General features: G+C 53.9%; 16 protein-coding genes and 4 non-coding genes across 30 annotated transcripts; 11 read left to right on the top strand and 9 right to left on the bottom strand.

Moving 5' to 3' along the window:
- Positions 1–23,312: 23,312 nt before the first annotated feature.
- Positions 23,313–69,432, top strand: EVI5L (ecotropic viral integration site 5 like). Of its 4 annotated transcripts, XM_038740460.1 has the most exons (21): positions 23,313–23,478; positions 25,608–25,870; positions 30,484–30,673; positions 31,374–31,598; positions 32,230–32,304; positions 33,017–33,142; positions 36,346–36,489; positions 37,147–37,236; positions 40,059–40,156; positions 40,371–40,431; positions 50,281–50,334; positions 52,695–52,727; positions 54,409–54,549; positions 57,069–57,197; positions 62,745–62,885; positions 63,233–63,388; positions 63,488–63,634; positions 64,621–64,716; positions 64,819–64,914; positions 66,511–66,589; positions 67,007–67,129. In XM_038740460.1, the coding sequence occupies exons 1-21, from the start codon at positions 23,455–23,457 to the stop codon at positions 67,036–67,038; spliced, it is 2,400 nt and encodes a 799-aa protein (XP_038596388.1). In that variant the 5' UTR covers positions 23,313–23,454; the 3' UTR covers positions 67,039–67,129. The 4 variants fall into 4 exon arrangements, with proteins under 4 accessions (XP_038596388.1, XP_038596386.1, XP_038596387.1 ...); XM_038740458.1 differs by lacking the exon at positions 66,511–66,589 and having other exon boundaries at positions 67,007–69,432; XM_038740459.1 differs by lacking the exons at positions 52,695–52,727; positions 66,511–66,589 and having other exon boundaries at positions 67,007–69,432.
- A 10,565-nt stretch (positions 69,433–79,997) lies between these two features.
- PRR36 (proline rich 36) lies at positions 79,998–82,536 on the bottom strand. The gene is made up of 2 exons (XM_038740474.1): positions 80,920–82,536; positions 79,998–80,597 (listed from the first exon to the last, which is right to left on the bottom strand). Exons 1-2 carry the CDS (start codon positions 81,857–81,859, stop codon positions 80,158–80,160), a joined length of 1,380 nt encoding a protein of 459 aa, XP_038596402.1. The 5' UTR covers positions 81,860–82,536; the 3' UTR covers positions 79,998–80,157.
- Positions 82,282–85,222, bottom strand: LOC119949930 (translation initiation factor IF-2-like). Its single transcript, XM_038771786.1, has 5 exons — positions 85,191–85,222; positions 84,811–84,962; positions 84,346–84,621; positions 84,020–84,154; positions 82,282–82,304 (listed from the first exon to the last, which is right to left on the bottom strand). The coding sequence occupies exons 1-5, from the start codon at positions 85,220–85,222 to the stop codon at positions 82,282–82,284; spliced, it is 618 nt and encodes a 205-aa protein (XP_038627714.1).
- A 24,892-nt stretch (positions 85,223–110,114) lies between these two features.
- TRNAV-CAC lies at positions 110,115–110,187 on the bottom strand. The gene has a single exon. It is a non-coding gene; the product is annotated as a tRNA-Val (tRNA).
- Positions 110,188–117,666: 7,479 nt separating this feature from the next.
- LRRC8E (leucine rich repeat containing 8 VRAC subunit E) lies at positions 117,667–121,432 on the top strand. The gene is made up of 3 exons (XM_038740464.1): positions 117,667–117,819; positions 118,042–118,184; positions 119,179–121,432. The coding sequence occupies exons 2-3, from the start codon at positions 118,047–118,049 to the stop codon at positions 121,408–121,410; spliced, it is 2,370 nt and encodes a 789-aa protein (XP_038596392.1). The 5' UTR covers positions 117,667–117,819; positions 118,042–118,046; the 3' UTR covers positions 121,411–121,432.
- Positions 121,433–134,874: 13,442 nt separating this feature from the next.
- Positions 134,875–146,461, top strand: MAP2K7 (mitogen-activated protein kinase kinase 7). 3 transcript variants are annotated; one of them, XM_038740477.1, is made up of 12 exons: positions 134,875–134,998; positions 137,529–137,576; positions 141,235–141,373; positions 141,615–141,681; positions 142,675–142,788; positions 142,865–142,984; positions 143,096–143,203; positions 143,362–143,541; positions 144,603–144,683; positions 145,047–145,189; positions 145,708–145,753; positions 146,100–146,461. In XM_038740477.1, exons 1-12 carry the CDS (start codon positions 134,875–134,877, stop codon positions 146,232–146,234), a joined length of 1,305 nt encoding a protein of 434 aa, XP_038596405.1. In that variant the 3' UTR covers positions 146,235–146,461. The 3 variants fall into 3 exon arrangements, with proteins under 3 accessions (XP_038596405.1, XP_038596406.1, XP_038596407.1); XM_038740478.1 differs by lacking the exon at positions 137,529–137,576; XM_038740479.1 differs by lacking the exons at positions 137,529–137,576; positions 143,362–143,541.
- Positions 146,462–151,334: 4,873 nt separating this feature from the next.
- TGFBR3L (transforming growth factor beta receptor 3 like) lies at positions 151,335–158,932 on the top strand. The gene is made up of 9 exons (XM_038740480.1): positions 151,335–151,366; positions 151,753–151,931; positions 152,405–152,548; positions 152,769–152,843; positions 153,121–153,270; positions 153,429–153,713; positions 154,042–154,195; positions 154,403–154,552; positions 158,761–158,932. The coding sequence occupies exons 1-9, from the start codon at positions 151,351–151,353 to the stop codon at positions 158,829–158,831; spliced, it is 1,224 nt and encodes a 407-aa protein (XP_038596408.1). The 5' UTR covers positions 151,335–151,350; the 3' UTR covers positions 158,832–158,932.
- Positions 158,933–165,891: 6,959 nt separating this feature from the next.
- On the top strand, positions 165,892–170,825 carry LOC119919790 (caseinolytic mitochondrial matrix peptidase proteolytic subunit). Of its 2 annotated transcripts, XM_038740488.1 has the most exons (8): positions 165,892–165,931; positions 166,097–166,186; positions 168,313–168,384; positions 168,522–168,618; positions 169,561–169,748; positions 169,957–170,062; positions 170,286–170,472; positions 170,602–170,825. In XM_038740488.1, exons 1-7 carry the CDS (start codon positions 165,914–165,916, stop codon positions 170,465–170,467), a joined length of 753 nt encoding a protein of 250 aa, XP_038596416.1. In that variant the 5' UTR covers positions 165,892–165,913; the 3' UTR covers positions 170,468–170,472; positions 170,602–170,825. The 2 variants fall into 2 exon arrangements, with proteins under 2 accessions (XP_038596416.1, XP_038596415.1); XM_038740487.1 differs by having other exon boundaries at positions 170,286–170,825.
- A 1,683-nt stretch (positions 170,826–172,508) lies between these two features.
- Positions 172,509–182,430, top strand: LOC119919781 (afadin- and alpha-actinin-binding protein B-like). The gene is made up of 13 exons (XM_038740473.1): positions 172,509–172,670; positions 173,223–173,335; positions 173,466–173,612; positions 174,318–174,428; positions 174,684–174,819; positions 175,094–175,169; positions 175,284–175,434; positions 175,700–175,790; positions 175,973–176,100; positions 178,357–178,521; positions 178,729–178,852; positions 179,241–179,400; positions 182,243–182,430. Exons 1-13 carry the CDS (start codon positions 172,637–172,639, stop codon positions 182,319–182,321), a joined length of 1,515 nt encoding a protein of 504 aa, XP_038596401.1. The 5' UTR covers positions 172,509–172,636; the 3' UTR covers positions 182,322–182,430.
- Positions 182,431–182,546: 116 nt separating this feature from the next.
- ALKBH7 (alkB homolog 7) lies at positions 182,547–186,413 on the top strand. Its single transcript, XM_038771785.1, has 4 exons — positions 182,547–182,741; positions 185,508–185,681; positions 185,790–185,914; positions 186,160–186,413. Exons 1-4 carry the CDS (start codon positions 182,547–182,549, stop codon positions 186,326–186,328), a joined length of 663 nt encoding a protein of 220 aa, XP_038627713.1. The 3' UTR covers positions 186,329–186,413.
- Positions 186,414–186,609: 196 nt separating this feature from the next.
- Positions 186,610–188,595, bottom strand: PSPN (persephin). Its single transcript, XM_038740494.1, has 2 exons — positions 187,414–188,595; positions 186,610–187,309 (listed from the first exon to the last, which is right to left on the bottom strand). Exons 1-2 carry the CDS (start codon positions 187,514–187,516, stop codon positions 186,966–186,968), a joined length of 447 nt encoding a protein of 148 aa, XP_038596422.1. The 5' UTR covers positions 187,517–188,595; the 3' UTR covers positions 186,610–186,965.
- A 92-nt stretch (positions 188,596–188,687) lies between these two features.
- GTF2F1 (general transcription factor IIF subunit 1) lies at positions 188,688–195,114 on the bottom strand. 2 transcript variants are annotated; one of them, XM_038740471.1, is made up of 13 exons: positions 194,918–195,114; positions 194,659–194,705; positions 193,157–193,229; positions 192,820–193,013; positions 192,520–192,690; positions 192,209–192,396; positions 191,970–192,120; positions 191,718–191,782; positions 191,494–191,613; positions 191,324–191,397; positions 191,004–191,142; positions 189,047–189,167; positions 188,688–188,929 (listed from the first exon to the last, which is right to left on the bottom strand). In XM_038740471.1, exons 1-13 carry the CDS (start codon positions 194,927–194,929, stop codon positions 188,725–188,727), a joined length of 1,560 nt encoding a protein of 519 aa, XP_038596399.1. In that variant the 5' UTR covers positions 194,930–195,114; the 3' UTR covers positions 188,688–188,724. The 2 variants fall into 2 exon arrangements, with proteins under 2 accessions (XP_038596399.1, XP_038596400.1); XM_038740472.1 differs by having other exon boundaries at positions 193,157–193,291; positions 194,918–194,959.
- Positions 195,115–197,901: 2,787 nt separating this feature from the next.
- LOC119919791 (adenylate kinase isoenzyme 1) lies at positions 197,902–206,264 on the top strand. 2 transcript variants are annotated; one of them, XM_038740489.1, is made up of 6 exons: positions 197,902–198,033; positions 203,257–203,521; positions 204,128–204,327; positions 204,903–205,016; positions 205,265–205,459; positions 206,129–206,264. In XM_038740489.1, the coding sequence occupies exons 2-6, from the start codon at positions 203,461–203,463 to the stop codon at positions 206,192–206,194; spliced, it is 636 nt and encodes a 211-aa protein (XP_038596417.1). In that variant the 5' UTR covers positions 197,902–198,033; positions 203,257–203,460; the 3' UTR covers positions 206,195–206,264. The 2 variants fall into 2 exon arrangements, with proteins under 2 accessions (XP_038596417.1, XP_038596418.1); XM_038740490.1 differs by lacking the exon at positions 203,257–203,521.
- Positions 206,265–209,786: 3,522 nt separating this feature from the next.
- Positions 209,787–223,238, bottom strand: LOC119919775 (KH-type splicing regulatory protein). 2 transcript variants are annotated; one of them, XM_038740465.1, is made up of 19 exons: positions 222,879–223,238; positions 218,778–218,874; positions 217,629–217,667; positions 217,372–217,411; positions 216,287–216,339; positions 215,749–215,820; positions 215,365–215,422; positions 214,804–214,978; positions 214,399–214,497; positions 213,560–213,658; positions 213,371–213,473; positions 212,930–213,030; positions 212,449–212,593; positions 212,189–212,349; positions 211,983–212,092; positions 211,691–211,779; positions 210,722–210,922; positions 210,548–210,625; positions 209,787–210,422 (listed from the first exon to the last, which is right to left on the bottom strand). In XM_038740465.1, exons 1-19 carry the CDS (start codon positions 223,092–223,094, stop codon positions 210,148–210,150), a joined length of 2,211 nt encoding a protein of 736 aa, XP_038596393.1. In that variant the 5' UTR covers positions 223,095–223,238; the 3' UTR covers positions 209,787–210,147. The 2 variants fall into 2 exon arrangements, with proteins under 2 accessions (XP_038596393.1, XP_038596394.1); XM_038740466.1 differs by having other exon boundaries at positions 216,287–216,336.
- Positions 223,239–234,712: 11,474 nt separating this feature from the next.
- Positions 234,713–234,850, bottom strand: LOC119920063. Its single transcript, XR_005447832.1, has one exon. It is a non-coding gene; the product is annotated as a small nucleolar RNA SNORA7 (small nucleolar RNA).
- A 7,630-nt stretch (positions 234,851–242,480) lies between these two features.
- LOC119920184 lies at positions 242,481–242,618 on the top strand. The gene has a single exon (XR_005447947.1). It is a non-coding gene; the product is annotated as a small nucleolar RNA SNORA7 (small nucleolar RNA).
- A 3,556-nt stretch (positions 242,619–246,174) lies between these two features.
- On the bottom strand, positions 246,175–254,568 carry LOC119919783 (calcium-binding mitochondrial carrier protein SCaMC-3). Its single transcript, XM_038740476.1, has 10 exons — positions 254,225–254,568; positions 251,637–251,763; positions 250,619–250,706; positions 250,330–250,441; positions 249,643–249,801; positions 249,019–249,171; positions 248,546–248,653; positions 248,065–248,232; positions 247,652–247,802; positions 246,175–246,909 (listed from the first exon to the last, which is right to left on the bottom strand). Exons 1-10 carry the CDS (start codon positions 254,387–254,389, stop codon positions 246,725–246,727), a joined length of 1,416 nt encoding a protein of 471 aa, XP_038596404.1. The 5' UTR covers positions 254,390–254,568; the 3' UTR covers positions 246,175–246,724.
- A 1,786-nt stretch (positions 254,569–256,354) lies between these two features.
- On the top strand, positions 256,355–256,461 carry LOC119920474. The gene has a single exon (XR_005448217.1). It is a non-coding gene; the product is annotated as a U6 spliceosomal RNA (small nuclear RNA).
- A 3,679-nt stretch (positions 256,462–260,140) lies between these two features.
- CRB3 (crumbs cell polarity complex component 3) lies at positions 260,141–263,201 on the top strand. Of its 2 annotated transcripts, XM_038740496.1 has the most exons (5): positions 260,141–260,310; positions 260,993–261,172; positions 261,851–261,909; positions 262,238–262,381; positions 263,065–263,201. In XM_038740496.1, the coding sequence occupies exons 2-5, from the start codon at positions 261,097–261,099 to the stop codon at positions 263,131–263,133; spliced, it is 348 nt and encodes a 115-aa protein (XP_038596424.1). In that variant the 5' UTR covers positions 260,141–260,310; positions 260,993–261,096; the 3' UTR covers positions 263,134–263,201. The 2 variants fall into 2 exon arrangements, with proteins under 2 accessions (XP_038596424.1, XP_038596425.1); XM_038740497.1 differs by lacking the exon at positions 260,141–260,310 and having other exon boundaries at positions 260,952–261,172.
- Positions 263,202–264,215: 1,014 nt separating this feature from the next.
- DENND1C (DENN domain containing 1C) lies at positions 264,216–271,211 on the bottom strand. Its single transcript, XM_038740462.1, has 23 exons — positions 271,136–271,211; positions 270,058–270,122; positions 269,917–269,960; positions 269,672–269,721; positions 269,332–269,451; positions 269,148–269,217; positions 268,871–268,951; positions 268,627–268,701; positions 268,447–268,500; positions 268,223–268,333; positions 268,018–268,118; positions 267,787–267,832; positions 267,585–267,686; positions 267,262–267,387; positions 266,985–267,086; positions 266,800–266,890; positions 266,617–266,657; positions 266,368–266,439; positions 266,120–266,164; positions 265,919–266,038; positions 265,360–265,430; positions 265,054–265,264; positions 264,216–264,769 (listed from the first exon to the last, which is right to left on the bottom strand). The coding sequence occupies exons 1-23, from the start codon at positions 271,150–271,152 to the stop codon at positions 264,305–264,307; spliced, it is 2,280 nt and encodes a 759-aa protein (XP_038596390.1). The 5' UTR covers positions 271,153–271,211; the 3' UTR covers positions 264,216–264,304.
- Between the last annotated feature and the right edge of the window lie 3,082 nt (positions 271,212–274,293).

Raw genomic sequence — 274,293 nt, 5'->3', positions numbered from 1 at the left:
ATTTATACACAAGTCCTGTGGGGCGGGGAGGAGGGGTAGAGCAAAGCGGGGGAGTCGGAGCGATGGGGGGGAAGGGGGAGCTGAGGAAAAAGGGGACTTAATCCGGGAAGGCCTCTTGGAGGAGGTGAGCCTTCAGTAGGGCTTTGAAGTGGGGGAAGTGTGCCAGTTTGGAGGATTTGAGGAGGGAGGGCATTCCAGGCCAGAGGTAGGATGTGGGACAGGCGAGACGAGGCCCAGTGAGGAGGTTAGCGGCAGAGGAGCGGAGTGTGCGGGCTGGGCTGGAGAAGGAGAGAAGTGCTTAGTACAGTGCTCTGCACACAGTAAGTGCTCAACAGAAAGGATTGAACGAGTGAACGGGAGGTGAGGTAGGAGGGGGCAAGGTGATGGAGAGCTCTGAAACCAATCGTGAGGAGTCTTTGCTTGACATGGAGGTTGATAGGCAACCACTGGAGATTTTTGAGGAGGGAGCGGTGACATACCCAGAGCGTTTCTGTAGAAAGATAATCCAGGCAGCAGAGTGAAGTATAGTTCTAATCCAGACTTCGCCGCATCTCTGCTGTGTGACCTTGGGCAAGTCACTTAACTTCTCTGGGCCTCAGTTATCTGTAAAACTAGGATCAAGAGTGTGAGCCCCATGTTGGGCAGGGACAGTGTCCAACCTGATTAACTCGTATCTACCCAGTGCTTACTTGACCCATAGAAAGTGCTTAATAAGTACTATTGTTATTAATAATAATAATAATTGTGGCATTTGTTCAGCGCTTACTATGTGCAAAGCACTGTTCTAAGCGCTGGGGAGGTTACAAGGTGATCAGGTTGTCCCACAGGGGGGCTCACGTTATTATTATTATTACTCTCCCAAACAGTAAGCACTCAATGAATACAATTGATTGCTTGCTTCTACTCCAGGCTCTGCCCCCTTGTTATGGTATTTAAGCGCTTTCTCTGTACCAGGAACTGTACTAAGCGTAGGGGTAGATACAAGCTAATCAGGTTGGACACGGTCCATGTCCCACATGGGGCTCACAGTATTTATCCCTTGCCTGCTGTGTGACCTTGGGCAAGTTACTTCAGTTCTCTGTGCCTCGGTTTCCTTATGTGTGAAATGGGGATTCGATCCCTGTTCGCCCTCCCCCTTAGACCGTGAGCTCCAAGAAGGACAGGGACTGTGCAATCCAACCTGATTAGCTTGTACCTACCCCGGGGCTTAGGGCAGTGCTTGGCTCAGAGTAAGTGCTTAGCAAATACCGCAGTTGTTATCGAAAGCAGGGATCATAAATTCTACCTCTTTCGTCCCCTCCCAAGTGCTTAGTACAGCTCCCTGCACATGATAGCCTCTCAATAAATACGAGCGATCGATTGCTGAATAGCCTCATGACACAAAGAGCCAAAAACAGTGCGGCAAACCACACAATGAAAGAGCTTCATCCGTGCAGTGTCGTACGAGCTTCTGGATCCTGCATTGGCCAATTTTAGCCTCACCCGCTTCCAGAGGGGAGGACGGTTATGTTGCCAACTTGTACTTCCCAAGCGCTTAGTACAGTGCTCTGCATACAGTAAGCGCTCAATAAATACGATTGATTGATTGATTGATTGATTGACGGTGGTATGTTCTTCAAGTATATTGGTATTTATGAGGGTATATTTCTATCAGTTCTAAGATCTCCTGTGAAGAAGCACTTAGTACAGTAATCAGTACAAGGTAGGTGCTCGATAAATACCACTGATTGTCTCTTTATTTTTCCCTCCCAAAGTCTGACGTAAATTCCTCCTACTGTCCTGAGTAGTTCCATCGTCTTTTTTTCCCCCCAGCCACACCAAGTACTTTTCAGTCAGACTTTCATTCCCCCTAGCTGATCACCTGGGGGCAAAGATGGGAATCCTGAGAGTCAGGGAGGGGAATTGCGATTTAGAGAGGGTTTGGGGGTCAGTACAGTAAGTCAGTAACAGAACTGAGAAACTAACTAATCAAGTGCCTTGATTCCCAACCAAGCGCTCTCTCTTCTAGCCTTGATTTCCCCTACTCCCTCTCGTTTCTGCATTGTCCTCACAGCGTTTACGGTGTGTCAAACACTGTCCTAATCCCTGCGGAAGGTACGTACTAAGTAGGTCAGACACAGTCCCCGTCCCACATGGGGCTCCCGGTCTAATCAATCTGTCAGTCAATCTTCATTCGGTCATATTTATGGAGCGCTTACTGTGTGCAGAGTACTGTATTGAACACTTGGGAGAGAGCAATATAACAATGAGCAGACACATTCCCTGCCCACAACGAGCTTACGGTCTAGAGGGAGAGACAGACATTAATAGAAATAAATTACAGATCGAGAAGGAGCGTGGCTCAGTGGAAAGAGGCCGGGCTTGGGAGTCAGAGGTCATGAGTTCTAATCCCCGCTCTGCCACTTATTGGTTGTGTGATTTGGGGCAAGTCACTTAACTTCTCTGCCCCTCAGTCACCTCATCTGTAAAATGGGAATTAAGACTATGAGCCCCACGTGAGACAACCTGATTACCTCATACCCCTCGCAGCGCTTAGAAAAGTGCTTGACACATAGTAAGTGCTTAACAAATACCATCATCATCATCATTATTATTATTATTACAAGTGCTGTGGGGCTGGGAAGGGGATGGATAAAGGGAGCGAGTCAGGACGACAGAGAGGGAGTGGTAGAAGAGGAAAGGAGGGCTTAGTCGGGGGAGGCCTCTTGGAGGAGGTGTGCCTTCAATAAGGCTTTAAATAATAATGGTATGTTAAGCGTTTGCTATGTGCCAAACACTATTCTAAGCACTGGGGTAGATACGAGGCAAATCAGGTTGTCCCACGTAGGGCTCACAGTCTTAATCCCCATTTTACAGATCAGGTAACTGAGGCACAGAGAAGTTAAATGACTGGCCCAAAGTCACACAGCTGATAAGTGGTGGAGTCGGGATTAGAACCCACAACCTCTGACTCCCAAGTCGTGCTCGGGGAGAGAGTAATTGTCTGTTGGATTTGAGGAGGGAGGGCGTTCCAGGCCAGAGGCAGGACGTGGGCGAGCGGTCGGCAGCGAGAGAGACGCGATCGAGGCACAGTGAGAAGGTTGTCGTTAGAGGAGCGAAGTATGTGAGCTGTGTTGTAGTAGGAGAGTAGCAAGGTGAGGTAGGAGGGCGCGAAGTGATGGAGTGCTTTGAAGCCAATGGTGAGGAGCTTCTTCTTGATGCAGAGATGGATGGGCAACCATTGCAGTTTCCTGGGGAGTAGGGAAACATGTCCTGAACGTTTTTGCCTAAAAATGATTCGGGCAGCAGAGTGAAGTAGGGACTGGAGTGAGGAGAGACAGGAGGCTGGGAGGTCAGCAAGGAGGCTGATACAGTAATCAATCAAGGCAGGATAGAATAAATGATGGGATTAACATGGTAGCAGTTTGGATGGAGAGGAAAGGACAGATTTTAGCGATGTAGTGAAAGTGGAACCGACAGGATTTAGTGATGGATTGAATATGTGGGTTGAATGAGAGAGAGGAGCCAAGGGTAACGCCAAGGTTATGGGCTTGGGAGACAGGAAGGATGGTGGTGCTATCTACAATGATGGGAAAGCAAGGGGGAGGACAGGGTTTGAGTGGGAAGATAAGGAGTTTTTTGTTTTGAACCTGTTAAGCTTGAGGTGATGGAAGGACACCCAAGTAGAGATAACTTGAAGGCAGGAGGAAATGCGAGGCTGCGGAGAGGAGGAGACACCAGAACTGGAGATGTAGATTTGGGTATCATCCGCATGGTAGTTGAAGCCGTGGGAGTGAATAAATTCTTCAAAAGAGTGGATGTAGATGGAGAATAGAAGGGGGTGCAGAACTGAACCTTGAGGGACACCCATAGTTAGGGGGGTGATCACAACTCTATACGAAAGCTATTACATTCCCTAGGTCTCATGAAAGTTATTGTATCCCCAAGGTCCCATCAAACGACTGGGCGGGCTCCTACACGGTGTCATCACCTTATTAGTTTCTAGACCGTGAGCCTGTTTCTAGACTGTGAGCCCGTAGTTGGGTAGGGACCGTCTCTGTATGTTGCCAATTTGTACTTCCCAAGCGCTTAGTACAGTGCTCTGCACACAGTCAGCGCCCAATAAATACGATTGAATGAATGAATTAGGAAAAGGGCTCTGTCTGTGGCGCGTGACATTGAGCTTCTGCTGCAGGGGCCCCAATCCATATTTGAAATCAACATTTCGTGGGAAAGGCAAGTGGGGAAGGTTTCGGGGAATTGGGCAAACATCCAAATGGCGGCTGTCCCTCAAAATGGAGTCGGTTTGGTTGGCTCTGATAGGGTGACCGTGGACATATCTGGGGCCGGTCTCACACTCTACCCCCGGCCACAGGCGTCTGACAGATCAGCTCCAATGTCGCTCTAGGATGAGCACATTCATGCAGATTTTCTGGGTATAGCAACGGGAGATTAAGCCCAGCAGGAGTTTAAAAACCATATAACAAACGACAATTACGCTGACTGCCTAGGTGAAGATGGTTAGTATATTCCTTATCCAGCCTCCCACACTGGGGAACCATGAGGAAAGGAACGCCCCGATACCTCCCACCCCTCAGAGTCTATCCGGGCTCTCGAGTCCCATGCCACTTGGGACAAGGGCTCTCGTACCTCCATCAGGTTACCGGTGTTGTCGGGAAAAGCTATGGCAGATGTCCCTCCCAGGATTAGGTGTCATTTGTGAGTTCTTACGACCTTAAGTAGTGGTCCTAGGATTTGCACAGGATAAACTGTTCTGTTTTCACGCACAGCAATAGAGGGAGAAGGCTCGGGGCACATTGTCGTCTTGGGAAGTGTCGTCCCGACCAAGTCCAGCATTTTCCCACAGTCCAGACTTTGTGTCTGTCCTTGCTCTATGAGATAAGGACGACATTCCTGGAGTTGGGCCGTTCTGCACCTGGTGCAGGGATGCGGTTATTCTATATCAGGAGCCTTCCTCCCAGGAATGCGAATCAAGGGGCCCACGGCTCTCGAATTGACATCGGGAGATAGGTGGTGTGTTCGCTCAGACCTCCCGCACTAGATTGGTTAAGTGCCGCTAAAAGCCCTCCTCGTTATTCGTCCGTGGTATTCCCCTTACAGTCTCCTACCTCTTAACTGTGGGAGTCCCCCAGGGCCCAGTTCTGGATCCCTTTCTATTCTCAACCTACACCCACTCCAGATCTACATCTCCAGTCTGGATCTCTCTCCTTCTCCAGTCTCATATTTCCTCCTGCCTTCAGAACATCTCTACTTGGATGTCCAGCTGACACCTCAAACCTAGCATGTCCAAAACAGAACTCATCTTCCCACCCAAACCCTGTCCGCCCCCTGATTTTCCCATGACTGTAGACAAAACCACCACCCTCCCTGCTTATAAGCTTAAAACCTCGGCATTATCCTCAATTTATCTCTCTCCTCTAAGCCACATATTTAACCAGTCACCCCATTCTCTTGTTTCTACCTTCACAACACCGCTAAAATCCACCCTTTCGTCTCCATCCAAATCGCTACTACACTGATCCAAGCACTTATCCTAACCCTCCCGGACAGCTGCATCTGCCTCTTCACTACCTTCTGTCTCTCCCCACTCCAAACCATACTTTACTCCACCACCTGGATCATTTCTCTGAAACATGACAAAGCAGCGTGGCCTAGCGGAAAGAGCACGGGCCTGGGAATCAGAGGGCTGGGCTTCTAATCCTGACTCCGCCACTTGTCTGCTGTGTGACCTCGGGCAAGTCATTTAAGTTCTCTTTGCCTCAGTTTCCTCATCTGTAAAATGGGGATTCCATCCTGCTCCCTCCTACTTAGACTGTGAGCCCTGTGTGGAACGGGGACTGTTTCTAACCTGCTTATCTTATACTTACCCCAGTACTTAGTACGGTGTTTGGCACATAGTAAGCACTTAAGTAGTATTGGAAACAAAAAAGTTAAGTTGTCTCCCCTCTCTTCAAGAACTTCCAGTGACTTTTTTTTTTCTTTTATGGCATTTGTTAAGTGCTTACTATGTGCCAGGCACTATTCTAAGCACTGGGATAGATACAAAATAGTCACGCTGGACACAGTTCCTGTCCCACATGAGGCTCGCAGTCTCCATTTTACAGATGAGGTAACTGAGGCACAAAGAAGTCAAGTGACTAGCCCAAGGTCACACAGCAGACAAGTGGTAGAGCTGGGATTAGAACCAAGGTCCATCTGACTCACAGGCCTGGGCTCTATCCTCTAGGCCATCTACCTCTGCATCAAATAGAAATTCCTTACCAAAGGTTTTAAAGAACTCAATCTGTTTGCCCCCTCCTACCTTACCTCTCTGGTGTCATTCATTCATTCATTTATTCATTCATTCATTCATCCGATTGTATTTATTGAGCGCTTACTGTGTGCAGAGCACTGTACTAAGCGCTTGGGAAGTACAAGTCGGCAACATATAGAGACGGTCCCTACCCAACAACGGGCTCACAGTCTAGAAGGGGGAGACAGACAACAAAACAAAACATGTGGACAGGTGTCAAAATCGTCAGAACAAATAGAACGAAAGCTATATTCATTGTCGCATTTATTGAGCGCTTACTGTGCGCAGAGCACCGTACTAAGCGCTTGGGAAGTACAAGTTGGCAACATATAGAGACGGTCCCTACCCAACAGTCGGGCTCACAGTCTAGAAGGGGGAGACAGACAACAAAACAAAACATATTAACAAAATGAAATAGAATAAATATGTACAAATAATGCACATCATTAACAAAATAAATAGAATAGTAAATATGTACAAGTAAAATGAATAGAGTAATAAATCTGTACAAATAGATATACAAGTGCTGTGGGGAGGGGAAGGAGGTAGGGTGGGGGGGATGGGGAGCAGGAGAGGAAAAAGGGGGCTCGGTCTGGGAAGGCCTCCTGGAAGAGGTGAGCTCTCACTAGGGCTTTGAAGGGAGAAAGAGAGCTAGCTTGGCGGATGTGCGGAGGGAGGGCATTCCAGGCCAGGGGAAGGACGTGGGCCAGGGGTCGACGGCGGGACAGGCGAGAATGAGGTACAGTGAGGAGGTTAGCGGCAGAGGAGCGGAGGATGCGGGCTGGGCTGGAGAAGGAGAGAAAGGAGGTGAGGTAGGAGGGGGCGAGGGGATGGACAGCCTTGAAGCCGAGGGTGAGGAGTTTTTGCTTGATTTGTAGGTTGACAGGTAGCCACTGGAGATTTTTGAGGAGGGGGGTAACATGCCCAGAGCATTTCTGCACAAAGATGATCCGGGCAGCAGAGTGAAGTATAGACTGAAGTGGGGAGAGACAGGAGGGTGGGAGATCAGAGAGGAGGCTGATGCAGTAATCCAGTCGGGATAGGATGAGAGATGGAACCAGCAAGGTAGCGGTTTGGAGGGAGAGGAAAGGGCGGATCTTGGCGATGTTGCGCAGGTGAGACCAGCGGGTTTTGGTGACGGATTGGATGTGAGGGGTGAACGAGAGAGCGGAGTCAAGGATGACACCAAGGTTGCGGGCTTGTGAGACGGGAAGGATGGTAGTGCCGTCTACGGTGACGGGAAAGTCAGGGAGAGGGCAGGGTTTGGGAGGAAAGATAAGAAGTTCAGTCTTGGACATATTGAGTCCTACTATACACATATTGTGTCCTACTATAACCCAGCCCACACGCTCTGCTCCTCTAACTCCAACCTACATACTGTTCCTTGAACACGTCTACCTCGCTGCGATCCCTTGCCCGCATCCTCCCTCTGTCCTGGAACCTCCTCCCCCTTCACTTACCACTCTCTCCCCAATCAATCAATCGTATTTATTGAGCACTTACTGTGTGCAGAGCACTGTACTAAGCGCTTGAGCACTGTGCTAAGAGCTTGACAGCCACATGAAAAGCACCTCTCCTCCCAGAGAGGACTAAGCCCTCATTTCCCCTACTCCCTCTCCCTTCTGCATCGCCTATGAGCTTGGATCTGTACCGTTTAATCATTTGATATCCACCCCACCTTCAACCCCACAGCAGTTATGTACATATCCGTAACTTATTTTAATGTCCCTCTCCCACTCTAGGCTCCAATCTCCTTATGGGAAGGGAACGTATCTACCAACTCTCTTGTATTGTACTGTCCCAAGTGCTTAGTAAAGTGCTCTGCACACAGTAAACACTCAATAAATACCATTGATTGATCGGTCATCAGTTTATGCTGGGTGCCCGGCGTACCATGTTTGATGTCATGTACATCTCCCTGTCCAGCATTCAAGAGGGCTGTCAGTGGCCACACTCAGCCCAGGACTCCCAAGTTCTTCCATCTAATCTAACCCTTCTAGACTATGAGCCCACTGTTGGGTAGGGACCGTCTCTATATGTTGCCAACTTGTACTTCCCAAGCGTTTAGTACAGTGCTCTGCACACAGTAAGCGCTCAATAAATACGATCGAATGAATGAATGACTCTAATCACGGGTATTTCTTGAACACCTACTGAGAGCAGAGCACTGTAGTAAGCATTCGGGTGAGTCTATTGTGAGTAAAAGAGGAGTCTGCCCTCAAGCAGCTCCCACTCTACAAGCCACATATTTAATCTGTCACAAATCCTTTCGGTTCTACCTTCACAACATTGCTAACATTCACCCTTTCCTCTCCGTTCAAACTCCTACCACGCAGATCCAGGCACTTATTCATTCAGTCGTATTTATTGAGCGCTTACTGTGTGCAGAGCACTGTACTAACCACTTATCCTTTCCCACCTTGACTACTGCATCAGCCTCCTCGGTGACCTCCCTGCCTCCTGTCTCTCTCTCTCCACTACAGTCCTTACTTCACTCTGCCACCCGGATCATTTTTCTAAAATATCATCATCATCAATCGTATTTATTGAGCGCTTACTATGTGCAGAGCACTGTACTAAGTGCTTGGGAAGTACAAATTGGCAACATATAGAGACAGTCCCTACCCAACAGTGGGCTCACAGTCTAAAAGGGGGAGACAGAGAACAAAACCAAACATACTAACAAAATAAAATAAATAGAATAGATATGTACAAGTAAAATAAATAAATAAATAAATAAATAGAGTAATAAATATGCACAAACATATATACATATATACAGGTGCTGTGGGGAAGGGAAGGAGGTAAGATGGGGGGGATGGAGAGGGGGACGAGGGGGAGAGGAAGGAAGGGGCTCAGTCTGGGAAGGCCTCCTGGAGAAGGTGAGCTCTCAGCAGGGCCTTGAAGGGAGGAAGAGAGCTAGCTTGGCGGATGGGCAGAGGGAGGGCATTCCAGGCCCGGGGGATGACGTGGGCCGGGGGTCGATGGCGGGACAGGCGAGAACGAGGTACGGTGAGGAGATTAGCGGCGGAGGAGCGGAGGGTGCGGGCTGGGCTGGAGAAGGAGAGAAGGGAGGTGAGGTAGGAAGGGACGAGGTGATGGACAGCCTTGAAGCCCAAGGTGAGGAGTTTCTGCCTGATGTGCAGATTGATTGGTAGCCACTGGAGATTTTTGAGGAGGGGAGTAATATGCCCAGAGCGTTTCTGGACAAAGATAATCTGGGCAGCAGCATGAAGTATGGATTGAAGTGGAGAGAGACACGAGGATGGGAGATCAGAGAGAAGGCAGATGCAGTAGTCCAGACGGGATAGGATGAGAGCTTGAATGAGCAGGGTAGCGGTATGGATGGAGAGGAAAGGGCGGATCTTGGCAATGTTGTCGATTTATTGTTATACTGTACTCTCCCGAGCACTTAGTACAGTGCTCTGCACACAGTAAGTGCTCCTGAATGAATGAATGAATGAATCTTCACTGATTTTCTACTACAGCCCAGCCCCCATACTCTACTCCTCTAACACCAACTGTACCTCAAGCTCGACTGTCTCGCGGGCGACTTCTCGCCCAAGTCCTCCCTTCGGCCTGGACCTCCCTCCCCCTTCATCTACGACAGACCACCACCCTCTCCACTTTCTTAAAGTCACACCTCCTCCTATCAATCAGTCAATCAATCAATCAATCGGATTTATTGAGCGCTTACTGTGTGCAGAGCACTGTACAAAGCGCTTGGGCCGAGAGGCCTTCCCCAACCAAGCCCTCATTTCCCCTACTCCCCTTTCCCTTCTGCATTGCCCACGCACTTGGATTGCACCTTTGATTCATCCCACCCCAGGCCCACCGCTCTTATGTCCATTCAGCCTATACTTCACTCTGCTGCCTGGATTTATCCTTCTACAGAAACGCTCTGGGCGTGTCACTGCCCTCCTCAAAGATCTCCAGTGGTTGCCTATCAACCTCCGTATCAAGCCAAATCTCCTCACTATGGGCTTCAAAGCTCTCCATCACCTTGCCCTTTCCTACCTCACCTCCCTTCTCCAGCCCAGCCCGCACCCTCCGCTCCTCTGCCGCTAACCTCCTCACCGTGCCTCGTTCTCGCCTGTCCCGCCGTCGACCCCCGTCCTCCCCCTGGCCCGGAATGCCCTCCCTCCTCAAATCCGCCAAACTAGCACACTCCCCCCCTTCAAAGCCCTACTGAGAGCTCACCTCCTCCAGGAGGCCTTCCCAGACTGAGTCCCCCTTTTCCTCGGCTCCCCCTCCCCTCCTCATCGCCCCGACTCGCTCCCTTTCCTCTATCCCCCTCCCCGCCCCTCAGCACTTGTGTATATAAGTACATGGTTATCATTCTATTAATTTTTTTCTTAATGAGGTGCATAGCTCTATAATTCTATTTATTTATAATGACGCTGCTGACTCCTGTCCACTTGTTTTGCTGTCTATCTGTGGGCGGGGATTGTCTCTGTTGCCGAATTGTACTTCCCGAGCGCCCTGCACACGGTGAGCGCTCAATAACCACTGTGCCACGCTGGAGAAGCAGCATGGCACAGTGGAAAGAGCACGGGCTTTGGAGTCAGAGGACATGGGTTCGAATCCCAACTCCGCCACATGTCTGCTGTGTGACTTTGGGCAGGTCATTTAACTTCTCGGACCCTCAGTTCCCTCATCTGTAAAATGGGGGCAAAGACCGTGAGTCCCACGTGGGACAACTTGATCACCTTGTAGCCCCCCCTAGTGCTTAGAACAGTGCTTTGCACATAGTAAGCGCTTAATAAATGCCATTATTATCATTATTATTCTCTGAGCCTCAGTTACCTCATCTGTAAAATGGGGACTAAGACTGTGAGCCCCACGTGGGACAACTTGATCACCTTGTATCCCCCCAGTGCTTAGAACAGTGCTTTGCACATAGTAAGCGCTTAATAAATGCCATTATTATCATTATTATTATTATTCTCTGAGCCTCAGTTACCTCATCTGTAAAATGGAGACTAAGACTGTGAGCCCCCCGTGGGACAACCTGATCACCTTGTAACCTCACCAGTGCTTAGAACAGTGCTCTGCACATAGTAAGAAGCACTATGGAGCACTTTGGCCGCAGAAGCAGCGTGGCTTAGTGGAAAGAACCCGGGCTTTGGAGTCAGAGGTCGTGGGTTCAAATCCCAGCTCTGCCACTTGTCAGCTGTGTGACTTTGGGCAAGTCACTTCACTTCTCTGGGCCTCAGTTCCCTCATCTGGAAAATGGGGATAGGGTCTGTGAGCCCCATGTAGGCCAACTTGATTACCTTGTTTCTACCCCAGCGCTTAGAACAGTGCTTTGCACAGAGTAAGCACTTAATAAATGCCATCATTATTATTATTATTATTATTCTCTGAACCTCAGTTCCCTCATCTGTAAAATGGGGACTAAGACTGTGAGCCCCATGTGGGACAACTTGATCACCTTGTATCCCCCCCCAGTGCTTAGAACAGTGCTCTGCACATAGTAAGCACTTAAAAAATGCCATTATTATTATTATTATTATTATTATTATTATTATTATTCTCTGAGCTTCAGTTCCCTCATCTGTAAAATGGGGACTAAGCCTGTGAGCCCCCTGTGGGACAACCTGATCACCTTGTAACTTCCCCAGCGCTTTGAACAGTGCTTTGCACATGGTAAGTGCTTAATAAATGCCATCATTATTATTATTATAATAAATACGATGGAATGAATGAATATGGGGGGTTGATTTTAATGGCTGTCTCCCACTGTAAACTGTAAGTTCCTGGGGTCCAAGGACGGCGACTACCACCTCTATTTGACCGCACTTTCCCATGTGCTTAGTACAGTGCTCCCTCAATCAATCAATCAATCATCATCATCAGTCATATTTATTGAGCGCTTACTGTGTGCAGAGCACTGTACTAAGCGTTTGGGAAGTACAAATTGGCAACATATAGAGACAGTCCCTACCCAACAGTGGGCTCACAGTCTAAAAGGGGGAGACAAAACCAAACATACTAACAAAATAAAAGAAATCATCATCATCGTCATCATCATCAATTGTATTTATTGAGCGCTTACTATGTGCAGAGCACTGTACTAAGCGCTTGGGAAGTACAAATTAGCAACATATAGAGACAGTCCCTACCCAACAGTGGGCTCACAGTCTAAAAGGGGGAGACAAAACCAAACATACTAACAAAATAAAAGAAATCATCATCATCGTCATCATCATCAATTGTATTTATTGAGCGCTTACTATGTGCAGAGCACTGTACTAAGCGCTTGGGAAGTACAAATTGGCAACATATAGAGACAGTCCCTACCCAACAGTGGGCTCACAGTCTAAAAGGGGGAGACAAAACCAAACATACTAACAAAATAAAAGAAATCATCATCATCGTCATCATCATCAATCGTATTTATTGAGCGCTTACTATGTGCAGAGCACTGTACTAAGCGCTTGGGAAGTACAAATTGGCAACATATAGAGACAGTCCCTACCCAACAGTGGGCTCACAGTCTAAAAGGGGGAGACAAAACCAAACATACTAACAAAATAAAAGAAATCATCATCATCGTCATCATCATCAATTGTATTTATTGAGCGCTTACTATGTGCAGAGCACTGTACTAAGCGCTTGGGAAGTACAAATTGGCAATATATAGAGACAGTCCCTACCCAACAGTGGGCTCACAGTCTAAAAGGGGAGACAGAGAACAAAACCAACCACACTAACAAAATAAAATAAATAGAATAGACATGTACAAGTAAATAAATAAATAGAGTAATAAATATGTACAAACATATATACAGGTGCTGTGGGGAAGGGAAGGAGGTAAGGTGGGGGGATGGAGAGGGGGACGAGGGGGAGAGGAAGGAAGGAGTCTGGGAGTCTGGGAGTCAACCATATTTATTGAGCGTTTACTGTGTGCAGGGCACTGTACTAAGCGCTTGCGAAGTCCAAGTTGGCAACATATAGAGACAGTCCCTACCCAGCAGTGGGCTCCCAGTCTAAAATCCCCATCCTCAATCCCATCGACCGAGAAGCCCGGGGTGATGGCGTCTACCACCTCTCTTTGACCGCACTTTCCCAAGCGCTCAGTACAGTCCCCCAATCCCGCCGGCGGCCACCACAGGGGTCGGGGGGCCTCGTCTCCTCCCCCGTGAGGCCTCCCAGGCGCCCGCCCTGCTCGTTGGGGGGCGCGCCCTCCCTCCTTATTGGCCGCCCTGCCCGTCGATCACCCGCTTCGCGGCTCCCGATAGGCCCGAATCCCCCGCCCCTCGTCCCGCCCCCCGCTTTCCATTGGCGCGCCTCCGGAGGGGGCGGGGCTTGGGTCCGGCCAGCCCCGCCCCCCTCGCCCGGGCCGTCTCCCTATTGGCGGCGGGGCCCGTCGCTCCCGGGGGCCCGAGGCCTCCTCGCCGTGCGAACGGGTGACTGGCGGCGGGGGGGGGCGGCCGCGGCGGCCGCTCCGGCGCCTGTCAGCGGGGGAAATGGCAGCGGCGGAGCCGGGCCCGGCGGGGGCAGGGGGCGGGGGACGGCAAGGCGCGGCGGGGAGCGGCGGCAGGCGCAGGACGCGGGCCGGGGAGCGGCGGGGGCAGTAGCAGCCCGGCTCAGGTACATGGCCCGCGGCCCCCCCCCCCCATCTCCCCTCAATTTCGGGGGCCTCCCTCCTGCCCGTCTCCTCCCCATCCCTTCGCTAATCCGGACCCCTCCTCCCCATCCGCAATCCCGTCCCTCCCTCCCTGCAGCTCCCTGAGTAGAGAGGGATGGGGTGGAAGGAGCGAGGGAGGCTCCTCTTCTTCCATTGACAGGTCCCGCTCCTCCCAAGACGCGCACACACGTCCCCCTCCCCCGCCCCCAATCAATCAATCAATCACTCAATCAATCAATCAATCATTCAATCAATCAAGCGTTATTTAGCGAGCGCCTACTGGGTGCAGAGCGCTTGGGAAGTCCCGAGCTGGCAGCATCCAGAGACGGGCCCTCCCCAACAGCACTCGAGAAGGGGGAGACGGAGAACAAAACATAGGAATAAAATAAATGGAATAGATAGGTACAAGGGAAATACATCAAGAAATAGAGGGATAAATGCGTGCGTGCAGATATACAGGTGCTGTGGGGAAGGGAAGGAGGTAAGGCGGAGGGGGGAGATGGAAGGGGGCAGAGTCATTGAGGGCCAAGGCAGGTTATTACCAAACCCGGCCAAGGAGCCGGGATCTTCGCCACTGGCAGGAGGGAGAGGTCACCTGCTTCCAACCCTGGAATTTCCAGCTCCACCCAGCCTTCCAAACTGCTCCTGGCCCTGGGGCCCAGCGAGGTGGTAGTCGCCACGCACCTCCCACGAGGCTCCACTGACTGCAGGTTGACGTCCCGGGACCGTGGGCCTCAGTCCTTCACTCTGTTCCCGCCAGCTTCGATTCGGTCCAAGGTGACCGACTTTTCCCAGAAGGGAATGCCATCAGTCCAGCGCTTCGGCCAAGACTCCGGAGGAGCAGGCGCCCCTAGCCTTGAGGTCTGCCCGGTCGGTTGGTTCCATCTGGAGAGGCCAGGCTTCTGACGTTGCCAACTTGTACTTCCCAAGCGCTCAGTCCGGCGCTCTGCACCCAGTAAGCGCTCAATAAATACGATTGAGTGAATGAATGATGGCATCTGCCCGCCTGACCATTCTCAATTTGGGAGTCGGGTCAGCCCTCCAGTCAGTGGCATCTTGTGAGCACCGACTGAGCGCATAGCCGTCGATCAATGGTATTATTATAATAATAATAATGATGATGATAATGTGCTTTGTGTGTGCAAAGCACTTTTCTAAGCGCCGGGGAGGTTACGAGGTGATCAGGTTGTCTTAGCGTGCCGAGCACCGTACTGAGCGCTTGGAAGAGTACAGCAGAGTTGGTAGACACATTTCCTGTCCACAACGAGGTTACAGTCTAGAGGGCGAGACAGACATTAACCGGACTAAGCACTTGGGGAGCGTGTGCCAGAAGCCAAAAATGCAGTTCCTGCCCCAGAGGGGCTCACCGTCGAATCGGGGGAGCCGAGCGGACGTTGATATATAAATTGGGGGAGCGGGAGGAAGAACAGGATGCAAGAGTCAAAAGTAGGGCTGTGTCGGGATGAGCTAGTTGAAAAAATAACCAACTGTGCAATTGAATCTACATAAACAAGAGCCCGGTTTGTCACCCTTGGGTGATTTTTGTCAAAACAATAGCGCTTCCTTTGATCCCAGCACCTCTGATCCAAACAGGCCTGATTCGCCGGGCGGGGACGTTTTTGGCGGCCCAACTCCTTTGTGAAGAATTATTTTCCAGGAGGAAAGATGTGCTGAAAGGGCAAGGAGTAGAAAATCAGTGACTGGGTCACTTGGTTTTTCCCCCCGGCCTCGGTGTTGAGCTGGAATCTGGTTAGGAGCGAGCATGCGGAACGGTGTGTGTGGAGCCACCTGCTTCCATCTTTCTGGGGTGTGTTACCTCAGCCATCTCGTCTCACCCTTGTCTCTTGCGCTCTGGCAGAAGAACGCTGCCGAAGCCTTGAACGTTTTGACCGGTGGGCTCCCCCGGCCCCAGTTTCCGTGGCTGGCCGCGGGGCGGTTTGGAAAGAATTCCGTGTGGGTTGGCAGCTGGCAGAGAGGGGAGATGACCGCGGAGAAGCAGGGAGGTGATGGAGTCACATGGACTGGGGTATTGGATGACAGGAGATGTTTGGATTGTAAAGTGAGGTCCCTCCCCCGTACCCCAGAGCCTCAACCCCTCACGCTATTCCCCTGCTCCAGGGGTCCGTGGTGGGAATGGAGACAAAGAGTCCTGGATGTATTGTTATTAAGTCACTGGCATACCAGGAAATGGTTTGCATTCTCAGGGACCCGGAGATCCCCAAACTCACCGCGCCCCCACCTCCCTTTTCATCCTTGAAGCCGGGCACGTACCGTCTAGAGCCTGCCTGGGAGTGTGCTGTGTGGGGTTCTTCTGGGGGCTGTGACCTCTCTGGGGGTCTTTTTTTCCTCCAAAAAATGGTATTTAAATGCTTACTGGGTGCCAGGTCCTGGGGTAGATACAAGCTAAATACAAGAGTCCCTGCTGTAGCCGGCGGGAATGCTGGATCCGGTATTTTGGGCACCAAGAAAATCAGAGAAAACAGAGATTGGAACGTCTCTATCCTGGGCAAGCTACGGATCAATGGTCCAGGCCAGAGGAAGAATAGCGAATTCTACTCCCGGAGCTACTGCCCACTCAGGGCACGAACTGGCAGCGGAAAAGGAGCGAAACCGGCTAAGCGTTTTGCATTCCCTTATGCTTAAAGAGGTTACGGCCGGTGTCCCGAGACCTCTGTCTCATCGAGGCCTAGTTGAGAGCATCTCGAGGAGCTAGTGGGAGGAAGAGGTAATCGTGGTGGTTGGTGAGTGAGTCCGCTGTGACCTCTCAGTGGTGCGGGGATATGCTAAGGTCATTCCCTTCCGAGAAGGGACCAGTAAGTATTCAAAAGACGGCGCTCTTTTTTATCCGCGTTTAGGAGCCTCACGTGTGTAGAGGGGAGAGGAGGCATCCGGGTGGAATGGGCGAGAGTCACCCTGCACGGATTGTCGCCTTTGGGAGTTAGGATGAAAGTTCTCCCCCTTTCCGCCCACCCCTTACACAAACACACACACACACACACCCTAATTCTGAGAGAAGTTGACGATGATGGTGTTTGTTAAGGGCTTACTGTGGACTGAGCTCTGTAGTAAGCACTGGGACGAGTAACATCATTAGATTGGACCCGATCCCTGTCCCACGTGGGGCCCACGGTCTAAGTGGGATGGAGAACAGGTTTTGAATCCCCATTTTGCAGAAGAGGAAACCGAGGCGAAGTGAAGTGACTTGCCCAGGGTCACCCAGCGAGCAAATGACAGACCCGGGAATAAATACGATTGAGTGGCTCCCGGACCAGGGCTCTTTCCGCTAGGCCACGCTGCTTCCCCTTTTAGACTGTGAGCCCAATGTTGGGTAGGGACTGTATATGTTGCCAATTTGTACTTCCCAAGCGCTTAATACAGTGCTCTGCACATAGTAAGCACTCAATAAATATGATTGATTGATTGATTCCCCTTGCAGTTGTCCTGAAGCAGAAAGAATATTGGAAGGAGCAGAGGGAATGCTCTCCCTTGGAAAGGTTCACTCGCTTCTCTCCGAGAACTCCAATCTAATAATAATGATAATAATAATGGCATCTATTAAGCGCTTACTATGTGCAAAGCACTGTTCTAAGCTCTGGGGAGGTTACAAGGTGATCAGGTTGTCCCACGGCGGGGGCTCACAGTCTTAATCCCCGTTTTACAGATGAGGTAACTGAGGCACAGAGAAATTAAGTGACTTGCCCAGAGTCACACAGTCGATAGATCTCCTCCAGCCTGGCTTACTGAGAGGATTTTTTCTCAGGAAAGCCAGGATCCAGCTCCCTACGCTGTTCCGCTTCCAGTGGCCGGTGGGGAAGAACGAGGATTTTGCCGGTTGCTCCGGCCCTCTAGCCTTTGGGGCGGAAAAAGTGCTTTCTGGGTCCCATCTCTTTCTTCACGCAGGAGCTGTCCATTCCCCTCTTTCTCAGTGAGACACTAGCAAGCGGATGGGAGAAGCAACATGGCCTAATGGAAAGAACACGGGCCTGGGAATCAGAGGACCTAGGTTCTAATCCCGGCTCTGCCAACTGCTTGCTGCGGGACCTTGGGCCAATCACTTAACTTCTCTGTGCCTCAATGACCTCATCTGTAAAATGGGGATTAAGACGGTGAGCCCAAAAGTAGGACAGGGACTGTGTCCAACCCGATTATCTTGTATCTACCCCGGTGCTTAGGACAGTGCCTGGCACATGGACATACCTGTATATATGTTTGTACATATTTATGACTCTGTTTTACTTGTACTTATTTATTCTATTTATTTTATTTTGTTAATACGTTTTGTTCTGTTGTCTGTCTCCCCCTTCTAGACTGTGAGCCCGCTGTTGGGTAGGGACCATCTCTATATGTTGCCAACTTGTACTTCCCAAGCGCTTAGTACAGTGCTCTGCACACAGTAAGCACGCAATAAATATGATTGAATGAATGAATAAATACGATTGAAAGCGCTGAACAAATACCATAAAACAAACCAAGCACATAGAGGCCGAGACTTGCCTGGGCTCACAAAGCCAAGCAGTCACAAAGGCAGTAAGAAAACCGGAATGCGTCTCTTCTTTCTGTTTAACTCTCCCAAGCGTCTTAGTGCCCAGTGGGTGTCCAATAAATGCTATTACTACTGCTGCTGCTACTACTACTGCTGCGGAAGGACTTCTTCACAGTCAGAGGCTACTGGATATTATTGTTGTGACCAGTCTGCATTTCCTGTGGGCTCGAATCTCAAATTAAACAAGGCCCCTGCTTGCCCATGAGCCGAACTGGGGGAGACCCAGAGAGGGGAATGGTTGGAGAAGGAGGATGGGATAAAATGTCCATAACCGCTTGGCCCAGTGGATAGAGCACGGACCTGCTGGGAGTCCGGATCCTCCATCTGTCTGCTATGCAACTTTGGACAAGTCGCTTAACTTCTCTGTGCTTCAGTTATCTCATCTGTAAAATGGGGATCAAGACTGTGAGCCCCATGTGGAACCTGGACCGTGTCCAACTGGATTAACCTCAGCCCCTACTACGGTGCCTCCCGTTATGATTATTTTTATTAAATACAAAACAAATAAACAAAAAAACCCTCACTGTTCCAAGCTCAGGGAAGGTTGAGGAGGCACTGCAGGGAGATGGAAGGTGCTTCCTTTCTTAGGGTCAGGTGGTCGTCGTCGTAGTCGTAGTAGCAGTATTTATTAAGCGCTTACTGTTGCAAATCACTGAACTAAGCGCTGGTAGAGCATACACAGGTGGGAATTAGATACATGGAAGGAAACACTGAGATGGGAATAGACTTTTCCTTTCCAAATTCACCAGGCTTCCACAGAGACAAGAAAACTGCCTTGTCTTCTGAGGTGAAAGCTTTTCACGCCAAAGGAAAACCTCCCATCTGAAGGCCGGCCACGGCAACCAGAAACCTTTATTTTCCGAAGTCAAGACGACCAGAGCTCTCACACACACATTTTTTTTTTTAATATTTAAGCACTTACTATGTCTCAAGAACTGTTCTAAAGGCTGGGGTCGATACAAGTTAATCAGGCCGGATACAGTCCCTGCCCGATATGGGGCTCACAGTCAAGTAGGAGGGAGAACAGGTACTGAATCCCCATTTTATGATTGATGAAACTGAGGCCTGGAGAAATGAAGTGACCGGCCCAAGGTCACCCGGCAGGCAGGTGGTGGAGCCGGGAGTAGAGCCCAGGTCCTCCGCACTGATGGTCCGTCCCTTGGCCAGGTTAGAAGATTGATCGTCTGGCCTCTTCTCTCCAGCAAGGCCCAGACCAAGTGGGACATTCCAGGAGCCTGCGTTGAGCTGAGCGAATTGGCCAGTGTGGCGACTGGCTTGGCCTCGAGGCTGGCCACAGGGCCTGCAGGCCCGGTGGATTGGACTCACGTTGCGTGAAGGGTCAAGTGAGGGATTGAGAGGGTTGGCAAGAGACCCGGAAACAGCTTAGGAGGTTTGAGCTCCTCATTCGATCAGGGCTATTTATTGAACACTTAATGGGAGCAGAGCACTGGACTAAGCGCTTGGGAATGTACCATATAACAGAGTGGGGAGACACATTCCCTGCCCACAGTGAGCTTACAGTAGAGGAGGGAGACTGACATTAAAATAAATTATGACTCCGTACATAAATACTGCGGGGCTGAGGGTGGGTTGAATATCAAGAATAATAATAATTGTGGCATTTAAGTGCTTACTATGTGCCAAACGCTCTACTGAGCGCTGGGGTAGATATAAGATAATCAGGTCCCACGTGGGTGTCTCAGTCTAAGTAGGAGGGCGAACAGAAATCCCAATTTTGGCGATGAGGGAGAAGCTGTGACTTGCCCAAGGGCACACAGCAGGTAGGTGGTGGAGTGGGATTAGAACCCAGGTCTTCTGACTCCCAAGCCTGTGCTCTTTCCACACTAGGCCGTGCTGCTTTCCTAGTTTTTAAAGGGTACAGATCCAAGGGCGAGGGAGATGCAGAAGGGTGGGGGAATAGGGGAGATGAGGGCTCAGTTGGGGAAGGCCTCTTGGAGAAGATATGGTTTTAGTAGGGCTTCGAAAGTCCAGAGAGTGGTGGTCTGTCGTATGGGGCAGGCCAGAGGCCGGACTTGGGCTAGGGGTCGGCGACGAGGTAGATGGGTTTGAGGTACAGTGAGCGGATTGGCATTAAAGTTTGCTGGTTTGTAGTTGGAAATCAGCGGGGTAAGACAGGAGGAGGAAAGGCAATTGCCTGCTTCAAAGCCGACGGCGGGGAGTTTTGTTAATATGTTTTGTTTTGTTGTCTGTCTCCCCCTTCTAGACTGTGAGCCCACTGTTGGGTAGGAACCGTCACTAGATGTTGCCAACTTGGACTTCCCAAGCACTTAATACAGTGCTCTGCACACAGTAAGCGCTCAATAAATACGATTGATGATGAATGAATGAATGGTGCGGAGGTGGATGGGCAACCACTGGAGGTTAGTGAGGAATGGAGAAATGTGGACTGAACTTCTTTTTTAGAAAAATGATCTGGGCAGCAGAGTCTGGAGTGGGGAGAGACAGGAAACAGGGCGGTCATTCATTCATTCAGCCGTATTTACTGAGCGCTTACCGTGAGCAGAGCCCTGTACTAAGCACTTGGGAAAGGACAGTACAACAATAAACAGACGCATTCCCTGCCCACAGTGAGCTTACAGCCTAGAGCTTATGGTCTAGGTCAGCAAGGACGCCGATCCAGTAGCCAAGGAGGGATAGGATAAGTGTTGCCAATATATGTTGCCAATTTGTACTTCCCAAGCGCTTAGTACAGTGCTCTGCACATAGTAAGCGCTCAATAAATATGATTGATTGATTGATAAGTGCTTGCTAGCAGTTTGGATGGAGAGGAAAGGACAAATTTTAGTGATGTTGTGAAGGTCGAACCGATAGGATTTGGTGACAGATTCAGCACGTGGGTTGAATGAGAGAGATGAGTCGAGAGTAACGCCGAGGTTATGGGCCTGTGAGACAGGGCGGATCGTGGTGCTGTCTACAGTGATGGGAAATTCAGGGGAAGGACAGGGTTTGGGTGGGAAGACGAGGAGGTCTGTTTTGGGCATGTTCAGTTTGAGGTGCCAGTGGGACATCCAAGCAGAAGTGTCTTGAAGGCAGGAGGAAATGCGAGACTGAAGAGAAGGAGAAAGCCCAGGGCCGGAGGTGAAGATTTGGGGATCGTTGGCTCAGTGGAAAGAGCACGGGCTTTGGAGTCAGAGGTCATGGGTTCAAAATCCTGGCCCCGCCAACTGTCAGCTGTGTGACTTTGGGCAAGTCACTTCACTTCTCTGTGCCTCAGTTACCTCATCTGTAAAATAGGGATTAAAACTGTGAGTCCCCCGTGGGACAACCTGATCACCTTGTAACCTCCCCAGCGCTTAGAACAGTGCTTTGCCCTTAGTAAGCGCTTAACGAATACCATCATGATTATCTGCATAGAGGCCACGTGGAGGCCTTCTGTGGGCCCGGGACCCCATCCCGACTGCTTGCCTCCCTTTCCCATCCCCCCGAGGTGGCTTTCCCAGCACCTCCCCAGTTCACCTGAGCAGCAGGGCCATTTGCCTGGTGGTGGGGTCGGGGGCTGACTGTGATGGTGCCCGGCACTCCCTGCCCTCTGGATGTGCCCACATTCCTCCAGTCATCTCCGCTCACACCTCCTCAAGAGGCCTTTGGCAACCTGTGTCACGCTGTCTGCACCCTCTGTTAGGCAGGACTGCGCTCTGTTTCCAATGGGATCTAGGCACAAAGGCAGAGGAAGACTTCCCACCAGGGAAGAGAAGGAAGGAAGATGGCTGGCCTAGCCCCCAGCCCAGTGGGTCAGCACCGGGGAGGAGATCTGGAGGGGGGAAAAGGGAGTGTTTGGGAGGGATGGAGGCAGCTGGAGGCTGCTCCCAGAGGTCAGGGGCAAGAGAGAGGAGCCGCCGGAGAGGAACAGCCCGGGTGGGGCAGAAGGAACGAGCACTTTGTTGGCCTAGGGAGGCGGCAGGAAGGGAATTGCGTACGCGGCTGGCTAACGTCTCTTTCGTCCGACCACAACTGTTCAGTCTGCCGGGTTGATTTCATCACTTGGCCCTGCTGCAGAAGCTCCAGATCAGGGCTCCTCCCCAGCTTGGTTTGGGAAACCCAGGTCCATGGTGTTTCCGCAGACTTTCTGGGGGAGAGAGAGCCACGTTAGGAATCAGGCTCCGGGATCCGACGCCGAGCACCCGTGGGCAAACTCTTTCCCCAGTGCTGGGCCTGGGCATGATCTGTCCCGCCCTGTCCACTCTCTCAAGGGCCTCGAGGATCCCCCTCCCCCAGAGAGAGGTGCTAAGAAATGCAGACCCTGATTATAACCTCACCTTGCCAAGAACGCCCATATCCCACTGGTTGCCCTCGTGCGCCGCATCTTTCCAACTCAGCATTTTCTGTTGAGAAGTGGCCTCCCCCTGGGCCCCAAATCCAGACTTTGACTCCGCCGGATGCACCAGATCCTTTAAGAATGATTAACCCCAGCCGGGCCGAAGTCATCTCCGCCAAGTTCAGGACACCCTCCTCGGGTTCCCCGGTCGTCGGCGGCTGACTCTGGGGGCTGGGGATCCTGGCCGAGAAGTGGGCAAGGAGAGTCTGCCCTCACCTCTTAAGAGTTGTGAGCCGGAGACCAGCTGCTGGAAACGCTCAGGGGAGCAGCCGTCTGACCTGAAGACCTGTGGCTCCTAAAGGCTGCAGGAGTCCCGGGAGAAAGTTCCCTAAGCTTCCCACCAGGGAATCAGGCTTCCCGTTTCTTTCCTCTGTCTCGCAGGGACGGGGCTGACTCAGTCCTCCTTTACCGGCCCACAGATCTCCTTCATCCCTCCCCTTGGGAAGGGTGAGGTCACCACCGCTGCCGAATCACTGTGACCGGGAGCAGTGGAAGTTCACGGGCAATAGCCCGGACCCTGTGAGGGGGAGTGAAGAGATCGCAAGGCAGGCAGTCGGGACACCTGGAGATCCTTCTGTCCGGCTCCAGACCGTCCTGGGGAGAGTCGCTCTGTTTTTCCAGGCCTCACCTAATGCAGCCGGACAGATGGGATGAGTCACCAAGAGACAGAGCCGGTGAGCTGATCGGCAGCTGGCTCGGTGTTTTCCCTTTAGGGGATTCCGGGCTCGGTCTGGTTCCACCCAAACTCTGTGGGTTGGAGTTGGAACTAAAGAAAACCCAAACTGTCCTTGGGGCATCTGCGCCCTGGCTGGAGTCCAGACTGACCCCCGAGAGGCCTCAGGACCCAAACATTCTAGGGGAACCGAGTTGGCTCTACAGTCCTTCAGACCCGCATACCCTAAAGCCTCCCCTCCTAATAATTAATAATAGCATTATTTGTTAAACACTTGCTATGTGCCAAGCACTGCACAAAGCGCTGGGTAGATGCAAGATAATCAAGTCCCCCGCTGGGACTCAGAGTCTAAGCAGGAGGGAGAACAGGTATTGAATCCCCGTTTTGCAGATGAGGGATCTGAGTCACAGAGGCATGAAGTGACTTGTCCCAGGTCCCACGGCGGGCCAGTGGCAGAGCCGGGATTAGAACCCAGATCCTCTGACCCCCAGGCCCGGGGTTCTTTCCGCTAGGCCCTGGAAAGCGGGGGAAAAGCCGTTATCTTTGAGTATCTCTTTTGAGGCAGGGCTGATGATAATGAGAATCGTGGTCGTTGTTCAGGGCTTACTATGGGCCAAGCACTGGGGCAGATTCAAGAGAATCAGGTTAGATGCAGTCTCTGTTCCACACGGGGCTCACCTTCTTCTAAGTAGGAGGAAAAGCGGGTGTCAAATCCCCATTTTACAGAGGCGACCACGGAGGCCCGGAGCGGTGAGGTGACTTGCACAAGGCCACACAGCAAGTGAGTTGCGGAGCTGGCATCGGAACTCAGGTCCGGGCTCTCTCTCCACTAAGCCACGCTGCTTATACTGACCTACAGCAGTCTTCCTTTCCCCAGAGGGGAACGTGACACAGAAAGAAGGGAACGATCGGCCGAGAGGCACCAGAGACCACAGTGGAACCCAGCATCCATTCATTCATTCATTCAATCGTATTTATTGAGCGCTTACTGTGTGCAGAGCACTGTCCTAAGCGCTTGGGAAGTACAACTTGGCAACATACAGAGACGGTCCCTACCCAACAGCGGGCTCACAGTCTAGAAGGGGGAGAAGGGGGAGTGCAGCAGCCCTGTGTTTGGGTCGCAGATTCGGGTCTGGGTTGAAAGCGAGAGCGTCCTCCGGCCCGGTGGGCCGCCAGCCCCCACGGGCCCGGCAGCAGATGCGGGCAGGGCGCGATCGAGGCGTGGGGTGGGGACGGTCCGACGCCACCCAGTAAGGAAGGAGGTGCCGGAGTCTGGCCTTGGGGAGCCATCATGGGATTGGGAGCCATCTGACTTTGGCCCGGAGAGCCAAGAGGACAAGTCCCCGGCGCTTGGATTCACCGGTTCCCTGCCGAAGAGGAGCCGAGTTTTTGGCTCATTAACAAGTGGCCAGATAATTAACAGCGAGCGGTAATTGCCCCCCGTCCGTGCCAGCGGCGCACTCCGGTAAATGAGAGCGGACTGGTCGGCCGGCCGGCTCGGAGGGTCAGGGGCTCCCGAGAGGGGGCCGCAAGAGAAGGAATGGGGCTTTCCCCAGCATTCGGGCATGCCGAGGAGTGGGGCCGGGCCCGGGGGCGGCGGGGGCTGGTGTACTGGAGGGAATTCTCATTCTCCAGGTTGGGGAGGCCTAGTTGGGTGGGAAGTAGTCTGGAATCCTTGGAAGCTGCTGAGTTGACATCGCTCTCGCGGAATAGGGGGACGGTAGCGGCCGTTCCGACTCCCCCCAGGGATGAGCCCTGGAACCGATGGATCCGCGGGGGCAGAAATCCGGGCTCTCTACCCCCGTCGGCCAGCCACTTCGCAGGAAGCCAGAGCCCTAGCCTTCTCTCCCCCTCCAACTGCCGCTCAGCTGCCTTTTCCGGAAGGCGATGGTCTGAGGGCGGACGGGGCCGAGGGGCTTGTCGGCCCAGCAGCCGGCAGCACCTTTGGGTGGTTCGGGACGACCTTGACGGGGACGGGGGTGGCGGGCGGGATCTGGGGAGGACGGGTAGACGTGATTGAGGGTAACTGGACGACATGAATGAGCTCTGGCTGGAGTTGAGGGAGAGACGGGGCGGCGGCCACGACTGAGGACGGTGCCGTAACCGAGCTGTTTGTTCCCCATCCTCTAGGGGGAGCTGACGAGCCCCTTCCTGCGGCTCCCTTCCCGCCTCTTCCCCCTTCACCCACCTCGCCGCCATTTTGGATGCCCACCCCCATTTTGGATGCTCGCCCCCGTGAAGCTGAGCCTCCCCGGCATGGCGAGCCCGGCCCTGAGCCCGGACTCGTCTTCCCACGAGGCCCTCTCGGGCCCTGCCTGCTCTCCCACTTCGGACTCGGAGAACCTCAGCCCCGACGAGCTGGAGCTGTTGGCCAAGCTGGAGGAACAGAACCGGTGAGGGAGGGGATGAGGGGCCGCTCGGGTGTCTGAGGGGGCGGGTGGGGAAAGGTGGGCGGGGCAGGGTGGTCGAGGGCCGAAGGGTCGGAGAAGCGGAGACTGGGGTCAATCAATCAGTCAGTCGTATTTATTGAGCGCTTACTGTGTGCAGAGCACTGGACTAAGCGCTTGGGAAGTACAAGTCGGCAACATCTAGAGACAGTCCCTACCCAACAGTGGGCTCACAGTCTAAAAGGGGGAGACAGACAACAAAACCAAACATACTAACAAAATAAAATAAATAGAATAGATATGTACAAGTAAAATAAATAGAGTAATAAATATGTACAAACATATATACATATATGCAGGTGCTGTGGGGAAGGGAAGGAGGTAAGATGGCGGGGGGGGGAGAGGGGGATGAGGGGGAGAGGAAGGAAGGGGCTCAGGCTGGGAAGGCCTCCTGGAGGAGGTGAGCTCTCAGTAGGGCCTTGAAGGGAGGAAGAGAGCTAGCTTGGCGGATGGGCGGAGGGAGGGTATTCCAGGCCCAGGGGATGATGTGGGCCGGGGGTCGATGGCGGGACAGGCGAGAACGAGGCATGGTGAGGAGATTAGCGGCGGAGGAGCGGAGGGTGTGGGGTGGGCTGGAGAAGGAGAGAAGGGAGGTGAGGTAGGCGGGGGCGAGGTGATGGACAGCCTTGAAGCCCAGAGGGTCGTCGTAGTAATGGTGATGATGACGATAACTGCGGTATTTGTTAAGCCTTTACTCTGTGCCAAGCCCTGGAGTGAAGCAGTGTGACTCAGTGGAAAGGGCATGGGCTTGGGAGTTAGAGGTCATACTAATGATAATAATAATAATGATGGCATTTATTAAGTGCTTACTATGTGCAAAGCACTGTTCTAAGCGCTGGGGAGGTTACAAGGTGATCAGATGGTCCCATGGGGGGATCACAGTCTTCATCCCCATTTTCCAGATGAGGGAACTGAGGCCCAGAGAAGTGAAGTGACTGGCCCAAAGTCACACAGCTGACAGCTGGCGGAGCCGGGATGTGACCCCATGACCTCTGACTCCAAAGCCCGCGCTCTTTCCACTGAGCCACGCTGCTTCTCAAGTGCTCTCGTGAGCACTTAGGAATAACAATAATAATAATAATAATGATGGCATGTATTAAGCGCTTACTATGTGCAAATCAATCAATCGTATTTATTGAGCGCTTACTGTGTGCAGAGCACTGTACTAAGCGCTTGGGAAGTACAAGTTGGCAGCATATACAGTCCCTACCCAACAGTGAGCTCACAGTCTAGAAGGGGGCACTGTTCTAGTAAGCGCTCAATAAATACGATTGAATCAATCAATCAATCAATCGTATTTATTGAGTGCTTACTGTGTGCAGAACACTGTACTGAGCGCTTGGGAAGTACAAGTTGGCAACATATAGAGACAGTCCCTACCCAGCAGTGGGCTCACAGTCTAAAAGGGGGAGACAGAGAACAAAACCAAACATACTAACAAAATAAAATAAATAGAATAGATATGTACAAGTAAAATAAATAAATAAATAAATAAATAGAGTAATAAATATGTACAAATAATTGAATGAATGAATGGCTCTGGGCAAGTCTCTGGGCCTCAGTTCCCTCATCTGTAAAATGGGGACGAAGACTGTGAGCTCCACGTGGGACAACCTGATCACCTTGTAAATTCCCCAGCGCTTAGAACAGTGCTCTGCACATAGTAAGCGCTTAATAAATGCCATTTAAAAAAAGTCACTTCACTTCTCTGGGCCTCAGTTATCTCATCTGTAAAATGGGCTTTAAGACCATGAGCCCCACATGGGACAACCAGATTACCTTGTACCCCCCCCCCCGCAGTGCTTAGAACAATGCTTGGCATGTAGTAAGCGCTTAACAAATACCATCATTCATTCATTCAATCGTGTTTCTTGAGTGCCTACTGTGTGCAGAGCACTGTACTAAGCACTTGGGAAGTATAATTACTATTATTAGTAGTAGTAAGTACTGGAGTAGATACAAGGTAATCAGGTTGTGCCCAGGTCCTGCCCCGCATGGGGCTCACAGCCTAAGGGGGAGGGAGAATAGGTATTAACAAAATAAAATAAATAGAATAGTAAAATAAGTAAATATAAGTAAATAAGTAAATAAACTTACTTAAATAAGTAAATAGATAAGTAAAATAAGTAAATAATAAGTAAAATAAATAAATAGAATAATAAATATATACAAACATATATACATATATATAGGTGCTGTGGGGAGAATAGGTATTTTAATCACCCATTTTACAGATGAGGAAACTGAGGTCTAGAGAAGTGAAGTGACTTGCCTGAGGTCACCCAGCAGGCAAGTGGCAGAACCTGGATGAGAACCCAGGTCCTCTGGTTCCCAGGCCCGGGCTCTCTCCACTAGACCCCGCGTTTCCAGGCAGAAGAAAAATGCCTAGCCCAAGGAGAGAGAGAGAGGGAGGTTGGTGGCCTTGATGGTTTTTGCCTCTTACCTTCTCCCTTCCACGAGGATGATGCTGATGGTATTTGTTAAGCCCTTACTACGTGCCAAGCATTGTTCTAAGTGCTGGGAGAGATACAAGGTCATCAGGTTGTCCCACATGGGACTCACAGTCTTAACCCCCATTTTACAGATGAGGGGACTGAGGCACAGAGGTGAGGTGACTGGCCCAGAGTCACACAGTTGACCCGTGGCGGAGCCGGGATTAGAACCCACGGCCTCTGACTCCCAAGCATGTTCTCTTTCCGCTGTGGCCTTTGGAAAAGAGCCCCGGGCCTTGGAGTTAGGGGACCTGGGTTCTAATCCCTGCTCCGCTGGTTGCCTTCGGTGTGACCTTGGCCAAGTCACTTCACTTCTGTCCTCCCCACTCCTTAGACTGAGCCCCAAGCGGGAAAGGGGCTGTGTCTGACCTAATTAATTTGCAGCTACCTCAGTGTTTCGTTTTTAAAAATTATTATTCTAACTATCATTAATGATGTTAATAATAATTATGGTTTGTGTTAAGCACTTACTGTGTGCCAGGCACTGTACTTAGCACTAGGGTGGATACAAGCAAACCGGGTTGGACGCAGTCCCCGTCCCACATGGGGCTCACAATCTCAATCCCCAATTTACAGATGAGGGAACAGAGGCACAGAGAAGTGAAGCCATTTGCCCAAGGTCACACAGCAGACAAGTGGCAGAGCCGGGGTTAGAACCCAGTTCCTTCCGACCCACAGGCCTGGACTCTTCCCACTAAGCCATGCTGCTTCTCATTATCATTGTTAGTGTCTAATAATAATAATAATAATAATAATAATTATGGCATGTGTTAAGCACTTACTGTGTGCCAGGCACTGTACTGAGCACTAGGGTGGATACAAGCAAACCGGGTTGGACGCAGTCCCCGTCCCACATGGGGCTCACAATCTCAATCCCCAATTTACAGATGAGGGAACAGAGGCACAGAGAAGTGAAGCCACTTGCCCAAGGTCACACAGCAGACAAGTGGCAGAGCCGGGGTTCGAACCCAGTTCCTTCTGACCCACAGGCCTGGATTCTTCCCACTAAGCCATGCTGCTTCTCATTATCATTGTTAGTGTCTAATAATAATAATGATATTTGCTAAGCACTTACTATGTGCAAAGCGCTGTTCTAAGCGCTGGGGAGGATACCAGGTGATCAGGTTGTGGGGCTCACAGTCTTAATCCCCATTGTACAGATGAGGTAACGGAGGTACAGAGAAGTGAAGTGACTTGCCCAAAGTCACACAGCTGCCAAGCGGCAGAGCCGGGATTAGAACCCATGACCCCTGACTCCCAAGCCCGGGCTCTTTTCACGGAGCCACGCTGCTCCGTGCTCTACTCCGTTAGAGTGTAAGCTCCTTGTGGGCAGGGAATGGACCCCTCGGTTATTCTTCTGAACTTCCCAAGTGTCTAGCACAGTGCCCCCCACCAAACGGGAGTTCAGTAAATGTTACGACAACTACTGTCAACACCGCCATCAGGCTGCTGTCGCCCCAAGCGAGAGGCAGATCAAAAGTTGGCGAACCCTCCTCCAGGAGACCAGCAACCCCCCACCCCGGCACAGCAGATAGGCGCAAATTGGAGAAATCCCGCCGTGTCCGAGCCACAGAGCAGGATGGCATTCCCAGGCTCGGGACACGGTTTGCGCCTCAGCTGTTGGGAGGCCCGAGACAGCGTTTGTAAAGATACACGCCTTTTACAGGTTCGGTTTCTCCCTTCCTTGTGAGCATTCCGAGTTATAAAGCAGAAATCCCTTGCAGGCGCCACCCTGGCCATTTTCGGTCCTCATATTACTACGATCGGATCCCGGACTTTGCAGCGGCACACAGTGAACGCCCGCGACAACTCGCTGTCTGGCCCGATTCATCTGTATCTACCCCAGCGCTTAGTATTTGATGATGATTATTATTATTATCGGTCGGTCGATGGTATCGATTGAGCGCTTCCTGGGGGAAGAGCGCCGTGATAAGCGTACAGTGCAAGAGTTAGTAGACGCGATCCCCGCCCAGAAGGGGTTTGTGGTCTACAGGTTGGGGGTGAGGGGGAAGAATTGTGAAAAGGAAAGAAAAATGATTCCCCACTCCCCCCCCGTGGCCCCGGCAGACTCCTGGAGGCCGACTCCAAGTCTATGCGCTCTATGAACGGTTCCCGGCGCAACAGTGGCTCCTCGCTGGTGTCCAGCTCCTCGGCCTCCTCCAATCTGAGCCACCTGGAGGAGGACACCTGGATCCTCTGGGGCCGCATTGTGAACGAGTGGGATGAGTGGCGACGCAAGAAGGAGAAGCTGCTGAAGGTGAGGGGGTTCGGGGCGCGGGGGTGGGGGCGGCGGCCGGGCGCGCACGTGGGGTCACCTTCCTCTCCTCCCCGTAGACGCCCCCTCTCCTCCGGCCAAGCTAAGGCGCCGTCACTTCCCTGCATCTCCCAGCTGCAGCAGCCCCCGAGGAAGGGGGAACGGGGAACCCCCGCCGTAGGGCTTGAGCCGTCGGCCTCCCGCTCCCCTCCGAGAGGCCCAGAGGTCAGGGTCAGGAAAGTCCAGGTCGTAGGGACCTTGGGACCGTCGGCTAGGCCACCTCCCCACCGTGGCACGGGGCCGCCCGGGCTCTTCCCGGAACCCCAGCGCCCAACCCGGGGTTTTCGAAGGAGGTGCCGAGAGAGGTTTGCTCCTGGGGCTCCCGGACTCGCCGGGCCGGGTGGCTCCGAACTGGGGTCTGCTCTCATTGTCTCGCGGGGCCGCTGAAGCCCAGACCATTCGGCCTCCCCTCTGGGCCAACAGGCGGCCACGATCCCATCCAGGGGACCACCGCTTGCCCACCGGGACTTGCTGTCTTGCCCCCCGCCCCGGCTCCTCCTTGGTTCCCCACCCCCGCCCGACAGCTCCGCTTCCTCCACCTGCAACCTCCCCTCCCCGGGAGCTTCCGGCCAGTCTAGCGAAGGCCAGGGCTGGAGGGCCCAAAGGTGACCCGCGTCACTGCCCCCCCCACCCCACTCCCCAGGAGCTGATCCGGAAAGGCATTCCCCACCACTTCCGGGCCATCGTGTGGCAGCTCCTCTGCAGTGCCACCGACATGCCCGTCAAGAACCAATACTCGGAGCTGCTTAAGATGTCATCCCCCTGCGAGAAGCTGATCCGCAGGGACATTGCCCGCACCTACCCCGAGCATGAGTTCTTCAAAGGGCAAGACAGCCTGGGTCAGGAGGTCCTCTTCAATGTCATGAAGGTAACCAGTGCCAGACCCGATCTCCTGGGGAGCTCGGGGTCCTCCCCAGCTCCGCAGAGATTTCAGGGGTTTTGACAGAAGGGCGGGGTGGCTCCTGGGCTACTGCTCCAGGGATGCAGCCCCCGGTTCCTTCGGCAAGACCCTGGGTCTGCCCCCTCCCCCGCCGCCCCCACCTAGATTTCCCCGGGGAACGGCCCCACCCGTGCAGAGAGGGCCCACAGCCCTCCCCGTTCCCCCCTTTGAGGGAAGTGCCGGCAAGCAGGCACTCGCTGCAGCAGCTGGGCAGACTAGTGGCAGTATGCAGGGCCGCTTGAACCGTCGGGCCGGAGGGGCAGCCGCCCCGGACCCCTCGCCCTGAGGGGAAAGCCCCCCGCCTCCTGCAGCCACCACCCCGCGTCCCCCCCCGACTTCCCTGGCCTCTGCAGAAGCCCCAACTGGGCTGAAAATAGTTCTGGCCGGGTCAGGAAGGGGAGCCCACACCTGGAAGCTAGGGTGGGTGAGCACGCGCTCCTGGGTGGACGGGGGAGTCGGGGAGCGGCAAGCTTGGGCCCAGGGAGCCCACCGGGCTTCCTCGACCCTGGGCCCACCGGAGCCTTAACCTGTCTCGGGGCCAATTCTGTTTCTCTTCCAGGCATACTCTCTGGTGGACAGGGAGGTGGGCTACTGCCAGGGCAGCGCCTTCATCGTGGGTCTGCTGCTCATGCAGGTGGGTGGGCGGCCACCTGCCCAGCCCGTGGTCAGAGGGGGTGCCGGGGGGCGGGGCTCCCTCCCCAGGGCCCCCGTGGCCACTTCCTTGGGCCAGACACGGGGCGTCCTCCTCTCCGGCGGAATGCCCTGGCTACTCCCCTGGAGCCGACCGAGGTCCGCTCGTAGTCCCGGCCTCCGTTCCGTGATTGAACCCTGACCGAGGGCCCGGGAACCCTAGGCCCCAGCAAGGGTCTGAGCTAGGCCTTGTCCTAGCCCCCTCGGGCAAAGTCAGGCCACCTGAAGGAAGGTCAGGGTTGAGGGGGCGGCAGCCTCCAGTCCCCCCGGGGTGGGGGGGGTCTGACGGGGGACTTCGGTCCTTTCCGGAAGAGGTGGTGAGGCGGAGTCCGGCCAAGCTGACGATGGGGAAAGTCGAGCTGGGAAAGACCTTGGTGTGGTGGAAGAAGGGAACCGAGGGGCAGAGAGGGAGAGAGAGAAGTGTCTGTGGGGGATTTGTGCTGGGGTAAGGGAGTTCCCTCCTGCATCTTCATCACCCTCCGGTCCCAAGGAGCTCCCGCGGCCGCCACGGCTCGATTCGGCCCGGTGGCCGCGTGTCGAGCCAGGGAGCTGAGCGTGGACCAGGGGGCTGGGGAGGCCCAGCTGGACACCAGCCTGATGCCATGTCCGTCTCTTGCTCCTCCCCCAACCCCTGCCTCCCCCCCCCGCCCCACCAGATGCCGGAGGAGGAGGCGTTCTGCGTATTTGTGCGGCTTATGCAGGAGTATCGTCTGCGAGAGCTTTTCAAGCCCAGTATGGCTGAGCTGGGACTCTGTATTTACCAGTTTGAGTACATGTTACAGGTAAGGCCTTGATGGGCAGGGCAGCCCCCAGACACGATCCTGCTCTCACGGACGACTCACCCCCTTGCAACTCTAGCAGATTCAGCCTAGCCAGGTTACCCTCTTCCCCGTGAGAGTAGGCCTCCCTCTCCCACCCGAGCTATTGCTAACACGGAGAAACAGTGTGGCCTAGCGGAAAGAGCCCAGGCCCCGGTGTCAGAAGATCTGGACTCTGATTCCGGCCCTGCCACTTGTCTGCCGTGTGACCTTGAGTGAGTCACTTCACTTCTCTGGGCCTCAGTTTCCTTATCGCTAAAAGGGGAATTAAATCTCACTCCCTCCTACTTAGATTGTGAGCTCAGTGTGGGACTGGAGCTGTACAACCTGATGATCTTGTAGCTACCCCAGTGCGTAGTACTGGGTTTGGCACATAATAAGTGCTTTAAAAGTACAGTAATAATAATAATGAAAGCAGCGTGGCCTAGTGGAAAGCACACGGGCTTGGGAATCAGAGGACCTGGGTTCTAATCCCAGCTCTGCCAATTGCTCGCTGTGGGATCTTGGGCAAGTCATTTACCTTTTCTGTGCCTCAGTCTTCCTGTTCTCCCTCCTGCTTAGACTTTGAGCCCCATGGGAGACAGGGACTGTGTCCAACTAATTAATTTGCATCTACCCCAGCACTTAGAACTGTGTTTAACACACAGTAAACGCTTAAGTACCATTAAAAAATTTAAGAATAATACTAACAATCCCCAGCTCTGCCAATTGCTTGCTGTGTGACCTTGGGCAAGTCACTTAACTGCTCTGTGCCTCAGTTCTCCTATTCTCCCTCCTACTTAAACTGTTACCCCCCACCCCATGTGGGGCAGAGACTGTGTCCAATCTGATTAACTTGCATCTACCCAGCGCCTAGAACAGTTTTTGACACATAGTAAACACTTAAGTACCATAAAAACATTTTTTTTTAAAAAAAGAACTGGAGAGTAAAGGGTCTTCGGACCAGAGCAGATGGCAAGGAGGGCGAAGGACCTGAGAGAGGTGGGCTTTCAAAGAGCCATTAGGGGCGGTCAGTTCCCTAGAGAAGCAGCGTGGCTTAATGGAGAAAGAGCAAGGGCTTTTTGGGAGTCAGAAGTCATGGGTTCTAATCCCAGCTCTGCCACTTGTCAGCTGTGTGACTTTGGGCAAGACACTTAACTTCTCTGTGCCTCAGTTACCTCATCTGTAAAATGGGGATTAAGACGGTAAGCCCCACGTGGGACAACCCAATTACCTTGTATCTCCCCTAGCGCTTAGAACAGTGCTTGGCACGTAGTAAGTGCTTAACAGATACCATCATCATCATTATTATTATTATTATTTTTATTACCTGTCATCCACCCTCTCGGGCCTACTCCCTGGCCTGCCTGGCCCAGTTGATTCCAGTTCCCTCCCTGGAGCTGGGCCCTGGGCTTCTCTTTAAAGAGTTGGAGGGCTGGAACTTTGTGGGGTGGAAAGCCCTGAACCCCTTCATTCATTCATTCATTCAATCGTATTTATTGAGCGCTTACTGTGTGCAGAGCACTGTACTTAAGCCCTTGGGAAGTCCAAGTCGGCAACATCTACAGACGGTCCCTACCCAACGGCGGGCTCACAGTCTAGAAGGGGGAGGCGGACAACAAAACAAGACATATTAACAAAATAAAAGAAAGAGAATAAATATGTACAAATAAAATAGAGTAATAAATCCATACAAACATATATACCTATATACAGGTGCTGTGGGGAGGGGAAGGAGGTAAGGCGGGGGCTCAGTCTGGGAAGGCTAATCCGGCTCAGTGTTTCGAGGACCAACTTCGAACGGCGGAACCATCTCACCCATCCCTTTCCTGAGCGCTGGTCTAGACGCAAGATGGTTGGCTCAGACGCATGGGACTCCAAACCACGGCTTCCAGACTTCTCGCCCCTTGGGGCAATGGGGCTGATCTGGGAATGGGCTTCCACTGTCCTGAGAGAAGGTGGGGTGGAAGAGTGGTTAGCCGGGAGGGGCGGGGGGACGCATGGGAAGATGCACTGGAGCGACTTTTCGACCCAGGGTCTCTTTAGTCAGTCAGTCGTATTTGCTGAGCGCTTACTGTGTGCAGAGAGCACTGTGCTAAGTGCTTTAGGAAACGAGGTTGGAAATGGATAAGGAGAGAGACCTTCCACTCTGGGGGGGGGGGGGGGGGGCGGTGTGTGTGTGTGTGTGTGTGTATAACAGAGACAAAGCAGTCTGCCTGCCTTTGCTTATTAAAGGGGAGGCAGCAGACATCTCTGTTTATAAATAGCAGCCCCTACATGGCTCCTGGCTGCCAGACAGAACTGTACACATTGGTCTCTTCGGGAAGTCTGATCCAGGTGGAGCTGCCCGGCTCGCGACGGGGAGGGAAGGGGACCTTTGGGCTGTCCCCACGTTCAGCCTGTCACTTCCCTGGGGACCGTCACTAGAGCCAACCCTAGGCTGGAGATATTATTTCTCCTCAGCCAGAAGGAACGGGAGACTTCTGGAGGCTCGGCTCCCCTCGGTTAGGCCAGGGAATAGGGTTTGGGTCGCCTGGGGAATGCAGGCGGTATTTCTACCCTGAATTAAAAAGGTTTCCTCCCCTTCTCCACCCCCGCCATCCTCAAGGCGACGTCCGCATTGCCGCATTGGTCAGCTGGGAGCCGTTTTAAGCTAGGGAGGAAGCCGGCTTCGGTGACCCCAGTGTCAACCTGGAGGCAGAAAGGTCTAGGATTGAGCAGGGGATTTGGGGATTGTAGTGAGAGGCCCAATCTGAGAGCGAACTTCTAGGTTCCTCACAAACCCTTTTCTGCTGCATCTGGCCTCTGATCTTCATCCCTTCCCAGTAACTGGCAAGTTTGAAACAAGGTCTCCAACTGCTAGTTGGGAGGCAAGAGGGAACTTCCCGGAGTTCAAAGGGGTGCGAAAAAGTTCCTGTATAGAGAGAGTTTGGGATGAGGAAAGCAGGAGTGATCTAGGCTCAGAATTGAGAAATCTAGGCCGCCCGAGGGCTGGGGGGTGGTGGTGGGGTGCTGGCGGGGAATGGGGAGTAGTCTAAAATCTAGACACACAGGTGGGGCACTGTGGGTGTGTTCCAGGGGTGAGGACTGTATTAGGTTCCTGTTTTCAGTGGGACATGGGGAACCTCTCGGAATTGAGGGTCTTGGCTCTTCTTTTTTTTTTTACCCGCCCCCTTCTCCCCTGGCAGGAGCAGCTTCCAGACTTAAACATCCACTTCCGCTCGCAGAGTTTCCACACCTCCATGTATGCCTCGTCTTGGTTCCTCACCCTCTTCCTCACCACCTTTCCCCTGCCCATCGCCACCCGGGTCTTTGACATCTTTATGTATGAGGTGAGTGCAGGGAGGCCTCGGGGGAGGGGAAAGTGCAAACCTAGGGGATGTCTGGTGTTACATAATGGCATTTATTAAGCGCTTACTATGTGCAAAGCACCGTTCCAAGCGCTGGGGAGGTTACAAGGTGATCAGGTTGTCCCTTGGGGGGCTCACAGTCTTAATCTCCATTGTACAGATGAGGCAACTGAGGCCCAGAGAAGTTAAGTGACCTGCCCAAAGTCACACAGCTGACAGTTGGCGGAGCTGGGGTTTGAACCCATGACCTCTGACTCCGAAGCCCGTGCTCTTTCCACTGAGCCACGCTGCTTCTCTACATGTTAGATTTGACCTCCCTCCCCACCCCATTTTCCTCCCCCCGCCAATCCCTGTCCCGGGGTTGGTTTCTCTCTACTCCCCTCTGCCCGCACCCCCACCCAGCTCCCACTATCGACACGTTTCCAGTTTTCTCCCGTCATCTCCCCACCCAGGATTGTCCCTTTCCTCGCTCCCTTCTTTCACCAAGTTGCAGCTGGACTAAAGGGCTGGGGAGCGGGGCAGCGTGTGGTGGGGGGAGAGAGGAACCGTGGAACCTGGAGACCCCCCCCCACCACCACCACCACCACCGCCCCACTTCTGGGACAGGCCCGGGCCAAAGCCAATTCCCTCCCTTTGTAGGGTCTGGAGATTGTGTTCCGTGTGGGCCTGGCCCTCCTCCAGGTGAACCAGATGGAACTAATGCAGCTGGACATGGAGGGAATGTCCCAGGTGAGTGAAGACCTCTGGCCTCCCCACCCAGCAGATCCACAACCTCTGCTGCACTCTCTGTGCCCTCTGCTTTCCGCTCCGCTGTCCGCTCTGCTCTCGACCTGGCTGCTTAAATGGAGATTGGGCTCGTCCGGTTGGGGAGTGGGGAAGGGGACCCCCGTCCAGGGAGCTGTAAGGGGGCACGCTGCACTTCATTGAATTGGCGCTTGCCGGTTCTGACGGCTCGGAGGGGTCAGAGGGATTGCTGGGGACAGTGAGGGCAGAGAAAGACTCCAGAGGAAGGAAGGGAGGAGAAGGATCTGAGATCTGACAGGCCCTCGGGCTGGAGGGTGGGTAGGGGTAAAATATGGCCTGATTTCTTACTCTCTGTCTTGACTTGTTGATCAGGTGCCCAAGGCCTGGTATCACTGAGTGCAACTAGCGGTAAAAGCAGACAAACAAATCATGAAGGCAACCAGGGGGGCGGAGGGGTGTCCCAGGACAGGCTAGGCCCAAGGCAGACAGGAATGAACTGGGACAGAGTCCTGCTGGGTGGAGGGGCCAATCACACTTATTGAGCGCTTACTGTGTGGAGAGCACTGGACTACGTGCTTGGGAGAGTAATAATAATAATGGTATTTGTTAAGCGCTTACTATGTGCCGAGCACTATTCTAAGCACAGGTGTGGATACAAGGTAATCAGCTTGTCCCACGTGGGGCTCACAGTCCTACCCCCCATTTTACAGATGAGGTAAGTGAGGCACTGAGAAGTGAAGTTACTTGCCCAAAATCACACAACTGACAAATGGCAGAGCCGGGATTAGAACCCATGACTCCCAACCCCACGCTCTTTCCACTAAGCCATGCTGCTTCTCACAATATACAATATAGCATAGTTGGTGGACACATTCCCTGCCCGCAGTGAGCTTACAGTCTGGAAGGGGAGACAGACAATATATATGTATATATAAATTATGGATATTCATTCAGTTGTATTTATTGAGTGCTTACCCTGTGGCGCACTGTAGTAAGCGCTTGGGAGAGTACAGTACAGCAATAAACAGATACATTCCCTGCTCACAATGAGCTTACAGTCTAGAAGACGAGCTTACAGTCTACATGTACGTAAGTGCTATGGCACTGAAGGAGGGGTGAATAAAGGGTGTATACCAAGTGCAAGGATGACGCAGAAAGGGGTGGGATAAGAGGAATGAGGGCTTAGTTGGCTGAATCCCCTTTCCCCTCTTCCTCCCCCTCTTCCCCAGCTGGTGCGCTGAGAGAGAATGCACAAAGCCCACAGTTGTGTCCAGAGATAGGGGGGCCCATTGTCCTCAGCCCTAGAGAAAGACCAGTTTGGAGCAAAGAGCCAAATCTCTTTCTTCCTGCCCTCCTCCGCCTGGTCTGGGCATCTAACACGAACTGTACTGTGCTATGCTGCCCCGGCTTCTGGTCGAACACTTTGCCGGGGTCTGGGTGCCGAGCAGACACGGCAGCCCCTGCTTCCAAGGGCCTTGCTGTCTCGAGTCAGAGGAGTGGACTTTCGTTTTTCCCCTCCCTGCTGTTCAAATCCATCTACTGGCTCTCCATCACCTTCTACCTCAAATGAAATCTTCTTCCTCCTCCTTTCGCCTTCCCCTCCCTCCTCTTCTCCCTCCCTTCTCCCTCCTCTTCTCCCTCCCTTCTCCCTCCTTTTCTCCCTCCTTTCTTTCTCCTCCCCCTCCTTTCTTCATCCTTTTCTCCCTCCAGAGGAGTGGACTTTCGTTTTTCCCCTCCCTGCTGTTCAAATCCATCTACTGGCTCTCCATCACCTTCTACCTCAAATGAAATCTTCTTCCTCCTCCTTTCACCTTCCCCTCCCTCCTCTTCTCCCTCCCTTCTCCCTCCTCTTCTCCCTCCTTTCTTCATCCTTTTCTCCCTCCTTTCTTTCTCCTCCCCCTCCTTTCTTCATCCTTTTCTCCCTCCTTTCTTTCTCCTCCCCCTCCTTTCCTCCTCCTCCCCCTCCTTTCCTCCTCCTCCCCCTCCTTTCCTCCTCTTCCCCCTCCTTTCCTCCTCCTCCACCTCCTTTCCTCCTCCTCCCCCCTTTCCTCCTCCTCCCCCTCCTTCCTTCCTCTTCTTTCTTCCTCCTCCACCTCCTTCCTTCCTCCTCTCCTTCCTTCCTCCTCTCCTTCCTTCCTCTTCTCCTTCCTTCCTCCACTCCCTCCTTCCTTCCTCCTCTCCCTCCTTCCTTCCTCCTCGTTCCTCTCCCTTCTTCCTTCTCCGCCTTCCTCCCTCTCCTTCCATCATCCTCCCCTCCCTCCTCCTCCTCCCCCCCCATTCTTCTCCTCATCCTCCTCCCTTCTTCCTCTTCCTCCCTCCATTTTAACGTTTTCCTTCTCTCCTTCCTGTCTCTCCATGTCACCATCTGCTTGGGGCAGCTGCCTCAGTCTTCCCATCCTGTCCTTTGCTTTTCCCTCCTTCAGAAATCTCCATAGCCCCCACCCCTTCAGGGAACTCTAAAACTCCGAAGGCAGCTCAGGACAACTTGGAGGGGTGGCAGGAAGGGCCAGTGGTCTGATTATGGTCCCTTCCCCTGTCCCAGAGTAGGCTGCTTCTCTCACTAATCCGTACCTTCCCAACTCCCCCGTCCTGACTGGACCTCTCTGGCCTGTGATGGAGTAGGAGGGAAGGAGGAGTGATGGTCTCAGAGGCCAGAGAGGTCCAGTGCAGGGAAGATATGGATTCCAGGGATGTCTGCCACCCCCACTCCCGGCCCCTCCCGGGGCCCGGGAGCTAGCTGCGGCTGCTGCTTGGTTGGTGGGTGGCAGCCCCTGGCCAGGTGGTGATGTCTCGGGCTTTGTCCACAGTACTTCCAGAAGGTGATCCCACATCAGTTTGACAGTTCTCCCGACAAGCTGATCCTCAAGGCCTATCAAGTCAAATACAACTCCAAGAAGATGAAACGGTAAGTGGGTCAATCGATCCGAGGTATTGGTCGGGCCCCTACTGAGGGTCATGGCGCGGTGCTAAGCGCTCGGGTGGGGTCTTCTGGGAAAGCGGCCGGGATGGACGGGGAGCTCCCAGTTTGGGGTTCCTTGGAGAGAGGGAGGGGATGGGAGGGAGAGATGAGAAAGGGAGGCGTCTGTGTGACTGACTCCACGGGTCCTGTGGCTGTGCAGGTTGGAGAAGGAGTATGCGGCCATCAAAAACAAAGAGATGGAGGAGCAGATTGAGATCAAAGTAAGTCCCAGGCCCCCAAGGGTTGTCTTGTCCGGTCCAGGGAACTCGCCTCTTGTCCTGAGTGAGTGATTGGCCATCCAGGGAACTGGCCTTGGATCCAGAACTGTCCCCATCAGTCCAGTCGTGCAGGCTGGGAACAGAGGGCTGTTCAAAGGGCAGGGTCTCTCGGGCTGAGACCCCCCGCATCCCCATCCCCAGTCCGAGCGGTACGTGCCGTGCAGCTGCTAAAGCCCTCTCCTTCTGAGGCAGTTGCTGGCCTTTCTGAGTGTTTTTGGAAGATTTCAAAAGTGCTGTGAGAGCCTTAATGATGATGATGGTAATTGTGGCATTTGTGAAGGGCTTACTATGTGCCGGGCACTGTATCAGCACTTAGAACGGTGCTTGGCACATAGTAAGCGCTTCACAAATGCCATCGTTATGATTATTAAGCACTAGGGGAGAATGCAAGCAAGTCAGGTTGAACACAGGCCCTGTCCCACATCGGGCTCACAGTCTTAATCCCCATTTTACAGATGAGGGAACTGAGGCCCAGAGAAGTTCTGTCATACATTCATTCAATCGTATTTATTGAGCGCTTACCCTGTGCCGAGCACTGTACTAAGAGCTTGGGAAGTACAAGTTGGCGACATATGGAGGCGGTCCCTACCCAACAACGGGCTCCCAGTCTAGAAGGGGGAGGCAGACAACAAAACAAAGCATGTAGACAGGTGTCAAAGCTATATGCACAGTATTAACAAAATAAATAGGATTCATTGTCGTATGTATTGAGCGCTTACTGTGTGCAGAGCACTGTACTAAGCACTTGGGCAGTACAAGTCGGCGACATATAGAGACGGTCCCTACCCAACAACGGGCTCACAGTCTAGAAGAGGGAGACAGACAACAAAACAAAGCACGTAGACAGGTGTCAAAGCTATATTCATTCATTCAATCGTATTTATTGAGCGCTTACTGTGTGCAGAGCACTGTAGTAAGCTCTTGGGAAGTACAAGTTGGCAACATACAGAGATGGTATATGCACGTTATTAACAAAATAAATAGGATAGTAAGTGACTTGCCCAAGGCCACACAGCATTCATTCATTCAATTGTATTTATTGAGCGCTTACTGTGTGCAGAGCACTGTAGTAAGCGCTTGGGAAGTCCAAGTTGGCAACATCTAGAGACGGTCCCTACCCAACAGCAGGCTCACAGTCTAGAAGGGGGAGACAGAGAACAAAACAAAAAATATTAACCAAATAAAATAGGAGCAGACACATGGTGGAACCGGAATTAGAACCCATGACCTTCTGACTCCCGGGGCCATGCTCTATCCACTAGGCCATGCTGCTTTGCTTTGGTTCCCTAAGCTTCTGGGTGCCTGAAATTCCCAGACTGAGTCCCCCTTTTCCTCTGCTCCCCCTCCTTTCCTCTATCCCCCTCCCTGCCCCTCAGCACTTGTGTATATAGGTACATATTTATCATTCAGTTAATTTTTTTTCTTAATGAGGTGTGGCTCAGTGGAAAGAGCCCGGGCTTTGGAGTCAGAGGCCACGGGCTCAAATCCCGGCCCCGCCGCTTGTCAGCTGTGTGACTTTGGGCAAGTCACTTCACTTCTCTGGGCCTCAGTTCCCTCATCTGGAAAATGGGGATGGAGGCTGTGAGCCCCCCCTGTGGGCCAGCCTGATCTCCTTGTAACCTCCCCAGCGCTTAGAACAGTGCTTTGCACATAGTAAGCGCTTAATAAATACCATCATCATTATTATTATTATTACCTTGTATCTACCCCAGCGCTTAGAACAGTGCTTTGCACGTAGTAAGCGCTTAACAAATGCTATTATTATTATTATTATTAAAATGGGAATTAAAACTGTGAGCCCCACATGGGACAATCTCATCCCCTTGTATCCCCCAGCGCTTAGAACAGTGCTTTGCACATAGTAAGCGCTTAACAAATACCATCATTATTATTATTATTATTATCTATAATTCTGTTTATTTGTAATGATGCTACTGACGCCTGGATCCTTGGGTTCCGCCTCAGATTGGGAAGAAAGAAAGAAGCCGAGAGCATCCCCGCTGTTGGGTAGGGACCGGCTCTAGATGTTGCCAACTTGTACTTCCCAAGCGCTTAGTACAGTGCTCTGCACACAGTAGGCGCTCAATAAATACGATTGAATGAATCCCCCACCCCGTCGCTGGACAGGCTGCCACTAGGGGGCAGAATAGGCCCATCTGGATCGGGAACACCGGGAACACTGGGAACATCCAATCAATCAATTAATCAATCAATCGTATTTATTGAGCGCTTAATGTGTGCCGAGCACTGTACTAAGCGCTTGGGAAGTACAAGTTGGCAACATCTAGAGACAGTCCCTACCCAACAGTGGGCTCACAGTCTAAAAGGGGGAGACAGAACAAAACCAAACATACAACAAAATAAAATCAATAGAATAGATATGTACAGGTAAAATAAATAAATAAATAAGTCATCCAGGTTTCCGTTAGTCAAGATCAATCAGTGGTATTTACTGAGCGCCCACTGGGTGCAGAGCCCTGTACTAAGCGCTTGGGAGAGTACAGTACAACAGAGTTGGCAGGCACGCTCCCTGCCCACAAGGAGCTTCCGGTCTAGAGTACGGAGTGCTCCACCAAGGTGCTTGGGAAAGAGACGACCAACTTGTACTTCCCAGGCGCTTAGTACAGTGCTCTGCACACAGTAAGCGCTCAATAAATACGATTGAATGAATGAATGAAAGACCCAGACCCTGCCTTGGCGGCAAGGAAACAAGACAGACAAATAGCCACTAAATCTGAATCGACTCTCATAGGGAATGAATTGCCCGGGGAAGACGGCTCAGTGGGAGGAGCGTGGCTCAGTGGAAAGAGCCCGGGCTTTGGAGGCAGAAGCCATGGGTTCAAATCCCAGCTCCGCCACTTGTCAGCTGTGTGACTTTGGGCCAGTCACTTAACTTGTCTGGGCCTCAGTTCCCTCATCTTTAAAATGGGGGTTAAGACTGTGAGCCCCCCGTGGGACAAGTTGATCACCTTGTAACCTCCCCAGTGCTTAGAACAGTGCTTTGCACATAGTAAGCGCTTAATAAAGGCCATCATTATTATTATTATTATTATTATTATGGGGGACGGCCTTGGAAAGTGGGGGTGGTTCATTGGGAGCCTTAAACCGCTCACAGAGGGGAAGAGAGAGATAGAGATCAGTGAATCAGTGGTGTTTATTGAGCGCTTACTATGTGCAGAGCATTTCACTCATTCATTCATTCAGTCGTATTTCTTGAGCGCTTACTGTGTGCAGAGCACTGTACTAAGCGCTTGGGAAGTACAAGTTGGCAACATATAGAGATGGTGCCTACCCAACAACGGGCTCACAGTCTAGAAACAACAGGCTCACACTGTACTAAGCTCTTGCAAGAGTACAATACAACAGAATTAGCAGGCAGGTTCCCTTGCCCATAACGAGCTCACAGACGAACTTACAGTCTAGAGGGGGAGACGTACATTAATAATAATGATGGCATTTGTTAAGCGCTTACTATGTGCCAAGCACTGTTCTAAGCACTGGGGGGAATACAAGGGAGAGTTCAGGTTTAGTGGCTATTTGTCTGTCTTGTTTCCTTGCCACCAAGGCAGGGTCTGGGTCTTTCATTCATTCATTCAATCGTATTTATTGAGCGCTTACTGTGTGCAGAGCACTGTACTAAGCGCTTGGGAAGTACAAGTTGGTCTTCTCTTTCCCAAGCACCCTGGTGGAGCACTCCACACTCTAGACCAGAAGCTCCTTGTGGGCAGGGAGTGTGCCTGCCAACTCTGTTGTACTGTACTCTCCCAATTGGGGCTCACAGTCTTAATCCCCATTTTACAGATGAGGTAACTGAGGCCCAGAGAAGTTAAGTGACTTGCCCAAAGTCACACACACATTAATAGAAATAAATATATAATTTGTAATGTGTAATTTTAATGTCCCCAGTGGGACAACTTGATCACCTTGTAACCTCCCCAGTACTTAGAACAGTGCTTTGCACATAGTACGCGCTTAATAAATGCCATCATCATCATTATTATTATTATTATAGGGGACGGCCTTGGAAAGTGGGGGTGGTTCATTGGGAGCCTTAAACCACTCACAGAGGGGAAGAGAGAGGTGGAGATCAGTGAATCAGTGGTGTTTATTGAGCGCTTACTATGTGCAGAGCATTTCATTCATTCATTTAGTCAATTGTATTTATTGAGTGCTTACTGCGTACAGAGCACTGTACTAAGCGCTTGGGAAGTACAAGTTGGCAACATATAGAGACGGTGCCTACCCAACAACGGACTCACAGTCTAGAAACAATGGGCTCACACTGTACTAAGCTCTTGTGAGAGTACAACAGAATTAGCAGGCAGGTTCCCTTGCCCATATCGAGCTCACAGACGAACTTACAGTCTAGAGGGGGAGACGTACATTAATAATAATGATGGCATTTGTTAAGCGCTTACTATGTGCCAAGCACTGTTCTAAGCACTGAGGGGAATACAAAGTAATCAGGTTGTCCCACGTGGGGCTCACAGTCTTAATCCCCATTTTACAGATGGGGGAACTGAGGCCCAGAGAAGTTAAGTGACTTGCCCAAAGTCACACACACATATTAATAGAAGTAAATAAATAATTTGTAATGTAGAATTTAAAGATATATACACAAGTATTTATTTATTTTACTTGTACATATTTATTCTACTTATTTTATTTTGTTAATATGTTTTGTTTTGTTCTCTGTCTCCCCCTTCTAGACTGTGAGCCCACTGTTGGGTAGGGACCGTCTCTACATGTTGCCAACTTGGACTTCCCAAGCGCTTAGTCCAGTGCTCTGCACACAGTAAGCGCTCAATCATCATCATCATCATCATCAATTGTATTTATTGAGCGCTTACTATGTGCAGAGCACTGTACTAAGCGCTTGGGAAGTACAAATTGGCAACATATCAATACGATTGAATGAACGAAGTGCAAGATGATTAGAGGAGCTTTATTCTCCTTGTCCACGAAATGCCTTCTCCTTTAGACCGCTCTCTAAGCTTTCAGTTCAGTCCTTCCACTTCTCCAACACCGAGTGAGTTGGGCCGGGGGAGAGGGAGGAATATGTCGCTCCCTGAGGGGAGGTGTCTTAGTCCACTGACCTAGTTGGAGAGGGTCCCCCCAACCTGGACTTCCACTCCTGGACAACTTGCTTCCCCGGGAGGCTCCCTTCTCTCCCTCCTCACTCTGACTCCAGTCCCACCCTGACAGAAAGACCAGGCGTCCAGGCCCATTCCCCAAATCCCTGGGAGTCAGTCAGTCGTATTTATTGAGTTTCTAGACTTTTAGACTGTGAGCCCACTGTTGGGTAGGGACTGTCTCTATATGTTGCCACCTTGTACTTCCCAAGCGCTTAGTACAGTGCTCTGCACACAGTAAGCGCTCAATAAATACGATTGATGATGATGATTGAGCACTTTATGCAGAGCACTGTACCAGGCGTTTGGGAGAGAACAATCGAACAGCCATATTCCGTGCCCACAACGAGCTTACAGTCTAGGTGGGCAGGGCTGGGGTGAGGGTGTACGCCCCTCTCGCTTTCCCAGAATGGAACTGGGATGAGTCCAGAGGAGGGAAGGGTGCAGTGTGTACCCCTGGGTTTGGGGGGGGGGAGCACCGAGGCTGGGCAGGCCGTCATCCCAAGTGACCCAGGGGACCGCCTGGCCGAAAAAGAGCCTGCTGACTTCTCCTGAATCGGTTCAGAAAGAGAGTTGGCCGGTTCCGTGATCACCGGCGTGGGTGAGCCGGGGAAGTTTAACTACCCTTGCAGACCAGAAGGTATTCCTGAAGCCCGTTGATCTTGTTCTGGGATCAGGGGAGCTGGAAAGTCAAGGGTCACCGAGATGTAGATGAAATTAACTTTCTTATACTTGAAAACAGTTGTCCCCCTCTCCATCCCCCCATCTTACCTCCTTCCCTTCCCCACAGCACCTGTATATATGTATATATGGTTGTACATATTTATTACTCTATTTATTTATTTATTTATCTTACTTGTACATTTCTATCCTATTTATTTTATTTTGTTGGTATGTTTGGTTCTGTTCTCTGTCTCCCCCTTTTAGACTGTGAGCCCACTGTTGGGTAGGGACTGTCTCTATGTGTTGCCAATTTGTACTTCCCAAGCGCTTAGTACAGTGCTCTGCACATAGTAAGCGCTCAATAAATATGATTGATTGATTGATTGATTGATTCCCTGCCCCTAGCCCACCCACCCGCCACTGCTCTTTTAGCTTTCTTCCTCCAGGATCAGCCTTGTAATCCCAGTTTGATTTTTGTTTCTCCTCCTAGACTCTTGCTATTTTCATAGTCTCCTCCCTCAGTTCCCTTCTGCAAGTTATGTTAGGGCGGAGGATGGCGATGGCCCGGGAGTAGCAGGGAGAAGCAGCAGGGCCTAGTGGAAAGAATACAGTCGGGAGACCTGGGTTCCAATCTTGCCTCCACCACTGGACTGCCGTGTGACCATGGGCAAGTCATTTAATCTCTCAGGGCCTCAGTTTCCTCATCTACAGGATGGGGATTCCACACCGATTCTCCCTTCTCTTTAGACTGTGAACCCCAGGTGGGAAAGGGACTGTGTCTGATCTAAATGTCTTGTATCTTGTCACTCAACTTTTCTGTGCCTCAGTTACCTCATCTGTAAAGCGGGGATTAAGACTGTGAGCCCCATGTGGGACAGGGACTGGGTCCAAACTGCTGATCTTGAATCTACCCCAGCTCTTAGAACGGTGCCTGACATTCATTCAGTCGTATTTATTGAGCGCTTACTGTGTGCAGAGCACTGTACTAAGCACTTGGGAAGTACAAGTTGGCAACATATAGAGACGGTCCCTACCCAACAGTTTGCTGACACATAGTAAGCACTTAACAAATGCCACAAAAAAACCGAAACCTCTCTCCCCAGCTCTGTTGATTGAGTTGATTTTATTACTCTATTTATTTATTTATTTTATTTGTGCATATCTATTCTATTTATTTTGTTAGTATGTTTGGTTTTGTTCTCTGTCTCCCCCTTTTAGACTGTGAGCCCACTGTTGGGTAGGGACTGTCTCTATATGTTGCCAACTTGTACTTCCCAAGCGCTTAGTGCAGTGCTCGGCACACAGTAAGCACTCAATAAATACAATTGATGATGATGATGTTGCCAACTTGTACTTCCCAAGCGCTTAGTACAGTGCTCTGCACACAGTAAGCGCTCAATAAATACAATTGATTGATTGAGTGGAAGATCGCCCTGGGAGGTTTCAGTTTTTCCTTTGGCCTTCCAGTATACCTAGACTGTCCTAGAATCAATCAATCAATGGTATTGATTGAGCACTATGTGCAGAGCACTGTACTAAGCGCTTGGGAGAGTCTGCAGACATGTTCCCTGCCCACAAGGAGAAGCTCCCCAGGAGAGGGCAAGAGGCCAACTCTGTGCTGGAAGAAATTGGTGATGTGCTAATGAAGGACCCAAGAAGACCTCAGGGAGTAATCAGTAGTAAGCGCTTAGTCGAGTATTCTGGAAAGACCTTCGGCCTGGGAGCCAGAGGACCTGGCTTCTCACCCCGGCTCTGCCACTTGTCTGCTGTGTGGCCTTGGTTGAGTCACTTCACTTCTCTGGGCCTGTTACCTCATCAGTAAAATGGAGAGATTGACTAGGAGTGACGTGTAATAATAATAATGATGGCATTTGTTAAACATGTGCAAAGCACTGTTCTAAGCGCTGGGGAGGTTACAAGGTGATCAGGTTGTCCCACGGGGGAGCTCACAGTCTTCATCCCCATTTTACAGATGAGGTAACTGAGGCACAGAGAAGTTAAGCGGCTTGCCCCTAGGTCGCACGGCAGACAAGTGGCGGAGCCGGGATTCGAACCCGTGACCTTTGACTCCCAAGCCCGTGCTCTTTCCACTGAGCCGTGCTGCTTCTCAGCCATGCTGCCTCTCAGCATTGTACTTCCCAAGCCCAACTTGTACTTCCCAAGCGCTTAGTACAGTGCTCTGCACACAGTAAGCACTCAATAAATGCGATTGATTGATTGATTGACAGGGACTGTCTCCAACCCGATTACTTTGTATCTACCCCAGCGCTTAGAACAGCACTTGACACAGAGTAAGCGCTTAACAAATATAATAATAACAATAATAATAAATACCCCTGATGGATTGATAGTCGGTATCAAGCCCCACTGCACAGAGCTCTGAGCAAAGACTCAATCAATCAGTCGTATTTATTGAGCGCTTACTGTGTGCAGAGCACTGTACTAAGCGCTTGGGAAGTACAAGTTGGCAACATATAGAGACGGTCCCTACCCAACGGTGGGCTCAATTGTAAGTGCTCTGAGGGCAGGGTAGGATCCATGTTTAGGTCCCAGCTCCTTTTGGCTCATCCAGCAAGACTGAGGCAGGGACCGTGTCCTTCCTGATGATCCTGTGTCTACCGCAGTGCTTTGTACAGTGCTTGGCACCCACACTTCTTTACTTCATTTTGTGGCATTTCACAAATAGGAGCCCTCAGGCTTGGTTTGGCCTTCCTCTGGTCTGAGGTCTGGTTTCCTGGCTGCCGATGTACGTAGCTGTAAATTATTGATATTAATGTCTGTCTCCCCCCACTAGACTGTAAGCTCCTTGTGGGCAGGGAACGTCTGTTGTCGCGTCCCCTCCCGAGCGCTTAGTACAGTGCTCTGCTCACAGCCAGTGCTCAATAAATACCGCTGATTGATTGGTGATGATGAGAATAATGAGGGTCTTTCTCAAGTGCTTACTGCGCGCTGAGCAGTGGGGTGGATAGACTATTTAAGAACAGGTCCCTAGCCTTTTTTAATGATATCTGCTCTTCCCAATTTTGCAATCACTTATTAAGACTTTTAGTCTTATTAAGTCTTTTAGACTGTGAGCCCACCGTTGGGTAGGGACTGTCTCTATATGTTGCCAATTTGTACTTCCCAAGCGCTTAGTACAGTGCTCTGCACACACTAAGCGCTCAATAAATACGATTGATGATGAAGTCTCAAAGTAGATCTGAGTTTCTAATTGTTTCCGAAAGCCCGACCTGCCCCCGCAGCCCACCCTCCCCCAGGCAGGCGGTGCGCGGTCAGAAGAACGTTTCCTTGATTCTGCCGGCACGTTCTGGCCAAAACGCGTAGTGGAAACACGTGTTCTGGCAGAACTGACTGTCCTCCAGCACACGGTTCGACACAGTGGAAGTGCTGGGGGTAACGAACCTCAGGTACAAGGAGCATGAACAAAAACACGGACACCTAATTTACAGAAAATGAGTGGAAGTGCTAGAGGGAGCTGGAGTAATTAGCGTGACCAGAGGCCAGTGGCGTTTTTGGAGTTGGGGAGGGAATATTCCAGGAGAAGGAAGAGTGGGAGGGGTGGGAAGAAGAGGGGGGCGGGTTGTCATTGAGGTGGATAAACAGATTGGCTTGACCAGAAGATGCCCTTGCACTTGGATTTGCTCCCTTTTATCACCCCTCCCTCAGCCCCACAGCACTGATGTCCATGTTCATAATTTTATTTATTTATATTAATGTCTGTCTCCCTACCTAGACTGTAAACTCACTGTGGGCGGGGAACGTTTCTACCAACTCTGTTATACTCTCCTAAGCGTTTAGCACGGTGCGTTCAATAAATGCAGTTGATTGGTGCCCGCAGCTGGGGGGCTTTGAGAACTTAGCGTCAGGGGTAATAATAATAATGGCATTTATAAAGCGCTTACTATGTGCAAAGCACTGTTCTAAGCGCTGAGTTCTAAGTCCTCTCGCTGACAGGATCTCTCTCTCTGTCTCTCTCGTTCCTCCCCGACGCGCGCAGCGACTCCGAACAGAAAACCGGCTCCTGAAACAACGGATTGAGACGCTGGAGAAGGTGAGGGGGAAGCCCCACCCGCCCACCTCCTTCTGGAAAAATCCTCTAAATCTGGCTGGGCTCAACACCACACCCTCCCTCGAGGGGTGGAAGTACCTGACACCCACCCCACCCAAGCCCACCTATATTCCTTCCTGAAGGGCTGTCCCCCCGCCAACCCAAGCGACAAAAACCGCTTGCCCCCCTTGACGTCAGGGTGGGATTCCGGTGGGGCTCCCAAGTTGAGCGTCATTCGCTCTGAGGCTGGAGTCGCAGCTTGGCGGGTGGTGCACTGTGATCCGGCTTGCGGTGAAGTCTCTGCCGTCTTTTGGGTTACGGTGGAAATACTGGCGGGATTCGGGTTGCAGCGTAATTTGGGGTTGTGGTGTAATTGGAGCTGCCACTTGTTCTGTCACGCTGTAATCTGGGTTACCCCGTAATTAGCACCGGGATTGGGGTTATACGCTAATTGCCCGGATGGAAATAATCATAATTTGGCTGTGGGTAATGCTACCCCTGGTCGACGACGCTGTCTCTCCTGCCCTAATTAAACCGGGGTGCAATCGACACTGGAATTGGGTTACGGCGGAATTGGGAATGTAATTTGAGTGGCCGACGGACGCCGACTTCAGGTGCGGTGTCAAAAGCTGGGGACGTGTCTACCGGTGCTGGGCCGTTTTTAGGTAGCGGCATGGCTAGCGCCGTCGGTGTTGCAGCAGTAAGGGGCGGGTGGGTGGTCTTGGGGGCGACCTGGGCTCCGGCCCTGGGTCCCCTCCTTCTCGGAAAGCAGGCTCAGCCTGAGCCCAGGCAGGACCCTTTTCCCCTGAGAAGCTGCAGACAGGGCCCCGCTCAGAGCCCAGAGACCTGAGCAGCTGGCCCTTCCACTCCCCGCCCCGCGCCGGTGGCTGATTCTATTCATGGGGGCCGAGGCCCCGCTTGGCTTTCTTCCTCTTACTTCCTGTCTCAGCCCGGAGTTTTGCCACCTTAATCCTGTTTTCTTTTTGCGTTTGAAAATAAAAGCAGCAGTGACTTCCAGCTCAAGCTGCTGCAGCTGCATTTGACTCTGACACTTGACTTTCTTCCCTAAATCCTCCACCAGAGACACACGCGCGCACGCGCCCACGAGTAATGAAGTTGAAAACCTTAAACGAAATACTGGCTGGTAGCTTCCCCGCGATTTTCACTGCTCTTCCTGGCAGAAGAGTTAAGAATTGTAATTACGGTAGTATTTGTCGAGCGCTTACACTGCGCCAGACACTGTGCCGAGCATTGAGGTGGTCCGGGATAACCAGGTCGGACACAGTCCCTGTCCCACATGGGGCTCGCGGTCAGAGGGGGAGGGAGAACGGGTATGGAATCTCCATTTTCCAGAGGAGGGAACTGAGAGGTCCAGAGAAACGAAGTGACTGACCCAAGGTCACGCAGCAGACAAGCGACAGAGCTGGGATCAGAACCCCGGTCCGCTGTCTCCCAGGCGTATGCTTTTTCCCCTAGGCCATACTGCTGCTTGGCTATAATAATAGTAATAAGAAGCAGCGTGGCTCAGTGGAAAGAGCCCGGGCTTTGGAGTCGGAGGTCATGGGTTCAAATCCCGGCTCCGCCAATTGTCAGCTGTGTGACTTTGGGCAAGTCACTTCACTTCTCTGGGCCTCACTTCCCTCATCTGTAAAATGGGGGTGAAGACTGTGAGCCCCCCGTGGGACAACCTGATCACCTTGTAACCTCCCCGGCACTTAGAACAGTGCTTTGCACATAGTAAGCGCGTAATAAATGCCATCATTATTTTTATTAACTGTGGTATTTGTTAAGTGCTTACTATGTGGCCAACCAGCGTATTAAGCGCTGGGGTAGATTCAAGGTGATCAGGTCCCATATGGGGCTCGTGGTCCAGGCAGAAGGGAGCACAGGTATTGAATCCCCATTTTGCGGATGAGGGATCTGAGGCCCAGAGTAGCTAAGTGACTTGCCCGACGTCACACAGCGGGTCAGCGGCAGAGCCGGAACTGGAACGGAGGCCCGGGCTCTTTCCGTTAGGCCCCGCAGCTGCTTTGAGATGAGCTGAGGGGACGGAAGTCTGGCTTTACCTCTATGGGAACCCGGTGTCCATGCCCCGTGGCAGCCGCCGAGGTCCCCTCCTCCCTTCTTCCGACCTCACGTCTCCGGGGTAGAGTGGTGTTGGCTTGGAATCCTTCTCCCGCCTGTGGTTTCTGGCCCTCGCAGGCTCTCTCTTTCTGTCTCTCTCTCTCTCACTCCTCTGCTTTTAGCTATTATTTCCACTGCTGTAGTGACGTGCTGGTTATTGTCCTGTTTCTCTCCCTCTCCCTGTCCTTCTCTGTGCTCCGTCCATCATTTCCCCTTCCCTCCCCATGGCCTCCGGGTAGGAGAGTGCTGCTCTAGCTGATAGATTAATCCAGGTACCGTACCTTTAATTTTTTTTCTCCTTCCTTTCTGTTCATTCTCCATCTCCGGCCCTGTTCCTGCCCCCTGCCCCACCTTTCCCCCCCCCTGCCTCTCCACCCCCTCTTCCCTCCCCGGATGCCATCTGTGGGGTGGGGGTGGGGGGTTTCTGACTGCATGGGGGGTAGGAGGCTTGGACAGCAAGGGCACAGAGCAGGTGTGCATCTGTGACTGGATCGAGCCCCTTGACGGGGAGGCGACTGCAACCGTAAAAATGTGCGTTTGTCCTGCTAGGGCACTGGCACGTATGTCTTTCGATCGATTGATCAGCGGTATTTATTGAGCACTTTCTGGGTGCAGAGCACTGTGTCAAGCACTTGGGAGAGGAGTCGAATAAGTGATTGCCATCCCTCCTCTCCAATAATGATAATAATAATGATAGCATTTATTAAGCGCTTACTATGTGCAAAGCACTGTTCTAAGCCACTGGGGAGGTTACAAGGTGATCAGGTTGTCCCACCCCATTTTCCAGATGAGGTAACTGAGGCCCAGAGAAGTGAAGTGACTTGTCCAAAGTCACACAGCTGGCAACTGGCGGAGTCGGGATGTGAACCTCTGACCTCTGAGTCCAAAGCCCGGGCTCCTTCCACTGAGCCACGCTGCTTCTCTAAGAGTTAAGAGCTTAGCTGGGCAGGGGGGGTGACACGTTCCAAGGCCCTGGAGAGCTCTGAACTTCAATACTCACCCCACCCCAAAGCAGCTTGCTGGGAGAATTTCCGGGGAGAACCTAGTGCTCTCTCTAGTTCTCTAACGGTTTTCCCCCCCTCCTCGTTACCGAGGATCTCCAGAGCCCTGCGGGACGCCTCTCAGCCCCACGGGCTGCGGACGATAGAGGAAGCTGAGGCCCAGATAGAGACGGGGCCTGGCCCTGGGTTCCGCGACCCCGTATCGGAACCAGATAGACACACGAGACCTTTGGGCCACGGGGATGGAGGTCCTGAAATTGCGGGGGGCGGAGGGAGCCGCTGTTGCGGTGTCCCCCCGCCCACCGCCACACCCCGCTGGTCCCCGGGCTCCGAGCAACGGCAACCAGAGCTGCCGCTGTGGGGGCTGCTGGAGCATTTAAGGGGGATGTTTCCCCGGGGCGCCTGCAGACCAGAGGTGGTGGAAAGACCCAAATCCACATGCCCTCAGCTTCTGTCCTAATCGTCATCACCAATGGTGACTGAGCGCTTACTCTGTGCAGAGCACCACATTAAGCGCTTGGGAGAGTACGCTACAACAGAGCCGGTAGACACCTTCCCTGCCCACAACGAGTTTACAGTCTAGAGGGATTGTCCTGCCCCTCAGGAGTATCTAGAGATCAGGTTGCCTAGGCTCCATGAAACCAGCAAGCTCCTCCTGTCCCCTCCTGCCCTTGAATGTCTTGATCACTCATAAGTCTCCTGTGGAACCCAAGGGTCATTCATTCGATCGTATTTATTGAGGGCTTACTGTGTGCAGAGCACTGTATTAAGCGCTTGGGAGAGTACAATGTAACAATAAGAGTACAAGTCCTTCCCCCCTAATCTCCAGACGTAACAGTGATTTGACCGGAGACTTCAGCTGATGGGGGCGGGGTGGTTGGAGTGGGGAGCAGGGGAGAGACCCTTAGCCGGTGGAGAGGGGCTTCGCCGTAACTCTCTCTCCCATCTCCAGGGCCAGGTCACCCGGGCCCAGGAAGCCGAAGAGAACTATGTCATCAAGAGGGAGCTGGCTGTGGTGAAGCAGCAGTGCAGCTCGGCTACGGAGAACCTCCAGAAGGCTCAGAGCACCATCCGGCAGCTGCAGGAGCAGCAGGTACCTCCCAGCAAGGCCCCGGGCACGGGGGGGTTCAACCGAGGGCGTGTGTGCGATTGGGGAAGCACAGTCACAGTGCCACCCCCAACCCACGCCACTAATGCAGGCTGGTACTGGGGAGAGAGGTGTGGGTGAAGAGTTACCCCCACTTCCTCCCACATCTTCTCTCCCGCTGCTCAGCTGGGAAACCGACGAACACCAAGTGAGGGAACAGAAGGGGAAGGGAGAGGCGGCCTGCCTGGGACGGGTCTGACCGGGCCGCGGGCGGCGTGTGTGTGTGGGAATTGCCGGGGCTTGCTGGAGTTTTCCAACGCGTGCCCTGATCCGCCCGCACCCGGGAGGCCGCTTGTGCGTTCCCAACTCACCCGGTATCATTAGGGTGTTTCCCCGTCCAGCGCCTACACCTGGTCAGGCTTCTTCCCAGAATCCTATGCTCATGGCGAGAGGATGAGTGTGGGGAATGGAATCTGACTGGAAGGGCGAGGTGAGGGTCCCAAGAGGAAAGTCCGGTCAGAGATGAGGCTCGCCTCCCCTGACCCCGATGGGTACCGAAGGTTGGAACAGAGGCGGAGGTATGCATCACCAAGCTCTGGTTAGCGGCAGGGAGCTTGGCTTCCCAGCCAAGAGGGAAGAGGGAGTCTCTTTGATGGCAGCTGGGCCCAGTGTCATCAGTTGGTGGTAAGCTCAGGGGGCGACAGCAGAATCCCTTCTTGGCAGCCTCTGGACCCATTTTTTTATCTGATGAACCGTCAGCACCTGCAGGGACAAAAGCCCAACGGTTTCCCCCACCCTCCAAGAAAGGGGAGGCTCCAGGCTAGGAGCAGGGGCTGCCTATCGAGGCGGGACCGTGAGACGGGGTGGGAGAGGCGGAACCCCCTGGGCTCTGTCCTCTCCTCAGCCCGCCGGTAGTGTCTCTCCCGTGGGAGGAAGACGGCAGAGCCAGGTTGGGAGATGGGATCGGAGAAAACGGAGCACAGCTCCTTCCGTTATTCTCTGCCCTGACTGGCCCTCTTTGGTCGGGGGTCTCTGTGCCCGGGCATCCCTGTTTTTCGTCTCCCCCCTCGGTTTGTCCAGGTCATCACCACCCAGCTGGCAACAGCAGTCCCTGGAGTGAAGGAGAGGAAGCAGGGGGTTGCCAGGAGTACCCCATCACTTCCCCCGAGCCCCCTCCCATCTCTCTGCCTCCTTCTTTTGGCTCATCTCTCTTGCTAACCATTAGTGAAGCCAGGTGCAGAAAGAGTGCCGACAACAGTAGCCTTCCCAGTCATTTCCCCTCCGCCCCCACCCCCGGCCCAGCCACAGGATTGGGGGCCGTGACCTCATCCCCCAGATTCGGCCACTTAGCCTGGGCTCAGAGGAGGCCAGGAAAGGACCCGAGGCAGGGAGGTCCCGGGGAGACCCGTATGGCTTGGAACTGTCGCAACCAGCCGTTGGCCATTTCCGTGGAGGGTGGGATCCAGGACATGGATGCTGATTGCAGCAGGAGGGATTTAGGTTGGACACGTTCAACACCTGAGCAGCTGGTCCAAGGAGCCACGGGTTCACCCCATCCCTGGGGGCTTTAAGAATAGGTCGGACCCCCCCAACGCATCTGACTGGCGGGGGTTCAGTACCGCGGCAGACAGGGCCGGCGAGGGGGTGGACCGCACGGTCACCGTCCGTGTTCCCGCCACGTCGCCGCCTGAGACTACGCAGCTGCAGCCCAAAAGCAGCAAGCACAAAGGCAGCCAGCTGCCACGACAAGGAACTCCTCTTTGGTACAGCTGCCCATTCCCCCCCGCCCCAAGAGTTTCTGGGAGGTGTAGTTCTAGAAATGCGATTTTCGGCCCAGATGGTGTTATTGGGACTGTCTGTCCCAGAAACACCTGGGATACAAGCCTCCCTGCTGCTCTCCTTTTTTTTTTTCTGGTATTTGGTAAGCGCTTACTATGTGCCAGGCACAGGACTAATCACAGGAGTAGCTACGAGCTAATCAGGTCAGACACAGGCCCTGTCCCACGTGGGGCATCACAGTCTTAATCCCCATTTTTTACATTTTTTTAGGCACAGAGAAGTGCAGTGATTTGCCCAAGGTCACGCAGCAGATGAGTGGCGGAGCTGGGATGAGAACCCAGTTCCTTCTGACCCCGTGGCCCGTGCTCTATCCACTAGACCATGCTGCTTCTCTGAGGTCTTGCCCTCCTGGAAACGACTCTGGAGTAGAAGCAGGGGGTTGGTCTAGACAATCTTTCCAGGTCCCTTTTCCAGCCTGAGGAATCTAGCCCGAGGAACGGCAGCAGGGCGATAGTGGGAGAGGAGCTGGGGATGCCGTTGCGGGAGCTTTTAGCCAAAATGCTGAACCCTGGTGCCATTTTCCGGTGATCCTACCTGAAATCCCTCTGGTCTTGGCATTGCCACCATCTCCTCCTCCTCTGAATGGGAAGCATAAAAGAGGGCAGAGGCTGGCGGGGACGGGGGACCGGGGTGCCCCCTCAGCCCTGGCCGCAGACTGACCCGCGGCTTCTCTCCGTCGCTCCCAGGATAATCCCCGCCTCACGGAGGAGTTTGTGGCCCATCTGGAGACGGAGCTGGAGCAGTCGCGCATGCGGGAGACGGAGACCCTGAGCGCACTCCGCGAGATGCAGGACAAGGTCCTGGACATGGAGAAGGTGGGGCTCCGAGGGGCAGGGCGCCGCCACCCCCTCCCACCCACCCCCACCACCTCATATGGGGTCTGGAGAGGCGGGACCTGGATCCCCAGAGGGAACAGGGAAGGCCGAGGAGCAGACTGCCCGGGAGCCGAGCTTTCCCCTGCCTCTCCGGAATGCCGCCCTGTCGCCCACCGAACTCCCCACCCGTTTTCACTTTCCCGTCAATCAGTGGTATTGATTGAGCGCGTACTGTGGGCAAAGCACTGGACTAAGCACTTGGGAGCGTACAGTATAGCAGAGTTGGGAGTCACGTTCCCTGCCCGCAAGGAGCTGACAGTCTAGCTTGAGAGCTACCCGGAGTCGGGCTCAGCTCCGGGACAGAAGAGCTGAGGCCCAAGAACCAGTGTTGCAGAGGTGCCATTTTTTTCCCTCAGCCTTCTCCTCCCCGTCATCCACACCCAGCAACTCCTCTTCCCAGAGCAGGGGAAAGCGGGTGGGTGGAAGGGAGGGTATACCCACCCCTCCTCTGCTTTTGTGATTTCAAAGCCGCTCTGGGTTTCCCCATCTTCCTGCCTCTGCTCGCCTCTCTGATTTCCCTCTCCTCTGCGGTCAGCCCAACTCTGCGGACCTCAGTGGATGTGTTATCTGTGGTAGATTCAGAGAACTTCTCCCCGCTAAGCGTGTGCGCGCACCCCCACCCACCCCGGATTCCTTCCTGCCCCCGAGGGTTAGGAGAGGGAGCCGACTGACAGAGGTCCTGAATAGCTGGGTTCCTACTCTGGGCCAGGGTAAGGTCTGAGGCAGGAATCCCAGCGACAAATTCCAGGGATAGAGAAGGGGCCGGGGTGGTCATTTAACCCAGCTGTCTGACAGAGCTGAGTGCCGAACCCTGAATCTTGCCCCCCCCCCAAACAACCCCTAACTTCTCTGAGCCTCAGTTCCCTCATCTGTAAAATGAGGATTACGACAGTGAGCCCCACGTGGGACAACCTGATCACCTTGTATCCCTCCCAGCGCTTAGAACAGTGCTTTGCACATACTAAGCGCTTAACAAATACCGTAATAGTTATTATTATCGATGTTTCTTGAGCGCTTCCTGTGCGCAAGCTCGGTTTTTTTGTTTGTTTGTGTCTTTTATGGTATTAAGCACTTACTATGTGCCAGGCTGATCAGGTTGTGGGCAGAGAACATGGGTACCCACCTGTCCATCAATTCTGTTGTATTGTGCTCTCTGAAGCGCTTAGTACGGTGCTATGGCCAATACCATTCATTCATTCATTCAATCGTATTTATTGAGCGCTTACTGTGTGCGGAGCACTCTACTAAGTGCTTGGGAAGTACAAGTTGGCGACATATAGAGACGGTCCCTACCCAACAGTGGGCTCACGGTCTAGAAGATACCAGTGATTGATTGATCACTTTGTCCAGTCATGACTGGACTAAGCATTTGCCCCGCTTGCTGCCCAGAGCTGAGACCAGAAACTTCAGCTCTCCACCCTTCGCCCACTGTCCTGGGGCAGTGTTTGGTCTGTATCGCCCACCCCTCCCCACACTGCCCACCAGCCCTCGGATAGCCCAGGGGACCTGGGTCATGGGGGGAGGGAAGAGAGGGGCAGGAGCTACTGACCGTGAATGGGCAGAGCAGAAACCAGGATGCCACCACAGCTCTAGCCGGGAGCTGGTTTCACATTGACTCAGGTCTCTCTCTTTCACTCTCAAGCCCGGCCAGGGCCAAGAGCCGATTCATCTCGACACAACCCTGACCTCAAAGCTATTCCACTGGGCCCCGTTCTCTCCCAGACCCGGCCCAGCCCCCCAAATTGGGGAATCACTGCTCCTGCCCGTGGGTGCTTGGTTCGAGGGAGCGGATCGGAATGCCCCCCCGAGGGCTTCAGAACCGATGGGCCTGGCCTGGAGCAGGAGGAGGGAGGTGAGGAAAGAGGTAGTTGACTGGGGCGAGCTATGTTTAGAACCGTTTTTCTAATCTCTGACCACAGCTCCTCTGCCGGGTGCTAGAGCTGGGTCTTCTGTCTTTCTCGGTCTCGCTCTCAATCAGAGGGCTGTCTTGACTGGGAGTTTGGTTCCTCTCACCAGAGCTCCAGGACTTTGTGAGCCATGTGGGCTGGGAAGGTGAGGGCATTTGAGGGCCCTGGACTGAGGCATTTCTCTTGGTCTCGCTTACGGGGAATTACTCGCTAGACAGTGGGGATCGGCTGTTCTCCAACTCTGCTGAGCTTAGAGCAGCAGGAGGGATTTGGGTTCGACCTACCTGTGAGAGTTCATTCATTCAATCGTATTTATTGAGCACTTACTGTGTGCGGAGCACTGTACAAAGTGCTTGGGAAGTACAGATCGGCAACATATAGAGACGGTCCCTACCCAACAACGGGCTCCCAGTCTAGAAGGGGGAGACAGACAACAACACAAAACAAGTAGATAGGTGGCAATACCATGGCTGTGCCTGGCCTCTCTTCGGTCCATGATGCTACTCCTCCCTCCCAGGCTTTCTCCTCTTTGCCTGCCTCCTTGCCTCCCCCCGTTATCTTGGAATTGAGTGGTAGGTGGGGATAACTAGCCCCGGGTTTTCACCCCCCTCCAGCCCCCAGGATCTGCTGTTCCTCCCCTGGAGCATTGGAGCAATGGTCTCAGTTACCTCCTCCTCCTCCTCCCTTCCCCATCCGCCATCCCCCAGCCTTGGTAATGAGTCAGTGGATCAACTGACTGAGGGAGACGGTAGAATCTCCAGTGCCTCCAGCCTCATTTTCCTCCCCTACACTCCCACCAAAGCAATATGGGGCAGTCCCTCTAGACTGGAAGCTCTTTGTGGGCAGGAAATATGTCTACCAACTCTGGGGGCTCAGTCCAGTGCTCCACACTCGATGAATACTGTCGATCGATCAGCTGAATCCCCCTCACCTCCAGGTGCAGGTCAACTTTCTCCCCCTCCCACAGACAAGAGGCAGGATTGGATGAAACTGAGGCACAGAGAAGCTGCTCATTTCTTCCCACAGGGTAAAGCTGAAACGGGAACCCAGGTGTCCTGTGTCTGGTTCCTATGAGAATCTATACCCCCTGGAACAGATCTCGTAGTAGTAGTGGTCTTTACTGAGCGCCCGCTTGGGAGGTACAGAATAATAAAGCGACCCGCTCTCGGCCCACAGGGAGCTTCCACTCTGACGGAGGAAGACAGACGTAAAATACTTGCACCGAGACTAGGCAAAATCAATAATCAAATATACAGTTGGATCAACGCGCTGGAGTAGGCCGATGGGTTTATACGGTTTAGCCGATATGGCTCAGGGTGTTGGGAGATTAATTGGGCAAGATCTGTTGGAGGAGGTGGAATTTTAGGAGGGCTTTGGGGAGAACCCGTGCATGGCTACCAGCTTCTGGGGAAATCCGGGACTTGGGGATTGGCTCTTCCCCTGTTTAGCCGAGCTCCTTAAGGGAGAAGAAGGGAAAGGAGGGCACTGTACTTCCCAAGCGCTTAGTACAGTGCTCTGCACACAGTAAGCGCTCAGTAAATATGATTGAATGAATGAATGGGAGGGCTTGTATCATCCCAGTATACATACTGGTGAGCTGGGGGTGGGGTGAGGGCGGAGGGCTGTACAGGGGGCGGGGGGGGGGGGTTTAATCCAGTGCTCTGCACACAGTAAGTGCTCAATAAATAGCACTGATCGATTCCTCGCAGCTATGGCCAGAGAGGGGAGCCTGATAGCCCTCTCTGTGTGTCATCCTTCCCTCCCTCCCCCACCCGCTGCAACTGAAGGCCGGGCACCTTGGCTGGAGTCGGGGCCGTGGAGTTGAGTTCCCATCTCAGCTTTACCCTGTGGGAAGAAATGAGCTGCTTCTCTGTACCTCAGTTTCATCCGTTCCTGCCTCCCGTCTGTGGGAGGGGGAGAAAGTTGGCCTTCACCTGGAGGTGAGGGGGATTCAGGCAATCCATCAGTGGTACTCGTCGAGCGCTTACTGTGTGCGGAACACCGGACTGAGCGCTTGGGAGAGGACAGTAGACTGGAAGGTTGTTGTGGGCAGGGAATGTGTCTGTTATGTTGTAGTCTCCCAAGCATTTAGTACAGTGCTCTGCACACAGTAAGCGCTCAATAAATGCGAAGGGATGCCCAGAGAGCAAAATCGAGAAATGACGAGCCCAAGGGGAGCAAGCCCGGCATTTCAACTTGCAGGCCGCCTGAGAAGAGGCAGCACCCAATACGTGGAAGCGTGTGCCGATATTCACGTGCCGATAATGCTCTTGTGGCTGGGCTAGTGATTTTTTTTCACCCACCTGGTTGTGGGGAAACCCCAGAGGGGCCCTCCCGCTCGGATTTTGATGGTCTTATGATGGAATCCCCCAGAACATCTGCTGGGTGCGTGCGTGTTTGTGAGAGAGAGAGAGAGAGTCCGTTGTGCTACATTCATCTGAGTGCCGTGTGCTGTGGTAGACCACGCAGGTGTGTGTGTGTGTATATACACACATGCGTGCGTGCACTTTCCTTCAGGGCTGAGAGGGTGACCCAGATGCCACCGTCCTGGACGTAGAGCCTGAAAGTGACAGAAAACCTGGCCCTTGATTTCCCCCTCCTCCTTTTCCCCCCTCCTCAATCAATCGTTCAGTCAGTCAGCCGTATTTATTGAGCGCTTACTGTGTGCAGAGCACTGTACTAAGCGCTTGGAAAGTACAATTCAGCAACAAGTAGAGACAGTCCCTGCCCACAGTGAGCTCACAATCTAGAAGGGGGGAGACCGACATCAAAACAAGTAAACAGGCGTCAGTAGAAATAAATAGAATTATAGATATATATATACATCATTAATATAAAAAAATAGAATTATAAACGTACATATATACACAGTCAACGGCATTTATTGGGCACTTACCGCGTGCAGAGCACTGGACTAAGTGCTTGGGAGAGTACAATATAACAGAATTGGTAGGCACGTTCCCTGCCCACAACAAGCTTCCAGTCTAGAGTCTTTCCTCCTCCTCCCAAAAGAAACGTCATCCTCCCTGTCCGATAGACGAGGCCAAAAAGGGGAAGACTAATCTAGGTATCCACCTCCCATTCATTCATTCATATTTATTGAGCGCTTACGGTGTGCAGAGCACTGTACTAAGCGCTTGGGAAGTACAAGTCGGCAACATATAGAGACGGTTCCTACCTAACAACGGGCTCAGGGTAGAAGAGAAGCAGCGTGGCTCAGTGGAAAGAGCCCAGGCTTTGGAGTCAGAGGTCATGGTTTCAAATCCCGGCTCCGCCAATTGTCAGCTGTGTGATTTTGGGCAAGTCACTTCACTTCTCTGGGCCTCAGTTACCTCATCTGGAAAATGGGGATTAAGACCGTGAGCCCCCCTGGGGACAACTTGATCACCTTGTAACCTCCCCAGCGCTCAGAACAGTGCTTTGCACATAGTAAGCACTTAATAAATGCCATCATTATTATTATTAGACGGGGAAGACAGACAACAAAACAAAACATCTAGACAGGTGTCAAAATCGTCAGAACCCTACCACCGGTCCCCTGTCCCCCAAGTGCTAACACTCCTCTCCTGGCCCTGCCCAGAGGAATAACTCACTGCCAGATGAGAACAACGTGGCCCATCTGCAAGAGGAGGTGAAGGCTCTGAAATTGCGGGAGAGCGAGGCCGTAACCTCCCTGCGGGAGCTGAAGTTACAAGTGCAGGAGCTCACCGACAATTGGCAGGTAACGGGGTTACTTTCTGCTCTCCAGAGCCCCCCAAACGCCTCTTCCCTGGCACCAGCTTGCCCCCGTCACGGTCATCTCAGGCCTCTGCCGCTTTCCGGGCTGCCGCGCCTTGTGGCTCAGCTGGCGAGAATGATGATGGGTGGTGATGGGGGCTGCTAGTGTGGGGGAGGGAGTCCCCCTCCCCCTCGCTCCTATTAGAGGGGTTGAGAGAGTCAAGACAACTCCCCCCCGCCCCGCACCAGGAGGCCCCTTGTCTTTAAGTCCTCGCCCCCCTCCGAGAGGCACGGAGAGATTCTGTGGCGAGGGGCAGGCCTTGGCACTGACCCTTCTTCCCCTCCGGATAGGCCCACCTCTCCCGAGGAGGGCGTTGGAAGGAGTCCCCGCGGAAGCTGGCCCTGGGAGACCTGCAGGAAGAGCTGATGACCATTCGGCTGCGGGAGGTGCAGGCCCTGGCCGAGGGGCGGGAGCTGCGACAGCACGTGGTGGAGCTGGAGACCCAGGTGGGGAAGGAGTCCGTGGGCCGGGAGGTGGCCGGGGGGCCCGTTGGGCGGAGGCTTTGTGCTTACCCCTTCGCTCCCCTCCCCGCCCGGCCTCTGCAGGACCAGATCCACCGGAACCTCCTGAACCGGGTGGAGGTGGAGAACACGGGGCTTCAAGAGAAGGTTCAGTATCTGGTGGCCCAGAACAAGGGGCTGCAGACCCAGCTGAGCGAGAGCAAGCGCAAGCACGCCGAGGCTGAGTGCAAGGTGGGAAGGGCTCCTTCCACTGGCCCGCTGCCCCTTCCATGCTCACCAACTTTCTCCAGTGTCTCTCTTTCCCCTCTTCTCTTTTATCAGGATCAGCCCCTGACCCTCCCCTCCCCCTGCACCGCCCTTCCTCTTCCCCCCCCCCGAGCCCTTCCCCTCTTCCCCCCTGCCCTTCTTTCCCCCCTGCCCTTCCTCTTTCCTCACCACCGTTCCTCTCTTCCCCTTGCCCTTCCTCTCTTCCCCTTGCCCTTCCTCTCTTCCCCCCCGCCCTTCCTCTCTTCCCCCCCGCCGTTCCTCTCTTCCCCTCCACCGTTCCTCTCTTCTCCCGCCTTTCCTCTCTTCCCCCCGCTCTTCCTCTCTTCCCCTCCACCGTTCCTCTCTTCCCCTCCGCCGTTCCTCTCTTTTCCCGCCTTTCCTCTCTTCCCCCCTGCTCTTCCTTTCCTTTTCCCCCACCCTTCTTCTCTTCCCCCACCCTTCTTCTCTTCCCCCCGCCCTTCTTCTCTTCCCCCCTGCCCTTCTCCTTCCCCCGCCCTTCTTCTCTTCCCCCCGCCCTTCTTCTCTTCCCCCCACCCTTCTTCTCTTCCCCCCACCCTTCCTCTCCTTCCCCCGCCCTTCCTCTCTTTTCCCCCCACCCTGCCTCTCTTTCCCCCCACCCTGCCTCTCTTTCCCCCCACCCTACCTCTTTCCCCCCCACCCTGCCTCTCTTTCCCCCTGCCTTTTCTCTTTCCCCCACCTTTCCTCTTTCCCCCGCCTTTCCTCTCTTCCCCCCATCAGCCCTTCCTCTCTTCCCCCCGACCCTTCCTCTCTTCCTCCCCTACCCTTCCTCTCTTTCCCCCCATCAGCCCTTCCTCCCTTCCTCCTCTTGCCCTCATACTGCCTTCCACGAGGCCCATTTCTCATCACCTCCTTCTCAGTCCACATCTCTCCCTCCATCAGCCAGCGCCTCCACTTTCTGCTGACCCTCATGTTGTGCCCTCTCCCTTCAGAGTAAGGAGGAGGTGATGGCGGTGCGACTGAGGGAAGCGGACAGCATGGCGGCCGTGGCGGAGATGCGACAGCGCATTGCCGAACTGGAGATCCAGGTGAGGTCCCCGGAGCCCAGAGAGTGGAATGATCTGAGAGGGGAGATGCCAGCCCCGTGTTTTTTCCCTGCCCCGTGACCCATTTCCCCTGCCCCCGGATAGAGAGAAGAGGGGATGATCCAGGGGCAGCTCAACCATTCAGATTCCTCCCAATACATCCGTGAGCTCAAGGACCAGATTGATGAACTGAAGGCAGAGGTGAGTGGCCCCCGCCCTCCATGGGATCCGTTCCCTCAGCCCCTGCCTCCACCCATATCATCCTGAGCTGTTGCTGCCACTGCTGCCTTTCCTACCCCGTCTCAGAGCCAGCCACCGCCACCGCTTCCTTCTCCTCCCCCTCATCCCCGTCCTCCTCCTCCTCCTCCTCTTCCTCCTCAGGGCTATAATCACAATCCTCTGGGAACAGGCTGGAAAGCCTCCGGTATTTGTGCCGTGGGTCCCGGGGCGTTCCTGAGGAAGTCTCTGACGAGCCCAAGGTTCCTGGCGTTCCCACTGACAGTCTCGGCATTTTTTGAAGCTTCTCCAGATAGGGTGTCGAAATGAATATCCTAGCCCTGGAAGGGGCCTCCAGGTGCCTGCCTCAACTATCCAGAACAGAGGCCAATCTTCCCTTTTAACAGGTTCTCATAGAGGATTCTGGGAATTCCCAGGAGTTTGGGGCATTCCTTGGAAAGTTTCCACCATTGCCAGGGAGGCCGCTGATGTCCTTGTGAGGGACGAGGACCCCTCTGGAACATTTTAGACCTGCCCAGGGAAGCTCCTGGTCCTAATCCTGGCTCTGCCACATGCCTGCTGTGTGACATTGGGAAAGTCACATAACGGCTCCGTGCCTCAGTTTCCTCATCTGGAAAATGGGTATTTGATCCTCTTGTCTCTCCCCCTTAGACTGTGAGCCCCGGGTGGGACAGGGACTGTGTCTGTTCTGATCATTTTGTATCTACCCCAGTGCTTAGTACGGTGCTTGGCACGTAGTAAGTGCTTAAAAAATATTGTCATTGTCATCATTAACAATGTTATTTTCTGCCAAGAAAGGAACATAGGCTTTGGGGGTGAGCTGACCCCTCTTCCTCCGGAGGACATTCTGCATCCTCAGTCAGGCTTCTGGTTGGGGCACAGACCAAGGGTTGCCTATTGTCTTAGCAACAGAGGTAAACTGGCCCCAAGGCAGGATTGATTTTACAAATTCCACCCGCCTAGGGTGTTTTCCCCAGCTCCAAGGCCCCAGAAAAGTGGACAGAGCAGGGAGCTAGAACTCCTTGGTGGGGGGGGGGGGGGGGGGGGGAGAGAAAAAAGTAGGAAGAGAAGGAATAAGGGGCGGGGGAGAGAGGAGAGAGGAGAGGAGTGGGGAAAGAGAGGAGGAGGAGGGAGAGAGAGGAAAGGGAGAGGGGAGAAAGGAGATGGAAAGAAAGTGGGGAGGGGAAGGGGGAAGAAAGAGAAAGAGTGGGGAGGGAAAGAGAGCAAGAATATGAATCTGAGTGAACAGAACAAACATGAAAACAAAGATGGTGCCTTAAAGTGTTTCCACGTAATGACCCCACAGACCAGTTGAAGTCCAGAAAACCTGAGTTCTGGGCTTGATTCAAGGGGTTGACAGACAGAGGAATGAAAAACCGCCAGGCTTCTACTCCCAGCCCTCAGAGCAGAGCAGGTCAAGAAGAGCCAAGGGGCTAAGAGGTCAACTCCCAGTTCATCACTCTTCAGTTAGCCTATGAGCACTGCTCCCCCACCCCATTCTGGCCCCGTATCTCCCATAAGTGTTGCCTTAATCTGAGTAGAGTCTTTCACCTTGGGCAGGCTGGCAGCTGGACCGAAGCGACGCACTGCATGCTGGGGATTGTCTCCCACAGGCCATCCCTTCATATCAGAGCCCAGGGTAACGCCACTTCCCTCCTGGGGTTTCCCCCTTGGGTCCTGGTGTTCTGGAGGATCAGGTCTCTCTCTGTCTATAGAGGGCTTTCCCTCGGCCCCCACATCTCTCCACTGTTCCCTGACCTTTTATTCCGCAATCCCAAATCTCTACGTGTGTTCCCTCTCGCTCTCAGCCCTCTTTCCTCTCTCGCCTCCCTCCTCCCCCAACCTCTCCCTCCCTTCCGCTGCCCCACCCCCCAAAGTCTTCTTCTGTTTCTCTTCAAGTCTTGGGTCCGGGTTTCCTCCCTCCTCCCCTCTTCCCTTGAGTCAGTCCCTAGCCTCCCCTTCGGGAAATTACCCAATCACAGGGCAACCCCCAGCCCCTTTCCTTGGCATTGCTCCCTTTCCTGATGCTCTCTCGCCCTCACCCCCCACCTCCCAGGTACGGTTGTTGAAGGGGCCACCCCAATTTGAGGAGCCTCTGGCATTCGACAGTCTCCACTTGGGACGGCATCTGGATGAGGACTCTCTGCCCTCCTCGGACGAGGAGGAGCTCCTGGGTGTGGGGGTCGGGGCAGCTTTGCAAGATGCCCTGTACCCCCTCTCCCCCCGTGATGCCCGCTTCTTCCGCCGCCTGGACCGCCCTGCCAAAGACAGCGAAGGCAGCACGGACAGCGAGGCGGAGGAACTGGTCCCGCCCTTTGAGCAGAACCTGGGCAACTGACGCCATCCCCGAGAGCAGCCCCTGCCTCCGCCGGTGCCCCCGGAGCCGATTTGGACTTCTCACGTGGCCCGACTCTCCCAGGCCCCCGTTTCTGGGTCTTCCTGGAGGGGCCGGGCCAACGGGCCGGGGGAGGGAATGATTCTAGGGGCCCCCAACCCCTTCCCTGCCTACACCCGAGAGCGTCGACTTTGAGTGTTGTCTACATGGCCTACTGTTGAGGCCCGTTGTGGTTACTCCATATTTAAACTTGACTCCATTGTGTGGCTTCCCTCCCCTTCCCCCCAACCCATGGCCTCTCCTCCTATCAAGCTCCCCCCGGCCCCCTAGGGGCTTCTCTCCCTCTTTTTCCGGACCAGATTTGCTCCAGCTGAGTGCCCCCAAAGCCTTCAGGCTTTCCTTGGGGTGCTAGAGCCAGGCTCTCCCCAACAGCAGCAATCCTGGGCTCTCCCTCCCCATCCCCATCAATCTATTTTATTTTTCCAAATTTTTATTTATCTAGTAGGGGGCTCTTTGGGTCCCCTTTCTGTCTCCTCCCCCCTCCCAGGGCCCAGAAAGTAACACTGCCGTTCCCATCCCCGAAGGCGGGGTGGGGTGGGGGAGGAGATCAGAGCTCCCAGCTGCCTCGTGGCTTTTTTGGTGCAGCTGCAGCAGAAGGTGGCTCCGGGGCAGCAGAAGGTCTGCTCTTCTCCCAGACCCACTGCCACCAAGCTGATTCCTCCTCCTCCCCCTCCTCCTCCTCCTCCTCCTCCTCCTCCACAGGGCCTTCCCTCCAGCATGGTGAGAAGGTCCCCAAGCGCACTTGTGTACACACACAGGCCCTGGGGGGATGGGGTGGAGGAGCTGAGGGCTTCCTCCGACACCACTGTTACCTCCTGCTCTTCCCCCCAACCTCTATCTCACCTAGTCCGGGGTCCTGTGACTTTCTCTTCCCTCCCACCCCATTGCAGCTCCTGCCTCTGCTGGAGCCCCTGGGCACCTCGAGGAGCAACAGGACTGTCCAGGCTCCCTCTCCCTGGCCAATTTGGGCACCGGCCTGCCATTAGCAGCGTCCCAAGAGCTGCCCCCTCTCTCTCTGTCCATGGGTTTCTTCCCACCAAGCTTCACTGTGCCATATTGCCAGCAGAAAAGGGCCAGAGGGTCCTGAGCCCTCCAAATTGACTGTTCGACCAGCAGTCTGGGCCGCGCGCCACCGCCCCCCGTCCCCCCGGCTCCCGGGTCTACTCGGCTCAGCCAACCCAGACCCTTCACTTAGGGCCTTGCCCATCTCCTGCATAGATTAGCGGGTGAAGAGCAGGGAGAAGAAGGGCAGCCCTGAAAGAGAAACTGGGAGCATGCTGCAGGCTTACCGGCTCCTCCCCGGTTCCCTGGAGGGATGTGTTTACAAAACGGTGCCCGTAGGCACACAATGAAGATGGTAACCACTGCTCACGCAGTGAGTAACCAAATACTTTAGCTTTTTCATCACCCCTCCCTCGACCCAGAGGCTAGAGGTCAAGGCCAGCTTCACCCCCACCCCCACCACCACGGCGCTTGATTCTTGGCATCCGGCCTCTCCCCCTGACCCAGCTAGGAGGGTCCTGGCCAGAAAGCCATCCTCACTCCCCCCAGTTCTTCTTCCTTCCCCCAGCCACATCAGTTCTGAGTTGTCACCGGTTGTTTGTATTTATTTGCCAAGTTGAGAGATATTTATCAAGGTGCCAAATTCTCTGTGCACATTTTCCCCCAGTTTTCTCCACCTTGTTCTCTCTCCTCCCACCACCTCAGCTGCTGCTCAGCCCAAGGCCAGGCCTGCCACGTTGGTGCTCCCAGAGTTACCGCATTCCCCACCAGTGACACCCCAAGCTGGCGGTCTGTTCCGGGCGCCATTAGGGCACGCCCTGGGTTGGGCTTCTCTTTCCCCCGCCCTCACCCTACCTCCCGTGTCGGAGCCAGAAAAGAGCAAGAGGGTTGGATCTGTTCCAGCCCAGGCTGGGGTTTCTCCTGTCCACTCTCCCTCCCCAGCCTCTGCTCTGTAACGTCATTGTAACTGTGCGACCCCACACTCCCCGCCCCTCCGCCTCCCTGCCACCATGTTTTCAGACTGTATAAATCCATCTGTTTCCCCAACAAGGTTGGAAAGAATAATAAAACTTATTTACACAGTCTCACATGGAAAGGTCTCAGGAGGGAGCGGGCCAGCTTTAGTTGGGGCGGCGGGGGAACGTGGACGCGGGACTGCTGGCATCTCCTTGGATTTAAGCAGGAAAGTGTCTACCAACTGTTGTGCTCTCCCCTACGTTCCATACACTGCACACAGAAAGCGCTCAATAAATACCGTTGATTGATTGGCTGAGTAAAACAGGGCTAGGGCTGCCCTCGGGTGGGAGAATAATAATAATATTATATACGCAATAATATTGTGAGCCCCCCGTGGGAAAACCTGATCACCTTGTAACCTCCCCAGCACTTAGAACAGTGCTTTGCACATAGTGCTTAATAAATGCCATTAAAATAATAATAATAAGGGTGCTTGGCACATAGTGCTTAACAAATAGCATCCTTATTATTATTATTCTCCCACCCGAGGGCAGCCCTAGCCCTGTTTTACTCAGCGTGCCCAGCACTGTTGTAAGCACTGGGGTGGATACAAGGCAATCAGGTTGTCCCACGCGGGGCTCACACTCTCAATCCCCGTTTTACAGATGAGGTAACTGAGGCACGGAGAAGTTAAGTGACTTGCCCCAAGTCACACAACTGATTAGTGGCGGAGTCACGACTAGAACCCACGACCTCTGATTCCCAATCCCGGGCTCTTACCACTAAGCCACGCTGCTTCTCGAGAACTGATGGAGGTCCCTGCATTTATCCGTTTTAGCTGGATAATATCCTTTGAGCACCGACTGTGGGCTGAGCCTCGTCCCGAGGACTGAGGGAAGTACATTAGAGCAAGGAAATGATGCGGTCCCTGCCCTCTAGGAGCTTGTGAGCTATGCTGTATTGTTTAATCAATCAATCAATCAATCAATCAATCGTATTTATTGAGCGCTTACTGTGTGCAGAGCACTGGACTAAGCGCTTGGGAGGTACAAGTTGGCAACATATAGAGACAGTCACTACCCAACAGTGGGCTCACAGTCTAAAAGGGGGTTTAGGAGACTCCATGCTCAGCCTTCCCTCCTCCAGTCCCTGCCCTCGGGTGGCTTACTCTAGGAGGGAAATGGGGTGGTCGAAGGTTGGGAGAAACAGGACTGACAGATCGACTCTCTTTGGGAACGTATGTCTCCCAGGCCTCTTAAAGAGCAGTGAAAGTATAGTTAGGGGAGTTCATTCATTCAATCATATTTATTGAGCGCTTACTGTGTGCAGAGCACTGTACTGAGCGCTTGGGAAGTATAAGTTGGCAACATATAGAGACAGTCCCTACCCAACAGTGGGCTCACAGTCTAGAAGAGGAGTCTAGAAGGGAGTTGGTTTGGGCCAATCAGGAAAAGTTTCTGCTAAGGGGTTTGTTTCAAAGACTCACCAATCAATGATATTTATTGAGCCCTTGTTTGCAGAAAAATAATAATAATAACGTTGGTACTGGTTAAGCGCTTGCTATGTGCCAAGCACTCTTCTAAGCGCTGGGCTTTGCACATAGTAAGCAGTTAATAAATGACATTATTATTATTGTTATTACTAGAAGGTAATCAGGTTGTCCCACGTGGGGCTCACAGTCTTCATCCCCATTTTACAGATGAGGTAACTGAGGCGCAGAGAAGTGAAGACTTGTCCAAAGTCACACAGCTGACAAGTGGCAGAGTCGGGATTAGAACCCATGACCTCTGGCTTCCAAGCCCGGGCTCTTTCCACTGAGCCACATTGCTTCTGTGTTAAGTGCTTGGAAAGGTACAATATAATAGAGTTGGTAGGTGCAATCCCGGCCCAAAAGAAGTTTACAGTCCACAGGGGGAGCAGATATTAAAATAAGTTACAGATAGTGGAGAGTATCTATCGATCAGTGGTATTTATTGAGCACTTACGGTGTACTAAACGTTTGGGAGCGTACAATATAACCGAGTTGGTAGACATCTCCCTGCCCACAAAGAGCTTACAGTCTAGAAGGGGAGACAGGCATTAAAATAAATTACAAATATGGGCATAAGTCCTGTGGGGCTGAGAGCAGGGTGAATAAAGGGTACAAATCCACATGTGAAGAGTAGATAGAGAAGCAGTGTGGCTCAGTGGAAAGAGCCCGGGCTTTGGAGTCAGAGGTCATGGGCTCAAACCCCGGCTCCACCACTTGTCAGCTGTGTGACTTTGGGCAAGTCACTTAACTTCTCTGTGCCTCAGTTCCCTCATCTGTAAAATGGGGATTAAGACCGTAAGCCCCCCGTGGGAGAACCTGATCTCCTTGTAACCTCCCCAGTGCTTAGAACAGTGCTTACATAGTAAGCGCTTAACAAATACCATCATTATTATTATTATTATTATTCTCTGTGCCTCAGTTCCCTCATCTGTAAAATGGGGATTAAGACTGTAAGCCCCCCGTGGGAGAACCTGATCTCCTTGTAACCTCCCTAGTGCTTAGAACCATGCTTTGCACATAGTAAGCGCTTAACAAATGCCATCATTATTATTATTATTATTCTCTGTGCCTCAGTTCCCTCATCTGTAAAATGGGGATTAAGACCGTAAGCCCCCCGTGGGACAACCTGATCTCCTTGTAACCTCCCCAGTGCTTAGAACCGTGCTTTGCACATAGTAAGCGCTTAACAAACACCATCATTATTATTATTCTCTGTGCCTCAGTTCCCTCATCTGTAAAAGGGGGATTAAGGCCGTAAGCCCCCCGTGGGAGAACCTGATCTCCTTGTAACCTCCCCAGTGCTTAGAACAGTGCTTTGCACATAGTAAGCGCTTAACACCATCATTATTATTATTCTCTGGGCCTCAGTTCCCTCATCTGTAAAATGGGGATTAAGACCGTAAGCCCCCCATGGGAGAACCTGATCTCCTTGTAACCTCCCCAGTGCTTAGAACAGTGCTTACATAGTAAGCGCTTAACAAATACCATCATTATTATTATTATTATTCTCTGTGCCTCAGTTCCCTCATCTGTAAAATGGGGATTAAGACTGTAAGCCCCCCGTGGGAGAACCTGATCTCCTTGTAACCTCCCCAGTGCTTAGAACAGTGTTTACATAGTAAGCGCTTAACAAATACCATCATTATTATTATTATTATTATTCTCTGTGCCTCAGTTCCCTCATCTGTAAAATGGGGATTAAGACCGTAAGCCCCCCGTGGGAGAACCTGATCTCCTTGTAACCTCCCCAGTGCTTAGAACAGTGCTTACATCATCATCATCATCAATCGTATTTATTGAGCGCTTACTATGTGCAGAGCACTGTACTAAGAGCTTGGGAAGTACAGATTGGCAACATATAGAGACAGTCCCTACCCAACAGTGGGCTCACAGTCTAAAAGGGGGAGACAGAGAACAAAACCAAACATACTAACAAAATAAAATAAATAGAATAGATATGTACAAATAAAATAAATAAATAAATAGAGTAATAAATATGTACAAACATATATACATATATACAGGTGCTGTGGGGAAGGGAAGGAGGTAAGATGGGGGGGTGGAGAGGGGGATGAGGGGGAGAGGAAGGAAGGGGCTCAGTCTGCTTAACAAATACCATCATCATTATTATTATTATTCTCTGTGCCTCAGTTCCCTCATCTGTAAAATGAGGATTAAGACCGTAAACCCCCCGTGGGAGAACCTGATCTCCTTGTAACCTTCCCAGTGCTTAGAACCATGCTTTGCACATAGTAAGCGCTTAACAAATACCATCATTATGATTATTATTCTCTGTGCCTCAGTTCCCTCATCTGTAAAATGGGGATTAAGACCGTAAGCCCCCCGTGGGAGAACCTGATCTCCTTGTAACCTCCCCAGTGCTTAGAACAGTGCTTTGCACATAGTAAGCGCTTAATAAATACCATTATTATTATTATTATCATCACCAGGCTAGGACCAGCAGTTGCATTGTTTCCTTAGGAAGTCACAGAGCAAGTGGGAGGTTTCTTAGGCCCCGACCTGGGCTGAGGGGAGAACTGGGCCCAGAATCCTCCGAGCAACGAGGCATGGCAGTGGGAGGAGGGTCCACAAGAGATTGTCAGGACACAGAAGATGGGTGTGGCGGAGACCGGGGGCCTGGGATCCCCATGCGCCCAAATCTCAGGAAATCGAGAGGCCTGGCCTCTTTGGGGACACCTGGGTCTTGCTGGGGCCCATCTGGGGAGGAAATCTTTGTGGTTTGTAACGGGAACTCAACCTGGGGGGGGGTGGAGGGGAGGCAAAGAGGGTCCTGATTGGTCCTGGGGGGGCCGCGGGGTGTGGCCTGGGGGGCCGAGAATCTCAGCCCCCGGGGCGGGGAACAGACTTCTCTGCAGCAGGATCCAAGGTGAGTGTTTGCAGTGCCCTGGGCCTTCTGGAGGAGGGATGACTGGGATGGCAGCATGGGACACGGAGGCCTTGGGGCACGCAAAGAGCTCCCAGGCAGCAGGGGATGATTTGTGGAGGGGAGGGGGCCGCGTGCCCCCCGCCCTTAGCACCAAACTACCACTCCCCTCAGAACACCAAGCCCACATCCATCCCTCATCTGCCCAAGGCACCCAAATGTTTGGGATGATGAGCCCCCGAGGGCTCTGGTGCCCAGTTCCCCCAACCCCGAGCCCAGGGACCCCTTGGGACTTCCTCTTTCCCCTCCCCGCCTGGTTCCCGGCTCTCCAATAGTACATACCTTCAGGACCCAACACAACTGCCCCTGGGTTACGAGAGAGTCAGAGGGTGGGGGTGCGGGGGAAAGGGCCAGGGGCATCCTCCTGCCCCAACCAGCCCCAACCCCACCCTTCGCAGCCTCCACTATGCCCCGCTCCTTCTTGGTGAGAAGCAGGAGGCCCCCGGGGAGGCGGGAGCCGAGGGCGCCGGCAGACTCCGGGGGTAAGTGATGCCGGGCATCTTGGTGTTCCGCAAGGAAGACCAGACGGCCCCTTCCCGCGCCCACCGCCAGCCTCCCGCTGAAGGAGATGATGGTGTACCAGTTCCCTACCCACCCACCCACCCTGCCCTGCCCCCAGGACACCAGTAGGTCTTCAAAACTCCCCATTCCCAGGCCTTTGCCGCAGCCCCTCCACGCTGTCCCTCTGGAGTGGGGCCTCTAGGACTGAGCTCTCTGGTGCCGAGTTTTTTCCTCAGGGAGCGTTCGCTCTTCCTCTTCAGTATTCATCCAGGGAGAGATGCCCCAGCCCGTGAGGAGCCAGACCTGGGATGGGGGAGAGCGATCCCCTTCCCCGAGGCACTCGGGCCCTTCAGCCTCAGCCTTCCCCACTCCTGCGCCCCTTGATCTCCAGCTGGCTTGGCCCTCACCTGTTCCACGTAAGACCCTCCCTGGACCCTGGAGAAAGCCGGGGAGGGGGTGGGGGGCGGGTAAACTGGACGCTGAGTGGCAGGCGACTGCTTGGGTGGGCCCTGAAGGCCGGGATTATCCCCGCCAGGCCCTCTGCCTCTGAACTGAGGCGGACCTCCCCCGGGGGCTCGGCCCCAAGGGACCGGGGTGGCCTCCCCCGGCTGGGGCTGATTCTGCAGCATCCCCATCCCTTCTGCCAGCCTGCATCCCCTGGGACACCCCCCGTGGCCTGGAGCCCCCTGGTCGTGCCCGAGGAGGGCCCCCGCCTCCGCCGCCGGAGTTCCCAGAAAGGCCCAACCGGACTCTCAAGGTAAGGAGGAAGCAGGGAGGAAGGATCCTGCCGAAGTCCTCTCTTCTGGCAAAGCTCTCCACACCTGGAATGGGGGTGGCTTCGGAGGGGCCAAGGGTCCTGCCTCCCACCTCCTGCCCTGCCCCTGCTTTTCCCAGGAGTCACTCCTCCCCTGCCGCCCCGTCTCCTGTCCCACCCTCTCCCCTCACCCCCTCAGGAGAAGCTGTTCCCGTGCAGGGTCTGTGGGAAGACTTTCCGCCGTTCCTCCACCCTCGCCACCCACCTGCTCATCCACTCGGGCACCCGCCCCCACCCTTGCCCCTTCTGTGCCAAGCGCTTCCACCAGAAATCTGACATGAAGAAGCACACGTTCATCCACACGGGTACGGTCGGGGCGGGCCGGGCTGCCCACGGGGAAAGGGGGCCCGGGGGCAGCGGCCGGGCAAGAGAACACAGTGCCCCCCTGTAGCCGCTCTCCCCACTGCTCCCATCTCACGGGGTGCCCGGCGCCCTCTGAGTAGAAAGGGCAGACCCTCTCGCCAGGGCCGGGAGGAAGAAGAAGGAAGAGGCCCCTGAGCTCACCTCCTCTTGTCCCTGCAGGAGAAAAGCCTCACCGCTGCGGGGTCTGCGGGAAGGCCTTCAGCCAGAGCTCCAATCTGCTCACGCACGGTCGCCAGCATGGGTTGCCCCGACCCCTGCCCCGCCGCCCACCCACTGCTGCACCCCTCTCCCCGCAGCGGCAGCTCTCCCACCCTTCCCGCATCTGAGGCCCCTTCACCCCCTGAATGGGGAGTCTCCCCCGGGTCTGAGCCGGGCCGCCGTGGCGGACTGGGATTTAAGACCAGATGTCTCGCCCCTGCCAACTCCTGGCTATCCCCCGCCACCTCCCCGCTCGAAAATCGCAGCACCTCTTCCTTCCGGAGCCCAAAGTGAGGTTTGCGTTGGGGTGGGGGGAGCCGGCGGCTAGTCCAGCCTGGAACTCCCTCCTCCTGCACATTCTAGACTGTGAGCCCACTGTTGGGTAGGGACCGTCTCTATATGTTGCCAACTTGTACTTCCCAAGCGCTTAGTCCAGTGCTCTGCACACAGTAAACGCTCAATAAATACGATTGAATTAATGAATCCAACAGACCAGCGCCCTCCCCATCTCCAAAGCCCTCCTAAAGTCACATCTCCTCCAGGAAGCCTTCCCTGACTAACGGCTCATCTCCCCACCCCATTCTCCCTCCTGCATCGCCTTATGAACTTTGCTATTCACCCCAGCCCAGCCCCCCAGGACTTATGCGCCTATCTGCTGCTTCCCCTAGCTGTTGTTTATTTTGCTGTCCCTCTCCCTCACTGAAGCATGTTTCTTAATAATAATAATAATAATAATAATGGCATTTATTAAGCGCTTCCTATGTGCAAAGCACGGTTCTAAGTTCTGGGGAGGTTACAAGGTGATCAGGTTGTCCCATGGGGGCTCACAGTCTTAATCCCCAATCAATCAATCAATCAATCAATCGTATTTATTGAGCACTTACTATGTGCAGAGCACTGTACTAAGCGCTTGGGAAGTACAAATTGGCAACACATAGAGACAGTCCCTACCCAACAGTGGGCTCACAGTCTAAAAGGGGGAGACAGAGAACAGAACCAAACATACCAACAAAATAAAATAAATAGGATAGAAATGTACAAGTAAAATAAATAAATAAATAAATAAACAGAGTAATAAATATGTACAACCATATATACATATATACAGGTGCTGTGGGGAAGGGAAGGAGGTAAGATGGGGGGATGGAGGGGGAACATCTGTAAAATGTTCCCCATTTTACAGATGGGGGAACTGAGGCCCAGAGAAGTGAAGTGACTTGCTCAAAGTCACGCAGCTGACAATTGGCGGAGCCGGGATCCAAACCCGTGAACTCCGACTCCAAAGCCCGGGCTCTTTCCACTGAGCCACGCTGCTTCTCGAGGGCAGGGATCACACCTACCTAATCTACTGTATTCTCCCAAGCACTCAGTACAGTGCTGTGCACACAGTAAGTGCTCAATCAATGCCATTGGTGGATTGATTGATTGAATGAATGATTGACCCGAAAGGGAGCAGGACCGAGACAGGTGCCCTCTGGCACACCTGTGTGTCTGCAGACGGAGTGGAAGAGAGAACTACCCTTCGCCTTTGGGGATGACACTTCCCTCCAGGTGACTGCGTTCAGAAGTAGGGGACAGAAAAGCCTGATCTCTCTGCGGTGTTTGTTAAGCGCTTACTACGTGCCAGGCACTGGGGTAGGTACAAGATAATCAGGTTGGGCACGGTCCCAGGCCCACGTAGGGCTCGCAGTCTTAATCCCCATTTTACAGGTGGGGTCACTGAGGCCCAGAGGAGTGAAGTGATTTGCCCAAGGTCACGCAGCCGACAAGTGACGGAGCCGGGATAGAACCCGGCTCCGTGCTCTTTCCACTAGGTCACGCTGCTTCCCATTTTGCTGAGTTCTCCCTTGGCGGCACCTGTTGCTATTTTCCAAACTGCCTCTTGCTCTCCAGCTCTTCCTGAAGCCACGACTCAGGGAAAGCTAGCCCTCTCCTCCTCTCCTGCCCCTGACTGCCACAGCCAGGCCAACCGGGTGTGCAGGATTCTCCCAGGAGCCTGCTGGACACTGGGCTGGTCCGTGACTTTAACGTGCTTGTTGAGCCCTCCCTCTTGCTTGCGCCGCTTCTCATCCCTGGACACAGCAGCTGCTTGGTCCTAATCGATCAATCAACAGTATTTACTGAGCGTTGACCCTGTGCAGAGTACAGTATAACAGACACGGTCCCTGCCCTCATTCAGCTTCCAAAGAGGCAGAGGAGACAGAGAGAAAGAAACTAGAGGGAGGAGGAAGCAAAGAGGGCAGATGGGGGTGGGGGAAAAGAGCATGAGTCCCCAGATGCTTGGGCGAGGAAGCTGTGCTAAAACGGCAGTAGCCGAGGGAAAATAAGGTGGGGAGACGAGAGGTTAATCAGGGAAGGCCTCCTGAAAGAATAGTGTGATCTCAGGAGGACTTTGAAGGTGGGGAGAGCAGTGGTCTGCTGGGCGTGAAGAGAGAGGGAGTTCCAGGAATGATGATAGTGGTACTTGTTAGGTGCTTACTATGCATCACGCACTGTACTAAGCACTGGTAGATACAAGATCATCAGGTCGAACATGGGGTTCACAGTCGGAGCAGGAAGGAGGGAGGGCGGGAGCAAGAGGATGGCAGCAAGAGAGACGAGATCGAAGTACAGTGAATAGGTTAACTTTAGTGCGAGGGCTGGGTTGGGCAAGATGAGGTAGGAGGGGCCCAGGGGATTGAGTGCTTTAAAGCCCATGGTGAGGAGTTTCTGTTTGATACGGAGGTGGATAGCTGACCACTGGCAGTTCTTGAGGAGCCTTGAAACACAGATTGAACGGTTCTACAGAGAAACAACCTGCAGCAGAGTGAAGTAGAGACCGAAGAGGGGAGAGACGGGAGGCAGGGAGGTCAGCGAGGGGGCTTAGGCAGCTGTCGAATCAGGATATGACAAGAGCTCGGGCCAGCGTGGTGGCCGTTTTTTGTGGAGAGGAAGGTCCATTCTCCTCATCTGTCCTACCCAGTGAAGCAGAATAGCGATGAACGTCGCCTCATTGCTGGTGTCCTGACTGCCACCTTATGGGACTGAGGTGATACCGATGGTACCGCTGGCTTCTCGGCCGCTTTCCTCCATGTTTGGTCCAGTGTCCCAGCAATAAAGAAGGTTGGGGGACTTAACACTTCATAGATGAAACCCGTTGCCTTATTGTCACTAAACGGTCAGTCTCCCAAAGGTCACGCTGGCCTTCTTGATTCTTTGTGTCTCGGCGACCAGACCCACCAACGCTTACCCAGACAGATATGCTCGATCCTGCTGTCGTCATCATCCCCAGAATCCCTGGCCCAGAGCCCCCAGGCAGGAACAAACTCTGGGACTACCACCTTCTGCTGTCGCGGCCTCCCCACCACCTAAATTGAAACTCTTTTGGTGGTCTTCCTCGTGGCAGGACTGGGGGACCAACATTTTAGACGGTGCTCCTCCCCCCGTGGGGTCCATTCCAGTGAGCGGGGCCTGGCCGGGGCTAACGTGAGGCTAGCATTTTCCTTTGGTCTGCGTCTCTGGACCCGGGCCCTCTCTTCTCCAGGCCTGGGGCTGCAGGGGCCCAGATTGGCTCTCTCTCCAGCCTCCGCCTCAATTTTAGAACTCCAGAGATCACCTTTCCAGGCTCCCTCTGCATCCATCCACTCACCTGCCTGCCTCCATCCCACCTCACCTCTTCCCCTTGTCCTCTTCCCTCTTCCCCGACTCCATTTTCCTTTCTTTTCTGGGTAGGCCAGCACCGGGCTGTAGTGATGGCTTTGGGGCAGAGAGGCTGTGACCCCCCCCACAACCTCCACCCCCACCCAGCCTTCCCCTTCCCCTACAACCCTGACCAGTGACAGGGTCTGGGGCAGCTGAAGATGTGGCAGCTCCTTGAGTCCCCCAAAATGGGAAATTGTCATGTCCCCCGAACAACGGACATCTCCTGAAAGCAGGTGTTGTGGTCCCTCTAACCTTGGGTTTCCTCTCCTCAGGCTGGCTCCTCCCCTATAAAAGGTTGGCTTCCTCCTCCTCCTGCTTGCCCCCACCCTACCCTTCCCTACCCCCAAGAGTCCCCCCCACAGCCAACTCTCCTCCCTCCCTCTGGCCCCCACACACAGCAGTTCTGGGTCCACGTTTCCATCTTTATTACAAACTAAAGGGTTTTTTCTTTTTAGAAAACTTACACATGGGTGTTAGCCCAGCATAGCCACGGGCAACGGCTCCTCCTCCAAGGGCCTTCTGGGTTCGGAGGAAGGGAGGGGGTAAGAGGTGGAAGGAAGCAGGGCTGGGAGGTGCCCGAGAGGATGGGGTGGGGAGGGGGCACAGACCCTGGAGAGAAGCAGAGAGCAGCAGCAGCTCCGGGAGCCCCGATGACCTCCCTCAGCCCCCTGGCTCAATGCAGCAGGAGGGAAAGAGGGTAGACAGGAGTCAGGGGCTAGGGGCTGGGGACTCAGAGGGTCAAAGTAAGGGACCACCTGGTGGGGGTGGGGGGGAGTGGGAGGGGTCCCCCAAGAGGGGCAGGGGTTGTGGTGGGGGAGGGATCAGTGGAATGTCTCCACCTCCACCACAGTCCAGTCACCCTGTGGGGAGGAGACGTCGTCGGGGGAGAAGCTGGTGACGGAGGTGATGCTGGCGCGGGACTCGTCCAGGGGCGAGAGCAGCTCGGCCCAGCGGCCCAGGTCCACGTCACTGAGGGCGGGGCGGGCCCCCGGGCTCTCGGCCGCCAGCAGCAGCGTCCGGCTCAGCAGCTGCTGGACCACGCTGGCCTGAAGGGCTCCCAGCTGCAGCTCCCCGGCCCGAGTCGGCTTAGGGGGCTGTGGAGCCGGGGGTGACTTCCGCTCCCCTTCTTGGTCCTCCGTCTTCTCCTCCTCCTCCTCTTCCTCCTCCCCAGAGGGCTCGGTTGGTGGCTCGTAGATGGTCGACAGGACGTCAGGGGGCCCGGGCCCAGGGGCCCAGGCCAGAGATGGGCCTAGTGGCTCCCCTGAGAGAAAGGAGAGGGATGGGGGACTGAGGCTCCTAAAATGCCCCAAGCATCCTGCCCCTTAGTCCCCGTTTCCTTCGCAGAGGGGGCACTTCCCTGCTTGCCCCCCTCACTATTGCCAGAACCCCTGCTCCCACCCCCTTCCTCCTTCCCCTGCAGGACCAGGCCTTCCCACCCCAGCCCTTAGCCCTTCTCCCCTCTCAGAAGTCTCTTACTGCAGCCCTCGACTGGCCACAAGCCATCCAACCCCCAACGGGCCCTGGGGCACTGGGCCGCACCGTCCCCCACCTGCTCCCTCGATGAAGCTCCCATTCCCCGGTACCTGGGATTCCACGCTGAGCTCTGGAAGAAGCCAGACTGCCCGGAGCGCAGGCCCCGCTGCCAGCGCTGCCCAGCCAGCTCCAGCCGGCCGGGTGGCAGGCAGCAAGTTCAGGGTCAGGGAGTGGGGAGGGGAGACTGGGCAGCTTGGGGTCGGCCCCAGAACCTCCCTCCCTCGCCTCCCCATCCCTGGGATCCGAGTCGCTGTCGTAGGCACGGAGCTCCTCTGGGGTGCTGGTGGCACTGCTGCTCTGGCCAGCCAACTCGGGCCCGCTCAGTGTGCTGGACAGGCTTCGGGATGGGCTTCGGGACGGGCCTGGCCCTGGAGAGGGGGCTAGGGCCAGGGACTGCGGGGTCTTGGGGAGGGGTGTGAGAGCCTGGGCCTCGGAGGGAGCGGGGCCAGGCGGGGCCTGGGGAGCCAGGGGGGGCTGCAGCCCGGCCGGGGGCAGAGCAGAGGGCAAGGTCTGTGGAGAGGAGAGGACCAGAGCTGGGGGTGGGGTCTGCCCAGAAGATGGGGTGGCAGCAAGGGCTGGGCTCAGAATGGAGGGCGAGGCCTGTGGAGGGGCCGATACCTGAAGAGGGGGTGGGACCTGAAGAAAGGGAGAGGCCAGTGTCAAGGGTGGGGCTGGGGTGGAGGGCAGAGGCTGCGGAGAGGGCGGAGCTCGCAGAGAAGGGGGACCTTGTGGAGAGGGCAGCACGGGACCTGAGAAGGAAGCTAGGACAGACGGAGAGGGTGAGGCAGGGGCAGAGGCTAGGGCCCCGGAAAGAGAGGGTGGTGCCAGTGGACAGGGTGGGGCTTGCAGAAGGGGCAGGCCTGAAGATGGAGTCGGAGCAGAGGATGGGGGCTGTGGCGAGTGCAAGACCCAAGGGAAAGCTTCAGGGGTAGTATGTGGCAGGGGAAGGGCCTGAGACTTCAGGGGGGTGTTAGGAAGAGGGGCTGGCATCGCAGGATAATCTGGGGATGGGGGCTGTGGAGAGAGTAGAGGTGGGTCCTGAAGTGGAGGGAGATTTGCGGGAGAGATGAGAGGAGGGGCCTGGGCTGGGCCTGAAACAGGGTGGGAGACTGTGCTGGTGAGTGTCGGTGGAAGGGATGGAGTCTTCAGAGAGAGCAGGGTCAGAGGAGAGGGAGGATGAGAAGGTGGAGCCTTGACAGGTGAGACTGTAGGGGAGAAGGAGGATGGGGACTGGAAAAGGGGTGGAGCAGGAGAGGTCTGGTCCTGGAGCAGGGGTGGGGTCAGAGGGAAAGAAGTGGGGGGAGCCTGAAGAGTGGGAGAAGTAGGAGGGGTCTGGGTTTGTGGAGGGGTTGAGCCTGGAGGGTATGGGGAGGGTAGATCATAAAGAGAGGATTGGGCAGGGGTCTGGTCCTCTAGAGGGGGTGGAGCCGGAAGGCTGAGGGAGGCACAAGAGGTATGAGCTTGCAGAAGGGGTGAGGCAGGTGGAGGGGACGGGGCCAGAGGGGAGGAAGTGGGGGGAGCCTGCAAAGTGGAAGAGATAGGAGGGGTCTGGGCTTCTGGAAAGGGCGGGGCCAGAGGGGAGGAAGTGGCCAAAGGCTGAAGAATGGGAGAGGCAGGAGGAGTCTGGGCCTGTGGAGAGGGCAAGGCCAGGGGGGAGGAAGTGGAGGGAACCTGAAGAGGGGGAGAGGCAGGAGGGGTCTGGGCCTGGGCAGAGGGCGGGGCTAGAGAGAAGGAACTGGGGGAGGCCCGAAGAAGGGGAGAGGCAGGGGGAGTCTGGTCCTGTGGCGGGGGCAACGCAAGAGTGGAGGAAGTGGGTGGAAGCTGAAGAAGAGGAGAGGCGGGAGGAGTTTGGTCCTGTAGAGAGGGTGGGGCCAGAGGAGAGGAAGAGGGGGGAGCCTTCAGAGTGGGAGAGGCAGGAGGAGTCTGGTCCTGGGGAGGAGGTAGGGCCAGAGGGAAAGAAGTGGGCAGAGTCTGCAGAGTGGAGCCGGCAAGAGAAGCCTGGTCCTCTGGAAGGGATGGGACCAGAGGGGAAGAAGTGGGTGGAGTCCTCAGTGTGGGAGAGGCAGGAGGAGTCTGGTCCTGTGCTGGGGGCGGGGCCAGGGGGGAGGAAGTGGGGGGAGCCTGAAGAAGGGGAGAGGCAGGAGGGGTCTGGTCCTGTGCAAGGGATGGGGCCAGAAGGGAGGAAGTCGGGGGAGCCTGAAGAAGGGGAGAGGCAGGAGGGGTCTGGTCCTGTGCAAGGGATGGGGCCAGAGGGGAGGAAGTGGGGGGAGCCTGAAGAAGGGGAGAGGCAGGAGGAGTCAGGTCCTGATGAGGGAATGGGGCCAGAGGGGAGGTAGGAGGGGCCTGGTCTTTTGAAGGAGGCGTGCCCAGGGGGGAGAAAGTGGGTAGAGTCTGCAGAGTAGGAGAGGCAGGAGGGGTCTCGTCCCGTGGAAGGGGCGGGGCCACTGGGAAGGAATTGGGTGAAGGCTGAAGAAGTGGAGAAGCAGGAGGAGTCTGGTCCTGTAGAGCAGACAGCATCAGGGGCAAGGAAGAGGGGGAAGCCTGAAGAGTGGGAGAGGCAGGAAGGGTCTGGTCCTGTAGAGGGGGTGGGACTAAAGAGAAAGAAAAGGGTGGAGCCTGACGAGTAGGGGAGGCAGAAGGAGGCTCCTCCTGCAGAGGGGGTGGAGCCTGAGGAAGAGGAGAGGCCGGAGGGGTCTGGTCCTGTACAGAGGACAGGGCCAGAAGGGAGGAAGTGGGTGGAGCTTGAAGAAGAGGAGAGACGGGAGGAGGCTGGTCCTGTGGAGGGGAGGGAGTGGGGGGAGCCTGAAGAATAGGAGAGCCAGGAGGAGTCAGGGGTTGCGGAGGGGATGGGGCAGGAGGGGTCTGGTCCTGTAGAGGGGACAGGGCCAGAAGGGAGGAAGTGCGTGGAGCTTGAAGAAGAGGAGAGACGGGAGGAGGCTGGTCCTGTGGAGGGGAGGGAGTCGGGGGAGCCTGAAGAATAGGAGAGCCAGGAGGAGTCAGGGGTTGCGGAGGGGATGAGGCTGAAGGGAAGGGAGAGGATGGAGCAGGAGGGGGCTGGTCCTGTAGAGGGGGTGGGACCAGAGGGAAGGAAGTGGCTGGAGTCTGGAGGATGGAGGAGGCAGCAGGGGTCTGGGCCTGTAAATGGGATACGGCTGGAGGAGTCTGGCCCTTTAGATAGAGTGCGGCGGGAAGGGAGGGGAAAGATGCATTCTGTAGAGGGGGTGTAGCAGGAGGAGTCCGAGCTGGAAGAGAGGGCATGGCTGAAGGGGAGGGGGCGAATGGAGCCTGTGGGGGAAGTACTGTCAGGGGAGCCGGAGGGGCCGGAGACTGTAGAAGGGGTGCGGCAGGAGGAGTCGGGGCCTCTAGAAAGGGTGGGGCCAGAGTAGTGGCAGCAGGAACAGCTGGAGGCCCAGCCAGTCGTGAAGCAGGAGAAGCACCCCCCCGTGGGGCTGGAGCTGAGGGGCGGGAGCAAGTGCCCGAAGCCCCTCTTCCCAAGGTGCCTCCGCTTAATTTCTTCCTGGCCGGAGGGGTGGGATCTCCAGGGGCTTGGACCACTCTCCTCCCAGGCACTGCCTTAGGAGGTGGGCCGGCAGCCTGCTGGGGAGTGGCAGTGGGGAGAGAGGGCCGGGCCCTGGTGGCTAGCGGCAGGCGGGGGGCCCTGGGTTCAGGGGCTGAGGTTCGGGCCGGCCGGGGGCTGGGGACCACACGGGTGCCAGGGGTAGCCTGGGCCCGAGAGGTCGGTCGGGCAGGATCTGGAACAGAGACAAGAGACCAAGACTGTGGAGATTCAGTAGGACCCAGCCCAAGCCCCTTTCCCTCTCCCTCTGTTGGCAGCAATTACCATCCGTCTCACTGGCTTCCATTTTGGAAGGGCCCACCCAAACCCCAAAACTAATCTGAGCCCAAGACTCAACCCACCCCTCCCCTCTCAGTCCCTGTACCTTTCCGGCCCAGGACCGGGGCACTTCTTCCCTGGGCAGCTGCGGCTGCTGCTGATGCCCCCCCAGGGTGGGTGGGCGTCTTGGTCTTGGTAGCAGGCTCCACGACGGAGGATCGGGTTTGTGGGAAGGCTTTGGGGGCTGGACCCCCCGATCTGGGTTGTGAAAAGAAAGTTCGGGGTAAGACCCCACACACACACACACCACTTCCCCCTCAGGGGTCTGGTCCCCCAGCACGCCCTCCCCGAGAGGCCCTGAGAAGGCTGGAAATCTCAGATCCCTGGGCGGGGTTCCAGCAATTCCCTGAGTCCTCTGGGGAATGGTGTTTACAGAACCCTGTAGGTATTGCGTACGGATTTCTTGGTTGGAGTCAGAGACCTAACTTGAAGGAAATGAAGGGAAATGAATTGATCATTCTTGCCCCTGCCTCCCATTCATAATTTAAGGCCCTACAGAAGGTGGCCGGCGGGACCAGACCCCACCCAAAGGGCTCTTCTGGGGATGGACAGCCTTCCCCTCCCTCCCGCAGGGTGGAAGCTCTGGGAAACCGGAGCCACAAATTACCAGAAGTTGGGGTCCCAGCTGAGGGGCAGGAGAGGCCAGGGGGGAACCGTACCTGGTAGCCCGGGGAGCTGCAGCTCGGTCTGTCTTCCCCACCAGAGGCTTGGAGGCTAAAGGGAGAAGACAGACAGCTCATTCATTCATTCATTCATTCATTCATTCATTCAATCGTATTTATTGAGTGCTTACTGTGTGCAGAGCACTGTACTAAGCGCTTGGGAAGTCCAAGTTGGCAACATATAGAGACGGTCCCTACCCAACAGCGGGCTCACAGTCTAGAAGGGGAAGCTAGAAGCTCACAGTCTAGAAGCTCGCGTCCCATCCCACCCTCAGAATCCACCCCAGATCCATTCATTGCCTAGGGAGAAGCTGGAGGGCGGGGAGAGATGGCAGCATCGGGGGAAGAGGAGGAAGCCGGGGGAAGGGGCAGGGGGGAGAGAAGAACGAAGGGCAGAGCTAGCCAGGGGAGCAACGGGGTTGATACCTGGAGCATCGCTTCCTGTGACCGGCCGCTTTGCCTGGCCCATCCCGCCCTGGTTCCCAGGTTCCAGGCTCTGAACTGTGCTTCCCACTCGCTCTCCGGGAGGTCTCTTCACCCCAACCCGGGGCTGACCGGCTCCAGGAGTTCGAGGGGGGCCTGTTCCCACTTTCTTGGGGCCTCCAGGGGACTTGGGGGCGGAGGGGCCAAGGGGGCGAGTGGCCGGAGGCCGAGCCCCCCCCTGCCTTGGGCTTAGCTCCATTCTCCATCCTGGAAAAGGAAACAGAGACAGTGAGGCCGGTCGCCCGGGTTCAGGGGACGGGAGAGCCTGAGAGCCAAGTGCAGGAAGAAGAAAAAGGGCATCTCGGTCCTCAGGAGATGCTGCCCCACCCCCTGCTCTCCTCTGAGAACCCAGGCTTCCTATCCCCTAGCTTTGGCCCTCCCTCTCTACCCCCACCCCAGCTTCAGTCTCTGTTCTGTCCTCAGGGACCCGGGTATCCAGGCTCTGGCTTTCCCCCCGTTCCCCAGGCTGGTCCCCTGTCCCCTCCGTTGCCCTGGGCCCTAAGGCCCGAGGCGGCAGCTGGCCGAGGAGAGGAAACCAGCAGCTGAGAAAGCGGGCAGCTCCCCCAAACTGCCCCGCCCCCACTGCCACCCCCTGACAGCTGCTCCATCCCGGTTCTGGCCTCAGCTCCCTGGCTGTCTCACCCTCCCGGCACCGAGGACAGATCCTACGCCGTCAGCTGCTGGAGAAGACGGGGAGTAGGGCCCTGCCGCCCAATCGGCCTCCTCTCCCGCCCCGGGGACCAAAGCCAGCTGGATCTCTGGGCGACTGACTGGGTTTCCACCTCGGAGAGCGGGGTGGAAAAGGGGATCCCGGGCCCAGCACCGGCAGGTGGAGAGCGACGGGCTCTTAGATCCCCTCCCTAGCCCCCCACCCCCATTTTGGAGCCGCCTCCAGAATGGGGAGCTCCCCCCACTCCCCCACAACAGCAGACACCTGCCGGGCCCGGGGGAAAAAGCGGGCCAATGAAGAAGGAGTTAATGAAGACAAAGGGACAGGCCGGGCTCCCCCCAACACCCAGTCCCGGGTCCCCTTCCCCAGCTCCTCCACCTGTCTGCTCCCTCCAAACCCCCCCTACTTCTCTGCTCTCTGCTCCCCGCTACCTGGAGGCTCCGGGCCGCCGGACACCTGGGTTCCTCCGGGCCTGGGCGTGCTGCGGGGCCGAGGAGGGGGAAGGGAAAGGAGCGGCCGAGAGGAGGGGGCCGGGGGACAGCCCCGCCCACGGCTCCACCCCCTTGCCTTGGCCCCCGGCTGGGGAAAAAGAGGAGGTGGGGGGGAAGAGAAAGGACCGGAGGTTGGCAGGGGGCTGCAGCTGGGCGGCTGAAGGGCTAACGGGGATGAGAGGGAAGAGAGGGAAACAAGGGAAGGAGAGATGGAGGGCAAGGGGTGACGGAGGAAAGGAGAGGGGTGATGGAAGGAGGAAGAACCCGGGGTCGAAAGATGCGAAGGACCGAAAGGCCGAGGGGAGAGGAGCAAGGGAGAGAGGCGGCAGAGGGAGATGGAGATGGCGAGAGAGAGAGAGAGAGAGAGAGAGAGAGAGAGAGAGAGAGAATGGAAAAGAGGAGAGGAGGGGCCGGGAGAAAGGAGGGGAGAAGGAGAGGATATGGGAGAGAAGAGGAGGAGAAAGAGGCAGGGGTGATGGGGAAAGAAAGAGGAGGAGTTGAGGGGGACCCCTCGGGAGACACTGGGTTGGGGGAGGAAGGAGAGGAGAGGGCTTTTAAAGGCTAAACTGTTTCCATAGCAACTGCCCGGGAGGGAAATGCAGGAGGAGGGGCTTAGTGGGGCAGGACCTGGAGACACGGAAGGGGAGGGGGGACAAACGAGGAGAGGGGATCTGACCGAAAGGCTAACATGGAGCGGGTTTCCCGGGCCCCAGAGTGTCCCCACCAGATCCCCTTCAGATTCCCACATCTAATTCCACTTGTCGCCCCTCCCTCCCATTTTGCCGAGGATCCATCTGGCCTTCCCCATCCCTCTCCCACCTCCTCCAGGATGCTGATAGGCTGGACCCTGGGAGAGATGGGAATGGGACAGCCCTCCAATCGGTCCATTTTCAACCCAAGCAGCCAATCAAGCTACCAGAGCCCTAGAGTCCCGGTTCTCCCCCCTCCCACATACTTGCCCCCATCCTCCTAGTTCTCTCTAGCTACAACTCAACTGGTATTAGTATTTATTAAGCACTACTGTATGCCAAGCACTGTACAAAGCCCTAGGAGAAAACACCCAGAGTGAGAAGTAGACAGGGTCCCCAGGGGCTTACCATGTAAGAGACTAAATCAGGTAGTTTAAAGCGGGTAGTTGAAGACAGAAATCTAGGGAAGCTAAGGGTATTGAGGAGAGAAGTTCTCAGTTCTCCTTCCATTACCACGAGAGACCTCTCTAAATCCAAACCCTTCCTTCCAGGGACGCTTGAGTTGTTCTGAAGAAAAAAAAACTGCCCTCTGGTGCTCTCTTCAAGCTGAAAGGAAGAGAAAGAATGTGTGTTATCCATCAGTCAGTGAATCGTATTTATTGATTATTTACTGTGTGCACAGCAGAGGACTAGGTGCTTGGGAGAGTACATCATAGTAGAGCTGGTAGACACGCTCCTTACACACAAGGAGCTTACAGTCTAGAAGGGGAGGCGGATATAAAAATAAATCACAGATATGGACTTAACTGCTGTGGGGCTGAGGATGGGGTGAGTAAAGGGTACAGAACCAAGTGCAAAGGTGACACAGGAGGGAGAGGGAATAGGGGAAATAAGGCCTTAGTAGGGGAAGTACTCTTGGAGAAGATGTGATTTTAATAAGGCTTTGAAGTTGGAGAGGCTGATGATCTGTCGGATATGAAGGAGGAAGGAATTCCAGGCCAGAGGTAGGATATGGATGAGGGGTTGGTTGTGAGAAAGATAAGATTGAGGCATTAGAGTAGTGAAATGAGTGTGCTGGGCTGTAGAAGGAAATGAGTGAGGTATGAAAGGAGGGGTCAAAGTGATTGAGTGCTTTAAAGTCTATTATAAGGAGTTTCTTTCCTCTCAGGATCACACCTGAAGAGTTTCCGGTACACTACCAGTCTAGGCTCTGGGAGGGAGAGTCGAGCAGAGGTATGCCCATTCCATTCCCAGCTTGGACGAGTGGCTAGTGAGTGGAGGGCAATCTGCTACAAGTCAAAACTCACCTGTGCTGGGCAGCAGCAGCATGGGAGAGAGTCGAGGGCAGACTCAAGTTTACTGTGCAGAAGAAGGCAGTGATGAATCACTTCCGTATTTTTACCAAGAAAGCTCTACGGATACACTACCAGAACGATTGCAGATGGAGGTGGGGTGTTCTGGGAGAGATGTATCCATGGAGTCACTATGGGTCGGGGATGACTTGACAACATATGACAAGGAGTTTCTGGTTGGTGTGGAGGTGGATGAGCAACCACTGGAGGTTCTTAAGGAGTAGGGAAATATGGACTGAACTTTTATAAGATAGATTATCCAGGCAATAAAGTGAAGTATGGACTGGAGTGGAGATAGGCAGGAGGCAGGAGGTCAGCAAGGAGGCTGATGCGGGAGTCAAGGTGGGGATAAGATAAGCCCTTGGATCAACGTAGTAGCAGTTTGGATGGAGAGGAAAGGGTGTACTTTAGCAATGTTGCGAAGGTAGAACTGACCAGGTTTGGTGACAGATTAAATGTGTGGGTTGAATGAAAGAGGTGAGTCGAGGATAACGCCAAGGTTACGGGGTTGTGAGACGGGGAGGATGGTGGTGCTGTCTACAGTGATGGGAAAGTCAAGGGAGGACGGGGTTTGGGTCGGAAGATGAGGCGTTCTGTTTTGGATATGTTAAGTCTCAGATGTCATCTGAAGGCAGGAGGAAATGCGGGACTGCCGACAAGGAAAAAGATCAGGATCAGATCAGGAAAAAGATCACTCTCCACTGGTTCTTTCCCCTCTGCCTTCAAACATGCCCATGTCTCCCCCATCTTAATAAAACCCTCTCTTGACCCCACTGCCCCTTCTAGTTATCGCCCTATCTCCCTCCTACCCTTCCTTTCCAAACTCCTAGAATGAATCATCTACACTCGCTGCCTCGAATCCCTCAACTCCACCTCTCTCCTAGACCCCCTCCAATCTGCCTTCCGTCCCCTCCACTCCACCAAAACTGCCTCTGAAAGGTCAACAGTGACCTCTTTCTTGCCAAATCTAATGGCTCCTACTCTATCCTGATCCTTGACCTCTCAGCTGCCTTTGACACTGTGGACCATCCCCTTCTTCTCAAAACGTAAGCCAACCTTGGCTTCACGGACTCCGTCCTCTCCTGGTTCTCCTCTTATCTCTCTGATGGTACATTAGCAGTCTCCTTCGCAGGCTCCTCCTCCCCCTCCCATCCCCTTACTATAGGGGTTCCTCAAGGGTCAGTTCTTGGTCCCCTCCTGTTCTCAATTTATACTCACTCCCTTGGTGACCTCATTCGCTCCCTTGGCTTCAACTATCATCTCTACGCTGATGACACCCAAATCTACATCTCTGCCCCTGCTCTCTCCCCCTCCCTCCAGGCTCGCATCTCCTCCTGCCTTCAGGACATCTCCATCTGGATGTCTGCCCACCACCTCAAACTCAACATGTCCAAGTCTGAACTCCATGTCTTCCCTCCCAAACCCTGCCCTCTCCCTGACTTTCCCATCACTGTGGACGGCACTTCCATCCTTCCCGTCTCACAGGCCCACAACCTGGGTGTCATCCTCGACTCCGCTCTCTCGTTCACCCAACACATCCAAGCCGTCACCAAAACCTGCCGGTCTCAGCTCCGCAACATTGTCAAGATCCGCCCTTTCCTCTCCATCCAAACCGCTACCCTGCTCGTTCAAGCTCTCATCCTATCCCATCTGGACTACTGTATCAGCCTCCTCTCCAATCTCCCATCTTCGTGTCTCTCCCCACTTCAATCCATACTTCACACTGCTGCCCGGATTGTCTTTGTCCAGAAACGCTCTGGGCATGTTACTCCCCTCCTCAAAAATCTCCAGTGGCTACCAATCAACCTGCGTATCAGGCAGAAACTCCTCACCCTCGGCTTCAAGGCTCTCCATCCCCTCGCCCCCTCTTACCTCACCTCCCTTCTTTCCTTCTCCAGCCCAGCCCGCACCCTCCACTCCTCTGTCACTAATCTCCTCACTGTGCCTCGTTCTCGCCTGTCCCGCCATCGACCCCTGGCCCCCGTCCTCCCCCTGGCCCGGAATGCCCTCCCTCCCAACATCTGCCAAGCTAGCTCTCTTCCTCCCTTCAAGACCCTACTGAGAGCTCACCTCCTCCAGGAGGCCTTCCCAGACTGAGCCCCCTCCTTCCTCTCCCCCTCCTCCCCCTCTCCATTCCCCCCCACCTTACCTCCTTCCCTTCCCCACAGCACCTGTATATATGTATATATGTTTGTACGTATTTATTACTCTATTTATTTATTTATTTATTTTGCTTGTACATATCTGTTCTATTTATTTTATTTTGTTAATACGTTTGGTTTTGTTCTCTGTCTCCCCCTTCTAGACTGTGAGCCCACTGTTGGGTAGGGACCGTCTCTATATGTTACCAACTTGTACTTCCCAAGCGCTTAGTACAGTGCTCTGCACACAGTAAATGTTCAATAAATATGATTGATTGATTGATTGATTGGCCTGGAATGCCCTCCCTCCACACATCCGCCAAACTAGCTCTCTTCCTCCCTTCAAAGCTCTACTGAGAGCTCACCTCCTCCAGGAGGCCTTCCCAGACTAAGTCCCCCTTTTTCCTCTCCACCTCCTCCCCTCCCCATCTCCCCCTCCCTCTGTCCTACCCCCTTTCCCTCCCCACAACACTTGTGTATATTTGTACATATTTATTACTCTATTTTATTAATGATTTGTATGCAGCTATAATTCTATTTTATTTATTCTGATAGTAGTCTCCTGTCTACTTGGTTTTTTTTGTCTGTCTCCCCCTTCTAATAATAATAATAATGATGATGGCATTTATTAAGCACTTACTATGTGCAAAGCACTGTTCTAAGCACTATGGAGGTTACAAGGTGATCAGGTTGTCCCACGGGGGGACTCACAGTCTTAATCCCCATTTTACAGATGAGGTTAACTGAGGCATAGAGAAGTTAAGTGAGTTGCCCAAAGTCACACAGCTGACAAGTGGCGGAGCTGGGATTTGAACCCATGACCTCCGACTCCAAAGCCCGTGCTCTTTCCACTGAGCCACGCTGCTTCTAGACTGTGAGCCCATTATTGGGTAGGGACCGTCTCTATCTGTTGCCGATTTGTACTTCCCGAGCGCTTAGTACAGTGCTCTGCACACAGTAAGCGCTCAATAAATACGACTGAATGAATGAATGACTCAGGACTGGAGATGGAGATTTGAGAATCATCCACATAATGATGGCATTTATTAAGCGCTTACTATCATCATCATCAATTGTATTTATTGAGCGCTTACTATGTGCAGAGCACTGTACTAAGCGCTTGGGAAGTACAAATTGGCAACATATAGAGACAGTCCCTACCCAACAGTGGGCTCACAGTCTAAAAGAATGTGCAAAGCGCTGTTCAGGTTACAAGGTGATCAGGTTGTCCCACGGGAGGCTCACAGTCCTCATCCCCATTTTCCAGATGAGGTAACTGAGGCCCAGAGAAGTTAAGTGACTGGCCCAAAGTCACACAGCTGACAATTGGCAGAGCCGGGATTTGAACCCATGACCTCTGACTCCAAAGCCCGGGCTCTTTTCCACTGAGCCACGCTGCTTCTCAGACAAGGTAGTTGAAGCCATGGGAGTAAGTGAGTTCTCCAAGGGAGTGGGTGTAGTTGGCGAATAGAAGGAGATCCAGAACTGAGTCTTGAGGGACCCCCCACAGATAGCGGGTGGAAGGTAGAGGAGGAGCCAGTGAAAGAGACTGAGAATGAGCAGCCAGAGAGATAGGAGGAGAACCAGGAAAGGGCAGTGTCAGTGAAGCAAAAATTAGATAATGTTTCCAGGAGAAGGGGGTGTTCCACACTGTCCAAGACAGCTGAAAGGTCAAGGGGGATTAGGATGGAGTAGAGGCTGTTGGATTTGGCAGGGAGATCTAGACTGCAAGCTGGTTATAGGCAGGGAATGTGTCTGCTAATTCTGTTATAATAATAATAAAGATAGTATTTGTTAAGCGCTTACTATAATAATAATAGTAATGGCATTTATTAAGCGCTTACTATGTGCAAAGCATTATTCTAAGCACTGGGGGGATACAAGATGAGCATGTTGTCCCACGTGGGGCTCACAGTCTTAATCCCCATTTTACAGATGAGGGAACTGAGGCACAGAGAAGTTAAGTGACTTACCCAAAGTCACACAGCTGACAATTGGCGGAGCCGGGATTTGAACCCATAACCTCTGACTCCAAAGCCCGTGCTCTTTCCACTGAGCCATGCTGCTTCTCTAGTGTAGTGTACTTTCCCAAGTGCTTAGTACAATGCTCTGCACATAGTAAGCAAGCGCTTAGTACAGTGCTCTGCACACAGTAAGCGCTCAATAAATACGATTGAATGAATAAATACCATTGATTGATATTAATATGGCTAAAACTGAACTTATCCTCCCACCCAAACCCTGTCCTCCCACTCATTTTCCCATCACTGTAGACAGCACCACCATCCTTCCTGTCTCACAAGCCCCTTACCTTGGCGTTATCCTTGACTCCTCTCTCTCATTCAACCCACGTAGTCAACCTATCATTAAATCGTGTCGATTCCACCTTAATAACATCGCTAAAATCCACCCCTCCAAGCTGCTACTACGTTAATACGGTCACTTATCCTATCCCACCTTGATTATTGTATCAGCCTCCTTGCTGACCTCCCTGCCTCCTGTCTCTCCCCACTCTAGTCCATACTTCACTCTGCTGCCTGGATCATTTTTCTACAAGACGTTCAGACCACGTTTCCCCATTGCTCAAGTAACTCCAGTGGTTGTCCATCCACCTCCGCATCAAACAAAAACTCCTCCCCATTAGCTTTAAAACACTCAATCACCTTGCCCCCTCTTACCTCACCTCGCTACTCTCCTACTAACAACCCAGCCCACAAATTTCGTTCCTCTAACGCTAACCTTCTCACTGTACCTCGATCGTGACTCTCTCGCCGCGGGCCTCTTGCCCACATCCTGCCTCTGGCCAGGAATGCCCTGCCTCCTCATATCGGACAGACAATTGCTCTCCCCCCTTTCAAAGCCTTATCGAAGGCACGTCTCCTCCAAGAATCCTTGACTAAGCCCTCCTCGCCTCTTCTCCCACTCCCTTCGGCATCACCCTGGCTTGCTCCCTTCATTCAGCCCCACAGCATTTTGTATATCTGTGCTCTATAGATTGATTTATATTAATGGCTGTCTCCCTCTCTAGCTTGTTATGGGCAGGGAAGGTATCTGTTTATTGTTGTATTGTACTCTCTCAAGCTCTTAGTACAGTACTTTGCACACAGTAGGTGCTCAATAAATACGATGGAATGAGTGAATGGTTGTCTGTGAACTTTGAGGGCAGTTTCTGTGGAGCGAATGGGGTCAAAATGAGAAAAGGAGGAGAGGAATGGAAGGAGGGAAATGGGGAAATAACTGGAGGGAGCCATGGGATCAAGGGAGGGTTTCTTCTTAGGATGGGGGGATACATGAGCATGTTTGAAAGCAATGGAGAAGAAGCTGTTGGAGAGCGAGCAGTTGAAGATGGTGATCAGCGAAGGAAGAAGGGAAGGGACAAGTGTTTTGATAAGGTGTGAAAGGGTGGGGTTGGAGGACAGGTGGAGGGAGTAGATTTCAAGACTAGGTGGATGTCTCCTCTTGAGATACTCCTGGGAAAGGTGGAAAAATCGAAGGAGGGGCAGGAGGATGAAGGGACTTGAGAAGAGCGAGGGAGAATTTTAGGGAGATCATCATGCCCGATGATTTCAATTTTATCAATAAAATACAAGGCCAGGTCATTAGGGGTAAGAGATGGGGGAGACGGGGAGACAGGGGGTTTAAGGAGGGCGTTCATTCATTCAATCGTATTTATTGAGCGCTTACTGTGTGCAGAACACTGTACTAGGTTCTTGGGAAGTACAAGTTGGCAGCACCCAACAATGGGCTCACAGTCTAGAAGTCGTTAGGCGTTTCCCTTCCCCAGCTGTTCTTTGAGAGTTGGAACTCAGAAGATCTCACAGAACTCACTAGGCCTTCTCTGATGAGGGAGAGCTGAGGGAAGAGCTGACCTTGTGCTTGGGGAAGTAGCATGACCCAGTGGAAAGAGCCCAGGCCTGGGGGTCAGAGGACCTGGTTTGGTTTTTTTATGGTATTTATTAAGCACTTACTATGTGCCAGGCACTGTTTTAAGCGCTGGGGTAGAGACAAGCTAATCAGGTTGGACACAGTCCCTGTCCCACATGGGGCTCACAGTCTTCATCCCCATTTTACAGATGAGGTCACTGAGGCGCAGAAAAGTGAAGTGACTTGCCCAAGGCCACACAGCGGAGAAGTGGCGGAGCTGGGATGAGAACCCACGCCTTTCTGATTCCCAGGCCCGTGCTCTACCCACTAGGCCACGCTGCTTCTACTGCTCTGGCTCCGCCACTAGCCTGCTTCATAACCTTGGGCAAGTCGCTTTAGTTTTCTGGGCCTTGGTTTCTTCATCTGTGCAACTCTGTGTATTGTACTCTCCCAAGCACTTAGTACAGTGTTCTGCGCAAGGGAAGTGCTCAATAAATACTATTAATTAAGTGTCAAATGGGGATACAATCCCTGTTCTCCCTCCTATTTAGACATTGAGCCCAATGTGGGACAGGGCCTGAGCCCAATTTGTATATATATTGGACGTAGTAAGCGTGTAACAAGTACCCCAATAATTATTATTATTGGCCCAGGTTCCAGCATTGGGGCTTGCATTCATTTATTCATTTAATCGTATTTATTGAGTGCTTACTGTGTGCAGAGCACTCTACGAAGTGCTTGGTCCTTCTCCAGCCCAGCCCGCACCCTTCGCTCCTCTGCCGCTAACCTCCTCACTGTGCCTCGTTCTCACCTGTCCCGCCGTCAACCCTGGCCCACGTCCTACCTCCGGCCTGGAATGCCCTCCCTCCTCACATCTGCCAAATTAGCTCTCTTCCCCCCTTCAAAGCCCTACTGAAAGCTCACCTCCTCCAGGAGGCCTTCCCAGACTGAGCCCCCCTTTTCCTCTGCCCCTCTTCCCCTCCCCATTGCCCCCACTCCCTTCTTCTGTTCTACCCCCTTCCCCAACCCGCAGCACTTGTGTATATTTGTACATATTTATTCTTCTATTTATTTTATTAATGATGTGTATATATCTATAATTCTATTTATTTTAATGCTATTGAGACCTGTCTACTTGTTTTGTTTTGTTGTCTGTCTCCCCCTTCTAGACTGTGAGACCGTTGTTGGGTAGGGATTGTCTCTATCTGTTGCTAAATTGTACTTTCCAAGAGCTTAACACACAGTAAGCACTCAATAAATATGATTGAATGAATGAATAATTCAGCAATAAAGAGAGACAAAACGTGCCCACAATGGGCTTATAGTCTAGAGGGGAGAAACATTCATCAAAACAAGTAAACAGGCATCAATCTAAATAAATAGAGTTATAGATATATACATATGTACGTAAGTGCTGTGGGGCAGGGGGGGGGGAAGAGCAAAGGGGGCAAGTTGAGGTGATGCGGAAGGGAGGGGGGCTGAGGAAAAGGGGGCTTAGTCTGGGAAGGCCTCTTGGAGGAGGTGCACCTTCAGTGGGGCTTTGAAGGGGGGAAGAGTGATTGTTTGGCGGATTTGAGGAGGGAGGGCGTTCCAGGCCAGAGGTAGGACACGGGCCAGGGATCGGGGCGAGACAGGCGAGATCGAGGCATAATGAGAAGGTTAGCACCAGAGGAGCGGAGTGTGCGGGCTGGGATGTAGAAGGAGAGAAGGGAGGTGAGGTAAGAAGGGGTAAGGGGATGGAGAGCTTTGGAGCCAATAGTGAGGAGTTTTTGTTTGATACCGAGGTTGATAGGCATCCACTGGAGATTTTTGAGGAAGGGGATGACATGCCCTGAATGTTTCTGTAAAAAGATAATCCAGGCAGCAGAGTGAAGTATGGACTGAAGTGGAGAGAGGCAGGAGGTTGGGAGGTCAGAAAGGAGGCTGATGCAGTAATCCAGTCGGGATAGGATAAGTGATTGCGCTAACATGGTAGCGGTTTGGATGGAGAGGAAAGAGCGCATTTTGGCAATGTTGTGAAGGTGAGACCGGCAGGATTTGGTGACAGACTGGATATGTGGGGTGAATGAGAAAGCGGAGTCAAGGATGACACCAAGGTCGCGGGCTTGTGAGACGGGAAGGATGGTTGTGCCGTCCACAGTGACGGGAAAGTGCAGGAGCGGACAGGGTTTGGGAGGGAAAGTAAGGAGCACTGTCTTGGATATGTTGAGTTTTAGGTGGTGGGAGGACAACCAAGCAGAGATGTACTGAAGGCAGGAGGAGATACGAGCCTGGAGGGAGGGAGAGAGAACAATCAATCAATTAATCGTATTTATTGAGCGCTTACTGTGTGCAGAGCACTGTACTAAGTGCTTGGAAAGTACAAGTTAGCAACATATGGAGATGGTCCCTACCCAACAGTGGGCTCACAGTCTAGAAGGGGGAGACAGAGAACAGAGCAAAACATATTAACAAAATAAAATAAATAGAATAGATATGTACAAGTAAAATAAATAAATAGAGTAATAAATATGTACAAACATATATACATATATACAGGTGCTGTGGGGAAGGGAAGGAGGTAAGGCGGAGGGGTGGAGAGGTGGAGGAGGGGGAGAGGAAGGAGGGGGCTCAGTCTAGGAAGGCCTCCTGGAGGAGGTGAGCTCTCAGTAGGGCCTTGAAGGGAGGAAGAGAGCTAGCTTGGCAGATGTTGGGAGGGAGGGCATTCCAGGCCAGGGGGAAGACGTGGGCCGGGGGTCGACGGTGGGACGGGGAGAATGAGGCCTAACGGTGAGGAGATTAGCGGCAGAGGAGTGGAGGGTGTGGGTTGGGCTGGAGAAGGAGAGAAGGCAGGTGAGGTAGGAGGGGGCGAGGTGATGGACAGCCTTAGAAGCCGAGGGTGAGGAGTTTCTGCCTGATGTGCAGATTGATTGGTAGCCACTGGAGATTTTTGAGGAGGGGAGTAACATGCCCAGAGCGTTTCTGGACAAAGACAATCCGGGCAGCGGCGTGAAGTGTGGATTGAAGTGGGGAGAGACACGAGGATGGGAGATCGGAGAGGAGGCTGATACAATAGTCCAGACGGGATAGGATGAGAGCTTGAACGAGCAGGGTAGCGGTTTGGATGGAGAGGAAAGGGTGGATCTTGGCAATGTTGCGGAGCTGAGACCGGCAGGTTTTGGTGACGGGTTGGATGTGAGGCGTGAACGAGAGAGCGGAGTCGAGGATGACACCAAGGTTGCGGGCTTGTGAGACGGGAAGGATGGTAGTGCCGTCAACAGTGATGGGAAAGTCAGGGAGAGGGCAGGGTTTGGGAGGGAAGACAAGGAGTTCAGTCTTGGACATGTTGATTTTGAGGTGGCGGGCAGACATCCAGATGGAGATGTCCTGAAGGCAGGAGGAGATGTGAGCCTGGAGGGAGGGGGAGAGAGCAGGGGCAGAGATGTAGATCTGGGTGTCATCAGCGTAGAGATGATAGTTGAAGCCGTGGGAGCGAATGAGGTCACCAAGGGAGTGAGTGTAGATCCAGAACAGAAGGGGATCAAGAACTGAACCTTGAGGAACCCCCACAGTAAGGGGATGGGATGGGGAGGAGGAGCCTGCAAAAGAGACTGGGAATGAACGACCGGAGAGATAAGAGGAGAACCAGGAGAGGACGGAGTCTGTGAAGCCAAGATTGGATAGCGTTTTGAGGAGAATGGGGTGGTCCACAGTGTCGAAGGCAGCTGAGAGGTCGAGAAGGATTAGGATAGAGTATGAGCCGTTGGATTTGGCAAGCAGCAGGTCATTGGTGACATTTGAGAGGGCAGTTTCAGAACAGAGGAGGAGGTATAGATTTGGGTGTCATCCACATAGAGATGGTACCTGAAGCCATGGGAGCAAATGAGTTCTCCAAAGGAGTATGTATAGCTGGAGAATAGAAGGGGACCAAGATCACAGTATCATCTGCCAAGCGCTTATGACAGTGCTCTGCACACAGTAAGAGCTCAATAAATACCACTGATGATGGTATCCTGGGCTGGCTGGCTCCTGAAGAGGGAGCTGGGGGATGTGCGTGAGTGGGAAAATCCCTATTCTGCTACTCCCCTTCCTGATTCTCAGACACATCCATCCTGGGGGAATGACTGGGGGTGGAGGGGAGGGAAAGGAGCCTGGAAGGACCTGGGTGAAAGGAAAAGGAGAGTTGGGGTTGGGCCCCTGGGCAGGGTTAAAAGTGCTTGGGAAACAAGGTGGCCTAGTGGAAAGAGCCTGGGGCTGGGAACTCCTCACTCTCGGCTTCGAGGCTGTCCATCACCTCACCCCCTCCTACCTCACCTCTCTTCTCTCCTTCTCCAGCCCAGCCCGCACCCTCCGCTCCTCTGCCGCTAATCTCCTCACCGTGCCTTGTTCTCGCCTGTCCCGCTATCGACCCCCGGCCCACGTCCTCCCCCTGTCCTGGAATGCCCTCCCTCCACACATCTGCCAGGCTAGCTCTCTTCCTCCCTTCAAAGCCCTACTGAGAGCTCACCTCCTCCAGGAGGCCTTCCCAGGCCCCCTTTTTCCTCTTCTCCTCCCCATCCCCTCCACCCTACCTACCTCCTTCCCCTCCCCACAGCACTCGTATATATATTTGTACAGATTTATTACTCTATTGATTTTACTTGTACATATTCACTATTCTATTTATTTTGTTAATGATGTACATATAGCTTTAATTCTATTTGTTCTGACGACTTTGACACTGGTCTACATGTTTTGTTTTGTTGTCTGTCTCCCCCTTCTAGACTGTGAGCCTGTTGCTGGGTAGGGACCGTCTCTATATGTTGCCAACTTGTACTTCCCAGGTGCTTAGTACAGTGCTCTGCACACAGTAAGCGCTCAATAAATACAATTAAATGAATGAATGAATGACTCGGAAGACCTGGGTTCTAATTCTGTTGTCACCTTTTTACTATGTGGCTTTAGGCGAGTCACTCCATTTCTCTGTGCCTCAGCTGTTACATGTGTGTTACATTGTACTCTCTCAAGCGCTTAGTACAGTGCTCTGCACACAGTAAGCGCTCAATAAATACAATTAAATGAATGAATGAATGACTCGGAAGACCTGGGTTCTAATTCTGTTGTCACCTTTTTACTGTGTGGCTTTAGGCAAGTCACTTCACTTCTCTGTGCCTCAGCTGTTACATGTGTGTTACATTGTACTCTCTCAAGCGCTTAGTACAGTGCTCTGCACACAGTAAGCACTCAATAAATACAATTGATCAACTGACTGATTACCTCATCTGTGAAATGGGGACTAAGACCATGAGCCCCAAGTGGGACATAGACTGTGTCCAACCTGATTAGCTGGTATCTACTCCAGTGTTTAGTACAGTGCCCGGCACATAGTGAACACTTAACAAATACCATTTTCTTAAAAAAGGAGCTAGGAACTTAACTAAGTGAGGACTGGGGCTGGGTAAGTAAAAGATTTGTGGGTCTCTTTATTCTATTTATTTCTTTTTTTGGCTATTTCTTTTACCAGCTGTTTTTCAAGTGCTTAGTACAGTTTGGTTGTTTTATACTAATAATGGCATTTATTAAGCATTTACTATGTGCAAAGCACTGTTCTAAGCACTGGGGAGGTTACAAGGTGATCAGATTGTCCCACGGAGGGCTCACAGTCAATCCCCATTTTACTGATGAGGTAACTGAGGCACAGAGAAGTTAAGTGATGTGCCCAAGGTCACACAGCTGACAATTGGCAGAGCCGGGATTTGAACCCATGACCTCTGACTCCAAAGCCCGTGCTCTTTCCATTGAGCCACGCTGCTTCTTTTATGACATTTATTAAGCACTTACTCTGTGCAAAGCACTGTTCTAAGCACTGGGGAGGTTACTGGGTGATCAGGTTGTCCCACGAGGGGCTCACCGTCTTAATCCCCATTTTACGGATGAGGGAACTGAGGCACAGAGAAAAATATGATGGTATTTGTTAAGCGCTTACTATGTGCAAAGCACTGTTCTAAGCGCTGGGGGGATACAAGGTGATCAGGTTGGCCCACGTGGGGCTCACAGTCTTAATCCCCATTTTTACAGATGAGGTAACTGAGGCACAGAGAAGTGAAGTGGTTTGCCCAAGGTCACACAGCTGACAAGTGGCAGAGCAAGGAATCAAACCCATGACCTCTGACTACCAAGCCTGTGCTAAATTCTCAATAAATACAACTGACTGAATGAATATTATTATTATTATTGTACTAGTTAAGTGCTTACTGTGTGCCAAACACTGTTCTAAGCGCTGGGGTCCATATAAGTTAATCAGGTTGGACACAGTCCCTGTCCCACGTGGGGCTTGAAGTCGAAGTAGGACACAGTAGGATTTAATCCCCATTTTACAGGTGAGGCAACTGAGGAGCAGAGGAGTTAAGTGACTTGCCCAGGGCCACACAGTGGACACGTGGCAGAGCCAGGATTTGAAACCAGGTCCTCCAACTCCCTGGCCTGTGTTCTTTTCACAGAAAAGCAGCGTGGCTCAGTGGAAAGAGCGTGGGCTTTGGAGTCAGAGGTCATGGGTTCAAATCCCGGCTCCGCCAATTGTCAGCTTTGTGACTTTGGGCAAGTCACTTAACTTCTCTGTGCCTCAGTTGCCTCATCTGTAAAATGGGGATTAAGACTGTGAGCCCCCGGTGGGACATCCTGATCACTTTGTAAGCTCCCCAGCGCTTAGAACAGTGCTTTGCACATAGTAAGCGCTTAATAAATGCTATCATTATTTATTGTTTTCACAAGGCCATGCTGCCTCTCCCGTTGTATGTATATTTTTGCTCTTGTTCCTATTGTGTGCTACTAATTTGTGGCAGCCTGTCTCATTAAACTTTAAGCGCCTCAAAGGCAAGGGCCATTTCTTCTACTTTTATTGTATACTTTATTGTACCCTTTTCCTGTTTTACAGTCTCATATTTCCTCTTGTCTCCAGCACCTCGACATATCTAAAACTGTTACACTTATGTCTGTCTCCGCTACTAGATTGCAAGCTCCTCAAGGACAGAGATCATGCCTGCTAGCTCGATGGTACTCTCTTTTTTATGGTTAAGGACTTACTGTGTGCCAGGCACTGTACTAAACATTGGAGTAGATACAAGCTAATCAGACTGGACACGATCCATGTCCCACGTGGGGCTCACAGTCTTAATCCTCATTTTACAGATGAGGTCTATAAGGCACAGAGGAAGTGAAGTGACTTGCCCAAGGTCACACAGCAGACAAGTGACAGAGCCGGGATTAGAGCCCAGGTCCTTCTGATTCCCAAGCCCGGGCTTTATTCATTCATTCATTCATTCAATCGTATTTATTGAGCACTTACTGTGTGCAGAGCACTGTACTAAGCGCTTGGGAAGTACAAGTTGGTAACATATAGAGACGGTCCCTACCCAATAGCGGGCTCACAGTCCACTAGACCACACTGCTTCTCTCCCAAGTGCTTAGCACGGTGTGATGCTCAGCACACAGTAGACAATCAATGCTATCGGGGTTTTTTTTACAGTATTTGTTAAGCGCTTACTATGTGCCAAGCACTGTTCTAAGCACTGGGGGACATACAAGGTAATCAGGTTGTCCTACGTGGGGGTCACAGTTTTAATCCCCATTTTACAGGTGAGGCAACTGAGGTACAGAGAAGTTAAATGACTCACCCAAAGTCACACAGCTGACAATCGTTTGATTGAATGACTCAGTCCGTCAATCAATCATATTTATTGAGCGCTCACTGCGTACGGGGCACTGTACTAAGTGCTTGGGGGAGTACAACACAATGTACAGACACCTTCCCTGCCCACAAAGAGCTTACAGTCTAGAGGAGAAGACAGACATTAATATAAAAAAAATAAATTACAGATATATACATAAGTCCTGCAGGGCTGGGATGGGGGCGATGACTAAAGAGACCAACTCAGGGTGACACGGAAGGGAGTGAGAGAAGAGAAAGGGAGGACTTAGTCGGCGAAGGCCTCTTGGAGGAGAAGTGCCTTCAATAAGGCTTCGAAGGTGGCGGATATGAAGAGGGAGGGCACTTCAGGCCAGAGGCAGGACATGGCCGAGAGGTCGGCGGCAAGATAGATGAGATCAAGGTAAGGCTCCCCATCAGCTTTCCCCATCTTACATGTTGGTGCTCTTTTTTTCCTCCCAATCTCACCTTCTAACTGCCCCTTACTCTCAACCAATCAATCAGTCCTACTGATTGTTTCCTGTGTACAGAGCCCTTAGGAGAGTACAATACAATAGAGTTGGTAGACACAATCCCTGCTCTCAAGGAGGTGACAGTCTAGTGGGGGAGACACATACTAAAATAAATTAGGGCTAGGAAAAGCAGAAGAGTATAAAGATATGGACATCAGTGGCCTGAGGCTGGGAGGGGGGTGAGTACCGAAGTGCTTAGGAGGTTTCAGACTCAAATCCTTGGTGAGGGAGACTAGGGTGGGGAGATGAGAGATTACTCGGGGAAGACATCCTGGAGGAGATGTGATTTTAAGGAGGGCTTTGAAGACGGGGAGAGCGGTGGTCTATCGGCTATGAAGGGAGAGGAAGTTCCAAGCTCAACTCTCCCACCTCCAATGCTTTGCACACCCAGTTCTCCCTGCCTGAAATTCCCTCTCCCTTCAAATTCACTGACCGCAGCTCTGCCCATCTTCAACGTCCTCCCAAAATTCCACCTCCTTCAGGAAGCGTTCTCCTATCAATTCCCACGACCCCAAGTCACATCAACCCAACAGCCCCTTGGCCCTTATTCATTCAATCGTATTTATTGAGCGCTTACTGTGTGCAGAGCACTGTACTAAGCGCTTGGGAAGTACAAGCTGGCAACATATAGAGACGGTCCCTACCCAACAGTGGGCTCACAGTCTAGAAGGGGGAGACAGACAACAAGACAAAACGTATTAACAAAATGAAATAAATAGAATAAATATGTACAAATAAAACATCCTCCACACTTAATGTGTATATGTCAATACGATGGACGGAGCCTTGCGTTGAGAACGACAGACCAGCCTTGGCCCTGAGACTTCAGGACTGAGAACCTGCATGAAGGAATTGATTAGATGAGAGACAGTGTGGGCTAATGGAAAGAGCCTGGATCTGGGAGCCAGAAGATCCGGATTCTAGCCCCAGTTCTGCCACTGGCCTGTTGTGTGACCTTGGACCTTGGACAAGTCACTTAACCTCTTTTTGCCTCAGTTCCCTCATCTGTTAAATGGGGATAAATGCCTCAGATTGTGATCCCTGTGTGGGACAGAAACTGAATCTGTTCTGATTATCAATCAACGAATCAATCAGTGGTATCTCTCCTCCCCCTCCCATCCTCTTACTGTGGGGGTTCCCCAAGGTTCAGTGCTTGGTCCCCTTCTGTTCTCGATCTACACGCACTCCCTTGGTGACCTCATTCGCTCCCACGGCTTCAACTATCATCTCTACGCTGATGACACCCAGATCTACATCTCTGCCCCTGCTCTCTCCCCCTCTCTCCAGGCTCGCATCTCCTCCTGCCTTCAGGACATCTCCATCTGGATGTCTGCCCGCCACCTAAAGCTCAACATGTCGAAGACTGAACTCCTTGTCTTCCCTCCCAAACCTTGCCCTCTCCCTGACTTTCCCATCTCTGTTGACGGCACTACCATCCTTCCCGTCTCACAAGCCCGCAACCTTGGTGTCATCCTTGACTCCGCTCTCTCATTTACCCCTCACATCCATGCCGTGACCAAAACCTGCCGGTCTCAGCTCCACAACATTGCCAAGATCCGCCCTTTCCTCTCCATCCCAACCACTACCCTGCTCATTCAAGCTCTCATCCTATCCCGTCTGGACTACTGCATCAGCCTTCTCTCTGATCTCCCATCCTCGTGTCTCTCTCCACTTCAATCCATACTTCATGCTGCTGCCCGGATTATCTTTGTCCAGAAACGCTCTGGGCATGTTACTCCCCTCCTCAAAAATCTCCAGTGGCTACTAATCAATCTGCGCATCAGGCAGAAACTCCTCACCCTGGGCTTCAAGGCTGTCCATCACCTCGCCCCCTCCTACCTCACCTCCCTTCTCTCCTTCTACAGCCCAGCCCGCACCCTCCGCTCCTCCACTGCTAATCTCCTCACCGTACCTCGCTCTCGCCTGTCCCGCCATCGACCCCCGGCCCATGTCATCCCCCGGGCCTGGAATGCCCTCCCTCTGCCCATCCGCCAAGCTAGCTCTCTTCCTCCCTTCAAGGCCCTACTGAGAGCTCACTTCCTCCAGGAGGCCTTCCCAGACTGAGCCCCTTCCTTCCTCTCCCCCTCGTCCCCCTCTCCACCCCCCCATCTTACCTCCTTCCCTTCCCCACAGCACCTGTATATCTGTATATATGTTTGTACATATTTATTACTCTATTTATTTATTTATTTTATTTGTACATATCTATTCTATTTATTTTATTTTGTTAGTGTGTTTGGTTTTGTTCTCTGTCTCCCCCTTTTAGACTGTGAGCCCACTGTTGGGTAGGGACTGTCTCTATATGTTGCCAATTTGTACTTCCCAAGCGCTTAGTACAGTGCTCTGCACACAGTAAGCACTCAATAAATGCGATTGATGATGATGATGATGATGGTATTTATTGAGCATCTCTTATCAATCCTTGATCAATCCTTGAATAATCCTTAATCTGCAGAGCAGTGTACGAAACACTTGGGGGAGTACAACACAACAGAATTAGTGGACAGGTTCCCTGCCCATAACAAGTTTACAGCCTAGAGGGACTATCTCTTATCTACCCCAGTACTTAGCACATAGTAATAAATGACATAATCCCCGTCCTCCCCCTGACTTTCCCCCCACTTTAGACAGCAGGACCATTCTCCCTGGCTCACAGGCCCATAACCTTGGTGTTGTCCTCAACTCATCTCTCTTATTCAATCGATCGCCAAATCCTGTCAGTTCAACCTTCACAACATCGCTAAAATCTGCCCTTTCCTCTCCACCCAAGCTGCTACCGCATTGATTCAAGCATTTATTCTGTCCTGCCTTGATTATGGCATCAGCTTCCTTGCTGACTTCTCCGCCTCCTGTCTCTCCCCTTTTCTACAAAAATGTTCAGTCCATGTTTCCCCACTCCTCAAGAGCCTCCAGTGGTTGCCCATCCACCTCTGCATCAAACAGAAACTCCTTACCGTTGGCTTTAAAGCAGTCAATCACCTTGCCCCCTCCTACCTCACCTCACTGCTTTCCTTCTACAACCCAGCCCGCACATTTCATTCCTCTAACGCCAACCTACTCACTGTACCTTGATCTCATCTATCTCACCGCTGATCTCTCGCCCACATCCTGCCTCTGGCCTGGAACGTCCTCCCTCTTCATAGCCGACAGACGATCACACTTATTGAAGGCACATCTCTTCCAAAAGGCCTTTTTATTCATTCAATCGTATTTATTGAGCACTTACTGTGTGCAGAGCACTGTACTAAGCTCTTGGGAAGCACAAATCGGCCACATACAGAGACGGTCCCTACCCAACAACGGGCTCACAGTCTAGAAGGGACTGGATATTTTGCTTCCATTGTACTCTCCCAACCCCTTGCCCACAGTAGGCACTCAATAAATAATAATAATTGTATTTGTTAAGCAGTGCCTAGCACTGAACTAAGCACCGGGGTTAATAGAAGATAAGCAGGTCTCATGAGTAGGAAGGAGAACGGGTATTGAATCCCCATTTTGTAGATAAGGGAACTGAGGCTCAGAGAAGTTAAGTGATTTGCCCAAGGTCACACAACCTTGGAGCTGGGATTAGAACCCAAATCTTTTGATTCCCAGACTCAGGCTCTTTCCATTAAGGCCATGCAGCTTTCCTGCCATCCATTGACTGCTGTTCCCAAGTTCCTAGTACAGAGTTCTGCACACAGTTGTCAGTGGATAAATACTGAAGCTGATGAGAAGCAGCGTGGCTTAATGGAAAGACCACGGGCTTGGGAGTCAGGGATCATGGGTTCTAATCCCGACTCCGCCACTTGTCAGCTGTGTGACTTTGGGCAAGTCATCTATTTATTTATTTTACTTGTACATATTTATTCTTTTTATTTTGTTAATATGTTATGTTTCGTTCTCTGTCTCCCCCTTCTAGACTGTGAGCCCACTGTTGGGTAGGGACTGTCCCTAGATGTTGCCAACTTGGACTTCCCAAGCGCTTAGTCCAGTGCTCTGCACACAGTAAGCGCTCAATAAATACAATTGAATGAATGAATGAATGAAGTCACTTCACTTCTCTGTGCCTCAGTTACCTCATCTGTAAAATGGGGATTAAGACTGGGAGCCCCACGGGGGACAACCTGATCGCCTTGTTTCTATCTCCGTGCTTAGAACAGTGCTCTTTTAGACTGTGAGCCCACTGTTGGGTAGGGACTGTCTCTATATGTTGCCAACTTGTACTCCCCAAGCGCTTAGTACAGTGCTTTGCACACAGTAAGCGCTCAATAAATACGATTGATTGATTGATTGGCACATAGTAAGCGCTTAACAAAATACCATCATTATTATCAGCGCTTAGAACAGTGCTTGGCACATAGTAAGCACTTAACAAAATACCGTCATTATTATCAGCACTTAGAACAGTGCTTGGCACATAGTAAGCGCTTAACAAATGCCGTTATTATTATTATTATGATATGGGACAGGGCATTAGAGGACAGAAATGCCTTCCCTCCTGTCCCCCCATGAGACATGTGCCCCTGCTTAGGAACTCCAGGCCTAGAGATTCTCTCCTCACCCCCCAATGCACACACACTGGACCCCCCCATCCCCCTGCCACCAGCTCGTGAAGGGACCAACTCTCAGCAGGGAAGAGAAAGAGCTGGAATCGTTGAGGGCAAGGAATGTCACTGTTTATTTATCTTCCCCAGCGCTTAGTACAGTGCTCGGCACACAGTAAGCGCTCAATAAATACCATTGAATGAATGAATTTGTATGGACTGGACTCCAGGGTGAGGGGCTTTCTTCAGTGTGAACTGGAGTGGACTCTAAACAGAGACTCGGGGTAATAATAATAATAATAATAATAATGGCATTTGTTAAGCACTTACTATGTGCAAAGCACTGTTCTAAGTGCTGGGGGGGATACAAGGTGATCAGGTTGTCCCACGCGGGGCTCACAGTCTTAATCCCCATTTTACAGACGAGGGAACTGAGGCTCAGAGAAGTGAAGTGACTTGCCCAAGGTCACACAGTAGGCAGGTGGCGGAGCCGGGATTCGAACCCATGACCTCTGACTCTAAAGCCCGTGCTCTTTCCACTGAGCAACACTGCTTTGAAGGGAAAACCCAGGATGGATCTATAATGAGCGAAATTGCAGGAGGGGAAGAGAAGAGATAAGAAAATCCGGACCTAATTTTTTTTTTTGGCGGGTGGGGAGTACCTTGGACAAGTTACTTCACTTCTCTGTGCCTCAGTTCCCTCATCTGTAAAACAGGGATTCATTCATTCATTCAATCATATTTATTGAGTGCTTACTGTGTGCACAGCACTGTACTAAGCGCTTGGAAAGTACAATTCGGCAACAACTAGAGACGATCCCTACCCAACAAGGGGCTCACAGTTTCGAATAATTACGGTATTTGTTAAGCGCCTACTATGTGCCGAGCACTGTTCATTCATTCATTCAATCGTATTTATTGAGCGCTCACCGTGTGCACAGCACTGTACTAAGCGCTTGGAAAGTACAATTCGGCAACAGCTAGAGACGATCCCTACACAACAACGGGCTCACAGTCTAGAATAATTACGGTATTTGTTCAGTGCCTACTATGTGCCGAGCACTGTTCATTCATTCATTCACTCCTATTTATTGAGCGCTTACTGTGTGCAGAGCACTGTACTAAGCGCTTGGGAAGTATAAGTTGGCAACATATAGAGACGGTCCCTACAGAACAACGGACTGTCTCTATATGTTGCCAACTTGTACTTCCCAAGTGCTTAGTCCAGTGCTCTGCACACAGCAAGCGCTCAATAAATACGATTGATTGATTGATTGATTGATAGAAGGGGGAAGCGCTGGGGTAGAGACAAGGTAATCAGGTTGTCCCACGTGGGGCTCACAGTCTTAATCCCCATTTTACAGGTGAGATAACTGAGGCACAGAGAAGTTAAGTGACTTGCCCAAGATCACACAGCAGACAAGTGGCAGAGCCGGGATTAAACCCACACCCTCTGATTGCTTCTCAAGACTGTGAGCCCTATGTGGGACAACCCGATTACCTTGTATCTGCCCCAGCGCTTAGAACAGTGCTTGACACATGGTAAGCGTTTAACAGATACCATTATTATTAACTTCCAAAAGTGGAAGCCTCCTAGGGTGAGAAGAAAAACGTGGAACCAGATTAATTTGGAGGGAAAAGAAGAGGATGCCAAACTGGAATAGGCTGACTCTCCGGTTGCCTTCAATAATCATAATAATGGTGGTATTTGTTAAGCGCTTACTATGTGCCAAGCACTGTTCTAAGCACTGGGGTAAATACAACGTAATGAGGTTGTCCCACGGGAGGCTCACAGTCTTAATCCCCATTTTAATAATAATGATGGTATTTGTTAAGCGCTTACTATGTGTCAAGCACTGTTCTAAGCACTGGAGCACTGTTCTAAGCGACAGGTGAGGTAACTGGGGCCCAGAGAAGTGAGTGACTTGCCTAAAATCACACAGCTGACAAGTGGAGGAACCAGGATTAGAACTCATAATAATAAACACTTACTATACACAAAGCACTGTTCTAAGCACTGGGGAGGTTACAATAATAATAATGGCATTTATTAAGTGCTTACTATGTGCAAAGCACTGTTCTAAATGCTGGGGAGGTTACAAGGTGATCAGGTTGTCCCACGGGGGGCTCACAGTCTTCATCCCCATTTTACAGATGAGGTAACTGAGGCCCAGAGAAGTTAAGTGACTTGCCCAAAGTCACACAGCTGACAATCGGCGGAGCCGGGATTTGAACCCATGACCTCTGACTCCAAAGCCCGTGCTCTTGAGCCACGCTGCTTCTCTAAAAATTAGACTTGTTTCCGCCCGGTTTCGAAGCGGGGACCTTTCGCGTGTGAGGCGAACGTGATAACCACTACACTACGGAAACCAACACATAAGGTTGCAAGGTGATCAGGTTGTCCCACGGGGGCTCACAGTCTTAATCCCCATTTTTACAGATGAAGTAACTGAGGCCCAGAGCAGTTAAGTGACTTGCCCAAAGTCACACAGCTGACAAGTGGAGGAGCCGGGATTAGAACTCATAATAATAAGCACTTACTATGTGCCAAGCACTGTTCTAAGCGCTGGGGAGGTTACAAGGTGATCAGGTTGTCCCACGGGGGGCTCACAGTCTTAATCCCCATTTTTACAGATGAGGTAACTGAGGCCCAGAGCAGTTAAGTGACTTGCCCAAAGTCACACAGCTGACAAGTGGAGGAGCCGGGATTAGAACTCATAATAATAAGCACTTACTATCGATCAATCATATTTATTGAGTGCTTACTGTGTGCAGAGCACTGTACTAAGCGCTTGGGAAGTCCAAGTTGGCAACATCTAGAGACAGTCCCTATCCAACAGTGGGCTCACAATCTAGAAGGGAGAGACAGAGAACAAAACCAAACATATTAACAAAATACAATAAATAGAATAGATATGTACAAGTAAAATAAATAGAGTAATAAATATGTACAAACATATATACATATATGCAGGTGCTTGTGGGGAAGGGAAGGAGGTAAGATGGGTGGGATGGAGAGGGGGGCGAGAGAGGGACTATGTGCCAAGCACTGTTCTAAGCGCTGGGGAGGTTACAAGGTGATCAGGTTGTCCCACGGGGGGCTCACAGTCTTCATCCCCATTTTACAGATGAGGTAACTGAGGCCCAGAGCAGTTAGGTGACTTTCCCAAAGTCACACAGCTGACAAGTGGAGGAGCTGGAATTAGAACTCATAATAATAAGCACTTACTATGTGCAAAACACTGTTCTAAGCGCTGGGGAGGTTACAAGGTGATCAGATTATCCCACGGGGGGCTCACAGTCTTAATCCCCATTTTTCCAGATGAGGGAACTGAGGCCCAGAGAAGTTAAGTGACTTGCCCAAAGTCACACAGCTGTCAATTGGCGGAGCCGGGATTTGAACCCATGACCTCTGCCTCCCAAGCCCGGGCTCTTTCCACTGAGCCACGCTGCTTGAAGAGTGGGTTTCTCCGTGCTCCACCTCTGGGATGCTCTGGCCCCTTAAACTCTTCCCTCTCCCTGTGGCTCCGGTTTCCCTGGCCGGGAGGATCCGAGCCTGACGGGTAGGAGTAAAACCGGCAGGAGGAGGCCGGTGGAAGACACCCTGAGACTGGGCGGATCCCTCTCCCCCTCATCCTGTTGCTCAATCCCGGCAGGAACCGCCCGGTTTAACTATTGTTTGGGCACCTGGGAAAATAGGCTGGGAGGTGGGGGTGCGGGACTGGGGGCAGGACACCTGAGCTCGGAGGTCGGAGGGGGAAAGCAGGAGGCCGAGGGGCAGGACACCTGGGCTCTCAGGTGAGAGGGGGAGAAGAGGGGGCCAAGGCACCTGGGCTCAGGGGAAGAGGGTCGGGGGTTCTAATCCTGCCTCTGCTCCTTGCCTGCCGGATCACCTTGGGCAAGTTAATAATACTAATGATGGCATTTATTAAGCGCTTACGATGTGCAGAGCACTGTTCTAAGCGCCGGGGAGGTTACAAGGTGATCAGGTTGTCCCACGGGGGGCTCACAGTCTTCATCCCCATTTTCCAGATGAGGGAACTGAGGCCCAGAGAAGTGAAGTGACTTGCCCAAAGCCGCCCAGCTGACAAGTGGCGGAGCCGGGATTTGAACCCATGACCTCTGACTCCAAAGCCCGGGAGTCAGAGGTCAGGGGTTACTAGACGGCTGTGAACCTCAGTTTCCTCATCTGCCCCATGGGGGTGAAGTACCTGTTCTCGCTCCCTCTTAGATGGTGAGCCCCACGTGAGTCAGGGACTGTGTCCCCCCTGCTTGTCCAATAATAATAATAATGATGATGATGATGATGGCATTTATTAAGCGCTTACTATGTGCAAAGCACCATTCTAAGCGCTGGGGAGGTTACAGGGTGATCAGGTTATCCCATGGGGGGCTCACAGTCTTAACCCCCATTTTACAGATGAGGGAACTGAGGCCCAGAGAAGTGAAGTGACTTGCCCAAAGTCACCCAGCTGACAATTGGCGGAGCCGGGATTTGAACGTATGACCTCTGACTCCAAAGCCTGTGCTCTTTCCACTGAGCCACGCTGCTTCTCTAGTAAGCATTGAACAGATACCATGATTATTAATATTATTAGGGGCAGGGTCCCTGGGCTCTGGGGTCTGGACAGGATATCTGGACCCTGGAACAGGAGGGGAGGCTGGTAAGAAGGTGGGAATCAGGACACTAGAATCCTAAAAGGGGGTGACCCTGCTTCAGGACGCCCCCCTCCTCTCCCCTGCTCTGGAAACATTGGCGAGTCCCCTTTTCCATGGGCTCTGTCCACGTTTTCTGGCCTGGATGGGGAACCCCGGCCCTCAGCCCCTCAATTCTTCCCGAGAGCTGAGCCCAGAATCAGGCGCCCCAGGCTGAAGGTCCGAGCCTGCTCCTGAGAGAGCCCAATCCCACCCTCCTCCCCCCCGTTCCCTCGGCCCATTCTCCCAGGACTGGGGTGAGTGACCCTGGCCGGTGCCGGGGGGCTAGGAGAGCCAACCACCGGGAACCTAGCTTTACCAGGAGAGGACCCCGGGACTGAGAGGAGAGTGCTCGTGGCTGCAATGGGGGCCCCGACTGGGAAAAAGAGTGTCCGCTCCCTCTGACTTGGAGGCCAGGGCGCCCGTGATGGCGCGGAATCAATCAATCAATCAATCAATCATATTTATTGAGCACTTACTGTGTGCAGAGCACTGTATTAAGCGCTTGGGAAGTACAAGTTGGCAACATCTAGAGATGGTCCCTACCCAACAGCGGGCTCACAGTCTAGAAGGGGGAGACAGAGAACAAAACCAAACATATTAACAAAATAAAATAAATAGAATAGATAAGTACAAGTAAAATAAACAGAGTAATAAATATGTACAAACATATATACAGGTGCTGTGGAGAAGGGAAGGAGGTAAGGCAGGGGGATGGAGAGGGGGAGGACGGGGAGAGGAAGGAGGAGGCTCAGTCTGGGAAGGCCTCCTGGAGGAGTTGAGCTCTCAATAGGGCCTTGAAGGGAGGAAGAGAGCTAGCTTGGCGGATGTTGGGAGGGAGGGCATTCCAGGCCAGGGGGATGACGTGGGCCGGGGTCGACGGCGGAAGAGAGAGGATGCTGGAGGAAAGGGCTAGCCCCTGCGCCTGCTTCTCGCCAGAGCCCTCCCGGGTCTCCCCGCGACCAGCGGCCCCCAACCCCCGGCCCTCTCCGTCTTCGGGAGGCGCTTCCCACGCGGCTGACCCCAAATGACAGGGCCGGGACCGCAGACGGCTGCTCCCGCCGTCTCAAGGCGGACCACTCCGCCCCCACCTTCCCATCGGAGCCTGGACTGGGCCCAGGCGTCCTGCCTCCCAACTTGGGCCCCCTCCAGATGCCTGGGTTCCGTTCCGCTCCCTCTCCCTTCCCACGAAGTTCAGCCTGCCCTTCCAGTAGCAGGCGGGTGCCCCCTCTGCCCCTTCGGGGTTGGGACCCGGGTGCGGGACGGTGAGTTGGCCAGGGTGAGGGGGGCTCTGGGAGGCAGGGCGGGGGTGGACCAGGCCGGCTCCCTGGTTCTTGCGGGCCCCGCCCGACCTGACTCACCCTCCAGGGCCCGGCCCCTCTGCTTGGGACGTCCGGGGGAGACGGGGGGAGACGGGGACAGCGCGGCCCCCGGGCTGGCAGCGGTGAGTGAGAGCAGAAGCCATCCGGGGCTCGGCCGGGATCTGCCCGCGGAACAGGGATCGGGCCGGGATCTGCTGGAAGTGGACCAAGGGGGATCGGAGAGGATGTGGGTATCTATGTGGGTTCTATCCAGGATGTGTGGGTGTCTGTGTGTGTGTGTGTTGGGGGGGTCAGGGGGAATCTGCCCCTCAGGGAGCTGGGGCAGAGGTGGATGGATGGTCTGTGCCGGCCGGCTAGTGGGGCTCGAAGGGCAAGACGAACTCCAACATCTCGATGGCAGCATCCCAGGATCCCATCGCTCCAAGATGCCATCATCCCCTCCCCTCCAACATATGTTGCCAACTTGTACTTCCCAAGCGCTTAGTACAGTGCTCTGCACACAGTAAGCGCTCAATAAATACGATTGATTGATTGATCCCTGTCACCCGGAGACCCCATCTCAAGGATGGGAGTCTCTAGGGAAGGAGGGGTGGGGACGGGGTTTCGGGATGTTGGACTTCGTAACAGAAATAAGCACAGAGACTCAGACCCCCGGAAACATCCCAGGACCTTATCTGCTTTTCTTCTTAAGCGAATCTCTGGAGCAGAGACCTGACTGCTTGGAGGGAGGAGGCAGCAAACCCAAATCGGTAAGTAGCGGGAAAGCGGGAGAGAAGGGAGAGGGAGCTCAGAATCTGGATCTGGTCCTCCCCAGACACCTCCAGAGCTGTGGGGAGGAGCTGATAGGATGTACCTTGGGTGCACTTCTCTGTGGCTACACATTTTGCATATATTGGGAGCATGTGCGGGGTGGCTCTAGTGGAGGAGGGGGTGGAAAGGGGAGCGTGAGCGTGAATCACTCACTGACTGTCCGTGCCTGCGCCTGTCCCTAAGTCTGGGCGTGTATGTTTCTTTGGTCATATGTAAGGGTGAGTGAGTGAGCATGTGTGTGTCCTTATGCTCTTGTGTTTGTGGATGAATGCCTACAGGTACATACTTGTACCTGTATGAATGCCTCCCCTCCGATCTCCCATCCTCCTGTCGCTCCCCTCTTCAATCCATACTTCACATCGCTGCCTGGCTTGTCTTTGTCCAGAAACGCTCTGGGCATGTTACTCCCCTCCTCAAAAATCTCCAGTGGCTACCAATCCACCTAGGCGTCAGGCAGAAACTCCTCACCCTGGGCTTCAAGGCTGTCCATCACCTCTCCCCCTCCTACCTCACCTCCCTTCTCTCCTTCTCCAGCCCAGCCCGCACCCTCTGCTCCTCTGCCGCTAATCTCCTCACCATACCTCGTTCTCGCCTGTCCCGCCCCGGCCCGCGTCCTCCCCCTGGCCTGGAATGCCCTCCCTCCGCACATCCGCCAAGCTGGCTCTCTTCCTCCCTTCAAGGCCCTACTGAGAGCTCACCTCCTCCAGGAGGCCTTCCCAGACTGAGCCCCCTCCTTCCTCTCCCCCTCCCCCCCTCCCCATGCCCCCCGCCTTACCTCCTTCCCCTCCCCATAGAACCTGTATATATGTTTGTATGTATTTATTACTCTATTTTATTTGTACATATTTATTCTATTTATTTTATTTTGTTAATATGTTTGGTTTTGTTCTCTGTCTCCCCCTTCTAGACTGTGAGCCCACTGTTGGGTAGGGACAGTCTCTATATGTTGCCAACTTGGACTTCCGAAGCGCTTCACAGTAAGCGCTCAATAAATACGATTGAATGAATGAATACTTCTCTGAGTTTGTGTAATCCACAAACTCAGGGAAGTAGAGAAGCGGTGGAGCCTAGTGGAAAGAACACAGACTTGGGAGTCAGAGGACCTGGGTTCTAATCCCATCTCTGCCACTTGGGCAAGTCACCACTTCTCTGTGCCTCAGTTCCCTCATCTGCAAAATGGGGATTCAAAACCTGTTCTCCCTCCTATTTACTCTATGAGCCCCGTGTGGGACGTGATTATCCAGTATCTACCCCAGCACTGGGTACAGTGCTTGACATATAGGAAGCACTTAACAAGACAGCATTATTCTCACTATAATCCAGTGTAAGTCTGCCTTTTGAGGCGGGGGAGGAGTGGGGAGAGAAGGGGAGATATGTGTGCCAGTGTTTGACTATATGTGTGTGGTTCCTCTGTATGTGTGTTTCTTTCTATCCACGAGTGACTGTGCTTGCGTGTATGAGGAACCCCGTGGCCGTGCGTATGTGTGGTTTCCATGTGCGTGGCTGTGGGCTCTGCCTGCACGGATGCGGGCTTTGGGTATGCTTGCGGATTAAGTAGGTGTGTGCACCCGGGGCAGGTGTATTAAGGCCCAGCTGCATTTGCTTCAAGTGCGTCACATGCGAAGGCTTCAAGAGAGGGCATGCCTCACTTGGGGCCCCGGCCTAGAACTGTTGGGGCTGGCCCAGAACTCCTCGGGCTCCCCCTGCTCACTGTTCCCCTGGAGGGGCCTGGGCAGGGGAGCACCAGTGTCAGCGGGATCGACTGGGATTCGGGACGAGGGAGCTGGGAGTTTCCTCGACCTGCATCCAGGGGAACGGGCGGCAGCCCGGGGAAGCCCAGACTCCATCCCGGGCACCCTGCCACTCAGCTCCCGGCCCTCTGCCCTATTTCTCCCTCCCCCCCCCCATCAAGGCCGGAGGCGGGTAGGGAGGGAGAAGGAAGGAGAACAGAGGGGCCGGAGGGAGGACAGGGAGAACTGAGGACTGGGGACGGAATGGCTCTGGCCCGAGGGAGGGGGCAGGCTGCGGAGGCGGGAAGAGAATGTCAGGGTCTGAGAGACTGGGGCTCGTAGGCGGTGGAGAAACCGAGGGCCGGAGCGAGCCTAGTCATTCACTCATTCAATCGTATTTATTGAGCGCTGACTGTGTGCAGAGCACTGGACTAAGCGCTTGGGAAGTACAAGTTGGCAACATATAGAGACGGTCCCTACCCAACAACGGGCTCACCGCTGGCCAATGCGGGGGGGGGGGGGGGGGGGGGGGGAAAAGGGGGAGAGGGGAGGGAGGCAGGGGTGGGGGGTGGGGGGGAAGGAGGCGGCCAGCCAGCAGGAGGCCGGCCACCCGCCTAACTGGGGCCTGGGTTCTGCCCTAGGTCTGAGGATGAGCGGGACGCCTGGTCCACCTCTCCGCCGGCCCCTCTGGCTCCGAGTTCCCCAGCCCCTCTTCTGTCCCCCGCCTCCCCGGGATTCCACTCCTCCTTGGACCCCGAGCAGGAAACGGGGAGTAGGGACCGTGCCCAGAGCTTCCCGACCGGCCGGGGAGGGACGTCTCAGGCTGTCTGGGGATAATGATCCCGGCAGGCGTCGGGCCAACCCAAATGCCATGGTAGGGTGAGGTCGGGCCCCCGCTGACTTCCGCCCCGGCCGGCCCGTTTCAGCCCCAAATGGGATAATGAGAACCTTGCCTCTGTGGAACAGCGACCGGGAGGAGCCATCCTCCTTCCCGTGCGCTCACCCGGCCTTCGCCCATCTCAGAACCTCCCAGCCTCCTCTGCCTCCCAGAAGCAGGGTTCCCGACTTCCCCGCTGCCCGCGCCCCACGACTCGCCCCTCACCCCCACCCCGGCCTCTCTCTGAACCCAGGCGTCCTGCCCATCCAGCCCTCCCCATTCCCCGCTGCTGCCGGGCCTCGGTGCTCTTCCTCCCAGAATCAGGTGTCCTGCCCTTCGGCCTTTGGCGTTCCGCTGGGCCTGCCTCACTGGGCCTCTGCCTCAGTACACTGCTCCCTGCCCCGAGGCCCTGGGAACTTGAGCCAAGGCCCAGGCGGAGCTGGCTTTTCTGGTTGGAGGTGGCATGGGGAGTGCCCCCGGGGGGGGGCGGGGGGCTGTCCGCCATCCTGCCCCTTTAACCACCGCCGGAGAGCCTGGAGCAGTGTGCCCTGGATGCCCAGGGCCTGAGGTGAGGCAGTAGGGTGGGAGCAAGGCGGCTCGGGCTTTGGGAGGGGTAGGGCGGGTGAGGAGCGGGGAACTGGGGGAGCCGGACAGCAGGAAACCTGGGTTCTGAAATGGGGGCAGAGTTGGGCTGGGGGTGGGGGCGCGGCGGCGGGTGTCGTCCGACCCCGGGGTCCTCTCTCCCTTGCTGAATGCTCGCCCGCCCACCCCCTCCGCTTCCTCCCTGCAGGAAGGATGATCCCGGTGGCTGAGTTCAAGCAGTTCACAGAGCAGCAACCCGCCTTCAAGGTGCTGAAGCCCTGGTGGGATGTGTTGGCCGAGTACATCACTGTGGCCATGCTCATGATCGGAGTCTTCGGCTGCACCCTTCAGGTGGGCAGAGGACCGGGGCAGGGGAGAGCAGGGAGAATTCCAGGGGCAGTGAGAAGAGCAGGCAGGGGGCAGGCGGAGCAGGGGGAAGGGATGAAAGGAGGGTCTCGGGGACTCCATAGGGACCAACGGGCAAGGCCCAAGGGAGCCTGGGGTTGTGATGGGAGGGAGCCTGGGAAGGGGGGTAAGGGACAAGAGGTTGGACGAGGAGGAGCCAGACAGAGCCCCATCAGTCAGCCTACGGTCTGAACCCGGAGCACGGCTCCTGGGCCCTGCAGAGCCAATCGATCGACAGTGTTTGTTGAGCGTCTAATGTGTGAGAAGCGTCGGGCAGGGTGCTTGGGGACGAGGATGTGGTCCCCGCCTTCGAAGGAGTGCACGGTCAACTGGGGAAGGCAGGAAAAGACCTGGCCGGGAGGTGTAGCACCCAAGCGGCCAGGGCATAGGACCAAAAAGAGGAGCCCCAGAGCCCAAATAACAGGGATTTGAAGCTGTAGGTGTGCAGGAGGAAATGGAAGCATCAGAGAGGTGGCGGGACCAAGCAGGGGAGGGACGGAGAGAGGGAACGGAGAGAGGGTTGGAGGGACAGAGGGATGGGAGGAGGTTTGGACAAAGGGATGGAGGGATACAGGGAGAGACACAGGAAGGGTGGGAGGGAAGGAGGGAAGGAGGGATGGATGAAGGATGGAGGGAGAGGGCGGCGGGGGTGGGGGGGGGGGAAGTGCCACTATTGGTATGACCAGTAGGGAAGGACGAATGCGGAAGCCTTCTCGGAGGAGGTTTTTTAGGAGTGTTTCAAAGGACTGGGATGGGGGCCTCGGCCTGAAGGCGGAAGGAGGTAGGGCGGGGCTAGGAGCCGGGGGGGGGGGGGGGGGGGGGGGGGGCTGCCACCCGGGCCAGAGGGGGTGGGGAGAGAGAGTGGGAGTTCAAGACGGCAGCTCCTCCAGCTCTTCCAGCTCCCCCTCCAGCTCCTCCTCCTCTTCCCTCGGCCACCCAGGTGACCCAGGACAAGATCATCTGCCTGCCCAGCCACGTGCCCAGGGAGAACACCTCCGAGATGCCTTGCAGCGAGCCGTCCCGGGCGCTCCCAGTGGGGAACGGAGAGGCCCAGGAGCTGAACGGGCTGAAGAACAACCTGGACCTGCAACAGTACAGCTTCATCAACCAGCTGTGCTACGAGACAGCCCTCCACTGGTACGCCAAGTACTTCCCCTACCTGGTGGTCATCCACACCCTGATCTTCATGGTCTGCACCAGCTTCTGGTTCAAGTTCCCGGGCACCAGCTCCAAGATCGAGCACTTCATCTCCATCCTGGGCAAGTGCTTCGACTCGCCCTGGACCACCCGGGCCCTGTCGGAGGTCTCGGGCGAGAACCAGAAGGGCCCCCCCGGGCGGGCGGCGGCGGGCGGCGGCCCCGCGGGCCCGGGCAAGGCAGGGGCGGCGGAGAAGGCCCCGGCGGCGGAGCCGGAGAAGGTGGTGACGGAGCCCCCGGCCGTCAGCCTGCTGGACAAGAAGGAGGGGGAGCAGGCCAAGGCCCTGTTTGAGAAGGTGAAGAAGTTCCGGGTGCACGTGGAGGAGGGGGACATCCTGTACAGCATGTACATCCGCCAGACGGTCCTCAAGGTGGGCAAATTCCTGGCCATCCTGGTCTACAACGTCATCTACGTGGAGAAGATCCGCTTCCTGGTGCCCTGCTGGGTGGAGACGGCCGAGGTGACGGGCTACGCCAGCTTCTGCTGCAACCACACCAAGGCCCACCTGTTCTCCAAACTGGCCTTCTGCTACATCTCCTTCGTGGGGGTCTACGGACTAACCTGCCTCTACACGCTCTACTGGCTCTTCCACCGCCCCCTGAAGGAGTACTCGTTCCGCTCCGTGCGGGAGGAGACGGGCATGGGGGACATCCCCGACGTGAAGAACGACTTCGCCTTCATGCTGCACCTCATCGACCAGTACGACTCGCTCTACTCCAAGCGCTTCGCCGTCTTCCTCTCGGAGGTCAGCGAGAGCCGCCTCAAGCAGCTCAACCTGAACCACGAGTGGACGGCGGAGAAGCTGAGGCAGAAGCTGCAGCGCAACGGGCAGGGCCGGCTGGAGCTGGCCCTGTGCATGCTGCCCGGCCTGCCCGATCCGGTCTTCGAGCTGAGCGAGCTGGAGGCCCTGAAGCTGGAGGCCATCGGCGAGGTGACCTTCCCGCCGACCCTCTCCCAGCTGGCCCACCTGGAGGAGCTCAGCCTGCTGCACTCCCCCGCCAAGCTGCCCTTCTCCTCCCTGGTCTTCCTGCGCGACCGGCTCAAGGTGGCCCGGGTCCAGTGCGCCGAGCTGCGCGAGGTGCCCCCCTGGATCTTTGGCCTGCGCGGCCTGGAGGAGCTGCACCTGGAGGGCCTCTTCCCCCCCGAGCTGGCCCGGGCCGCCGCCCTGGAGAGCCTGAAGGAGCTGAAGCTGCTCAAGAGCCTGTCGCTCCGGAGCAACGCGGGCAAGGTGCCCGCCAGCTTGGCCGACGTGGCGGGCCACCTCCAGCGGCTCAGCCTGCACAACGACGGGGCCCGCCTGCTGGCCCTGAACGGCCTGAAGAAGCTGGCCGGCCTGCGGGAGCTGGAGCTGGTGGCCTGCGGCCTGGAGCGGATCCCCCACGCCGTCTTCAGCCTGGCCGCCCTGCAGGAGCTGGACCTCCGCGACAATCAGCTGCGCTCCATCGAGGAGATCCTCAGCTTCCAGCACTGCCGCAAGTTGGTCACCCTCAAGCTGTGGCACAACCAGATCGCCTACGTCCCCGAGCACGTGCGCAAGCTCAAGGGGTTGGAGCAGCTGTACCTCAGCCACAACAAACTGGAGACCCTCCCCCCGCAGCTGGGCCTCTGCACCAACCTGCGCCTCCTGGACCTCTCCCACAACGGCCTCAGGGCCCTGCCCGCGGGCATCGGCCTCCTGCAGCACCTCCAGCACCTGGCCGCCTCCTACAACGCCCTGGAGGCCCTGCCCGATGAGCTCTTCTTCTGCCGCAAGCTGCGCACCCTGCTGCTCGCCCACAACCGGCTCCCCCACCTCTCACCCCGCGTGGCCCTGCTGCAGGCTCTGACCCGCCTGGACCTCAAAGGAAACCGCCTGGAGAGCCTGCCTGGGGAGCTGGGGGACTGCGCCGGCCTCCGCAAGGCGGGGCTGATCGTGGAGGACGCCCTCTACGAGGGGCTGCCCGCTGACGTCCGGGAGAAGATGGAAGAGGAGTGAGCTCCTGCCCTCCCGCCTCCACCAAGGGGGCTGGGGGAGGCAGAGGTGGCCCCTTTGCTCCACCTCCGGCAAAGGGCCCCCGCCTCCCCTCCCTCTCCCCCACCCCCCCCCACCCCATTCCCTCACCGGTCCCCGCCCCATCCCAGCTGGATTCCCCACCCTAGGGATTTGCCCCCACCCCCTCCAAAGGGACAAGTGTCCCCCCCACACCCGCCCCAGCAGACACCCTCGCCCGGTGGAGCCCGGTGGAAATCCTGGAGACTGGTTTCTCCAGGGATCCGGTGTCTGTGGGATTCAGGCGGGGCTCCTGGAGGGGATTAGTTGCTCCGGGATGCCGGGGACACCGGGCGCGCCTAAGGGAGAGACCGGCATCCGGACCGGTTCCCTCAGCTGGCAGCAGGGTCCCCGGCCCCGTGTCCTTCTCCCCCGTTCTCCTCGCCCCACCAAGACTGCCTGCGTGTAGTGCCTTTAGTCCCTAGGAGAAGATCCCACACTGGGCTCCCAGAGCTTTGCTCCCAGACTGTGCTTCCAAGACTCTGCTTCCCCCGCCCCCATCCCCGGCTGCCTGGGATTCCCCCCCACAGAGGGGCGAGGTGGGGACTTGAGACCTTGCCCCCCGGCCGTGGCAGTGGCGTGGATGGGGGATGCTTGCCCACCCTTGATGCAGCAGTTGTTCGCTACCCTCATTTCTGGAGTTTGGGGATTGGGGGTTTCCAAATCCAAAACCATGGCTTCCTCAGAACAGAGATCGTGTCTGTGTCTTTTGTATGTCTCCGTCGGCTTAATAAATAGAATAATTATTATTCAAATCCGGCTGGTGTCTAGTCCGGACCCTCCTGCCCTCCTTGCTGCCCCCCGCCACTCCCCCACCAACACATACACACAGCTTGCTATCCCCCAGTCGCCCCTTTGGATCCGCTTTCCCCTCTCCTGCCCTCCAGCTCCTTGAAACTACAGGCCGCCACAGAAGAACCCCTTCTCCATCGGAAGGACCTCAGGGAGGGAATGGAGCTGGGGGTGGATGGATCAGAGAGCAGAAGGATGGGCTATGTGGGGCTGAGATGATGATGGGAGGAAGAGGTCCGGAAAGAGAGGGGCATTATCTTCCCACCCAAATCCTGTCCTTCCCCTGACTTTCCCATCACTGTAGACGGCGTGACCGTCCTTCCTTCACAAGCTCGTATCCTTGGTGTTTTCCTTGACTCCTCTCTCTCATTCAACCTACATATTCAATCCATGATTAAATTCTGTCAGTTTGACCCTCACAACATCGCTAAAATCCACCCTTTCCTCTCCATCCGAACCGCTACCACGTCAATCCGGTCACTTATCCTCTCCTGCCTTGATTTCTATATCAGCCTTCCTGTTGACCTCCCTGCCTCCTGCCTCTCACCATTCCAGTCCATACTTCACTCTGCTGCTCGGATCATTTTTCTATGAAAACGTTCAGGCCATACTTCCCCACTCCTCAAGAAACTCCAGTAGTTGCCCACCCACCTCCGCATCAGACAGAAACTCCTCACCGTTGGCTTTAAAGCACTTAATCACTTTGCCAACCTTCTACCTTACCTCGCTACTCTCCTACTACAACCCAGCCCTCACATTTCCCTCCTCTAATGCTAGCCTTCTCACTGCGCCTCACTTTCGTCTGCCTCACCACTGACCTCTTGTCCACATCCTGCCCCTGGCCTGGAATGCCTTCTCTCCTCAAATCCGACGGACAGTCACTCGCCCCCCCTTTCAAAGCTTTACTGAAGGCACATCTCCTCCAAGAGGCCTTCCCTGACTAAACCTCCTTTCCTCTTCTCCCACTCCCTTCTGCGTCACCCTGACTTGCTCCCTTTATTCCTCCCCCTCCCAGCCCCGCAGCACTTGTGTACATATCTGTCATTTATTTATATTAATATCTGTCTCCCCCTCCAGACTGTAAGCTCTCTGTGGGCAGGGAAAGTATCTGTTTATTGTTATATTGAACTCTTCCAAGTGCTTAGCACAGTGCTCTAGACGCAGTAAGCACTCAACATATACGACTGACTGACTGACTGACCATGATAATAATGGTCTTTAGTAAGTGCTTGCTCTTTGTCTAGCACTCTACAAAGCACTAGGGTAGGCGCAAGAACATCAGCTCAGACACGGTCCCTGTCCCGCACAGGGCTCACAATCTAAGCGAGAGGGAGAACAGGTGACGAATCCCCACTTGCCAGGTGGGGAAACAGAGGCCCAGAGAAGTGAAGTGGCTGGCCCGAGGTCACCCAACAGGCAGAGAACCCAGGTCCTCTGATTCCCAGGCCCGGGCTCTTCCCACTAGGCCTCGCTGTTCCTCATCAGGCCACACTCAGCAAATCCGGGGGGAAAGGTGGATGTAAACTAGCCTTTCTCTCCCCTTACGGTTTTGCTGCCTTTCCTTCCTCTCTGCTTCTCCCTTTCCAGGCTTTCTTCCCCTTCCTGGCCCCTCATCCCCTCCTCTTTCCTTCCTTCCCTCCGGGTTTTCCGGGTCTTTAGACTAGAAGGCCCCAGTGGCTGGGAGTTATTCTGTCTCAGCAGTACATGGCACTCCAGCAGCTCTGTCCCTCCTACCCATCCTCGCTTCTCTCTCTCACTACAAGCCCACCTACTTGGCTTCTCAAACCCCCATCTCCTCACTGTATCTCAGTCCCATTTCTCTCACCACCAACCCCTTGCTCCTCTAGCTTTAATTCTATCTGTTCTGACGATTTTGACACCTGTCTACATGTTCTGTTTCGTTGCCTGTCTCCCCCTTCTAGACTGTGAGCCCGTTGTTGGGTAGGAAGCGTCTCTATGTGTTGCCGACTTGTACTTCCCAAGCGCTTAGTACAGTGCTCTGCACACAGTAAGCGCTCAATAAGTACAATTGAATGAATGAATTAATGAACACCCTCCCTCCCTCCTCCTTCCCTAGAACCCCCTCTCCCGTCACATCTGGCAGATCACAATTTTTCCCATCTTCCAAGTCCTCCTGAGATCACATCTCCTCCAGGAGGCCATCCCTGATTAACTTCTCCCCTCCACGGCCCGATATCCCTCCAACTGCTTCTCCCAAGGAGAGAGAGCCTGTGCCTGGAAGTCCTTATTTCCGGCTCTGCCACTTGCCCGTTGGATGACTTTGGGCAAGTCGCTTCACTTCTCTGGGTCTCAGTTTCCTCGATACCCCCTCTTCCTCCTGCTTAGGCTGTGAGCCTCATTTGGGACAGGGACTGTGTCCGACTTGATTATCTTGTATCAACCCCAGCACCTAGTTCAGTGCTTGGCACATAGTAAGCGCTTCACGAATACCAGGGTTATCATTATTATTATCATTACAACACTTAATAATAATAATGATAGCATTTATTAAGTGCTTACTATGTGCAAAGCACTGTTCTAAGCACTAGGGAGGATACAAGGTGATCAGGTTGTCCCACGGGGGGCTCACAGTCTTAACCCCCATTTTACAGATGAGGTTAACTGAGGCACAGAGAAGTTAAGTGACTTGCCCAAAGTCACACAGCTGACAATTGGCCGAGCCGGGAATTCAAACCCATGACCTCTGACTCCAAAGCCTGTGCTCTTTCCACTGAGCCACGCTTCTCCTCTTCAACATCTCTTTTCTTCAACACTTCAACATCACTCAGTTACTTATTATTATTATTGCTAATAATAATAATAATGGTATTTATGAAGTGCTTACTTTGTGCCAGGTACTGTACTAAGTGCTGGGGTAGATATAAATGATCCCACATGGGATCGTGGTCTTAATCCCCATTTTACAGATGAGGAAACTGAGGCTCAGAGAAGTTAGGTGACTTGCCCAAGGTCACACAGCAGACAAGTAACAGAGTCAGGATTAGAACCCAGGTCCCTATCCCACATGGGACCTACAGTCTTAAGCCCCATTTTACAGATAATAATAATGATGGTATTTATTAAGCGCTTACTATGTGCAAAGCACTGTTCTAAGCGCTGGGGGGATACAAGGTAATCAGGTTGTACCACAGGGGGCTCACAGTCTTAATCCCCATTTTACAGATGAGGTAACTGAGGCACAGAGAAGTTAAGTGACTTGCCCAAAGTCACACAGCTGACAATTGGCGGAGCCGGGATTTGAACCCCTGACCGCTGACTCCAAAGCCCGGGCTCTTTCCACTGAGCCACGCTGTTCCCACTGAGCCACAGATGAGGAAATGAGGCATAGAGAAGTTAAGCGACTCGCTTAAGGTCACACAGCAGACGAGTGACGGAGCCAGGATTAGAACCCAGGTCCTTTGACACCGAGGCCTGGGCTCTTTCCACTAGGCCACACTGCTTCTGTGCTCAACCCCACCCCACCCACCATTATGGCACTTAGGCACAGATCTTTATACTCTGTTGCTTCACCCTACCTGTAATTTATTTTAGTGTCTGTCTCTTCCACTAGACTGGAAGAGACAGACCAAGCGCTTAGTACAGTGCCCTGCACACAGTAAGCGCTCAATAAATACAATTGACTGATTGATTGGAAGCTCCTTGAGAGCAGGGATCGTGGCTACAAACTCTATTGTCCTCTCCCAAGCTTAGTACAGTGTTCCGCACCCAGTAAGTACTCAATCAATACTCAGTTTCCTCATCTGTAAAATGGAGATTAACTATCTCTTCCTTCCCCATCCCACCCCCAATCTTGGACTATGAGCCTCACGCGGGATAGGGACCATGTCTGATCAGATGATAGTGTTTCTCCCACAGTGCTTAACACAGTGCCAATCACGTAGTGTTGTAAATGCCACAGTTATTATTGATTATTGATTATTGATTGATGGCTGCTGTTGCTCCTCACTCCTCCCTCATTTTGACCTTTTCTATCTCTTAGAAATGGGGAAGCAACGTGGCCTAGTGGAAAGAGCCTGGGCCTGGGAATCAGAGGACGGAGTTTCTAATCCCGGCTCCACCCCTTGTCTGCCGTGTGACCTTGGGCAAGTCACTTAACTGCTGTGTTGCTGTAAAATGGGGATTAGACTGTGAGCCCCATGTGTTCAATCCGATTAGCTTGTGTCTACCCCATCATCTAGTATAGTGCCCGGCACATAGTAAGTGCTTAACAAATACCATTAAAAAATTTAAAAAAATCCCTGTTCTCCCTCCCTCTTAGACTGTGAGCCCCATGAGGTCAGAGACTGTATCTGATCTGATGATCTTGAATCTGCCCCAGCACTTAGTAAAGTGTTGGGTACACAGTGAGTGCTTAAAGGATACTATTACTAGTATTACTGTAAGATGATAATAATAATAATCATTACTATTATTAGCTGCAGCAGCTCCCCAAAACGTGGGCAGGACATGGAGAAGACAGTTTCGTCACCTGTCCACATGTTTTGTTTTGTCGTCTTTCTCCCCCTTCTAGTCTGTGAGCCCGTTGTTGGGTAGAGACCGTCTCTGTATGTTGCAGACTTGTACTTCCCAAGCACTTAGTACAGTGCCCTGCAAACAGTAAGCGCCCAATAAATATGATTGAATGAATGAATGAATGAATAATGAAACTCAAACCAATCAATTGAGCTGCTCGTGGCTCAATGGAAAGAGCGCGGGCTTTGGAGTCAGAGGTCATGGGTTCAAATCCCGGCTCTGCCAATTGTCAGCTGTGTGACTTTGGGCAAGTCACTTAACTTCTCCGGGCCTCAGTTACCTCATCTGTAAAATGGGGATTAAGACTGTGAGCCTCCTGAGGGACAAGCTGATCACTTTGTAACCTCCCCAGTGCTTAGAACAGTGCTTTGCACATACTAAGTGCTTAATAAATGCCATCAAAAAAAAAAAACTTGAGTGAAAGGTTTTGTGGTGGAGGAGGGCAGCGCTGGGGTATCTTGGGTCCAGCCCCTTCCTGGTGTTTTCAATCAATAACATTTATATATATTTGTGTATATATAAATACACAAAATGGTATTTGTTAAGTGCTTACTATGTGCCAAACACTGTTCTAAGCGCTGGGGTAGGTGCAAGGTAACCAGGTTGTCCTACATGGGGCTCACAGTCTTAATCTCCGTTTGACAGATGAGGTAATTGAGGCCCAGAGAAGTTAAGTGACTTGCCCAAGGTCACACAGCAGACAAGCCGCGGAGCCGGGATTGGAACCGGCGTCCTCTGACTCCCAAGCCTGTGCTCTTTCCATTAAGTCACACCGCTTCTTTAATAACTACTATGTTCAGAGCATTTGGAAGAGTACACAATCCCTGCCCTCAAGGAGCATACAGACTAACAGGGGAGACAGAAACCGAAATAAATTAGAGAGAGGATTATGGGGAGGATAAGTTTCAGTCAGCATTTAAAAATGATTTCTATCAGGGTTCTCTCAAATTCCCTCCTACGGCTAAAACGCACTCACCCCCAGCCCACCAACCTGCTGGATGCTGTTGGGGGTGGTCTGTGGGGTTCAGTAATCCACGCGCTCCCCATTACCACAGACAAGATGATGTTGGCGAGTTATAATTGCTCTGAAGCGTTATAGTCATTGAACGCTTAATCACGTTGGCAACCATGGTCACAGAGGCAGATGCGGAGTCACGGAGGAAAAATGTCTGAACTTGCTCCTCTCAATCCCCAGAGCAAGGACAGGGACTTGACTACAAGCAAACCGTAAAAGCTTCCCGACAGGACAGAACTTGGAAGCCTAGCTGTTCAGGGTCAACTCAGCCATTGCCTTGCCTGTGCGCGTATGCAAACACACATATGCATAAACCAAACAAACACACACAGACACGCACACGCGTGCGCACACACGCACAATCCAACCTACCCTCAACCAACCCCTGACTTGTTGAAACTGGTCGAGAAGGAAACGAATGGAAGCAGGTATCTAATTACAGCCTGACTGGAACCTGGGATTTCACCTTCACATACGATTAGTAATTGCAATCACCTAATTGCTGGTTATTAATCAACAAACTAATGAGCAGGAAGCTATTCTTCACTCTTTACAACTAAGGCCTTCTTGGGACCCACCCTGGCCTGGAAAGCCTTCTGCGGAATGAAGGGGCCGGGGCGGAGAAAGAAACTGAACTTGGAAGAGTTTCCTCTCCAGAGAGGGGAGGAAGAGGGGCCTGGTCGGAGCGAGAAAGGAAGGTGGAGCAGAGGAAAAAGAGGGAAGTGGGGAGGGAGAAAGGGGAGCGACGGATGGGGAGAGGGAAGGGGACTGATTTACCTCTTCTTGTGTCACTGTCTGTGGCCCCAGCATTTCTGACTGGACTAGATGGCTACTGCTGCTCAGGCCACTTCTTGAACCAGATAGTCATGGCAGGCTGGTGACCGGGCCCGGCTGCCTGGAAACTCCAAAACTGGCCCTTTGGGCTGTGGATGGAGGTGTCTGGCGTTGCCAGGTGACTGGATTCCAAATATGTTGGGAAGTCTCATTCACTGCCCGGAAGGGCCAGTTCAGCCACAGCGGCAACAGCAGCAGTCGTACTTCCGAACCATCTCCTCCTCGTCCTCCTCCTCCTCCTCAGTAGCAGTCGTGGCCACCGTGGCTGTTCATTCAATCATATTTATTGAGCACTTACTGTGTCCAGAGCACTGTACTAAGTGCTTGGGAAAGTACAATACAACAATAAACAGTGACTTTCCCTGCCCACCATGAGTTGTCACTGTGATTGCCACCTCACTACCTAAAATGGGATCTCTATGAGTTTCACCATAGGCTTTTTTTGAGTGGTGGGGCATAATTAAGGTTGTCAACAGGGTGAGTGATTTATTATTTTTTTTTACCAACAGCATAAAGAAAATTTACAGTCTTTTTTTACTGACATAGGTAGTTCAATATTACCAAACTGAACGGCATTTGATGTTTGTAGACATCCGACGGTAACTTTCTTATGCATACTTCACCGTGTTAGCATCCCTAACGTTCTGTCTGTGAACATACATTGCTACGGTGACACTACGGACCACTGCTGTAGTCATTTTTTCAGGTCCATTTTTGACAGCCAGTAACCCCTCCAGCAGAGATGTACGCATTTGATTTCTTATATCTGTCTTCATCAGAACTACGGGGTGTCTTTATTAGGCAGGTAGGGCTGAGAAAACAGCCACCACTCTGCAGTTCCAGGTGGAAGTGCTTATACCGGGGTGGACACTGAGACTCAGAGAGTTCAGTGTTGCCGGCGGCCACCCAGCGGGTCAGTGGCCGGGCTGGAGCCACAGTCCTTTTCCCCTGCCACTATACCCCGCTGCCTCCCGGAGCGGCCGGACCGCAGAGCAGCTGGATTCTGAGACTCCCAAGACGGAGGGTCAGGGCCACCCTAGCCCAGGCCACACAAGGCAGTTTTCTTGGGAATGCCACCCTTGGGCAAGCACTGTGACAGTATCTCGCCCATTGCTCCCTTCCCCGACTAGTGCGCTCCCTGCAGCTCCGGGATTGATAGGGGTTTGGGGAGGGTCCATCCGATCCCCGAGTGACCTCTGGCCCTGCCACTCCAGAGTCAGAATCCACCGGGATCGCTCTGGAGTCCCTCTTGTAGGGGAGGGGAGAGCAAGGAAAGACACCCCTCTGGGCTGCCCAGATTCCTAGAGCCCCGGAGGCTACAGCCCCAGCCTTTCCCACTTCCACCACGCAAGCCCCCCCACCCCCCATACCTGGATCGGGACCTACTGTTCTGGGAGCACCCAGATTTAATTTTTTTTAACCAACAGCGTGAAGAAAATTTACAGTCTTTTTTATTGACATAAGATAGTTCAATATTACAAAACTAAACAGCATTTGATGTTTGTAGACGTCCAACAGTCTACAGAGAACAGGGCACTGGGAGAGGGGTGGCCGGTGTTTATCTGTCTTCCCCCACACCCACGCTGTCTCTTGAAATCACTCTGCCGTGCGCTGGCTCTCGCCCGGGAGGCTCAGGGATCTAGCGGGGGGTCCAGAGCCTTAAAACCCACAGCCTCCATGCTGGGCCGCTTCCACAGCAGTTGCACCCGGAAGGCTGGACAGCCAAGCGGTGCTGGTGCTTCGTAACAGGGCACTCACACCCTTGCGGAAACCCTTGGCAGACCCTTGGCAGGCTAATGCCCCTCTCCCGCCTCCCCACGCCCGGGAATTTGGAGTGGGGGCGAGAGAAAGGATGCTCTTTAGCTGGCTGTGCCTGAGTAACTTCAGAACGTCTTCCTCCGCTCCTCTTTCCGGAGCCTCCTGCGTTCAGCCCCAGTGCCTGGCCAGGACCCAAAAGCAGCAGTGGAGGAAAGGGCAAGGCCCCAGATGAGTACCTTTCTCTCTCTCTCTCCCCCTCTCCCCTTTTCCCTGGTTCTCTCTGCCTGGACATCGAGCAAACACCCCCGGCCTGTACTTCTGGGAACTGGGTTTGGTGCTGCCTCTGATTAGCCAACAAGACTAGAGCTCCCTCCCTCATCCTTCCAGAAACAGTGCCATTTCCCCTGCAACCATGCTTACCCATATTTACAAATATTGAAATATTTTTGCAGGCATCATGGATGGGACCAATTATAGGTTGGTTTGGCTGTCCGTGAATTTACAAACAGTTGGCAACCTGGTGGTGGGGGTACAAGTTCAGTAAGTCTTCTGTCAGTCAGTCAATCATATTTACTGAATGCTTACTGTGTGCAGAGCACTGTACTAAGCGCTTGAGAGGTTACAATATAATAAAGAGGCACATTCCCTGCCCACAACGAGCTTACAGTCTAGACGGGGAGACAGACACTAATATAAATAAATAAATAAATTACCAACATGTACATAAGTGCTGTGGGGCTCGGGGGCGGGATGAATAAAGGGAGCAAGTCAGGGCGATGTAGAAGGGAGTGGGAGTAGAGGAAAGAAGGTTTGGGGATGACTCGGCACCTTACTCCAAAGTGGAATGTTGAAAGGGCATTCAGTGGATGAATAATAATTATGGTACTTGTCAAGCGCTTACCATGTGCCAAGCACGGTTCTAAGCGCTGGGACAGCAGAACTGAGTGGGCAGCTGCCTCCTGGAGATTGGAGAAGGGGAAGGAAATTGGGTTTCCCCAGAGAAGATGGAGGGTGGAATTGGGATGGGTTGAGGATGGGTCTCAATCAATCAATCAATCGTATTTATTGAGCGCTTACTGTGTGCAGAGCACTGTACTTGGGAAGTACAAGTTGGCAACATCTAGAGACGGTCCCTACCCAACAGCGGGCTCACAGTCTAGAAGACTTCTAGGAGTGGGTAGGAATGGGATAGCAGACCCAGGGAACAGGTCGGAATGGTGGATCGATGCGCTACAAATGACCTGGATCAGTCAGAACTGCCCGCTAGAATTGGAAATGACAACTGGAGCTGCCAGGTCCTACTGGGGTTGGGTGATGTGTGTCGGTTGGGCTGGGGCTGGAGGTGAAACACAAGTCTTTGAGACGGTGAAAGAACTGGAGAAGCATAAAAATGTACACGGGCACTGAGATCTCCGAAGAAGCCCGCGGCAACCGGTCCGATCCCCGGACCCCGTTTCCCCTTGTTCTATTTATTTTATTTTGTTAGTATGTTTGGTTTTGTTCTCTGTCTCCCCCTTTTAGACTGTGAGCCCACTGTTGGGTAGCGACTGCCTCTAGATGTTGCCAACTTGTACTTCCCAAGCGCTTAGTCCAGTGCTCTGCACACAGTAAGCGCTCAATAAATACGATTGATTCTTGCTCCATCCCTTCTCCCCTCCTTAACTTCCATCTTCAACCGCTCACTCTCCACTGGTTCCTTCCCCTCTGCCTTCAAACATGCCCATGTCTCTCCCATCCTAAAAAAAACCCTCTCTTGACCCCACCTCACCTTCTAGTTATCGTCCCATATCCCTCCTACCATTCCTTTCCAAACTCCTTGAATGAGTTGTCTACACGCGCTGCCTAGAATTCCTCAACAACAACTCTCTCCTCGACCCCCTCCAGTCTGGCTTCCGTCCCCTACATTCCACGGAAACTGCCCTCTCAAAGGTCACCAATGACCTCCTGCTTGCCAAATCCAACGGCTCATACTCTATACTAATCCTCCTAGACCTCTCAGCTGCCTTCGACACTGTGGACCACCCCCTTCTCCTCAATACGCTATCTGACCTTGGCTTCACAGACTCCGTCCTCTCCTGGTTCTCCTCTTATCTCTCCGGTCGTTCATTCTCAGTCTCTTTTGCAGGCTCCTCCTCCCCCTCCCATCCTCTTACTGTGGGGGTTCCCCAAGGTTCAGTGCTTGGTCCCCTTCTGTTCTCGATCTACACTCACTCCCTTGGTGACCTCATTCGCTCCCACGGCTTCAACTATCATCTCTACGCTGATGACACCCAGATCTACATCTCTGCCCCTGCTCCCTCCCCCTCTCTCCAGGCTCCCATCTCCTCCTGCCTTCAGGACATCTCCATCTGGATGTCTGCCCACCACCTAAAGCTCAACATGTCGAAGACTGAACTCCTTGTCTTCCCTCCCAAACCTTGTCCTCTCCCTGACTTTCCCATCTCTGTTGACGGCACTACCATCCTTCCCGTCTCACAAGCCCGCAACCTTGGTGTCATCCTCGACTCCGCTCTCTCATTCACCCCTCACATCCAAGCCGTCACCAAAACCTGCCGATCTCAGCTCCGCAACATTGCCAAGATCCGCCCTTTCCTCTCCATCCATACTGCTACCCTGCTCATTCAAGCTCTCATCCTATCCCGTCTGGACTACTGCATCAGCCTTCTCTCTGATCTCCCATCCTCATGTCTCTCCCCACTTCAATCCATACTTCATGTTGCTGCCCGGATTATCTTTGTCCAGAAACGCTCTGGGCATATCACTCCCCTTCTCAAAAATCTCCAGTGGCTACCAATCAATCTGCGCATCAGGCAGAAACTCCTCACCCTGGGCTTCAAGGCTGTCCATCCCCTCGCCCCCTCCTACCTCACCTCCCTTCTCTCCTTCTCCAGCCCAGCCCGCACCCTCCGCTTCTCTGCCGCTAACCTCCTCACTGTGCCTCGTTCTCACCTGTCCCACCGTCGACCCCCGGCCCACGTCCTCCCCCGGGCCTGGAATGCCCTCCCTCTGCCCATCCGCCAAGCTAGCTCTCTTCCTCCCTTCAAGGCCCTACTGAGAGCTCACGTCCTCCAGGAGGCCTTCCCAGACTGAGCCCCTTCCCTCCTCTCCCCCTCGTCCCCCTCTCCATCCCCCGCATCTTACCTCCTTCCCTCCCCCACAGCACCTGTATATATGTATATGTTTGTACATATTTATTACTCTATTTATTTTACATGTACATATCTATTCTATTTATTTTATTTTGTTAGTATGTTTGGTTTTGTTCTCTGTCTCCCCCTTTTAGACTGTGAGCCCACTGTTGGGCAGGGACTGTCTCTATATGTTGCCAATTTGTACTTCCCAAGCGTTTAGTCCAGTGCTCTGCACACAGTAAGCGCTCAATAAATACGATTGATTGATTGATTTTATTTTGTTAGTATGTTTGGTTTTGTTCTCTGTCTCCCCCTTTTAGACTGTGAGCCCACTGTTGGGTAGGGACTGTCTCTAGATGTTGCCAACTTGTACTTCCCAAGCGCTTAGTCCAGTGCTCTGCACACAGTAAGCGCTTAATAAATACGATTGATTGATTGATTGATTGTTAGTATGTTTGGTTTTGTTCTCTGTCTCCCCCTTTTAGACTGTGAGCCCACTGTTGGGTAGGGACTGTCTCTAGATGTTGCCAACTTGTACTTCCCAAGCGCTTAGTCCAGTGCTCTGCACACAGGAAGCGCTCAATAAATACGATTGATTGATTGATTGATTTGGTTTTGTTCTCTGTCTCCCCCTTTTAGACTGTGAGCCCACTGTTGGGTAGGGACTGTCTCTAGATGTTGCCAACTTGTACTTCCCAAGCGCTTAGTCCAGGGCTCTGCACACAGTAACTGCTCAATAAATACGATTGATTGATCGATTGATCCATTCTATTTATTTTATTTTGTTAGTATGTTTGGTTTTGTTCTGTCTCCCCGTTTTAGACTGTGAGCCCACTGTTGGGTAGGAACTGCCTCTAGATGTTGCCAACTTGTACTTCCCAAGCGCTTAGTCCAGTGCTCTGCACACAGTAAGCGCTCAATAAATACGATTGATTGATTGATTGATCGATGGATGGATTGATTGTACGGGTAGCTGCAGGTCAGCGGAAAAGCTTCGGCGCATGCGCAGTGCTTTCCCGGAAGGCCGCGCATGCGTCAGTCTGCGGGGCCGTTGCCGGTTGCGAAAGCGAAGCGTCGGGGCCCGCTTGCTACGCTTGCGCAGAGGCGGCCTCCGCCGAGAAGCAAAGGAAAGGGCGGGGGCGGAGAGGCGCATGCGCCAGGGATTCACGGTGGGGGGGGGGCGGGCGGGTGACAGATGCGGACATGCGCCGTGCGCAGGGCGAGGGGGTGGAGAGGGAGACGGCGGCCCGGCAGGGTCAGCGCGGCGCAGGCGCAGTGCGGTGTTTGTCCGACGGTCGGACGGGAGGGAGGTGCGCGGCGGCGGCGGCGGCGGCGACAGCGGGGAAGATGGCGGCGTCCTCCCTGGAGCAGAAGCTGTCCCGCCTCGAAGCGAAGCTGAAGCAGGAGAACCGGGAGGCCCGGCGGAGTATCGACCTCAACCTGGAGATCAGCCCGCAGCGACCCAGACCTAGTAAGGGGGATGGCGGGGAGGGGGGCAGAGCGCCCAAGGGGACAGGCTCCGCCCCCTGCCCCGTGGTGGGGGCCCGCCGCCACACTGACGGGCCTTGGCCCCAAAGCTGCCTTCCAAGGACACCCGGCCCCCCTCCCTGACCGAAGGGGGACATCCTGACCCTAAGACTCCAAGCCCCTGGCCTTGCCTGAAAAAGGAGCCCCCTAAACCAATCAATCAATCAATCGTGTTTATCGAGCGCTTACTGTGTGCAGAGCACTGGACTAAGCGCTTGGGAAGTCCAAGTTGGCAACGTCTAGAGACAGGCCCTGCCCAACAGTGGGCTCACAGTCTCAGGAACTTAACACCCCCCCCCCCCCACTTGAGAATCAATCCTATTTATTGAGCGCTTACTATGTGCAGAGCACTGTACTAAGCGCTTGGGAAGTACAAATTGGCAACATAGAGAGACAGTCCCTACCCGACATTGGGCTCACAGTCTAAAAGGGGGAGGAGGGGGACGAGAAGGCACTCCAGGATCCCTCGTTCCCCAAAATGGTCCCCGAGGGAACCCTGGAAGGAGCAGGCGTGAGGGCCGCGGCCTCTTCTCCCCCTGGTTGGCCCTCTTACAGGCTGGATCAATCAATCAATCAGTCGTATTTATTGAGCGCCTACTGTGTGCAGAGCACTGGACTAAGCGCTTGGGAAGTTGGCAACATCTAGAGACAGTCCCTACCCAACAGTGGGCTCACAGTCTAAAAGGGGGAGACAGAGAACAAAACCAAACATACTAACAAAATAAAATCAATTAATCAATCGTATTTATTGAGCGCTCACTTTGTGCAGAGCACTGGACTAAGCGCTTGGGAAGTACAAGTTGGCAACGTCTAGAGACAGTCCCTACCCAACAGTGGGCTCACAGTCTAAAAGGGGGAGACAGAGAACAAAACCAAACATATTAACAATCAATCAATCAATCAATCATATTTATTGAGCACTTACTGTGTGCAGAGCACTGGACTAAGCGCTTGGGAAGTACAAGTTGGCAACATCTAGAGACAGTCCCTACCCAACAGTGGGCTCACCGTCTAAAAGGGGGAGACAGAGAACAAAACCAAACATACTAACAAAATAAAATAGAATAGATATGTACAAGTAAAATAAATAGAGTAATAAATATGTACAAACATATGTACATATATCAATCGTATTTATTGAGCGCTTACTGTGTGCAGAGCACTGTACTAAGCGCTTGGGAAGTACAGGTCAGCAACACATAGAGAAAGTCCCTACCCAACAGCAGGAGACAGCCCATGGGTTTGGGTGGTTGGGCCAGGTTCGCCCGCTCCCCTAGTCTGTGAGCCTCGTGTGGGACAGGAACCGTGACCCGATTCGCTGCTCTCGATCCCAGCGCTTCGAACAGTGCTTGGCACAGAATCAGCGCTTAACAGCTATCGCTGTTTTAGGGCAGAGAGCCACGGGGGTTGACGGTGAGAGTGGGGGGCCGGGCTTAAAAGCAGGGGCGGGGGTAATCGAGGGTTTGGGGGCATTTGGAAAGAAGTCCCAAGAAGAGTGAAGGGTAGCCTCCTTGCGTTCCACGGTGTTCTCCTGGCCCCTCTTCCCCGGGCCCTGCCGTGTCCTCGCATTTCCTCCTCCTCCAGACCACTCCGTCCCACGCTGGCAGAGAGAGACTCTCTGCGCATGTAGAGCAGAGGCAACTTGGCCCAGGTTCATTTCCTAGCAAGGGTTAGCAGCGTGGCCAAATGGATAGAGCCCGGGCCTGGACAGGTCATTGCTGTTTTTGCTGTGGGACCTTGAACTTCTCTGTGCCTGCCCCCTCATCTGTAAAATGGGGATTAAGACCGTGAGCCCCTCGTGGGGCATGGACCGTGTCCAACCTGATTAGCCTGTCTCCGTCCCAGCGCCAAGTAGAGTGCCTGGCCCGTAGGACTAACAAATACTATGAAAAAGGTTGGGCGGGGGGCCTCAGTTCCCAAAAAGGCCTCTTCTTCCCTCTGGCAAGATGCTGCAACCGGCTCCCTCGCTCCTGAGTGGCAGAGGTGTCGGAGGAGCGTGTTGGGGTTCGGCAGGGGAGGGGGCCGGCTGGCCAGTGTCCCTGCAGGGTGGGGGGTCAAAGTGAAACGGGTCCAAGTGAGGCAGCTGGACTGGGCATCTCTGTGCCAGCCTTCTCAGGGTCCTTGGCAGCGTCCGGCCCGTGCATTGTCGCTTGGAAGCTCTCAGATGGAGCTCCTTGGACTTGAGCCTTGTGAGTGGGGTGGGCGCGACAGCAGAGAGAAGGGACCTTTGGGACAGGGCGTCTGCATTCACTATTGGATTCATCCCATTCTCCCTCATCTGTCGGTCTCTGATCACCCCTCACCCGCTCCCCCTCGAGTCGGTTTGACGCCTCCCCCTCCCCCCCGCCCCCTTCCTTCCAGATATGATTTGATTTCTTTTCTTTTTGGACAAATCAGTGGTTTCTGTTGTGATTTATTGTGTTGTTGTTGTTGTTTTTTTTTCCTTTTTTTTTTTCTTCCTTTTCCCCATCTAGTTATTGTGATCACTCTAAGCCCTGCTCCTGCCCCGTCCCAACGAGCAGGTACCGACCTTTTTATCATCACCGCTTGGATTTCTGCATCATTGACTTAACCTGCTACCTTCAACCCGCATAGACTTGCCGTGCGTCCAGCTGTCTCCATCCAACTGTCTTGCACTCTCAACCTGGTTGTGTGTGCGTGTGTGTGTGTGTGTGTGTGCAATTGTGTGTTTCTCACAGTGAGTCTTTCAAGGTTCGACTGTTGGACACTCTGTCTCTGTCTCTCATCTTCTCTCCCTCTTGTCCTGTGGTGCCTGTGTATTTCTCTCTGTCCAGTGACGTGTGATGCTCTCGCCGCTCTCTGTCCATAATAGTGTTGGTATGGAGAGGTCTCGTGTGTGTTTGTATGTGTGAGTTGCCTCCTGTGTGTCACTTCTGCTGTCTGTGGCTCGTGTATGTGTGTGGTCATGTTTCTCTCTTGCTCTGTCAGCCTGTCCTCACCACTTCTGATCTCAGGGCCTCATCCCCTTGCTGGGGGTCGAACCCAAGAGAAGGACCTCATCGGGGGCATCCTTATTCCATCCCTCAATGTTTGCCTCTTCCCCGGTGGCCCCGGGACACCGGGGGCCTCCTCAGGCCCTTGGGGGCCCCAACTTCCTACCCTGGAGCCCCATCTGCTTCAGGGGAGTTGCAGGGGACCCCGAACCAAACCACCCAGGGACCATTCTTGCAGCCAGGCAGAGCAGACCTCTCTTTCTTCCATTCGACCGGCCAGTTCTCCGGGCCTCCGGTCCCAGGGCCAAGTTTCTCCGGCCACCTGTTTCCAGGCTGGGCGGTTTTAGGGAGAGGTGGGTGGTGGCGCCCGGCAACGACAACCGACATTTTGCACCAGGAAGAGGGGGCGGGGGGTGACGGAGCAGAGGAGGAGGTGTCCCCCAGGTGCCAAGACCCCCGGGCTTTCGGGAAGCCGGGTGGAGTGTGAAGGGAGCCCGCCTGCCTGCGGGCCAGAAGCAACCACAGAAGAGCTCTTTGTCACAAGCCGGGGGACAGGGAAGCTTTGGCAATGCCAATCAAGGGAGGGAAGGCTCCTGCCGTCCCGGGTGCCCAGCGGCCTGGCTGGCGGGAGCACCGGTTGTTGCGGGGGGGCAGGGATTGGGCAGGTGGCAGGGTGACTGACAGCCCTGGCTGTCACTCGGCCAAAGGAACTGCTCTTATGCCAGCTGCCACCCCAGCTTGGTCTTGGATCTCGAGTCTCTCTCGGGCCACAGACATTCTTCATAACCGTCTCCCACCCGAGTCTGGATTGTTTTCCTCTGGGGGTTTGGATTGCCCTTCACCTCAGATGACACCAGAGAGGAGGGGAACGTCATCCCAGTCTCTGACTTCGGGGAAGAGACGCGGAGGGACTTCGGGGAAGACGCAGACGCTTTCCACAGGCAGAGACTGTTGGAGAGACGTGAAGGAAGGGGGGTGGGGGAGGGTAGAGGAGGAGGAGAGTGAGGGCCCTCCCCACCCCCGGTGTGGGAAGAGTACAAGGGAGCAGGAGTTACGAGCCTGGGAGCTGCCCCAGTCGCTCGTCCTGGCCAGCGGGGACCCAGCCACTTCTTTAGTCTGGAATGGAACCTGCGGTCGGCAAGGCCCTGGTCCTGGGGAGAGCGTCACCAGTGAATACCGTTCCCGGAAGTCCCAGCACCGCGCCGCCTCCCCCAACCGGCCGAATGATCCAGGACCGTGGGCTGCCCGAGGCACCTTCCGAGCAGGACTCGGCCTGCTCCCCATCCTCCCCAGCAACAGCCGGACCCCCGGAGAGCAGCAGCGTCTGCTGTCCATGGGGGTACGGGCCTCTTCCCGGGTGGACTCGACATTCATCCGCCCCGGGTGCGCCCTGTGGCCTCGAAGAGCCGAACAGGTAGCTTTGCCGAGAATTGGAGTGGACAGGAAGAGCCCTCTCAGCCGGCCAGCGAGGCAGCCGCCCGTGCTCTGCCTCTTCCGTCTCCAGCCCACCCCCAAGCAGCCTCTCTCCATCCAGAAACCCTCTCCAGACTCTGGGTTTGAGCTGGCATCATCCAGCCCAGGAAACATCCCCCCAGCCCACTCTTCTCGCCTTCTTGGACCCCGGAGGCAGCTCAGCGCAGGACTCCTGGGTTCTCGGCTGCCCCATTCTTCACCCTTGGGCCACCTCCCCCGTTCTGCCTTCTCTCTGTGGTTCCCACGCCCCTGTTTTAAGCTCCCATTTCTCCCTCTCTCTTCCCCCCCCGCCCCCACCCTGCCTTGGTTTCCCCCTTTTAACCTTCTGAGTGTCCCCCCTCTCCCCATCCTCTCCTCTTCCACCGCAGTGCCTGCCTGCCTGCCTGCAGCATGGACTGCCCCCTGGGGGCTGTAAGATGCATGAAGCGGCCAGCTCTCCGCATGCAGGCTGCTTGACGTGATTTCATTTGAGAATTTTTCACGATTTGGGGGGCGGGGGGGTGGTCGGGGGGGGGCTTTATGGTGGGGGGACTTTCCCCCTCCAATCCCCATTGTGTCCCCCAAGGGGACCCGCTGGTGGGAGCCTGCACATCCAGGCCTCTTCCCGCCCCCCAACCCCCAGCTTTCCATCCTGGAGTCCAACCCTTCTGGGTGCTTCCCTCCCTGTCCAGGTGGCCTTCTGGATCCAGGCTGTTTCTCTGGGGTGCTGTGGGGCCACTGGGCTGCTTCATTCCCTCCAGCCCCTTCTCATCCTGCCCCGATGCCCCGTTTTCAGGGGCCCAACCCCGGAGCTCGGCGGGGAAGTGCCTCTGAGCAGCAGGGCTGATGATTCTGGAGCCCCGCCCCTTCCCACCCACCCCACTCTCCCAGTAGCCCACCCCAGACCCCAACAGCCCAAAGAGCGGGACCCAGGGTCAAAGCGCCGTTGTTTGTCCCTTCTGACTAGGTCCCGGCTTGGTTTTCTTCAGGCCTGGGTTCACCCGCATGCCTAGCTTCAGTGCTGTTGCCGGATTAGGGGGTGGTGCAGAGGGATGGTGGGGGATAGACTGTGTTGCCTAGAGGATGCGTTCCACTCTCAGGGTCCTCAGCTCTAGGAGGGAACGAGACCTCCCAGGGGATGCCTGGGTCCCTCAACTGGCAGAGACTCTGTTTCCCCCCCACAAGTGGTGGCGGGGGCCGGGGTGGGTGGGAGCAGACCTAGCCTTTCTAGAGCCTGGAGGACGCAGGAGCCAGGGCTTGTTCCCTCCTTTGAACTCAGCAGGGTCAGGAGGAGAGAGCCCTTCTGCCTGGATTTGGGAGAAGCGAAGGGCTGTCCAACGCACTGACCCGAGCAGTCGGAGTAGGGGGGTCCCCCCAACCACTCAGTGGCCCCTCGGCCCCCTGGGGGGCGGTGGTCGGAGTCCCCTAATAAGAATCAGGAGGGAGGAAGTTCCCCGGGACAGGATCTAGCTGCCCTGCCCATCACCGAAGTGGGATTGGTAGGGGTGGATGTTCTCTGAGCCCTCCCTCCCCCTCCGCCCGAGAAAGGATTCAGAGAGCCCAAGCAGGAAGGTCAGGGCCCTTGGATGTTTCAGGGCGGGTCACTGCTCACTGAATCCCCCCACCCCCACCCAGAGGGGAGCAGCATTAGTCTGGGGCCCCGGTGGGGTTTGGGGGGTGAGGGCTATGGAGAAGACCTGACCAGCCCCCCTCCCCGCCCCCTCACCCTCCTCGTCCTTCCTTTGGTGTGGCCCCCCTCCTCTCTTCCCCACAGCCCTGCAGCTCCCTCTGGCCAATGATGGGGGCAGCCGCTCTCCACCCCCATCCGAGAACTCCCCCCAACACCACCCCCCTCCAGTTCGGCCCCGTCACATGCTGGGACTCCCTCCGTTCATGCCCCGGAGCATGGAGAGGTGAGAGGCTTCCCCTCCCCTCGGGGAAGGGTTGGGGGGCCAGAGCAGGCTGGGCAACTTCTGGGGCCCGCTAAGCTGGAGAAGAGAGACAAGGGGGCAAAAGAGGGGCTGGGAGTGAGAATTGCGAGAGGCTTGGGGGACTAGGGGGGAAGCGGTAGCAGGGACTGTGGGCAGCAAAGTCGGGGTGAGGGGATTCATCCCAGTGGGTCACACCCGCCGTGCCCTCTCTTTCTCCCTTCAGCATAGAGATAGACCAGAAGTTGCAAGAGATCATGAAGCAGACGGGCTACCTAACAATCGGCGGCCAGGTAAGGCCTCCCTACCCCTCCCTGGGCTCCTCGGTACCAGAAAGTTGGGGTGCAGGTGGGGGTGGGCGGGGGTGGTCTCCAATCTGTATCAAGCTCCTCAACCGGCACCGGGTGGGGACGGAGCAGCATTAGAGGAAGAACCAGAGCTGGTCCTGGCCTTCAAGGAGCTTACAGTCTAACAGTAGTAGCGGTAGTAATAGCATTTTTTAAGCGCTCACTGCGTGCAAAGCACCGAACTGAACACTGGGAGAGACGACCGTTAGCGTGCCCGGCCCTCAGCGGGGCTCACGGTTCCTTGAGTGATCAGTCAGTCCGTTGTATTTATTGAGCACCTGGAAGAGTACAACATAATGGAGTTGGTAGACACATTCCCTGCCCACAACGAGCTTCCGGTATGGAGGGAATAAAGGGGGAGGGGGGCTGGTGACAGACAACTAAGGGGAAGGGGGTGGAAATCAAACCCTGAGAACACAAAGTGAACACTGAAGACAAGGGCAGGGACAAATGCCAAAATAAAATAAATGCTGGGCTCAGTCCAGGTCCCAGTAAAGGCCAGGGCCTCCCCGATGTGTCCCAGGATGAGAGGGGGGTGGGCGGCACGGGACAGCAGCGAAGGGATTCGGGGGAGGCCGAAGCACACGCGTGGCTGCCGCTTCTTCAGCCCTTCCCATCGGTGGAACGTGGTCTGATCGGGGAGACGGGAGGCAGGGAAAATCTTCACCCAGGATAAGCTCAGCACAAGCGAGCCCGTTGCGGACCGATTCCGTTGTACTCTCCCAAGCGCTCAGTCCAGTGCTCTGCACACCATAAGCGCTCAATAAATACCTCTGATGGACTGAGAGAAGCAAACGGCCCAAGAACGGGCCAGGGGAGCGTGAAGCATGCGACCGTCGAGGCCGGAGAGAGACTTGGGTACTAGGGTGTGGGGCGATGGATCTGGCGTTGGGAAGGGGAAAGAGCGTTCTCAGCGTCCCCTCCTGTGTCGCCCTGCAGAGATACCAGGCGGAAATCAATGACCTGGAGAACCTGGGGGAGATTGGCAGCGGTACCTGCGGCCAGGTGTGGAAGATGCGTTTCAAGAAGACGGGCCACATCATCGCCGTCAAGGTAAGGGGCCGCTCCCCCCAACCCCCGCAGCGTGCTTCCTCCCTCCCCGTCCTGACCCCTCCTTCCCTCTCCCCAGCAAATGCGCCGCTCGGGCAACAAGGAGGAGAACAAGCGGATCCTCATGGACCTGGACGTAGTGCTCAAGAGCCACGACTGCCCCTACATCGTGCAGTGCTTCGGGACTTTCATCACCAATGTGAGTGAGAGAGGGGGAGGGGGAGGGTGGCAGAGGGAACCGGAGGTTGGGCAGGGAAGAATCCCATCCCCCGCCGCCGCCCCGTTGACCCCCGGCTTCCCCCTCTTGCAGACAGATGTCTTCATCGCCATGGAGCTGATGGGCACCTGCGCAGAGAAGCTCAAGAAGCGAATCCAGGGGCCCATCCCAGAGCGGATCCTGGGCAAGATGACCGTGGCAGTGAGTCGGGAGTGGGGAGCGCTGGAGGTGGAAGGGGTCCAGGGCCAGAGCCCAGGAGGATCTTCACCCCCGTTTCTGTCCCCGAGGGCACAGGAGGGGGCCCAGGGGATTCCTGTCCCTGACCCCCAGGGGTAAGGGGTCCCGGCGTGCGGTTGCAGATCGTCAAGGCGCTCTACTACCTGAAGGAGAAGCACGGCGTGATCCACCGCGACGTCAAGCCCTCCAACATCCTGTTGGACGAGCGGGGCCAGATCAAGCTCTGCGACTTCGGGATCAGCGGTCGCCTGGTGGACTCCAAAGCCAAGACTCGCAGCGCTGGCTGCGCCGCCTACATGGCGGTGAGGACTCTGTAGCCCCCAGGCCCGCCGCCCTAGGACCGGGCTGCGGGGCAGGGGGCGGGGGGGGCAGAGCCCGCCCCGGTCGGCTTCGGCTCCCCCGCCGGAGGGAGGCGCTCGTTCGCTCCGGGGGTTCGGCCTGCACGAGCCCCCGGGGCCCCAGGTCCTGTGCTGATATCTGGGCTCCCAGGGAGACCCGCTCTTCGTTGGGAGGCATAGGGACAGATGAGGAGTGGGGCTTTGAGAGCTCCCGAGAGCTGGGGAGGAAATAAGAGGAATCGGGGGCGGCTTACTGAAGCCGTTGCTGCTCCTCTCCTTTCTCCACCACCTGATCTTCACGGGCCCCAGGGCCGGACGCGAGCTGTTCTGCTCACCCCAACGGCCCCAACCCTGAAAGCCCGGTGAGGAGTGCCAGTCGACCGCCTGCCCACCCCGCTCGGGGGTGGGGTCTGCCGGAGGTCAGAGCTCTGGAGCTCGCGGGGCCCAGCCGGCACCCCCCACCCCGGACCGCACAGATGCTGCCGCTCACAGCCTGGGGTCCTCAGCTGGGGCAGTGGAGCCGGGTTGTTTCTGTGGCAGCTGAGAATCCCGGCCCACGCTCGGCAGCGTCTCTGCAGCCCCGGGAGGCCGGTGGACCTCGGACGCTCCAGACCTCCGACCCTCCGGTGCACTCCACCCCTGAGCAGGGCAGGCAGGCGGTTGCCCAGCGTTCCTCACTGGGCTTTTGGGGTTGTGGGCCGAAAGGAACCACTCGCACCCAGCGCCTGTGCTCGCTCAGGTCCAGAAAAGCAGCAGTGGGGCCAGCGCCCTCCTTCTACTACTCTTCCTCCTCCCACTGCCGGCAGGGGACAAAAGGGACTGCCACCACGTTGGCTCCACCTGGGGGTCTCCCTCCAGCTCCAAGGGGCCGGGGGGTGGGACTGACCACGGCGATGAAGCCAAGAGCTGTGCCCCTCCGGCGTCAGCCCCACCGAGCCAGCCGCCTGGGCATCGTGCCACTAGCCCGCCCCAGAACCGGTTCCATCCGACTAGCCCCGTAGACACCGTGTCTTGCCTCCCCCCAGCCCGAGCGGATAGACCCTCCCGACCCCACCAAGCCAGACTATGACATCCGAGCAGACGTGTGGAGCCTGGGGATCTCACTGGTGAGCTATACCTCCCTCACCTGGCTGGCTCTCCCAAGATGTTGTGGGGTGGGGAGGGGGGTAGAACAACTCCAGCTGCCTGTGTTCAGCTATGTTGCCAACTTGTACTTCCCAAGCGCTTAGTACAGTGCTCTGCACACAGTAAGCGCTCAATAAATACGATTGATTGATTGATTCAGCTGCCATAAAGCTGCCAGCAAAGGGAAGTGGAAACTGACCTAGGATGAAACTGATGGGAAGGAGGAAGCGGGAACCTGGAGCCTGGGGGGTGGGGGGGGGAGGGGAGAGGGCACCCAGAGGAGGTAACTGGGTTCAGGCCGGTAGTGATGCCCCCGTCTGCCTCTCCCCCTCCCCCTGCAATAGGTGGAGCTGGCGACGGGGCAGTTCCCCTACAAGAACTGCAAGACGGACTTTGAGGTCCTCACCAAGGTCCTGCAGGAGGAGCCCCCGCTCCTGCCCAGCAACATGGGCTTCTCCGTGGACTTCCAGTCCTTTGTCAAAGACTGGTGAGCGTCCTCGCCTCCCCCAGCCCACACCGCCCTTCCCCTCCCCTCCCAATTCTTTCAAACCAGTCAACCGCCCCAATGCGCACCGGAACCCGAAGCCCTACTCCAGTCACTCTGGCCGGTCGGCCAGCCGGGCCGTCGACTGCCCTCCCATCCCCGTGCCCCCGCTCCTCGGCTCTTTTCCCCACCACGCGTCCCACGTCTCCCTCCCCCCCGCCCCCGTGGGGCCGGCGGGAAGCCGAAGAGGATCCCGGCGATGAGTGGTTTCACCCCAGGCTTTCTCGTTGGCCGAATGGGGCAGCCGGAGCTGGGACCCCTGGCCGGTCCCGCCCGGGTGCGGTGTGAGAGCACGGTGGGCGGGCCCAGGCTGTTCCAGGACAGAGGAGCGGGACTCCTGTGCCTTGTCTGCATTGTGTCCTCGTCCCCCCGTAGCCCACGTGCCCCGTCCCGCCCCCGCCCGAACCGGCCTTCCTCTGAGTGTGTCTGTTTCTGCTTCCTCCCCCCCTCCCCCCCACCAGCCTTACTAAAGATCACAGGAAGAGACCAAAGTACAATAAGCTGCTTGTGAGTATCCACTGCCTGTTCCACCCCCAGCCCTGTAGTCTATTCAGGGCTCTGCAGCCGGAAAACTCTCCACCCAGTACCCCTAGCTGGGACTGCTCCCGGCGGGGGGTGGGAGGCAATTCTCCGGGGTCCTTCGGGTCAATCCGGGCCCTGGCCGGTGCCACCAGGGAGCCGGGCCCTCTGGTCTGGATTCCGCCTCCGGTCCCCCCGGGTTCTGCTGTCGCGCCACCCCCTCCACCCCCAGCCGGGGCCCCTCGGATACATCCTGGGGTGGGAATGGGAGAGGCAGAGCGTGGGTTCCTCGCCCACCTCCCGTGGTCCAATGCAACTCTCCCGTCTCGCCCAGGAACACAACTTCATCAAACGCTACGAGATGCTGGAGGTGGACGTGGCGTCCTGGTTCAAAGACGTCATGGCGAAGACAGAGTCGCCCCGGACTAGCGGCATCTTGAGCCAACACCACTTGCCCTTCTTCAGGTAGCCAGCCAACGGCCAGCCCGAGACGGGGCGGGGGCCGTGGGGGCGGTGGCAGCGACCAATCAACTCTTCCCCCTCCAACCTGGCCCCCCGCCCTGGCAGTCTTCCACCCGCCTGCCCCACACTGGCGGTTTTGATTTTCCCGTGGAGCCGAGGAGGGAGGGAGGTGGCAGAGGACGGGCCGCTGGTGGAGAGCTGAAGATACGCCAGGGGGGCGTAGTCCCCCACCCCACCCCCCCGCCCCCCCAAATCATGCAGCCGAGGATAAACTGACACCCGCTGGGGTCGTCCCTGCCCCCCCTCCAGGGGGGAGAGCCACACCCCCGACACTGTGAACAGAAGACCCCACCGACCGACGTTTGACTCGCTATTTATTCCGTCGGGACCTCTGGGCTTGACGAAGTTATAGAGACTTGGGGGAGAAGTTGCCCGTGTGACTCAGCTTCTCTCCCTCTTCCCCCATTCCCCCGATGGTTTAGAAGCGTATTTGCTCTGGCAGATCCATAGGTGGGTGGGAGCTGGCCGCTGCTCGGATCTTCCTGGGTGTGTGTATGTGTGTGTGTCTGTCCGTCGCTCTCTGTTGCTCGTCTTTGTCTCTCTGTGTCCATTTCCGTCTGTGCGTCTCCCCTCTCTCGCTCTCTCTCTCATGTGCGCTCTCTCTCCCTCCCCGCCCCCCCTCCGGTGTTTCCCTGGGGTGTTTTTTAACTCGTTAATCTCAGGGGGTCTGCTCTGAAGTTTCTGTTGTATTTTATTGTGGGGAGGGCTGGCTTTGTTTTTTTTCCCCCTTCAGTGGAATGCACAGGGGCTTCGTAAACTTTAACCAAAGTCACGTCCAGCCGCTGGCAGTGGAGCAGCTAAGCAGCAGGCGGGGGTGGGGGGTGGGTGGGATATTTAAAAAGCGATAGCAGAACCAAGGGGGAAATGGGGAGAACACTCACAGTCAGGTGGAGGGCTGGGGGGTCCCCGTTGCTGTTGATGATTGGGTCTTCTCCTGGGTGGGGCCACGAGGAGTGGGGGACAACGGGCCGGAACGCACTCTTCCCACTCCTGTTGCTGGGGCACCGGCAGCTCCCACCTCTCTCTGCCCACTACTTTGGCTTGGGGGCCAGGGGGACCCTGACGGGGCCGGGCAGGTGGCTGGGTGTGTCCCGGCTGCAGGAGAGACTTGCCCCTGAACCTGGCCAGTCCTCTGCCCCTCTGAGATCTTCCCCCTGAGGAGACAGGAGCAGGGCTCATCTGCGGGCTGGTGTCTCCCGGGCACCTCTCTTCTTGAGGTGGGCCCCTGGGCCGAGCTGCCTGGATCCCGCATCTTCCAAATCCCCCCACCCCGTCCCGCTGCAACAGCTGGGTAGAGGCTAGGGCTGGGCCTCAGTGAGGGCCTTGGCATCCGAGGCCCTGTCGGTAACTCTAGCACCGGGAGGTGGGCCAGCAGGTGATTTTTTCAGGTTGGAGGGCTGAGAAAGTCGTAGAAAGGGAGGGAGAGGCAGAAACAGGTGGGATTGAGGGGCAGGTGAAGTCAGTGTGAGGAAGTAGAGGAGCAAGAGCTGAGGGGTAGGAGGGTCTCTGCCGGAGCCCTGGGAGGGGCTGGGATCCTCTGAGAAGGGCAGGATCAGAGCAAGGGAGAGAAGTGACCAGTGGACCAGAGGAAGCAGGCTTGGGCCGGGGTCAAGAGATAAGGAACAGCAGGGAACTTGAAAAGAGCTGGGGTCAAGGGTTGGGCAGACCATGATGCAGAGGGGAAGGGAAAGTGGAGAAGGGTGCAGGAAGGGCGGGGGGTGGCCCTTTGAGGGACTGGGAATCCCATGCCAGTTGCAGCTTCACAGTTGCCAACGTCCCCAGAGCGGAGGCCAAAGAAGGGGCAGTCCCAGGCCCTCGGGCGGTCGGTGGTATTTATTGAACGTCGACTGCAGAGCACTGGGCTAAGCACTCGGGAGAGTTGGTAGACGCTATCCCTGCCGACAGGGTTTACGGACTAGTGGGAAATTGATGCGGGCCAGTGACAACTCAGCTAGAAATCCACGTCTCCGGGATTCCTCCCTTCAGTGCTGGCAGCTCCACCAGCCTATTTGGGGGCTGTCCCGCCCCCATTCCCATGTGTGTCTTCCCCCCCACCCCATCGTCCCCCCTGGCCAGTCTTCAGGGACGAATCTCTCCTGGGCTTCCACACCAGGCCGAAGGAAAAACCAGAAAATCATTCCGGCCGGCTTCCCCCTCCCACCTTGACTGCCTCTTAAGTGGGATTTCTTTCCCCGGCCTCTGTAGACAAAAGGAAAATGCAGTTTTATTGCATTTTTTTTCTTATTGTTTTTGGTGGGTTGTTTTTTTTTTTCAAACATTTGACTCGTGAACAGCTGGGGAGGGCGGGGGGGCCGGGTCCCTCGAGCCTTCCCCAGAGAGGTTGTGTCCTTGTCTTCTGGTGCCTCGGGCTTCAGGGGAGACAGGGTTTCATAATGATGTTTTTGGTGATGCATGCCACGCAAATGGAAAACAAAAAAAAAAAAACAAAAACCACAAAAAAAAAAAACCCAAAACAACCAACAAAGCCAACCAACACCAAAGGTGAGGAAACTTAGGTGGATTTAGCTGATAAAATATAGGCGTAGCCTTTCACTATATTCTCTCTATATTATATATTATTATTATTATATTTACAACAATCCGCATGTTAAATATTAGGAGTTAACTTCTCTCTGTACTGAAAGGGAAAAGCCAGCTTGTTCTCTTTCTGAGTCCGGGATCCTTGGGACGGGGCGATGGAGAGCCCCGACTCGCCAGGGCCCCCCGGGGTGCTGGTCTGCCCTTGGGGGGGAGCAGATCGGGCTTGGGGGCCACGGGAGTTCTTGCTCCGTCCCGCGAAAGGTCTGGACTCCCATCCCCGCCCCCCCTCTTACCAGCGACAGCACCAGTCGGAATGACTCACAAAGTTGCAAGGTCTCGGGGCCAGCTTTGGCCTTTTTTTAATAGCTGCCTGCTTTTGTCTTTTTTTTTTTTTTTTGGTTTTGTTTTTTTGGGTGGGTGTGAGTGGGTGGATGGGTGGGTGGGTGTACCTGCTGGCCTTGCCGCGCCCCCCATTCAGTGTTAGCCAGGGTCCCTCTTCCCCTACCCATCTCTCCTGGGCCTTTGGAGCCTTGTGAGGAAAAGGCGGGTGTCTTGCTCCTCCGGCGACTCTGGAGCTGATACCCCTCAAGCCTTCTCTCCTTCCCTCCCCAACCCCCCTGCCCAATGGTGTCCTGCTTTTCCCTGGCCTCCCTTCCCTGGGTTGTTGGGTTTTTTTTTTAGGCCTCATCCAGTCAAGGCGGGGGCTGGCGACTGGAAGGAGCCACCTAGAAGTTTTTCTCTGAGGCCTGGGCTTGATTCCCGACCCTCCCTTCTTGGCGCCTCGTGTCTTCCCTCTACTTGGGGTGCCCACCTTCCCTTCCCTCCCCCTTCCCCCCCCCCCAGGCGTGGCTCAGGAGAAGCAGGGCTAGAGTAGGGAGAGCCTCGGGCTCCTCCCTTCAGTTCAGGCCGCTCAGGATACCAGTGGGGCTGGACTGGTACCCCTGAGCAGCTCGGTTTCCCCTTTTTTAAAAAACAAAAAAAACTCCGTTGTTTGTAAACCCTTCTTAGAAGCTTGAAAATAAAAACCTCCCTCTTTCCCCAGCTGTGTGTTCTGGACCAAGCCGGGCCCCTGTCTGCTGGGAGGGGGGTGGGTGGGGGGGAGCCGGGAGGGGGCAGAGGGAAATGTGGCCCGACTTCCCACCCTGGCCAGTGCCAGCCAGCCTCTCTGTGGGGTGGGGGCGGGGGTTGCCCCTTTGGGGGTCTTGTTTGTGGAGCGGTAAAAATCCCAAGGTTGCAGAACCGGGGGGCGGGGGGGATTGGGCAGGGGAGCGGCTGGGCAGCATGACCCACCCAATTGCCGTCTACGGGGAGGTGAGGCCGCCAGCCCTGGCCCTTCTTTCCTCCCCTTCTGGGGAGGTGCAGCCCTGACCCTGTTAATCTTCCCGGAGCCACATCCGATCTCCGGAGGCCAGGCTGAGAACCCTTAATACCCAAGGCGGGCCAGTGGCACCATCCAGCCCACGCCCCCGCAGCCGTGGCCTTGAGCCACAGCTGCTGAAGTCGGCTTGGGTTTCGGCTACCCGTGGTTACACCGGGGCCCCACGAGATGGTCCAGGCAGGGTGGGTGAAGCTCCGCTTGCACAGGCGCCCACAGCATCTCAGGCTCCTGCCCCAGCCGGTCCCTGGGAGCATGTGCCCAGCGGCTAATAGACGTGGAGTAAAAGTCCCTTTCCCACCTCAGTCTGGCTCTTCCCTCTCCCCTCCCCAGAGCCTCCTTGCCCTGGAGCCTGGGTCTGGATCCCTCCAGAAGGGCTGCCCCCTGCCCGGTCCCCAGTCAGCCCTGTTCTAAGAGATCAGGGAAGAGAATTCAGCTGAGCTGGGTAGCCCCCTGACCCAGGTTCCCCCCCCCCCCCGATTCCCACAGCTCCTCTGCTGCAAAATCCCCCAGCCCGTTCTAGGAGGGGGTAGAGAAATGGACAGAACCAGATCATGCGCTGCCCTTTGTGGTGTCTGCCTCTCACTGCCAACTGCCTCTCACAGTTCTTTTAGACTGTGAGCCCACTGTTGGGTAGGGACTGTCTATATGTTGCCAACTTGTACTTCCCAAGCGCTTAGTACAGTGCTCTGCACACAGTAAGCGCTCAATAAATACGATTGATGATGATGATGATGGTGCAGGGGGAATCCTGCAGTTAGCCAGCTCCAGGGGGGCGGGGCGGGGGGTGGGGGTTGCCCCCTGCCCAGCCCCAGCTCCACTTCCTGCCTGGAGAGCACATCTACAACTTTTCCCCTTTCCGCCTGGATCCTCAAGGCCACCTCCCTGGAGTCCTGCAGTGGTTTGATCTCCAGAGCAACAGAAGACTGTTTTGAGTGGACGGGAGCCAGGAGAGGGGTCTAGCCTAGGTGGAGGCGGAGGGGAGGGCGGGCCTTAGGGTGGAGTCACAGGGTGGGGGAAGAGTGTGGTCCATCCAATTACCCTTGGCAGCCCGGACAACTTCCCTGCCTCTGTGGTCAGCAGGATGTTGGAACCGACCCTTCTCCTCCTCCTCCTCCTCCTTCACTCCTCTCTCCTCTTCCTCCCCATGCCAGGCAGGACAGGTAGGTGCAGGGGAAGAGGGAGAGGAGGGGCCGGGGTTGACCAGGGGTGCATCAGCTTTGTTGCTTCCTCGCCCTCTGAAGAGAAGCCGGACTTCTTGCCTCCCCGTGTCCCCTTGTCCCCTCCCCGACTTGCCTTCTGTCTCAGAATCCCCATGCCCTGCCCCCCAACTATCTCCCTGCTCTCCCATCCCTCCAGGTCAGAGGGGGACTCAAAGGCAGCTCGGCAGTGGGCACGGTGGAGGGGTGGGGGGAAGAGGTATAGAAAGGGAGCCTGGGGCGGAAGCAGTGGGAGGGAGCAAGAACGTGGCGCCTTTGGGGCCGACCAGAGCCCTAGCAAGCGACCCCCTCTTTCCACCTGCCTCTCTCTCTCTCATCTGTATCTCCAGTTGCCCAGACCTGGGAAACGTCCCAGCCGCCCTCCGGCTCCCTGGCGGCCCCCAAGATTCCGGGAGAGGAGTGGCGGAGGCTGGTGGGACGGCTGATGGAGGGTGGGCCCCGTGATGCCGTATCTGTTACCTGTTACCCTGGTAGGATGGTGGCCCACGTGAGCAAGGACATCCTGGCGGTGAGAGACCACCCCTCACCCCCCAACCAGCTAAACTAAGAGTTAATGAGAACCGTGGTATATGTTCAGCGCTTCCTATAGGCCAAGCGCTGTACAAGACAGTCTGGTCAGACACAGGCCCTGACCCACCCGGGGCTCAAATCTAAGTAGAAGGGAGAACAGCTATTGGATCCCCATTTGACAGTTGAGGAAACTGAGACCCGGAGAAGTGAAGCGACTTGCTCAAGGTCACAAGGCAGGCGACTGATGGAGCCAAATTTGCCGCCCAGGCCCTCCGGCTCCCAGGGCGGGGCTCATTCCTTGAAGTCTCTTCACCTTCCCGGATCTGAACCAACATCCCATCACCCCCCTTAACCCACGTCAAAGCCAGCTCAGCCCGTGCCCTCTGACCTGGATACTCCTCCTCCCCTCCCTCCCTTTCTCCTTCCCCTCCCTCTTTCCTTTCCTCCTTCCATCTCCCCCTCTGGGCTCAGGCCCAGGGACTGCTCCCCGCCCAGGTCTCCCTGGCTGACCCCAGGTGTGCCGCCACTTCCAACCACAGCCACTTTTACCTGGAGACCCCCCTGAATGGCTGTGGGACTCAGGCCCGGGGAGATCCTGCCCACTACCACAACACCGTAAGCCAGGGGGAAGGGAGAGAGCGTTGGGGCGGGGGGACGATGACCAAGGGGTGGGGGGGGGGGGGGTCTCTCTCGCTAAGATGCAGAAAGACCGGGAGCTCTTGACTCCTTGAAGAGGGGAGGGTCCCCTTGTGATGCCCCAGGGGCCTGGGTGGGGAAACCCAATCCGAGTCAGAAGAATCTGGAGCCAGGAAGAAACCTGTCCCACTTCCCCGAGGTCCGTCTCAGTCACTTGTCCCCCGGAGACGGTCCCAAGTCACACCCAGGAGAGGACAGAGTCCACACCATTAATGTGAGTAGGGCTGGTGGGGAGGGTGGGCGGGCAAAGAGCCGAGGGATGGAATTCCTGGCTTTCAGCCCAGCTGCTAGGCCAGGATTGGGGCCGGGGGGCTGGGGGAGGGAGGCGTTGATGGCTCTTTAAGGAGAAAGGGACCCCTGGGTTCCAACCCCACCTCGGAGTTCTCTCTGCCCTGAGTTTGGAGTCAGCACGGCAGGGTGTCGTTCTTCACTGGGGAATCCAAAATGGCAGCAAAGGGAGGGACCCTCTCTCTCTTCTGCCTCTCTTGTAGTTTACCTGCACCCCATCCAGCCTGGCCGGGGGCCCCCAACATCCCCAGCCCCGCCGCCCACTCTTCAGCCTGGAGGTCTACGGCTCTGACGCCTTTCACAAGCTCCCCGGGCCATGCACTGTGCCCGCCGACAGCCGTGTCTTTGTGGAGGTGACCCCTGCCACTGCGGGGAGTGGGGGGGGGGTGGGGGGTCGAACAAGCAGTGCTCTTTCTGTCACCTGAGCAATTATCGAGACCGAGGACGGGGGGAGGGGGATTGGGGCCGAGACCCCCGCATCCCATGCTGCCAGCTGACTCTCTCCACGTAGGCTGCCCTGGCCCGGCCCGGCCCCAACCGGGGCCTCTCCCTCCGCCTCTGCTTCGTGTCACCCTCTTCGGACCCAGCCCGGCGCTCCCCCTTCCTGGTGCTGCGCGGAGGCTGTCCGGCCGAGCCGTCCGTGACTTTCCTCGCAGCGTCCTCTCAAGCCCCATACCGCACCCGCCTCAGCTTCCGACTGCGGCCCCTCTTCAACGCCTCCGTGCAGTTTCTGCACTGCCAGCTGGGGCTCTGTCACCGGGGGGCTGCCCCGCCCGGTCCCCACGAGCCCCCGCCGGTCTGTGACAGAGGGAGGGGAGGCTGGGGACCCGAACACCCGGGGTCCGGGAGGAGAGGTGGGCCGGGATGCCGCCACCCCCGTTCCACTTCCTCAGCCAGTCAGAAAAGCAGAGTTTCCCGCATGGGACGGGGCCCCTGTCTGCCCCGATGACCTCGTATCCAACCCAGAGCTTAGTTTGGGGGCTCGGCACATAGCGAACGCCGCGCAAAGACCACCGTAATGATTAGCGCAGGCTGCGAGTGGGCAGAAAATGGGTGGAGGAGGCTGCGGGGTGGGAGGGAGTGTGGCGGTAAGAGCGGCAAACTGATTCCCCGCCCCATCTCAGTGTCTCTCCCAGGATGAGGCCTGTATGGGTGGTGGCGGCAGCGAGGAGGAGAGCGAGGAGTCTTGGGGGCGAGGCCGGAACCCGCGCACTCTGTCCCAGCCCATCATCGTCACCGTGCCTTGGCCTCCCCGGGCCTCCCGCCAGCCTCCCCTGGGTGAGACCCCACGGCCTCCCTCCTCCTCCTCCTCCAGATGCTTGAGGGCCGGGATGCCTCCGCCTAGGTTCTGGAAGGGGACTGGGCTGGAGTCCGGGGCAGCTGAGGTCCGAGGGGAGAGCCAGGTCCCAGGTGGGACCCAGAGCTGGTGACACTCCTAGCTGCGGGTCTTCCTGCCCCTGGAACGAGGCCCATCTCCCCCCGCAGAGCGGCCGAAGAAGGGGGGCCCACGCAAGGAGCCATCCTCCCCCGTCTCCCACGGACTGGAGCTGGCCCCTGTAGTGGGCATCGCCGTGTCGGCTTTTGTGCTGGGGGCTGCTCTCTCCGCCGGGCTCAGCCTCATCCACATCCACACAGGTAGAGTGCGGGGTGGGGGACCCGTGGCGTAGTGGACGGAGAACCATTTATTACTCTATTTATTTATTTATTTATTTTACTTGTACATATCTATTCTATTTCCTTTATTTTGTTAGTATGTTTGGTTTTGTTCTCTGTCTCCCCCTTTTAGACTGTGAGCCCACTGTTGGGTAGGGACTGTCTCTATATGTTGCCAACCTGTACTTCCCAAGCGCTTAGTACAGTGCTCTGCACACAGTAAGCGCTCAATAAATACAATTGATGATGATGATGATGATGATGAGAGCCTGAAGGTCATGGGTTCTAATCCCGGCTCCGCCACTTGTCTGCTAGGTGACCTTGGGCCCGTCACTTCCCTTCTCTGGGCCTCAGTTCCCTCATCCGTAAAATGGGGATTAAGACTGTGAGCCCCACAACCTGATCACCTCGTATCCCCCCCAGCACTTAGAACAGTGCTTTGCGCCTAGTAAGTGCTTAACAAATGCCATCAGTATTATCATTATTATTCTCTGTGCCTCAGTTACCTCATCTGTAAAAAATGGGGATGAAGACTGTGAGCCCAATGCGGGACAGGGACTGTATCCAACCGGATTAACTTGTATCCCCCCCAGTGCTTAGAACAGTGATTGGCACATAGTAAGTGCTTAACAGGTACCATTATTATCATTATTATTACGTATAGAGAAGCGGCGTGGCTTAGTGGCAAGATCCCGGGCTTGAGAGTCAGAGGTGGTGGGTTCTAATTCCGCCTCCGCTACTTGTCTGCTGTGTGACCTTGGGCAAGTCACTTGACTTCTCTGTGCCCCGGCGACCTCATCTGGAAAATGAGGAGCAGCGTGGCTCAGTGGAAAGAGCCCGGGCTTTGGAGTCAGAGGTCATGGGTCCAAATCCCGGCCCCGCCAATTGCCAGCTGTGTGACTTGGGGCAAGTCACTTCACTTCTCTGGGCCTCAGTTCCCTCATCTGGAAAATGGGGATGAAGACTGTGAGCCCCCCGTGGGCCAACCTGATCACCTTGTAACCTCCCCTGCGCTTAGAACAGTGCTTTGCACATAGTAAGCACTTAATCAATCAATCAATCAATCGTATTTATTGAGCGCTTACTGTGTGCAGAGCACCGTACTAAGCGTTTGGGAAGTACAAGTCGGCAACATATAGAGACAGTCCCTACCCAACAGCAGGCTCACAGTCTAGAAGGGGGAGACAGAGAACAAAACCAAACATACTAACAAAATAAAATAAATAGAATAGATAGTACAAGTAAGATAAATAAATAGAGTAATAAATATGTACAAACATATATACATATATACAGGTGCTGTGGGGAAGGGAAGGAGGTAAGATGGGAGGGATGGAGAGGGGGACGAGGGGGAGAGGAAGGAAGGGGCTCAGTCTGGGAAGGCCTCCTGGAGGAGGTGAGCTCTCAGTAGGGCCTTGAAGGGAGGAAGAGAGCTAGCTTGGCGGGTGGGCAGAGGGAGGGATTCCAGGCCCGGGGGAGGACGTGGGCCGGGGGTCGATGGTGGGACAGGCGAGAATGAGGCACGGTGAGGAGATTAGTGGCAGAGGAGCGGAGGGTGCGGGCTGGGCTGGAGAAGGACAGAAGGGAGGTGAGGTAGGAGGGGGCGAGGGGATGGACAGCCTTGAAGCCCAGGGTGAGGAGTTTCTGCCTGATGCGCAGATTGATTGGTAGCCACTGGAGATTTTTGAGGAGGGGAGTAACATGCCCAGAGCGTTCCTGCACAAAGACAATCCGGGCAGCAGCATGAAGTATGGATTGAAGTGGGAAGAGACACGAGGATGGGAGATCAGAGAGAAGGCTGATGCAGTAGTCCAGACGGGATAGGATGAGAGCTTGAATGAGCAGGGTAGCGGTTGGGATGGAGAGGAAAGGGCGGATCTTGGCAATGTTGCGGAGCTGAGACCGGCAGGTTTTGGTGACGGCTTGGTTGCGAGGGGTGAATGAGAGAGCGGAGTCGAGGATGACACCAAGGTTGCGGGCTTGTGAGACGGGAAGGATGGTAGTGCCGTCAACAGTGATGGGAAAGTCAGGGAGAGGGCAGGGTTTGGGAGGGAAGACAAGGAGTTCAGTCTTGGACATGTTGAGTTTTAGGTGGCGGGCAGACATCCGGATGGAGATGTCCTGAAGGCAGGAGGAAATGCGAGCCTGGAGAGAGGGGAAGAGAGCAGGGGCAGAGATGTAGATCTGGGTGTCATCAGCGTAGAGATGATAGTTGAAGCTGTGGGAGCGAATGAGGTCACCAAAGGAGTGAGTGTAGATCGAGAACAGAAGGGGACCAAGCACTGAACCTTGGGGAACCCCTACAGTAATGGGATGGGAGGGGGAGGAGGAGCCTGCGAAAGAGACTGAGAATGAACGACCGGAGAGATAAGAGGAGAACCAGGAGAGGACGGAGTCTGTGAAGCCAAGGTCGGATAGCATGTTGAGGAGAAGGAGAAGGGGATAGCATTAATAAATGTCATCATCATTATTATTATTAAAATGGGGACTAAAAGTGTGAGCCTCCCGTGGGACAACCTGATCACCTTGTAACCTCCCCGTGCTTAGAACAGTGCTTTGCACATAGTAAGCGCTTAATAAATGCTATCATTATTATTATTATTATTATTTAAATGGGGACTAAAAGTGTGAGCACCAGTGGGACAACCTGATGACCTGGTATCTCGTTCAGCGCTTAGAACAGTGCTTTGCACATAGTAAGTGCTTAATAAATGCTACCATTATTATTATTATTAAAATGGGGACTAAAAGTGGGAGCCCCCCGTGGGACAACCTGATGACCTGGTATCTCCTTCAGCGCTTAGAACAGTGCTTTGCACATAGTAAGCGCTTAACAAACGCTATCATTATTATTATTAAAATGGGGATTAAAAGTGGGAGCCCCACGTGGGACAACCTGATGACCTGGTATCTCCTCCAGCTCTTAGAACAGTGCTTTGCACTTAGTAAGCGCTTAATAAACGCTATCGTTATTATTATTAAAATGGTGACTAAAAGTGTGATCCCCCCGTGGGACAACCTGATGACCTTGTATCTCCAGCGTTTAGAACAGTGCTTTGCACATAGTAAGCACTTAATAAATGCTATCATTATTATTATTATTAAAATGGGCACTAAAAGTGGGAGCCCCCCGTGGGACAACCTGATGACCTGGTATCTCCTCCAGCGCTTAGACAGGGCTTGGCACATAGTAAGTGCTTAATAAATGCTATCATCATTATTATTATTATTAAAACGGGGACTAAAAGTGTGAGCCCCCCGTGGGACAACCTGATGACCTTGTATCTCCTCCAGCGCTTAGACAGGGCTTGGCACATAGTAAGCGCTTAATAAATGCTATCATTATTATTATTATTAAAATGGGGACTAAAAGTGTGAGCCCCCCGTGGGACAACCTGATGACCTGGTATCTCCGCCAGCGCTTAGAACAGTGCTTTGCACATAGTAAGCGCTTAACAAACGCTATCATTATTATTATTAAAACGGTGACTAAAAGTGGGAGCCCCCCGTGGGACAACCTGATGACCTGGTATCTCCTCCAGCGCTTAGACAGGGCTTGGCACATAGTAAGCGCTTAACAAATATAACAATAAAATAAAATAAAATAAAATAAAATATAATATAATATAATATAATATAATATAATATAATATTATAATATGTAATATATAATAGAATATAATATAATGAATATGATATAATGAATATAATATAATATAATATAATATATAATAATAGTAGTACTAATAATAATAATAATAATGTTCCCCCATCGAGGGGGGGGGGCAGCTGCAGCAGGCGCCATTGCAGTCCCCCCTATGGCCACCAGGGGGCGCGGAGAAAGATCGGGGCGAGCCAAGGTGGCAAGTGGCCAGCGTCTTCAATCAATCAATCAATCAATCAATCAATCAATCGTATTTATTGAGCGCTTACTGTGTGCAGAGCACTGTACTAAGCGCTTGGGAAGTACAAGTTGGTAACATATAGAGACAGTCCCTACCCAACAGTGGGTCTTCAATCAATCAATCAATCAATCGTATTTATTGAGCGCTTACTGTGTGCAGAGCACTGTACTAAGCGCTTGGGAAGTACAAGTTGGCAACATATGGAGACAGTCCCTACCCAACAGTGGGCTCACAGTCTAAAAGACAGTCTTCGCTCTGGCCCACACCTTAACTTCTCTTTTTCAGCTCACCGACCCCTTGCGATCCCCCCCAGCAGCGGCTCTTCGGACCCCTCCCACTCAAGGCCGGCTCACTGAGTCCTCGAACAGAAAGCGGTGGAGAAGCCTGTGCCCTGGAGACGAGGAGTGGGGAAGGAGAAAACCCTCATCGCCTCCTCGGGCTGCTTCTCCCAAACTGTCGAGCGGAGCGGAGCCCAGCCCGGCCAGAGGCCAAGATGATCCCAGGATCAGCGCCCCATCCCCCGGGGCCCTCCCTACAAAGCAAATAAATCGGGGTCCCTCTCTGAGCGTCATCTGGTTCCTTCGGGCATCGGGGATGGGAGGGCGGAGAGGTGAAGCAGCCGGCCGGCACCGCAACGTCCCCGCAACCTCGCATGCCAAGCAGACCGAAATGCCCCTTCAAAACACCACGACTAGCCGGGCTCCCTCTCGTGTTGTTTTGTTTTGAAATGGGCTTTTTGAAGAGCGTTTAGGGTATCCCGGTCAGGCCCCAGTGAGAAGCAATGCGGCCTAATAATAATAATGATGGCATTTGTTAAGCGCTTACTATGTGCAAAGCACTGTTCTAAGCACTTGTTTGCCATGTACTACCATGTACTAAACCACTGGGATAGATACAAGATAATAATAATAATGATGATGGGAGTATTTGTTAAGCACTTACTCTGTGCCAAGCACTTTTCCAAGCGCTGGGGGAGATACGTGGTAATCGGGTTGTCCCACCTGGGGCTCACAGTTTTAATCCCCATTTGACAGATGAGGTAACTGAGGCACAGAGAAGTTACGTGCCTTGCCCGAAGTCACACAGCTGACAAGTGACGCAGCCAGGATTAGAGCCCATGATCTCCGACTCCCTTTCCACTAAGCCACGCAGCTTTCATTAGGTCGGACACGGTCCTTGTCCCACGTGACACTCACATTCTTATTCCCCATTTTATAGATGAAGTAACTGAGGCCCAGAGAAGTGAAGTGATTTGGCCAAGGTCAAACAACACAGAAGTGGTGGTGGTGGGATGAGAACCCAGGTCCTTCTGAGTCCCAGGCCCGTGCTCTCTCCATGGAGAAGCGGCGTGGCTAAGTGGATCGACCACGGGCCTGGGACTCAGAAGGACCTGAACTCTAATCCCGGCTCTGCCACGTGTCTGCTGTGTGACCTTGGGCAAGTCAGTTAACTTCTCTGGACCTCAGTTACCTCATCTATAAAAAGGGGATTAAGAGTGTGAGCCCAATGAGGGATGGGGACTGTGTTCAACCTGATTAACTTGTATTCATTCATTCAATCGTATTAATAAGAATAATAATAATAATGATGATGATGGTATTTGTTAAGCAAGCGCTTACTATGGGGTAGATATGTTGCCAACTTGTACTTCCCAAGCGCTTAGTACAGTGCTCTGCACACAGTAAGCGCTCAATAAATACGATTGATGATGATGATGATGATAATGATACAAGGTGATCAGGTTGTCCCACGTGGGGCTCACAGCCTTAATCCCCATTTTACAGATGCGGTAACTGAGGCCCAGAGAAGTGAAGTGACTTGCCCAAAGTCACACAGCTGACAATTGGCGGAGTCGAGATTAGAACCCACGACCTCTGACTGCCAAGCCCGTGCTCTTTCCGCTAAGCCATGCTGCTTCCACGCTGCTTAGTGAGCGCTTACTGTGTGCTGAGCACTGTACTAAGGAAAGTACAGTTAGGCAATAGAGACGATCCCTGCCCACACCGAGTTGTATCTACCCATGTTTAGAACATTGCTTGGCACATAGTAAGTGCTTAGCAAGTACTATAATTATTATTATAATTAAGGCCTGCACCGGTCAGCGGCCTGGGCCCGCCCCCTCATCCCCATCGTCGTGGAGCAAACCGTAAGGAGCCCGTACAGTGGGCAATCAATCAATAATAATAATAATAATAATAACGATGGTATTTGTTAAACGCTTACTATGTGCAAAGCACTGTTCTAAGCGTTGGGGAGGTTAAAAGGTGATCAGGTTGTCCCACGGGGGCGCTCACAGTTTCAATCCCCATTCTACAGATGAGGTCACTGAGGCCCAGAGAATAATAATAATAATGATGATAGCATTTATTAAGCGCTCACTATGTGCAAAGCACTGTTCTAGGCAAGTACTATAATTATTATTGTTATTAGGGAAGCAGCGTGGCCTAATGGAAAGAGCCCGGGCTTTGGCGTCAGAGGTCATGGGTTCAAATCCCGGCCCCGCCACTTGTCAGCTGTGTGACTTTGGGCAAGTCGCTTAACTTCTCTGTGCCTCAGTTACCTCGTCTGGAAAATGGGGATGAAGCCTGTGAGCCCCGCTTGGGACAATCTGATCACCTTGTATCCTCCCCAGCGCTTAGAACAGTGTTTTGCACAGAGTAAGCGCTTAACAAATGCTGTCATCGTTATTATTATTACTATTATTGTTAGGCCGCATTGCTTCTCATTGGGGCCTGACCGGGACAACCCTAAAAGCTCTTCAAAAATCCCATCTTGCCAAGGTGACCCCGAGTTGGGAGGAGGAAAAACGGGAAAGGGAAGCCCCTACACACTCCCCCTCGCTCCGGGTTAAGACCCCACCTGAAGGGCTGAAGCAGTTGGGTGGGACGGTGTCCCGGTCCCCCAAAGGAGACACTGACCCAGACTCCCGGGGCAGGAAGGTGGCAGTTCTGTAGCCCGGGACCAGCCCGTGCGATACAATTCATTCATTCACTCGGATTTATTGAGCGCTTAGCGTGTGCAGAACACTGTACTAAGCGCTTGGGAATCACAAGTCGGCAACACACGGAGACGGCCCCTACCCAACAACGGGCTCACAGTCTAGAAGGGGGAGACAGACGACAAAACAAAAACATGTAGACAGGTGTCAAAATCGTCAGAACAAATAGAAGCAGCGTGGCTCGGTGGAGAGAGCACCGGCTTTGGAGTCGGAGGTCATGGGTTCAAATCCTGGCTCCGCCACTTTCATTCATTCATTCAATCGTATTTATTGAGCGCTTACTGTGTGCAGAGCACTGTACTAAGTGCTTTACCTCCTTCCCTTCCCCACAGCACCTGTATATATGTTTGTACATATTTATTACTCTATTTATTTATTTATTTTACTTGTACATATCTATTCTATTTATTTTATTTTGTTAGTACGTTTGGTTTTGTTCTCTGTCTCCCCCTTTCAGACTGTGGGTAGGGACTGTCTCTATATGTTGCCAATTTGTACTTCCCAAGCGCTTAGTACGGTGCTCTGCACATAGTAAGCGCTCAATAAATACGATTGATGATGATGACGATTGATGAAGTATAGGTCGGCGACATCTAGAGACGGTCCCTACCCAACAGCGGGCTCACAGTCTAGAAGGGGGAGACAGAGAACAAAACAAAACATGTTAACAAAAGAAAATGAGGGGAAGGGAGTAACATGCCCAGAGCGTTTCTGCACAAAGATGATCTGGGTAGCAGCGTGAAGCATGGATTGAAATGGGGAGAGACAGGAGGATGGGAGATCAGAGAGGAGGCTGATGCAGTAATCCAGTCGGGATAGGATTATCCCACCCACTTGTCAGCTGTGTGACTTTGGGCAAGTCACTCCGTGCCTCAGTTACCTCATCTGTAAAATGGGGATTAAAACCGTGAGCCCCCCCCGTGGGACAACCTGATCACCTTGTAACCTCCCAGCGCTTAGAACATAATAAGCGCTTAACAAATACCAGTATTATTATTATTATTATTAAATAGAATTATAGCTATATGCACATCATTAACAAAATAAATAGAACAGTAAATATGTAGAAGTAAAATAAATAGAGTGATAAATCTGTACAAATATATACAAGTGCTGTGGGGAGGGGAAGGAGGTAGAGCGGAGGGGGTGATGGAAAGGAGGAGAGGAAAAAGGGGGCTCAGTCTGGGAAGGCCTCCCGGAGGAGGCCAGATGCAACCCCCCGAAGACGAGGAAGCTGCTTCAATCAATCAATCGCATTTATTGAGCGCTTACTGTGTGCAGAGCACTGTACTAAGCGCTTGGGAAGTACAAGTTGGCAACACAAGGCCCCTATCTTATGCTTCAAGACCCCTATCACCCTCAAACACACCCGAAATGAGAGAGAGCTGAACGATGGACGGGGGTGTGGGGAAGAGTCTCCAGCGCTTAGAACAGTGCTTTGCACATAGTCTCTAGAATTTGATACCTACATGTTTATTCTATTTATTTTATTTGGTTAATATGTTTTGTTTTGTCGTCTGTCTCCCCCTTTTAGACTGTGAGCCCACTGTTGGGTAGGGACTGTCTCTATATGTTGCCAATTTGTACTTCCCAAGCGCTTAGTACAGTGCTCTGCACATATAGTAAGCGCTCAATAAATACGATTGATGATGATGTAGCTGAGCAGAAGGATTCCCAGGCGAGTGGTGGTAACAGTTGGAAATAAAGAGAAAGTGGCCCTGCCCCTGTTCTTGGAGGGACTGCTGCTGCTGGAGACAGCATTATTATTATCTCCCCCTCCTAGACCTCCCAGTTCTAGACTGTGAGCCCACTGTTGGGTAGGGACCGTCTCTATATGTTGCCAACTTGTACTTCCCAAGCGCTTAGCCCAGTGCTCTGCACACAGGAAGCGCTCAATAAATACGATTGCTTGAATGAATGAATGAATGAATGTTGGGTAGGGACCGTCTCTATATGTTGCCAACTTGTACTCCCCAAGCGCTTAGTCCAGTGCTCTGCACACAGTAAGTGCTCAATAAATACGATTGAATGAATGAATGAATGAATGAATGAATGTTGGGTAGGGACCGTCTCTATATGTTGCCAACTTGTACTTCCCAAGCGCTTAGTCCAGTGCTCTGCACACAGCGCTCAATAAATACGATTGATTGATTGAATGAATGAAAGTTGGGTAGGGACCGTCTCTAGATGTTGTCAACTTGTACTTCCCAAGCGCTTAGTCCAGTGCTCTGCACACAGTAAGTGCTCAATAAATACGATTGAATGAATGAATGAATGAATGAATGTTGGGTAGGGACCGTCTCTAGATGTTGCCAACTTGTACTTCCCAAGCGCTTAGTCCAGTGCTCTGCACACAGTAAGTGCTCAATAAATACGATTGAATGAATGAATGAATGAATGTTGGGTAGGGACCGTCTCTAGATGTTGCCAACTTGTACTTCCCAAGCGCTTAGTACAGTGCTCTGCACACATTAAGCCCTTCTAGACCCTTCTAGTCCCTTCTAGATTGTGAGCCCACTGTTGGGTAGGGACCGTCTCTGTGTGTTGCCAACTTGTACTTCCCAAGCGCTTAGTACAGTGCTGTGCACACAGTAAGCGCTCAATAAATATGATTGATTGATTGATTGATTAAGCGCTCAATAAATACGAATGAATGAATGAATCACCTGTATATATGTATATATGTTTGTACATATTTATTACTCTATTTATTTTACTTGTACATATCTATTCTATTTATTTTATTTTGTTAATATGAGCCCACTGTTGGGTAGGGACTGTCTCTATATGTTGCCAACTTGGACTTCCCAAGCGCTTAGTCCAGTGCTCTGCACACAGTAAGCGCTCAATAAATATAATTGATTGATTGATTAATTGCTCAATAAATACAAATGAACGACTGTATATGTTGCCAACTTGGACTTCCCAAGCGCTTAGTCCAGCGCTCTGCACACAGAAAGCACTCCATAAATGCGACTGAATGAATGAATGCCATAATGAATGAATTAATTCATTAAAGAGAAGCAGCGTGGCTCAGTGGAGAAGAGCACGGGCTTTGGAATCAGAGGTCATGGGTTCTAATCCCCCTCCACCACATGTCTGCTGTGTGACCTTGGGCAAGTCACTTCACTTCTCTGGGCCTCAGTTCCCTCATCTGGAAAATGGGGATTGAGACTGTGAGCCCCCCGTGGGACAAACTGATCACCTTGTAACCTCCCCAGCGCTTAGAACAGTGCTTTGCACATAGTAAGCGCTTAATAAATGTCATTTTCAGACTGTGAGCCCACTGTTGGGTAGGGACTGTCTCTATATGTTGCCAATTTGGACTTCCCAAGCGTTTAGTCCAGTGCTCTGCACACAGTAAGCGCTATAGAGACAGTCCCTACCTTCTTCAAAATCTTTGTGGAACGGTTTCAGAGCGTTTGGTTTTGCTCCTTTTAAATAATAATGATGATGAGCCCTACTGAGCGCTCACCTCCTCCAGGAGGCCTTCCAAGACTGAGTCCCCTCCTTCCTCTCCCCCTCTCCCCCCGCCTTACCTCCTTCCCCTCCTCACAGCACCTGTATATATGTTTATACATATGTATTACTCTATTTATTGATTGGTTTGCTTTGTACATATTTATTTTATTTTGTTAATATGTTTTGTTTTGTTCTCTGTCTCCCCCTTCTAGACCGTGAGCCCGCTGTTGGGTAGGGACCGTCTCTCTATGTTGCCAACTTGGACTTCCCAAGCGCTTAGTCCAGTTCTCTGCACATAGTAAGCGCTCAATAAATACGATTGAATGAATTTATTACTCTATTTATTTGATTTGTACATACTTATTCTATTTATTTTATTTTCTTAGTATGTTTGGTTTTGTTGTCTGTCTCCCCCTTCTAGACTGTGAGCCCGCTGTTGGGTAGGGACCGTCTGTGTTGCCAACTTGGACTTCCCAAGCGCTTAGTGCAGTGCTCTGCACACAGTAAGCGCTCAATAAATACGATTGAATGAATAAATACGATTTATTGATTGATTTCTAGACTGTGAGCCCACTGTTAGGTAGGGACCGTCTTTATATGTTGCCAACTTGTACTTCCCAAGCGCTTAATGCAGTGCTCTGCACACAGTAATAGCTCAATAAATACGATTGATTGATAAAAAAAACCGCTCAAATTGCGCTCGCGCACGCGCTCGCTCCCGCCCGCACGGCCCGCTGGGAAATGTAGTCTGGTTCCGGCGGGCGGCAGAAGGGAATCACTTCCGGGGCAGGAGGCGGCGCAGGCGCAGTCGCCCGCACGGCCCGCTGGGAAATGTAGTCTGGCTCCGGCGGGCGGCAGGAGGGAATCACTTCCGGGGCAGGAGGAGGAGGCGGCGCAGGCTCCGGAGGGCGGCAGGAGGGAATCACTTCCGGGGCAGCAGGCGGCGCAGGCGCAGTCGCCGTTGGAGCGTGAGGCGAGATGTGGGCCCGGCTAGCGGTGAGGGGGCTCGGGGGGCGAGAATGGCGACCGGGAGTGGGGGAGACGTCTCCAAAGCGGTGGCCCCTAAGGCTTCCAGGGGTGAGGGGGGCTGCCATGGAGGGAGGAGGGGGTTGGGGACCCCCGATTAGGGCAAGCAAGCTTTGTGTTTCCCTCGCCTCACAGCGGCCGCTCCAGCCGAAGCTGGCACTCCGAGGCCTGCACCGGTCGGCGGCCTGGGCCCGCCCCCTCATCCCCATCGTCGTGGAGCAAACCGTAAGGAGCCCGGACCGTGGGCAATCAATAATAATAATAATAATAATAATGATGGTATTTGTTAAGCGCTTACTATGTGCAAAGCGCTGGGGAGGTTACAAGGTGATCAGGTTGTCCCGCGGGGGGGCTCACAGTTGCAATCCCCATTTTACAGATGAGGGAACTGAGGCCCAGAGAAGAAGAAGAATAATAATAATGGTAGCATTTATTAAGGGCTCACTATGTGCAAAGCACTGTTCTAAGCGCTGGGGAGGTACAAGGTGATCAGGTTGTCCCACGGGGGGGGGGCCCTCACAGTTTCAATCCCCGTTTTACAGATGAGGTAACTGAGGCCCAGAGAATAATGATAATAATAATGATAGCATTTATTAAGCGCTCACTATGTGCAAAGCACTGTTCTAAACGCGGAGGGGGGGAGACAAGGTGATCAGGTTGTCCCGCGAGGGGGCTCACGGCTTCAGTCCCCATTTTACAGATGAGGTCACTGAGGCCCAGAGAATAATAATAATAATAATGGTAGCATTTATTAAGGGCTCACTATGTGCAAAGCACTGTTCTAAGCGCTGGGGAGGTTACAAGGTGATCAGGTTGTCCCATGTGGGGCTCACAGTCTTAATCCCCATTTTACAGATGAGGTAACTGAGGCCCAGAGAATAATAATAATGATAGCATTTGTTAAGCGCTCACTATGTGCAAAGCACTGTTCTAAGCGCTGGGGAGGTTACAAGGTGATCAGGTTGTCCCGCGGGGGGGCTCACGGTTTCAATCCCCATTTTACAGATGAGGTCACTGAGGCCCAGAGAAGAAGAAGAATAATAATGATAGCATTTATTAAGCGCTCACTATGTGCAAAGCACTGTTCTAAGCGTTGGGGAGGTTACAAGGTGATCAGGTTGTCCCGCGGGGGGGCTCACGGTTTCAATCCCCATTTTACAGATGAGGTAACTGAAGCACAGAGAAGTGAAGTGACTTGGCCAAAGTCACACGGCTGACAGTTGGTGGAGCCGGGATTTGAACCCATGATCTCTGACTCCAAAGCTCATGCTCTTTCCACTGAGCCAAGCTGCTTCTCAATCAATCAGTCGTATTTATTGAGCGCTTACTGTGTGCAGAGCACTGGACTAAGCGCTTGGGAAGTACAAGTGGGCAACATATAGAGACGGTCCCTACCCAACAGTGGGCTCAGGAGGGGAGACAGCGAGGGAATCCCCATCCACTCTTGGCTTCAGCCCAGCCCCAGTCCCCTCCCCCGGCCACCCCTCCGTCAGGCCCACATTCATTCAATCGTATTTGCTGAGCGCTTACTGTGTGCAGGGCACTGTACTAAGCGCTTGGGAAGGCCAAGTTGGCAACATAGAGAGACGGGCCCTACCCAACAGCGGGCTCACAGTCTAGAAGGGGGAGACCAAGTTGGCAACATGTAGAGACAGTCCCTACCCAACAGTGGGCTCACGGTCTAGAAGGGGGAGACAGACAACAAAACAAACCATAGAAACCAAATAAATATGTACAAGTAAAATAGAGTAATAAATATGCACAAACATATATATATAGGTGCTGTGGGTAGGGAAGGAGGTAAGGCGGGGGGCTCAGTTTGGGAAGGCCTCCTGGAGGAGGTGAGCTCTCAGTAGGGCTTTGAAGGGAGAAAGAGAGCTAGCTTGGCAGATAATAATAATAATAATAATGATGGCATTTATTAAGCGCTTACTATGTGCAAAGCAGTGTTCTGAGCGCTGGGGAGGTTACAAGGTGATCAGGTTGTCCCACGGAGGGCTCACAGTCTTCATCCTTATTTTACAGATGAGGTAATCAATCAGTCAATCGTATTTATTGAGCACTTACTTACTGTGTGCAGAGCACTGTACTAAGCACTTGGGAAGTACAAGTTGGCAACATATAGAGACAATCCCGACCCAACAGTGGGCTCACAGTCTGAGGCCCAGAGAAGTTAAGTGACTTGCCCAAAGTCACACAGCTGAGAATTGGCAGAGGATGTGTGGAGGGAGGGCATTCCAGGCCGGGGGGATGGAGGGGCCTGCCGCCCATGGCCCGGGGCTCCCCGTGCTCCCTCCCCGCACCCCCTGACCCGCCGGCCCTCCAGCTCCCCTCTTTCCCCTCTCCTTCAGGGCCGGGGAGAGCGTGCCTATGACATCTATTCCCGCCTGCTCCGAGAACGCATTATCTGCGTCATGGGGCCGGTGAGTATGCATGCAACTGCCCCCCCCAATCAATCAATCAATCAATCGTATTTATTGAGCACTTACTATGTGCAGAGCCCAAACCCGCTCTACCCCGCCCCATCCCTCTTCTCTGACCCCAGCCCCTCTCCCCTTAGATTGATGACAGCTTAGCCAGCCTGGTCATCGCCCAGCTGCTTTTTCTGCAGTCTGAGAGCAACAAGAAGCCCATCCACATGTACATCAACAGTCCCGGTGAGTGCCCGCTGGCCACTTCTGAAGCCAGCACCCTACTCTGTGCCTCTCTAGAACATTCCCCGGGGCCCAAAGTGCACTAATAATAGTAATAAGAATAATGGTATTCGTTAAGCGAGCACATAGTAAGCACTTAACGAATACCGTTATTATTATTATGTGCCAAGCACTGTTCTAAGCATTGGGATAGATACAAGGTAATCAGGCTGCCCCATGTGGGGCCCCCAGTCTTAATCCCCATTTTACAGCCGAGGTACCCGAGGCACAGAGAAGTGAAGCGACTTGCCCAAGGTCACACAGCAGACAGGTGGTGGAGCCGGGATTGGAACCCACGTCCTCTGACTCCCAAGCCCGGGCTCTTTCCACTAAGCCATGCTGCTTCTGGCTATTAGAGGACCGCGCACCGTACTCGGTCCCAATTCCGAGGGTCAGCTCCTAGGGAGTGGGAGACCCCTTTTGTTTCACTTACTCTGAGCAGTGCCAGGCACAGGTGGGCTCTGACCAGGTCCTCTCTGTGAGTCATTTGGTGATGAGGCGGGATTCCTCAAGGATGGAGGTAAGACGGCTGGCCCACCGGTAGATCTGGCAGCTCAAATGCCACTGTGACCGGGAGGTGGGGGCCGGGGGTCCACGGAGGAAAGTCCTTCAATCGGGGCGGCCTTCCTGGAGGGGGTCGGCTCGGGGAGCCTTAAAGGAGCAGCTTGGCTGGAGATGGGAGGGATGACTTGGTGGAAGACAAGGAGCCCTTTGAAAAGGGGGCTTGGTCTGGAACGGCCTCTGGTTGTGGAGAAAGAGCGCGTTCGGAAGAGCGACGGGGGGCGAACTCGGAGCACCATTCATCGGGGACCGCAGTGGTCGGGGGAGCAGGAGGCAGGGCCCGGGAGAACCGCTCAGGGGGATGGTGTGTCCAGAGCCCCCCGTTTCCCTCTCCTTGGCCCGCAGGAGGTGTGGTGACGTCTGGCCTGGCCATCTATGACACCATGCAGTACATTCTTAATCCCATCTGCACCTGGTGCGTGGGGCAAGCAGCCAGCATGGGCTCCCTGCTGCTGGCGGCTGGCTCCCCGGGCATGCGCCACTCTCTGCCCAACTCCCGCATCATGATCCACCAGCCCTCTGGAGGGGCCCGGGTGAGCCCGGGGCCCGGGGACACCCTGTAGGTGGGGGAGGGAGGCTGACCGGTGGCAGCAAAAGCTGGCCCTGCCCGCCTGGCATCCAACGATGCCGTGGATGACGATGGGGGAAATGGGGCCTGACCCCGCTTAGGGGCAGGAAGGTGGGTGACGGGGGATTGGTTGCCTCTGGCTCACCGGCTCCCCGCTCCCTCTCCACACACAGGGCCAAGCCACTGACATCGCCATCCAGGCCGAGGAGATCATGAAGTTGAAGAAACAGCTGTATGGCATCTATGCCAAGCACACCAAACAACCCCTGGATGTGATAGGTGAGGGCCAGGACCAACAGGCCTCCTTCCCGGTTGGGGCAGAATGACAGCGTACTCTCCCTGGCCCAGGCTGGTCTTATGACTGGTCTCGGTAGCTGGTCTGACTTCCAGGGAGGCTAGGCCTTCGCTCTACCCGGACATTCTTGGCGGGTGGGGAGGGGTGGACACAATCCTTGGTGGGAAGGGCAGATGGATGATGGTCCAGCCCCCTTCCCACCTTCAGAGTCTGTGATGGAACGGGACCGTTACATGAGTCCCATGGAGGCCCAGGAGTTCGGCATCCTGGACAAGGTACTCGTCCACCCGCCGCAGGATGGAGAGGATGAGCCCGAGCTGGTGCAGAAAGAGGCGGCGCCCACCCCTGAGCCTGCTTCCACCCCTGCGCCTGCTCCCGCTGTCTCCTAAAGCTGGTATTGCCAGGAAGGGAACCCCTACCTCCCTTGGGATAGCACGGGCTGGGGTAGAGAGGGAGAGAGCCAGAGCCCCTGGAGAGAGATGCCTGTGCCCCACACTAGTGAAGGTCATTCACTTGTCCTCAGGAGCGCTGATGCTGGAGGGGAGACACCTCCTGCCCCTCCAGAACCCTTGGGACCACAGTCCCCATGGGACTTGCTGCTCGCCACCCCCACCTTGGCTTTGGAAAATAGCTATTTTTCTAGCTTTGTACTTCAGGGGGTTTTGTGGGGCAGGAGGAATCCAGGCCCGAGGCACTTGGTCGTCGATGTTCACCGAATGTTGTTTGTAAATTAAAACTTCAGTCGTCTTCAGCGTCTGCTGTCTGTTCTTTTCTCCCCTTCCCACCTGGCTGCTCCAAGAAGCCCTGCCTCTCCCTTCTGCTCCATGCCAGGTTGCCGTGGGCCTCTTCTTGAAGCTGAGCCGCCCCTTTCCCCCAAATGTGGCTGAGGCTCTGCCTGGGGCCCTTAGACTGTATCCGATGTGATCGTATCGTAACTACTGCAGCGCTTAGCACAGCGCTTGGCATACAGTAAGCACAATAAGCACTTAACACGAGAAGCAGTGTGGTCTAGTGGAAAGAGCATGGGCATGGGAATCAGAAAGGCCTAGCCTCCAATCTCCCCTCCACCACTTGTCTGCTGTGTGACCTTGGACAAGTCGCCTCACTTCTCCGTGACCCTCACTTGCCTCAACTGTAAAATGGGGATTGACTGAGCCCCAGATGGGACATGGACTGTGTCCGACCTGATTAAGCCCTGAGTAAGCCTTCCTTTCCTCTTCTCCCACTCTGACACCGCCCTGACTTTCTCCCTTTATTCAGCCCCACATTATATAGCTGTAATTTATGTTTATAATGGCATTTATTAAGCGCTTACTATGTGCAAAGCACTGTTCTAAGCACTGGGGAGGTTACAAGGTGATCAGGTTGTCCCACGGGGGGGCTCACAGCCTTAATCCCCATTTTCCAGATGAGGGAACTGAGGCCCAGAGAAGTGAAGTGACTTGCCCAAAGTCACACAGCTGACAAGTGGCGGAGCCGGGATTTGAACCCATGACCTCTGACTCCAAAGCCCGGGCTCTTTCCACTGAGCCACGCTGCTTCTCTAACATCCATCTCCCCCTCTAGATTGTAAGGTCGTTGTGGGCCAGGAATGTGTCTGTCTATTATTGTACTCTCCCAAGTGCTTAGTGCAATTCTCTGCACACAGTAAGCACTTAATAAATATGACTGATTAGTTTCTATCTACCCCAGTGCTTAGTGCAGTGCCTGGCACATATTAAGTGCTTAACAATTACTATTAAAAGTGATATTAAGCACTTACTGTGTACCAAGCATTGCACTGAGGGCTGGAGTAGATAGAAGACAATCCAGCGGGACCCATTTCCTGCCTCATGTAGGGCTCACGGTCTAAGTAGGAGAGGGAACAGGTCAGTGGAAATTGATCTCCATTTGACAAAAGAGGAAACTGAGGCCCAGAGCACTGAGGGGATTTGCCCAAGGTCACAGAAGAGGCAAGGGGCAGAGCCGGGACGAGAGCCCAGATCGGCCTCATCCCAGGCCTGGGACTCTTTCCATGAGACCCTGCTATTTTTTAGATACCAGCGAAGTTGTGGCTATTAAGATTGTATTATTATTATTACTGAGTTCCAGATTGGAAGGTTCCAGAGATCGGATGGGATCCCGTGTTGGCTGAGTCAGGGAAGAGGCTGAGGGGTTAGGTCTCAGGGGGGCTGGGCTGAGGCTTGTTTAAGTGGGGAAGAGAGGACAGGTGGGAGAGGAAGCTGCTTCCTCCCCTGCCTAATTGGCTTTGTTCCCTGGGAGCTGAGTGGCCCGTCTTCCCTCGGCTCTGGAGCGGCGGCCAATGGAAGAAGTGAGGGCTGCTCAGAAGGGCCGGGGCTGGCTTCTGCCCCTTCTTTGGAGGCCAGTTGAGCTGGCCAAGGAGTCTCCCTCGTTCTCCAGGAATTGAGGGAAGGAAGCCTACTGACTGGTTGGCGCAAGCCTGTAACCCGCACCCTACCTCCCCTCGCTCTCTCCTTTGCTGCCCTTGACACCCGAGTGGGTTTTCCCCAGTAGCTGTTTTCCCATCACCCTCGCCTTGCTCGTCGTCTTTTGGCATCATGGATCTGGAGAGAGAGAAGGTATTGTCCGCAGGTAAGGGTGCTGCCTTGTCACCCCAGTTCTGCCCTTGCTCCTCCCTTGAGGGCGTGCAAACCCTCATGTCTTGGTGGGGGGGTTTGAGCTGAGCTTGGGGGTGAGGGGGAGCCTGCTGCACGCTCCCAATTAAGGGGTGATGGTGGGGTCTGCTGGTCAGTTTCTTCTGGATGAAGGAGGTGGGGTGTTGCCTTTCTCTCTGGGGAGAGAGGTCAGTCTGAGACTGAGTTGGGAAGTCAAGGTCTACAATGCAATGAAAAGGGGAGGTGGGGAGCCGTCCTAAAGGGCACCTTGAAGTGTGGATGATAGTTGCCAAGAGCAGAGCCGAGCCTTGCGGAGTCTTTCCCTACATTCCTAATTGCTGCAGCAAGAGATACAAGGTAGCCAGAAAGGACCGTGGGTGCAGGTGAGCTGAACAGTACTTAGAGGCTCTTGATGGCCCCAGCTGACAGCCAGGGGAGCGATGATGTGACCTCTGATGAGGGGGTGGGAGCGGCCTGGGGGTTCCACCTTGCTGGGGGTGACCCCATCTACCTCCCTCTCACTCCCTAGATAACCAGGAGCACCTCAGCGAGTACCTCTGGGGCTCAGTTGTACCAGCAGACCCCTGCTGGGATTCCCTTTATGGGTCGGGGCTGGAGAACTGGGGCTCCTTCCTGGATGAGGTAAGAGGGGGCCAGGGGAGACTCCTTTGGGTTGCCCGGCCGTCTCTTCAGCACCCTTGGCTTCTGTCCCGTGGGGTTCAGTCCTTCCTCAGCCCACCCCACTTCTCTGAGCCAGAGGCTTCTCAAACAGGCGGGGAGCGCACAGAGGCTGCCCCTGCTCATCCAGGCCCTGCTCCAGGCCTACCGCGACCCCTTCGACCGGCTGGGCTGCAGCTTGGAGGAGCCGAGGAGGGCTGGAGAGCTGGACTCTCTGAGGAGCCGGCAGATTAAGCTCAAGGTGATGCTGTTGGCGGCGGGGAAGAGTGGCAGGGGAGGAGAAGAGTTGGGTTCCCCTCACCCCCTCCCCAGACTCTATTAACTGGCTGGAGTTGGGGTTGGCCCGAAGGGAGGGGTCTGGGGAGCTAATTGGCTGGCAGGGGAGGGGATTCAGATGTGAGTTGAGATGGCTCGGACCCATTTTAGAATCCACAACTGCAGATGGGGGAAGACAATAATAATTATGGCACTTGTTAAGTGCTTACTACGTGCCGAGCGCTGTTGAAGCACTGCGAAAGATGAGAGTTAATCAGGTTGGACACAGTCCCTGTCCCCCATGGGGGCTCACAGTCTTAATCCCCATTTTACAGATGAGGTAACCAGAGAAGTTAAGTGACTTGCCCAAGGTCACACTGACATGTGGCAGAGGGAACCTGGGGGAGGTGTGAGACGGCGGGGGAGAGAGGTCAGGGGATCCATGGAGCTCGAACACGGGGGGAGAGGGGGACTAGCAAATGACCTGAGAGGCCGGGTCAGAGGAGATGAGACTGAGGTCATCCTAAAAGGAGCTGAAAGGGGGCCTGGGCCGTCCAGCCGTCTCCGGGCTCACTGAGCCAAGAACCAGGGGTAGCAAGAAGGATTTAGACTGGACAGAAAGTAACGGTGTGGGGGGAAAAGGGGGTCGGGGGACCCCAACGGCTCTCCCCGCTTTTCTACCCGGCCCCAGGCTCAGGTGGAGTCATGCGAGCGGCAGATTGAGGCTGTGCAGGCTCGGGAGCAGGAGCTACGGGAACAGAACCAGCAGCTGAGAACCACCCTGGGGAGGGAGAGGGAGGAGGTGAGACTGGGGCTCCTCCCTCTTCCTCCCCACCAAGATCAACCAATCAATGCTATTTACTGAGCACTTACTGTGTGCGGAGCACTGGACAGTATAACAGTTGGTAGAGACGTCCCCTGCACACAACGAGCTTCTGGTCTAAAGGGAGATCTGCTCCCTGAAGAGGGCTTACCCCACTTCCTGGTGAGGTGAGGATGGGGGTACGGGGAGGGAAAGAGCCCGGGGACTCCCTGCTTCTGAACGTGTGACCCACAGGTGGCCCGGCTGAAGCTGCTGCTGAGCAGCTGGGGGGCCCAGCATGGCCACGAGCTGAAGAAAAAGGAGCAGGAGTTGGGGCGTCTCAAGGAGCGGATGCAGACAGTCCTAGGGGAGCGGAAGGAACGGCGCGGGAGTGAGTGGGGACATGGAGGAGCGGTGGGAAGTTGGGGGACATGAGCAGTCTCAACTCACATCTGAATCCCCTCCCCGGCCAGAGGAGAAGTGGGGCGGGGGTGGGGGGTGAGAGAGCAGCAGGACCCTGGAAGGCCTGGGGGGCTCTGTCCTAGAGACCACTTCATCCATCCCGGGCAGATGGCTGTCTCCTCTCCGGCTTGGGAGATTTAGAAAAGCGGAGCCTCCGGCTCCCTCAGCCTCTTTCCCCTCCTCCACCTCTTCCCCCCTACCAGCCATAGACATCCTCAACACCCTGAGCCGTGGAGATGGCAGACGGGCCACATGGAGAACCGGGCGACCTGATGGCAAGTGAGGAGGGGGACCTGCCTGGGATGGGTAGGAACCAAAGGCAGGTCAGGGCTGGGGTGGATGAGGGGGCGGCCTCTGTCTTCTCCCCCCGCCCTTGGCGCATCCCTCTTGCAGGAAGGAAGGGGAGCTGCTCCGGACGGTGGCTGGGAATCTGGAACGGCAGGTGGCCGAGCTGGCCCGGGAGAATGAGGAGCTGAGGCGGCTGCAGGGCCGGTTGCAGCAGGAAATGACTGAGTTCCTGGGTGCTTCACAGGAAGACTCTGCTGTGAGTGAGGGAGGGAGGAAGCCAGCAATCAATCAATCATTTATTGAGCACTTACTGTGTGCAGAGCACTGTACTAAGCGGTTGGGAAGTACAAGTTGGCAAGCTATGGTCCCTTCCCTACTAAAGTTCCAGGCCAACTGGGAGAGCCAGTTTTTTTGAACTCCCGCCCCCAACCCAACTCAGATGGGACTTGGGAGGCAGGGGCTTTGGGGCTGAGCCCTCAAGAAATCACACCTCCCCCAACCCCATTCCCTCTGCTCCCCAGGAAGGGGAGCTGGCTGGTGCTGGGGAGGGTGACACAGTGTGGGAGCAGTGGTGTCACCTCAAAAGTCACATGGAGAAGCTCAAGGGACAAGGTGAGGTTCCCCTGTCACTGCAGCCCCCAGTATTGCCCCGGCTGTGTGCCCAGGCCACTAGGCGTGGTTCCTGACCCAGCCCCGGAGGCTTCTGCATTCCCAGTGTCCAAGTTCCAGGCCAGCTCCTAGCCAGGGGTGAGGGGGCAGAGTTCAGCCCCTTTCCCCCCTCCTCCTCCCCCTAGTCCCAGAGGGATCCCCCAGTGAGCACCCAGTGATCAGCATCACAGATCACGAGAAGGAGATTGCCCAGCTGCGGCAGGAGATCAAGCAGAGCAGAGAGCTTATCTCGTGGCAACAACTCTGTCTCCAGGTGAGCGAGTTGGGGGCGGTGGGAGAGTGGGTCCCTTGCTCCCTCCCTCCCCCTTCCTATCCAACAGACCACCACTGTCCTCATCTTCACAGCCCTACTAAAATTGCATCTCCCCCAGGAACCCTTTCTTGACTAACTTCTCATCCCCCCCCCCCCCCCATTCTCCCTTCTGACTGCATCACCTGTGCAGGTGGATCTTTCCCCACCCCACAGCACGTATGTACATATCTTTAAACTCGGTTGCTTTCCCCCTACCTTTAGTTCATTTTAATGTCTGTCTCCTCCACTAGCTTGTAAGCTCCTTGAGGGCAGGGATTGAACCGACGTATTCTGTTACATTGTACTCTCCCAAGGGATCAGTCCAGTGCTCTGCGCACAGTGAGTGCTCGATAAGTACCACTGATGGATCGATGGGAGAAAGCTGCATGTCCTTCCCCTGCCCCCCTGAGTGGGAGGAACTCTGAGTTGGGGTACAGGATACCTCGGTTTGGGGTCATCTTGGGGAGAGGCATACGGGTGGGGGGTTAGGGAGGTACCCTCTCCGGATTTGCCTGTGTCACGGTGACAGTGCTCAGAGCATCGTCGGGGTGGAGGGGCCCAGAGTCTAAGCCCGGATCAGGCAGCGGCAGGGCTTTATCAATCAAGCAGTAGCATTTATTGAGCACTCTTTGCAGATCACTGTACTGAACATGCGAGAGTACGATACAATGGAGTTGGTAGACACGATACCTGCCCTCAAGAAGTTTACCATCTAGCGGGGGAGACGGTCATTAAAATTACATACGGCTAGGGGAAGCAACAGAGTATATGAGGAGATGGATAGAAGGGCTGGAGGTGGGGTGAGTATCACGGTGTTTTTAAGGGGTATAGACCCAGGTGCATAGGTGACGTAGAAAGGAGAGCCAACAGCGTGGAGGAAAGAGAGATTAGCCAGGAAAGACTTCCTGGAGATGCCCATGGAAAGCCTTAATTTTCAGCACTTAGAACAGTGCTTTGCACATAGTAAGCGCTTAACAAATGCCATCATCATTATTATTATTTTTTTGTTAGCAGAAAGGAGGGTGAATAGGGTGGGGAAAAGAGAGGTTAGCCAGGCAACACTTTCTAGGAGAAGCAGCGAGGCCTAGTGGATAGAAGACAAGCCGGGAAGTCAGAAGGACCTGGGTTCTAATCTTGGGTCTGCCACTTGTCTGCTTTGTGACCTTGGGCAAGGCACTTCCTCTGTGCCTCAGTTACCTCGGGATGTAGACTGTCTCCAACTTGATTAGCTTGTATCACCCCAGTGCTTGGTACAGTGTCTGGCACGTAGTAAGTGCTTAAGTACCATAAGAAATGTGATTGGTTTGGGTTTTTTTTTAGGAGGGTTTTGACTATGGGGAGAGCAGCGGTCTGATGGATGTGAAGGGGGAGAGAGTTCCAGGCCAGAGGGAGGATGTAGAGGAAGCAGCGTGGTTCAGTGGAAAGAGCGTGGGCTTGGGAGTCAGAGGTCATTGGTTTGAATCCCGGCTCCGCCACTTGTCAGCTGTGTGACCTTGGGCAAGCCACTTCTCTGTGCCTCAGTTACCTCACCTGTAAAATGGGGATTAAGCCTGTGAGCCCCAAGTGGGACAGCCTGATCACCTTGTATCCCCCCAGCGCTTTGAACAGTGCTTTGCACATAGTAAGCGCTTAACAAATACCACCATTATTATGAAGGCAAATGAGTTGGGGGTGAAAGAAATGAGCCTGAGGTTCAGTGAGTAGGTTGGCATTAGAGGAGAGAAGTGTTGGGGCTGGTCTGTAGTGGGAGACGAGCAAGGTAAGGTAGGAGGGGTTGAGCTGATTAAGGGCTTTAAAGCCAAAGGTAAGGAGTTTCTGTTGCAGAGGTGGATGGGCAACCACTGGAGGTTCTCGAGAAGTGGGAAGGTGTGAACTGAGTGGTTTTGTAGAAAAACGATCCAGGAAGCTGCGTGAAGTATGGACTGGAGAGGGGAGAGACAGGAAGCAGAGAGGTCAGAGAGGAGACTGATGACTGGCTCAAGTAGGGGAGAGGGCTGAGACTTCGGCTCCAGTCTAAGCCCCAGAGGCCTGTGCCCTTGCTCCTCTAAGTGCGAAGGATCAAAAAGGACCTGGGAGGAAAGCATGCAGGGGAAATGCATAAGCTAAGGCTCTGGGATGGGGATGACGGTGGAGGTCGGAGACAGGACCTTTGGAGGCAGTGTGGAGGGGCCCCCCTGCCCCGTGTCTGGTACTAGAACCACCATCTCGGCCCTATAGGAGCAGCTGAGCCAGGGGGAGCTGCCAACCGCGCTCCGGGGCTCCTACTTCCTTGAGGAGCAGCAGAGGTTGCAGGAGGCCCGGGCCCTCTTTGCCCAACAGCAGGCTCACTTTGCGGTGGAGAGGCACCGCTTCACGGAGGCGGCCATCCGACTAGGGCATGAGGTAATGATAACGATGGCATTTGTTAAGCGCTTACTATGTGCAAAGCACTGAGGTGAGGAGAGGGACCTGGTGGGGGCAGGGGGTCTGGCCTATGGCAGTGGGAGGAAGCTGTTAAGTGGGCCACCCTCTCCTTCTCTCTCTCTCTCTCTGTCTCTCTCTGTCTCTCTGTGTCTCTGTCCCTCTCTCTCTCTCTCTGTCTCTCTCCAGCGCCGGCACTTTGAGGTGGAGCGGGCCCTGTTTCTAAAGCAACAGTTTCTCGGGGGCCCCATGCCTGGCCCAGCTGCATCATCAGAGACCTTGTCACCTGGCCTGGCCCCCCCTGAGGCCCAGGGTGAGTCTCCTGGGTCTTTCCATCCTTGTACCTTACCGCCCCCCCCACCCTTTTTTTAAAAATGGTATTTAAGCAATTACTATGTGCCAGGCACTGTACTACACGCGGGGGCAGATAGAAGCTAATCAGGTTAGACACAGGCCCTTTCCCACACAGGGCTCATGCCACTTTAAAGATGAGGTAACTGAAGCACAGGGAAGTTAAGTGACTTACCCAAGGTCACCCAGGAGCCAAATGGCAGAGCTCGGATTAGAACCCAGGTCTCTCTGACTCCTTAGGTCTGTGATTTACCCACTCGGCCGTGCTGCTTCCCTAGGCCCCCTTGTCCCTCCCTGGGCTTGCTCCTCACTGGGATGCCTTTTCTTCTCTTGGTCCCTTCTCTGATCAGCCCCAGAAATGGAGCCGGGTCCATCGTGCCCTCCTCCTCCTCCTGCTGCTGCTGCTGCAGCTCTGCGAATGAGAAGCAGCAGCCCATCTGGGCGCCTTTCCGTGGGTACTCCCAAGGGAGCAGAGCTTTCTGCACTCCTCCAACATCTTCCAGGGGGCAGGTAATTATTTATTTCAATTAATGTCCGTCTCCCCCTCTGGACTGCGAGCTCGTTGTGGGCAGGGAATGTGTCTGTTATATTGTTGGGTCGTATTCTCCCAAGCGCTTAGTACTGTGCTTTGCACACAGTAAACGCTCAATAAATATAATTGAATGAATGAATGAAAGGGAAGAGAGGGAGTGTTTTTGTTTTGTCGTCCGCCTCCCCCTTCTAGACTGAGCCCGCTGTTGGGCAGGAACCGTCTCTATATGTTGCTGACTTGTGCTTCCCAAGTGCTTAGTACAGTGCTCTGCACACAGTAAGCGCTCAATAAATATGATTGAATGAATGAATGAGTGGGAGGCTGGTAACCCCAGCTCAGTAGGATTCTTCTTCTCTTTTCCTCTTCTTTGAAGAAGCAGCGTGGCTCTGTGGAAAGAGCCTGGGCTTTGGAGTCAGAGATCATGGGTTCAAATCCCAGCTCCATCAATTGTCAGCTGTGTGACTTTGGGCAAGTCATTTAACTTCTCTGTGCCTGTTACCTCCTCCAGGAGGTCTTCCCTGACTGAGCCCCCTTTTTCCTCTCCCCTACCTCCTTCCCCTCCCCACAGCACCTGTATATATGTTTGTAGAGATTTTACTCTATTATACTTGTACATATTTACTATTCTATTTTGTTAATGATGTGCATCTAGCTTTATTTGTATTTATTCTGATGACTTGACACCTGTCCACATGTTTTTTTGTTTTGTTGTCTGTCTCCCCCTTCTAGACTGTGAGCCCGCTGCTGGGTAGGGAACGTCTCTATATGTTGCCAACTTGTACTTGAGAAGCAGCATGGCTCAATGGAAAGAGCACGGGCTTGGGAGTCAGAGGTCATGGGTTCAAATCCCAGCCCCGTCACTTGTCAGCTGTGTGACTTTGGGCAAGTCGCTTAACTTCTCTGTGCTTCAGTTCCCTCATCTGTAAAATGGGGATTAAGACTGTGAGCCCCACATGGGACAACCTGATCACCTTGTATCCTCCCCAGCGCTTAGAACAGTGCTTTGCACATACTAAGTGCTTAACAAATGCCATTATTATTATTATTATTACTTCCCAAGCGCTTAGTCCAGTGCTCTGCCCACAGTAAGTGCTCAATAAATACGATTGAATGAATGAATCTGTAAAATGGGGATTGACTGTGAACCCCCCATGGGCCAACCTGATTCATTCATTCCATTGTATTTATTGAGCGTTTACTGTGTGCAGAGCACTGTACTGAGCGCTTGGGAAGTCCAAGTTGGCAACATGGAGAGACGGTCAATCAATCGATCGTATTTATTGAGCACTTACTGTGTGCAGAGCACTGTACTAAGCGCTTGGGAAATACAAGTTGGCAACATATAGAGACGGTCCCTACCCAACAGTGGGCTCACAGTCTAGAAGGGGGAGACAGAGAACAAAACCAAACATACTAATAAAATAGAATATGTACAAATAGAGTAATAAATACGTACAAACATATATACATATATACAGGTGCTGTGGGGAGGGGAAGGAGGTAAGGGAGGATGGGGAGAGGAGGGAGGGGGCTCAGTCTGGGAAGGCCTCCTGGCGGAGGTGAGGTCTCAGTAGGAAAAATGGGGGAGGATCCCCCCCAGGCGATTGAATGAATGAATCTGTAAAATCAATCGATCGTATTTATTGAGTGCTTACTGTGTGCAGAGCACTGTACTAAGCGCTTGGGAAGTCCAAGTTGGCAACATATAGAGACAGTCCTTCCCCAACAGTGGGCTCACAGTCTAAAAGGGGGAGACAGAGAACAAAACCAAACATTAACAAAATCAGATAAATAGAATAGATATGTACAAGTAAAATAGAGTAATCAATCTGTACAAACATATATACAGGTGCTGTGGGGAAGGGAAGGAGGTAAGAGGGGGAGGAGGGGGAGAGCCCAACAACGGGCTCACAGGCTGGAAGGGGGAGACAGACAACAAAACAGAACATCAAGTCATCAGAATCACCTTGTAATCAATCAATCCATCAATCATATTTATTGAGCGCTTACTGTGTGCAGAGCACTGTACTAAGCGCTTGGGAAGTACAAGTTGGCATTCAATCAATCGTATTTATTGAGCGCTTACTGTGTGCAGAGCACTGTACTAAGTGCTTGGGAAGTACAAGTTGGCAACATAGAGACAATCCCTACCCAACAGTGGGCTCACAGTCTAAAAGGGGGAGACGGAGAACAAAACCAAACATACTAACAAAATAAAATAAATAGAATAGATATGTACAAGTAAAATAAATAGAGTAATGAATATGTACAAACATATATACATATATACAGGTGCTGTGGGGAAGGGAAGGAGGTAAGATGGGGGGATGAAGAGGGGGACGAGGGGGAGAGGAAGAGGCTCAGTCTGGGAAGGCCTCCTGGAGGAGGTGAGCTCTCAGTAGGGCAACATCTAGAGACAGTCCCTACCCAACAGTGGGCTCACAGTCTAAAAGGGGGAGACAGGGAACAAAACCAAACATATTAATAAAATAAATTGAATAGATATGTACAAGTAAAATAGAGTAATAAACGTGTACAAACATATATACAGGTGCTGCGGGGAAGGGAAGGAGGTAAGATGGGGGGGATGGAGAGGGGGACGAGGGGGAGAGGAAGGAAGGGGCTCAGTCTGGGAAGGCCTCCTGGAGGAGGTGAGCTCTCAGTCGGGCAACATCTAGAGACAGTCCCTACCCAACAGTGGGCTCACAGTCTAAAAGGGGGGAGACGGAGAACAAAACCAAGCATACTAACAAAACCACCCCATTGCTTAGAACAGGGCTTTGCCATTGTTTATTATTATTATTATTATTGTCTCACCAGGCTTCCCCTAGGCCGCCCTGGATCCGTGGCTGGGGGCAACCTTCGCCTGCCCTGGAGCATCCTGCGTGGTGGGCCGTGACCCCAGCGCCTAAGCAGGGACTTGGTGGGGGTTTTTCGGTTTCTGGTTTTTATTTGGGGAGGCCGTTTTTGGCAGCCCGCCCCCGGGCCCTCTGTACCCAATAAAGAGACGGTTTGGAAGCGGGGTTCATTGGTGGTTTGGGCGGCCGGGGGTGGAACCTGGAGCTGCTCCTCCTCCACGGTTTTCCAGCCGACGGTTGGGGAGGGGAGGGGAGGCCCGGGGGCCATGGCGGCTGGGGGCCTGGGCGGCGGGGCCCTCCCGGGCTGGCTGCGGGGCTCCGACCGGGCCGTGCTGGCCCGGCTGCGGGGCTGGGCCGTGGTGCGGCCCGATTTCCTCAGCGTGGACGAAGAGGCCGCCCTGAGCCGGGAGCTGGACCCGCAACTCCGCCGCCGCCGCTACCAGTTCGACCACTGGGACGCGGTGAGTGGCGGCATTTGTTTAAGCACCTGCCATGGGCACTGCTCTAAGCGCTGCGGGGCGGGGGGCGAGGATGCAAGGTGATCAGGCCGGCTTAATCCCCATTATGGGGCCAACTTGTACTTCCCAAGCGCTTAGTCCAGCGCTCTGCACACGGTAAGCGCTCAATAATCAATCAATCAATCGTATTTATCGAGCGCTTACAGTGTGCAGAGCGCTGGACTAAGCGCTTGGGAAGTACAAGTCGGCAACACATAGAGACAGTCCCTACCCAACAATCAATCAGTCAATCGTATTTATCGAGCGCTTACTGTGTGCAGAGCACTGGACCAAGCGCTTGGGAAGTACAAGTCAGCAACACATAGAGACAGTCCCTACCCAACAATCAATCAATCAATCAATCGTATTTATCGAGCGCTTACTATGTGCAGAGCGCTGGACTAAGCGCTTGGGAAGTACAAGTCGGCAACACATACAGTCCCTACCCAACAATCAATCGATAGTATTTATCGAGCACTTACTGTGTGCAGAGCGCTGGACCAAGCGCTTGGGAAGTACAAGTCGGCAACACATAGAGACAGTCCCTACCCAACAATCAATCAATCAATCAATCATATTTATCGAGCACTTACTGTGTGCAGAGCGCTGGACTAAGCGCTTGGGAAGTACAAGTCGGCAACACATAGAGACAGTCCCTACCCAACAATCAATCAATCAATCATATTTATCGAGCGCTTACTGTGTGCAGAGCGCTGGACCAAGCGCTTGGGAAGTACAAGTCGGCAACACATAGAGACAGTCCCTACCCAACAATCAATCAAGCAATCGTATTTATCGAGCGCTTACTGTGTGCAGAGCGCTGGACCAAGCGCTTGGGAAGTACAAGTCGGCAACACATAGAGACAGTCCCTACCCAACAATCAATCGTATTTATCGAGCGCTTACTGTGTGCAGAGCGCTGGACTAAGCGCTTGGGAAGTACAAGTCGGCAACACATAGAGACAGTCCCTACCCAACAATCAATCAATCAATCAATCGTATTTATCGAGCGCTTACTGTGTGCAGAGCGCAGGACCAAGCGCTTGGGAAGTACAAGTCGGCAACACATAGAGACAGTCCCTACCCAACAATCAATCAATCAGTCGTATTTATTGAGCGCTTCCTGTGTGCAGAGCGCTGGACTAAGCGCTTGGGAAGTACAAGTCGGCAACACATAGAGACAGTCCCTACCCAACAATCAATCAATCAATCGTATTTATTGAGCGCTTCCTGTGTGCAGAGCACTGGACTAAGCGCTTGGGAAGTACAAGTTGGCAACATGTAGAGACAGTCCCTACCCAACAGTGGGCTCACAGTCTAAAAGGGGGAGACAGAGAACAAAACCAAACATACTAACAAAATAAAATAGACTAGATATGCACAAATAAAATAGAGTAATAAATATGTACAAACATATATACATATATACAGGTGCTGTGGGGAAGGGAAGGAGGTAAGATGGGGAGGATGACGAGGGGGAGAGGAAGGAAGGGGCTCAGTCTGGGAAGGCCTACTGGAGGAGGTGAGCTCTCAGTAGGGCCTTGAAGGGAGGAAGAGAGCTAGCTTGGCGGATGGGCAGAGGGAGGGCATTCCAGGCCTGGGGGAGGACGTGGGCCGGGGGTCGATGGCGGGACAGGCGAGAACGAGGCACGGTGAGGTGATTAGCGAGCCCAACAGTGGGCTCACAGTCTAGGAGGGGGAGACAGAGAACAAAACCAAATATACTAACAAAATAAAAGAAATAGAATAGATATGTACATGTAAGATAAATGGAGTAATAAATATGTACAGACATATACAGGTGCTGTGGGGAAGGGAAGGAGGGAAGATGAGATGGAGAGGGGGACGAGGGGGAGAGGAAGGAAGGGGCTCAGTCTGGGAGAGGAAGGAGGAATAAATACGATTGATTGATTTTTGCAGAGGAGGGAACGGAGGCTCAGAGAAGTTAAGGTCACACAGCAGACGTGTGGTGGAGTTGGAACTTGAACCCATGACCTCTGACTCCAAAGCCCGCGCTCTTTCCACTGAGCCACAGTGCTTCTCGTGAAGCAGGGAAGCCCTCTCTGACTGCTTCCTCCGCCTTACCTCCTTCCCTTCCCCACAGCACCTGTATATATGTTTGTACGGATTTATTACTCTATTTATTTTACTTGTACATATTTATTCTACTTATTTTATTTTGTTAATATGTCTTGTTTTCTGTCTCCCCCTTCTAGACTGTGAGCCCACTGTTGGGTAGGGACCGTCTCTCTATGTTGCCAACTTGGACTTCCCAAGCGCTCACCTCCTCCAGGAGGCCTTCCCAGACTGAGCCCCTTCCTTCCTCTCCCCCTCGTCCCCCTCTCCATCCCCCCATCTTACCTCCTTCCCTTCCCCATAGCACCTGCATATATGTATATATGTCTGTACATATTTATTACTCTATTTTACTTGTACATGTCTATTCTATTTTGTTAGTATGTTTGTTTTTGTTGTCTGTCTCCCCCTTTTAGACTGTAAGCCTACTGTTGGGTAGGGACTGTCTCTATATGTTGCCAACTTGTACTTCCCAAGCGCTTAGTACAGTGCTCTGCACACAGTAAGCGCTCACTAAATACGATTGATTAGTACAGTGCTCTGCACACAGTAAGTGCTCAATAAATACGATTGAATGAATGAATAAATGCTTTCTTCACCCTCCTCTTTTCTCTGTCTCCTCTTCACCCACCCGATCTCCTGCCCTCCCTCCAGGCCATCCACGGCTTTCGGGAAACGGAAAAGTCGCGCTGGTCGGAGCCGAGTCGAGCCATCCTGCAGCGGGTCCGGGCCGCCGCCTTCGACCCAAACCAACCCCAGTTGCCCCTGGTCCACGTCCTGGACCTGGACCAAAGTGGCTACATCAAGCCCCACGTCGACAGCGTCAAGGTGGGCCAGCCACGGTTCCAGCTAGCCTGCCGGAGTAGTTGCCCCGAGGGGTTGCCCCTCGTTGGTTTTGACCTCTCTGCCCCTTCCGTGTCTTCTTCCCCGGCCCAGTTCTGCGGCAGCACCATCGCGGGCCTCTCCTTGCTCTCCGCCAGTGTCATGCGCTTGGTTGACTCCCGTGATCCCCAGCAGTGGCTGGAGCTCTTGTTGGAACCGCGTTCCCTCTACATCCTCAGGTAGTGGGGGGCTGGGGGAGGTGGGGTGAGTGCCCTGGATAGAGTAGGCGCTCGGTAAATTTGTGCCTTCATTGAGGCCGGGGAGGGGGGAACGGGCCGTGCCACCCTCTGGCAGAGGCCCACGAGCCTCCCCTCCGCCCCACGCTTGGGGGTGGCTGCTTACAGGAGGGAAAGGGGCCGAGGGTTTAACTGTGAGTGGGGTCACTGTAGGCGCAGCCCTTTCCCCTCTTTTCCCCCTCCTCCAGGGGCCCTGCCCGCTACGACTTCTCCCACCAGATCCTGCGGGACCAGGAGTCCTTCTTTGCAGGACGCAAAGTGCCTCGAGGTCGCCGCATCTCCGTTATTTGCCGTTCCCTCCCCGAGGGTGACCGCGGCCCAGACTTGCCCCCGCCAGTGCCTCCCCTTGCCTCCTGACCCGGGGGCCCCTTGGGAAGCAGGGGGCCCAGGAGACCGGGCCGCTCCCCCTCGCCTATGTTATTTATGAATAAAGTCACATTTTGAATGAGCCGCGCTTTGGCTGGCTCGTGCGTTCCCAGCTGTTCCCTCCCTCCTCTTCCCTGTGTTTGGGTAGAGGCGGCACAGCGGGGACAGGAGTAGGTGGAGGCCGGTCTAGCCCGTTGCGTGTCCTCCTCCCCTACCTCCCTTCTGTTTTCCCCTTCAGATCCAGAACACACTTTACCCAGCTCAGGCTCAGCAGTTTCCTCTTTATTATGAAGCGGGAATGAGGACAGACAACCACGTCCTGCCCCAGCGGCAGCCAGCTCTGACTAGCCTCCCCATCCACCAGCCCCAATAAATAAATAAGTTAGGAATGGATAGAGCAGAGCGTGCCCCCCACCCCGGATCAGAGAGCCCAGCGCAAGAAGAGTGGGAGAGGGAGAATAAGTGTCTCCCTGGTTTAGGGTGGGCAAAGAGCAGAGGTGAGATGGGGCCTCCTCCCACCCCAAGCAACCAGACACCAAGAGGGGGCCCGGTGGCTACAGAAAGAAGCGAGTCCCAGGGTGGCAGGAGGAGAGGAGGGAAGCAGCGGCAGGGGGGAGAGAGCCAGGGCTCAGCCCACACAGCTGCAGCCGCCAGCCGAGAGCTCGGGTAGGTGGTGCCACTGGTGCTGGTTGTCCAGGAACGCCACATCCTCGTAGCGGGTCGGGCGGCAGCAGGGCTCCCCCAGCCCATGCCACTGGGCCTGGCCTTGCAGCAGCCGGGCCAAGGTCAGGGCGTGCTGGGTACGGGCCCGGGGGCAGCGGCCCGCACAGTAGCGGAAGACGATGGTCTCGTCCGAGGCGTAGCCGAGGCCCAGCTCCTTCACCTGCAGGGGCAGACTCCGTAGCCGGCAAGCGGGGTCCAGCCCGCCTAGGGATCTGGGCGGCCGACCTCGGGGGGCCGCGGGCTGGGACCCTGAAAGAGATCGAGGACGCTTGAGCTGGAGGGGCAGAGGGGAGAGCGTGGGGGTGCTGAGAAATCTGGCCGGCCACCCCTCCCCACCCGCCAGTCCTTCTTACCCCCGATCCCAGGATCCTCATCTGGTGCCGGAGGTGTCTCTCCAACCCCAGGCTGGGGACTCAGGAGGAGCAAGAATCCAAGCAGGAGCAGGGCGGAGTCCATGCTGTGCCGTGGGTCCTGTGAGCCCCATGCATCTGCGCCCTGACTTTATCCCCTGCCCGCCACCCTTGGGGAGCAGGGAGGGGCAGGGGTCGGCGCCGTTAACGCCCGCCAAGCCTGGCCCCCGGCCCGGGGATGGGCCGTAAACAGGGAGACGCCCCCTCCCCCATTGGCCCTGAGCAATGAGCATCTAATCCCCCCGAGTCTGACAAGGGCGGAGGAGTGGGGACAACCCACCGGAGACATGTTCACCCCCTCCCCTTCACTGGGCTATGGGTTAAGACTTGGAACCACCAGTCAATGGAAATTCCCCATCTGTTTCCATTGCCCCCAAACCGATGAGCTGAGCTGCAAGCAGACAGCTGTTCCCTCCCTCTAGCCCTAGGAGCCACCTTTAAAGGGAGACTCCCCCACTTTTTGCAGTTTGGCGGCCCAGTCTGAGTGGGGTGGGGCAGACCCTGCTTCCCTCTGGAATGCTGAGGAATGGCCCCAGACCCCATCTCTGTGACCCAGGGAGCAGACTTGGCCCACCAGGAGAATCCCCTTGTAATGGAAGGCCCAGCCCAGGGCTGGGCTCAAAGAGCCCCCACCCCCAACCACCGGGAGCCAAGCCTGTGGGCTCGGATCAGGACTGCTAGTAGCCACCCGGGTCTCCCATCTCCCTCCTTAGCCAGGGTCAGCCTCGGGAGAGAAACGCCCGGGTCTGGCTTCCCTCTACCACGAGCTTATCCACTGCGTGAGTACAGGTGGAGCATGGGATCTGGGCTATTAGGAGGACCAACGAAAAGATGCCCCAGCCACCCCTGCTCCCTGGCTCTGCCCTGCAAGGCTGAAAGGGCCAGGTGGGAGGGTGGGGGCGGCAGGCTGGCCTCCCATTGGGAATGTCAGGAATTTTCCAGGAATTAACCTGTCAGCCCAGGCATTCCCAGAGGCAGCCAAGTGCAGCTGGAGTAGAGGGGGAGGGTGCTGCTGACAGGGGCTTTAGGCCTCTGGAAACCTGGCGGGGAGGCAGCCCAGGCCTCCTGGGTCCCAAGACAAATGTGGAAAGTGAAGGGGTAGGGCCAGGGCTCACTCCCGCCCGCCCCCAAGAGCTCACAACAGTCAGAAAAAATCGAATCCGTTTACTCTTGCAGGGAATGGGAATTGGGTTTCCTCCCCCCTCCCCCCACCCGCCAACAGACCCCAACTCAAGAGAGGGCCGGGAGCCCCGTTCACTCCTTGAGGAAGAAATGCATCTTGTCGTTGATCATCTTGCGCTCAGGGTTGAGCCGTTTGAGGATCTGGGCCAGCACGTTGACCGTCTGCTCGCTGCTCAGCCCCGTCTTCTTGGTCTGGAACTTCTTCAGCAGGTCCTTGGTGGTCATGGGCTTGCGGGTCAGGTAGCGCCGGACAGCCTCCTCTGTCAGCTGCACGTCCCTGGGGGCCGGGGGGCGAGCAGGTAGGGGCCAGGGAAAGCAGCCCACATTTCCCCCCGCAACCCCGACCACCACCGCCTCTTCCTCCTCCTCCTCTCTTCGCTCCCCTTCTCCTTACCCGCTGCTGGGGGTGGACTTCCCAGACTGCGGTTGCGGGGTGGACTTGCCCGACGTGCTCTGGGGCCCGCCGTCCAGGCGCAGGCGCTTGGCGGCTGGGGTGTCACTCGTTTGGCGTTTGCCTGGGGGCAGACGGGGGCCACCGTGTTTTGCGCAAGGTAAAAGCTGGCTCAGAATGATTGCGGGGAGGGCCGCTCCCATGGACTCGCTGGCTCTGTTCTCTCCTGGTTCTCCTACCTCTCTGCTTGGCCCGTCTCGGTCTCTTTCACAGCCTCCTCTTCCTACCACCCCTAACCGGGGGGGTCCCTCAAGGCCCAGTTCTGGGTTCCCTTCTATTCCCCATCTCCACCCACTCCCTTGGGGAACGCATTTGCTCTCACGGCTTCAGCTCCCGTCGCTCCACGGAGGACTCCCAAATCTACCCCTTCAGCCCCAACCTCCCTCCACCTCTGCAGTCTTGCATTTCCTCTTGCCTTGGGGACATCTCTCCTTGGATGTCCCACCAACACCTCGAACTTAAGTCCAAAACGGAACTCCTCATCTTCCCACCCAAACCCTGTCCTCCCCGCGACTTTCCCATCACTATCCACAGCACCGCCACCCTCCCCCTAACCTTGCCCTTTTCCTCAACTTATTTCTCATTCAACCCACACAGTCCAGCCCTCCTTCTCCATCAAAACTGTTAGGGTGCTGATCCTAGCTCTTGTCATACCCCACCGTGACTACTGAATCTCTACCCTGTGAGCTCCTTGTGGGCAGGGAACGTGTCTGTCGACACTACTGTATTGTTCTCTTCCAAACAGCAGGTACAGTGCTTTGGCACATGGTCTGGGCTCCAAAAATACCATTTATTAATCAGCCTCACTGACCTCCCCGCCCCTCGTCTTTCCCCTCTCCAGTCCATATTTCACTCTGCTGCCTGGATCATTTTGCTAAAAAAAAAACAAAAACAAAACGTTCAGGCCAAATCTCTTTACTACTCAAATACCTCCAATTTGATGCCCACCCGCCTCGGCATCAAACAGAAAGATGGGCATTACGGAATTCGGTCTGCTCTCCCCCACTTAACCTTACCTCGCTGCTCTCCCACTATACCAAACCCACACACTCCACTCTTCTAACACCAGCTTACTCACCGAACCTCGGTCTCTTCTATCTTGCCGCGGACCCCTCGCCCATGTCCCCCCTGGGGCCTGGGGGCCCCCTTCGAATCCAACGGCCCACCGCTCTCCTCCTCTTCAAAGCCCTACCCAAATCACATCGCCAAAAGGCCTTCCCTGCCAAGGCCCTCATTTCACCTCTTTATCTTCCCTTCTGCATCACCTATGCCCTCCGACCTATAAACTCTTAAACTCTCCATATTCACCCCACCCTCAGACCCACAGCACTCATGTCCATATCCTTACACTCTGCCATTTCCCCTATCCACAATTTATTTGAATGTCTGTCTCCCCCTTGGGACCGCAAGCTCCTTGTGGACAGAGAACATGTCTACCTCTGTACTACACTCCCCCCCAAGAGCTTGGTACGGTGCTCAGTCCATAGTAAGCGCTCAGTAAGTACCACCGGATTAGCATTTACTGTGGGCAGAGCACTGAACTAAGCGCTTGGAAGGGAGCAATGGAGTCGTGGATGCGTTTTCTGCCCTCTGAGGGTTTACTATCTACTACTGCTTTCTAGGATGTTACAATCCTTCTGCATCACCTGGACACCTGGGGTCCATAACCCCACCACAATACCGTAGTACGTATTCTTACACTCTACTGCTTTCCTGTATCTGGGATTCATTTTCACAGCCGTCTCCCCTGCTACAGTGTAAGCTCCTCGAGGGCAGGGATCGTACCTCCCAACTCTGCTGGACTGTCCTCTCCCAAGTGCTGAGTACAGTGCTCTGCACAAGTAGGTGCTCAATAAATCCCACAGATCGATCGATCGGTGGGTCGGGGGAGCCCGTCTACCTTGCTCCAGTTTGGAGGCGGCGGCCCGCAGGGTGGAGGAGGTGTTGGCCAGGTCGCTAATGGGGGTTCCCGGGCGGCTGTCTCCGCGAGAGCTGCTGCCGGACGGCCTCCGCTCTTTCTTTGGGGGCGTCTTCTTTTTCTGGGTTGGAGGGACAAGAGAAGAGAAGAGTCGCCCGAGGCTCAACCCGGGACTTTGAAGTCCAGTGTCCCTCACGCGTGCCGGCCGTCTCCGGCCGTCTCCCCGCCTCCTGGGCCTGGGAGGCGGCCTCGGCCTCTCCGAGGGGCTTTCAAGAGGCCCCTCACCCAGCTGGCCTGCTCACCATCATGAAGACGGCGGAAGACGCTTCGCTGTCGATATCGCTCTCCTCCGAAGTCTCCGATTCCTCGCTGCTGTCTGGGAGCGGCAGGGGAAGGGGCAGGTTAGAGCCGAGCCGGCCCCCGCCTCTGCCCCTCGGGCGGTCTCCCATCTCCACCCAAAACCAGCACTCACCTTTTCTCCTCCTCTTCTCCTGAGGAGTGGGGGCCTTCTTCTCCTCCTCCTCCTCCTTCTCCTCCTCCGCCGGCTTCTCCTCCTCACTCTCCTCGCTGCTCTCGCTCTCCTCGTCGACGCCTGGGTGGGGGGGGGGTGCGCACACAAGGAGGAAGAGGGTGAGCAGGGGTTCTGAAGAGGGGACTGGGGGGGGGCGGGGCGGGGTACTGAGCTGGGGAACATACCTTTGGGGCCTTCCTCTTCCTGCTGGGTTGTCTTGGGTTTGCCTACAGTCTCCTCCAGTGAGCTGCTGTAAGGTAGAGACAGAAGGAAGAGGGAGCTGGGGGAGCAGGAGCTGAGAGAGGGGCACCCACCCCGGGCTGCTGCTACTGGACCGAGGGGCTAGAGCTGAGAAAGCCTCATCCCAGGCTCTGGCGCTTTTAGCCGAAAAGGGGGAGGCGGGCCGGCCTGAAGGGCCTTTCTCCTGGTATGCTGACCTGGAGCCATCTGACATATAGTCCACCTCCTGGCCCTCAAAGTCCCCATCATCGCTCTCCTCAAACGCTTCATCATCCGAGCCCTTCTTCTTCTTCTTCTTCTTCTGGGTGGGGGGTGCCCCCTTCTTCTTGTCATGGAGAATCTTCTCCCCTGACAGGTGGAGGGAAAGGTCAGAGCCAGCCCGGCTGCTGCTGCCGCCGCCGCCACCTGCCTACCGGCCAAGCCCCTCCTTCCTCACCTTCCCCTTCGCTGCCCTCGCTGTCATCCGAGCTCATCTCCAGGTCGTCCTCCAGGTCGTGGATGCGCAGCTCGCTGGGCTTCTTGCGCCCTTTCTTCTCTTTGTCCTCTTCCTCCTCCTCTTCGTCGTCCTGGTCCTTCAGCCGCCGCTGCTGCATGATGCTGAAGTGGTTCAGCACTTTGTTTCTCCTGAAAGAAAAGTCCAGTGGTCACCGTGGAGCTGTTCCAGTCAGGGTCCCCTGTCGTCGTCGCCCCCCCCCCCCCCCCCCCCCAACCCTTGGCCTGCTCTCTCCACTCCCACTCTTCTCACACCTCTCCCACTCCTCTTCGGCCTCCTCAGCAGTGAGGGTGCGATGCCGGGCCAGTGGGGTGAAGTTGTACCAGTTGTGGACTGGGAAAGCCTCAAAGGCACCGTCGGGACACTGGGTGAAGATATAGTAGGAGGCATTCTCCGTCACGCCACCCTTCTTCACCCCCTTGAACCTACACAGGAGAGCGCAACTGTCAGAAGGGGATGCCCAGCAGACGCCCCCTCTGCTGTAGGAAGCCCAGCTGGGTAGCGTGGAGCCAGGGCCCAGGGAGAGGGGCAGGGACAGAGAGGTGTCCACTCACTTCCTGCCAGCTTTGCCGTTGACTTTGAGCAGCCAGGGCTGGTCCTCAGCCTTGAACTCTTTGAGCACGATACCGTACTTTTTCCGCCGCGCCTCTTCCCGCAGCTTGCGGTTGAATTCACTGCCGGCCCCAGATTCAGGCAGCTCCTCTTCCTGATATATTTTTTTGTTACTCAGGTCTCGTTCCATCTTGGCCTACGAGGGCGGGAAAGGGGGGTGGGGGGTCCTCTGGGGTCTGACCCCAACTTCAGCCCCAGATTCCCTCCCCTCCACCCAGCTGTGGTACCAAGGAGCTGTGCAGAAGCATCAGCCCGGGCCTTGCCCCAAGTGGCTCTCACCTGGTGCCAGGAGGTAAAGTTGACCTTGTCTGCGGCATTGAAAGCCATGATGTTATACTTCTTCGGGGTGTTTCTACGAGGAAACTCAGTCAGCACATCAGGGGAGTGAAGTGTAGGGCAATCCCAGAAACAAGCCTGGGCAAGTCAGGGGAGCAACTCTTTTGGATTGTTCTCTCCTAAGCACTTAGTACAGTGCTCTGCCCACTGTACGTGCTCAAATGTGATTGACTGACTATAGCTGTCAATCGATCAGTGGTACTCTGTGTTATGTGCTCCTCTGCCGCTAATCTCCTCACTGTGCCTCGTTCTCGCCTGTCCCGCCGTCGACCCCCGTCCCCCGTCCTCCCCCTGGCCCGGAATGCCCTCCCTCCCCACATCCGCCAAGCTAGCTCTCTTCCTCCCTTCAAAGCCCTACTGAGAGCTCACCTCCTCCAGGAGGCCTTCCCAGACTGAGCCCCTTTTCCTCTCCTCCTCCCCATCCCCCCCGCCCTACCTCCTTTCCCTCCCCACAGCACCTGTATATATGTTTGTACAGATTCATTACTCTATTTTACTTGTACATATTTACTATTCTATTTATTTTGTTAATGATGTGCATCTAGCTCTACTTCTATTTATTCTGATGACTTGACACCTGTCCACATGTTTTGTTGTCTGTCTCCCCCTTCTAGACTGTGAGCCCGTTGTTGGGTAGGGACCGTCTCTATATGTTGCCAACTTGTACTTCCCAAGCGCTTAGTACAGTGCTCTGCACACAGTAAGCGCTCAAGAAATACGATTGAATGAATGAATGAAGGTGCTAAGCACTGGGGTAGAGAAAAGATAATCAGGTCAGATACAGTCCCTGTCCCACATGGAGTTCACTCCCTAAGATAATAATAATGATGGCATTTATTAAGTGCCTACTATGAGCAAAGCACTGTTCTAAGCACTGGGGAGGTTACAAGGTGATCGGGTTGTTAAGACGGGGGACTCGTCTTAATCCCCATTTTCCAGATGAAGTAACTGAGGCCCAGAGAAGTGAAGTGACTTGCCCAAAGCCACACAGCTGACAAGTGGCGGGGCTGGGATTTGAACCCACGACCTCTGACTCCAAAGCCCATGCTCTTTCCACCGAGCCATGCTGCTTCTCTGATTTTACCCCTCTCTCTAAGAGAGAGGGGTCCAATCTCTTTATTTCACCCTCAATTACAGACGGGGACACTGAGGCCCAGAGGAGTGAAGTGCCTTGCCCAAAGTCACACAGCTGACAAGTGGCGGATCTGGGATTTGAACCCACGACCTCTGACTCCAAAGCCCATGCTCTTTCCACCGAGCCATGCTGCTCCTCTGATTTTACCCTCGATTTTACAGATGGGGACACTGAGGCCCACAGAAGTTAAGTAAGTGGAGCTGGTAACAGACACAGGCCCGGGTTCTTTACACCAGGCCAAACATAGTCGCCCTCACATTCTTCCTTCCTCTTTCTCTCTCCCTTCCCCCGAGAAAGCGTGGAGACTCACTTGGGGATCCGGACAACATACTCAGTGACGCTCTGGTTGCTGGTTCCCTATGGAAAAACGGGACAGGGATCACGAGGTGGGGCCGGGATCTCTGTCTCCCCCTTCTAGACTGTGAGCCCACTGTTGGGTAGGGACTGTCTCTAGATGTTGCCAACTTGGACTTCCCAGGCGCCTAGTCCAGTGCTCTGCACACAGTAAGCGCTCAATAAATACGATTGATTGATTGATTGATCCCTCCCCCCTCCCGGCCCTGACTTACCAAGGACATCATGAGAGCTGCAAGACTGGGAAGAGAAAAGAGGTGATTAGAGGCCCGAAAAGCAACTCGTTAGGGCCAGGGCACGTGCCTACTGTGGGGATGTAGTCTCCCCAGGCGCTTAGTACAGTGGTCCGCACTTGGTAAGCGCCCAATAAATACCACTGACTGACGAAATTCGCAGCACTTGCTTCTCCTTCCCTTCTCCCCCTCCCCCTCCTCCTCACGGCGTCGACAACGAGACGAGAGTTCGGACTGCGCCTGCGCAGAAGTGGTTGCCCTTTGAACCGGAAGTGAACCTCTCTCCTCCTCCCCCCTCCCCCCCCCGCCGTCGTTTCCTCAGCCTGAGGAGGCCGGTGGGCGCTCAACTAGTAGCCCACGCCTCCGGTGCGGCGCCTAACATTGCATTTCTCCCACCAAAATCTTTAAATTGTCAGCCCCCAATATAAGGGGAAAGTTCAATCAATCAATCAATCAATCGTATTTATTGAGCGCTTACTATGTGCAGAGCACTGGACTAAGCGCTTGGGAAGTACAAACTGGCAACATATAGAGACAGTCCCTACCCAACAGTGGGCTCACCGTCTAAAAGGGGGAGACAGAGAAAAAAAAAACAAAAAACCAAACATACTAACAAAATAAAATAAATAGAATAGATATGTACAAGTAAAATAAATAGAGTAATAAATATGTACAAACATATATACATATATACAGGTGCTGTGGGGAAGGGAAGGAGGAGCTACTTCCAGTTAAACAGGGGAAAATGTCAGGGGAACTACCAATTGGGGACGGGAGCTGAGGCCTTAGAAGCACTCAATCAATCGCATTTATTAATAATAATAATAATAATGGCATTTATTAAGCGCTTACTATGTGCCAAGCACTGTTCTAAGCGCTGGGGGGGGGATGCAATATATATGTTTGTACATATTTATTGCTCTATTTATTTTACTTGTACATATCTATTCTATTTCTTTTATTTTGTTAGTATGTTTGGTTTTGTTCTCTGTCTCCCCCTTTTAGACTGTGAGCCCAATGTTGGGTAGGGACTGTCTCTATATGTTCTATATACTAAGCTCTTCCCAAGCGCTTAGTACAGTGCTCTGCACATAGTAAGCGCTCAATAAATACGATTGATGATGATGATGACACAAGGTGATCAGGTTGCCCCACGGGCTCACAGTCAATCACGGGAAGCAGCGTGGCTCAGTGGAAAGAGCCCGGGCTTTGGAGGCAGAGGTCATGGGTTTGAATCCCGACTCTGCCACATGTCCGCTGTGTGGCCTGGGGCAGGTCACTTAACTTCTCTGAGCCTCAGTTCCCTCATCTGTAAAATGGAGATTAAGACTGTGAGCCCCACGTGGGACAACTTGATCACCTTGTATCCCCCCCAGCGCTTAGAACAGTGCTCTGCACATAGTAAGTGCTTAACAAATGCTATTATTATTATCCCCATTTTACAGATGAGGGAACTGAGGCACAGAGAAGTGAAGTGACTTGCCCAAGGTCACACAGCTGGCAATTGGCAGAGCCGGAATTTGAACCCATGACCACTGACTCCAAAGCCCGTGCTCTTTCCATTTTACATATTTATTACTCTATTTATTTTACTTGTACATATCTATTCTATTTATTTTATTTTGTTAGTATGGTTTTGTTCTCTGTCTCCCCCTTTTAGACTGTGAGCCCACTGTTGGGTAGGGACCATCTCTATATGTTGCCAACTTGTACTTCCCAAGCGCTTAGTCCAGTGCTCTGCACACAGTAAGTGCTCAATAAATACGATTGATTGATCTATTCTATTTATTTTATTTTGTTAGTATGTTTGGTTTTGTTCTCTGCCTCCCCCTTTTAGACTGTGAGCCCACTGTTGGGTAGGGATGTCTCTATATGTTGCCAACTTGGACTTCCCAAGCGCTTAGTACAGTGCTCTGCACACAGTAAGTGCTCAATAAATACGATTGATTGATTGGTTGATTGATTTCCATTGAGCCACGCTGCTTCTAACCGCCTCCCCCCCCCAAACCGTGCCCCCGGGTTTCCTAATTCATTCATTCATTCAATCGTATTTATTGAGAGCTTACTGTGTACAGAGCACTGTACTAAGTGCTTGGGAAGTACAAGTTGGCAACATATAGAGACAGTCCCTACCCAACAGTGGGCTCACAGTCTAAAACGGGAAGACAGAACAAAACCAAACATACTAACAAAATAAAATAGAATAGATCAATCAATTAATCATATTTATTGAGCGCTTACTGTGTGCAGAGCACTGGACTAAGCACTTGGGAAGTACAAGTTGGCAACACACAGAGGCAGTTCCTACCCAACAGTGGGCTCACAGTCTAAAACGGGGAGACAGAACAAAACCAAACATACTAACAAAATAAAATAAATAGAATAGATCAATCAATCGTATTTATTGAGCGCTTACTGTGTGCAGAGCACTGGACTAAGCGCTTGGGAAGTACAATCATCAATCGTATTTATTGAGCGCTTACTATGTGCAGAGCACTGTACTGTACTAAGTACAAGTTGGCAACATCTAGAGAGGCAACATCTAGAGACAGTCCCAACCCAACAGTGGGCTCACAGTCTAAAAGGGGGAGACAGAGAACAAAACCAAACATACTAACAAAATAAAATAAATAGAATAGATATGTACAAGCAAAATAAATCAAGAGTAATAAATATGTACAAACATATATACAGGTGCTGTGGGGAAGGGAAGGAGGTAAGATGGGGGGGATGGAGAGGAAGGAAGGGGAAAACATTCAATCAGGAATATTTATTGAAGCCCCTCAAATGAACCGGGCCATTTGGGCCTCAAATCCTTTCTGGATTCGGTTACCTGCATTTTTTAGTCCAACCGTCCCGGCTCCCGCCCTCCTCCCCCTCCCGCCAACGCATTTCCCTGAAATACGACAGTAGCTGGGGCCAAAGTCTATTTTCGGGAAAAGGAGTCCCGACTCCCACGTTCAGGGGCCAGCATTTTTGATTTTTTTTTCCAGCTCGCAAAGCCACTCCCCGCCCGCCACTTTCCTTCCCGGAGTGGGACGACTTTGGAGGACGCTACTGCCCGAAAGCAGGAGGAAGGGGTCCATGGCTTCCCACAGGTAACCCGCTTTCCCTCTCCACCCCATTTCGATGCTCGCTCGGAGGGAAATAACACATGGATCGTCTATTCCTCATGTCTGGAAGGAGCTCGGAAGAGACAGCAGGGAAATGGATGAGACCCAACCTCTTCCTATGTGCTTGGATGGGTGAACGAGTGATTGACGCCTTGCTCCTCTCCCTTGCCCGTTGAGCGCTCTGCAGGACGTTAGACCCGTTTGCCTCGACCCCCCGCAAATACCGAGGACGTGTCACCATAGCAACCGAGGTGCCGGGAAGGTTCGACAATCGATCGATCCATCGTATTTATTGAACGCTTCCTGTGTGCAGAGCACTGGACTCAGCGCTTGGAAAGTACAATTACGGTTTTCCCTTCCCATTCTCCACCTCCACCCATTCTCCTTTCCTATTCTAGACTGTGAGCCCGCTGTTGGGTAGGGACCGTCTGTATATGTTGCCAACTTGGACTTCCCAAGCGCTTAGTCCAGTGCTCTGCACACAGTAAGCGCTCAATAAATACGATTGAATGAATGAATGAATTAGGAAACCCGGGGGCACGGTTTGGTGGGAGAGGGGGGAGGCGGTTAATGACATTTGTTAAGCGCTCGCTATGTGCCCAGCACTGTACTCCTGTCTCCCCCCACCCCAGTCCACACTTCACTCCGCTGGCCGGATCATCTTTCTACAAAAACGTTCAGGACATGTCACCCCCCTCCTCAGAAATCTCCAGTGGTTGCCCATCCACCTCCGTATCAAACAAAAATTCCTCACCATTGGCTTTAAAGCACTCCGTCACTGTGCCCCCCCACCTCACCTCGCTTCTCTCAATCAATCAATCAATCAATCGTATTTATTGAGCGCTTACTGTGTGCAGAGCACTGTACTAAGCACTTGGGAAGTACAAGTTGGCAACATATAGAGACGGTCCCTACCCAACAGTGGGCTCACAGTCTAAAAGGGGGAGACAGAGAACAAAACCAAACATACTAACAAAAAAAAATAAATAGAATAGATATATACAAGTAAAATAAATAAATAGAGTAATAAATATGTACAAACATATATACATATATGCAGGTATATACATATATACAGGTTCTCTCATATATATAGGTTCTCTCCTACAACCCAGCCCACACACCTCGCTTCTCTAGTGCCAACCTCATCACTGTGCCTCGATTTCACCTGTCTGTCTCATCGCTCACCCCTGGCCCGCATCCTGCCTCCTCTAATCCGACAGATAATTACTCCCTCCCCCCCCCCCCCCCCCCGCCCCAAAGCGTTATTGAAGGCACATTGCCTCCAAGAAGCCTTCCCAGACTAAACCCCACTTTTCCTCATCTCCCACTCCTTTCTGTTTCTCCCTGGCTTGCTTCCTTATAATTTTATTTTATTTTATTTTATTTTATTTTATTTTATTTTATTTTGTTAGTATGTTTGGGCCCTACTGAGAGCTCATCTCCTCCAGGAGGCCTTCCCAGACTGAGCCCCTTCCTTCCTTTCCCCCTCGACCCCCTCTCCATCCCCCACATCTTACCTCCTTCCCTTCCCCACAGCACCTGTATATATGTATATATGTTTGTACATATTTATTACTCTATTTATTTATTTTACTTGTACCTATCTATTCTATTTATTTTATTTTGTTAGTATGTTTGGTTTTGTTCTCTGTCTCCCCCTTCTAGACTATGAGCCCACTGTTGGGTAGGGACTGTCTCTATATGTTGCCAGCTTGTACATCCCCAGCGCTTAGTACAGTGCTCTGCACACAGTAAGCGCTCAATAAATACGATTGATTGATTGATTTTGTTCTCTGTCTCCCCCTTCTAGACTGTGAGCCCACTGTTGGGTAGGGACTGTCTCTATATGTTGCCAACTTGGACTTCCCAAGCACTTAGTACAGTGCTCTGCACACAGTAAGCGCTCAATAAATACGATTGATTCCCCCACCCCGAGTCCCACAGCACATATATATCTGTGATTTTATTTATTTGTATTGATGTCTGTCTCCCCGCCTCCCCACTCCCAGACTGTGAGACTGTTATGGGCGGGGAATGTCACTGTTTATTGTTGTAGTGTACTAAACCCCTGGGTACACCTCCCACCCCCAGCCAGAACCCACCCCCTGATCTCCAGGTGTGGTGGAACTACAGGGGCTCTCCAGCCTCCTTAGTCCAGCATCACTGAGAGAAGCAGCTCGGCCTAGTAGACACAGCACGGGCCTGGGAGCTCTGTCACTTGTCTGCTGGGTGACCGCGTGGCTCAGTGGAAAGCGCACAGGCTTTGGAGTCAGAGGTCATGGGTTCGAATCCCGGCTCCGCCACTTGTCAGCTGTGTGACTTTGGGCAAGTGACTTACCTTCTCTGGGCCTCAGTTACCCAGGGATTAAGATTGTGAGCCCCCCGTGGGACAACCTGATCACCTTGTAACCTCCCCAGCGCTTAGAACAGTGCTTTGCACATAGTAAGCGCTTAATAAATGCCATTTTTATTATTATTATTATTATTCCCTGGGCCTCAGTTACTTCATCTGTAAAATGGGGATTAAGTCTGTGAGCTCCATGTGGACTGTGGCCAACCGGATTCTAGACTGTGAGCCCGTTGTTGGGTAGGGACTGTCTCTATCTGTTGCCGATTTGTACTTCCCAAGCGCTTAGTACAGTGCTCTGCACACAGTAAGCGCTCAATAAACACGATTGAATGAATGAATGAATGATTTGCTTTTATCTGCCCCAGCGCCTCATACAGTGCCTGGTACATAGTAAGTGCTTAACAAGCACTTTTAAGTATTTGTTAATACTTTTCCTCATCTCACACTCCCTTCTGCTTTGCCCTGACGTGCTCCCTTTGCTCTTCCCTTCTCTCCCCGCCCCACTGCATTTATGTATATATCTGTAATTTTATTTATTTATATTAATGTCTGTTTATTTGCATTGATGTCTGTCTCCCCCCTGTAGACTGTGAGCTCACTGTGGGCAGGGATTGTCACTTTATTGCTGTATTGTACTTTCCCAAGCAAAGTACACTGCTCTGCACGCAGTAAGTGCTCAATAAATATGATTGAATGAATCATAAAAAAAGTTTCCTCTTTCTCTCCATTCCCAGAACAACCACTGGGTCTCTTAAATCATTAATTCATTCAATCGTATTTATTATTGTTATTAATAATAATAATAATAATAATGGTATTTGTTAAGCGCTTACTATGTGCCAAGCACTGTTCTAAGCGCTGGGGTAGATACAAGGTAATCTGGTTGTCCCACGTGGGGCTCACAGTCTTAATCCCCATTTGACAGATGAGGTAACTGAGGCCCAGAGAAGTTAAGTGACTTGCCCAAAATCACACAGCTGATAAGTGGTGGAATCAGGATTAGAACCCATGACCTCTGACTCCCAAGCCCGGGCTCTTTCCACTAAGCCATGCTGCTTCTCTTTATTCATTTATTCATTCATTCAATCGTATTGAGCGCTTACTGTGTGCAGAGCACTGTACTAAGCACTTGGGAAAGTACAGTACAGCAATATGAGAAGCAGTGTGGCGCAAGAGCACGGGCTTGGGAGTCAGAGGTCATGGGTTCGAGTCCCGGCTCCACCACATGTGGGCTCCACCGCGTTGCCTTGGGCAAGTCACTTCACTTCTCTGAGCCTCAGTTACCTCAGCTGTAAAATGGGGATTAAGACTGTGAGCCCCACGTGGGACAACCTGATCACCTTGTATCCCCCCGTCCCCCCCGTGCTTAGAAAAGTGCTTCACATATAGTAAGCGCTTAACAAATGTTAAGCCAACTTATGTTGCCAACTTGCACTTCCCAAGCGCTTAGTACAGTGCTCTGCACAGCGCTCAATAAATATGAATGAATGAATGAAATGCCATTATTATTATTATTATTATTATTATAAAGACAGACATTCCCTGCCCACAACGAGCTCATGTTTGTCGGCACCCTGAAAATACGAAACAAAGTGGGCTAGTGGAAAGAGCCCAGGCCTGGTGGAAGGGAGTGGGGGAGGCTGTGTGACTATTCTTGTTCTTCTACTCCTTTTTTTTTTTTAATTGCATTTATTAAGCGCTTACTATGTGCAAAGCACTGTTCCTTCTATACCATTGTCACCTCTGTCTCAGGGCCGGGACTAGACACACTTTCCTCATATCAGAGCCGCTCGGCATTTGGTCATTATCCCCTGCTTTCCACCCAAACTGCTCCCACCCTGCTACTTGCATCAGCCATTCAGCCTCTCATTAAGCATTTACTATGTGCCAAGCACTGTACTAAGTGAAGATAATCACGTGCCACTGCACTGATCACCTTGCTGAAATGTCGCACAGCCCACAGCTCTCCTCCCAGCTCGACCACCTGTCTGCTGTGTGACCTTGGGCAAGCCACTTAACTTCTCTGGGCCTCAGTTACCTCATCTGGAAAACGGAGATTTTGGTTGTACATATCTATTACTCTATTTATTTATTTATTTTGCTTGTACATTTCTATCCTATTTATTTTATTTTGTTGGTATGTTTGGTTTTGTTCTCTGTCTCCCCCTTTTAGACTGTGAGCCCACTGTTGGGTAGGGACTGTCTCTATGTGTTGCCAATTTGTACTTCCCAAGCGCTTAGTACAGTGCTCTGCACATAGTAAGCGCTCAATAAATACGATTGATTGATTGATTGAGATTGAGTGTGCGTCCCATGTGGGACAAGGAATGTGTCCAACCTGATTAACCTGTACCTACTGCAGCGCTTAGAATAGTGTTGGGCATATAGTAAGCACTTAAAAGTACTGTAATAATAATAATAACAGTTGTTCTTGTTATTATTATTAATAAAACATTCCACTGGCTCTCTGTGTGTCTTCTGTGCCTTATCATCAGCTTCAAGGCTCTCCACAGAGGACGGGCCTGGAAGTCTGGGGACCTGAGTTCTAATCCCCGATCCTCCACTTCCCTGCCATGTGACCTTGGGCAAGTCACTTAACTGCTCTGTTCCTTGGTTTCCTCATCCGTAAAATGGGGATGAAATAGCTCTCCCCCCTCCCCTTTAGACTCTGAATCCCATCTACCCCATCAACCTCTATCTACCCCAGCATTTAGTCCAGTGTTTGCCGCAGAGTAAGTACTTAACAAAAACCGTCATCATCAGCGTGTTTATTATTAATTATACTACTACTAATAATCCTGCCTACATTCTCATCTCTGATTCTGGTTTCAAACTTCCCCTATTCCTTGCCAAAGGAGAATCTTCACTCTGGCCCAGTCCTCCCTGCCTCAGGAAATAGTACAGTCCAAGAGGGCCTTTATGACATTAGTACGCTGCTTATGACATCAGAGAACACTGAGCGAGCAAGCCATTGAAACAGCTGGGCTGGGGCAGCCAGTACAGGGAAAAGATCTTGGCAGAGTGGAAGCAAGAACACATCCCTCTCGCCTGCTGTAAAGATGGGCCTTTGTCAACCCAAACTGGCCAAGAATGCGAGAGTCCTGACTCCACATCAGAGAGGTAAATCTAAAGAGAAATAGGAAGAGCTTAAAAATAACTACTACTAGATGAATAAGTGGCTCCAAACCCTCTCCTCCTCTGGCACCTCTTAGAAGGCAAGGAAAGGGGTTGGGGTTGGGCTTGGGGGTGGCGGGAAAAGGAAACGAGCCTGAAATCAGGGGGGTCCGGGATTTCTGGCACTCTGCTGGCCCTCTTGGAAGAGGGGCGGGCATCGAGGATACCAGAGTGAATTTAAAGATGACAGAGAATGGATCCCATTCCAATCCACCCACCCGCCCATCCATCCATCCATCAATCAATGGTATTGATTGAGTGCTAACTGGGTCTTCTAGACTGTAAGCTCCTGGTGGGCAGGGGCCCTGCCTACCAACTCTGTTGTGTTATACTCAAGTCCAGTGCTCTGCACACAGTAAGTGCTCAATAGATAACACTGATCGGTCGATTACAGAGCACTGGGGACAACACAATAGAACCGGTAGACGCGATCCCTACCCTCAAAGAGCATAGAGTCTCCAACTCCCAGGTCTCGCTCCCCCTGGGGCTGGGCCTCTAGTCGGTCCCACTCTTCACCCTCCCTTTGTCTCCGTTCCTCCTCTATGTCTCCAGAGCATCTCAAGATGACCATCATCATCTTCGTAATTGGGGGACCGGGAAGCGGGAAGAGTACCCAGTGTAAGAACATAGCCAGAAAGTATGGCTTTCACCACGTGGCGCTGGGAGATTTATTGAGGCAGGCGGGGTCGGAGGCTACCTCGCGGGGCCGACAGATTGACGACATTATGAAGAAAGGATTGCTGTTGCCCACGGTGAGGACTCGCTCATCGGCCCCATCAGCGAGAACGTCCCCTCGCTGGGAGAGAAAAGTCCGTGGGGAATCATCCCCTAAACCTTGACCTAGCACTTCTTCCTGGTGGGCGGGGAGGAGCGTCTCTACATCCCCAAGTCCTTGAGACCACCGAACTAGCTGGATCCTGAGAGAAATAACTCACCCTAAGGCTCGGCAGGGAGGTAGAGCGGGCTGACACCAGGACAACGACTCCTTTGGGCTTTCCCAGGGGGGAGTCCGAGCCCACCCGAGGCTCCCCAGGGCCCCAGTGTGTCCAAGCAGCATTTTCAGCCCTGTTTTTCAGGAGTGACTCTGTAAGCAGGGAATGAGACTTTCCCAGGGACTCTGGGAGAGAACCCGGGCGCCCTGACTGCCCTCGACTCTACCCCCGAGTCCCGCTTCCCCAGCCCCCTCTCGACCCTGCTGCTTCCCAAGGCGCGGGCGGGTCTAGATGGAGGCTGAAGAGAGACGACCGGGGCAGCTCCCTCGGGAACTGGGTGCGGGGCGGTCGCGGCGGGTTCTCACGGTGTGGGTGCTCACACCTCTGTCCCCCAGGGAGCCATTTTAGATATCCTGAATGAGGACATGCTGTCTCAGCCGGAAATCAGGGGCTTCCTCGTCGATGGCTTCCCCAGGGCCCTAGAACAGGCCAAAGAGTTCGAGCAGACTGTAAGTGCTCTGGCGGAGTGGGAGTGTGGTCGGGGGGGGCAACGGGACTCGGGAGTTGGAGCGGGTGGGGGGAGCGGTGGAGGCTGTCTCATCATCCCTTTTCCCTCTGGAGGGCAGAGGTCAGAGCGGGTGGGAGTAGGCGATCAGGGGCCCAGGAGTGGATGGAAAACTGGGGAGACCCCAGGGCCACGATGGAGAAGGTCTGCCACCTCAGAGCCCCCTCAGCTTCCTGTCCTCTGTGCTTTCAGGATAGCCGCCTACCTGATGCTGTCATTGCCCTGGATTGTGAGACGGAGACCTTGATCCACCGCCTGCTGCTGCGGGGCCAGTCTGGGGCCCGGGCTGATGACAGCCAATCCCTTCTCTGGCAGCGTCTGGAAACACATTACAGCATGCATGAAGCGGTCCTTGCTTTCTACCTACAGAAACGGCTGCTTTTCAACGTAGGTACCCAGCTGGGGGCTTTTCTGTTTCGTTTTTAATGGTATTTGTTCAGTGCTTACTATGTGGCAGGCGCTGGGGGTAGATACGAGCTAATCAGGCTGGACACAGCCCCTGTCCCGCGCGGGGCTCTATGTTTTAATCTCCATTTTACAGATGAGGTAGCTGAGGCACAGAGAAGTGACGTGACTTGCCCGAGGTCACACAGCAGACAAGTGGCGGAGCCGGGCTTAGAACCCAGGTCCCTCTGGCTCCCACACCCGTGCTTTAACCACTAATAATAACAATAATGGCATTTATTAAGCACTTACTATGTGCAAAGCACTGTTCTAAGCGCTGGGGAGGTTACAATCAGGTCATCCCATGGCAGGGCTCCCAGTCTTAATCCCTATTTTCCAGATGAGGTAACTGAGGCCCAGAGAAATGAAGCGACTTGCCTAAAGTCACACAGCTGACAAGTGGCGGAGCCGGGATTTGAACCCACGACCTCTGACTCCAAAGCCCGGGCTCTTTTCCACTGAGCCACGCTGCTTGCTCTGCCCACAACTATACGCTCTGGCTGGGAGAGGCAGGACCGAGGGAGGGAGGGAGGGAGGGAGTGACCGGCTGGCATTCCCCATGTTCTCAAAGGATGCCCTCAACTCTGATCATCTCTGCTTCTCCTTTTCCAGGTCTCAGGAGAGGAGTCTCCGGAAAAAGTCTTTGCCCAGTGTTGCTCCATCATTGACCATCTCTGATAGAGGACTCCAACCCTGCCCCAGTGAAGTCATGTCCATTCAGCTGGTTTCAGAATAAACAGCAGCATTCGCCCTGCTTGCGGCCTGGTCTTTTGGGGCCGTCGGATAGTGGGGGAGTGGGGAATGGTCAGGGAAAGAGCTGCTGTGGGGGACGGGCTCACTCAGGGGGAGAGGGGTGGGTGGATAGTCACCACCCAAGAGTCAGAAATCGACTCTGACTCTGATGCGGCATTGCCTGCCGCATCACCTCGGCCTAGCTACCGGTAAGTGGTATTTACTGAGTGCCCACTGTGTTCGGAGCACTGTACTCAGCACTAGGGAGATAACAATCCAACTGAGTTGGTAGGCACGATCCCTGTCCACGAGGAGCTTACAGGCTAGTTGAGGGGGGGGGTGTCACGCACAAGTGACCTTGGTTCACTTAACTTCTCCGTGCCACAGTTGGCTCATCTGTAAAATGGGGATTAAGAATGTGAACGTGTGGAAGGGACGGTCTGCGGAATGACGGAAATGAAGAAAGAGGCCAATCTAAAGTGGGTAAATTGGCAAGAATCCTCTCCGGGAAAGCAGCAGCGGACACTGGAAAACCTGAATGGGCAGAGAGCAATCATAATTGCCATAATGAGCGCTTAGTACAATGCTCTGCACATAGTAAGCGCTCAATAAATACGATTGATGATGATAATGAGGTGCTTACTATGCGCCAAGCACTGGGCTAAGCTCTGGGGGCGAGAGGAGATCATCAGGTCGGACACAGTCCCTGTCCCACACGGGGCTTCACAGTATGACGGGAAGGACAGGTATTTTAAACCCATTTTACAGAGGAGAAATCTGAGGCTCAGTGACCGGCCCAGGGTAAAACAGCCGGAAAGTGGCCGAGCCAGGACTCCTGATGCCCGGTCCCCGGGCTCTTTCCACTAGGCTTCGCTGCCTCCAAACGGGAGGCAAAGCGTGCCATCCTAGGTAGGAAGCTTGAGGTGTGGGCGGGAAAAGGAGGCCCTCATTTTAGCAGGTGATGGTCAGCCCTGCATGGAGCAGGGCTGAGATCCTCCCTGGAGATACAGAGAGGATGTGTCGGCCCGGGGGGCCACCAGCACACCCCCGTTCCCTCAGGAGAGGGGACCCAGAGGAAGGGACAAGATAACGGGGCTTCCCGCAGTGACCAGGCCTAGTTGGACTGGGGAAGGGGGTGAGGCGTGAATGGCAGTTCTCCCCAGAAAGAGAGAACAGCTTCTTAGTTCCGTGTTCGTCTCTGTGGGAAAGGCCAGCAGAGAGCATTGGGAGACCAGAGACAGCCGGGAGGGGAGGAGCGGGCACTCGATCTTCTTAGGATCTGCCAAGAAGCTGGGTTCGCTCTCAACCTCGGCTTGGGCTGCGGAGCAGAAACAGAAGCAGTAGTATTTATTAAATGCTTTGCTGAGCGCCGTATTCACGGGGAGGGAACGCACAGGTGGAAATTCAACCCGCTCCCTGCCCCTCAGGGGTGGGGGGTCTGCAATCTCGCAAAAAGGGAGGATTGAATCATCATCAATCGTATTTATTGAGCGCTTACTATGTGCAGAGCACTAGGCAACCTGCTCCCGACCTGGAGAAGGGGAAGTGGCCGTTGGGTGTGGGCACTTGCTTGTGAGGTGCTGCTGCCCCTAAGATTGGGGGGTCTCCGCCGAACCCTGTGGGGGAGGTTCCCTTGCCCCTCGGTTCCTCCTGAGGCTCTGGGGGAAGGTCTACCCGTTCTTGAGGGTCCGCCGCCCCGCCCAGCCCTCTCCCCGCTAATGCCCGCAAACACAACTGCTCCCGAGACATCTTTTTTAAAACAAAAAAAGCATTTTATTTAATCCAAAAAAAAAAAGAAAAAAAGCACAATGCCTGCAGAAAACTATTTTCTTTTGTATTTTTGTTGATTTTTTTTTTTAAAAAAAAAAGAACACAGGAAGCTCATATTGTCAATCACCATGATCAGGCTTTTACAACATCTATAGTGAACAAACATCCGCTTCAAAACCCTACGGACAGAGAAAAGGACAGACGGCACCCAGCGGACACGGGGAGAATTTTGTTATCATTTATTGTGAAGTTAAAAACGAGCGATAAAAAGTAAAAACTGAGCATACAATTTTCTTTTGTCTTCAGTTTCAGTCTCCTGTTGAACAGATGGAATATGACAGACCCGAGGAGAGATAGGGGAGGGCGAAAGGGAGACCAGAGAGGGTGGGGACACTTGAGAGCTTAATCTGGTTTTTTTTTTTTTTAGGTTCTTTTAATTTTCCTGCAACACCCACACCTGGTCCAAGGAATGTTCCAACTAATAAAAAAAAAATTTGCCAGTGATTTCTTTTTAAAGTTTATTTTAAAAACAAAAAGGGGCTCCATGATGGTGGGGGAAATAAATGGCTACCCCGAAAGAGGCAGTTTCGGGAAGGCTGGACTTGCCTCATTGCTTTGTTTGTTTGCAGTGATTTTAGTTCACACTTTAGTTCTCACTATCGGCTACGGCTGAACAAGAAGGGGCTCGGCTTTAAGAGAGGATGAGACTCAGAGGAGAGATAGACACAGACACTTAGTGCCGTTCTTCCCAAGCACTGGCTTTTGCCGTCTCTACCCTCCCCCCCAGCCCAGGCCACCATCGCTCCCCTGCCAAAATAAAAATAATTAAAAACGACTCCCCCACCAGAAAAAAGAAAAAACCCCGAAGAAATGAAATAAAACAAACAAAAGATTTTCACAGATGAGGAAGTTCACATTCATTCGATTCATTGAGCCTGTGGAGAGGGAAGAGATAGGAATCGATCACTACAGGCGATTGGGGACAGGGTGAGAGGAGGCTGGAGGGATCTCGCCGCTGAGGTGGGGTTGGAACAGCCCACAGAGCAGTGCGAGGCTTGGGGGGCGGGGGGGGGGGAATGGGGGGACACCCCTTCCGCGCCCCCGCCCTCCCATCCTGTGGCGAGTGCAGGGTAAGTTGCAGGTCTTGAGGTCGGAGTTCAGCTTCTAGACAAGTGCTCAAGTCTCTATGTGTCTGAAATCAGGCTCTCTGGCTCCTTGATGGAGAAGAATGAGAATGATAACAGGCAGGCAGAGAGAAAGAGAAAGAGAGCGAGAGCGAGAGAGAGAGCGAGCACATGGCGGGAGCGCCCTTCGCTGTCCCTCCCCTTTCCCTCCCGCCCGACGCTTCACAGAACAGGAATTCATCAGTTCCCCACAACACCCCTGTGAGGTAGGTTCAAGAGCGACGACGACGACGGTCATCCTCATTCCGCGGACCAGAGGACGGGAGGAGTTGGGAGGGAGCGGGAGAAGGAACCGGGCCTCCTGGGCACAGCAAGGAAGGGAGTGAGACCCGGGGAGCGGGGTGGGAGCGGAGGGAGGTGACAAGTCGCACCCCACGCTGGGTGTTCCTCTCGTCTTCACCGGAACTCAACGGCCAGTGATCCCGGAGCACACGCAATCAGGCGGGTTGGGGGGGGGGGGGGGGGGGGGGGGCGGTGGGAGAAGGGGCAACCAAAAAATGTGATCACTGTAAAAAATAAAAAGGAACAAACCAACAACAACCAAAAAAGGAAAAAAAAAAACCCCACAAAGCTATTCTTTTTTTTTTGTGTCTCCAAGTGGCCAGATGTAGGGAGAGAGAGAGAGAAAGAGAGAAAGAGAGCGCATGAGAGATCAAGAGGGAGTTAAGTGGCCAGGAGAGCAACCAATTCATCCAACTCCTTGCCTCCCCCAGGACCACCCACCCACCAGTTCAAAAGTTCCACCTTTCGGTGCTCTCCCCCAACATGACGACAGCGTTACACAGGAACAAGCAGGCTGGCGGCGGGAGGCCTTCTTCCATTAACCTCTGGACCCAGCGCACACGGCGTCCCCCTTGACGCGGGGACGCCCGCAGACCTCCGGCCCCACGGCCCCTGCTGCTGCTGCTGCCGCCGCCGCCGCTGCCGCCGCCGCCGCCGCCGGCATCAAGGGCACACCCCGCAGGGGAAGGGGTTGCCGGCGCCACCCACTAAGGCAGGATGGACGGTGGCCGGGGGTTGGAAGGAAAAAGGAGGAGGAGGAGGGTGGCAATTCCCACTTGCCTGCTGTCCCTGCTGTGTGGGTGGTGGCTGGGGGCCACCGGGACCGGGGGTCTGTCCGTAGTAGGCGGCTTGCTGTCTGTAATATTCAGCCCACGCGGCGCTGTAGTCTGGCTGGGAGCCGGGGGGTGCGCCGGGGCCTCCGCCGGTGGCCACTTGCGCTGTTGGGGGGGAGGGGGACGCGGCCGGAGCGGGGAGGAAGGGGAGGAGAATGTGAGAAACAGGAGGAGGATGGGCCCCCTCCCTCCCCAGACCCCTTTCTCCCCGCCGGGGCGGCCCAGCTCACCTTGCTTCTTGTAATACTCCTCCCAGGCTTTCGTGTAGTCCTGCTGAGGAGGAGCGCCGGGCTGCTGGGGCTGCTGGCCTGAGAGAGGGAGCACCGAGAGATGGGGCCCGTCAACCTGCCCTCCTTGGGCCACTCGTCCCCCCCGCCCCCGGGCCGCCCTCGCCCGGACCGTACCGATTTTTTTGTAATACTCTTCCCAAGCCTTAGTGTAGTCCGACTGTCCGGCGGGTGGTGGCTGAGGGGGCTCCCCCTGGGCCGGGGGAGCCGTGGGGGCCGGCGCCGGGCCCGGGACGGGGCCGGGGGGCTGCTGGTAGTAGTGCGAGTAGTAGGCGGCCCAGGCTGCATTGGGGTCGGCGGCTGCAGCCGCCGCCTTGCCTGAAAAGGACGCAGAGGAGGGCCGCGGGCAGCTCAGACCGTCACTGCCGCCCGGATCGTCTTTCTAAAACCCTCAAAATCTTCCGCCGGCTCGCGGGGCCCGCTCCGCATCGAGCGGGAACTCCTCACCAGCGGCCCCGAGGCCCTCAAGTCGGCTCCCCCCCTCTCCACCATCTTACACCCCACTCCGCGTTCTTGGTTCCTCTCGAGCCGACCCCCTCCCGGGGCCTCCTTCTCGACTCTCACACCCCCGACCCCTCGCCCGCCTCCCCCGCCCGGCTTCACGTGCGGCAGACCGCCGTCACCCTTCCCGTCTTCAAAGGCCTTTGGAGATCACCTCTCCTTCAAGAGGCCATCCCAGGGCTCACCTCTCATCACTGCACCCCCTAAGCCCCGGTGCATCCCTTCTAGACTGCGAGCCCGCTGTTGGGTAGGGACCGGCTCTCTATGTTGCCAACCTGTACTTCCCAAGCGCTCAGTACAGCGCTCCGCACGCAGCAAGCGCTCGGCAAATACGACTGAATGAACTAACGGATGACCCCACTCCCCTGCACTTCCTTCCATTACTCTGGATCCTCTCTGGGATCTATCTTAGTGGCCGCCTCTCCGGCTAGATAGCCGTAGGCCCCTCGAGGGCTGGGGCCTACTACTTCTCTTGTCCTCTCCCAGGGGCTTAGGACTGTGCTCTGCGGGAGGGGCTGGTGCCAGCAGGGTACCTGAGCTGCTGGGGGAGGGGCTGCCACCCCCTCCCCCAGGCCTGGAACTTACTTGGGTCATGAGGTGCCGGGGGCTGCCACTGCGGGTAGGTGTTGCCCCAGCCCTGTGGTGGATACTGGTGGGGTGGAGGTCCCCCAGCACTATTGGACAACAAAGGAAAAAAAAGGGGGGGGGGGAAGAGGGGGCTCAGCAGGGAGCCTCCCACACAGGGGCCTGGGGAACAGTCTAGAGGCGACCAGGCCACCCCAGTGCAGCTGGGGACAGGGGCCGGGTCGGGGGGAAGGAGGAGGAGAGCCCAACACCAAATCCCTTCCGCTGCGCGGCCCGGGAGGCTGATACTCACTGAGGCGGGGCTCCGGGCGGCCCTTGGTTGAATGGTCCTGGGTTGAAAGGCCCCATCGGGCCAGCGGGACCCGGCCCTCCTGGGCCCGGGCCGACCGGGCACAGAGGGCCCTGGAGGGGAGACAGGGCAGAGTCCAGGGTCAGCGGTCTGGGAGCTTCGGCGCCCCGGCCCCCCCGCCCCCTTTCGGCCCCGGCCCTTCCGCCCACCTCGATCTTCTCCTCGATGAGCTGCTTGGCGTGATCAATCTGCTGCGGGGAGCCCCGGATGATGAACAACTTGAAGTTGGGGTCCCCGTTGGGTGGCAGCTGCCGGGAGATCTCCACAAAAGCCCCCGTCTGCTGGTTTATGGCTTTCACGTTCTCGCCACCTGAGGGACACGTGTGGGAGGGAAGTGCGAAGCTTGGCGCGGGGCGGGGCGGGCGGGGGATGGAGTCCCGGGGACACGGCCAGGCTTCCTGACACTCACCTCGGCCAATGACCAGCCCGCACTTGTGAGTGGGGATGGAGAAAGTCATCTCGCCTCCGGGAGGCCCCCAGTTCCCCTGGCCTCGCCCCCTGCCCCTACCACCTGGGGGCATGCCGGGACCCCCTGGAGGGCCGGGGGGGCCACTCTGTAAGAGATCGAGAGATACGCCGAGGCTTAGGTTAACGAAGGCCAAGCTACCCAGATTCCCCAGGAAGGCGGGCCTCCGGTGACCTGCGGTGGGTGGTCTTTGAAACCACTACCAATTACCCAGAGATGAAGTGTGTGTGTGGGAGGGGAGGTATATGGGCAGTGCTTTCTTGCTAGCTACGGGAATCGGCAGGGGGGGGGGTGAGGGGATGCAAGGAAACAGAGACACACGGACACGCGCGCACCGGAGCCCAGGTGGCTCGGCCAGCGGGGGTCAACAGTAGCCCGGGGGTGTGTGTGTGTGTGTGTGTGCCCTCAGTGGGCCAGAACTCACCCGCAGGCTCTGGAGGAGATCATTGATGATTCGGGCAGCGTGCTCACAGCGGTCTGGGGGCCCCATGATGTGGGCAATCTTCTCGGGACCCGTTCCGTCATCTGAAACCAGGAGCGGAGAGTTGTAGGGGACTTGATTTCAGCCCGTTTCCTCCTCCTCTTGAGAACGTGAGCTCCCGGAGGGGAGAGACCAGGGTCATCGCTGACCGGTCCCGCGTGGGGCCCGGCGTCAAGATTACAGACCCCGGGGACTTGGGGTTACCTGAAGATGCTGCTCACCACGCCCCCCGCCCCCACTACCTGAACACCACACCGGCCCTCCAATTTGGGAGGAGAAAGTGAACCAAGTCTGAGGGTTGGGTGGGACGAGCCAGCCTGAACTCAACCCAGGCTAGGTCTTGGCTCACGAGTCAGGCTGACTGCGGCTCTCCAGGCCCCTGACCTTGCTTGAACTGTATCCGCACCCCGGCGTCGTTCTGGATCTTCTTGATCATCTCTCCACTCCGCCCAATCACCACTCCGACCGAATGCCTGGGCACGGGGACCTAAGTGGGGGGAGAGGAGCCCGGCTCGAGGAACCCAAACGGGCCAGAGCCAACCAACCCCTGGAGCCACCCGGCCCGGGCCTTACGTCGATGCCACCGCCAATCCTGGAGCCGTACTCGTTCCGCTCCCCGAAGCCGCCCTGATCTCGTTCCCGGAGGATGTCCATCACCATCTCGCAGGCTTGCTGCAACACACATGCACGCGTGACGCCGGCAGGCCGGGAGCCAGCACGGTATGGTCCACTGACCGATTCCCTCCTGGGGGAGGTATCTGCTGGGTCCCCCACACAAAGAGCACAGAGCACTGAGAGCTTTAAGGGCACTGGGAGAGGTTTAAAGCCAGACCGACCTAGGGGCAAGGGGCAACAGGAAAAGCCCATTGGAGTCGAAGAGCCAACACCTCCACAGGGGAGGAAGATGGCGAGCCCAGGCAGAGGGCTCTTTCCACCGTGGGGATCCAGGGCGCCGGAGACCGGGTCTTTACGGAAGTCATCATCATCATCAATCGTATTTATTGAGCGCTTACTGTGTGCAGAGCACTGTACTAAGCGCTTGGGAAGTACAAGTTGGCAACATATAGAGACAGTCCCTACCCAACAGTGGGCTCACAGTCTAAAAGGGGGAGACAGAGAACAAAACCAAACATACTAACAAAATAAAATCGAATAGATATGTACAAGTAGAATAAATAAATAAATAGAGTAACAAATATGTACAAACATATATACAGGTGCTGTGGGGAAGGGAAGGAGGTAAGATGGGGGGGGAGGGAGAGGGGCACGAGGGGGAGAGGAAGGAAGGGGCTCAGTCTGGGAAGGCCCCCTGGAGTAGGTGAGCTCTCAGTAGTCCCGACCCGTGCCGGGCTCCCAGCCGCGCGCCACTCTCGAATCTATCCCCTGGGAGTTGAATTCCCCCGGCCCCTCACCTGCACTTTGTAATGGTCCCCGATGATCCGGAGAGGCTTGTCCACATTTGTGTTTTGGGAGCCATCTTGAATTAAAATCATTTTCACTCCGGCTCGCTCCTACGAAGCGGGTACCAAGTGTTAAGCGCTGCCCCCCGCCCACCACACTTTCATTCATTCAATCGCACTTATTGAGCCCTTACACTGTACTAAGCGCTTGGGAAAGAACGAGACGACAATGACAGTTGTGTGCACAGCCCCCACCCACTCATCCACACACACACACATGCCATGGGGTTAGAGAAACACCAAACCCCTGCAGGGCCAGTAATGGCGCACAGCTGAAACGGCGAGGAGAGAAAAGGAAACCGGAGTTGCGCACCCACTATGGAGGAGTCAGGGCTCCCGAGACAAGCATCCCCTCACCTGCAGCTGCTTAATGGTCTCCCCGCCTTTGCCAATCACCAGGCCCGCTTTTCCTGCCGGGATCATGATCTCCTGCACCGTGCCGTTCTGGCCCCCGTTGGCATTGTCGTGAAACTGGCCGGGAGGGCCCCCGCGCCCCCGGGACACTATGTCATCCAGCATCATTTTTGCCTTTCTGGAGAAGGGGCGAGAACGCCGGCGTGAACGGGAGGGTCCTCCTCACCCAGCCAAGACCCCCTGGACTGAGCTGGGCAGGCCATGCCCACAACTCAGTTTCAGTGAGACCTCCTCTGCCCTCGGGAAGGGGAAGGGTCAGCCCAAGGCAACCTGCTCTGGCTCCAAGGGGGCTAGGGGGCGGGAAGAAACTGCCGGGAGTTTCATCCCATTCCCTTCACCCTACCCAGCACCAGGCCCGCTAGCCGGCCCGTGGCTGGCGCTCGCTACCAGCTGGCGACTGACCGGACGGGAGTAAACAAGGGAGGATTCTGACAAGTCTTTCTTTCTCCTGGAGGCGGGACACCTGGCCCCACCCCCAGGGGCCCCAGGGCCCCGGTCACTCACTGCACAGATTCCGGGGCGCCAGTCAGCGACACACTGCGCTCGGGTAAGCCACCGCTGTCTGCAGAAGGAAAGCAATGTTCAGAGTCAGGGCCCACGGACTAGGGAGGAAGATGAGCCCTTTGGCTCCTGGCCACCACCCCGGCGAGTGCCCCTTGCCGGGTCTCCGACGGGAGGGTCCCCGCCCCGGACCCTCCGTCTCCAAAAGGGTCAGGGGGCAAGCGGAGAATTGCGGAGCACACAGTCGCACCCCGACTCGCCCCCGGGGCCCTCCACGTGACCCACGGCTGCCCCTCGGCAGGGTCTTGGGCTCATCCCGTGCCCCGGCAGAGGGGCTGGGGGTGGTCTTCCTCCCTTCCTTGGGAACCCCCCTGCCACACTTCCTACCTGGGGAGATCTGTACTTTGCAGCCAGAATCTTGCTGGATTTTGTTAATCTGTTCACCTCCTCTGCCGATAACTAGGGAGGAAAAGCAATGTGGCAAGTCAGCCGGGGGCCCTGACCGAGGCTGGGCGGGTTCAGGCGGCAAGTCGTGTAAGCATCGACAGCCCGGCAACCACGCACCTGCTCCCGTCTCAGGCCACGGAGAGGACGGGACTTCAGAGCTACCGGCCACGGGCCGGAAGAAGCGGAAACCCAGTCTCTCGGACGGGGGGGGGGGCGCACCCTCCACCCGAAACCGCGAGACACTCGGCACCTCCGCACTACAGTCCCCAGGGAAAAGGCCGGCAGGCCACTCCAAGAGTTCCGGTGTTCCCAGAAAATGAAGGAGCCACCATTACAAAGAGAGAACAAGTGCTTTCGGGCATAAGGAACTCAGTCTGGCACAAAAGTCCAGGAAGTGACCCGGAGGAAGCGAGAGAGGGGGTCTTCCCATGACCCCGAGGAGGGAAGCCCCTTTCCCTCCCTCCGGCCCCATACTTACTCAAGCCGACCATGCCGTCAGGGACCCTGTACTCTTCTGTCATGGAAGACCTGCTAGGGGATACAAGGTCAGAGACTGAGATGGAAAGAAAAGGGGGAGAAGAGGGGGCATGAAAACGGGAAGAGTGAGGCAGGAAGGTGCCCGCCCCAACCCCCACCCCCCCACAACCAGGTGCGCCAGAACCCCAAGATGGACTCGACCGGACAAATCGTCAGCAGCCGGGGAGGAACCCACCTGAATATGGAGGGCATCATGCTAGGTGGTCAAAAAGAGTGAAACAAGCCCTACAGGCACGCCCTTAGAGCTGTACTTGCAGGACCTCTCACTCCTTGGAAAGGGGTGGGGGAAGGGGGACGACAAAGAGACGGGGATCAATCACTCCCTAGCCAAGGAGCAGAAGGCTGAATATCAGCAAAGAAGGGTCAGTTGCCTGCCATCTCTGACCTCCCATAGGAGAGAGGAACTTCCCGCTTCATAAGAAACAGTAAGACTCATCTTTGAGAAGAAAGGGGGATGGGGGGGAGCTACAGAACCGATTTGGCAAACTCCTGGCCAACTCCCTCTACGGAACGGGCCGCACCCCAGGACAGATCAGGGGAGAACAGAACTCCCCTCTCCCGGCCTAAAAGATTTCTGGCTGTCTGAAAAACGAGCAGGTGGAAGAGGCTCCTGTTCACTCCGCATCGGTTGCCATTCGAGCCCTGAATCCAGTATCTAAGTGGGTGGGTGTCTTCTGAGGAATAGCCATCCCTCTATTATCTGTGGCCTTGGGTAACTAAAATATCCTCCCCCAAACCTCTATTTTTTTTTTTTTAAGCAAAGAGTCAAACCGACTGTGGCGTTCTGTATCCTTTGGTTTCCCTTCCCTTGGCCATCTTCCTGTGGAGGTACCGACAAGCAAAGACAGACAAGGCAGCGGGGTGGAGGGAGGAGAAGGAGGAAGAGGACGAGAAGGAGCAGTGGGACCTGGATCACCCCCACGTCGAATACCCAGTCACTGAATGATCTCGCAGATAGCACGGCCCAGGTGTTAAGATGGTACCTTAAGGGAGAGGGAAAAGAAGTAGCGAGAAACCGCAGCTTACCTGGGTGGAGGGTGAATGGGTCCAAGCTGAGAACCAAGCGCTGAAACAAAAACACCACGGGAAGGTTGGCTCGGACTCGGCTTGGTGGGCCGCACCAGCTCCGGATGAGGCCCCAAACCCACCCGGGGACAGAAGCTGAACCACAGCCAGGGTCGGGGCCCCGACTCCCACCCCCTCGTGGGCCCGGTTCGTCCGATGCTGCTCTGGACCGAAGGGCGACCCCCCCCCCCCCCCAACCAACCACGAGGCGGACTTACGATCGCCTTGGGCCGCCAGCTTCTTACTCTCTGGCTGGTCTGTAGAAGACAGAAAGACGTTAAGCCCCCACATCGGCCCTCCGCCACCCGAGACCCAACGCCTGTGCCACGTGTCCCGGGGGCCCGAACCTCCAAGAGGCCGAGCGGCAACTGAAAAGACCGACTTGGGAGCAGGGTGCTGGCTAGACTTGAAGGCCGGCCACCACCCCGGCATTAGAACAGCCCTTTAGAGCCGGTAAACGGTGCTCAGGGGCCTGCTGGAGGAGCTGAAAGGCAGCAGCGGCTTTCTCTGCTGGTAGGGAGATGTGCCTCTGATGGAATGAACGGCTGTTGGCGGGGCGGGGGGGGTGCAAAGGGGGTGGCTCCTTGGTGAAATTTCAGCCTTTAATGGGGGCCACTGTGGTGCAGGTGAACACAATCAGTTTAGGCCCGGTCCCAAATCGGGCCTCGACATTAACTTCTCCTGCACTGCCGGCCAGTTCCATGAGGGAAAGAATCTCAAGTAGCTTATGACTGCCTTCCGAGCCCCTCTCTCCCCACTCGGCCACACGATAGCTCAAGACACGCAGCAGCAGGGCCAGATAAGAACCGGAGGGGCAACGGCGGCTAGAGCTTTAAAGGCCGCCGCGGCCGACCTGTAACTCAAAAAGCACACCCCCTTCCCAGACCGGGCTGGAGAAGCAGCGTGGCTCAGTGGCAAGAGCCCGGGCTTTGGCGTCAGAGGTCATGGGTTCAAATCCCGGCTCCGCCAACGGTCAGCTGTGTGACTCTGCGCAAGTCACGTGACGGCATATTATTGCCATGCCGGGGGGGGGGGGGGAGACGGGGACGGGACGACGACACATCCCAGTGAGCCTCATCTTGGGTGGTTCTGGAACAGTGTCCAGAGCTTAGAACAGTGCTTTGCATATAGTAAGCACTTAACAAATGCCATCGTTATTATTATTATTCTCTGTGCCTCAGTTACCTCATCTGTAAAATGGGGATTAAAACCGTGAGCCCCCACCATGGGACAACCTGATCACCTTGTCACCTCCCCGGCGCTTAGAACAGTGCTTTGCACATAGTAAGCGCTTAACAAATACCATTATTATTATTATTATTATTTCCCCCACCCTGGCTTCCTGGGCTAGAGGTCTCAAGAATTACCTCCATCTTCCAGCTGCCTCTTTTGGCCTCCAAACCCAAAGTCTGGAGTGCTGTTATTCACCGTTGTGGCCGTGTCGCCACCAATCTTAGCTGCTATCTGTAAAACAAGGAAGTCAGTATGGGACAGTTACTTTTATAATCGTGCTTAATGAGAGCTTACTATGTGCAGAGTGCTGTACTAAGCCCTTGGGAGAGTACGGTAACTCTGGGAGAGTTACTCCCAGACAACCGCAACCATCGGCTTGAAGGGTTTGGATTTTCTTTTGCAACCCGGTGAATTCTCTTTGCGCTGCTATCTAGAGCTTGTCCCTGGGGCTTCAACGCTGGGACTGGATGAAGCTGCTTCAGGACCAACCCCGTTTGTGAGAATGCTCCCTTCGGGGTCTTTGTGTTGAGAATTTCTTCAGCACCTTAGAAAGAGGGAATACGTTTCCTTTTTTCCACCTGACTTCTTGGGACCCTCTGTCACACGCCAGGTAAAGTCGGTACTGGTACACAAAAAAGAGGAACCACTCGAGTTGCTATTTTGCTTTCTCGAAGGCTCGCTTCCCAGCTCCCAGGGCAACCCCTCACCCCAGAAGCCACCTCTACACTCTCTCCGAAATCCCCATCCGCCACCGACATCCGAGGGAGCGGGTCCGGTACGTAGAAAAGGCCCCGAGTCCCCCACTCCTGGTTCAATCTGAGGGGCTAACTTTTGGCCAGAGGCCATCAGCCCCCAATCTCGACACCGATTCTCCAACTCTACGCCACCCCCTCGCCAACGCTCACGCCTCGCAGAAACTCGTACTTCCACCCGACTCGCGGATCCTGGGATTCCAACCGAGATGGACAATGAGGTTCCCCGTCTAAGGCTGAGATGAACCCACCCAAAAGAAGATGCCACTTCAACCAAACTCAGCCTTCAGACAAATTCGTTTCGGTTTCCATCTGAGAGCAACTTTTGAGCGACCCAAACAAACGAGGTCCAGTAAGCCATTCCCCACGTGGCCGGTCACCTTCTGATTCGTCCGACGTTTGGGCCCAGGCCCCTTTGGGATGGAGATTACGGTTGCTCTCACCCCATACGATGTCGGCAGCTCGAAACACCAGGCAGAACCTCGATCACCAGCAAATGAGCAGCATTTCCACGGAACCAAACTCTGCACCCACAATCCCGACCCACCAGCTTGTGGGAAGATACCCACTGGAGCCCCGGGGGCGGCTTGCTCAGATCACCTAGGGAGCCCTTGGGTCGCCTCTTTGTCAACTGTCCCATAACAACTGGCTTTCCTGGTCTGATGTCCCCATGCTCTACCACCCTTTACACCCAAAGGAGAGAGAAACAGCCGGGTGGGTTGTTGGGCGAACACGTGACGGCATATTACTGTCATGCCCCGGGGGAAACATCCCAGTGAGCTTCATCTTGGGTGGTTTTGGACACTCCTCTGGGCAGTTTAGAATAGGAAGGCAGTCTTCCAGACAACAAGGCAGACTTGGATAAAAAATGGCAGAGGGGCCATGCCAACAGCTGGGCTTTCGGCGCTCACCTCTCAACCCCTCCACGGGTTCACCATCGCCTCTGAAGAGTTCATCAAAAGATAAACTCCCTTTCAGATGGCCACCTTAAGTTACTGTTGGGTCACTTCTGAAGTCAGAGGGATGCAGAGGAAAAACCCACATTTCCCCAGCATCCACCGAGCCAGAAGAAAAACAAATGTGGGCAACCGGGAGCTCGGCACGTTAGTCATTTTTTCCCCCCCTAAAGAGGGGCCATCGGGGGAGGGGGTGAGTGGGAGAGGGTCACAGGAGGGAAAAGCACACTGGAGACACCTCCACCCTGGTCCCTTGAAGTTCAGTTAAGCCTAAGGAGCTATTGCAGAGTCCTCCAGCTGAGAGAGAAACGAGGATCGAGGCGGGCCTTGGGACCAAGACTCAGGATGAATGGAGAGGGATTCGCCTCCCTATTGATAGGAACGATCCCTGGCCTCTTTCCCTTTCCTTAAATCCTAGCCTTGGCCCCCACTGGGGCCTGTCCCGGCCTCTTGTTCGGCTCCCGCTTCGAACGAGCTTCTTTCCCGCCCCCCTTCCCCTCCCGTTGTGAGCCACGCTGCTTCTCTCATTTTATTTACATTTTCTCTTTTTCCCCTAGTTTTCGGCTTCTCTTCTCTAACAGAATATTTACCAGTCGATTGATTTTCTTAATATGTTTTGTCGTCTGTCTCCCTGGGCCCGCTGTTGGGGAGGGCCCGTCTCTGTTGCCAACTCGGACTTCCCAAGCGCTTAGTGCAGTGCTCTGCACCCAGTAAGCGCTCAATAAATACGCTTGATTGATTGATATACAAATATATACCTGTATATATGTTTGTACATATTTATTACTCTATTTATTTTACTTGTACATATCTATTCTATTTATTTTATTTTGTTAGTATGTTTGGTTTTGTTCTCTGTCTCCCCCTTTTAGACAGTGTCGGGTAGGGACCGTCTCTCTGTGTTGCCAACTTGGACTTCCCAAGCGCTTAGTTCAGTGCTCTGCACCCAGTAGGCGCTCAATAAATACGCTTGATTGCTTGACTACAGTGCTCTGCACCCAGTAGGCGCTCAATAAATACGCTTGATTGCTTGACTACAGTGCTCTGCACCCAGTAAGCGCTCAATAAATAGGCTTGATTGATAGACTACAGTGCTCCGCACACAGTAAGCGCTGAATAAACACGGCTGAGTGAATGTCGTTGCTCCACCGGGGCTCCCTCTTTGTGCGGCCCCGACACGCTCTCTTCCTCGACCTCGTCCCCCTCTCCATCCCCCCCATTTTACCTCCTTCCCTTCCCCACAGCACCTGTATATATGTTTGTACATATTTATTACTCTTTATTTATTTTACTTGTACATATCTATTCTATTTACTTTATTTTGTTAGCATGTTTGGTTTTGTTCTCTGTCTCCCCCTTGTAGACTGTGAGCCCACCGCTGGGTAGGGACTGTCTTTAGATGTGGCCCACTTGGCCTTCCCAAGCGCTTAGTCCAGTGCTCTGCACCCGGTAAGCGCTCAATAAATACCCAGCGCTTAGAACAGTGCTTTGCACATAGTAAGCGCTTAACAAATGCCATTAATACATTACGACTGATTGATTGGTAGGGCCCGGCTCTAGATGTGGCCCACTTGGACTTCCCAAGCGCTTAGTCCAGTGCTCTGCACACGGAAAGCGCTCAATAAATACGATTGAATGGTAGGGCCCGGCTCTAGAGGTGGCCCACTTGGACTTCCCAAGCGCTTAGTCCAGTGCTCTGCACCCGGAAAGCGCTCAATAAATACGACTGACTGGTAGGGCCTGTCTCTAGAGGTGGCCCACTTGGACTTCCCAAGCGCTTAGTCCAGTGCTCTGCACACGGAAAGCGCTCAATAAATACGATTGAATGGTAGGGCCTGTCTCTAGATGTGGCCCACTTGGACTTCCCAAGCGCTTAGTCCAGTGCTCTGCACACGGAGAGCGCTCAATAAATACGACTGACTAGTAGGGCCTGTCTCTAGATGTGGCCCACTTGGACTTCCCAAGCGCTTAGTCCAGTGCTCTGCACCCGGTAAGTGCTCAATAAATACGATTGACTGGTAGGGCCCGGCTCTAGAGGTGGCCCACTTGGACTTCCCAAGCGCTTAGTCCAGTGCTCTGCACCCGGAAAGCGCTCAATAAATACGATTGACTGGTAGGGCCTGTCTCTAGATGTGGCCCACTTGGACTTCCCAAGCGCTTAGTCCAGTGCTCTGCACACGGTAAGCGCTCAATAAATACGATTGATTGGTAGGGCCTGCCTCTAGATGTGGCCCACTTGGGCTTCCCAAGCGCTTAGTCCAGTGCTCTGCACATGGTAAGCGCTCAATAAATACGATTGACTGGTAGGGCCTGTCTCTAGATGTGGCCCACTTGGACTTCCCAAGCGCTTAGTCCAGTGCTCTGCACCCGGAAAGCGCTCAATAAATACGATTGACTGGTAGGGCCTGTCTCTAGATGTGGCCCACTTGGACTTCCCAAGCGTTTAGTCCAGTGCTCTGCACATAGAAAGCGCTCAGTAAATACGATCGATCCCGCGTGCAACCTCGTTCCCGCGCCCCCAGCTCACCTGGCGGGCGCGTTGCACGGCGTCGGCGAAGGCGTCCTTGCGGATCCCCGGGCCCCCCGCACTGGGCGGCGGGGCCGGGCCGCCTCCCCGGTCCCCGGCGCTCGGCGGGCCCGTTGGCGGCGGCGGCGGCGGGCCGGCCCCTCCGGCCCCTCCTCCTCCTCCTCCTCCTCCTCCGGCCGAGGGCGGCGGGGGGCCCCCGGGGTTGTAATCCGACATGGCTTGGGGTCGCGGCGGTGGGCTAGGCCCGGGCTCGGCGGAGGCTCAACGCGGGAACAAGGCCTCGCTCCACACGGCCGCAAAGGACTCTGGGAGCGGGGCGGACGGGCCCACAGCAGCCAATACCGACAGAGCGGGCGTGTGTGTGTGAGTGTGTGTGCGTGTGTGTGTCCCCACCCCTCCCCGCTTCGCCCTTTACTGGGATCAAACAACGGAGGAGGGCGCTTCAGGCGGGCTCATCGGCCAATTGAAACCGGCCCCCCCCCCCACCAAAAAAAAAAAAACACAAAAAAAGGGGAAAGGCGGGAGGAGGCTCGGAACGCCAGCCCCGCCGGAGGTTCGCGCTGCAAGGCCGAGAAATTCGGAAGCGGGTGACGTCTTCGGCGGCGACGATTGCCGCCGGCCGCCCCGGATTGGACGGGAGGCACGTCCGTAACAAAGCCTCAGGGGGGGCGGGGCGGATTGACGGCCCCCTGGCCCAATCGAAGGCACCGCCAGGAGTTGGGGAGCGGAACGCCGGACGGCTACCGGCGATATAAACCGGCCCTTGGGAACGGCGAGGCTGGTCCGGGCGTTGCACTGGCGCGGTTGTTGGCCGAAAAAAAGCACCCCCTCTGAAGTCCCCAGCCGAGTTAAGGCTTGAGGCTGCTCATTGGCGGCCGCGCTTGATTGGCATCGGGGCGGACCAATGGCAGTGAAGAAAACAGGCCCAATGGGGCGGGGAACCAGTGGAGGGATAGCTGCATAAGGGCGGGTTTAGTTTTTCCAGACGGCGAGAGAGCATTGGTTGAGGACAAGGTGACTGACGGCTAGGGCAGCCAATAGTCAGGTGCAACACGTTTCCGACCCTATCTTGAGGCTAACGCCCAGGCCCTGGAGGGCAGGCTGAGCACGTGGTCCGGGGGGGGGGGGGGGTGGTCCTGTGGGCCTCTAGGCCTTGTGCGGGCCCTTCGTATCCTCCCAAATCCCGGTCAATCAATCCATCAATCAATCAATCGTATTTATTGAGCGATTACTGTGTGCAGAGCGCTGGACTAAGCGCTTGGGAAGTACAAGTTGGCAACATATAGAGACAGTCCCTACCCAACAGTGGGCTCACAGTCTAGAAGGGGGAGACAGAGAACAAAACCAAACATACTAACAAAATAAAATAAATAGAACAGATATGTACAAGTAAAATAAATAAATAGAGTAATAAATATGTACAAACATATATCATCATCAATCGTATTTATTGAGCGCTTACTGTGTGCAGAGCACTGGACTAAGCGCTTGGGAAGTACAAGTTGGCAACATATAGAGACAGTCCCTACCCAACAGGGATTTGAACAGTCTAAAAGGGGGAGACAAAACCAAACATACTAACAAAATAAAATAAATAGAATAGATATGTACAAGTAAAATAAATATATATATATATATATTTATATATAAATATATATATACATATATACAGGTGCTGTGGGGAAGGGAAGGAGGTAAGACGGGGGGATGGAGGAAGGAGGGGGCTCAGTCTGGGAAGGCGGTCCCACCCCTCGCCTGAAATCCAAGAGCCTGGCTTTGATTCCTCTCCAGACTCCGGCGTCCTTGTTCCTCTACCTCAAACGTACCCCACTTGGATCAAGAACCGACCCTTGAGCCCTTTCCCGTCCTTGATCCTGCTCGGCATCCAGCCCCCACCCCTGCTGCCCTATATAATGATAATAATAATGATGATGGCATTTGTTAAGCGCTTACTACGTGCAACGCACTGTTCTAAGCGCTGGGGAGGTAACAAGGTGATCAGGTTATCCCACAGGGGGCTCACAGTCTTAATTCCCATTTTACAGATGAGGGAACTGAGGCACAGAGAATCAATCAATCAATCAATCGTATTTATTGAGCACTTACTGTGTGCAGAGCACTGGACTAAGTGCTTGGGAAGTACAAGTTGGCAACATATAGAGACAGTCCCTACCCAAAAGTGGGCTCACAGTCTAGAAGGGGGAGACAGAGAACAAAACCAAACATATTAACAAAATAAAATAAATGGAATAGATGTGTACAAGTAAAATAAATAAATAGAGTAATAAATATGTACATGCATATATACAGGTGCTGTGGGGAAGGGAAGGAGGTAAGTGCTTACTACATGCAAAGCACTGTTCTAAGCGCTGGGGAGGTAACAAGGTGATCAGGTTATCCCACAGGGGGCTCACAGTCTTAATTCCCATTTTACAGATGAGGGAACTGAGGCACAGAGAAGTTAAGTAACTTGCCCAAAGTCACACAGCAGACAATTGGCGGAGCCGGGATTTGAACCTATGACCTCTGACTCAAAAGCCTGTGCTCTTTCCACTGAGCCACACTGCTTCTCAAATATAATAATAATAATAATGGTATTTGTTATGCACTTACTATGTGCAAAGCACAGTTCTAAGCACTGGGGGGATTCATTCATTCATTCAATCGTATTTATTGAGCACTTACTGTGTGCAGAGCACAGAACTAAGCGCTTGGGAAGTCCAAGTCGGCAACATATAGAGACGGTCCCTACCCAACAGCGGGCTCACAGTCTAGAAGGGGGAGACAGACAACAAAACAAAACATATTAACAAAATAAAATAAATAGAGTATGTACAAGTAAAATAGATAAATAGAGTAATAAATACGTACAAACATATATACATATATACAGGTGCTGTGGGGATGGGAAGGAGGTAAGGCGGGGGGGGGGTACGTCTACCTCAAACGTACCCCACTTGGATCAAGAACCGACCCTTGAGCCCTTTCCCTTCCTTGATCTTGCTCGGCATCCAGCCCCCACCTCCGCTGCCCTATATACTACTAATAATAATAATGGTATTTGTTAAGCGCTTACTCTGTGCAAAGCACTGTTCTAAGCGCTGGGGGGAGTCATTCATTCATTCAATTGTATTTATTGAGCGCTTACTATGTGAAAAGATTCAATCGCATTTATTGAGCGCTTACTGTGTGCAGAGCACAGTACTAAGCGCTTGGGAAGTACAAGTCGGCAACATATTCATTCAATCGTATTTATTTAGCGCTTACTGTGTGCAGAGCACAGTACTAAGCACTTGGGAAGTACAAGTCAGCAACATATAGATACGGTCCCTACCCAACAGAGGGCTCACAGTCTAGAAGGGGGAGACAGACAACAAAACAAAACATATTAACAAAATAAAATAAATAGAATAGTAAAGATGTACAAGTAAAATAAATAGAGTAATAAATCTGTCCAAACATATATACAGGTGCTGTGGGGAGGGGAAGGAGGTAGGGTGGGGGGGATGGGGAGGGGGAGAGGAATTCATTCATTCATTCAATCGTATTTATTGAGCGCTTACTGTGTGCAGAGCACTGGACTAAGCGCTTGGGAAGTACAAGTCGGCAACATATAGAGACGGTCCCTACCCAACAACGGGCTCACAGTCTAGAAGGGGGAGACAGGCAACAAAACAAAACATATTAACAAAATAAAATAAATAGAATTGTAAATATGTACAAGTAAAATAAATAGAGTAATAAATCTGTACAAACATATATGCAGGTGCTGTGGGGAGGGGAAGGAGGTAGGGCGGGGGGGATGGGGAGGGCGAGAGGAAAAAGGGGGCTCAGTCTGGGAAGGCCTCCTGGAGGCGGTGATTCAAGGTAATCAGGTTGTCCCACGTGGGGCTCACAGTCTTAATCCCCATTTTACAGATGAGGTGACTGAGGCTCAGAGAAGTTAAGTGTCTTGCCCAAAGTCACACAGCTGATAAGTGGCAGAGCCGGGATTCCGTGCCCAGGAGCCAAACCACCCCTGCCGTTGTCATATGCACCTCGGGCGTGCTGGGAAAGCTGGGGATGGAATGAGAGAGTCAGGATCCCAGTTCTCCTCTAGCCCGGCATCGGGCATTTCCCTTGCCCTGCCTCTCCTCCCCCTTGCCACCACTCTCAAACCCCACAGGCACAGGCCATAAAACCACGGGCTCTACTCCATCCTAATCCTCCTCCACCTCTCAGCAGCCTTAGACACTGTGGACTTCCTCCTTCTCCTGGAAACATTCTCTGACCTTGACTTCACTGACACTGCCCTGTTCTGGTTCTCCTCCTATTTCTCTGACCACTCCTCAGTCTTTTTTCCGCGGGCTTCTCCTCTGCCTCTCACCTTCTGACAGCAGGGTCCTTCAGGGCTCAGTTCTGGGTCTCCTTCTCCATCTACACCGACTCGGTTGGAGAACTGATTTGCTCTCATGGCTTCAACCCGCATTGCTCTGTGGACAATTCCCAAATCTACCTCTCCAGTCCTGACCTCTCTCCTCATCTTCCCACCTAAACTCTGTCCTCCACCTGTCTTTTCCCTCGCTGTAGATAATACCACTGTCTCCCTGCCTCGGAAACCTGTGACCTTGGAACTATCTTTTTCCTTCATGGCATTTGTAAAAACCTTACTCTGGTCATTCATTCAATCGTATTTATTAAGCACTTACTGTGTGCAGAGCGCTGCACTAAGCGCTTGGGAAAGAAACACAATACAACAATAAACAGTGACATTCCCTGCCCACGATGAGGTCACAGTCTAGAAGGGGGAAGACAGGCATCAATACAAATAAATAACAATACAGATATGTACATAAGTGCTGTGGTGCTGGGGGTGGGGTGGGGGAGAGCAAAGGGAGCAAGTCAGGGTGACACAGAAGGGAGTGGGAGGTGAGGAAAAGAGGGGCTTAGTCTGGGAAGGCCTCTTGGAGGAGATGGGCCTTCAATAAGGCTTTGAAGGCGGTGAGAGTAATTATCAGACTTGGGGAGGGAGAGCGTTCCAGGCCAGAGGCAGGACTTGGGCCAGGGGTCAAACACTGTTCTGAGGACTGGGGTAGATATGTGACACATCTTTAACATATCTCTCTTATTCTCCCCACATATTCAATCTGTCACCAGATTCTGTCAGTTCTACCTGCACAACATCACTAAGGTCCTCCCTTTCCTCTCCATTCAAACCGCTACTATGCTTACCCTGCGCGTTCAAGCTCTCATCCTATCCCGTCTGGACTACTGTATCAGCCTCCTCTCCGATCTCCCATCCTCTTGTCTCTCCCCACTTCAATCCATACTTCATGCCGCTGCCCGGATTGTCTTTGTCCAGAAACGCTCTGGGCATGTTACTCCCCTCCTCAAAAATCTCCAGTGGCTACCAATCGACCTACGCATCAGGCAGAAACTCCTCACTCTCGGCTTCAAGGCTGTCCATCACCTCACCCCCTCGTACCTCACCTCCCTTCTCTCCTTCTACAGCCCAGCCCGCACCCTCCACTCCTTGGCCGCTAATCTCCTCACCGTTCCTCGTTCTCGCCTGTCCCGCTGCCGACCCCCGGCCCACGTCATCCCCCTGGCCTGGAATGCCCTCTCTCCCCACATCCGCCAAGCTAGCTCTCTTCCTCCCTTCAAGGCCCTACTGAGAGCTCACCTCCTCCAGGAGGCCTTCCCAGACTGAGCCCCCTCCTTCCTCTCCCCCTCCTTCCCCTCTCCATCCCCCCGCCTTACCTCCTTCCCTTCCCCACAGCACCTGTATATATGTATATATGTTTGTACATATTTATTACTCTATTTATTTTACTTGTACATATCTATTCTATTTATTTTATTTTGTTAATATGTTTGGTTTTGTTCTCTGTCTCCCCCTTCTAGACTGTGAGCCCACTGTTGGGTAGGGACCATCTCTATATGTTGCCAACTTGTACTTCCCAAGCGCTTAGTACAGTGCTCTGCACACAGTAAGCGCTCAATAAATACGATTGATTGATTGATTGATTGACGCAGGCACTTATTATATCCCACCTTGACCCCTGCATCAGCCTCCTCACCAACCTCCCTGTCTCCCGTATCTCCCGTCCATTCCTTATTTTACTCTGCCACCTGGATCATTTTTCTAAAATAGAGTTCAGTTCAACTCTCCCCACTTTTCATAAACCTCATAAGCCCATCCACCTCCACAAAAAACAAAAACTCCTTACCATCGCCTTTAAAGCATTCAACCACCTTGCCCAAAGCCCTAATGAGAGCTCACCTCCTCAAGGAGGCCTTCCCAGACTAAGCCCCCCTTTTCGTCTGCACCTCCTCCCCTCCCCACCGCCCCTGCTCCCTCCCTCTGCTCTCCCTTCCCTGCCCCATAGCACTTGTGTATATTTGTACATATTTATTATTCTATTTATTTTATTAATGATATGTACATATCTATAATTCTATTTATCTATTTTGATGCTATTGATGTCTATCTACTTGTTTTGTTTTGTTGTCTGTGTCCCCCTTCTAGACTGTGAGCCCGCTGTTGGGTAGGGATTGTCTCTGTTGCCAAATTGTACTTTACAAGCGCTTAGTACAGTGCTCTGCACACAGTAAGCGCTCAGTAAATACGATTGAATGAATGAATGCCTAGCTTACCTTGCTGATTTCCTACTGCAACCCAGCCCGCATGCTTCGCTCCTCCAGTGCCAACCTATTCACTGTACCTCAATCTCATCTATTTCATCTCCAACAACTTGTTCACATCCTGTCTCTGGCCTGGCATTCCCTCCCCCTTCATATATGACAGACCATCATTCTCCCCACCTTCAAAGCCTAATTAAAATTACAACTCCTCCAAGAAGCCTTCCTTGACTAACCCCTCATTTTCCCTATTCCCTTCTGCTTCGCCTATGCACTTAGAGCTGTACCCTTCAAGCACTTGATATTCACCCCTCCTTCAGCCCCACAGCACTTTGTGTACATATCCATAATTTCTTTCACTGACTCCCCCTTCAGACTGTGATCTCCAGGTGGGCAGGGAACGTGTCTGCCAACTCTGTACTGAGCCCTCTCAGGAGCTTAGTACAGTGCTCTGCACACAGTAAGCACTCAATAAAAAGCCTTGATTAATTAATTGATTCTCTGCAGTCTCTCATTCCCTCCTGCCTTCAGGATGTGTCTACTTGGGTGTCCCACCGACACCTCAAACTTAACAGGGCCCAAACAGAACTCGTCGTCTTCTGACCCAAACCCTCCCCTCGCCCCGACTTTTCCATCACCGTTGACAACACCATCTTCTTCTCCATCTCACAAGCCTGTGACCTTGGCATTGTCCTCGATTCACTTCTCTCATTCAACCCACATATTCAGTCATTCACCAAATCCTGTCAATTCTACCTTCACAGCATCTCTAGTCCAATCTGCTACCACACTGATCCAAGCACTTATGTCCTGCCTCGACTACCACATCAGCCTTCTCACTGACTTACCTGCCTCTGGTCTCTCCCCTCTCCAGTCCACACTTCACTCGGCTGTCCGGATCATTTTTCTAAAAAATCGTTCTGCCCACATCGCTCCATTCCTCAAGCACCTCCAGTGGTTGCCCATCCATCTCCACATCAAGCTAAAACTCCTCACCATTGGCTTTAAGGCACTCACTCAGCTCTTCTCCTCCTACCTAACCTTGCTCGTCTCCCACTACAACCCAGGCCGCACACTCTCCTCCTTGAACACCGATTTACTTACTGTGCCTTGATTTCCTCTCTCTCGCCGTCAACCCCTTGCTCACATCCTCCTTCCTTCCTGGAACTCCCTCCCCCTTCATATTCGACAGACCACCACTCTGCCCATCTTCAAGTCCTACGATAATGATGGGATTTGTTGGGCACTTACTATGTGTCAAGCACTGTTCTAAGTGCTGGGGTAGGCACGAGCTAATTACTTTGGACACAGTCCCTGACCTCATTAGGCTCACAGTTCAATAGGAGGGAGAACAGGCATTGAATCCCTATTTCACAGATGAGGAAACTGAGGCCCAGAGAAGTGAAGTGACTTGCCCAAGGTCACACAGCAGGCAAGTTGTGGAGAAGGGGTTAGAACCTAGGTCTTCTGACTCCTAAGCCCGGGCTCTTTCCACTAATAATAATAATAATAATAATGAGGCATTTGTTAAGCGCTTACTATGTGCAAAGCACTGTTATAAGCACTGGGGGGGATATAAGGCGATCAGGTTGTCCCAAGGGGGGCTCACAGTCTTAATCCCCTTTTTACAGATGAGGTAACTGAGGCTCAGAGAAGTGAAGTGACTTGCCCAAGGTCACACAGCAGACATGTGGTGGAGCCGGAATTCGAACCCATGACCTCTGACTCCAAAGCCCGGGCTCTTTCCACTGAGCCAAGCTTGCTTCAGATCTCCTCCAAGAAACCTTCTTTCACTAACCTTTCATTTCCCCATCCTATTCACCTTCCCTTCTGCATCACCTGTGCACTTGGATCTGTAATAATAATAAATAATAATAATAATAATAAATTAGCATTTATTAAGCGATTACTATGTGCAAAGCACTGTTCTAAGCACTGGGGAGGTTACAAGGTGATCAGGTTGTCCCATGGTGGGGCTCACAGTCTTAATCCCCATTTTACAGATGAGGTAACTGAAGCACAGAGAAGTGAAGTGATTTGCCCAAAGTCACACAGCTGACAATTAACAGAGCCGGGATTTGAACCCATGACCTCTGACTCCAAAGCCCGTGCTCTTTCCACTGAGCCACACTGCTTCTCCCTTAAACATTTTGAAACTTACCCCACCCCAGCCCCAGCTCCTTAGACCCTACTGCACCGTTGTCCTGCTCCTTAGACCCTACTGCTTCCCCTAGCTGGGAATTAATTTTAATGTCTGTCTCCCCCACTGGATTGTAAGCTCCTTGAGGGCAGGAATCATGACTGTCAACTCGGACTGTCCTCTCCCGAGTTCTCAGTCCAATGCTCTGCACACAGTAAGAGCTAGACAAATACCACTGAGTGATCCCTTCCCCACAGCACCTGTATATATGTATATATGTTTGTACATATTTATTACTCTATTTATTTATTTATTTTACTTGTACATATCTATTCTATTTATTTTATTTTGTTAATATGTTTGGTTTTGTTCTCTGTCTCCCCCTTCTAGACTGTGAGCCCACTGTTGGGTAGGGACTGTCTCTATATGTTGCCAACTTGTACTTCCCAAGCGCTTAGTACAGTGCTCTGCACACAGTAAGCGCTCAATAAATACGATTGATTGATTGATTGATTGACTGACTGACTGAACCCGGCTACTGAACTCTTTTTCCGGAGCGGCACCTGGATTAGGGTTAACCCAACGGCTTGAAAAATGGGTTTGGGTGGGGAGCAAGCCCTGGGCTCTCCCCTTTCCCCAGAGCTACAGGTAATATGAGAAACACCCAGCTCACTCTCCCTTCAGGATGTTGGCCGAGCCAGCCGATACCCTCGCCCGGGGTTGGCCTGGTGCTGGGAACGACTTCCAGCTTCGGCCGGAAGACAGGTCACATTTAGATCATTACATCAGGCTGCAGAGATTTGAAACGGTTGTCTTCAGCCGCGATACTGAACACAATCCCCTCCAGTGACTGTTTGGCCCACCTATTTTAATATTGTTCCCTTGGTCTATTTCTCTTGTAATCTATTACCATTAGTCTTTGTAGCCCGTTCTAATTGTTTTATGTGTCTGTTTTCCCTACTTCGATTCAGAGTTCCGAGCTCCTCTAGACTGTAAAGTCCCCCTATAGACTATAAGCTCTTAGCGGGCAGGGAATGTTTCTACCAACTCTGTTATATTGTTATATTGTACTCTCTCAAGTGCTTAGTACAGTGCTCTGCACACAGTAAGTGCTCAGTAAATAGGTTTGGTTGATTGAGAGGGATGCGTGCCACAGGTACTGAAGGGACTGTGACTACTCTGATTAGCCTGGATTTATTTCACACTCTCCTTTTTTTTAAAAAAAATGGTATTCGCTAAGTGTTTACTATGTGCCAGGCACCGTACTAAGTGCTGGGTAGATACAAGCTAATCAGGTTGGGCACAGTCCATGTCCCACATGGGGCTCACAGTCTTAATCCCCATTTTACAGATGAGGTAACTGAGGCCCAGAGAAGTTAAATGATCACACAGGAGACGAGTGGCAAAGCTGGGATTAATAATAATTTATAATAATTGTGGTATTGGTTAAGTGCTTACTATGCATTAGGAACTGGATTAAGCTCTGGGGTAGATACAAGATACTTCGGTTAGACACAGTCCCTGTCCCACATAGGGCTCATAGTCTTAATTCCCATTTTACAGATAAGAGAACTGAGACACTGAGAAGAGAAGTGATTTGCCCAAGGTCACACAGCAGCCATGTGGCAGAGTCGGGATTAGAACCCGAGTCTGTTGTTGGGTAGGGATTGTCTCTATTTGTTGTCTCACCCCCATAACATCGCCAAGATCTGCCCTTTCCTCTCCATCCAAACCGCTACCTTGCTGGTTCCCAAGTAACCCAGTCTCTCATCCTATCCCGACTGGATTACTGCATCAGCCTCCTCTCTGATCTCCCATCCTCCCGTCTCTCCGCACTTCAGTCTATACTTCACGCTGCTGCCCAGATCATCTTTGTGCAGAAACGCTATGGGCATGTTACTCTCCTCCTCAAAAATCTCCAGTAGCTGCCAGTCAACCTACGAATCAAACAAAAACTCCTCACTCTCGGCTTCAAGGCTGTCCATCACCTCGCCCCCTCCTACCTCACCTCCCTTCTCTCCTTCTCCAGCCCAGCCCGCACCCTCCGCTCCTCTGCCGCCGCTAACCTCCTCACCGTACCTCGTTCTCGCCTGTCCCGCCGTCAACCCCCGGCCCACGTCCTCCCCCTGGCCCGGAATGCCCTCCCTCCGCACATCCGCCAAGCTAGCTCTCTTCCTCCCTTCAAAGCCCTACTGAGAGCTCACCTCCTCCAAGAGGCCTTCCCAGACTGAGCCCCCTCTTTCCTCTCCCCCTCCCCATCCCCCCCCGCCCTACCTCCTTCCTCTCCCCACAGCCCCTGTATGTCTGTTTGTACAGATTTATTACTCTATTTATTTTACTTGTATATATTTACTATTCTATTTATTTCATTAATGATGTGCATTTAGCTTTAATTCTATTTATTCTGACAACTTGACACTTGTCCACATGTTTTGTTTTGTTGTCTGTCTTCCCCTTCTAGACTGTGAGCCCGTTGTTGGGTAGGGACCGTCTCTATATGTCGCCAACTTGTACTTCCCAAGCGCTTAGTACAGTGCTCTGCACACAGTAAGCGCTCAATAAATATGATTGAATGAATGAACGCTTACTGCGTACAGAGCGCTGGACTAAATGCTTGGGAGAGCACAGTAGAGTTGGAAGACACAATCCTTGCCTTTGAGGTATTTACAGTCTAGTGATCCCGAGAGGAAAAGCCAACTTTACCTATGATCAATCAATCAAGCAATCAATCAGTGGCGTCTCTTGAGCGCTTACTTGTGCAGAGCACTGACCTAAGCGCTTGGGAGTGTCCAATGCAATCGATTTGTTAAACATGATCCCTGCCCTAAAGTAGCTTCTAGTCTTGTCTTGTCTTATGCCGTCGAGTCTTTTCTGACCCATAGTGACACCACGGACACATGTCTCCCAGAACGCCCAGCTCTCCATCTGCAATCATTCCGGTAGTGGATCCATAGGGTTTTCTTGGTAAAAATATGGAAGTGGTTTACCATTGCCACCTTCCGCACGGTAAACTTGAGTCTCCGCCCTCGACTCTCTCTCTTATGCCGCTGCTGCCCAGCATGGGTGAGTTTTGACTTGTAGCAGATTGACTTCCACTTGCTTGCCACTGGCCAAGTTAGGAATGGAATGGGTAGGCCTCTGCTTGACTCTCCCTCCCGTAGCCGAGACTGGTAGAGGACTGGAAACTCTCCAGGTGTGACCCCGAGAGAGGGGCTTCTAGTCTAGAATGCTGAAAAATAGCTGGCCAACATGGGCTGTAAACACACCTGCTGTGGGACCTTACAATCCTCTAGACTGTAAGCTCACTGTAGGCAGGGAATGTGTCTACCAAAGCCGCTTTATTGTTATTTGAGCAGCGTGGCTCAGTGGAAAGAGCACGGGCTTTGGAGTCAGAGGTCATGGGCTCAAATCCCAGCTCTGCCAATTGTCAGCTGTGTGACCATGGGCAAGTCACTTAGCTTCTCTGTGCCTCAGTGACCTCATCTGTAAAATGGGGATTAAGACTGTGAGCCCCACACGGGGCAATCTGATCACCTTGTATCCTCCCCAGAGCTTAGAACAGTGTTTTGCACTTAGTAAGTGCTTAACAAATGCCATTATTATTATTATTATTATTATATTATACTCTCCCAAGCACTTAGTACAGTGCTCTGCACATAGTGAGTGCTCAATAAATACAATTGATTAATTGATCGATTCATTCAATCGTATTTATTGAGTGCTTACTGTTTGCAGAGCACTACTAAGCACTTGGGAGAGTACAGTACAACAATAAACAGACACATTCCCTGCCCACAACGAGTTTACGGCCTTTCGTTAGGGCCGTGAAGATTGAAGCGGCTCCCAAAGCAACCACCTTTTGGGTTGGTGTGCTGTGGCACAAAATCGGCCATCTGTGACTTTGTGGACAACGTGTCATAGCCCTACCCGCCTGCTCACTTATTGCACTCCCTGCCCTAGTGGGACCACGACCGGCCGGGATGAGAGAGAGAACGCGAGTGGCACTGCACAAATCACTAGCACTAGAATCAATTCGTCCAGGCAAGTTCTTGGGCCTGGAGTCACAGGACCAAAACTCAACTGTCGTTCCTGTCAGGGGACTCCATCCCTTAGCCCCTTCCTGAGGGTGCTCAGCATTTGACCGTCTCAGTTCCTTGCTGCCACACCCTGTACCGATTTTTTTGAAGGAACAGTCGACGGTGACTCCAGGATCTCTCTTCCCGAGTTATGTTGGCTCAGAGCCCATCCTCAAGGAATTGGAGCCTGGACGGTTTTTCTCAAGCTGCATTTTCTTGTTCTTGCGCACTCTGAAGCTTGTCTGCCAGTTTCCTACCCACTCGCTCAGCTGCAGGCAGGGTGGTAAGATGCCAAACACATGGAGCCTTCTGCAGAGCCCCATCAGGCCTGGGCCATTCTACACAACCCAGGAAGCCCAGGAAGTGAGGCTTTGGCAGTGTGGAGGAAGGGAGGGCTCTCCTTCCCCATGCTAGAAATTTCTGATGAGGGGTGGAGCCATTAAGGATTTGGTGTGGGGGGGACGGGGCGGGCAGTCAGGAGGAGGGGAAGATGGAAGGGAGATTAGGTGAGTTGGAGCAAGGGCCCATAGGAATTCCAAACTGGGCCAGCTCCTTGACCAGTGGTGAAATTTTAAGCCAGGTGCCTTTCCTCCCAGTCTGGAGTGGGGGCCCAACTGAATTGAGTACCTGCCCCCCCACACACACACATCTCCAACATACACACGCACAGACTGAGAGGATTCAGAGGCAGGAAGATGAAGGATGGGAGAGGAGGGGGGCAGAACCCTGGATAAACCCTCTTCCAGGGCCCTCCCCATCCCTGTCTGAGGGAAGGGAGGCTAGAAAGGGCTCTAGCTCCTCATCTTAGGTTGGCACCCAGAAGTCCAGTCCAGGACAAAGGGGTAACCTGCCATCTGGTCACAGGTGGTGGTGATGGTCACGAATGGCAAGCCAGCTGGATCCTGCACCCTCAGGCCAAGGTGTAGCCATCCTGGGGTGGTCTGGCTAGGCCACACTTCCACAAACCCATAAATTAACTTCACCAGAATAGGGAAATAGGTGAAAGGCAACTTGAAATGCCAGACCCCTCCCTGGTGTATGTGTGTGTGAGACATTAATTTATATGACCTGTCAAGATCAGGGAAGCAGTGTGGCTTAGTGGAAAGAGCCCGGGCTTGGGAGTCAGAGGTTGTGGGTTCGAACCCTGGATCTGCCACTTGCCCGCTGTGTGACTTTGGGCACTTTGTGACCTCTCTGTGCCTCAGTTAACCTCATCTGTACAATGGGGATTAAGACTGTGAACCCCATGTGGGACAACCTGGTAACTTTGTATCTATCCCAGTGCTTAGAACAGTGCTTGGCACATAGTAAGCACTTAATAAATACCATAAAAAAAAGATCTCAGAGTGGTGATCTTGTCTGATCGTCATCAGTATAGTGCTCTGCACACGGTAAGCGCTTAATAAATATGATTGAATGAATCATTCAAGGAGATGGACACAAGGGTTGTACCTAAATGCTTAGGGGATGGGACTAAGAGCAGAGGCAAGTCAGTAGGGAGGGAAAATGGTGTTGGGGGGGGCAGTAGGGGCAATGAAAGTTTAGTAAAATATTGAGTACTTGCCATGTGAGGTTATGGGTCCGAATCCCGGCTCTGCCACATGTCTGCTGTGTGACCTTGGGCAAGTCACTCAACTTCTCTGAGACTCAGTTACCTCATCTGCAAAATGGGGATTAAGTCTGTGAGCCCCACATGGGACAACCCAATCACCTTGTATCTCCCCCAGCGCTTAGAACAGTGCTTTGCACATAGTAAGCACTTAAATGCCATCATTATTATAATAGTTATTATTATTATTATGTGCAGAACACTGTATTAAGTGCTTTGGAGAATACAATAGAATTGTATTCATAGACATATTTATATATAAATATATATTTATATATATTTGTGTGTATATATATATATACATATATATATATATATATATATATATATATATATATATATATATATATATAGTTGTAGGCATATTTCCTGCCCCCGGGAAGCAGCATGGCCTAGTGGGAAGTGTGTGGGCCTGTGCCACCTCCAGGAGGGGTGGGAAAAGAAATGACACAGTCCTTGACTGGATTGCAAATTCTCATGCAAGTAACACTGTCTTCCTTCTAGACTGTGAGCCCACTGTTGGGTAGGGACCATCTCTATATGTTGCCAACTTGGACTTCCCAAGCGCTTAGAACAGTGCTCTGCACACAGTAAGCGCTCAATAAATACGATTGATTGACTGATTGATTGAGTCAGAAGACCTGGGTTCTAATCTCAGCTCCGCCATTTACCTGCTGTTTGATCATAGGCAAGTCACTTAACTTCTCTGCGCCTCAGTTCCCTTATTTGCCAAATGGGGATTCAATACTTGTTCTCCCTCCTATCTATTCTGTGAGCTCCATGTGGGACCTGATTATCCTGTCTCTACCCCAGTGCTTAGTACAGTGCTAGGCATATTGTAAGCATTTAACAAATGCCATAATTATAATGATAATAATAATAAAATTACAGTCTAGGGGGATGACATAAAATGGAGCTCAGCCAATTCAAGGGGGAGAGTTGAACAAAGGTAGAAGATACAGATGAGAAATAAGGGTCTTTGGGATCTGGTTTCATATATGGAAACAAACGAACAAGACACCTTCCCTCCACCCACTGTGGATGGCCAATTGAAATGTAAATTTGTGTGTGTATGTGTATGTGTGTGTTTGTGTTGGGGAATTTGGGAATCCCAGATTAAATTAAAGACAAATGCCAGGCTAGGGAAAATCTGTGTTTATTTCAGGATTTGCTCTAATCCGGGTATTCCTGTTTCGACATGGGAATTGTTTTGCTACGGGTGGACAGAAAACTGCATTGGATCAACCATTGTTTCAGTGGTAAATAAGGGGTTTGGTGGAAGATGTTCGAAAACAATTGAGACAGGGTGTGGCTTCTATCTCACCTGTGAAATTCAAGAAGGTGTGATAGAAGAAAAGGCATTCTGAAGCTTATTTCAAACAGTCTGCATTGTTGGTCTCTGACACTTAACAGTACCTCATTCTCACTTCACAGGTAAACCAACTGCTTAAAATCCCGTGGCTCAGTGGAAAGAGCACGGGCTTTGGAATCAGAGATCATAGGTTCGAATCCCGGCTCTGCCACGTGTCTGCTGTGTGACCTTGGGTAAGTCACTTAACTTCTCTGAGCCTCAGTTACCTCATCTGTAAAATGGGGATTAAGACTGTGAGTCCCACATGGGACAACCTCATTACCTTGTTTCCTCTCCCCAGCGCTTAGAACAGTGCTTTGCACATAGTAAGCGCTTAACAAATGCCATTGTTATTATTATTATTATTAATAAAATCACCTTCCTGTAAATAGTGAATATAAAATCGGTGCAATTAGTTTCCCTAGTAACACTAATAACACCATTACCATATAATCCTGTCGTTTTGATTAAAACAAACTGTTAAACGGCATTACTGGCAGATCCATGTCTTGTAACCAATTCCGAACTGGGTCATGGTCATTATAGTCCCCTTTTCTTCCTTCACTTTCTATCTGAATCAAGCTTTAAAACATCTACGTCTGCCAAAAATGCCTGTTGCCCTAATTTTGATTGCCGTACTCAATGCTAACAGAGACCTAAGGTTCTGTATTTGATGTTTTTCTAGATCTAGTCAATGTATTTCTAGTTATTTCTTCTATAAAGAACAAGTTGTTGCCAACTTGTACTAACCAAGCACTTAGTACAGTGCTCTGCACACAGTAAGCGCTCAATAAATACGATTTAATGAACGAATGAATGAATGAAGGGGGTGGATTAAGCCTGTATGTGGTGAACTCTGATAAATTGGAAGGCTCAGGCTATCATTTAGGGGAGGGGGCTACCAGCCCCACTGGGTAAAGAACGGCGCCGTGAACGCTGAGAGCATCCCAGGTGTCCTCAGAAGGCAAAAACCTAGAAGTCGGGGAATGGTGGCAGTAATTCTTACCTTTGGCTTTATCGCCTTCAATCATTCATTGTTTGGCACATAGTAAGTGCTTAACAAGCACCATCATTGAGAAGCAGCGTGGCTCAGTGGAAAGAGCAGGGGCTTTGGAGTCAGAGGTCATGGGTTCTAATTCTGGCTCCTCCACATATCTGCTTGGGCAAGTCACTTAACTTCTCTGAGCCTCAGTGACCTCATCTGTAACATGGGGATTAAGACTGTGAGCCTCATGTGGGATAACCTGATCACCTTGTGTTCCCCCCAGCGCTTAGAACAGTGCTTCACACATAGTAAGCACTTAACAAATGTCATCATTATTATTCATTCAGTCGTATTTATTGAGCGCAATCAGCTGGCACCCTCCTATTTTACCTCCCTGATTTCCTAACCCCACATGCTCACTTGACTCCTTTAATGTCGACCTGTACGTTAGAGGCTGGACCTCGATCTTGCCTATCTCACCACTGACCCCTCACTCACGTGCTCCCTCCTCCTTCTTATCCGACAGACTTTCCCACTTTCAAAGCCTTATTAAAATCACTTCTCCTTTAATGAGAATGGTATTTTGTTAAGCTTTTACAATGTGCCAGGCACTGTACTAAGTGCTGGGTGGATACAAGCAAATCGGGTCAGACACAGTCCCTGTCCCATAGGACTCACAGTCTTCATCTCCATTTTACAGATGGGGTAACTGAGGCACAGAGAAGTGAAGTGGCTTGCCCAAGGTCACGCAGCTGACAAGTGGCAGAGCCGGAATTAGAACCCACGACCTCTGACTCCCAAGCCTGGGCTTTTTCCACTAAGCCACGCTGTTCCTTTAAGAGCCCTTCCCGGACTAAGCCCTCATTTTCCCCATTCCTGCTCCCTTCTGCAGTGTCCTTGCACTTGCTCCTCTTGATTCATCCCACCCTCAGTCCCACAGCCTTTATGTAATTTATTTATTTAAATTAATGCCCGTCTCCCCCTCTAGACTGTAAGCTTCTTGTGGGCCGGAAACATGTCTACCAACTTTGTTATATTGTACTTTCCCAAGCTCTGAATACAGCTCTCTGCACGGAGTAAGCGATCAATAAACACAATTGATTAATTGATTGATTCTTGCGATGCAACTAGCTGGGATCATTCCTCGAGGAGCGGAGGATGTTACAAGCCTCCATCAATTAATCAATGAAACACTAATAACACTAACATAATGCCACTAATAAAATGATTACCATTATGAGAAGCAGCATGGCCTAGTAAATAGAGCCCAGGCCTGGGAATCGAAAGGATCTGGGTTCTAATCCCAGCACCACTACGTATCTTCTGTGTGACCTGGGCAAGTCACTTAACTCCTCTGGGCCTCAGTTACCTCATCTGTAAAATGGGGATGAAGATTGCGAGTGCCATGTAGGACAGGGACTGTGTCCAACCTGGTTTGCTCTTCTCGCTCCCAGCTCTTAGAACAGTGCCTGGTGCATAATAAGTGATTAACAAATACCACAATTATGATCACTGCCACTACCTTACAAGCCTCAAGCTTATCTTCCTTGTCCTGGGACGTTTGAGGGTTAAAGGTCACTGTATTGGGGTGCTGAGGGTCACTGTATTGGGGTGATTAATCCAGTGCTCTGTGTACAGTAAGGGCTCAATAAATGCCACTGATTGATTGAATTCAGGCTGGTCCACCTTTGAAAAAGTAGACTATGCCTCCCAGAGAGTGGGAGGGAGTGGGGGTGGGGGGCAGGGGCAGTGCTGCCAGAGAACATTGGGTGGGAAAAGAGTAGGGAGCAGGGAATCAGCAAGGGAATAGGAGTCCAGCTGGAAGGGCGGGGGTCTCAGAAGGGGCCCAAACGCCTGGTGCAAACATAGGGGATGCTGCCCAGCCTGGGGGGCCAAGTAGCCACAGTAGAAGGCCCAAGTCCCTCCCCACTTCCTGATTTTCCGGGCCCAGTCCACCGACCCCCTGAACAATACTGTCATGTCCACCCCAAAGCCAGCTGAGTCCTTTTATTTTTAAATGGTATTTGTTAAGTGCTTACTATGTGTCAGGCACTGTATGTATTAAGCGCTGGAGCAGAAGCAAGATAATCAGATCAGACACAGTCCCTGTCCCGCATAGGGCTCACAGTCTCAAACCTCATTTTACAGATAGATGTAAATGAGGCCTACAGAAGTTAAGTGACTTGCCCAAGTTTGCACAACAAGTGGTGAAGCCGGGATTAGAACTCAGGCCTTCTAACTCCCAAACCCATGCTCTATCCACTACTTGGAGAGAGATTGTGAAGGCTTTTGTGAGGATACTGTAAACTCTTTGTGGGCAGGGATCGTGTCTACCAAATCTGTTAGATTGTACTTTCCCAAGTGCTTAGTATGGTGTTCTGCACACAGTAAGTGCTCAATAAATACCACTGATTGATTGGAGAGGGCAATGGGAGTCAATCAATTAATCAGTGCTATTGATTGAGGACTTTGTGCAGAGCACTGTACTAAGCGCTTGGGAGAGTGCAATCGAATCAATCGTATTTATTGAGAACTTACTATGTGCAGAACACTGTACTAAGCGCTTGGGAGAGTACCGCGACACAACAATATAACAGACACGTTCTCTGCCCACAACGAACTTAATAATTAGACACAATACCTGCTTTCAGAGAGTTTACAGTCTAGCAGGGGAGACACATTACAGTAAGTTACAGGTTGGGATATTGACTGAGGGCTTAGTCGGTGCAGAGCACTGAACTAAGCATTTGGGAGAATACGATCGAATAAGTAGACACAATCCCTGCTTTCAAGGAATTTACGGTCTAGTGAGGGAGACAGCCCCTGTCAGGGTCGCACCTGGAGAGTTTCCAGTACTCTACCAGTCTCGACTACGGAAGGGAGAGTCAAGCAGAGGCCTACCCATTCCACTCCTAGCTTGGGCAGTGGCTAGTGAGTGGAAGGCAATCTGCTACAAGTCAAAACTCACCTGTGCTGAGCAGCAGCGACATGGGGGAGAGTCGAAGGCGGAGACTCAAGTATACTGTGCGGAAGAAGGCAATGGTAAAACCACTTCCATATTTTTACCCAAAAAACTCTACGGATGCGCTACCAGAACGACTGCGGATGGAAGTGGGGTGTTCTGGGAGAGATGTGTCCATGGCATCGCTATGGGTCGGAGATGACCCGACAGCATAAAACAAGACAAGAGGGAGACAAATGTTACAGTAAGTTACAGGTAGGGGAGTGTAAGAAGATGGACACAAGGGTTGTACCTAAATGCTTAGGGGGTGGGACTAAGAGCAGAGGCAAGTCAGTAGGGAGGGAAAATGGTGTTGGGGGGGCAGTAGGGGCGATGAGAGTTTTGTAAAATATGGAAGACTTCAGTGGATCATGTTGGGCATTGCCCTTCCCCAGGACATTCCCAGCGATTCTCTTGGAAGTGAGGACCTAAGGGGCAAGGCTTTGAGGCAGTCCCCTCCTTGGGGACTTCCTTGGGGCCTCCTGTTCCAGAAAGTTCTGCCATCCAGAGCCCAAACAGCCTTGGGTCCTACAGAGTGCGAATAGGAGGTCAGGTGCAAACAGGAAATTAGTTGGCCCCGAAAAGAATACCAAAGCTAATTATAAAATACAAAGAAAATGAGGCCTGGAGAGGTTAGGCAACTTGCCCATGGTCATGCAGAAGCTATGGCCAAGTGGAAAGATCAGGGGGTCGAGGGACAGAGGACCTGGGTTCTAATCCCAGCTCTGACAGTTGCCTGCTTGTGTGACCCTGGGCAAGTCACTTGACTTCTCTGTGCCTCAGTTCCCTCAGCTTCTCCCATTCCCTTATACATTGCACTTGGATTTGCACCCTTTATCCAGCCCCACAGCACTTATGGACATATCTGTAATTTATTTATTTATATTAATGTGTGTCTCACCCTCTAGACTATACACTTCCTGTAAGCAAGGGACAGTGTCTACCAATTCTATTATATTGTACTCACCCAAGAGATTGAGGGATTGATTTTTCAAATCTCTCAAAAACAGGAAGCTGGCTAGGGAATCAGTGGGGGCCCTTGAGGATTGTGGGATAAAAGGTGCACTGACTCAGGGGTGAAAAAGGGATGGCTAAGGGGCTAAATGAATTGGTCCGTTCAGTCTCTCCTGAGGAAGATGTTGCTGTCCAAGGGATAGTGGCCCCCAAAAAGCAGCTGCAAGGGGAGTTTTTAGAGTTAGTCTTGTGGGCCAGGGCAGTGCCTGGAGATAGACTGGCAGAGGGAGATTGGGAATGTCGGGGAATGAAACAAGCCAGGGGAAGGCAGTTTGGTGGGCAGGCCCCTTTGTGTTGACAGCACGATGGCATATCCAGGCACAATCTTATGTCCTTACCCAGCCCCAGGGAGCGGGTGCCCCTTCTGGAAAATGCAGCATCCCCCCTCCATACACCCCCCTCCCCTAGCCCTTTCATAATATTTATTTTAAAAGTGCAAGTCTAAAAGGCAGGCGTCTCCCTCTTTTTTTTATGTGCTTTTTTTTTTTATGTGCTAAGTGCTTTCTATGTGCCAGGCACTGTACCAAGTCCTGGGGTAGATACAAGCTTATCGGGTTGGACACAGTTCCTGTCCCACATGGAACTCACTGTCTTAATCCCCATTTTATAGAGGAGGTAACTGAGGCAGAGGGAAGTAAAGTGACTTGCCCAAGGTCACACAGCAGGCAAGTGGTACAGCTGGGATTAGAATCCAGGTCCCCCCTCACTCATTGACTACCCCGCGTCTGGGCTCCCTCCCATCTAGAGCCTGAATGTGGCAGAGAATCTCACTGCTACTACCACACCTGCATGAAGACCAAGCACTGTTTGTTTGGGACATGGCCACAGCCCCGACTCCTGACAGGAGGCAATGCCTGGAGTCCTGAGGTGTTCTTCGCACCAACCATCCTTCCCCACTATCCAGGACCTATCCCACCTTCCCCCCAACACCCGGGTGAGGAGCGACTCAGCTGGAGTTAAGGGGTGCCTGGGTTCCCAGCTTCATCGCACGGTTCCCCCTTCCCAGATCATCACATCCCGTCCTTCCAACCTCAGCTGGTTATTGCCTTGAAATATGGGTTTTCCAGCTCTGGGGGTGCTGCCCGTGTGCTCTGGCCCCCCGGTCTCTGGATCCCATTCTGGAGTAGGAAAAGTAGCCCTGAATAGTCAGTCCCCATGGCAGGGGCCAAGGTTGAGAGACAGATGTCTCTGGGACCCTGGAGTTCAAGACAGGGAAAACATGGAGCATATTCTTTTTGGTCTGGCTACTCTGAAGCACTGGTTGCTGGGAAGAACTACTGTCCCGGGTCATCAGTGATGTCCCCAGGGCTGCACTGCCATGGTGCTTGAACTGAAAGGAGATGGAATTGTGTGAAAATAGAGGGAGGAGGGTGAGGGCAGGGTTGGGGATGGGGGTTCACTGCTGGGTCAGGTTGGGAGGAAAACATTAGGCCAAGGGGGAGGGTCTAGATGGGTTGGAGAGATGGAGAAACATGCACTGCTCGTGTGTGTGTGTGTGTGTGTGTGTGTGTGTGTGTGTGTGTGTGTGTGTGTGGAGGGGGGGATGACTCACTGCTCACAGCTGGGTGAGACACCGCTCTGAACCCCTTCTCTCCCTCACCCCCCCGACCGACCCCCACACAGAAACACCAGCCAGACACAGGGAGCTTAGAAAATTTATTAGCTTCTTTCCCTTTGAAATAACAACATCTACAGCCCACGGTGATTTGGGGAGCCCGTCTCAGGGGATACCGCCCTCTTGGGTCGGGGGAGTCAGGGAGAAAGGAGGCTGGAAAGCAGCTCAGAAAAATCGTTTCCCATCTGGGAAAAGGGACCGTTCATCCCCTCTTCCTTTGTCTCAGAGCTTCCAGGGTCACGGCCTTACAATTTGGAATCTTTGGGGAGTCAGTCTGGCACCTTCATCCCAGTGGGGTCCCCAGCTTTGAGTGTCAGAGCTTCTCTGCCCCCTGTCCACCCTGTCCTCAGCCAACATGCTGGCAACTGGAAGCGGGAGGGAGGAAGTAAACGCTTTGAATAGCTTGCATGAAGATGCCTGCTCAGATTAATCCCGCCCCACCCCAGGTGAGCCTTCCAAAGTCACGGAGTCCAACTATAAAGTGCAAAATATACAGAGAGTCCCCCAGGACAGGAGCAGGGGTGGAGCTGGGGCAGTGATCTGGCCACCTTAGAAGGGCCCCATGGTATCCCAGGAGCCTTTTCCCCCGGCCGTCCCCCAGTAGAAAAATAGATTTGACGTGGATTCTTTTTTGCATAATCGGGAGCGTGGGCGGCGGGTGACAGGGGGACCGACAGCATAACAGGGAACTCGAACCTCAAAGATAGCCACCCTGGACTGGCTGGCTCAGCAAGCTGGGGCCTGGCCGACCCCAAGGGGCTGGACCCAGGTGGGAGGAGGGAGGGGGATTCCAGGGACAGTGAAGATGGCAATCCTTGCTCCTGACTGGAAGGAGAGACCAGACCAAGCTTCAGGGATGCTCTCCTAATCCCCCCCCCCCCCCCCCAGCCCCATGAAAGGCTCTAGGAGGAGCGGGGTGCCCAGTGAACAGCTGGCTCTGGGAATCCAGGGGATCTGTTTGGCTGGCAGTGGGTCTCCTGGACTGAATGTGGTTGGGATCTGGGATCCAGTGTGAGTCGGCAGTGAAGGAGTGGCAGTGCCGGGAGTGGGGGGTGGGGGTCTCTTGGAGGGCCCCTCCAGCAGCCAGTGTCAATTCTAGAGAGATCTTGGATTCAGTGTACATCCGTGGGCCAGGTGGTTTCCACCAGGAATGGATGGGTTGTGGGGGGAGGATCCCGGAGGATCCAGTGTCAATAGCGTGAGGTGTGGACAGAGATCCTTGAGCTGGATTCCACTCAGGATCCAGTGTTGGCTCTCCGGGGAAAGCGGAGACCATTCCTGGGAGGCTTTCCCATTTTCCAATCAGGGTTTTGTCTTGTGACCAGGGGATCCAGGGGACGAGGGATGGAGTCAGCAGGTTTTCAGCAGCAGGTGGTAGTGGATCTCAGACGCCCCCTTTCCCTGCCCCCTTGACCCCTGGAAGGAAGGTGTCGCTCACCTGGAGGTGACCCCCAGGGCCATTTTCATGTTCTCATAGACAACGTAGCTGATGCTCACGGCTGGGATCACCTTCATGAAGTTGGGGGCGATGCCCCGGTACAGTCCCCATATTCCCTCCCGGGACAGGATGTGGCGAAACAGGCCCAGCATGGTCAGCTGTGGGGCACCCTCGATGGAGGCTGGGGTTGAGGAGAGCAGGAAGAGGTGGCAAGCTTGTCCATATAGACCCTATTCCCCCACCCCCACCCATGGGTTCCCTCTACCCCAAGCACCCCTACTCTGGGAAGACAGAAAAAGACTATAAGTTCATTGTGGGCAGGGGATGTGTCTACCAACTCTGCTATACTATACTCTCCCAAGCGCTTAGTACAGTGCTCTGCACACAGTAAGCACTCAATAAATACCATTGATTGATTGATTGAGGAAGCAGATATGAACTGCTGCAAGCGGAAATAAAGCTAGACAGCAGGCAGGGCTTTCTAACGGTGAGAGGTAGCAACAGGTAGTTACGGCAGTTGTGGCATTTCTTTCATCTCTACGAGGAAGGTGGCACTTCCCTGGGCTAGGGTGGGTGAGAAGAGCTGGTCCTGCTCAGAAGCAGGACGATGGTAAGATCACCTCTCAAAGTCCTTTCCAGTCCCGCGAACTCTCGATTATCCAGGCTAATGGAGTAGGTGGATAATTGAAATCCTCAGACAATCCAAATCCTCATTATTCACTAGGTTCCACTGCATTCCCATTTGAGCGGAAGCTCCTCGAGGCCAGGAAACGTCCCATGTGCCTTTCCAAGCGCTTAGTTACAAGGATGTCAGGCTCATACATCCCTAACAAGTTTCCCTGATTGTCCCATCTCCCACTCTTCCTCCGCACTGCGCCCCGTCCCCCACGCCCTGGGCCCCCCGGCTCCCTCCCTAGCCTCACCTTGGGCCTGCATCCGGGTTCGAACCAGCGCCAAGGGGTAACTGGCTATCTGACCACAAGTGCTGGAGATGGTGCCACAGGCCAGGAGGACCAGGATGCCTGGGTCTGCAGAATTCTGGCTGTACTGCTGGAGCCACCTGTTTTTCAGGGTCTGCAGGGGGAAAGGAGAAAGGGTCAATGGGGGCAAGGGGAGGCAGGGTCAATGTGGGGTAGGGGGGAAGGCTCAATGGCCAGGGGAGAGACCGAGGAGGATTGGAGTCAAGAAGACGGAGGCAGGAGCAGGGAGTTTCCAAGAATATTCCAGGGAAGTAAGAAGGGGTTTCCTGGCCCCAGCTGACTCCTCCTCGGATGTGGTCAGGGTAGAGTTAGGCCGATCACTCAGGTCTCCCAACTCCAGGAGGCTCCCCACTGACCTCGTAGACGGCCAGGTCGATGCCCGCGTAGGGGATGATGCCCAGCACGTTGGGCAGGTAGCCCTTGTAGAAGGCCTGGGGTCCCTCCCTCTGGAGGATCTGCCGGGCGCAGTCGCGGAGCCCTGAGTACTGGCCTGTCCGTCGCAGGGTCAGGCGCGTCTTCAGCACCTGCAATGAGCCCAGCTTGCGGGGAGGCTGCTGGGGGAGGAGCCCTCCCCATGGCCACCCTCACTGTCTGGATGGCTCAGGCCCTAGGCAGGACCCTCCTTGGGGGTAAGGGAGGCTCCGGGGACTTCATTGCCAGAGTCCGGTCACGCCCTGGGTCATCTCAGGCTAGAGATCCCAGGATGAGAAAGGTTCCAGCCGTCTGGGAGCAGTGGGGGGTGGGTACGGGGCAGGGGCGCGAGGGGGTGACTCCGTTCCTTCCTCCATGTCAACTTCCAGGCTGGCCTGGTCCTTGCCGCCCCCACACTCCTCTTACCTCCATGGGATAGATGATGGTTTGGGCTGTGGCCCCTGCCAGGGAACCAGCCACAAACCTCTCTTGCACCCGCAGGGTCTCCTGCTGCCCCCGGATCGCCCGCTTGATCTGATGGTGGCACAAGGATCAGTCAGAATCCCAGCGCCCGGACCCCCAGTGCTAGCTCTCCCTTCTGGAGACCAAACCCCGGAAGCCAGGCTCCCAAGTGGCAGCAGGAACACGCCGGCGGGGAGGAGCATCCGTTAACCATTCGCAAGGAAGAGCCCACGCTTCAGCGTGTTGAGGAAGAGCACCCCCTTATTCACACCTGTGGGGAGCACAGGCTTTCCCATGCTGGGGAGGAGCACATAGTGACTCATGCTAAGAAGAACCTGCATCCCCCCACACACCCCCATGCTCCCGCACACGCACACACATTCTGGGGAGGAGACCATGCTTACACACGCCAGGAAGGAGCACACGCCTACTCCTACCTGCTCATAGGCCATGAACTTGATGGCTGACTCAGGGGCGATTTTGAGCACATTGATGCCATTGCCTCGCCACAGGGAGCAGATGCCTCCTTCTCGAATCATGTTCCGCAGCCCCCCGAGCACATTCAGCTGGTTCGTCTTGGAGGCATGGACCTAGCCGGGAGAGGAGTTCCTTGAGGGACCCGGCCCAGCCAGGGTTTCCAGGCACAAGGGCCTGAGTCTCCAGGAGGAAAGGGGAGGAGAAACAGGAGCCCGCCTGAGCTGCCCGGTGGGGAAGGAGGTGCCTACCAGGGTGGTGGCTGAGGGTCATTCATTCATTCATTCAATCGTATTTATTGAGCGCTTTCTGTGTGCAGAGCACTGTACTAAGAGCTTGGGAAGTACAAGTTGGCAACCTATAGAGACGGTCCCTACCCAACAGTGGGCTCACAGTCCAGAAGGGACTATCCCTAAGAGTAATTACCCTCATCAGCCAGAGCTGCATTAAGTACTGGGAAGTACCAAATAGGTGACACAAGGCACCTACGCTGAACAGCCCGGGGCCCACCAGTTGGCGGGGGCGACAGAAAGCATCAGGGCTCCCGAGGGAGGTACCTGGGAGGCGCCCAAGGCCGCAGCCCTCACCTGCATGAAGACCTTGAGGCGGTCAAGCGGGGCTGTGCCCGTGCGCGACACGGCGCCCGCTACGGCCCCGGCCACCAGCTGCTTCCACCACATGCCCGACCGTTTCTCCTGCTCAGAGAACTCATCTGGCACGGTCAGACATTCCCCAATGTCCAGGACCTGCCAGGGAAGATGGAAACGGAAGGCTTGGAGTCACCACAGAGAGCCATCTTGGATCCCATAGCTCCCGAGATTCCCACACCCCATCCAATGGTCTGGCCAGACCCCGTCAGGGATAGGGGCACCCTGAGGGGGTGCTGAGATGAGGGAGGGGAGGGAGCATCAGCTCAGGAGGGCAAGACAAGTGTGTATGGCGGGAGAGGCAAAGACTCTCACTCCTTCTGGGTGTTGCCAGCAGCTGCTCCAGAACGAGAACCTGGGCCCTTCCCCTTCTCCCACCCCAGGGGACAAATCCCATAAGGGGATTAGATTGCTGAGGCAGGAGTGGAGAGGGAGAGGGGAGAGGACAGAGAGGGGATAGGGATCCAACATGCAGCTTTGACTGCTCCCACCCAGAACCAGGCATCCCCTCCCCATCACCCTCCATTGGGCTCCTTCAACCCTCAACTTCCCCTCTTGGACCACCCAGCCATCCTTTCCCCGGCAAGCTCCGCTCCCCCCTCCCTGGGCCCAGGAGTCAGGCCTCACGGTTGAGTGCTTCCAGAAGTGCATGACCTCCTCCATGTTCTCCAGCGGGTTTAGGAGGAAGTGATCCCGCCACTCCTGCCAGTCGATGGTCATGGTGCCGTCACGATCCATACTGCCAGACAGGGGGGGCTCATCCCAGGACGCTTAGGTCCTGGCAGGAGCTGGGGGTCAGAGCACCTGGGTCCTGGTGGAGGGTGAGGCAGAACACCTGGGTCCTGGGGGGAGAGCTGGAGTGGGGGACAGGTCACCTGGAGTCAGGGTTGGGTCCAGGTTAGGGGGAAGGACTTACCTGTGCAGGATTTTCTCGGCCTGCTGCAGGGAGATGGAGATGCCCAGGGCCTGGAAACTCTGCTGGATCTCTGAGACATCGATGTGGCCTGAGGGAAGAGAAAGAGGAGAAGGAAGAGAAGGAGTGGGAATAGCTTTTATTAAGTGCTCACTGTAGGCAGAACACTGTACAAATGGAGGGGGAATCAGACATGGGGAATCAGACATAGCCCTCGAGTCAGAGGTGGGGGAGTTCATGTTCTAAGAATATAAGTGAGGCGAGGGGACTGGTGGCAGACTCATAAGGAGGGATGAAATAATCGAACACTAAAACAACATAAAAGCCAAGGACAAATGCATAAGATAAAATCAAAAATCAGTAGGAAGCTCAGGCTAGAGGAGAAGCGTGTCTGGCTTCTGGTGGCTCAGAGTCCAGGGAAGTGGCGGGCTGGAATTGGGTGTGCTGGGTCGGGGGGCATAGGGATGGGGGTTTGGGGACTAAAGAGGGAAGAACCGGGGGCAAGAATACTAATGGGATCTCAAAAGCCAGGGAGGGATCTAGAAAGATCCTGGAATGGGATCCAGGATCACACACTCGAGGAGGCAGAAGACGTATCCTGCGGGGCAAGGGAAGGGTAGATGCTCACTCTCCCCCTTCGGTGGGGGAACCAGCCCCCGGGAGCTCCTAAAATAGCTTCGTGCATCAACACGTGAGAAGCCCCCCCACCCAATCATCCCACCTCCATCGCTCCCTGCGCTGGGGGCTGCCACAGCCAACAGGCACTCTGGATTCTGTCTCTGTGGCGCCCACATGCGCCTCCGCCCCCCACCCCCTCCTGGCTTCAGCAGCTGCTCAGAACCTCTCAGGCTTGGTGGGAATTAGGCAGGGCTGAGCAGAGCAGAGCAGAGTAGAGGCTCTGGGTTCTGGAAGGAGAGCTGAGCATCCAAGCTCCTTGGAACACAGATGGGGAACCCCAAGGTCCCCTGGAGAGCTGGGGGAGAACCCAAAGGCCTGGCCAGAGTCCAGGGCCCCCAGTTACCATCGTTGTTGCGGTCCAGGCTGTGAAACATCAGCAGTAGCCGCCGCTCCCTTTCCTGCAGATAGCGTGTGAACTCCTCCAGGTCCAACTCTCCATCACGGTCCGTGTCCCCCTCCTGCAGGATCTCCTAAGGCAAGGCAAAAAGTCTAGGCAGCATCTCCCAGGGCCCTGCCCCTCTCCTTCCCCCCTCTTCTCTTCCTCCTCCACTCCATTCCTGAGGAGGAGATGCAGTCTCTCGGGGACCCCGATCCGGCCAGAACTCAGCAACCCCCCACCCCCCCCCCCGAGCCAGGAATGGGATTCGATTGGGATTCAGAGAAGCAGCGTGGCTCAGTGGAAAGAGCCTGGGCTTTGGAGTCAGAGGTCATGGGTTCAAATCCCGGCTCCACCGTCTGTCAGCTGTGTGACTTTGGGCAAGTCACTTAACTTCTCTGTGCCTCAGTTCCCTCATCTGTAAAATGGTGATTGACTGTGAGCCCCTCGTGGGACAACCTGATCACCTTGTAACCTTCCCAGCGCTTAGAACAGTGCTTTGCACATAGTAAGCGCTTAATAAATGCCATTATTATTACTATTATTATTATTATTGCCTGGCTCTCCCAGGCTTCCAAAAGGGTCGGGGGAGGGGAAGGGGGGGAGGACAGGGTTGCAGCAACATGCTTTGGGGCTGAAGCCACTGAAAAGTCATCCGCCTTCACCAAGTGGGTGGATCGCCTTGGGGGTAGAATCTAGCGAGGGTCTGATTCCGCATGTGGTGCACCCCACAGCTCCAGTCCTGAAAGCTGGTATTGCTGTCAGGCTTTGGGCAGCTCCAGGGAGGCACCCATCACCCTGCCAGGCTGCAGTTAATCACCAGAAGGGCAAGAGCGGGCTCTCCCTGGCTCCAGACCTGTTTACATTCCCTGGCCCTCACTTGTCCTGTGACTTTCCCAACTGAGAGGAGAGAGAAGACCAAAACGAATCCCAGCAGTCTCTCCTGCACCCCAGGAGACCACCTCCACTGTCACGAGACCCTTCCTTTGCTCCCAGCTTTAAAGCGGTGCAATCTAGGTAGAATGGAGTCTTGCCTCATCACCTATGTTTCTCTGGGGGTATTTTTAGAACAGGTCGAGGCATTGGGAGCTGGCTTTCTCCAGGGATCTGGGTGGGGGCCGAGGGTGGGAGATGTGGGGAGCTCAGAGAAGGATGAGGTGGGTGGAGGGGGAGATCAGAAGTCCCAGGGGCATTCCCAGCGGGAAGAGGGGCACGAGCAGCCTGATTTTAAACAGATCCTCGCTCTTCCCCACTCAACAGGGGAAAGTGCAAAGGGAAGAATGCAAACAGTGGGGGAGGAGAGTGGGCGGAGAGGGTCATGGCCAGAGTTAGGTCTGGGAAAATAACCCTGGTCCCTGCAGTTGGACCAGCCTATGAAGTCTGGTCCGTGAAGAGAGGATAGTGACTCCATTCCAGATCTCTGCAGTGGGGACACTGCACATGCCAGAAATCAGAGCACTGATCCAAAACCTGACGAGGTATCAGCTGGGCCCCCCGGCACCCAGGCGGGGACTTTAAGAGCTTGGTCATTCCCCTGTGCTGCCTGTGAGGGGGGGGAGGCCCTTAGATATAGCATCGCTGGGCAGTGGGAAAGGAGGAGAAACAGGAAGGGGAGGAGGAGGAGGAGGAGGAGGAGGAGGAGAAGGAGGAGGAAATGAGCCTTGCTGCTCTAGTGACCTCCGTGTAGAACTTGTGTCCGGCACCAGTGGATGACCCCTGGCTGAACCAGGGCAGGTGCAGCCAGCTCAGCCTGTTTGTTCCCTACTCCCAGGGGTGAGGGTCCCTCCTGGCCACGCACATGTGTCAGAGTTCACACACGTCCTAGTGGGAGGCCCCACATATACACATGCTACAGTGTGCACCGGGGCCTTGGGTCCTCTGCCTGCGGTTCCAAAGACGCCTGTGTAGTGGGTGCTGGGAATCCTTTCCTCTGCGTATGGGATTACACTGGGGAAGCTAGGGAGCTTGGCTGTGGGTCCAGCCCAGCTCTACAGTCAGCCTGAGCCCTGGACATATCGCAGGGGCTGGTTCATCGAGTTCCCCTTTGCACCCACGCGCAGATAAAGGCACCGCCGCCCCTTCCTCCCCAACCTCTCCGCCCCGACTAGGGTTCGAGCTGCCTGATCAGGTTATTAAACCCGAGGGGCAGCGGGGTGGGGAGTGGCAGGCATCCCAAGGTGGCTCCAACGGGGCTGGGGGAGGCGGGGCAGGGAAGAGGAGAAGGGCCCAGCGAGCCACGGGGAATGAATTCAGGGCTCACAGTCACAGATCATCATCAATCTTATTTATTGAGCGCTTACTGTGTGCAGAGCACTGTACTAAGCGCTTGGGAAGTACAAATTGGCAACATATAGGGACAGTCCCTACCCAATCTCCCTATCTTCGAGGCCCACTCCTCCGCCCCCGGTACTGGTAGTTCCCCCTCTCCGGGCTGCTGCCTGCGTTGGGCTTGCCAACTTGGAGGGACCCCAGAGCAGTAGGAAGAGGAGATCAACTCCCCACCGGGGTCATTAACCCTTTGCCTCCCCCCCCCATCCCTCCGCTGACCCCATTACCTGCTCTGCGTTGGAGCGGGCACCGGTGCCCAGCCGTGCCAGCCCCTCCCGCAGCTCATGGATGTCCACCCGGCCGTCCTTGTTGCTGTCCAGCTCTTCGAACAGTCGACCCCAGCGTTGCTCCCTTTCCGGGTCCCCCGGCGGCGGGGTTGGAGCCCCCCGCATTTCGGCTGATGCCAGCCCCAGTGCCGCCTGCCCCCTTTAAAGCTCCAGGCCCTCCTCTGCCCACCCCAGAGGGCACCGGTTCATGCCACCTTCCCCTCTTCTTCCTGATCCCTCGTTCTGGGGGTCGGGCCTCTCTCCCCGGAGAGGGGGGTAGGCAGGGTCCGCGGATCTTTCCCCCCCCCCCCCCCCGGGGCAGGAGAGCTCGCTGCTGTCACCGCCTCCTCCTCCTCCTCCTCCAAAGGAGCCGAGCCAGGCTCCGGGAAAAGGGCAGCAGCGAGCAAGACGCCGGTTGTCGTCGCCGCCCGCGGGGGAATTTGGGTCTCCTCCTCCGCCCGGCTCAGAAGGAGGGGGCGGGGAGGGAAAGGGACAAACGCGGGGTGGGGGGGAGACGTGTGGATAGGGAAGGTGGGAAGGGGCGGCAGCCGGGAAATCAGGGCGCCTGGGTTCCTTCGGGAGATGATGGAGAAGAGCCGAAGAGTCGAGGCGCCTGGCTTCTAGTCCAAGAGAGAAAGGGGCGGGGAGACGGACGCTTTGGGCTGAATAAGGAACACACGCCGCTCCGGTTTTATTTTGTGAGTATGTTTGGTTTTGCTCTCCGTCTCCCCCTTTTAGACTGTGAGCCCACTGTTGGGTAGGGACTGTCTCTAGGTGTTGCCAATTTGTACTTCCCAAGCGCTTAGTACAGTGCTCTGCACAGAGTAAGCGCTCAGTAAATACGATTGATTGATTGATTAAAGCAGGAGAGGATGGGCTGGGTGCCCATCCGTCTGACATAGTAATAAATTACTATATTAGTAACAATAATTTATCACTACTAATAATTATTAATAATTATAACTAATAATTTATTAGTAGTAATAAATTACTCCTATTATTATTACTAATAATCAATTGTAATAAATACAATTGGTTGATTGATTGATTAAAGCAGGAGAGGTTGGGCTGGGTGCCCATCCGTCTGACCCCGGCCCTTTCTCTGACTCGGAGTATGGAGGGGCTAATGATCGGAGGCAGGACGATTGGATTCGACTCCCTGCTCGGTTGCATCCCGGGATCAGCCTCTCTCTCCTTGGCTCACTTCTCGCTCCCTCGGGAGATGGGGTTGGGGGGGTTCGCCACTTCCCCCGTCCCAGGAAAAGTCCAGGGCTCCCAGCAGGGACAGATTCAATCAATCGTATTTATTGAGCGCTTACTATGTGCAGAGCACTGTACTAAGCGCTTGATTCGGGGTAGGTCGGGCCCGAGGGTGGGCTAATCCCCCAATCCGGTCACGGGGCCCCCCCTGAGTCCCAGCTAATCTCCTTCCGCTTCAATGCTCTCCTTGTCTCCTAGGAACGCAACGACAAAGCTCGTCGCCCGCCCGCCCGCCCGGTTCCCGACTCCAACTCGGGTGGTGAAACCAAAGATCAAAGTCGGCATCGCTTTCTAGCCGGCCTCTCATTGGCGTGGAAACCCAAGGCTGTGTCCGTCCCTCTCAATCAATCAATCAATCAATCAATCGTATTTATTGAGCGCTTACAGTGTGCAGAGCACTGGACTAAGCGCTTGGGAAGTACAAGCTGGCAACATATACAGTCCCTACCCAACAGTGGGCTCACAGTCGAAAAATCTAGGGGGGGGGGGTCCCCTCGCCTGCTCCCTCCTGCTCGTGCTCAACTCCGACCGGTGCCATCCCTCCCCTGACTGGCCGTTTTTAAAAAAAGGTTGCCCCGATTAGGATGGGGACCCAGGGTTGTAGAGCTACTGGCTACCGGAGGGTTTTCCCCCCATTCCCCCGTCTTCATTAGCCTGTCCAAAGAGACATTTCTATACGCGGTGTAGTTAATCGATCCTCTGTTGCTGGCCAACTGGGGTCTTTTTTTTTTTTTAATGTTATTTGTTAAGAACTAACTATATGCCAGGCACTGTACTAGGCGCTTGGGTAAATGCAAGCTGATCAGGTTGAACAGCCACTTATGTTCATATCTGCTCGCTTTGGCAGCACATATACTAAAATTGGAATGATACAGAGAAGATTAACATGGCCCCTGTGCAAGGATGACGCGCAAATTCGTGAAGCATTCCATATTTTTATTTTACTTGTACATATTTATTCTATTTATTTTATTTTGTTAATATGTTTGGTTTTGTTGTCTGTCTCCCCCTTCTAGACTGTGAGCCCGCTGTTGGGTAGGGACCGTCTCTAGATGTTGCCAACTTGTACTTCCCAAGTGCTTAGTACAGTGCTCTGCACACAGTAAGTGCTCAATAAATACGATTGAATGAATGAATTCCTTGGGCCGATTCCTCTGCATGCATCTGTCCAAATGCACGTTCGGCACCTAATACAGAGCTTTGCGCAAAGACCTCCCTAGTGCTGATGATGTGCTAAATATACATGTAAAAACACACCTGGCACAATCATGCGTGCACACACATGCGTGAGCCACCCTTGCATACGTATCCACCCTTCTCAAGCCGTACTTGGGCACATGTATACACGGGGCGGGGGAGAGAATTTCTCTCTCCCAATCTCAGGGAACCCCGAAGTCATAGCCCCCAGCTACAGTTCCCCTGCCAGGTTCTCGCCCAAAACCACATTCTTGGAAGTTGGCCGTGTATATAGAGTATGGGTGAGGAAGTGGCTTTAGGATTAGGATAATGATGACTTTGCCGATGATAGTAAAAATATAACAAACACACCGTCAGGAGGCACCAATAAAAGCCTATTTAAAGACAAGAGGTCTGGGAAGGGGAAAGGAAGTGGAGATAGAAATTCAACCAAATCTTTTGCTTTCCTTTGCTGGATTGTAAACTTTTGGGTTTCATTGTACTTAATCAATCAATTGTATTTATTGAGTGCTTAATGTGTGCAGAGCACTGTACTAAGCGCTTGGGAGAGTACGATATAACAATATAACAGACACATTCCCTGCCCACAAAGAGCATACAGTCTAAAGTGTTGAGTAAAGCGCTCTGTACACAGTAAGCATTCAATAAACGCTATTGATCCACCCGACTTGTTTCACACAAAGCCTACAACACTGCTCCCATTAACCTACAAATGGAAACGCTTCCAATCTCCCAGTCCTCAGACCTCTCCAGCAAATTCCAAACTAGGACAAAAATCTCTACACTCCAACAACCCAAGTGGCCGGAGACCTGCTTCTTAACAAATCCCCCTTTCCTCTCTAAGGTCTTGGAGCATAGGGTCCCAAGGTTTTTTTAAAATCTCATTTTCTTTTCCTCTGAGAGTTTTGAAGAGCCTCTGGCTAAGAGAGGCAGAGACTGGCACCCACAGGCTACAGAGGAGGAAACAAACTCCAGTTAATTGTGGTATTTGTTAAGCGCTTACTCTTTGCCAGGCACTGTACTGGGGTGGTTACAAGCTAATCAGGTTGGACACAGTCCCTGTTCCACATGGGGCTCACAGTTGAATTCCCATTTTTCAGATGAGCTAACTGAGGCACAGAGAAGTGAAATGCCTTGCGCAAGGTCACACAGCAGACAAGGGGAAGAGCTGAAATTAGACTCCCAGGCCCCTGCTCCATCCAATAGGCCATGCTGCTTCTCTGAGAGTATCCCTTGGGGGACTCGAACTCCACTTTCCCACCTGACAGGCGGGAACACTAACCACTATACTGTAGAGGGGGAGGAGACTCAAGGACACTCAGAGGTCAGGGCAGAGTTCAATCAATGGTGTTTATTGAGGGCTTACTGTGTGCAGAGCACTGTACTAAGCAGTTGTGAGACGACAGTAGAGCAGAGTTCATTCAATCGTATTTATTGAGCACATACTGTGTGCAGAGCACTGTACTAAGCGCTTGGGAAGTACAAGTTGGCAACATATAGAGATGGTCCCTACCCAACAGCGGGCTCACACAGGTTCCTTGCCCATGGTGAGTTTATAGTAGTTAATCTGGGGAACAATGGGTTGGAGGCTGGTCTAAAACCACAATCTCACAGACCCTGCCCCCACCCCAACACAAACACACACACACCCTCCAAGCCCAGCAGTTCCCCTCAGACCTGAAGGCAGTAAGGACACTGGACATTCAGACTCCTGGATTCTGGCCCCAATTCTACATACATACATTCCCTGGGAAAACATGGCCATGCGGGATAAAGGGTGAGTAGGGGAAGTGGAAAGTCTGAAGCTAAAGGATCTAATGTCCGGTCAGTTTGGATGTAGTGGCTACCAATCAACCTACACATCAGGCAAAAACTCCTCACCCTCCGCTTCATCCCCTCGCCCCCTCCTACCTCACCTCCCTTCTCTCCTCCAGCCCAGCCCGCACCCTCCGCTTCTCTGCCGCTAATCTCCTCACCGTGCCTCGTTCTCACCTGTCCCACCTTCGACCCCCGGCCCACATCCTCCCCCTGGCCTGGAATGCCCTCCCTCCGCCCATCCACCAAGCTAGCTCTCATCCTCCCTTCAGGGCCCTACTGAGAGCTCACCTCCTCCAGGAGGCCTTCCCAGACTGAGCCCCCTCCCCACCCCCCCACCTTACCTCCTTCCCCTCCCCACAACACCTGTATATATGTTTGTACATATTTATTACTCTATTTTATTTGTACATTCATTCAATCGCATTTATGGCGCGCTTACTGTGTGCAGAGCACTGTACTAAGCCCTTGGGAAGCACAAGTCGGCAACACATAGAGACGGTCCCTACCCAACAGCGGGCTCATATTTATTCTATTTATTTTATTTTGTTAATACGTTTGGCTTTGTTCTCCGTCTCCCCCTTCTAGCCTGTGAGCCCGCTGTTGGGCAGGGGCCGTCCCTCCATGTTGCCAACTTGTCCTTCCCAAGCGCCTACTTAGTACAGTGCTCTGCCCACAGTAAGCGCTCACTAAACACGACTGAAGAATAATAATCCGACTAACAATGGCCCTTGTTAAGCGCTTACTGGTTCTAAGCGCCAGTAAGCGCTCAAGAAATACGATTGAAGAATAATAATCCGACTAACAATGGCACTTGTTAAGCGCTTAGTAAGTGCTTACTAGTTCTAAACGCTGGTTGAATGAATGAATTCCGGACAAGTGATGCTCCAGCCCCGACTGTTCTCTGTCTCCCCCTTTTAGACTGTGAGCTCACTGTTGGGTAGGGACTGTCTCTAGATGTTGCCAATTTGTACTTCCCAAGCGCTTAGTCCAGTGCTCTGCACACAGTAAGCGCTCAATAAATACGATTGATTGATTGATTGTTAATATGTTTGGTTTTGTTCTCTGTCTCCCCCTTTTAGACTGTGAGCCCACTGTTGGGTAGGGACTGTCTCTAGATGGTGCCAATTTGTACTTCCCAAGCGCTTAGTCCAGTGCTCTGCACACAGTAAGTGCTCAATAAATACGATTGATTGATTGATTGTTAATATGTTTGGTTTTGTTCTCTGTCTCCCCCTTTTAGACTGTGAGCCCACTGTTGGGTAGGGACTGTCTCTAGATGGTGCCAATTTGTACTTCCCAAGCGCTTAGTCCAGTGCTCTGCACACAGTAAGCGCTCAATAAATACGATTGATTGATTGTTAATATGTTTGGTTTTGTTCTCTGTCTCCCCCTTTTAGAATGTGAGCCCACTGTTGGGTAGGGACTGTCTCTAGATGGTGCCAATTTGTACTTCCCAAGCGCTTAGTCCAGTGCTCTGCACATAGTAAGCGCTCAATAAATACGATTGATGATGATGATGATGACTCGGGCGAGCTCCCCTTTCTTTTTTTACAGGCGTGACCCCCGGTTTTCGGTGCATCATGGACGCAGGCCGGGGGTTGCAGGTGGCGGGGGGCCCCTCCCCTCCCCTCTCACCTGGGCTTCAGGTGCGCTGCAGGAAATGCGCTTCCCCGCCCAGGTGAGTGACTAAACTTTCCGGGTCACGTGAGCGGGCGGAGCCGGTAGGAGCCGGTCCAACCGACCGACCGACCGACCGACGAATACCGGCCAAGGTAGGGAGAGCGACCCAGTTGATCTCTTTCTCCCGCTTTGGAGCCCCCTCCCTTCCTAGGCAGTCGGCCGTCTTGGGAGAGGGAGTTGGAAGGGGCGGCCCTCGCCCCTTATCTCTCCTTCTCCCTCTCTTTCTCTCCCCTCCCCCGCCTCCCGTCCTGAGCCACTTACCCCCCGACCAGGCCGGAATCCGATCGGTTGGGTTTAACTATTAACCTCCGGCCCCTGGGACGGGGGAGGGGCTGGCACTGCCGGACCCCGGAGTTCATCAGTCGCATTTATCGAGCGCTTACTGTGTGCAGAGCACTGTACTGAGCGCTTGGGAAGTACAAATTGGCCACCTATAGAGACGGTCCCTACCCAACAGGGGGCTCACAGAAGTTCGGCTCCCCTGGCCCCGTCGCGGCCCAAAGAGTCTGCCCTAGGGGGGTGATGAGAAGGGGGGAAGGAGGGGACAGTCCTCGGGACTGGGGGCCCAAATTCCTGGTTTTCCCGCAGGCCAAGAGCAGCTCCCTCCCACCCCCACCCCCTCATCACCTCGTGGGCCTTCTTGTAGGGGTGGTCTGGGATCTGGCTGGGGGTGGGTCTTTCCCCGGGGTCCCCTTCTTGGGGATTAGGGCTGGAGCCGGGGGGTCGCGGTGCCACTCCATCCCACTGTCCCCACGTTCTCTGCCTCCCCTCCAGGTATTGTGGCCGAACGGGCCTCCTCCCCTGCCCAGCCCGGGAGATGCGTTAGCCTCAGGCCGACGCGGGGAACGAGTTCGAGGCGACCCTACCCCTCCGGTTCCATGGCGAGTGGCCGGGGCTTGGGGCTGCTCCTGGTGCTGGCTTTGCAGCCGCCGCCGCACCGGGTCCTGGGGCAAAGTAGGTACCAAGGGAGAGGAGGGGCTCCAGGTCTGACGCCAGGGAGGGAGTGATGGTTACAGTTTGGAGCAAGACTTCTAGATTCCTGTCTCCGGAAGGGGGTGAGCCTTCGAGAGGAGTGATAAGGCAGGACTTCTGGAGGGCTCTGTCACCTTCCTGGGGCCCGTGACCGCTTAAGTCGCTTGTCTAGACCCCGGAGGGGTACCCTGAAATTGGGGCTGGGGGAGCTCCGGGACGTTGGCTTTAGATCCCAACTCTTTTGGGGGTCCATAATTTCCTTAGGCCGGGGACTGGCCCAAACCAGTTTGTCCTCCGGGTTTCAGCTTGAGGGGAGGGGGGGTGGGTGAGAGAGAAAAGTGAGTCAGGGACACTCAAGGGTTGAGAAGGAGCTGAGACCACGCCCAGGCCATTGCCTGGGGCTCTGCCTCCTGGGGTTCCCGAGCAGGCGGCCAGCTTGGGTTGCCCAGGCTTCTAGTACTGACGTCCTGACTTCCCTGGTGTTTGGAGAATGATACCCCCTCGTGCCCACCCGCCCTTCCCCCGAACATGCTTTGTCTCCACTGAGACCGAGGGACTGGGGAGAGCTGGGCAATTGGGGTGGGCGGGGGAGGAAAGACACAGACGTCTGGCTGCTTAGAACTGAGGGGGACCTGCCCTTCACCCCTGCCATCTCCCCAGCTATTCTGGCATCTGTGGATCCTAGAACAAATAACAGCACCTCTCAACCTGAGGGCCTGGTGAGTAACCAACCATCCACTCCCCCACCCTCCACCTTCTCCCCTGTCCAAAAAAAAATCCAACCCTTCCTCAAGCAGAGACATCTTGGGAGTCTCCTTGAGACGTAAGGAGAGGGAAACAGTGGAGAAACTGCAGCTCAGATGTGACGGGGAACAGGGGTGCACTCACCCCAGGTGTGGTAGAGATGAACCGACGGGACCTAGGAGTGCCATGGGTTCGCCCAGAGGGCGAGAGGGTGTAGGGGTGGAGACTAGGCCCAGATGCATCTGAGTCCCTGCTGGGCTACCCTGGCCAACTGTGGCTAACTCCCCTCCCCTCTCCACACAGTCCCAGGAGGCCGTGATAGCCATCAGCGTAGTGTTCTCCTTGCTGGGGCTGCTGCTGCTGGCCATGGGCCTGTACTTCCTGGGGCAGAAACTGCGGGAGAAGCGGCAGACGGAGGGGACCTACCGGCCAAGCAGTGAGGAGCAGGTGGGTGCCCGGGCCCAGCCACCCCCTGACCTCAAGCGGCCCCCCGAGGAGCGGCTCATCTGAGCCGGCTCCCTCTTGCTACGGACAAGGAGGAGGCGGAGGAGGAGAAATTCATTTGGGGCTGGACACCCAGAACTTGTGCCCAACTTGGAACTGGCACTCTTCCTGCCATCTAGAGCCCCCAACACACTGTGATTCCCCCCCGCCCCCCGATGTGTTTCCCTGGCACCTTGGCACCTTGCCTAGCACCTGGGAAGTGGCGCCTTGGAGCCACGAGGCCTCAGCCTGGCCCCCGTGAACTGTGATGGCCAAGTCCTACTGTCCAGCCTACTCCCTGCCCTTCTGACTGAAGCTCTGGCTCCCCTCTGGACTGGGGTTGTATGGAGGGTGGGGCCATAAAGGGGAGAGAGAAAGAGCACATGTGCGCACGTCTGTGTGTGTGTGTGTGTGTGTGTGTGGTAGTTTGCAGAGAAAGGTGAGGGGACCATCTCCAAGTTGCACACTGAATTTTGGGTGTTTTTTCTGAAGTTTGACCAAGAAACTGTTCTGAAAACGGGGTGTGATGCCTGGACTGCTGGCATTCCCGGCTCCTACCTCTCCACTCTTCCCCCCCCCTTTAGCTGCTGCCACCGCACCTCTCACCCATGCCCCACCCCTTCACCCCCACTCTTCTCTCCTTTCAGTCATCCCACGCTGAGGCCCGCGGTCCCGAGGACTCGAAGGCAAAAGCTGCCAGGTGTCTGCCATGCTAGGGCTGGGGCTTCACGAAGCCTGGATCCCCAAGCTGGGCCCTGCATTGCCACCCTTGGTAGGGGAAGGAAGGGGGGGGGGGGGGGCGGTGGCCACTGGGAGAAGTGGGCAAGTGTACCCTGCTCAGTTCCTTCTGCTTTAATACTGGTGGCCTCTTCTGTTTGACCTTGGGCCAACCCAATCAATCAATCAATCATATTTATTGAGCGCTTACTGTGTGCAGAGCACTGTACTAAGCGCTTGGGAAGTACAACTCTCACTTCTCTGGGCTTCTTTCTCCAGCTGTCACCATCCCTCCCCTCTCCCCACCCTGCTCTTCCATTTGCGTTCGCCCCCCCAATTCTGAGGATAGAACTCAGTGCTCTAAGTGTAAGCCTAGTATTCCTGCCAGTTCTCCCCAGGTGCTCCCCCACTCTCCCTGAGCCAACCTAGACCCCTGCCAGCCTCTCCCCTGTCTCCTCCTGCCGGACTTGGCCTGGGGGCCTGTTGGGGAGTGGGGCAGAGGGCAGGACTTGTATTTTTTATATATATAAAGGACAGTGGCTGTGCTGTCAAATGAAACTGTGTTCTGGAGATTGGGGGCTGGTGGTGTGGCTGCGGGAGGGGGTGGATTGAGCTGCTCTGCTGGGGCCCCAGCCTGGACAACTAGGCCTGCCTACATGTTGGTTTGGCCTCTGCCGGGGTCCTGAAGCTGCGGGCCATGGATGGTGGCCTCTCCTGGTCCTGGGGCCAGGGGCTCTTCTGGTGGGACCTTTGGGCTGGGAATGGGGACCCTGCCAGGATTCTGATCCTCGCTCAGGAGTGGGGATCTAGCTGGTCCCTTGGCTCTGAGGTGAGGGGATCTTGACATCCTGGGCCTCTCTTCCCTCTTGTTCTTTCTCTCCACTCCCCCTGGATAGGGTCAGCTGAGAGGGTCGCAGAACCATGACCCTCAGCTCTCTACCTCCATCACTTCTTCACTGTCCTTCCAGCCCACCCCTGTGCTGGCAGTGAAAGAGGAAAAACCAGGTGTTAGGATGGTGCAGCTTTATTATCTCCTCTGCCTCTCTTGCCCTTTCCACCCCCGCCCCCCCCCCCCCCCACCACTCCTGCTACCTGGGGGGGCAGCCTCAGCAGCAAAGGGCGATGTAAACCAGGTGGGGTGCAGGAGGGGAGGCAGCCGGGCTGTATTCCCTAACTTTCAAACCGTTTCTTGAGCTCAGACACCCTGGGCAGGGCCAGGATTTCGGGCTCTCTGTCACCAGGGGCCGAGTGACTGTCCTCCACCCCCCGATTCCACATCCCACTGTTTTGAGGGCTCTGGCTTGGGGGTCCAAGCAGGGTGGAGGTTGGGTGCTGGGAGAAAGCCGAGATCTCTGAAGGCTGGGGGGTGTTTAGGATTTTGGGTTCGGGTACGGGCTCAGGCACGGGTTCGGGTTGGGGCACGGGCTCAGGCTCAGGTTGTGGTTCTGGTTCTGGCTGTGGTTCCGGCCTTGAGTCTGGCTCTAGTCCGGGCTTTAAAGGGCTCTCGAGGGGCTGGAGGGGCCTGGGGCTCTCGGCCAGCAGGACTGTGTGAGGAAGCAGTTGGGATTCTGGTGCCTCCTCTTCCTCTTCCTCCAGGAGCCAGCGGGGCCAGCCCAGGGCCCCCAGTCTCTGGGTCTGCAGTGGGGTAGGGCCATTCAAGAGGGAGAGGAATTAGGGAGATGGGCGCCAGGGGGAAGCTGAGGGTGGGAGTGGGGAGAAGGGTTTTGTTCTCTGTCTCCCCCTTTTAGACTGTGAGCCCACTGTTGGGTAGGGACTGTCTCTATATGTTGCCAATTTGTACTTCCCAAGCGCTTAGTACAGTGCTCTGCACATAGTAAGCGCTCAATAAATACGATTGATGATGATGATGAGAAGGGTAAAGCAGGACTCAGGAGCACAGGAAGGCACGTCTGTCTTACCGGAGTGAAATAGCTGCCAGTCTCCAGGTTGCAGCAGTCGAGACTGCGGCTGCTGTGCAGCCCTCGGGCCTCCCTGGGTTCTGGGGTCCCCAGGTTCAGGCTGTCCAGGATCTCTCCCAGTAGGTCCAGCTCCCCCGAACCGAGGAAGCTGCTATCTAGTGGCTCCTCTCCCAGAAGCTCTCCTGCCTCCTCCAGGGGCAGCCCAGCAGAGCTATGAAGAGGGGAAAGGAGTGTCACCCCTCACCTCCTCCCTCCCACTTCCTCCCCCCACCCTCCTCCCTTACTGGACCGCATGCGCTTCCCTACCTCAGTCCCTGCTCTTCCAGCCCCTGCTCGCTGCAGGGCTGACAACGCCGGGCTGGCCTCCGAGGCCGAGACTGAAACAGATAGAGATTGGGGTCATCACCACTGTTCCCCCCCCCGCCCCCTCCCCTCCCGATCCCTGAAACCCAAGCCAAGTTGATGTAGGGAAGGAGATCCAGCATGGGGCGAGGAAGGATGGAATTGCAGACTGAGCCCGTTGTTGGGTAGAGATTGTCTCTGTTGCCGAATTGTACTTTCCAAGCGCTAATACAGTGCTCTGCACACAGTAAGCGCTCAATAAATACCCCCTTCTAGACTGTGAGCCCGCTGTTGGGTAGGGACTGTCTCTATATGCTGCCAACTTGTACTTCCCAAGCGCTTAGTACAGTGCTGTGCACACAGTAAGCGCTCAATAAATACGATTGAATGAATGAATGAATGGCATTTGCTAGGAGGCTCTGGGTAGGGAGAAAGCTGATGGGAGTCAAGGGTCTGGCCAGGGAGTGAAGGGGAGGAAATGCCACTTAGAGGTCGGGGTGGGGGGGGATCCAGTGGTTCTTACCTGGCCGAAGTGCTGTGTGATGGGCAGGCGACTCTGCAGGCATTCAGAGCGGTTGCTGGGCATGAGGCCAGGGGGTGGGCCCCGCAAGGAGCCACCCCTCTGCAAGCGGGGGTCACCATCCTGTGTCGGAAGGATGGAGACGTTAGGTGGGAACGGATTGCAGTGGACCCCCACGGCAGTGTCTGCCCCCCGGCCTCTCACCTTGTAAAGCAGCCGGCTCTGCATGCCCTTCAGCCCGCTCTTGGCCTGGGTGGGACAATGGCAGGGGGAATAGGAAGAGACTTCTGACCCAGGGCAGAAGCCTCAGAGCAATCTCTGCTGTCCCCTTCCCCCGCCCCGGACCTCCATTCCTCCCCCTGCCCCCACCGAAACCACTCCCCAACTCCTTTGTCCTGTTTGCTGCATCTCTGCCCTCCCAACCCCGCATCCCCACCCAGGCAAGGCCTCACAGAGCGGTACATGTTCTTGACAGCTGGCTGGGTCCGGGTCTTCACGCTGTGAAGGAGGGCCCCACCGCCTTTCTGGGGGTGAGGGAGAGACGTGGGAGAGTCACCGTCACAGGTCCCAGTGGGAGAGCTGGGAGGCAGGGGCCCATCTTGTTTCTGGGAGAGGGTGGGGTGGGTACATGTATGGGACCCCTGAGGTCTGGTGGGAGTAGGAAGCTTGGGCTGCCCTCTCTGTGGCAGAGGAATTATTACCTTCAGATTCTCAGCCCAGAGCTGATAGGAGCGCATACTGCCTGTGGGACGGAAGGAGAGTGTTAGGATGGGGAGCAAAGGGGCCTGTCAGGCTGGGTTGTCAGGAGGAGCCCGATAACCAAACCTAACCCCAAGCTGACTCCTCTTCTGGACCGGGGAGGGCAACTGGCTGGGGGGTCTCACCTGAGGCCAGCCCACTCCTGGTGATTTCCTGCTCAAACAGGTCGGAGAAGCCATCCCCAGCATTGAGCCTCTCCAGCCGCCCGTCAATGAACTGGCACGGGTTGGGGAGACGGAGAGAGAAGTGAAGCTGGGCCCCTCTGCCCTTCTCAGGCCCCTACACCCCTCCCCGCCCCCACGGGCCGCACCTGTTTGAAGAGCTGCAGGTGCACGGCAGCCTGGCGGAAGGTGTGTAGGGGCCCTGGCTTCAGGTCCAGGAACCTCTTCTCGCAGAAAGTCACGGGCTGCCCCTGAAGATGCACAGGCTCGCGCTAGCCTCGGGTCCTGCCTTTCACCCTGACTCCTGTCCCTCTTGACCTTGACTTTGACTGAGCCTCTTGGGAAGGGTGCTTAGGGAGGCCGAAGAGGAATCCTGTGCCCCGGCCTCCCCCGGCCCCCAAACCCACAGCTCCCAACTCTTCTCACCTGTGTGTAGAGGAGGGCATCCCTGTAGTCCCCGAAGAGCAGGGCCTGGGCCCTCAGGAACACCCGGGCCAGCCCATCCCCCGCTGCCAGAGTCATTTTCCGCAGGCGCAGCCGCAACAGTGACACCTGGCCAGGTCGAGGGGGGAATATTCAGTGTGGGTGAGGGACCAGCCCAGCCTCCCCCAACCAGTTAGCCTGAGCCTGGGAGAACTGGGGGCCAGAGGAGAAGTTGGCTGGGTCCACATTGGTCATGGCAGCGAAGTGGGGGAAGGTTGCTGAGGCAAATGGGCCTGAGGGTTAGGGTGAGTAGTGTTGGCCCTGACCACTTCCGTGGGCAGGGTCTGCAGGTCCTGAAAGGGTGACTCCAAGGTATTGGTGTCCACGTTGAGGAAGACTACGTCCTCCAAGGCCTTGTCCCGCACTCTCTGGGAATGGAAGGGGGAGGGAGAGTGAGTACCCACCTCTGGGCATGGGGCAGTACCATGTGGGCAGGGCCACCGCCCCAGTCCCAACCCCGAGACTCACCTCCATGAGACTGGAGTGCACACCAATGAGATAAGGCATGGGGGCGCTGTGGGCAGAGGGATGCGGCGGGTGGGTGTCGCCCAGGGCCGGAGAGGTCAATTCATTCAGCCCTCTGCTTCCTGCCCAGCCGAGGGGTGGGGGAGCAGAGCTTCTCTCCAAGATCTCCAGGAGTGGAGATGCTTTTTCCCTCCCCCTGGCCCTGTGGTCCCTTGGGCCCCCTGGGAGTCTCACCAGCAGTAGTCCAGCAGGTGCGGGGGCAAGGTGGGGATGTACACATGCTGCCACTGCATGGGATAGAGCAAGGAGGCGGAGGCGTGGATGCAGGCGGTCAGCTGGTGGGGAGAAGAGGGGTCAGGGGGGCCAAGAGCACTTCCCCTTCCCCTGAATACACACACACACACACTTCTCTCCCTCTCTCTCTCTTGCCTGCCCTCACCGTGCTGAGCTTGCTGGCTGTGAGTAGGATGCGGCGCTCACAGAGCAGGGAACTGTACAGGTGCAGAATGTTCTCCGGAGTCATGGCCACCACCAGTTCTGTCAGGTTCCTCTGGCCAAGGAAAGGCAGAGAACCAGCTGGGCCCGGGCACCCCGGTGGGTGGGGGGTCCAGGTCTCCCGGCTCAGAGTTCTCCCATACCCCACTGGCCACAGGTCAGACTCACGCTCTCTGGGATGGAAGGCAGGCTATTGGCATCAGGGGCAATGAAGTAGGAGAGCTGGGGAGGGGAGAGGGGACATGAGACCACAGCACAGGCAGCTTCTCCTCCCTCCCTTCTTCCTTCCCTCCCTCCTTCCCTCCCTCCTTCCTCCAGCTGGTTGACTCCACCCTGAGACCCTCTCACTGTCTGGCTCTCCCCAGGGCCCTGGGGCAGGGGGCAGCTGCAGCTGGTGATTTTCAGTTTGCTGTGCTGTTGGTCCTGGGGAGAGGAAGGGGATGTGATGAATGTCGGGGGGGGGAGTGCAGGGAAATGAGGCCCAGCGCCCTCAGTCATGCCCCCCCCACCCCGACCTCCAACCCTCCACGTGGGCTGGACCCCAGAGTTCACGGCATAAGCAGCAAGACTCCCAGAGGCCACAGAGACTTACCAGCTCCAGCCCCACGGGTGAGTGGGGCCCAGGAACAGGGTGCAGATGGAGGGCAGAGAGTAACTCCTCTGCCTCGCTGACCTAGGTGAAAAAGAGAGGGGGACAGGAGCTGACACCAGAGATTGCTTAAGAGCCGGCCAGGGGCTCCACTGGAGAGCTGAGTTGGGCGGCCGACGGGGCCGGTGAAGGATCCGGTAGAGAGGGAGAGGACCTAGGAAGCTGGGGTGGGAGAATGGGGACCTTGTAGTTGGCTGTGGCAGAGGTCAGGGGCTCTCACCTGCCCCTTGGCTAAAAGGTCCCCCACATTGTTGAGCAGTTTGTAGAAAACCTCAAACCAGGGCAGGTAGCTGAAAAGAAGGGAGATGGTGGCTCTGAGGTGGGACCTTGGCTTCCTCCTGTGGGAACCCCCCCTCGCCCCCCCGACCTCTGCTGAGTCCCCAGAGACAACCCGCCCCGCCCACCTGAGGATGCACAGACAACTCAGTGCGCCCCCAGCCAGACGACAGAAGCCGAAGCGCCGGTTCCCATCCAGGTCGGTGAGGACGAAGGTGAAATGTTGTACCATGGGACTGGGGGTCACTCTGGAGGAGAGGGAAGGGGAAGGGCAATCAGGGACCCAGCATGCTCAGGCTCACCACGCGCCCAGGGATGACTTGTGCCCCTGGCTGCCTTCACCCCTACTCCCCTCCCGGAACCCAGGTGTCCTGCCCCCAGCCTCCCTTTCAAGCCCTAGATGTCCTGTCCCCTCCCCCATTTCCTGCCTTCACTCCCTCACCCGGATGTCTCACCCTCTGTTCTCACCTCTCCACATCATATGGGAAGCAGAACTTAGGCAACATCTGAATTGAATCCTAGGATGGGAAAGATGGAGGTAGCATCACTACGATAGAGCTTCCCCTCCCCCGCCCCCACCAGCCCTGAACCCAGTCCCCTGATCCCCCTCAGCACAGAGGAGGGGCTAACCTAACCTCCAGGATGGACCCAGGCACCTGACCCCCTGATCCACACTCTTCTCCCAGGGCATCGGGGATAGGGGCCCACCCTACCTGGTCACTGAAGTCCTTGGGGAACTGCCTCAGGATGGGGGGGTCTGTAGGAAGAGTGCAGTGCCCACACTGCTTAGCTTGGGGATTTCCCTCTCCCCTCCCAGGACCCAACTTCCACAATTCCTTCCAACTCTTACTTACCCTCCTGCAAGGAGGCAGGGCAGGCAGCCTCAAAGAACCAATCGAATGTGCTGGGGGGTGTTTCCCTGGGAGAGGGAGAGAGGGAGTGCTGCAGAATCTCCTGGTCTGGAACACCCTCCCTGGGAGTTCTGGCTTCCCACCAGCTCTGCTGCCACTCAGGTTATGGGAGAGGAGGGTATAGGGGAGGGCAGGGTTAGCCAGATACTTGGGCCCTAGGAAGAAAAGGAGCACTGGGAGGGGAGAGCTGGGGGCCAGGATCCCTGGCTTTACTCTCACAGCACTTATTTCCTCCCCGCTCCGGAGTCTGGGGGTGATGGGATTGAGGGGCTGCCTGGACCCCACAGCTCTCCCTAGCCCTGTCCCTTCCTTTCCTAGAGAAGCAGCATGGCTTAGTGGAAAGAGCCCAGGCCTGGGAATTAAGGACCTGGGTTCTAATCCCCACTCTGCCACTGGCCTGCTGTGTGACCTTGGGCAAGTCACTTTAACTTCTCTGGGCCTCAGTTTCCTCATCTGCAGAATGGGGATTCAATAGCTGTTCTCCCTCCTGTCCCAGGTGGGACAGGGACTGTGTCCGACCTGATGATCCTGTACCTACCCCAGAGCTTAGTACAGTGCTCGGCACATAGAAAGCGCTTAACAAATACCACAGATGTTATTGTTTTTATTACAGCATAGGGCCAGAGCCGGAGGGGCAGGGGCCTTGTGATGAGGAAGAGGAGGAGGATGAAAAAGAGAGATTGCATTTGGGGGTGATGGAGGGAGGGGGTGGTGGAGGGGCTGCAAACTCCAGGTGAGTAAAAATTCTGGCCCCAGGGACAGGCACCCCAGGGAGGCAGAGCCCTGTGGGGCTGAGGGGAAGTCTGCCTTTCGGTCTCCGTGGAAGAAATATGCCCACTGGCCTTTTCTGTTCTGGTCTGCTGACTGCAGGGAGCAGAAAGATGCCTGTTGATCCAGGGTTAGGGGATGGGGGAGCAGAGAGTGGAAGGAGGTTGGGAGGGGACGGGATGGTGGTGGTGGTGGTGGTGGCAGCGGCGGCAGCACCTGTGGCGGTGGTGAAGGGAAGAAGTGAAGGCCTTACTTGATCCTGGAGCCCATGGCGTCTGGTGCGGACCAGCTCCTCGCCCCTTCGCCCCTGCTTTGTCGCCCCCCCCCCACCAAGGGTCACAAATCTGCCATCTGCATCTAGTTCTCTGGGTGGGGGGGGGTGGCTGCCCGGGCCCAGCTCAGCTCAGCTTCCTGTGTGGCTATGAGAGGAAGTCTCGGGGTGACGTCCCTAAGGGCAGCTTCCCCCCACACACACTCCGCCCCCCGCCCCCTGTTCTACAGGACCCAGGCGCCCTGGTCTCCTTCAGGCTAACCCCTAGGGCCCTGCTCCCTCAGAGCCCTGAGTGGAACTCAGGTGTCCTGGCATTCAGCTCTGCCCTTGGGAAGCACCTGGCACATACACACACACACACAGAGAAAATGGCCGAGAGTTTTTCTGAGGTTTAACCAGACACTTCAGCCATGGCTAGACCTCACTAGTTCGCTCTGTTTCATTGGTGACTCTTCCGGCTTCTCAAGCCAGTGGGGAGACGGCAGGGTAATGGGAAACCAGGTATGTACACAGGACATTTGGGCCCTGAATGGAGAGGGTGGGTGGGGCAGGGCAAGGACTTGCCTCTCCTCTGCCTAATAGTCGTGGTCTTTGTTAAGCACTTAGTACGTGCCAAGCACCTACTAAGCACAGGGTAGATACAAGATTATCAGGAGGGAGAACAGCTAGTGAATCCCTGATTCGTTGATGAGGGAACTGAGGCACAGAGAAGTTAGGTGACTTGTCCAAGGTCATCCCATAGGTAAATTGTGCAGCTGGGATTAGAACCCAGTTCTTCTGACTTCCAAGCCCGTATTCTTTCTACTAGGTCACACGGTGAGTGAAAATTCTTCCTGTTTTCACAGTGGTGGGAACTGCCTTCCCACATTGCAGAGAGGAAGCATTTAAAGACCAAATATTCTCTGGTCACATGAAATCTTTCAGGGGTGGTCCAGTTGTTCCCTTTTTCTCAGCCCAGGGGACACCTCCTCTGGGATTAGTCTGTTAGCTGGCAGGGTCGGGCAGGATAATAATAATAATAATTGCCATACTATACTAAACACCATACCAAGCACTGGGGTAGATACAAGATCATCAGGCCCTACGTGAAAACAGGTATTGAATCCCCATTTTGCAGATGAGGGAACTGAGGCACAGAGAAGTTAAGTGACTTGCCCAAAGTCACATAGCGGGCAAGTGGCAGAGCAGGGATTCCCCCTAGACTGTAAGCTTGTGGGCGGGGAATGTGTTTATTATACTGTACTCTCCCAAGTGCTTAGTACAGGGCTTTGCGCACAGTAAATGCTCAATAAATACAATTAAATAAGTAAATGAATGAATTAGAACTCAGTTCCTCTGACTGGGTTCTAGGAGCAGAGATATTAGCACTCAGGAGCCTTCCAGCCCCATTCTTCCCTCTCTTTTCCCTGCCCCTTATTTCTCCAGGGACACCCTCCCACTTCAACCCTAATCTCCCCCTGCTCAAAGATACAAGGAATTCCAATAATAATGGATAATGTAATACTATTACATGCCAAGCATTGTTCTAAGCACTGGAGTAGATACAAGATACTTGGGTTGGATGCAGTCCCTGTCCCACATGGGGCTCACAGTCTTAATCCCCATTTTACAGATGGGGTAACTGGGGCACAGAGAAGTGAAGTGACTTGCCCAAGATCACACAGCAGGCAAGTGGCAGAGCCAGGATTAAAACCTAGGTCCTTCTGAATCCCAGGCCTGTGCTTTGTTCTCTAAGCCATGCTGTTTCCCTAAAGGAAGTTCTGAATGGAAGGTCGGGGTTAGCCTCCTCCGAAAGACCCTACTCCGCAGCCCTCCCCACCTCCCTGATCTTGGAGTCTGGGATGTCCAGAGTGGCCCATTGGGCAGCCCAGATGTTGGACATGGATGGCCATGACATCACAAGCATCACCCCAGGGGCACAACATAATGGGATGTCTTCTGCACAATTTTGCAGAAGGACATCATGTCCATCTGATCCTAGGGCATTTTCCAGGGGGTGGGGAGAGGGGAACATGACACACCACTGAACCCTCCCACACACTTGCTCCAGACCTGTTGGATTCCCCTTCCAAGTCCCTGGGAACACTGATGCCACTTCTGAGCTGCAGGACTTGGGGGTAGGAGGTTAGAACCTGAAAATTAAAATACCAGTCCCAAAGGCATCCGAAGCTGGGTTGGAATCGGGCAGGGAACTGACCAGCTGAAAACCAGACTGTTTGGGTCAGAAGCAGACAACTGGTTACCCCAGTGTCCGACTCAACCAGTCATTCAAGCAGCGTGGCTCAGTGGAAAGAGCCCGGGCTTTGGAGTCAGAGGTCATGCGTTCAAATCCCTGCTCCGCCAATTGTCAGTTGTGTGATTTTGGGCAAGTCACTTAACTTCCCTGGGCCTCAGTTCCCTCATCTGTAAAATGGGGATTAAGACTGAGCCCCCGTGGGACAACCTGATCACCTTGTAACCTCCCCAGCGCTTAGAACAGTGCTTTGCACATAGTAAGCGCTTAATAAATGCCATCATTATTATTATTCAATCGTATTGAGTGCTTACTGGGTGCAGAACACTGTACTAAGTGCTTGGGAGGATGCAAATCAACAATAAACACATTCCCTGCCCCCAGTGAGCTTACAGTCTGGGACGGGGGTGGGGGGGCTGGGGGGGAGGAGGAGACAGACATCAATACAAATAAACAAATTACAAATAGGTACATAAGTGCTGTGGGGCTGGGAGGAGGGAAGAACAAAGGGAGCAAGTCAGGGCAAGAGGAAAGTTGGGTGGGGCTTGGTCTGGGAAGGTCAATCAATCAACGGTATTTATTGAGTGCTTACTGTGTGTAGAGCACTGTACTGGTTGGGAGAGTACAACACACGTATTGATAGACATGTTCCCTGCCCCCCAAGAGCTTACAGTGTAGAGGGGCCCAGTTCTTGGTCCCCAAACGTAAAGAGTATATTAGGGGAGGAGGGGCAAAGAGGCAAGTGGAACAATGTAGTAAAATTGGAGTTTCTTTTTAGCTCCCCAAAGAAATGGTGCCTGCTATCATTCAATCTATCAATGGTATTTATTAAGCACTTACTGTGTGCAGAGCACTGTCAGCCTGGGGTGTGGTCAGTCCTTACGTCTCTGCTCAGAAGCCAGGCCCT

This window comes from Tachyglossus aculeatus, chromosome X1 (assembly GCF_015852505.1).
Source record: "Tachyglossus aculeatus isolate mTacAcu1 chromosome X1, mTacAcu1.pri, whole genome shotgun sequence".
Classification (NCBI taxonomy): Eukaryota; Metazoa; Chordata; class Mammalia; order Monotremata; family Tachyglossidae; genus Tachyglossus; species Tachyglossus aculeatus.
This window is presented reverse-complemented; position numbering and strand designations above follow the sequence as displayed.

Bases quoted from the DNA above. Each gene is read 5' to 3' on its own strand.
- TGFBR3L (XM_038740480.1), top strand. The intron at 153,271-153,428 runs GTGACCCCTGCC...CTCTCCACGTAG, and splicing joins ACAGCCGTGTCTTTGTGGAG to GCTGCCCTGGCCCGGCCCGG. The intron at 154,196-154,402 runs GTGAGACCCCAC...CTCCCCCCGCAG, and splicing joins CTCCCGCCAGCCTCCCCTGG to AGCGGCCGAAGAAGGGGGGC.
- LOC119919791 (XM_038740489.1), top strand. From the start codon at position 203,461: ATGGGCCTTTGTCAACCCAAACTGGCCAAGAATGCGAGAGTCCTGACT. The intron at 205,017-205,264 runs GTAAGTGCTCTG...CTGTGCTTTCAG, and splicing joins CCAAAGAGTTCGAGCAGACT to GATAGCCGCCTACCTGATGC. The intron at 205,460-206,128 runs GTAGGTACCCAG...CTCCTTTTCCAG, and splicing joins AGAAACGGCTGCTTTTCAAC to GTCTCAGGAGAGGAGTCTCC.
- GTF2F1 (XM_038740471.1), bottom strand. The intron at 193,014-193,156 runs GTGAGAGCCACT...CCGCCCTCGTAG, and splicing joins ACTTTACCTCCTGGCACCAG to GCCAAGATGGAACGAGACCT. The intron at 192,397-192,519 runs GTGTGAGAAGAG...CTTTTCTTTCAG, and splicing joins GCCGAAGAGGAGTGGGAGAG to GAGAAACAAAGTGCTGAACC.
- LOC119949930 (XM_038771786.1), bottom strand. From the start codon at position 85,222: ATGATCAATTCATTTCCCTTCATTTCCTTCAA. The intron at 84,963-85,190 runs GTTAGGTCTCTG...TTCACAACCCAG, and splicing joins TTTCCCTTCATTTCCTTCAA to ATCGGGGGGTCCAGCCCCCA. The intron at 82,305-84,019 runs GTATCCCATTTA...TGCCTCCCTCAG, and splicing joins AGGGCCAGACTCCTCCAGCC to CCTTCCGGCTCCACCCCCTC.
- LOC119919775 (XM_038740465.1), bottom strand. From the start codon at position 223,094: ATGTCGGATTACAACCCCGGGGGCCCCCCGCCGCCCTCGGCCGGAGGA. The intron at 216,340-217,371 runs GTAAGCTGCGGT...TGTATCCCCTAG, and splicing joins CCCATTCACCCTCCACCCAG to CAGGTCTTCCATGACAGAAG. The intron at 210,626-210,721 runs GTACGGTCCGGG...TCCCTCTCTCAG, and splicing joins AGAGTATTACAAAAAAATCG to GCCAGCAGCCCCAGCAGCCC.
- LOC119919790 (XM_038740488.1), top strand. The intron at 166,187-168,312 runs GTAAGGAGCCCG...CCTCTCCTTCAG, and splicing joins CCATCGTCGTGGAGCAAACC to GGCCGGGGAGAGCGTGCCTA. The intron at 168,385-168,521 runs GTGAGTATGCAT...CTCTCCCCTTAG, and splicing joins TTATCTGCGTCATGGGGCCG to ATTGATGACAGCTTAGCCAG.
- ALKBH7 (XM_038771785.1), top strand. From the start codon at position 182,547: ATGGCGGCTGGGGGCCTGGGCGGCGGGGCCCTCCCGGGCTGGCTGCGG. The intron at 185,682-185,789 runs GTGGGCCAGCCA...TCCCCGGCCCAG, and splicing joins CCCACGTCGACAGCGTCAAG to TTCTGCGGCAGCACCATCGC. The intron at 185,915-186,159 runs GTAGTGGGGGGC...CCCCTCCTCCAG, and splicing joins CGTTCCCTCTACATCCTCAG to GGGCCCTGCCCGCTACGACT.
- MAP2K7 (XM_038740477.1), top strand. From the start codon at position 134,875: ATGGCGGCGTCCTCCCTGGAGCAGAAGCTGTCCCGCCTCGAAGCGAAG. The intron at 141,374-141,614 runs GTGAGAGGCTTC...TTCTCCCTTCAG, and splicing joins ATGCCCCGGAGCATGGAGAG to CATAGAGATAGACCAGAAGT. The intron at 145,190-145,707 runs GTGAGCGTCCTC...CCCCCCCACCAG, and splicing joins CAGTCCTTTGTCAAAGACTG to CCTTACTAAAGATCACAGGA.
- LRRC8E (XM_038740464.1), top strand. From the start codon at position 118,047: ATGATCCCGGTGGCTGAGTTCAAGCAGTTCACAGAGCAGCAACCCGCC. The intron at 118,185-119,178 runs GTGGGCAGAGGA...TCGGCCACCCAG, and splicing joins TCTTCGGCTGCACCCTTCAG to GTGACCCAGGACAAGATCAT.
- CRB3 (XM_038740496.1), top strand. From the start codon at position 261,097: ATGGCGAGTGGCCGGGGCTTGGGGCTGCTCCTGGTGCTGGCTTTGCAG. The intron at 261,910-262,237 runs GTGAGTAACCAA...CTCTCCACACAG, and splicing joins CCTCTCAACCTGAGGGCCTG to TCCCAGGAGGCCGTGATAGC. The intron at 262,382-263,064 runs GTGGGTGCCCGG...CTCTCCTTTCAG, and splicing joins GGCCAAGCAGTGAGGAGCAG to TCATCCCACGCTGAGGCCCG.
- LOC119919783 (XM_038740476.1), bottom strand. From the start codon at position 254,389: ATGCGGGGGGCTCCAACCCCGCCGCCGGGGGACCCGGAAAGGGAGCAA. The intron at 251,764-254,224 runs GTAATGGGGTCA...GCCTTGCCTTAG, and splicing joins CCCGCTCCAACGCAGAGCAG to GAGATCCTGCAGGAGGGGGA. The intron at 248,654-249,018 runs GTAGGAGTAGGC...TGCCACCATCAG, and splicing joins AGTTCATGGCCTATGAGCAG to ATCAAGCGGGCGATCCGGGG.
- EVI5L (XM_038740458.1), top strand. From the start codon at position 23,455: ATGAGTCACCAAGAGACAGAGCCG. The intron at 33,143-36,345 runs GTAAGGCCTTGA...CTCCCCTGGCAG, and splicing joins AGTTTGAGTACATGTTACAG to GAGCAGCTTCCAGACTTAAA. The intron at 63,389-63,487 runs GTGGGGAAGGAG...CGGCCTCTGCAG, and splicing joins TGGTGGAGCTGGAGACCCAG to GACCAGATCCACCGGAACCT.
- LOC119919781 (XM_038740473.1), top strand. From the start codon at position 172,637: ATGGATCTGGAGAGAGAGAAGGTATTGTCCGCAG. The intron at 173,336-173,465 runs GTAAGAGGGGGC...CTTCTCAAACAG, and splicing joins GGGGCTCCTTCCTGGATGAG to GCGGGGAGCGCACAGAGGCT. The intron at 178,853-179,240 runs GTGAGTCTCCTG...TTCTCTGATCAG, and splicing joins GGCCCCCCCTGAGGCCCAGG to CCCCAGAAATGGAGCCGGGT.
- PSPN (XM_038740494.1), bottom strand. From the start codon at position 187,516: ATGGACTCCGCCCTGCTCCTGCTTGGATTCTTGCTCCTCCTGAGTCCC. The intron at 187,310-187,413 runs GTAAGAAGGACT...GATCTCTTTCAG, and splicing joins TGAGGATCCTGGGATCGGGG to GGTCCCAGCCCGCGGCCCCC.
- PRR36 (XM_038740474.1), bottom strand. From the start codon at position 81,859: ATGCCAGCCCCTCTTCCTAACACCCCCCTGAAGTCTCAGGCCCTTCCC. The intron at 80,598-80,919 runs GTACCGGGGAAT...CCTTTCTCTCAG, and splicing joins AGCTCAGCGTGGAATCCCAG to GGGAGCCACTAGGCCCATCT.
- DENND1C (XM_038740462.1), bottom strand. The intron at 269,452-269,671 runs GTGAGAACAGAG...CCTCTCCTCCAG, and splicing joins TTCCCATATGATGTGGAGAG to AGTGACCCCCAGTCCCATGG. The intron at 266,165-266,367 runs GTGAGGCCTTGC...TGTCCCACCCAG, and splicing joins TCAAGAACATGTACCGCTCT to GCCAAGAGCGGGCTGAAGGG.